The following is a 266,533-nucleotide window of genomic DNA, read 5'->3' as shown; positions in this document are numbered from 1 at the left end:
GCGCCAATTATCGATTAGCAATTACTGAAAGTGGTTGCCACCTGCTTATTTAGGCCTAAAAGAGAACATTCTCAGTGTCGTAAGATGGGGACTTATTTACTTGCGCCACTAGTGTTCAATTGTTACTGCTGCCATACTTAGCCATTGTATGCCCTCTCATGTAGGTTATGTATAGTTGTAGCAAATAATGCAACCTGTCATTGCGGGGAAAGCTTCAGACAGGTGACCTCTAAAAACTAAAGCAGGTTATACAGAAAAAAAGTGCTTTCAATAGGAGGATGCCAAAATGATATGTAATTTGCTAAGTAACCTTTCTTTTTGCTGCTTCTCAATTTCTAGTCTTCTGTGCACTTTGAAAGTTATTATACTTCACTAGGTGTGATCACGGTCTGCACTTCGCATTAAGGTGTCAGGACACTTCCAGTAAAGCAAAGAGAATGCCTGACTTTCCGTGGAGTGAACTACACCAGTGTCGGCCAGTGTCCACGTTGGTGGTGACAAACAAGCAATTAAAATCGGCAGCCGAGGTAGATACCAGTTTGTATCACGCATATATATTAATAAATAATTTGAAGTTTTTTTACTGTTGAGGAGAGGCTTACTGCTTAATCATTTACGTGCATACAATTAACTGTTCCGAGCATGGATTGAGCACGTTATAAGAAATGCCAGCCACCTGAAAATTCCGACACAAGAAGTGTTCGACAGAACTCCTACATAAGATGAGAAAAGTGCACCATCAGGATTCAGGCCTGCCAAACAGTGACTGCAATACAGTTTTTCAGAAATGCTATGCAATGGTAAAGCTACACAGGAAACGGACAACGAGAAACGGTAATTGATGGGATTTCCTGTTTCAGAGCTGCAGTGGAGCTAGAAAAAGCGCCAAAAGCACAGTATTTGATGGCTCTGCTAAAATTTAATGTACCTCGGCCAATTAATTGCATACAAGTCCCAAGTACAAGGGGACTTTTCCATTTTAACTTTAGCGCATTGCAACTGTCGGAGTCAGCAACGGAATGCATGACTCATGTGGCCGATAGCAGAACATGGCAGCTACGCAGCAAGCATGGCAGGTGATCTAAAAAAAAAGCATAGCTGCCATAGCAGCCGTGCTAAAAGTAATAGGCTAAAGAGCTGTGTAGTCGGCCTTAAACCGGAAACTGTGTACAATTCTTTTGGTGTGGTAAAATTTTTCTATGCATCTATTGTGTGCTACAGTACTACTGTCACTCCGACAAATCTTTAACGCTGTTGCCCATATGTAGAATTGCCCATATGTTGCCCATTGAGATTTACAGAGAGCTACAGCTTAAACATTCCGGAAGACCGGCACTTAAACGAAGCACACAGAAAAGAGAAATGAACTTATGCGCTATAGCTACGCTTTTACACCTTTATCAAAGTTTTCGTTGTGCGTTCATAGCATAGTGGTTTCTGTTGGTCCAAATGTCATTACACAGGGTAATTTTCTTTTCAATCATTCACAATTTACTCCGAAATAATACATGTATTTGTATGCGAGTTTTCCAGTCAGCAAGAACGCTGCCTGTGAATTTTAGTTAAGCTGTAGACTCTTCAGTTCTTCAGAAACAATGGTAGAAGTGGAATAGCAGTGAAGGAAGAATTCTGTACATCCTCCTAAATGTTACAAGGCTTTTCAACTTTACATAGTGAGAAAAGGGGTGGAGTACACAGCCCGGTGTCGTCATTTGAGCTAAAGAAAGCTGTATGACGACACCAGCTTGGTTCTACTGGTCTTGAACAAACCCTCAGATTTACTATATTATCTGGCGAGCCCAAATGTATCAATCTAAAACCTACAGAAATGCCACTTTCGACATGCACGAACTTGTCAAGGTTTCGTATGGGCATTGCATTCACTCATTCCTTCGTATATTCACGTATTAGTTCGGCAGGAACCCGTAAGGTGGAGCAAAGTAATTACTAAAGGGAAAATGAGGTATGCACCCAATCGCAGCAATTGCTACAAAGGATTCCCATACTTCGTCCTGGTCCAAGACTGGAATCCGGGACTACCGCCTTTCCGGGGCTGCCAGTCTACCATCTGAGCTAACGAGGCGGCTAGCAGGTCAACAGTAAAACACACTGAGAACAAATTTTTCTTTCACTGCGACACTTTTCTTTCGAGGAAACGATGTTGGTTTCCTTTGTAGCAATTGCTACGACTGAGTGGATGTCTCATTTTCACTTTGATAATTCCTTGGTATATTTGAACAGTAACGCTCGTGCAAGGGGATAGGAGTTACTTGATAAAAATGATGGCGTTGTATACTAAAAACGGTTATATCAGCTTCCAGTGCAAAAGCCTAATTCATAAATTGCTAACACTATCGATCACTTTAATATTGTATAACGGATGCACAAGTGTAAACCAATGTGCCCAGTGGTTCAGTAGCTGCATTTACAACATTAAAAAAAGCAGCTGCGTCATGCAGAAATGAATCTAAATAACACCTCTGGCCACATTGTGTCTCATGCAAGTGCTTTTGTTTTAAAATAAAGCCCCGGGAATTGCGCTGCCCAGCCTTCGCTATGCAGAGGGAAAATGTTTATTTTTGTCACTGTGGTTATTACCTGAGTTTGATAAGCCCAAATCACTCTTGGGTAAAATATAAACATTCAAGACCAATAAGACATACACGAGCAGCAGTAAAGATGCGTCTTTTCAACAAAACTTCACATAGAGCACGGTCAAGCAGGCAGCTAATCAAGCTTGCCATCTTTTCTTTGTTTACATAAAAATATATTTGTTCTGTTATGAATTATTTAGGCTGTGCATTTTGATTGGTGCTACTATGTGATGGTTGTCTCAATTTCATTGCGCAATAGCTGCGGTGGCCATTGTGCACCAACTAAATGTCAGAGTGGTCTTTGCAAGCGTTTTAATTATTTCACTATGTTTCAGCTTCCAAAGCAACACCCAGGCCATACGAGACACCGTAATGCATGGCTCACAATTAATTTCGGCCACCTCTGTGTTCTTTTTTTAACGTGAGCCTAACTAACACTGGTTTTCGCATCTCACTTCGATTCAAAAGCGACTGCTACATCCAGAATCAAAGCTGTGAACTCACGCTCAACAGCAGGACACTACAGCCACTGCACTTAGTTTTGCTGTCTGCTGGATGATGCGCGTTATCGCCTGCTTCCTTCTCTTTGACATTACAAGTGTTTGCATGGCTGCAGCCTCCTTAGAGTTACCAAATCAACAGATATGTAAACGCATGACAAGGTAAGAAATAAAAGGCAGAAATAAAATTCAGCACCAAGATGTGGCAGCTATCTAAGTTGCACTTTACATGTGAAAAAAAAAAACACCAGCTATAGCGTTTGTGTATCATTCAATTGAAAAGAGTTCGCTTAAAAAAGGCGTTACTGGTGGACACTTACTTGAATAGTGCAATAGCAGAGCTTGGGGCAATGTTCTGTAGTACCTGCAACATCTGCGTGGGATCAGTCACGTGAATTTGTGGAGAAGGGACCAGCAGCTTCATTTGGAGATATTACCGTGTGGGTACAACTGCGCACATATCTTGCAAAAAGTTTTTTTTCGCCCTTATGCAGATGCCACATTTGTGCAGCTAAGCGGAGGCAGAGGCCCAAGTACTGTCTGGAAGAGGTTTTTGCTGCACAAAGCATAACTTAGATACACGAGTTGTAGGCGGCAAATTGATCAGCATAACTTTGTAAACAAGCAGAGAACCTGCCGCTACGATGTGGCCATAGTGATGATGTCTGTCTGTGTTTTTTCCTTTTGTGTGTTCTATCTAGCGCTCGAAAAACACATTTAGTAAAATGCATGTGGTTATCATGCATGTACTTTGATGCTTTGATGTGCCCTATGTTTGCTAATATAGGGGCCGTCGGCTAGTCAAGCTCCTCTTAAAAGTAGCTTTTAGCGACTGCCCCATTCTCTTTGGAACGAAAGGTACAAATAAATGATTTGTATTTGTACTGCACGCGTTAGATATCTAACCCCTTCAAATGCGACAATCAGATTTACGTATCAAAGTTGCTTTCACTGTCCATGGACTGTGGTTATATAAAGAACATAGGTAAGAACAAAAACTCTGCAAAAGATGGCTGGTAGCATATAACATATCAATGCGCCAAGTAATATATAGTTCTGAGCGACAAAACAGTATACGCTGAAAAGTTGAACAAGTTGCTCTTCACGAAGTCTGTGAACACTCCTCTTTCCAAATGTAACTAATCTCCTAGCTCAACAGCGATTTGCACTCCTGTTTTCAACCGTGAATGCAGATGTGTTCGTGAAAACAAAAAAAAACATTGATTTTGTAATCACACAAACGAAATAATCGGGGTCTAAATGACCGTTTACCAGGCTAGAATTATTTCTCTGGGGAGTAAGCGCCGCATTCGTTTCAAAATGTGTAAACATTGAAACAACGATATCTGATATTAGCCTCTGAAGGAAATGAGCAGTTGGCAGGCGAACATACCCTTAAAATACAGGATATAACTGCAGAGGAACATGCAAAACAAGCTTAGGTTCGCGCATGAGCTGAGTCAGCATTAGTTTACGCTGAAATAGATTTTTTCTCTTTCGGTAGCTTACACAAGAGCCAATGGTGGTGGCAAAACAGGCAGGCAACCACCATTTACGATCAGCTCATGAACCACAAGTCAAACCTGCACCTGGTGTGCAGCAGTGCTTTTTTATTGAAAGCCGGTCGTTCTATTTCTTTTTCTCGTTTCTTTCTATGACAGAAATAGTGAACAACTTGTGGCAGTAACAAGGGCTGAGCAAAACAGCAGTCATTGTGCACTCATGTTGAAGGCAGAGTAGAAAACATAACTTTCCGGAACGCAAAACTAGGAAGAAAGCTTTGCCATACCCTCGCAAACCATGCTAAACTAGGTTGCATGACAAAGTGCAAAGCTGGCGTTGAGAGTACTTGCCACACGCTTAGTGTGCAAGGATGTCCAATGCGAGCTGTGTTGGTGTAATGTAAATGACTTTCCTCGATTCTATTCCCAGGGTGCTGTTGACAACTGGCTGTCAACAGCACCCTTGCGCCCAATCGCGGCGTTTCACGAATCGCGATCGAACTGTGTAAGAAAGTCGCACTTTCGCCCGAAAGGCGAAGCATGGATGGCGATAGCAAAATAGCGGACACTTATACGAAGTAAGGATAGTAGTTTCATTTTCTGTATAAACTCGTAAGCATCGGCATACTAACTACATTAACAAGCATGGTGTCACGTGAGCACTAGCACACGTAAACGCATCTCACTCGATCACCGCGCAAACTGGCTGTCAAAACGCTGGCGTGAGGAAACGCGGCAGCAGCAGCGAGCGAAGTAACATTTGTGCTGTTTATTGCTTCGATGCAAAGTGAGCGACGAGAGCACACAGCACACGTAAATGTAGAAGCCACCGACGCAACTAGGCTCCGCCCCCAACGCAGATCATACTCAAGGTAAGGCCGTGCGACTGCGCGCAGGCGCCGCGTGCGCTGTAGCTGAAGGAGTAGAACGCCGCAGCTTCGCCCCCTCCCACCCCCCCACCGTTACGCTTCTCCCTACAGTACGCTTCTCCCTACAGAACCACCGCTTGTTGGTTCATTCGTGAGACGATTGCATTCTTTGCGAATCAATGGCCTCGACTGCATCGTTCCCAAGTAATTTCTGCGCACAAGCTGTTAGAACCATCCCAAGTATCAATGCGTATGTGGTTTTGCCACATTTACCTACTGCGGCAGTAAGCGTTGAATTTGATGTTATATTTCCAAATAAGGCTAAGCTTCTGCTTACTTCATACCCAAAAGGTTTGTTAAATGACCACCTTCAGAACCACCACATCAATGCAGAAATAGCTACAAATGTTTCTGTCAGGGAAGGGAAGGGAAGAGCAGGCATTGTTTTTTTTTGCCATCATTAAATTGGTCTTTCGCTATTCAAGTGGCCGACTTTAGATCAATATTTCAGGCAATGTTATTGGCTATCATTCTAGCTGTACGACACCATTCCTCGTCTATTTATTAAGTCGTAATTATAAACGACTCATTATCCGCTTGTTCCGCTATATCACTGCCATGTTAATTCATCTACCATTCTCGTATAATTTTATTCATCTATGCCGCAACATTTACGCCTCTTCCATTTGATATGGGTAGCAGAACACATGGGACTCAGTTTAAGTGAGTCAGGAGAATCACTAGTGGCGGCGTCTCTTGAAAACCCGGTACTGAGAATCCTAAAACCCTCGCCATACATCACGGCTTAAAGATTTCAAGATGCTGTGTCCAAGAAGAATATGTCAAGTCATGTGTAACAAATAACACCGATTTTCAGCACCTTAGATTCCCTGGGTACAGCAGATGGTATTCAATAAGAAGATTTGAGGTTTCGTTCAGCAGAATGTGTTGCCGAATACCAGTCCCTAATTTTTTATTACCAATGATGTGGTTTGGTACTTTCCCCTTAATGTTTGCATTGGAGCGAACCTCAAACTATGGAACATTTCTTCATAGAGTATACTAGGTTCGACGTGCACAGAAAACGACTTCTAGAAGGCTCCTTTCTCAAACTTGGATTGTTCATTACGCTTCCTGTGATACTGTCTCTTGTGGCGTCGGCACTAGGGCACTGCAATAGGAACGTATGTGATGCCCTATTTAATTTTGAAAGTGAACCAAAAAGACTGCCATTTTCATTTTATCATTTTACTTTCCTCAATATGAGCACAAAAATATTAACTTGAAATTTTAAAATATTACAACGTGCAAATTGATATCGATTGGTATTGATTTACTATCATATTCGAACCTTTTATTTAAGTATTCTTCCGTTTTTACCTACTGCCACCCGATTTGTGGCCTATAGCCCGTAGTGAGCTAAGCCATACCCGTAGGCACCAAACCAAACCAAACCAAACCAAACCGAACGTCAAGGAGAAGGAGGAGCACGTGATGGTTTCCCTATTGACCCGCACTGAGGCCCTGGCGTCGGCGACACTCTCCCTTCTGCACCCACTCCTCTCGCCTCCGCGCTTCAGGCAACGCGTCGTGCCCTCTCCCTCCACTCGGTTAACTCAAAAGCTTCCTTCCCCCCCCCCCCCCATCCTTTGGCTCCTTGGCGTATCTCTCCATCTGATTCCGGCCGCATCGTACGCTTCCCTCCCCGGCTGGCTCGGACGACTCCCTTTCTGCAGGAGTTTCCCAGCGGCCCCAGAGAACGTATGGCGGTGGATAGAAAAGCGCCGGCGCCTTAGCGGTCTAGTCGGCATTGGTCTCAGACGCAGAGAGGTCGGGCTGTGCGCTCCTTCCTTGGGTGCACTCTCGACGCTCTTTGCATTCACCTCGACGCTGAAGCACATGTGCTCACAAGCAGCACGGAATGTGGTTCCTTCTGTCCGAGTCGAGGGCGTTCATCGAACGATAGGACTTATAACGTCATCTCCCACTTCCTGCTGCCGAAGAAGTTCGTCGTCTGCTACGTCTGCAGCCTCTGAATTTCCGTCCTCGAGCAGCTGTGAGACCTGCACTGGAAAATGTTGAATGGTTAAGCGTGGGTCCCTTCTGCGAGCCCGGACAACTCGCTTTTGACCGAAACTCTCACGGCATTTGGTGAGTCCTGATGCGCCCTGAACCTTTTTGTTATTCGCGTCGTGGCAGCTTTCTCCGAATGTTTGGATAAAAAAAGGCTTATTAAACTAAGACGCGACCGAAAATGTTTTGCAGATAGGCATTGCTTATCTTATTGCGCAAACCATGTTCTTTGCTAAGCAGCGGATATGGCAGAATGCTTTGATTAGAGCAACGTCATTCGATCGGACAACGCGTCTTCGCATTTGGGTTCAGGCTACTCTAAGTAAGGCTTCGATAGCTGCAAGACAGTCGTCGCCCATGAGAAAGAGAAAATGGTCGCAATTATAATGTTACTTCCTTCGTGCTGAGGAACCATTCTTTGCACACTGCGCTAGCATGATTGAATTAGCGCCGTATAAGCGTTCTTTGTACTTCGTAGCACTGTGCCACGACTCTACAGCTGCAACTGTTGCACGTATATGGGGCTTTGGGCGTCTCATGATGTCAGCTCGGGCATATTTGTAGCAGATTGCATGTCGACATCGCAATTTCTATTTCACTTTGTTTTCATGTTGAAAAGTGCTTCTTTAGCCCACACATGTTCACGTGTTTCGACATCGTAGGTAGGCATAAAGCCTACTTTTCTTCTTTTTTTACTTTCTGGCCATTTAAACTTCTCTGTTACATACTGGGTTTCACCCCTTTGCGAATAGACACTGGTACTAGTAATAAAACGCGCTGTTGATCACAAAATCTTCGTGAAGCCCGTGACGAGCGCTGCAAGATTGACTGCTGCGCTTACGGGCGCGAGAATATACGCCGACGTGAGAAACACGTATACCTTAGCAGCCGAAGCCTCCTCCTGCGGCCACGCTGCTTTGCCCCTTCACGCTTAACTGCACCGAGCGTAAAGCTAGAAACTCCAGATGTACGTATGGGCTGATGTCGCAAATGGCCACACAAAGAGGTTGAGTGAATAGGTTTGTATCGTAGACGGCGCTGAAAATTAACAGGTTACGAGAATGCCTGCTTATAAGTTTCTCAAAATTTAGGGAAGGGATGGGATAAGGTCAAAGGCATAAGAAAACAAACGACATGGTGACACGTTCACATAAGGGCACCACGAGGGCAACTGCACAGTACTTTTCTGAGAGAGGCCGTAAGGTGCTGCGCAACGGCTCAGGTATACCTTATAAGAACGTTACTTGACGTTAAGAAAGGAAGAAAAAATATCAGTCAAGCCAGCAAATCAAGCAAAACAATTTAGATCGCTCGCTTCAGTACACTCTAAAGAAACGTTTCTCGAGGGGTGAATGTAAAAAGAATCATGTATACTGCAAGCTATAGCTGTGAGTATAAGGGCACCGCTGCGTCGGTCGTGAAAAGCACCAGAATCCCTGATTCTTTACGACGCACAAAGCGAGCGTATACTCCGTAAGTAACTAAGGTAAGGGTCGTCGAAGAAAGAATATTGTCGAACTCGTGTCAGCGAGTCTGCAAAAGGCGAGTCGCTCTTTGCGTCACGTGATCAGGTTGCATCAGACAGATCGGAGAACAAGAAGCAGGTCTCTGAACGTTAAATAGACGCTGAAGGTAATATACGAAGTCCAGCTAGAGCGGAAGACTGTGCTTCCGTAAATAAGGAACTGTTCATTCGTAGCGAGAACACAGCTTTATTGAGTGGCCCTACTTATACTGGGCTTCGGTACTTGTGATGTGACGTCAGCCCTGGCTAACCTCACAGACAGCGACAGAGGCGGAGGACACGTGCTGAAGCGGGCGAGTAAAATTCAGGAGTACCAACCGGGGACCTTTGCTGGCAGTTTTCTAGGCAAGAAAAAGTCAAATATGGACGCACAGAAAACCACTCTCTACTTCTAGACCAATAATCTATCGAGATAAGTCGGCTGGATGTGTTGCTCAGTGTTCCTTTTAAGAAAAAAAAAGTATTAGTCGGCGGACTTCGGCAGTATTCTCCAGCTCTGAAGTCATTTACTGCGACAGGAGCGTTCATCGACCGTGCACAGTGCGGTCTTCTTAAACACAGTCATGCATGCAATACAAATAATGTCGTGTTCAACCACTACGATACTAGCCAGGTACGGCTTCCTAAAAGCACGCACACACCATCGCGGTCTCTAAGGCTTCTAAAACCCCCGAAATTGAGAAGCACCAAATTGTCGCCGCAGCCCAGGAGTGGGTGCCCCAATTCCATTCTCAACTATACGTTGTGATGCTCTCTGTGATTCGATTTACGAATAACACCCTAACCGATAAAAAGCATGGTTCATTTAGATGCACATTATGCCAAAGTCATAGTGGTGCTCGGTGCGTTGTAACGTTCTTAAATTCCAGTGTTTTTTTTTTCCTGAACTATTTCGTGAACAAATTCCAGGTATGTTAAAAGTAAAGGCCGTGTCTCACTAGTATTACACGTCATCAAGTAACAACTTATTGCCTCAAACATTCAAGCACATTCTTTTTTTCCTCTTTCCGGGAAGGGGAGATATGGTTATGCTTGTAGAAAAGTTTACTAAAAACTGCTCAACATACTTTGTACTCCAGCTTTATTGGTCAGAATTTTGGCAGAACGTGTTAGCTTCACTCAAACAAACGTCGACCTTGAACGAAAGCGCGTACTTTGCGCAGGCCAAAACAGGCACGTCCGTCAATTTCAGGACTGATTAGTGGAGGTCTGCGTTCCAGACCTTCGCAAACAGCCTCCGTTGAGAAACAGAGGTGACTTTGTTTCTCCCCTGTTTTATCTCCCATCTCAGTGGACAACGGGCTATACTTTCCCGAACCAACGAATATGTCTAAAGAGACGCATCTACCTTCGAACCCCTTTCGATGAAGTCTGAACCCCTTTCGATGAAGTCTGAACCTTTGTGAATCCTTCCACAATGCAGTCAGAATCAATTACCTGGTCCTGAGCTCTGAATCCCCACAACCCTCGCCAGCTCTCTCTCTCCCTTAACCACATTCCCTGAGCTGATCTTCCTTCTGCGTGAACACGTCGAAGCTATAACGCGTCTCGGTATTCCTGGATCTGGGTAAACGCATGGGTCAAAAGCAATACGCAGAAAAACGAAAGGGTAGTTGGTTCCGGTTTTCCCGAAATAGAAACCGGCACAGAAGGTTCTTTCCGTTATACCCGACTTGGCTCCCCATTTTCCCGAGACTTAGCGGGATTGCGCAGCCTTTCGGATATGCTTCTGTTTTATAAAGTCGTATTATACTGCACAGTTTCCTTGACTAAAGCGGAATCCGGTGTTCTGCAAGCTGTGGAGATGACAGCGATTAATCAAACGTTCTCAGTTAGGAATGCAGTCCTTGTGTGGTGTGCGTGCGCAAATCTTTAAATGGAGACGTTTTTTGCCAGTTTCCCGGAAGAAAAACAAAATTTCAAGCATGATATACACTGCAAAGTGATTTAAGTACTTAAGGATCGATAAGGGGACACATCAGTCTATAACTAACACCATTACACCCGTAAAGGTGTAATGGTGTGAGTTACAGAGACAAAACACTGTTAAGTGCGTAAATGGGCTTACAGTGTACTGTACCGGGTGGCGACGCAACACTTACGTTACTGCACCAGATTTCAATGTCTGCACTAATGGTTGAATACAACCTTTGTCCACAAAGTTTCGAGTACAATTAAATCACTGGTGTAGCTCTCCTTCGAAGCATTCTCCGTTGAAGTGTAATAATTTAAACTGCACGCCATGGTAGCGTTCAGTAGACGGAGCGTTGTAGGTACGTCTTCCTTTACCGGAGCCTTTGCAGTGCAAGGCATGAAAGAAGGAGCTCGTAGCATCGCGAAGGAGCATACGAAACCTTCAATGCTTACTGAGATCTTGGGCGCAGTTAGAGAAAACTCCTTTGGCCGGAGCTATGAGCTACTTTGCTTCAAACACTCGCATGGGCATAACACACAACCTTTCTCTAAATGTCCAAGACGAAAATAAAGTGCAAAAATTTTTCTCTCTTTACAGTGTCTACCTTGTACATCAGACAGTGCAAAATATGTTTTCGGTAAGAACAGGGACGCTTTGAAAGCCATGGTAATTGCATATACCCATTTGGCCTTAAATGCCGAAATATTTTGTTGTCCTTGAAGTTATGTACAGGGCACCTAACTATCCGCGAGGCTATCCCTGAGTCTGTGGATGTAGAGCCTAGATCTCACCTTGTCTTCCTACTCCCTCCTTGTCTTCAAGCACATCACCTGCCGAGAATCGCCATGCCAATCACGGGTCAGGTACCGTCGCTGTCGGCTCTGCAGCCCCCGCACGAAGACGCGCACAACAACCACCACCACCGCCACCCGGCCAAGGACCAGTACCGGGTGGTGGTACTCGGTGCAGCACGAGTGGGCAAGACGGCCATCGTGCACCAGTTCCTGTACGACGAGTTCCCCGTCGACTACTTTGCCACCGTCGAAGAGGTGAGTGCTCCTGCTGGCGCCCTGTGGCCATCTAAAAAGCACGCGCACAGACGGGTGGGTGGGCAGGCAGGGCAGGTCAAGGCAGGCGAAATCATAGCTACCACCAACTAATAAACCCATACAGTGCACCCCCTAGCAGTTGGGGATGACCTTAACTCCAACGCTAATGCATTTCGCAGCTTATGTTAAAGACCAATGTCAAGACAATGGCGCTAACCTCAGGGTGTCCGCTATGCAGATGGGACATCCCGGCTGCTAAACTTCGATTTGGCATTCACAACATCGGCCTTAAAGGGAATGGGTACGAAAGTGAATTAGCAAGTTAGCGGAGCGAGCTGGGCGTTGAGAGATTCTATTTTGGCAAATTTCAGCTTCTTCCACAAACCCGCCTGAAAAGACACCTGAAAATAGCTTGCCGTGTCTTGTCGAAAATCGTGGCGGCGTGCAACGTACGGATACGAATGCTGCCAAAAGGGATCCTCAACACAGAAGAGTTAGTAGAGCGAGGTCGTAAACGTACCGAAAGGGCTAGAAAACGTTACACGTCTACATATAAAGTTTAATTATGCGCAAATAAACCCACGCTCTCCGCCATGTACGAGAAACCAGTGCCTGAGATCGGTGGCAGCCATTGTTTATTCTTTCGGAACGGGGCAGCCGGCGGTTATTCAGAAAAAAAATGAAATTTTGTTCGGCATATTGTTGCACCTTTAACGCGTACACGTCTTTTTGACAAGAAGAGTTTTCGCGGTTTTGTGACGTCGCGTGACAGACAGGTGAAATGGGTGCAGCCCCAAAACTTGACCAATATGCTAGGGCTAATGGCGAAAAGGGTCGAATGGGAAATAACCATTTTTCTTTTGTTCGGTCAAATCATGCATAATGAGTGTGTACAAGACATATGAGATGGAGAACTGTCGCAGTTTTCGTGACGTCGCGTGACAGGCAGGCGAAGCGGAGTTGGTGCAAAAAAAGTTTTTTTCCCACCGCGGAGAGCTGATTAGAGAATAGGAATACAAAAGTCTTGGAATAGCTTTACGCTATAGCGCCCCTTGTCTTCGCAAAGTTCAAACGTGGACTAGCCGATACATCAGGCCAACATTAATCGCACTAGATTTCTTGCTAGTTTAAAATATTGCATTATTTTGGTATAGCTGCAGTTTTGAGAGTGACAAAGGACTTCGGATTATCTAACTACAGGTACACATTACAGGGTGTTTCGGGGCCTTACAAATATTATCAAGCAATCAAAGACACTTAGCCTTGCTTATACTTCAAAGACTTCGTTAAAGGTCTCCAAATCTTGCGCTGAATAAGTCATTTTTGTGTTTAACGTGTCCATGCGGATATCATTCGCAAGAAATAAAAAATCAGTTTACTAAATATTATAATAATTACGTCAATCAACTTCTTCGAGGGCATTTTGCGGAAGATATTTGCACTGGAAAGTTAGATAGAATTAGCATAAAAATTGAGCAACATATAGCTTTTATAATCAAAAATCACCATGTAAATCAACATCACTCTTACCAATGTATTTGTTGTTTCCACCTCATTACACGCACGAAGTCCTGAAACATTGTTCCGAAATTCTTTGACGTTCTAAATTTTGTGCTGCCCGTCTGACGGAAGAGAACAAAGGCATGTGAGCCAGACTTGACTGTTTCTTCTTTTATCGTCTTTCTCATTGACGCAGTTCCACACGGCCGAATACGATTTGAACGCTGCCTCGCTCACACTTGACATCGTGGACACGAGTGGCAGCTACCCGTTCCCGGCTATGCGGAGGTTGGCCATCACCACGGCCGACGCGTTCGTGCTCGTTTACGCCATCGACGACCCGGAGTCGTTCGAAGAGGCACGCGGCATCCACGACCAAATCGTCGAGCTGCACTCGGCCAGGGCGCCCCTGGTCGTGGTGGGCAACAAGTGCGACCTGCCCGCCGCGACGCGCCGCGTCAGGCGAGAGGTGGCCGAGACCATCATCTGCATCGACTGGGAGCACGGCTTCGTCGAGTCCTCGGCAAAGGAGAACGTCAACGTGTTTGCCATCTTCAAGGAACTCCTCGCTCTGGCCAAGATCCCGTACGACCTCAACCCGGCCGTCCTGAACAAGAGGCGGCGCTCGCTGCCCGTCTACCCGACCAGCCCGACCATCAAAGACAACACGCTGCTGAAGAGGAACAGCTGTGCCGTGTCATGACAGCCCTAGTGTCTCTAGAGTCCCTAACAAGTCCCTAGTGCTTCGTGAACTTTCGAACACGCACGTTTACCTGTGTTGCCAGTGATTGTGGTGTTTATCGTCTGCGCTGTCGTGCGATACTGAGCGAAAAAATTTGCAGTGAAACGAAGAACTGCATCGGCCTGACCATAGCGAACGCTTTTGCCGGGGATAAATGCCTTTGTCCTACGCTCAGCGTTACACGAGAGACCAAAATTGTGAAAGCGCTATGTTCGCTAGGTCTTCGTTAAGTCGTCAAACGGGCGCCAACTCTTGTGTCCCCGACAACACAGTCTACCAAACACAATGAGTGAAGTTGTGTAGGGAGGAACATTCTACATCAAAACGCCGTTGGTTCCAGTCTGTAGCTTGTGAAAACAAATAAAAAGTGACTTTCGCCTGTTGACGAGTGATTCTCCTTCGTCAAAATTCCGACTCGGGCCTGCAGTTGACTATGAGCTTAGCAGTGCGTATAATGAGCTTGGAGCTGTGATGTTGAACAAATTGGCGCCTTCACCACGCTTTTCCATGATCAACACGAAGCCTAATTTATGATGGGGTCCAAATTTACTGCTGTCGAAGTTGCGTTTGGCTACGATTTTCGGCAGATTCAGGTTCCAGCTGCAGAAAAAAAAAGTATATCACGTATGGGGTTTCACTTCTTTCCTTTCGAGCAAATTCATTGCGGGGGAATTTCGCAAGTGAAAGCTGAAGTTACAAGCTGCTTGTATGCGCAGCCTAGGAAGCCAGGCATAAGGAAAGAAATAAACAAAAAAAAACAAGCACAATACTGCCAGCATGACGCAGCAGAAACAGCCTATACTTCCGCGCAATCCACGGCTTCTCATGAGGATCGATACATTGGTGTCACGTGTCCTCTTCGGCCTGAAACATTCTACTCAACATGGCTGTCGCACTACGAACATCACCAGCATGGCAGCGAATGCTTGAGTTCATGATCATGAAGGTCATAAACTGTGCCGCTGCTCAGTGAGTGCTTCTTCTTTGCGAGTGTTGCATCTCGTCGGAATAAATTGCCCTATTTTATATATTACGTCTTCCGTGAGAACTCTTACACTACGACCATAGCGTCTTCTCGCCCATGCATTGTAAACGATTGTGTGCGCGTATGTCTAAGGTATCGCGCAACGTGTTCTAAGTTGAAGTCTGATCAAGCAGCACCGAGCAGCCTTAGGCCTCCTTTCGAAGCCGTAGTAATTAAGTTGCCTATGATACACCTGAAAATCAGGTAGAGGCGATTGAAGGTAATCTGAGGTGGAAGTTTTGAGTGCACTGCCAGTCTACCAGTTTAACGTATCGCTCTTTTCAGCACATAGGCGGAACAAAACTGAAGCATTTCAGTACAGCAGTGTAGGAGCAGGGGCTTCAGCAAAAACATTCCTGTATAAGTGCTCGAATCGTACATGTCGGATGACTCTAAATTAGCTGTTATTTGCTATTAAAGTTTTCTTGGTGCGGAAATCATGGTGAAAGCTGCAAACGCACAAGGAATTATAAATGAAAAAAAGAGCCTTCCAACAGTTTTCTAATCTCACTTTACTTGCTCCTCTCTTGCAGATTACCTTTTGTGCTTGGGTGTGCAGGGAAAGTGTGCAATAAAGGAAATATCATGCCACCTGCGTTCTCCTAAACTGACGCTGTATATTGAACAAAAAAGTGAAATTTTCGCCCACCATAGCAATGTTAAGTGTCGTTTGAGTGAAACATTCTGAAGCAATAAATTCTCGTTTTCAAGCTGTGTCTTCATAAAGCCAGTATAATATATCCCATTCAAACTTTCAATATTTCAACAGTGTCAATGCGAGATGCGCGTGACCATTTCAAACTTTTTGGAGTCCTTGCATCGGGCTGCAGTGTCGGACTGCGTCGGGCTGCACTGCTTTTACAGAACACTTCACAAGGTGACTTTAGCGCCCGATTTCTTCGGGACAATATAAACAAAAAATGATGGAAATTCTAGAAATCGCGGTGGCCTCGGCCATGAGCCGCATTCCCTTCCGGCAATTGTTCATTTTATTCGAACCACAGGAGCAACATGACTATATTGCAGGAGCAACATGACCGCTCTCTTCATATCTCAAGGTTACGCCTAAGCTTTTGCGCTTATCAATCTATGCGTGATCGTTAACTTCTCAGTGAACTTCTTTGTTAACCTCCAAGTCTCTTCGGCATATTTTATCACTGGTAGAATGCAATGATTTTACACTTTCCCTTTCAAGGACAGTGCTGAGCTCCCAAACAGGATTTGGTAATGCCTGCCGTATGCACTCAAAATTATTTTTATTCTTCTGTAAATTTCTTTCTCGTGATCAGCGTTGCCTGTGAGTAATTGACGTAGACAGAAGTACTCCTACGTAGATCTTAAAGGCTGATGGGCGATCATGAATCCTTGTTCCCTGGTCAGGCTATTGTACTATGCCTTTCCCTTCTGTATATTATTCTTCAACCATGCACTTACACTTTCTCGGTTGAGGCCCTCAGTCATTGGCTGCAATTCATCCAGGGTGTTGCTGAACAGGGCAATGCCATTGCAATTCGAAGCTTCTTGAGGTATTCGCCATGGAATCTCACTCATATGTCTTCTCAGTCCCATAGCTTTAATACTCCTTAGCAGGCAATGAATAGCAATGGAGAGGTTGTGTCTGCTCGTTTGACTCCAATCTTGATGGGTAACCTCCTACTTTGCTTCTGTAAAAACAAGGCAGCTGTAGAAGCTTCGTAGAACACACCCTGTGGCATCAAAAATGTTTAATACAAAGCCAGTAAATCCCCACTGCTCCAAGTCCGCGCCAAGGAGTTTTATCGAATAGTGGTGCACACCCAGACACGCATATGCAGTGGCTCATGTCCGCGGTTGAAAGATTCATTGAAGAGCAGCGCATATTTAAGCTTATTCAGTGACTTCTGTTGGTCGGATGGTTGGTTTCGAACTCTGTTGCCTCGGCACTACAGCCCGATGCTCTAGCCATTAGAAAACGGACTACAAATTGACCCAGGTTAGCGGGAAAACGGTTAGATACAAACATAGGCGGAAAACATTGCGCCAGTACCCATCTCACTATGACTGTCGATGGTAATGCCTCAATATTCACTCAGTATAGTGAAACATGTTGCTACCGTTAAAACGAGCTATATGCATGAGGCGTCTACTGCAGTGGGACTCCTCTTTCACGCTTCCCTAAGAACACTCGGACTGCTGTCTGTGAGGAACCCTTGGCACGTGGCTTCAACTCTGCTCAGCAACGGATACATTTAAGGGACGTTTTTTTTTGTCATTCTAAAACAGCACCTTTGCACTGGCACATGCTTGGCTACCCAAGTTGCGTCAAAAACCTTCATTGAAGAGCAGCGCCTACCTACCAGCAAATACTTGTTGACCCAAGATGGCGTCAGAGAGGTTCACTGAAGGCCACTGCATACCGAGTGGCGCATACCCAGTGCTACCAAGTCGGCGTCGAAAACGTTTTTCTAAAAGCGGTGCCTACCCTCTCCCGCATCTATACAGTGTTCCACGTCGGCGGGAAAGAAGTTTGTTGAACAACGTAGTTGAAGCGGCCAGCTGGGCTAGTTGGAACACTGACATTTCATACGTTTCCAGCACTTTAAATCAAAGAGAACATTGAGCGAAGTAGAAAGACGTAAGAAGTAGTACGGCTCTTGTCGTCGACTGATTTTACCTTCAACTTCCGCACGTGTACACGATAGCGCACGTGCTAAAATTGAACAATGTCTATGGGAACCCTCGGCCAGCACGTCGCCAGGGCCAAAGGTTTCCGCAAGTATAAAGTAATGGACGAACATGATCCATAGCTAAAACAAAAGCAAGACCTCTTTTTTACACACAAAAGGGTAGGAAACTAAAAAAAAATAGAAGAACGAAGAAATGCGATCAAAACGACAAATAGTCCGGGCACGTGGTATCCCCCGAAGGACTCCGACCCTGGCAGAGCCCCGAAGTATCGCCACGTGCTCCTGGACACCATACGACACGTTCCGCCTCTCGAAGCGAAGAGTTGAAGTCTTCTTGTGTTACAATGAACGCGCGTCTTTCGCAAGTTCTTTTGTAATGTTCGTTCAGGCGCACTGTTTTCGACGAAGGCACGTCGGTTTTCCAGTCGCTTAGCGCAATCACCAGTAGGAAGCAACGCTGTATCGCTTGCGGGCACAGAGCTATACGATCGAAATAATTTTACGCCGGGCTTTCCGCATGAACGCTGGGTGGTGGGTCGCATGAGTGGATAACTGTGCTGGTAAAAACAACCACGCAGTCAGAAACACAGCGCACGTACGAACGTACACTTATGTACATGCGCATGCCGTTGTGGATTAAGTACAAACATTTCGCCCAATGTCTCAATAGCAGCTTTCAAGGGGCCGAGCATGGCTCATTGGTTTCGCTACCGACTAGTGGCCATAATGTAATCATCTAACAACGATCAACACAAAGTAGTACTGCGTTATTGCCTGCCGCTCGGGAACTGTGACGCTTACTGTCGTAAATAAGTTGCTCTTCGGCCTCCACCGTGGACCTCATTATAGCAGGTTTACAATGTGGGCTTGTTCGAACCGACGTATATGCCTGTTTTGGCGAATTTCGAGCGCTTTCATTGCCGTAATGGTCGAGTTTTTATGGCGGTCACGTTGTGCGAAGAAACTTGCAGCTCTGTTCAAAGTCAGGTAGCTCATTCCCAAGAGTGGCATTAAGGTGCTAGAGCCTTTCGTCGAAGACCTCCTTCAAAATTCAAAACTAATGGATGCGACAGGAAACGATAACGTACCGAGCAAATAATGTACAAGGACTCATAAATGTTGTCGCAGTAAGAGACAGGCAGGGAAGTCGGCCTGAGCCATTGTGCTCTAGCCTGGTACTCGGCACAAGTGTAAACGACGAATACCAAGAAAGGATGGGATGAATGATGATGGCGATAGCTTAGACGGGCGCAGAGTTTCTGACTGAAAAAATTTTGATACAGCAGGGCTGTCCAAATTAATCCATGTTAGCAACTGGTAGCCGTGATGAAATGAGTTCAGCGAGATCATCGTCCATAACTTCCCACGCCACATTGGTAGTCGCACTGGTTGTCGTTCTTTCACCGTGCACCAAGAAGGAACGAGCGGAAATATTTCCCATTTGTGCAATAACCATAAGGGTATCCACCATCGTGGGTGCCTTTAGGTCCACAAGAAAGAATTCTTCCGAGCCATAATTCGAATTTAGTTTTTCGACTAGCCCTTGCGCCATACGCTAAAGGTATTACGTTACAGGTTTGGTCTTTCCAGCGAGTTGAAGAAGTCCGAAGGTGCAGATGGTAAAAAGACGACGGTATAGTACACTTCTACTCTCATTTCGTGGCACCAAGTGGCTCACTGGTGAAGTCCTTCTTTACGTGTTCTTCAAACGGCGGCTTGACACCTGGGTAATGTAATTATCTAAGGCCATATCTTCTGTATATGACTTCGCACGACACAAATGACGTGGTACGTGGGTTGAGGTTGTCAGAAACGCTCGCAAAACGATGGCATGGTCATCCAGGGTCCACACACACTATTTCTCGCTTTTCATAAACACGACCGTTCGTGTGGCAGTGCTTTGGAGGAACCTAAACTAGACAGGATGGCCAGCTGTCTGAAAGGTGCATTGCAAAAGATTGATCCTCACAGCGCGAAGCATCAGCATTGCTTGTCCTTTAGATGCTCCTTCGTTCCGCTGTGTTGTCGTAGTCATCGACGAAGTCATAGTAATAGGAGTAGCAATACTAGCACCGAAGGGAACAAAATATCACTGGTGGAAAACAAAAGTCTGTCAACCAAGCCAACGTTTTCATGATCCTCTAGAATGTATGGTGCTGAAAATGGTATTTGAATGTAATATTCTTTATAACTGCATAGCTTTATCCTATAGTTATCAAGTGCCTTGGACCGTGACTTAGGTTGAGAGTGTGGAAATATAAACAGTGATGAAATATGCTTTGAACCGTCCCTGTACGTTGACAAGCAGGGTAGCTTTGGTCTTGCAACAGAGACGTGCCAGGATATCAACAGAAAGAAAGTGCAGCTTCAATGTATTACATTTTCGTCCGCTTAGATCGAGGCGAAACTTATTTGCCACAGTTGAGTGCAAAGATGCTCCTGACTTACAACCGGGGAAGTATAGTAAACGAAAAGAATGGGGGTTAACCGAGGGGCCCGTTTTGATTAGTCATATCATAGAAGCCAACAAACACTGACACCAAGGACCACAATGGGGAAATTACTTGTGGGTAATAAATCAAAAGCGCAGAGGCTGGCCATACTCAAAATTTAAGAAGCTGCCTCTCGTTAAGCTCGTATTCTTGTAACTAATTTGGCTAACAAGTTACACTGGCCCTCTTCATGCCTCGTATACGACACCGTCGCATTCGGCCTCAGCTTTATTTATAGACAACATGGTACGCTTTCGTAATTAGTAAGAGAGTTCCCTAAACACAAGTATACAAAAGCCATTGTTCAGCCAGGCGCTTCCATTTGAGTCTCGCAGACAAACTGACGTTCCGGTAGCTTCTACATTCAAACCGCTTGCAAACCGCTACATGCAAACCACTACATGCAAATCGCTTGTCCGAATGACTTGAGTAGATGAACAGTATGAATTCTTATGAGCGGGGGGTCTTTGTATTTATTTTCTCGCGCAGGAATTATCCTGAGGTGCAATTGAAGAGACACCTAAATAGCGTTTGTTTGTCCCTGTCGCTGGCATCGTTCTTCTTTTAGTTACAACAGCCTGTGGGAATAAGCACGTATTGCTGGAACAAGAAACAGAATAAATAAATTTCAGCATACGTGAAAGTTTATAGATGTGACTTCAAAAGCAAGCACAGACGAATAGAACCGATCTGTGTTTGAGCAAACATTCTGGACATAATTCGTTGACGGTCGTCGTGAGCAAGTTCTGTGGTCTGCGTGTTTCTTTCTTCGAGCGGGTGGTGCATTGTAAATGCCGTGTTATAAATGGCATCACTGATGCCACAACGCTCATACGCTCAGCTGAGAATGCGTCTCGCCCAGCTTTGTCACCGTTAGGCACGTCTCACTCACGATCACATTTTGAGACGAAAATACGGGGTTAGAAGAAACATGCTACGTTGTCTACGCCAGCGGTACCTTCTCCGATCGAAGCGAAAAGGCGACGAACATAAAACGAACCCTGAAAACACGGAAAAGTGCATCGACGAAATAGAAGGAAACGCAAGCAATGCACTTGACTCGACCTAGGGCGTTCGAAAGCAGAAGATGGTCGTGACAGCTGTATTTTGTTTTTCTACTGCCGGCAGTCACTGCACTTCCTGTTTGTGCTCTGAGTTTCGCGGCTTTATCGCGAACGAGCTAACAAATAGTAGCGGTAGAAAACCAGGAAGCTCCAGGTAATGTAAGAAGAATGCGACACGAACATTATATACTAACACCCCTGTGCATTGGAAAGCAGAATACGATGGTGACGGCTCTATCTTCGTAGCAACCGATTAGGAGAACGCGTCGTCTGCTACTTATTCATGTTTTTGTCGTCTGCGCACGCGTTTAACTCCCCTGAGTGCTCAATCGATGCGATCATATTCAGGTATGTACGCTCCGGAAATAAGAGCTTTCCCTAGGGAGCCTTGTGTTCATCCTAGATTTACCGTGACGCAGCGCTGGGACATCGTGTTCGCATGAAACTGACAGCATATGCACTGCGTAGCAGATATTCCTTCCTGGCGTAAGCTATTGAAGATACTGATGAACTAAGCAATAACAAAAATGCGTCGACAGGCTTCCCGGTCAGAGGTATTTGTCTCCGAACACAGAAACGATGAGTGAAGGCCCCTGTCTCCTTCTGCGCTGATGCGCGATGTATACTATAGAGCTGAGCTTACACTTCTCTGTCAACCGTGACAAGGACAAACCCACCTTTCCTTCCGTCCGACTGCATGCAATCGACGTAGTCCCCTGTTTTTATCCACGACCAGATGACCCACTTTTGTCTCTCTTGCGCATATGTAAGGTCAGTGTAGGGTGCAATAAAGCTGGGCGTGCAGGTTATTGGTGTCCTACTTTTACCAGCAGACGGGGAAAGTGTTGCAGCAGAAAGAACAAACCTGACGGCTTCGTCGTTAAAGTGTCAGGCGCACAGCTCTAACTGAAAGCGTTTTTTTTTTTGGTAACTTAGCCGCATACTTTTGGCAGGGGCTATTTTTTCTATTCCCGTAGACCTCGCCGTGTATATTGCAAAGGAACATATAGAGAATCACTTGTATTACAAAATCAAACTTTGCCTATTTCCTTCCTTCTTTTTATTCGCTTTACTTTCTTCTTGAGTGCAGACGACAAAAGAGAAAAAAATTGGAGGACTCTCCACCTGCGTCTTTAAAAGTGAAACGCGATAGATTTTAAGGATCCCTGACTGCTTGTCATGTTCCCAGGCAGCTGCAGCTTTCTTGCGGATGCGCAGAGCCGACAGCGACGCCGTTGTTGCAAGGAACCGAGCAGAAAAGCGGTTTGTGTTTGAGTATCCGCGCAACAGAACTATGTCTCCTGGTAAATTCAAATTAAGGTGCGAGGCTATCATGTCTTTAGGTTGCGTTTAAGTCGTACTTTACGATTTTTCTGACGTGTTTTACTTTGAGGAATTCAATAAGTAAAGCAATGCCTCTGGGACACGCAGAGGGCCTCCGTGGTTGTGGTTAGGCATGCTTTTCCGCCAAGCGACGTCCGACGCCCACATCGAATTTTACTGCGACACGGGGCGCTTAACGCTTTCGTGTCAAAAAGACACAACGAAATATCCTTAGCCCTCACTTCGCTTGACCCAGAAGCTCGAGGCATCCTACTACAGGAGCCGTTGCCACGACAACCGGGACCAGCGTCCTTGGTTTTCTGCATCTGGTAAGAACGTGGCACATAATCCCTACTTGTGCGCTTTGGACGTATGGCTCCTCCTCATTTGCAATCCTTCAGACGAACCTCAGAAGAACCAGGGTCATATGGTGCCGTGCGTTTCATCACTTGAATGTATTCCTTCTATCTAGGTTTGTACTCCCACCCAATCTTCCTTCTCTGCATTAGTGCTCCGAATTACCTGGCGTCTTCCCCCGCTTTTATTTATTTGCCGCATTTGCACTAGAATGCTTTGGTTGGCACTTATCTGCACGGGTACCGTAGACAGTTTTGTCACTGCGCCCGGTTAGCGTCGTCTCTGGTTTCCTCTACGAAACCAGAAAGCAGTGTGCTCTCAGCCGCTAACATCGAAGCCAAGTTAGCCGGCCGTAAAACGCAGGTCGCTTGTGGTGTGAACTTAGATTCAGTGTCCGGCCATCGAAGCAGACAACATCACCTCGAGCGTCTGGCATTGTGATCTGCTCGGTAGCTTGTAAGTACAGTTGTTTACCGCACCGCCAAGGAACTATTGCTACCTGTGGCCGTCGGCAGCAAACCTAACGTTAACTGCCCGTCGTAATGTGATCATCTTAGCCCTGAGTTGAGATAATCTTAGTGTACTGATAATGTTGTTTTTCTTTCTATTTCATTTTGTGTGCTTGTGGCTTATCTGGCACACACCAGTCGAAAAAGCCAAACTTGTCGGTGTTCCTTATAATCTACAAACCAATTTAGCAAACGTTATAAACAATAGCGGCCTCAGACAAACGTCAACACAGATATAGCTGTGTGGCCTTCAGAGCTTTCTTGGTAGTGTTTTTGCTGTCGAACTACGTCAAACTACAGTGTTCATAAAATTGCGCTTAATAGCTCCTGTCAATAGCAGTGAACTGCCCTTTTTTGAATCCAAGACCACCGGAAACGCTGACATTTGCCTAAACTAAGAAGGCAATGCAGGATTTAGAGCTTGAATAAAAAGCCTCCGCAATACCAGAGTTAAAGAAGTGTTACGTCTTACACAAAGTGTGTGAATACATTATTTCCCGGCTGTATTCATGTGATCTCAATATGCTTGGTCTAGCTAAAACTTACGTTAAAAATGGACTGCACAAAACCTTTCTCAATCAGTATGCAGACCTCGACTGAATATTCTCCAAAAAGAGAAACGGTGATGTTAGAGACACTAAAAAACAACCAACCAATTTGGCATGCTAATGTATTTTCTTAAGACTTGTCAATTATGTGGCGAGACATTCGAGTAGGTGGCTCACATGTCTTGCAAGTTTTTGAGGCTCTGTATGATGGTCAGAAGAGTTTCTGAGCACGAATAAATTTATGAAAGCTCTTAGACTATGTGTTTAATACTATTATTAGAGAATATAATATCTTTTAAAAAAGAAATTTTAATTATTTCCGAGTGGACCCGGACGAAATTAGTAACATCATGGGGTTGCTAGTGAAAGAGGCTCCATGTGGCGTCTGTTTTTATGCGGGTACAAGCTCCGTCGCTGCGGCAAATGCCGCCAACTTGTTTGAATGGAAATACTCAGTCATCCACCTCGTGTCTGTTTCTATTCATGGCGCTGCTACGCCTTAACAATCGCGCACTCCCTATCGATAAGAGCCAACTCAGACTTGGATTAAAGAGAGTGGAATCGCATAAGGCACCTTGCGAAAAAAATCGTCGAGTCTGGTATATCCACCACACAGTTGTAAATCTATGGGCGTCTTAGCTGATGAAAAGAAGGAAAGCTCTGTAAAGGACGTACTGCTTCGCCAAATTTCACCTCTGCTCAATGTGTGCCAATCCTGGTCTTCAACTCTATTCGTTTGTGCCCATTGAATGCAACGGCACGCAATAAAAAATGCATTGTCTGTTCTGAAAACAGCCGTGAGCTCCGCCCACATTCGTAGCTCCGCCCACGCTAATGAGTATTTTAGCCTAGTTTGTGGTTTCAAGACATTACAGTGTTAGCTTGTATATATACGTATTACTTTGTCGCAGTGCCAATGTACCGGCGACGTTGATTTGTGATGATGAAGATGATAACAGCGATATTGACTTCTATTGGCATCCCCTTCAAAATAGAGGGATGACAAATATTCACCTAGACTACTTGAGCTATTCATAATTTGCTGCATCTATCCTAGCAATAATTTTGCATATATTTCCTTGGTATGTTTTCTCTCTCTTAAAGTCTTTATCTTTATATTGTACAGTTACTTGTGCCTATTAACATTCCAGTGCTATCAATATCCTGCTTGTTTTTTTTTTCATCAATACTATAAACATCTCATGCTTATCGTGGCTGCTGACCAGGTAATGCGTCCATAAGATGCCAGTTCAAGCGCTCCTGGAAAGTGGGCGTTCCCTACGTTCTTGCAGAGTGAACATCTTGGCATCACCTTAGGTTGTGCTGAGCTGTTTCCGGACTTTGCCGCAGCAAACACATGCCTGACCTGGTTGCGAATATTTGCCCCATATGTTTTTGTCATCAGGCAGCCAATTTGGAGCTAAAATAAGAAGCATTGCCTTCTACGCTATGCTACAGACTTTCCGGATTTCATTATTCTCTACTACCAAATATCCCTAGACTTTCTAGTTTTTATCATTTGAATACAATTACCCGCCCCAGGTTGTCTGACTTTCTTTCTGAAGACTGGGCGTTGTTTCTCGGCACTTTACACCATTGAAGCCGTGCAAGATACGGGCGACACTTTTAATTCTTCTTGTCCGCAGGTTTCGTGGCGCTCCTTGGCTAACATACTGCCTATGTAGCCGAGACGCTATCCATTAGCAAACGACCCCGCTTTCTCTGTCTCATTTTTCGGCATGTCCCACTTCTGAAGCTCAATAAATATGTCCCTGCAGGTATTTGTTACCTACATTTACCAGCAGATGACACGAATGGGAGCAACCTCCTAATACCCAGGGCAAGTTATTACGCAGAGAGGACTTGTTCATGTGTTACAAGTCAGCTCTTGTCCCTTCTTTATAATCGTATTCAGTGGGGTTTCTATTGCGATGCAAGCAAGGATTTCTGTATATATTGCAGAAGTCGACAGCAATGAAGCAGACGATGAACATCGCTGTCACGAAGGAGGTTTTGAAATCTCCTGGGCCGTCATCTTGAGCAGCGTGATCCAGAAGGACTCAGATGCGCCAGCTGCAACCTGGGTGTGTCCTGGGTTACCATAGCGAACAGGACTTGCCTGTTTTTATTACCTGCAGCGTGCTTCGAGAAACGTTCTTTAAAGAATCCGTTTACGCTTCTAGGAGATGCTCATTTCTCCCTGCCAATCATTTGGACTAATTTAACAACAACAAGAAGGAGGCCATCATTCGATTAAGAATGCGCGTGCTTTTTGTGTTTTGGGCATTCACAATACGTCTTAGCTGTGCAACTATCTGATGTACGTCCTTGCTGACATTTCCTTCAATTTCACCTTTTAATTTTACTCATTCTCTGTTGGCGCTTCTTTTGTGACCATTTCGAATCAGCTCACTTTTAGCCCTTTAAGCCAAATCCTTTGTGCGCGCCTAGGGGTGCTAAATTCGAAAGCGGAGACAGCCGGCCATAAAACGTGGACCATTTGAGGCGTAAACTGCGGTTCACTGCCCGGCAGTCTGAAGCAGACGATACTGCGAGCGGTCGCTTGGCATTGTCATCGGCTCAGTGGTGCAGACGTTAAAGCTAGGACATTACGAATCAACAATTGCCGACGATGCCCCCTGGTGGCGAACAAAGCCTATTGTATTGCGCCGACATGCGCGCAGGCCTTAGTGCAACAGAGCCCTTCGTTACCCACCCCCTATTTTTTTCTTGTGCTCTTACTCAAAATAACCGAATCAGTAACGACCTGCTGAGAAGAGTTCACATGCAGGAAAGCTTTGTTTCGTAGTTTTTATTGGTTGAGTATTATCCGAAAATGTCGTTTATGTGCTAGCTATGAGCCTACGCTACAAACATTTTCAAATGTTAAGTGAGCGTACATCGCCCTGCAAATGATCCAAATTGCTGACAATGCTTTCCCTGCTGAATTATTTTAAAAAGGTTGATCATAATATTGTGAACTATGAAAGGTAAGCAGCACTGTCAAGAACAGCACGAAAACCAGCAAGAACGTAAACAGGAAGCGGCAAAACTAGTGGAAACTAGTTGAAAACTAGAGTTGAAAATTAGTTTTCTAGGTTTGCAGCACAGAAACACGTAGACAAACAAAAGAGGACATAAGTGCCAAGGATTGCTTACGCGTATCAGCGGTGAAATTTCCCAGGAGGAAGTGAAATTCTGCGCAGTAACAAAGAAACAGCAAAATGAAAGAAGCATGCTACGTACATGGTGAAATAAATAAATAAATAAAGCCGAACACTGACTTAACTTCGTGCGGAATTGTGGAAAACCAGACACGGAGACAATCAGTTCTAATGTAATGCTGGCTCTCAATGACGCAAAGATTTCCAAAGAAGTTTGCGACGCATGCAAGGTGAGGACATAATTAACGAAATGACAGGATTGCCTCAAAATTCAAAGGGATGTTATTCGAAAAAAGAAATGGCGCTCTGTAAGTACAGCCAAGTTACGCGGCCACAGCGAACAACGAATGCTTGACGGTCAATTGCGCATGCTCATAATATGACACGCACATGGAGTTGCCCAAAAAAAGGAGTTCCTTATCAAGAAGGGATGAACGCGTTACGCTGACATATGCAACAGTGCTTTGCTTGGATTAATACGCCTCTATTATCTACCTCTCTGATTTATGTTTAGCTACGCCTATAAACGTCTTTTTAGTAACTTTGGATAACATACACATTCCTTGCAGGATGAGACCAATAGGCAGCTGAAGCCATTCTTGAGATTAAGTCCGTGCTGTCGCGCTAGATCATTCAAAACACTGACCGGTCAGTCCAAATTACTCTTTGTACGTGGAAAGATTCGGACACTATTTCCAGGAGCCAGTCTATCATACGAGAAATTGAAGCAGTCAGCCTTCATTATGATCACTGTGAAGAAGGCGTACAAAACGCTGAAGGACCTACTTCAACCGGCGACGCTGGACGAAAAAATGTTTGAAGGTCCAGTCAAGGCTCTCAGCGACCACTGCGACCACTACGAGCCAGCAAGTCGAATCATCGCAGAGCTGTTGAACAGGTGGCAGCAAGGTGAAGGGGAGAGAGTAGCGACGTTTGCATTTGCACTGAACCACACGGCCGCTAAGTGCAAGTACTGCACATTCCTTGACGACGCTCGGCGTGACAGGCTCGTCGCTGTACTGGGAAACCGTTTCGTCCTAACGGGATTACTCAAAAAGAAGGAGCTGCATTTTAAATCTGGGTGCGAGTTTGCCAGAAGCGTTGAATTGTCTCAACAGGAGTCGAGCGGGTTTCGACCGGGCACCGGAACGGAAGCTGACATCCACGCTCTAAAGCAAACAAGCAGAAAGACGCCATTTGCGAGCGAGCAAGGAAAGAAATCGAAATGTCAACCGATGTGGACAAGAGGACGGCGCTCTTTCCTGCCGTTATAGAAAAGCAAACTGCCACAACTTCAAACGCACCGGACATTTAGCGCGAGTATGGAGGCTGTGCGAGCCGGTTGAGGGAAAAATTTGAACTGTGGCCGACCAACAGGACGATGACGAGTTCTTTCTCTACGCCGTTTGTCACGTCGAGCAAGAAAAGCAGCCCTATCAGATACAAGTTACGCCAGGAAACAAGTGCGTGACGATGCAATTAGATAACGGAGCAGCTGTTTCTCTTTTATTGGAAGACCTGTTGACGCAACTAGCGAAACCGCCGCCGCTCGCATCGTTCTCAGTCAAGCTCAAGAAGCATGGAGAGGCACCACTGGAAGGGTCACGACAAGGTTCCTGTCGAATACAACGGGCAGCGAAAAGCTTTGTAATTATTGTACCAGGAAACAAGCCGGCGCTACTGGGACGGGAGTGGATCGAGAGCGTAGATGTGGACTTGAGCGGTATTCACACCGTTCAAGCTGAACTCATGACGGACAGCCTTGTAAAAAGGTATGCCAGCGTTTTCACACCTGGGTTAGGTCTGATAAAGGGCTTGCGAGAGAAACTCGTCTTAAAGGAAGGCAATTTGCCCATATTTTCTAAGACACGAAAGAGAGTTAAGTAAGGGCTATGCAGGCCACAATCCGATGGGGCGCTTGTAGCCGCAACGCAAAGCGACTGGGCCACACCGTTGTTCGTAGTCGAAAAACCAGGAAACGATGTTCGTTTATGCGAGGACTGCAAATTGATAGTAAATCCTTGCGTTAGAACTGAACACTACCCATTGCCGATAATTGAAGATATTTTTGCTGTCCTGGCTGGCAACGAGGCGTTCACCGTCTTATATCTGTCGTCAACGTACCAGCAAATCGAGCTGCGCCCTGACTTACGGCCCTTGCTAATTATTATTAGCCACATGAGCTTATTTCAGTATCTTCGAACGCCTTGTGGCATTTCCACTGCGCCGGCAGTGTCCCAAGCAACCATGGACGATTTGCTGAACGGACTAAGCGGAGTGCTTTGCTATCTTGACGATATCGCAGGTGCCGACTACAACGAATGCCGGGCACGTGTGGAAGCAGTCCTGCAGCGTTTCGGGAAGCACGGCATAAAAGTAAGGCATGAAAAATGCAACTTTCTTGTTAAGTCGGCAAAGTATCTGGGTCTTTGCCTTGCTTGGACAAAGTTCAAGCAATTAGGAAGGCTGCAACGCCTAGGAAATGCGGTGAACTTTTGACCTTTCTTGGCATGTTTACATTCAGGATTCATGCCGGACATGTCGTCCGAGCGGAGTCCTCTGTAATAAGTGCTACAGAAAGACAAACCATGGATGTGCGGAAACAAAAAAATCACCGCCCCTTCCACCCTGTGAAGATGGTTGAACAGCGAAGCTGTGTTAGTTACACCGAGTGTTACACCATTCAAGTAAAACCTTGCAAGCAGTCTACAGTGCAAACCTTTTGTTTCACGATTATTTCACTTCATATTCGCTTTTGCTTGCTTCGCTTGGTGAGCATGCTTTACAAGCGGTTTTTTGCCGTTCTGCCAGTGTGTGTGTGTGTGTGTTTGTGTGTGTGTGTGTGTGTTTGTGTGTGTGTGTGTGTGTGTGTGTGTTTCGCGGTGCTTTTTTTCGCCTGGCAGCCGCTCTGCCCCTTTATTGCGCGCCAGTAATGAGAGCAAGGATTGGTGGTAGGAAGCTTCTTCCACGGAAGTACGCACTGTTCGTGGGTTTCCCATAGTTATAGCCGAAATGAAATATTCAGAGCCATTATTCCAAACCTCCGTATGTTCGGCGCAAAGCCTGCCATTGGAGATGCGGGCGCTGCAACCATTTTGACAATTGGTAGGATTGGTTTGACGATTGACTTGGCTGCCGACACTACTTGCTGGCGAAAGAAGTACCGCCAGGCACACGCTCCTAGTATCGCGTTTCAATTGCTGAGCGCTGTTCGTTGGCTGCAAACCGTCAGCATAACATAGAGAGAGAGGGAAAGCAAGGACAGGAAAGGCAGGGAGGTCAACTAGAAGAGTATCCGGTTTGCTACCCCACACTGGGGGTGGGGGAAAGGGGAACAGAAAGAAGAATAAAGGGAGAGAGTAAGCACAGAGTACGTGTGGGAGGGACACTATGCACAGGGACACTATAAACGGTCTCTTAAACCGGTCGACCTCAAGTATTGCAGTAATGCACGATTCGCTTTTCGTGCCAGTGACGGGTGTGGCCACGGTCCGAGTATCTTTGACTCGGTGAAAGTTCGTAAGTCTAGTCGGTGCAAACTTTTCTGCAGAGAGAGGCGTTGTACATCGTAGCGGGGGCAGGTACACAATAGATGCTCGATGGTCTCCTCGCACCCACACGAATCGCACATCGGGCTCTCGCCGTTCCCAAACGAAAGGAATATGAGTTTGTGAATGCTACTCCCAGCCACAAGCGGTGCAGCAAGGTTGCTTCACCGCGGGAAAGGCTAGATGGCACTTGTAGCCGTAGCATTTGTTTCTACCGCGGCCGGGTGGAATCAACCATCGATAAATTTTTGCCGATCTGGCTCGATTGCCGAAAATGTACTATGTAATACTATGTAATGTTATACTATTCTCATACTATTCTGAAAATGTAATACTATTCTCACAGAGGGAAAGGCGTCGCTCCAACCCCTTTCCCCCGGTTGAGCTCTTTTCCTCTCCAACTGGGTCACATGTCCCCTTTTCAGCGAAGTCAGACAACGACGGCACAGGTTCCGCATAAATAGCTTCGCTGTAAAAAGCATTTTAGAAAAGCAAGCAACTACTGACACAGGATTTATTGTAACTTTTTATGACCCGCGGAAACCACTAGGTCTGGTTTGCGATGGTACCCAGAGTGGGGTTGTAGCGATTTAATTTCATGTGATCAACAGTGAAGAAAGGACCATAGCGTACGCATCGCGCACTTTAAGCAATGCTGAGAACAGCTATGCGCATATCGAGAAAGAATAGCTCATGGTTGTGTTCGGAATAAAAGGAATTCATAAATACCTTTATGGGCGAGAGTTCACATACTGTTGCGGTGACCTCCCACTAGCTGGCCATAGTTGGGCAAACAAAGCCGATTTCGCAGAGGGCCGCCGCGCGCAAGTGATTTTGGAAGCGGTTGGCTGTTTATCGCTACAAATGGATCTATAGGGAGGGAGCGCTAGTGGATAATGCAGACGCCATATCACGATTACTGCTCCGGAATGAAACGTACAAGAGCGTCTAGGTGGTATTTTTTTTTTTTTACCTGAGGAAATAGTACCACTTTGTGCGAGCAAGATAACGTATGAACAAAGATAGACCGCACATTGTCGAATGTTCAAACACTTATCTTGAATGGCTCGCCTTAAATGCTCGCGGAATATGACATGGCACCATATTTTATCTGCAGAAGTGAGCTGTCTGCAGCTTCGAGTTGTATTACGTGGGCCACTAGAGTGATTATTCCCGAGTCTCAGTAGTCTTAAGTGCTACAGTTTTTGCACAGACACCCTGGTACCACACGCATGAAAATGCCATCAAGGAGTCACGTGTGGTGGCCGAAATTGAATGAACTTATTGAGGTGATAGTGAAGGGCTGTTTAACTTGTCCGCACACCCATAACGCTGCGCCATTCACACCTCTCAGATCATAGGGGTGACCCGCATGACGATGGCAGCGGGTGCACCTAGACTTTGCGTACTTTAAGCACGTCTGCTTTTTCGTTCGTGTTAACTCCCATGATAATTGCGTTCGCTTCATGCACGTGACATCGACGATCACCTCGAAGACTACAGAAGTGCTTCGCACAGTATTTGCAACATTTGGACTTTCCGAGCAGATCGTGACCGACAGTGGCCCCCAAGTTATCTCTCACGAATTTGCAGGGTTCCTCAGAGCCAACGCAGTGCAGCACGTCAGGACATCACCTCCGTATCACTCGGCCTCAAATGGGGCCGCAGAGAGGCTCGTCCAGACAGTAAGGAGGAACATCATTCGTCAACTGCATGACGACCAGCGCACGGGAAAAACTCGGACTGTTCAGCTCAGGCTGCATCAGTTCCTGCTTACGTATAGTAACACACCATGTTCCCCGACGGTTAATGCGCCAGCAGAGTTTCCTGTCTTGGGCACCTCGTACAGCATTTTGCACCCGAATGAGACAAGCGAACAAAGCCCATTCCAGCTCGACTTCAAGGACAGGGACACGCACTCACACACAAAAAAGAAACGTGGAGCGAAACCGACCCAGCAACGTACATTGGTTAGATGGAACCATTGTTCATCGATTCAGCATGAATGAGTCAGTAGCAAATTGAGCGCGAGGTTCCCGAAGTGTTGTTTCGAGAGATGCTGTCACTGCTTTGATGATCGTGTTCGGCGTTTGACTTGGATTCCTTTGAGAGGTCTACACCTGCAGTATGCTGCAGCCCAACGGCAGATATGAACCATGTGCGTATGGCCCCACTGTCCTCTTTCAATTCGTTTGTTGATCTCTTTAGCACACTCAATTGCTTTTGAGTGACTGGAAAGCACATCCGGTAGCTCCACATCTTCAGCAGGAGTACTAGGTTGATGAATGATACCATCCACAATCCATTACTCCATCGAGTTCCTCCAAGCTGGTCCAACGTTGCAGCATTTCATGAACGATCTTCGTCGCGAGGAATATCCCGAGTGAGCGTATGCGTGTGGCCTACGTGTGCAATAATGAACCTATACAGTCCACTACCTGCGCTTCCACTGTGAACGCCCGCGAGGATAAGAGGAACGCACGTGCATACGACGCCAGACTGAAAAATGGTGTGAAACAAAATACGGGAGAGTGTCGTAGCTAGTAAATGTAACAAGCGTGGTCACGTCATATCTGACGCACAGCACGCAATGCGTATATATAGAAAAGCATGACACTCTCTCAGGGAGTGAACTTGTTCGCCAAGAAACGTGCAGCAGCTGCCTTCTTGCCTGTCTACAACATTGACTTAATCCTAAGAATGGTCTTGGCAGCGTATTGGCCACACCATAAAAGTAATGTGCGTGTTATTTTTTAATAACATGCACATTTTTAAGCATGTTATTAAAAAATAACAAATTTAAATTTTTAAGCAGAGCTAAAGCAAAGTGAGAAAGGCGGATAATGTAGGCTTATTACCTCAAATGCCATCTCTATTTCTGAGGGATAAGGAACTACGTTTCCTGGGCAACTATCTGCGCGTGCCATTTGATTAGCATGCGTAGCTCATCGGTGAACATTCGTTATTCATTTCGGTTATACAGCTGCAGCATACTAAATGTGAAAAGTGGAAAGCCCCGCCATTGGACTCATGTATTCCACGTTATCCTATAATAATTACTTGTGCGGATATAACGAACATGTATCTGCAGATGGTTTCCCCGGCAGCTTACTGGTTACCTGGAATGGGCATCATGCAAAGTTTCCAGGTAGCACATAGGGCATCCTCTGCAGCAGCTGAGTTGACCGGCAATCGAGAATCAGTACGCTGCATGTACATCAAAGTGTTGCGACGTGGACGATCGACATGAACATAAAAATCTACTTTTCCCGGTACGAGACCACCGCCTTGGCTTATAACTCCATTATACGCCCTACAGCGCCATAATGGGACGACCCGACCATCGGCAACAGCGCCTTCATAGATAGACTTTATGCTTGTTTGTGGTTCCGCCTTCACATTTCGGCTGCAGATGGACCGATAAACACTACCTCATGGATTACGCCTGAGTGCCGCGTACACTCGTCCGTAGCTTCGTGAGATTAGACGGGAACGGGAAACTGACTGTCGCGTGACAGGACACTTCAGTTCGGTGTTGACAGTGCAGAGGCGAGTGCCTTTTCGGAAGGAACAGCAGGCATCATCGTCAGCAAAGGGGCATCATCGTCAGCAAGGGGCAAGCCTTGAGACAGACACAATGCGTGAGCTCGTCTGCAGATGTTTTTTTTTTCATCAGTTTTTCCTTCCTCTATCCTGCCCATGCATTTCATGCCTCATGGCATGCATGCTCCTATCTTCCTCTTCTTCTCGTGCATCAGACGTCCAGTAGCCTACACCATGCAGTAGACGTCACTACTTGAAATTAAACGTTTATCTAGACCGTTCGGACTCACGTCACTTTTCGGAACAAAACATTTTGGGTGCGTGGAGACGAGCTGACCATGCGCAACGCACCCTAAGATCACTCCAACTTTTTTTATGTGAGACGGCCTTAGAAGCTCTTCTGAGCATCACTGTGCGAAATGTGTTTTGGCGATCATGTTAGCCGAGACAAGTACTCCTGCGTGTTGTGAGCCTAGAATGCATACTCGATAAAGAGGATGCGCCACGTTAACGGAACACACAGAGACGTAAGAAGCAAAAATAATATATTTAGATTAGAGGAAAGAATGACCGAAGATTACCTAGTCACCTAAACAAAACTTGATTTGCTATCAGGTTTTTCAGTTGTCCAGATTGTTCCAGAGCTACCGATTGCAGCTCTTTCTCGAACAGCTCTATTTTAATAGCTATGTTTCGTGGTGAAATACATGCTATTTGATTCATCCATTCATTCACTGAGTGTACGATCAAATGTTTGATTGATTGATTGATTGATTGATTGATTGATTGATTGATTGATTGATTGATTGATTGATTAATTGTCTTCTTTCCAATGACAAAATGCGCTTTGGATTGATCGCCTAACGTTTGTATTATTCGGGGACTTGGGATTGGTCGACTGATCAATTCATTACTTCATTTTGCATCTTTTCGCAACAGGTGCAGTAAGAATTCTGTGGAATGATCCTTCCATTTATTGTTAAATGGCGCACCACTTTAGGATTGGTCGATGTATTGATTTATTCATTTATTACCCTTTTTCCACAAGGCGATGTAAGAAATTTTGCATTGAATATTTTACTTATTGATTGCACAATGAAAGACCACTTTTGGGTTGCTTGATCGAATGATTGCTTCGCGTTTTTCTTTCTATAAGCCAAAATGAGTGTTTTTAGGCTGATTATTTCAGTGAGTCCTTGAATGGCTGGCCACTTGAAGGAGGCTTGCTCGCTTAGTGCATTCAACGAACTGCTTGCTCCTCTCGGTGAAATAGAAGTTCCTCTATTGATTAATTATTTGAGGGACTAATTGATGAAGCGCAATTAGCTATTTATTTAAATAACGGTTGCCTGGGCCAGCTCGTATTGATCCATATTGGGCAACAGCGTACTGAATGGGGACAAAGTCGGCGGAAAACATCGTTCCTGTCATTTTTCTGTTTTTCTCCGCCCCTATTTATTGCAACGTTATTAGTTATTAAATAGAGAAACGTGACACAAGAACTGCCGTAATGGGTCCGAGACATGCACACGCGCAATCGTCGAGTCAAATGGCAGCTCAATTGCGAATGCACGCGGTCAGTCGTGCGTTGCAAACAGCATTGCAGGCAATAGCATCAATGCTCGTTAGGTTTAAATTCGGTCCAGTTCTGAATCCCAACGCCAAGATGTCGGCCCCTCAGGTGTGCATCAGGTCGCCTAATTGGAACCATGATCCCTCGTCGCAAAGCCCATATCAAGAGCTTAAACACTGTATGGATGACTGTTTCCAGCAATCCCGGCTCTAGTGTGGCTATGAGCTCTGACCCTCCCGCTCTAAATCCCCCACTTTTACGTTCTCTACATTTTTTTTTATCTTCAAGAAACGCACACTCGCTCAAGATAGGGCAATATACAAGAAAAGAGTATCGTGATGATGGTGTCAAGCAAACAAGAACGTGTAGTGCCTGCATCCTTTCCGTTTTCTTTGCCCACATCCTCGTTCAGAAGGGACATTGAACCTCGCTGCCAAGCCCCGGAGGGTGCCTTGATCGCTTACCCGGAAACGAGACGCTAAGCAACGTCGTTGGGGTCGTGAAACAACTGGCCGTAGCGATATGGTTGTAGTGTGATTTTTTTCTTATTTTTTTGCTGTTGTCGTTTGTCGTTGCTTGCTCAAAGACGCGATATCCCGCTTGGTTTTCGGTATCTTGCCGCCACGCCGTGGCGTAATGAGGAGGGTGTAAATGCTTCCTCGCTGGAATGTGGCTCGCTTCACTTGCTGCATTATGTCGGCGATACTGCCGACATCTCGGACGCTCCGTAATACATGCCTGTATTGTAGGGGCTGGCGAGGAGACATATGAAAACGACATATTAATGTGCCTCTAAGTGTGCAGGCAAATGGGCAGCGGCACGTAACCGACTGATGGGAAATGCCGGCAGTACTACTTTCCATCACTGTTACCTATCGGTTTAAACTAATCATTTGTACTGTATTTTAAAGCCCCTCTAATTATGAAACCTCTGCAGAATAAAAGAGAGGCTCTGCAGAAAAAAAGAGAGAGTTCCCCGGGCACATCGGTTTATTCGGAATGCTATAACGTTAAATATATGCAGCTCGAACTCACTTATTGGAATCTTCAATGAAGGGTTTAATTAAGCGCCGCAATAATTATTGTCATTTTCGCCTTATGCAAAGAGCAAGGCCACGCAATCTCTTTACGTGTGCACTGCAAAGATCACAACTTTTTATCGAATGCAATTTTTATATTTACGCACCTCACCGTTCGCAAACTATGCCTAAATACAAACGCTAAGTCAGATGCAAAGTGTTAAATGTATACGTGGTGATGTCATGAGGACGAAGAGGGTATATCCCGCTTGTCGAGCAGGAATGACGATTACAGGTGTATTCAAAGGGAAACACGACACATATAGCACATTTAGAATTATATATCTCATTCGTCCCAATGCTGACGTTGTGTGTGAAATGTAATGACGCGGACATGCGTTCGCTTCGATTCAAGTCAGTTCTGAAAAATGTTAATGCATCATCGCAGTGATCAGTGTAAAATCGTGCGACAGCTGCTGAACGCTGTCGAGATGTCAGAGATGCGTGCGTAAATCAGCGAAAAGGACGAGTACGTGAGTAAGGCACATTAAGCATTTGTTACATTCGGGACCCCCATAAAGTTTTGTGCATCATACTCTCAAAAGTGATTGGCGCATTGCATAGGCCGAAAGGCATCACAGTAAATGGTATTTTATTTCAATAAGATGGTGTAATGTCCACTTGCCTGCATTCGGAGCGTGAATTCAAGGAAGAACACGCACTCTGGGAATCGACGCAAGCGAAGCTTTCTGTGCTGTTTGCTTTGATTCACGATAATTAGCGGGGATGTCGACTGCAAATGTCTAATTTCTTCAACGTTTAGTGCAATACGACAGCGGTAAGTTGATCGGAAACGTTACTTTGCCCGCGCCACGGCTGCTTGTCTGTGTAGAACACAAAACACACAGCGAGATGTGTTTTGCCCAATTTTTTATAACCTCTGAGAAGGTTAGCGTTGTCACTGCCTAACACGGCATATTGCATCGTGGCAGAAGCCTTAAACTTCAGTCGAATTATGGGTCTGTCCATAATAAAAGCACAATCGAGTTACGAAGCACACCATAGTGGTGGACTCCGGGTCAATGACGGCCCTCTGGGATCCTTTAATGTGCAGCTAAATCTAAGTACAGGAGCGTTTTCGTACTTCGCTCCCGTCGGAATCTGCCTGCCGCGGTCGGCATCCAACCCACGACCTCGAGTGGTGCCACAGCTGCAAAGCTACCACGGCGGGCACAGTAGTGTAAATTTGACGTGTGACCGTATCATAGTGTCGCCTAGATGATGCGGTGTAACGACACGGCTTTGCGTCCGCACACCGCGCGTCAGTTGTCCATAAATTGCGCAGTGTTTCTTTTTTGTTTCTGAAATGGGACAAAAATACTGTAGCGCCCATTGAACTTAAATTTATCCAGTTTTTTCCTGAACCGATGTCGCGTCTACTAGCGCTTCCTGCCCTTCTTATGTCGCAGTTTTCCTATACTGCCCTGTATGGAAACTGCGAACGAAGAGTGGCAAGGCTGTCGTTCACTCGTTTCGTGGCTGCGTTGATTTTTCTCATTCTCTATCTCCGCTCTAACATTCTATCTACATCCTTTCCGGACCGTTGGACGTTAGTACGAACGTAAGCACTGCCTTTTATGGAATGCATTTGCGGTGGCTCACGAATATTTAAAGCTAATGTGGCGACGCCCTTGGAACTCCACATGACATGGTGAACATTCGACGTGGTGGGCATATATGAAACATATATTACCAATGTGCTAAAATGGGCGCAGAATCGCTCGACTAGAATCTTCCAATCTCCGCATTTTTAGGACGTCAAAATTTCTTCGCTGTGAGCAGTATCCGGCTTGAGCAGTCTTGTTTTTAACCGTCGCATCGCCACGCTCTCGATCTGTGGTAATTTCTTTTATCACTCGTTATGTCGCTCAAGCAGTGGCGTAGCTAGGTCGTCTGGCACCCGGGCCGATAGCTCTTCTGTCACCCCCCCGCCACCCCGGGTGTAGTCGAGGAAGGCGAGGATATCGACAATTTTCGGCTGTCTTCAGACGTATATGACACCTCCCCCCCCCCCCCCCCTGCTGGCCCCGTGCCCCCGGGGCCCACGGCCCCCCGGCCCCCCCCTGTTGCTGCTCCACTGCGTTCAAGTCTCATCATTCCACCTTCACATTAAATTCCAGTGCACCGGCCGTTTACTAAGTTTCTCGGCCTTGTACACAGTTTCTTTTTCCTCGGGGAGGCAAACTCTTTAGCATTCTTTCATTCAACGTTGCCGTCTTCACATAATTTTCGGAGTTCATTAATATGGTTCCCATTTCCTCTTAGTGTAAAGGCCGACGACTAGGCGTGTTGGTATAGCATATTAGAGGTTGGATTGCGCAACATTTTGACGAGACACACAGAAGAGATACACACACCCCAATCACTCTGTGGTGTGTGTTTCTCTTCGGTGTGTCTCGTCAAAATGTTGCGCAATCGAACCTCTTAGTGTAAGCTGTTCTTTTTTTTGTCCCATATACGTCTTAAAAAACTCTTATGTACCACTCGTAAGGGTCCGTTAAAGGTTATAAAATGAACTGACTCCACAGTACTGCGATTCGCTGATGATATCGCCTTGCTTAGTAACTCAGGGGACAGATTGCAATGCATGCTCACTGACCTGGAGAGGCAAAGCAGAAGAGTGGGTCTAAAAATTAATCTGCAGAAAACTAAAGTAATGTTTAGCAGTCTCGGAAGAGAGCAGCAATTTACAATAGGCAGCGAGGCACTGGAAGTCGTGAGGGAATACATCTACTTGGGGCAGGCAGTGACGGCGGATCCGAATCATGACACGGAAATAATAAGAAGAATAACAATGGGCTGGGGTGCGTTTGGCAGGCATTCTCAGATAATGAACAGCAGCTTACCATTATCCCTCAAGAGAAAAGTATATAATAGCTGTGTCTTACCAGTACTCACCTACGGGGCAGAAACCTGGAGGCTTACGAAAAGGGTTCTACCCAAATTGAGGACGACGCAACGAGCTATGGAAAGAAGAATGATAGGTGTAACGTTAAGGGATAAGAAAAGAGTAGATTGGGTGAGGGAACAAACGCGAGTTAATGACATCTTAGTTGAAATCAAGAAAAAGAAATGGGCATGGGCACGACATGTAATGAGGAGGGAAGATAACCGATGGTCATTAAGGGTTACGGACTGGATCCCAAGGGAAGGGAAGCGTAGCAGGGGGCGGCAGAAAGTTAGGTGGGCGGATGAGATTAAGAAGTTTTCAGGGACGGCATGGCCACAATTAGTGCATGACCGGGGTTGTTGGATAAGTACGGGAGAGGCCTTTGCCCTGCAGTAGGCGTCACCAGGCTGATAATGATGATGATGACTCTCATTCAATATGCAGCGCAATCCCTACAGCCATAGGAGCGTCGCTGCAACCGCTGAGGTGACTTCACCACAACGGGGGGAGGGGGGAGGCTCTTAACAAGGTTGGGATGGCCAGCATGCAAGACGATGAATAAAAAATAAAAAAAGAATATTCGCAAGATGATTCATTAGTATGCTGCAGCAAATATCCGTAGACCACTCAGCACGTCTTAGCGTAATGCAAAATGATTCACCAAGTGGGACCCGGAGGCCACGTACACCTTGCAGATGCGCTTTGGACTAGAAGTGGACGCAAGCGTCAGCCGCTCAGCCTTTGAGATAAGCAAGAGGCTTTTGTAATACCGGTGGAAAGAAGAAGCAGAGAAGAAATGGATACGACTGGATCCGTTACAGGCAGAGGCAGCGATACAAGGTACATAGAGAAGTTTTGGCGGTGAAAAATTGATTACGGAGACGTATTCATAACTGCTAGAATGAAAAACATGCACAGTGCTCCGCGATTGAAATGCGATACTCGGACAACATGGCGACCGGTACTTTCTTGCGCGACCGCTAGGCGCTAGTAACACTTAGATGATGCATTCTTATGTCATATGAAAGCAAAAATATTTTTGAGACAACGTAACTGCATTCGGCCTCCTCAGAGATCACCCAGCGATCACCGGTGGCGCAAAAAGCGCCGGCTGTCATGCTTTCTGAGTATTGCGTTTCACTCGCTGAGTACTGTACAGTATACCTGAATAAGTGAAGCAGGCCATGTGATTATTTGTCACCACCCCGTTTCGAAGAGGATGCCACTAAGTCATCAACATCGCAGCGCCGCTTGGCCAAGGTGGTCGAGGTTGAAATTTATGGCCCAAGAACGTTGCAGTCACATGCACGTGCCTTCAATGGCGTAGATGCCTGCTCCAAGGCTCACGTAATGTGTGGCGCTTGCGGTTATAAGGATGATTTATATCTACCACTGTGACCATGAGCGGCGCTGGTTAACACTCCGAGGGATAATGTGGCACAAAAATACCCCACAAAAGGGTTGGAGAGATGCCGCCGTGGTGGCCCAATTCGTAAAACGCAGCACACGCAATGCGGGGATGTGGGTTCGACTCCCTTTTGTCGCAAGTTGTCGTCGTGTTTCATTTATCTTTCCCTTACCACTCCTATATTTCAATGAAATGTAATAATTTGTTTTCTATGTGCTTTACCTCTCTACAATGTGTGTTTCTTCATTGAAATCATACGCGGAATTTATTTCTTTTTAGTTAGTTCTTATTCTATGTTCTGCCACTAAATTTTCCATACGAGGAATATAGCCTAGTAAGGACTGTGAGCATAATGTCAAATAATTTGCCGATGCAGCGCTGCATACCGAAGTTGTTGGCAAAGCACTTGCATCGTAAGCGTATAAATTTTGGATCCTACAGGTTTAGCGCAAATCAACAACCATACGTCCATTGCCCATTGTCGTAGGGGTGCTTGCAAATGCTGCCAAGATAGCCCGAGGAAATGCACCTGGCTGCAGAAGCCACGCTCATCGCATTTCCTTTATTTCTGTCCAATGTAGTCTCGTGTATTTCGAAGCGTACACTGTTGGGCCAGTTGGTGCATCATGTAGTGTCGCTGAGCGGAGAGAAACGGAGTGGACTCCGTTTCTTCCCGCACGTATTTCCGCTCAGCGCCACTACATCGAGTGCTCATTTATTTGGTTGTACAGTCACTCACAAAGAAATTTTCAAGACATGGGTGTTTCATGACATGTTCCCCCGGTTATGGCATCGCGTTTCCAGTTGAATTGACTCCTGTAGAGGTACCAGAGTTTATTCAAAACAAAAACTTCGAATGCGAGGCTATTGGCGCAGGCTTCACCGAAACTCAGCTTTTCTTTCTTGTAAACCCTGAGTTCCGTAAACTTTGGCAGCCGACTGTCACTTACAGATTACACAGGTCGCATTTACTCGCACCGTGCGTACCTTTATAACATATTTTTACTAAACATAAAACCACCGGAACATGCCAGTATAGTAAAAAAATGACACTAAATTTCTTCTTTCCTCTTTCTTTCTTTAGACACATTCTCAGGACCGTGCAAATTCATCTTCAGCCTATGCTGTTCTAAGCTCTCTACGCTTGACACTTTTATGATCTGAGAAACAATCTCTTCGCCAAAGCGGCCTATTCTCTGTCACGGTCACAAAAATCACAAACACACGCAGGCACACGCACTCGTACCCACAGGAGTCGGGTCCGCGGTCTCCGCTCTCATTGTATCCGCTGCTCTTATTGGCTGTGGCGACGATGAATTGCGTGCTCTCCCCGGGTGTTGCCCTAGTTCGGCACTGTTCTGACCCAGATTCTGAGAGAGCTCGCATCGTTCCAGCCATTCTTGTGACGTCAGCGCTAAGTGTAGCAGCTCTACAGAGCCCGTAGGAGGAACCAGTGCACACGATGTAGTTTTTCTTTTTCCTTTATTCGTGTGGACAGCTTCGCGTCTACCCGTTCACAACACGCTCACATTCGATTCATACCGCATGCACTTGAAGAAGACAGATGGTAAGATCGTGTGAGGAGGTTAGAAAATCTTCAAGCATAACAATGGCCACAGGGATAATGATGAACATTTAGTTTAAAGAGCTAACGTTACCTGCAGCGAGGCAGCATACGACGGGCCTACACCAATCTCTTCAGAAATGCTATGCAAATACATCACATATATTGTCTTACGTGTGCAGAGTTGTGCTTAATCTCTGACGTGTTGGGGGTATGGGCTCTTTTCGCCAGTCCGGCAAAGCTATCGCGACATATTTTATACGAGACCAGCTCATCAAAGCAGCGGGCATCAATGAGAGAGTTGAGGTGAAAAAAACAGAGAGACGCTGTTGAGCCCCTACGTGACCTCTCAGAACTAGCAGGCAGTGGAGCTGAGATAATAACGCTTCTGCAACGCTGCAGAATATGCTCTTAATGAATAGCAAGATGTGTTCGGGGTAACCCTTTGAGAACATTTCGAGAAATTTTATCAAGCGCCGTGACCTGTTTATCCTTCGTGCTTTATCGTGTCCTTAGTGCTTTGGCGTGGAAGAGCCAGTTGTTATGTTTGGCGTTCTTCTCGCTCGAATAACTCGCGAGCTAGTGCTAGCATCTATTTGTGTATAGTAGTGCCAGGCTTGAAAACGATGCTTCCGAAAAAAGCGTTTTAAGTACGCGCTAGTGAGTGAGTAAATAGGTCGAGGTAATAACGCGACGGGAAAGCACTGAAGTTCCATTGTTTTCGAGCCAAAATATAAGCACCTAGGTCAACATAATAGTCCTTGTACTCAATGTTTTCAATGACGGGCAATTAACGGAGACACGCCCGAAGAAAATTACAGATGAAACTTACAGATGCTAACCACGCTACTATAATCTCATAATTAAAGGACCCGCGTTACGAAAACGTAAAATTTCTGCCACGGAAAGAGTGTCCACTAAGCACATAAATTAGGTGATCAAATTCTGTGTCGATGCTATTCTTACTCTGTTAAATACATTTCATGATTCAGACTAAAATTTACGTCTCGTATACTTCCTTTAGATAATCAGTGTCAGTATGTCGAACAACACAGAATGCAAAACACCGAGTTTTTGGTTCCTTCATTGCCTTTCCCGCCAGCCGCCATGGTTGCTCATTGGTCATGGCGTTGGGCTGCTGAGCACGAGGTCGCGGGATCGAATCCCGGCCACGGCGGCCACATTTCGATGGGCGCATAAATGCGAAAACCCCCGTATTCTTAGATTTAAGTGCACGTTAAAGAACCCCAGGTGGTCGAAATTTCCGGAATCGTCCACTACGGCGTGCCTCGTAATCAGAGAGTGGTTTTGCCACAAGAAATCCCACATTTTTTTTACTGTTCCCGGCTTGACAGTATTTTAGCATCCAAGCAAAATAAAGGAGCAAAGAAACAGCCTAGTTGTGCTGCCTTGAAAAGTCAAACGACGAATCGCTGTCATTTTTACGGACACCACATTTGTGCTGAAATTATGAGACTAACTATGCAAAAATGAATGCGAGAATGGCAGCATTATTAGCCCAAGTTTGAGTATAGCATAGACTGAAGGAACGGTCGACACCTGCACGACTTGATTTTTTTATCCCACGTAGAAGTGTTTTCCGGATGCAGGAATTATATTAGGGTAGTTGACCTAGCTTGCTTTTCACGGGCACTGGTCGGCGTGCAAATATGGACAAGCGTGAAACTGCAACATCACATTGTTTAAGTGTAAGAGCCAGCGCAAAAAAAAAAATTACTGGGAAAGGGGTCACATTGTGAACGAGGTGAAGCTAAATATTAATAAACGTCAGATCAAGACGAAAGGTGAATATAACGACGTCATAATAACAGCGGTTCAGACTGGCATTCAAACTATCCGTCACCGACATCTGAATCGTGCTACGACACTATCGAGAGGATGCAGCCGGTTATGCGATTTCGCGTACAAGTACTGATGAAGAAAAAGAAAAGAAGAAAATGCTTGGAGGTTGAATTGCAGCGACCAACTTGAACGCGGAAAAAGCAGATAAGCGGCCGCAACCTGTGTTCGGTTTATTTTTTGGCAACCTTCCATGTTGAGGAAAGAAAACATAGAAATATTATTTCACGCATATGAGACCTGCACTTATTCTGACAGTGTTTCACATGAGGCGTGGTTGGAAGCTATGTGTTTTAGGAAATCCACTCGGTTATTGTTGCACGAAGACAGCCGGAAGCGGAAGAGATATTCTTCTTTGTTGTAATCTACATCTTCGGTAAAGCGTTTGTGTGGAGAAGGAATATTGGTCAGAGATGTTGCTTCGTAAGCTTTAGAAAGATGAGTGCTGGCTGTTGTGTGCGATTAGATTTGAATTATCTTTCACACGTCTTTTACGTCTCTTTTACGCAATTCGCTGTTATCGGCATGGAAGTTTTTCTTTTTTTTTGTATATATTAGAGGCCGAGCGTTGTTCGTGTTCAGACCACCGTGTTTTGCTATGAATGCGCTATAGCCGGCGCTGCAGGCAAGTTGTAGTTTTGGCGCTGCTTGGGACCTCTGTGATCGATGCTGCTGTAGCACAACTGCCGCTGCCGGCAGAGAACTGGGTCGCCGCGTCCATTTAAGCAGGAGGGACTTTAGAGATCGTGATGGGGGACTGGGGGAGGTTGTTCTTAGGAGCGCGGAAAGTGCGCTACGTGATGTATGCGAGAAAGACATGTAGCAATCTTGTAGACTGGCGGGAGGATTCTGGGTCGCGGAGAAAGATCTCGCACAGTGCGATGGGAATGAGAAGATTTACGGACGGGGGAGGGGGGCGAGTGTATTGGTCCCGTGTTCGAGTGAGTAAGCGGGCGAGTGGTTACGGGCGTCCTGAAGTTGCCTGCGGCAGTCGAAGAACCCCGAGAGTGGCAGATGGAGTATGTACCGCTTACTTCCCTGTTTGGGCCACTGTGCGGTAATGTAGGCCTATAGATGCGTTTAACGGCAAGGAAACAATGGTTGGCCAGAGTAAGAAAGGACGCACATTGCGGACTACAACACAGCGTGGCGAAAACAACATAAGGCGACACAGAATGACACGGCGCAACACGTCAAGACGGGACACGCATGAAGCATGGAGGAGGCTGTTCAAGATGATCGACCCCTTCTACGGCGTTACAAACTTAGCGCTGCCTAGTGCTCAAACATATCTGTCACTGCAGCGGCGCGCCTTTTCTCGCGAATTCTTAGCCTTTGGTTCAGTTAGTGAACCCCTTTGAACTTCAACACTGCTTAGCAGAGGTTCTGGACGTATGACGCACAAGTAGTGTAGCTGTAGATGTAAACATAACCGCCAAGCAGATTGCTTCTCGGGTGCTTGTTCTTTCTTTTTGCGCGTATGCGACCGTGTTTGCAACACCATGCACCTTTATGAGCATTCCCCTCTGCGAGTGATTCGAAAGCTGGACTGACGAGAAGGCATACAATTTGGTCAAGGCAATGCTTTGCAACCGCGTAAAGATATAGGAAGAATGGGCCCTGACAGGGGTGAGGAGCGATGATGGGGAAGCAAAGGAGTGCAGATTCCGCAGAGAAGGCTGCTGTTAATTATAGGCTCACTGCTTGTTCACTGAAACAAAGACTTACAAGCTGAGCTAAGACAGATTCTTGAAGATGTGAACGTTACCGTAATTCCTTGAAAAGTGACATATTGCCACAAACAGCAGCTTCAGAGGCAATACGACTGACAAAGCTTCTTCCTCTCGAAAAAAGCATTTCCATAGTAGGCACACTAGCGTTGTCAGTCGGTAATGTTGTTTTCTGAGACGCCGAAACGACCAGTACAAGTTATCCTGGAAGCTAGGTATTGATGACTAATATTATTAAAGTTCGGGTTGATGTCCCCTATGCCTATAAATATATGCGAGAGAACTACGTTTCATAGGGCTATCCATTCAATTGATTGTATTCATGCGCGTGTCAAAAAGCTGATGAAAATTTACGTTGCAAACGGCAAATGTAGATACGAACGAATTGTCTATACTAATACAGGTTAGTCACCCACCTCGATGGCTGCGGCGTTAATTTTCTGATAACGAGGTCGCATGTTTGATTCTCTCCCGCGTTCCGAAAGCAAACGAATGCATAGGCAGTAATGTGCGATTGTCTTGGCACAAACGGGTCTCCAATATGTTCCATTTTGTATTCGGAGTATCAAGTCGCAGCATGCACATACACGTAACACCCACAAATTCAAATCGACAAACTGCTCTTCATTTTTTTAGTAGGTACTCCTGATACGCGTTGGAGGGATAAGAATTTATTTTCTTTGTTCACTTATTCAAAAGAGAGCTGCCATTACAGATTTTGTAATGTGCAGCAACCGCGCTTGATCAAGCCCTTTGCATGACTAGTTAGAAATCTTGGAATTACAAAGCTTAACGAAGAAGTCACTGCTTTGCACCGGGTTAGGATTTAAAAGAATCAGGCTACTCAATAACAAACGCTGGTAACTGATAACCTCAACTAGTTATCATATCCTCAGCGATTGTGAAATATGTACTGTTTACAAGCCCACTCCCAGTAGAGCCTGAGACACGCGACTAGCTATCTCTCATTTTTTTTATTTATCCCTTTCGACTATCTCAGGTGCTATTCTTTCACCCATTCTTTCTTCATCGATGTCCGACTGTAAGTCACAGAGCCATCTTTCTTTCCAGATATATTTTCCTTATTTTCATTTTGGCCGTTGTAAAGTAGCTTCTTGCAGCAATTTGCTAATCGAATGAGTAAAAAGCAAGGCGCAAAAGACCAGAAGAAGAACACAAACGACAGGACCGGCCAGTGCTGTCGTTTGTGTTCTTCTGTCCTGGTCTTTTGCGCCATGCTCTTTACTCATTTAAGCATGAACCAACTAGCCCAAGCAAGAGTTTTACTTCGCTAACCGAGACAGTTTGTCTCATTCGTTAGAGACAGGCCCACAATACAAGACAAGGCGTTAAACCATCTCTAGCTCACGACCAACGAGAAGCAACTAACGACTCATATTTACTCGTGGCTCAGCAGAAAAAGGATGAGAGGAGTGGAATGTGTGTTTGCGGACAAGCATATACGAACGGCCGTCCAAATGAAGAATGAGAAGTAGCTGCATCCACGCTGGAGTCTTGCGCTCGATACGAGGAACTCTGCCTGCCCTGGATCATTGCTACCGTCACGAGAGCGGAAAAAACACAGCGGGCACCCTCGGAATATGGGTCAGAGCCGGGTCAAACTATGGAGGGGGGGGCGGCTTCACGTGGCTGGCGCACAAAATGTCGGCAAAGGCTACACCAAGGGCGGATATTATGAAAACGAGACCACGGACTTGGGATCTGAGGTTATGAGTGTGCGTGCATCCAGGCGGTGTGTGCCTGTCTGTCTGCCAGTAGCATGCCTCGGCTACGACGAGACAGACCGTTAAGACTGATTGTTATTAGAACGTCCTCGGAAATCCGGAGGAAAGCGGGAACTGGGGGAAGGGATGAGGTAGGCAGCTGATAAGCGTTGAACACCTGCTTAAGACGGTCGCGCGCAGAGATTTATTTTTCTTTTTTTTTTTGCACGAATGAAGGACACTCGTGTTTTTTTTTAATGAAATGACATGATTAGAAAAGAACGAGAAATTGGACAAGTTATTGCTGAATCACCGTTACGGCCAGAGCGATCAACCAGGTGACGGAAAGAATTTACTCGTGACGAGTTTTGCTCGTCGCTCGCGCTGCCCGTAACCGCAACTTTAATACAGAGTTCGGGGCCATTTAGTATCACGGCAACAAATAAAATGAAAGCACTGAAGGCATTTAGAAACGCACTGAGGACTGTTTACTAGAACGAACAGGTCCCAAATCAGACAGTCGGATAAAACGAAGGCGTAAAAGGGAGTATAAAAGAATGCGCTGAGCCATGCAGAATTCTGTAAAGGAGCGAAAGTACAGAGCATGCCTAGGAGATCGATGGTGCTCATACATTGCAGAGGAGGCCACCTACAAAACTATACATAAATACTAATGACACAACTACAAAACTACATGCAACAAACATCAACTTCAATGGTTGCCTTTCCACAACATTCAATTAATGGCTTCTTTGCATGATTCTTCTTTTTTTGTGTGTGTGCGCGTAAGTAGATGTAAGCGTCTCATAAAGGCGCAGGCTATTCCTCCGCTCCAACGTGCAATAAAAAGAACACACTGGCAAGAATAAAGGCATAACAATGCAAAAGCACTTCAGAACTCCAAAAGCATTCAAAAGCCATAGCAATACGAAAGCACTCCAGAACTGTAAAAGCACTACAAAAGTCATAGCATCACAAAAGGCCTTCAGAATTCCAAAAGACGTATCAATACACAAGAACTCCAGAACTCCGTAATCACTCCAAAAGCCACAGCAATACAGAGACACTCCAGAACTCTAGAATAACTGCAAAAGACATAACAATAAAAAAGCACTCCAGAACGACTTCCCACGAGTAGTACACAAGTCCTGAAACATATGCCACATGTTCGCAATACAAATTCACAAGCGGCTACACATGCTCACGGTAGTTCGCATGAAAAAAAAGTAGAAAGAAAATCGTAGAGATGAACTCAATAAGGCCATACGCCTCAATATAAAAACACACAATAAAAAATGAACATACCCGAGCACATCTCTGAGGTCATGGGCTTTATGCCGCCACAAGTGTCGCAAATGTCAATGCGCTTGTCCCAACAGGTGAAAAAATCCTTGGAAAGCATCCTTGAACAAGGAACAAGGACAGGAGGGAGACGACACCACAATGCACTAACTTCAACAACTTTATTTTCAGGAAACAACTTATTTAACCCATGCACAGTGGCACCACATCATCCAAATTTTAACCATCCAGAAAAGACGTCTCCTTATCTAACAAGTCTAGCGAAGGGGGACTTACACAAGTATCGCTGTTCTGAGAGACAGCTTGAGCCTCAATTATCTCTCAATGTGAGTTCCAAGTTAGTTTACTAACACGCCCAACAAATGGCAATGCTGTAAAAATCATCTCGCCGTTATAAAATGGCTCATTAGTTATGGTAGGTCGAGAAAAGTAACCTGTGTACACAGGTCCATGTTCCTGAATGGCGCTGATAAAAGCAGTGACAGGGTGGAAGGAACTTTGTTTTCTAACCAGGAGCGCGTTTTCTTCGCCCGGAGGTGGTCGACCTCCTTATTCTATATAACCGTGGCTTGTAGTCAACGCCCGGTTGCTGCCTACCAGCCGCAGCTGGTTCTCAGGATTCCGTATAGCGTCAGCAGTGTCTCCCGTTGGTCTTCTGGATCATTTTGGGCGATTCCTTCCTCAATGGTTGCAATGGTTGAGTTGTTTGGGAATCCCCACATCATGTTGTACAGGTTGCGTGCTGTATCCGGGCAGTATTTGCAGCTCCTGTTGTATGCCCCGGGATACGGGGCGTGGAGAAGTGTCCCGTGTGTATAGACGCCTTCCTCCAGTCTTCTCAAGGTGGCTGCTTGTTCTCTGTTCAGCTTCATGTGAGCAGGTGGAGAATGACTTAGTTGCTTTCTGTAGTGTGCGAGTATTTTTGGAGTATTTTCTAGGCATTCGTTTGCCGGAATCACCATAGCGGAATTATCCCTGCCGGGTTGTCCAGTGTGAACGCTCGCGGTGGTCCAGGGACCCAGAGGAGTCCAAACTCATCATCATCATCAGCCTAGTTACGCCCACTGCAGGGCAAAGGCCTCTCCCATATTTCTCCAAACTCACTTGCTACGAATAAAGTTTTTCTGTCTGTCTGTCTGTCTCAGGATGCGGCATGTGCCGCTTGGTTCCCCCCTACGTATTTGTGCCCCGGTGTCCAGAGGAAGCTTGTGTCTCCAAAGCCTCACTTTTGAAAGAATTTCGAGCGCTCATCTGCTGATACCTCCGTTTTTGAATGTTTTTTATGGGGTACGCCGTAGCGGGGAACTCCGGAGATTTGTACCCCCTGGGGTTTTTTAAGGTGAACCTAAATCTAAGTGCACCAGCGCTTGCCAATTTCACCCCCATAGAAATGCAGCCGCCGTAGCCTGGATTCGATCCCGCGACCTCGTGCTTAGTAGCCCAACACGATAGCCACTAAGCCACCATGGCGCTCTTGAATCTTCGGCACTGCTGTAGGGAATCCTTCACGACGTTGACTGGTGACGCATTTGTCGGGATTGCTAATGTTATTCCGAGTTGCTCCGTGGTGATAGCACTCTTTCTGCACGTCGAAACCGCGGCGACTCTGTGATCGGTTTCGTTCACCACGCTAGTGACGTGTGTGCTTACTCCTCGGTATCCATTGGCCTTCGTGTACCGTATGCTCTCTTTGTCACTAATGCACTCGAGTCTGCTTTAATGCTTCTGTTTTAGAGCTCTGGACAAAGTCACTTACTTTGATTTCTCCCTTTTATTTTTTAAACCTTCAAGCTTTGTGTGAATGAAACCAAATTTCAAGATACGTCTCTTTATTTTCGCCCATGAGCTCGACGTGATTAAAGTGTCAAGCGGCTTTCTGGCAAAGAGGGTTCCCTTCACTTCGTTTCTATGGGAAGCGCCGAGCTTCTTTTGGACAGGGGTGGTTGACTCGGCCCTTACAATTCTTTTCTTTGGCTGCTTGAAACGCTTCCCAGATAACGCCTCGCTCGCAAATGCTCATCCCCTGGCCTCCGCTTAGTTCAAACAAAGCCGGCGAATGCTTGGTTTCATTAAAGTAGAAGAGATAACGAAGTGCGCAAATCTCCAAATGCTTTTCGTGACAGTCAGCAGAGAGAAAAAGCTGTGCACGATTTTTCTCTTGCTGACTGTTGCAAGGGGAATAAGGTTAATAAAGTTTGTTTGCTGCCTTCAGTTTCCTCGACTGTATTTAGGTTACACTGATTACTCGTATTTCGAGTTCGCGCACTCTGTGAAATATAACAGTTACCGAAACATCAGCGAATGTTACTTATTCAAAATTTTCGCAAAATTTTACATATTTCGACACCGCCCTGCTTCACGGACGCATGCTAGCAGTATATAGAAAAGCATACCTAACAAATGAACAAATAAGCAAAATGTTTGATTTCTGTGAGAAAGAGAGATTATGCAAGCCCGACCATTTACCCTGAAACCTATTCTGTCACTAAATTACACTGCCAACGCTACGCATTACGAGATCTGCCCAAAATAAAAAAATGACTGTTTTATTTATTTGAATAACAATAACAACGTAAATCAGCAGCCCCGTTTGCTCTCAAATTCATGGTGCAGTTTCCTTTTCTCCTCGCGTTGCGCTTATCATTTTTCTTTTCGTTGCTTGATACACAGTTTGTAGTTTCTGAAATGTCATTGTTAACCTCCATATCTACGGCACCACAGTTTTTGCATTGGTAGAATGCATTGATTTTATGCTTTCATGTATGGGTAAGCTCCGAGTGGTGATATCGAGTTTACGAAAGTATATTCATAAACACCCAGCACTGACTCCCCCGTGCCTTCACAACTGCTCATAGCACAGCGGAATTAAACGCCTTGGCTCACTCTGTTAAGAGCACCTGAAAGCAATGACTCTAGACTTCTCAATTACCGTATTGGTGAGATACGTCATCGAATATTGCTTTCTTAAAATTAGCCTCCTTTCTTGGGTGCCTTAAGGTAATTGTTGCCTTTGTTCAATTAGAAATTACCATAGAACATGTTTTTACGATACCGAAAGCTGTGTAAAGTGCTAATACAGACTACCATTCTATATAACATTCCAGTTTTTGTAAATATGTCCATGGCCTTCTTCCAAGCCAGTGGGGCTTTTTGCAAGACATCAGCCATTGCGTCTAAAGGATTGCATACTACTGAAATACGAATCCCGGCGATATTTTATCAAATCGTTATTTCATCCGCTCCTTGCCGTTCCTAGAGGAATATTTATCAAAACTCTTTTAACCTCGTCAACAGCTTCCTACGGAATTACTATTTCATTTTCGCACCTGCTTGTAATTGTGGCTAACGTGGCAGGACATTATTCTGCTATATTTTATTACAACGCAGATCTTTCTCATAAAATTGCCCTGCATGCTGATAATAGACTGCATACATCTTCCTATAAACGACAAGTTTCTTTCTCTCTGATTTCGTGCTTCTCTTTTCGATTCGTGCTTTGACAGTCATGCCAATGTAATAATTTGGAAGGACACTTATCCTCTCACCGTTCATCATAGTACTGATTTGTTACGATTTAAGCTTGAGAAACAGTCCATACGTGCAACCGTATAGTGCCAAAGCTGCTCATTGCTATCACACAGTAGTTACATTGCGATGACTGTATAATTTGCGCAGATGACGCGGAAGTTCGTCTCCTGCCTTAATGTAGTTCGACGTTGGAGGAGTCCGGAGTATAGCGACTAAGACCTTTTATTTCATGAAGTGAGAAGTTGTTCTTGTAGGCAAAGGAGGAAAGGCTGGCAGTATCTTCTGCAACCCTTGCGGGAGCACGGCTCAGTGCCAGCAGCGGGACGGATATGGAAGTGAAGGAGATAGAAGGAGGCAGAAAGGTATAGAGTCGCCACGGCAACAGTGGAGCAGTCCGGCCTGGAAGGCCCAGTGGCTTCGACCGGCGGAGTGTACTGATGTATTTCATGCATTGTCGATGAACATTTACGAAACTCGTGAGGGCGACCTTTTTCCTTCTTACCCCCTGTCCGTTTGCTCAATAATTCGCTTAAGTTTCTTAGCATTCGCACTCATCTGCGCAAAGGAGTCGGCACTCCATCTACCGTCCCTGCTAGCGCGTTCCTAATTTGCGTAAATTACGCACTTGCAGGGCTCAGACCCGCGGCGCCGTCGGCTCGCCAAATCCTTTTATCGCCAATGCACGCCACCCAGGAGGCAATTTGCGCACCTGTAGAGTTGGGAGCCGAGCGATTTGGAAAAGGTCGCGAGGCGTGGAGGGCAAGAAAAAGAATGAGCGACATAAATGGGGCCGGAGTTTAAAAAACAGAGGGACATGAGGATGCGACAAGTGCGTGCAGTCAATATAACGATCGAAAGGTTTCGTTTGAGACAAATTCCTGACCCTGACTTGGCACCGGCAATACTACGTAAGAAACGCCGTTCGTATGAACTTCCGTCTCCTCCGTCTTTGCATATACCGGGTGTTTCAACTAACTTTAGCCAGAGTTTAAATATATGCCGATGCACTCTAAGACGACGCGACCAAACGCGTGCTGCTCACTATTGTGTGTAATGTGTCGCGCTATGTTTCGTACTTTGCTTAATCGCATAATTAGTCAAGATTACTTACCCAACTTCTGAAGCAGCGAGGCTAGGAAAAAAAAATCAAATTAGAAAGTTGCAGAGCACTTTGCAAAACGTCCGAATAAACAGTTTGTCTTTCTATCTATCAAGTATTGGTCTTTATCAGCTTACTGAGGATGCCCGCGAAATACAAAAAAAAAATTATGGCACTGCCGCCAAGAGTTCCGCGCACAAACGAACACAGCATTTAGCCGGATTCTCTGCCGCCTGCGTCTGCTTGTCGTTATCATGAACCACCGCGAGGGAAGCACATCGCTGGTGTAAATCGCACAGCCAACGCATGCGTCACTGCCTCGTAGCGGGAGCACGTATTGTTACATGCTATGTTCGTTTGTACGCGGACAGCTTGGAAGCGCTGCAATCATGACGCGCAAGCGGATATGTCACGCGGTATTTTTTTTATAATTCGCAGGCATCCAAAGTTAGCTGAAAAACACCGATACCTAGAAGAAAGGAAGTGTCTAATCGGACATTTTGCAAAGCGGTCTTCAACTTTATAATTAGAATTTCTTGCCTAACTTCGTTGCTTCAGAAGTTGGTCAATATATCTTGACTAATTATCCAATTAAGCAACATACAAAAAGTAGCGTGACACACTACAAACGAAAGTGAGCAACATGTATTGGGTCGCCTCTTCATGGACTGAATCAGCGTATTTTTAAATTCTGGCTAAAGTTAGCTGAAACACCCTCTATATGCAAAAAGGGAACATGTAGCACTTGACCAAAACGCACTACGGTGTACACGGACTCCCGAGCAGCTGTTAGAGCATTCGCATCGGGATTGATAGCCAAAGAAGCAGCCAGGATTCTAAACGGCAAACACCCCTCTGACACTGTTCACCACATAGTCTGGTTCCCAGCTCACATGGGACCAGACGTATTACCGGGTCACCTGAACCCCAATGAGATAGCCCACGACCGTGCGCGAGGTTTCGTATGCCGCGACGGGATGGTGTCTCGGGTGAGTTCGGGAGAGCTCGTCCACAGTGATCCACTGGTTACCTTTCAGGAAATCACCTCTCATTACAGAGGGAATAGGCAGAGTTTTCCTTTCCCCCATCATAAGCTCAACAGGCCACAAGCTAGCACGCTTCGCATGCTCCAGACGGGGTCCTACCCCTCTAGGGGCTGTTTGAACAAGCTCCACCCGGACATCGATCCACTCTGCCCAGATTGCGGCACTGAATTTAGCTCACTAAACCACATGCTCTGGCAGTGCCCTGTGTTACAGGATTTTAATACAGAAGAAGACTGGACGAAGGCCATCACAGACCCGAGACAGGACGTCCAGCTCCTGGCTGTCCAGAGGGCCCGTGAACGAGCGGAGAAGCATGGCCTCTCTGTTCCGACATGGAACTAGCCAGCGGCTGGGTAGGGACCTGCAGGCCCCCGCTTAGCTCCTCAGGACCACAATAAAGTCGTTTGCTGCTGCTGCTGCTGTAGCACTTATGCAGGCACGCGTAATATGTGGACGCAAGTTACAAAAACGATGCCAGAGAATTATGTTTTCACTGACAAAGGCCGCACCTTGACCCCGACATTGTAAAAGAAAACATATCGATTTTCGTGCGTGAATTGAGAGCACCAAGACGTACGCGGCTGTTTCATAACCTACATGACATATCTATCATAATATTCATGTCATGACCTATCATTTATGTTCGTCGTACACTCTTGCCATACTATTTCAATCGTGGTGCCTTCCAAATTAACGAAATGACCATGAGAGCACCAAGGCGTAGGCGGCTAGATAGATAGATAGATAGATAGATAGATAGATAGATAGATAGATAGATAGATAGATAGATAGATAGATAGATAGATAGATAGATAGATAGATAGATAGATAGATAGATAGATAGATAGATAGATAGATAGATAGATAGATAGATAGATAGATAGATAGATAGATAGATAGATAGATAGATAGATAGATAGATAGATAGATAGATAGATAGATAGATAGATAGATAGATAGATAGATAGATAGATAGATAGATAGATAGATAGATAGATAGATAGATAGATAGATAGATACTGGCAGACTGGCAAATGTTCGCCAATGAATGCTTCGCACTTAATAATAAATAAATCAGCCACTCAACATCTGGCCTCAGGCGTCTTGCATGTGAAAGTAAACAAGTTCTTCAACCCCCACCTTACCTCTCCACACCCTTACCTCTCCCCTGATTTAAACAAATTGGCGTCATTGATCTCCTCATAGGCTAGTCCAGGAAATAGCCTGGAACTTCCATCCCGTCCAGTCCCGGAATGCAAGGGGCTGTCAGTATATGCTTCATGTGTCCCCTAATTTTATCCCTCGAAGCTGCAAACTTTTTCCAGAGAAGAGAAAAGCAGAAATATCAATTCTTCATTCCATATTGAGTCTACGTAATAAACAATCCGTTACATTTGGACTTAGTTTACATTGAGTAATGTTATATGCTTTTCATAAAAATATTCTAATCATCCACCCAAACAATGTACACAAGTTCTATTTTGGCTGCAGGTCTTCAGTATGAGAAAGAGAAAGAAGTAGCTCTTCCCCATTGCTCAGACAGCTCCTTCATGGCAGCCGTCTCAGCAAGCCGTACTTATGATAATATTAGACCCCTTGTTTTGTGCTGACAGAGACTTCGCGGCCACTTTACGTCATGCTAGGCAAGGCACGTTTAGTGCACGACTCTATTCAAACCTTGGGGAATATGGCCCGTGCCCCACTGTACAAAGTGATTGTACATTGCACACAGGCTAACAAGTGAGCCCGAATATGTACGCTAAGCAGAACGCTGTCAGCACAGTCGATCGGAACGCTACGGCTCAGGGACCAGCTCACGTATGTGTGCCCGGTGGTTCTTTAGACGGCTACACGACTCATTGCTGTCCTCCTTTCTCCTGAGGCTTCGCATTCTGAGCCAGCGCACAACAACTCACCACACAATTTATGCGCAGAATTATCCGTCGGCATGATGCCCTTTTGGATGAGAGACACAGAAGCGTGCATGTGTGTGCGTGCGTGCGTGTGCGTGTGTTTGTGTGTGTGTGTGGGGGGGGGGGGTGTTGTATGTGTGTTCTGTGTACACTTGCTATGGAACACAGTCCTTCTTCATCAACCTGATAGTGCATCTGCCTCGTCTTTTATACCTTTCCGTTACGTTTCTTCCTTTTTTTCAATTCCAAGCTTATCCCAAACATATATTTGGTGTTTACTTTGCAAGCGTGTTAATATGTAATAATATTCACTCGTGGTCATTTTTCCATTTAATACATGATTAGCACCTAATAACAGTTACGGCTCCAGAAGCCACCTTCTCTTGTAATAGTGCCGAGTTACGGTGCCCTGTAGGCTACATTATTTTTGTCGATCACTTTTGTTCCTAAATCTAACTCTGCTTGATCAGACCCAATGACCACGTTCGCATGGCCTCCTGCTTTATTGTTCAACTTTGTACAGTACATTTCTGTCAGTTTTGTCGCAACAAGCACGTTATGGCTTGTATGATATATGTGGTGCTGTTTCGAGTGCTGACGAATACTAACTGTGATGTTAGCAGGCCTCCTGTACCGGCCCTCCACATGCAAATAACCAACGGCTAAAACACATCCATCGTTGTATGTATTCGGTTATCACCCCTTGCTCCACCGAGAATGCTTTAATAGCGCTCTACACGGGCCGAATTTTTTTTACTAGGCCCGGCTCGGGCCTGCCGTGTAAAGCCAGACTCGGGTCCCTCGTGGCTACAAGCCCAGGCCCGAGCAGTGTGATCGGGAGGAACTTAGTCTATACATGCCGTAGAGTTATTCTTGCCTCGGCGGTATATCAAATACATTACAATAAAGCTACATGTAGTAACCACAACACATTCCGAACAACTTTTTTCTAGAAGAACGTGCACAGCTAACCTGAATGGCTTACATGAGCAAAAGTTATGTTGAATGTTTCTGACAAGGCGCTTTATTGTACACAGGAGTGCAGAACTCTTGTGTGTACTTTATGTTTTAAACCGCAATAATTATGCATGCTCGTAAAGTATGTGACAGTTTCGCCAGACGGCATAGCAATGGCAGCGATAACGAGTTTTTGTTACGAGGTATTTGCTGTGAAAGAATAATTCTGTGCCACTGAAATGGCAAGTAAATCAGTAATATAGTTGTGTTGTTTTCGGATATGTAGAAAGGATATACTACAGTGACAACCAGGCTTCAGAACCCCCATTTCAGCCGGCTTACAGTAATAAAAAAGCCTCCAAAGTTATCGTGCTGCAAAGACGTTCTAACGACCAACCGATGACGCCATTAATATCGTTCCTTGTGTCCGGTCTCGGTCCATGTGCGACGCGAAGAAGAGAAGTCAGTAACCCTGCGCAAGCAACAAGTGGCACAACAAGGGAATAACGAAAATCACTAGCTGACATCCTCGTAACGTCGCCAGTTCTCGTTAAAGTTTTATTTCGCAAAGGATGCGTGGGTACGCATCACTCTAGGAGTCCAAGGGGCAATCGCATTTTCGTAGTACGCGAAGACGCAAGAAGCTCCCTGACAAGAGAAGCGTGTAGTCTCCATTTATGTACCGCGCTGTCAAGAAGTTTGTGAAAATGCGAAGCACGAAGTGAGAGATAAATGGTTTGCACCACCGCACTGGCTCTGTCTTCCTGTTCTTTTTTTTCGGCGTGAATAAAATATCAGTAGAAACAAAAGCACGGCGCCTGATACTCGTTGTCTCATGGAAAGGTAGCAAAATGTTAACTAAAGCAACATGAGGGACAGGAGAGACACCACGCTTAATGACGCCAGGGTGACGCCGGATAGTTGAATGACACCGGATAGTTATTGGACCTAATGGCCCCCAATGGAAAGAAGGGATCCCGCTCCGGCACCATCAAGAACAATGTGAATTTCCTGTCGAAGGAACAGTATACCATTCGCGGGGAAAAGTTAAGACTATTCCCTACCACTTGCTCCTGTCTTTACTAATGCCCACCTAAATGTATTTACTCAAGCTTTCTAGCTTTGCCCCTCCATTATATTGTCGCCTTCGTGGCCAGTAGCCAAGGCCGCGACCTCATGCTCGGTAGCAGAACTCGGCGCAACGGTCAGCCCGGGCGGTAAAAAAAAAATGGCTGTGGCTTAGCCAAGGTTACGCCCAGGATGCGAAGCATACTAGCCTTTATTTTAACGCGACAGCGTTAAGGAGCTCGTGTTGCAGAAAAGCCGGTGTCGTCGGTGTCTGCGGCGTTGCACTTCATGAATAAATCGTTGTCGCGCCGAACGCTGCGTTGCTCGACGCTCACCGCGTCCGATGCGGGGGGGGGGGGGGGGCGACGCCGCGAGCGACGGCGCGAGTAGGAGCCCCGTTTCTCCTCTGTCGTGACGTCACGGTGTCACGTGGTATTGAAGGCGACACCGCCGCGCCTGAGGAGCTGGGTTGAACTCTCGTAATATGCTTCGCATAAAAACGCGCCGCAGCGCCACCACATGGCTACATCTAAACCTTCCGGTGTAAAAAGCTCTCGCGCGTGGTTATGTGCGTCCAATAGCGCTAGTTGCCGCTCACAGGAGAGCAGCATGCGCTAGTTGGCTCAGTGATTTACGCAATGATCTAAACAAAACGACTAGCCGCATAACCACGACGACAGAGACCCCCGAGGTTGACCCGCATCTCCTACATCTGTGGGACGCGCGCCGAGGTCTCACGAAGCGATGGAAGCGGCAAAAGTTCAATCGAAAATTGCGTTGCAGAATATCCCAAATTACGAGAGCAGCCCAGGAATACGCAGACCAGCTAACCAGTGCTAACTGGCAAACGTTTTGTGGTAAGCTAAGTGGTACGCTGGGCACCGCGAGAACGTGGGCAATCCTTCGGTCGCTAATAAATCCGACAAACACGAAATCCCATAAAAACCGGCAGCTTCAAATTTTCCTCCACCAGTACGGAGGAGAAGGAGACCAGCTCCTGGAGGACCTTGAACACAGGTATCTCTCCCGTGGCTCTAAGCCAAGCTATCCGGACTATCCGTATAGAGAAGAAAGTGACCCGCTAGGCACTGACATAACTGTCCAAGAAATTAAAGCCGCACTCGCAGACATTCATAGGAACACCGCACCCGGAGAGGACGGGATACGTTATACTCTACTGCGAAATCTCCCGGATGAGGACCTGGAAACGCTCTGTGCTATGTACAATCAGCACTGGCACGCCGGCACTCTTCCTCTAGAATGGCGACGTGCCGAGATAACTTTCATGCTCAAGCCCGGAAAACCCCTGTCGATCCAAAATTTACGGCCGATTTCCCTCACATCGTGCATCGGAAAGCTGCTTGAGTATGTAATCCTAAAACGGCTTCAACCTTTCTTGGAGATGCAAAATTTCTTTTCCCACACACAGTTTGGATTTCGCCCCCATTTGTCCGCTCACGATGTTCTTCTTCAGATAAAAGAGGACCTCGTTGACCCCCCCATCAGGGCTCAGACGAGAGCTCTTTTGGCGCTTGATGTCAAAGGAGCTTTCGATAACGTTTCCCATGGTCTCATCCTTGAGAACCTGGCCCACTCCCACTGTGGCTCCCATATGTACAATTACGTGCGAGCCTTTCTCAAGGACCGTGTAGCCACAGTGGGAATGGGCCCATATCGGTCAACAGACATTAAAGTTACCGGAGCGGGGACACCTCAGGGGTCGGTGCTCTCGCCGACGCTATTCAACATAGCTATGGCGAGACTACCCCAGTTACTGGAGAAGGTTTAGGGGCTATACCACGCGATATATGCTGACGATCTGACTCTCTGGACGTGCACCGGCTCGGATGGAGACATTCAGGACCGCCTACAGACGGCGGTGGATATAGTGCAGGCGTACCTCGCGACTGGAGACCGTGAATGTGCGCCAAATAAATCAGAACTATTACTAATCCGACCGCTAAGCAGCTATGAAACGCCAATTCCAGTGATTGAAGTGAGAATACAAGGCATACCAATTCCCACTGCACAAAGGGTCCGAATCCTTGGTTATCACCTACAATCCAACGCCAAAGCTCACTTCACGGTAGATCTCCTTGGTCGACAGTGCGAGCAAATCATCGGTATGATGAGGCGCGTTAGTAACAGCCGCTCAGGACTCAAGGAAGCCGATATGCTGCGGTTGGTCAAGGCATGGATTATCAGCCGGCTAACCTATCACCTCCCATACCACAACCTGACGCTCTCTCAGACCAACCGTATAAACATAATTATTAGAAGAGCCGTTAAACAAGCACTCGGAATTCCTGTATATGCTTCCACGGAACGACTACTTGCTCTCGGGGTACACAATACCATCGAGGAACACATCGAAGCGCACAGAATGGCACAACTCGAGCGATTGAGACTGACCCCTACAGGCAGGCATTTGCTCGCACGGCTGGGCTACCCACAGCATTCACCCTCTACGCGAGAGCATGTCCCAGTCCCATCAAACATCCGAACCTTACTCACCATAGCGCCCATACCGCGCAATATGCATCCAGAGCATCATAATGGTCGCCGGGATGCACGTGTTAGATACCTTCGGAAACTCCTCAACGCCCAGCCGGAGGGCACCGTCTATTATACCGACGCTGCCCACTACGCTCTTGCGACCACAAACAAAGAAAGACAAGTGTCGGTGGTGGCGGACGATCAAGGTAATATCGTCACGTCGTGTAGCGTCCAAACCGAAGCTACGCTCACAGGGGAGACGTTGGCCATAGCACTCGCTTTCAACCACATCGTCGGTCACATGGAAAGATCCCCAAACCACGACCACATCATCATTACAGACTCACAAGACGCATGTCGAGCCTACCTCAGGGGTCATATACCTCAGGAAGCCAATCGCGCTCTCACCAGCACACTTAAGCTCCCCGCCATTCCAGATCCCTCAGTACCACGCATCAGGCTGATTTGGACACCTGCTCATGCCTCACTGTCGGGTAATGACCGCGCTCATGCGGCTGCCCGAGAGCTAACCTGCCGGGCACCTGGCAGTGAGGCGAGCAACCCATATCAAGCCTCCCAGAATTTGCCCAACACATACCGGGACACTCTAGACTTTTACAGAATAGGGCGCTTGCAATATCACCCTCCTCCCAAATCCTTCTCCCGGGATGAAGCCGTATCACTGAGACGGCTTCAAACCAACTCGTATCCGAACCTCCTCTTTCTCAACAAACTCTCCCCAACCTTATATCCCACCACCTGCCCAGGGTGCGGTGCACCACCGACGACGTTCCACGTCACGATTGAGTGCCAAAAACCACCTAAGGATATCCCTCTTCTACAATCCCCCCAACCAACATATGCGCAGTGGGAGGCAATCCTCCGTCGCTCCGAGCCTCAGGTCTGGCTGGCCCTGATACGACGAGCACGAGCGGTGGCGACAGCCATTGGGGCCCTGGACTGAGGGCCCCAACCACATAAATCCTTTCACTTTATAATAAAGTTTCTTCTCTCTCTCTCTAGTCAAGACGGGTACTACTGCAACCACAAAAACGGGAGAAAGAGTGAACTAAGACATCGCTTATTTAAGGAAATTATGCACTTCAAGTTGTACCTTAAGACAGTTTTCAGGGAGTGTTTGTTGTTTCAGTAATTTATCTTGCAGAAAACGAAGCCGCGGTCACAGGCACATCTGCGGGGGCAGTACATTTGTGATGCAGTCCAGTGCTGTTGCGGGTTGAGGTATTTGCCAAGAAACGATCCGCAAAGTCCGGGATTCTTCATGAACAATTCTTGAGTTTAAAATGCCGGTAAAACGGATGAATTATGGTTTGTAGCATCTATTTTGCGACGAGGACAGCTTGAAAGCCAGCCCCTTCGTGAGCGCTGCCAGTGAAGAGAAAGCGAAGGAAGAGAATCAGCATAATTCGAGGGCGGCGAGTCTGAAAGAGCGAGGGACATTTGAAAAAAGAATTGAAGTGAGTTGCTACGTGTAAAACAGGTGATCGGCGTAAAGATGGCACAAGTTATGCAGCAACTCGGGGAGCTACCAGAGCGGTGAGAACGGCAATTTACCAATAGAATGGGCTTGAAAACAAATCATAATCAAGCTCTTTGGCCATACCTGGCCCTTGCGCCACTAAACACCACACATTCATTAATTCAAGTCATAATCAAGGGGGATAATAATCAAGTATAAGGAAGCGATTACAGTGAAAGCACAGGCTTTCATGTCATGAACGAATTTTCCCTTTCGTCTCATCATGTTGTTTTCTTTACTACAAAGGAAAGTACGTTTGCATCATCTTCTCCGAAAAGTGCACTTGAACTGGAGTTTTCCTGTTTTGTTTTATTACGGAGCTACCACTTTGGGCCTGCAGGTAAACTAGCGTTTGTGAAGTCATTTTCGGCTTCTATATAGAGACTAATAATTGCCTACCAAATTTTATAAATTAGCATTCGTAAGGTACTTCACGCACTTTTAAACTGCTGTCTATCTACCTATCTCTGTGCGTCTCTAACCGTTTCCCCGCCAACTTGGGACTCGGGGAGTTAGTGGTCTATAGCCTAGTAGGTAGACCGTCGGACTGGTGTGCTGAAGGAAGAGTTCGAAATCAACCGTCCCACAAACTTGAGTCGATTGGTCCGTGGTGCTGGGAATGTGCCGCTGTTCAATGAAGCTCTCATAAGCCTCAAGTCTTGGTGAACATACCATGGCTCTGGCAGCGGTTGCGATTTTCAAAGATCTCATGGTTAGCGGCAAGTGATCAAATGACAAGCAGTTATCGCGTCGACTGGCTTTTTTTTTTATTGACATCGAGAGATGCAGCGGGCTTGTCCAGTCCGCTGTCAATTGCGTCGACTGAGCATTGCAACGACTTCGTGGCTATAGCATGTCATATAGGCGGAATGCTCACCTTAGTTTGAATTCCCTTGCCGTGGAGTGTTTATTACATCGAACGAAAGATGAAGGAATGTTCTGTTTTCGGGGGCTATGCAGAATGGCTGACATGCGATTTCGCTTAGGTGGCCTTCGTTCCTGCCCGCTGAACGTATCACCTTTCTTTGGTGCGGTGCTCTTCCGAGATGTGTGCGCGCGAACTGGAACAACTCCTGGTGAAAAAGTAGAGCGCTGGCTCCACTTTCCTTTGCAATGCGACTGCCTGTTCTCTCAAAAACAAAACAACGTGTTTTGCTCAAGGTGCGTGAGTGATACATCGCCGTGTTCGGGGCAGCCTCCTACAGTTGAAGCAGGAGCTTACGCTAAGTTTCGTTCTCTATTGCCACAAGAGTTGAACGGGCATTCTACTCTCTCTCAGAAGGGCAGAGCGAAAAGAACAGTTCACTATATCTTTGCTGATGGAGTCAACAATGCATTTCACGCCATTCGCCATTTTGCGAGAGTAAAACCATGCTTCGAAGAGTAAATCAGTCCCTTTATTCCTGTGATACTCTCCCTAGCTTTTAGAGTGTAAGTTGTGGAAAAATGCGCTTCCCGAGCGTGAATTTCCCCCTGTATGAGGGCCCACCCCGAAGATAGTGCAATAGTGGGCCGACCCGCAGTGAAGGTAAAGCAGGCTTTAAGCGCTACGCCAAGTTGCAAAAATAAGTTTAATATCTTGCGTACAAATGCAACCCGTATTAGATATTAAGCGGATAGAAACATATACCACGCTTTCATCCACGTCGGTCATGCCTACGTTCGCAGCGCTACTCTTTCTCGGCGTTACAAGCGCTTGCGTATCTCCTTTCCTTTTCCTCCGCCCTGCCGTGGTGGCGCACCCGTAAGCGTGCGGCCTGCAAGGACCGCGAGGCGGAAAAAAATGCAAACCATCCATGTGGCCCCTATCCCCAAAACATGGAACGTTTCATCGGAGCAGCGGCTGCGTTTCAGAGGGAGGTTGTGGGGAACCAATTGTGTGAGGCCTATGTCGTGTGTGACCGCTTGTGGTTTTCGAGTGACCTCACACCCGTTACTGCACTGCGAGACGTCGCCCGACGTACTGTCGCCTTGGTTACGGTGATGCAGTGTGCGTCCTCGGAGTGCGGTGAGGTGCGTGTCTGTTCTACGGACCGCGATTCGTTAACAAAAGGTGTCGTGTCACTCACTTCCACTCTTTCCAGTGTCTCTGTATGTGTACTAAGTTTATAGCCATGTGAAAACGAGCACCACTAACAATCAAGGGGGAGTATACGGGGAACACCCTTTTAGCTGCAGGCGTTGTGTGGTGTTCCTCAACTTTGAAGTAAGTTGTGTTGTATCCTTCAACTTAGGAGTAAGGGGCTGTCCCGTAAATTCTAGTGTCCAGGTTGTGAAAGCCTTGATGAATAAAAGGAACGAATGCGCTTACATTTTCGCATGCTACCTTATAATTGGTCGGTAAACAAACTCATGTGCCGACTCAGTTTACTCGCTCCGACATTGACCGACCTGCGATTCTGTCTTTTAGTGAAGCAACTTGAGTAGAACATGGGTTAGTTGGAGTCTACGTGAGCCTTAAACAAAAAATCATATCATGTGATGGAATCTGTGCGCGTTCTGTTTATTTATACGACCTATACTCACTACGATATGACACCAACAGGATAAAAACTGTAATAGCGTAGGAGAATATGACTATTGCTATTTAATTAAGATATAGAAATAATGTACGATATGAAGAATGAAATTAGTAGAAGGGACAACATACCGGAGGTGGGAGGCCAATTTAAATAATCCGCTTTGCGCACGCAATGCATACACATATAGCATAAGCATATAGCATAAGCATTTCTTAAGTATGATAGCAATACGATAATTAATCTTGCTAAGTTAAAAGCAAACACAAGTGTTCGTTCTACCAGGCACAAGGAAATGTGGACTGTACCTACCCCTGGAACTTCTTGTGATGAACAATCTTTGTCCTATAAGCTACCTGCCCTTCTGAACCTATCAAACCATGGAGATTTTGATCCTTCGTGTAATCAACGTTCTCTCATTAAGCGTTTCTCCCAGTCCATGTATTTTCAGGAATAGTACATCCTTCCAAATCTTTTCCCTCTACTTGTCGATCGCTGTTTTTCATGTTCATGCCATTTCAAGCCTATGCAATTGGGTTTTATTGTTCTTGCGCTTTGTTACAACAATTTTTTTATTGCTCGATGTTATGTAATATTCGTTGATTTATTTGAACTCTATGTGCATGGCTGACCGTCATCCTGCTGTTTCGCCAACTGTAATGGAATCGGAACCTCGTCAAGCTTCTCAAACTTTTAGTCCCGTACTCGTCCTATTCCAAGGAAATACAGCTGATTGATTGAATGATTAATATATAACGTGTTCTGACGTTAATGTCATATCCGCACCATTGCCTAATGGCTACAGCACTCCTGGCTTAACTCTATGTATAGTAGCCTTCATCCAGGGTCCTGGTACCGTCGCTGACCATGGGACCCTCTTCCACATGTATGTGCGTTATATTTCAGCCTTTTAAAAGATAATAACAAACATGGATTGAATAATTTATTGATTAAAAAAGCTACCGCAGCAGCCGTTCTCCTGTCACTTTCGTGGGTATATGTGTATACGTCAAGTGCTTCATTGTGCGAGTACTTATTCACAAACTAAGTAAAACATCACGAAACCGGTGAGCAGGCAGCGTTCGTGAGGTTACTTGAAGCGTACTATAGTCGGTGCAGATATGCATACATTGAACAGACTGAGGTAGTGCATGTCGTAAAAGTGCGTTCCTAGTCCGTGCTTTGTGTCACATTTTACGTATCAGTTCATCATATCAATTTATCAAGCCTCTGCTTCTTCCGCAGCCTAGTATACCCAGCACCACTAGCTTTCTAGAATAGTTGAAAAGGAAAAATAACTCATTCTTTTCACTCTTATAATTTCAGAAATTGTCATTAACGTCGTGTATTATGCGACCTCGTTACTCTCTGCCAGATAATGTTCACCTTATTGTGAGTGGTCTTTCGACACTATGCCACGCAGTGACTTGCGCAATTTCGATTAGACATAACCAAACACTGTCCGCTTCACTTCAGTTTCTTTGTTCAGAAACTGTTTTTCTGTTTTTATTTTATTCCTTCATAGCTTCATGACACGGAAGAAGCGACCCTCCTTTTGAAATCTCTTCAGCTACAGCAAGAACAGATTGCGCAACAATGTCACCAACTGGTGACATCGCCCATAAGCTCTCTCAACGCTGAGAAACCAGTGAGTAAATTTGTAGAACCCGATGCGTTCGACGGCATGTCTTGAAGTCCAGAAAGTTGGCTTGAATACTACGAATATGCCGCTTAGAAGAACTGGCACTCTAATGAGGGCAAGATTACTAACATACGTAATTATTTAAGAGGTGTTGAATGGAAGTGGCACGCTCTGCACTTTATTGAAGGAGCTAGCAACTCTTGGACCCAATGGAAGGAATAATTCTTGAGGACATTCCGAAGCAACCCAGTGCAAAGATGGGACGCCACGCTTAATTTCATATTCAAGCAGGGCTCCCTCGTCGAGTATTTCTTTGAAAAACGCTGTCTTTTAAAGCTGGCCGAGCCTATGCTTCCTCAAACTATGGACGGGCTCCTGTAGTGCCTTCAGGACATACAATTTACTTCAGAAGAAAATGTAACAGCTAACTCAAGCAGTCGCTTCAGTTGGACCTGCGCGGATTGGTCAAGCCGGAATCAGCGAGAACCGAGTCACCTTGCAGGCAGCACAGATAACTCGGGTTGGCGCACTCCTGGAGGTCGGGTGAATAACATCGACAACGACCCTGTGGCCCTAGTTTCGGGCGCTCAAGAGTTTCCAATGAGAAAAACTAATAAACAAGGGTGATCAGTCCGACGCGATGATCACAACTGAGACTGTATATTTCAGTTACTCTAGCCTACTTCACATTCCTGTCCAATCAGGAAACAGACATATGATGGCTTTGGTTAACAGCGGTGCTTGTGTGTCAATAATAAATGCGAAGCTTGTAGATGCAAATCACCTGCATAGGGGAAGAGTACTACGGGTGAAAGGTTACGATGTAGAAATGACAATGCATAATCAGTGGCCTCAGTAAGCAAAGAATTCGAAGCTCATGAAATAGAGAGTGAAGTCCTCCTGATAGAGGGGGTTACGTACGACCTTCTGCTATCCAGACCACATATAAAGAAACGAAAAATTTAGGTGTACTGGGACGATGCGGTTTTAGTGGAAGGACGATCAAGGGAAGAGATGCAGCAGAATAGAAAAGATAACCTAAGAGTTGTCAAGTGCGCGGAGGATATTGCAACGACCTACCCTGAACTAGTATGCATAGGAAGCTATCCACAAGCGATGAAGTCAGACAAGGTGCCTTTCGAACTAACTGACAAGACCGTCATCCGAAAATCACCTTATAACATGTCACGAGAGCGCAATATATGGTTGAATAAAGAATTGCAGGAGATGCTATACGCCGACATAATCCGACCTTAGGTCTCCCCCTTCACCTATCCCATAACAATTGCGCAAAAGGAAGATGGGCCTTTCAGACTGTGCACAGATTACAGACTTCTCAATCGCCAGACAGAACTTATACCGTTCCCCATGCCGGAGATAGACACGATTATAGATGAGACATATGGTTGCCGAAATTTTCCACGTATTCACTTGTGCAAAGCTTTCTGGCAGATCTCGCTAACCGAAAAAACAAATATGTACACTGCTGTTATCACGCCATTCGATCTGTACGTGTGTAACCAGCTTCCTTTCGGCTGGAAAAGCTCGCCAGCATGGTTCCCAAAAATTATGAACGAAGACCTGAAGCCTTTCCTAGGTGTAGTTTGTAACGTGTACATAGACGATGATGTCGTCTTGTCCAAAACAGAGGCTGAGCATCAAGAACTACTGTCTCAGCTATTAAATGCCTTGAGCTTGGCACACCTCAAGGTTAATTTCAAGGAAAATGAACTCTTTCTAAGAAAAGTTGTGTTTCATGGGGAAGTCTTTGATGGGACTACCAAAGGCACGAAACAAGTGTCCGTTGAAAGGATATTCCAACTGGTAAAACAATTTGACGTCCACTCATTGTGTGTGTTTTTAGGATTAGCGTGGCATTTCAGACCTTTCATAAAATACTTTACCGTAAAAACAAGATGCCTCATGCGGCTAACGCAGAAAGAAGTTCCATTGGAGTGGGATGAGGAATGTGGCAGAGACTACCGTGACCTGGTGCACAGAATCTCTGATGACCCTATACTACGCATACCAGATCTCACTTTACCTTTTGAACTGAATACCGACGCCTCACACTATGGAACAGGTGCAATCCTGTACCAGAAATGTCCAGAAGCATCCGGCCGAGAAAAGCGACACGTAGTAGGTTACTGCAGCTACACCCGCAAGCCCTCTGAAGTCAACTACACCACTACTAAAAAGGAAGCTCTTGCAGTCCTAAAAGCAATTCAGTACTTCGTACGTACCTAAAATGTGCGAAGTTTACTTTGTTCACCAATCACCAGGCCCTCACTCATCTCTTGAATAAGACCCAACCAAAGGGACGTATCGCCAGATGGGTGAATTATTTGCAGCAGTTAGATTTCACCTTCTCCCACAGACGTGGACCCCTTCTGGCTGGTGCAGATGCATTGTCTGGACAGATGATACAGGCCAACAAAGAAAAATTGGAAGAAATCAATGAAGTGAAATTGTGGGAAGGCACTGAACAATTGATTTTTATGGAAGGTCGCTATCAAGTCCCGCCAACGCTGGCTTTCAGGGTGCTTTATGTGTACCACGATTGCCCAGAATCTGTAGGACACGACGGATTTTGGCGCACCTCCAACAAGCTATTAAAGAGATTTACGTGGCCTCACATGAAAGAGCACGTCAATCAATACGTTCGTTCATGCCAGATTTGTTAGGTCAACAAAGTGAAACGTAAGCAGCCTATGGACGCCATGATAATACCTTGCCACTCGATCGTGCCTTTTGAAGTTATGCGCATAAGAAACGAGAAGGAGTCCGAAAAACGCAAGCTTTTCTTCTGGCCATAGATGAATGCACCAGGATGGTCACGGCACAGGAGGCAAAAGAAGATGCGAATAGTGTGAGCATTATTTTACCCCTTCATCTTCATCTGAATATATTCATCATCATGACCGGCGTCATCGTCTTCAGCGCGTGCCCTGCGAAATAAACCGTTGAAGCCTAACAGCTGTCTCGCAAGTCATCGCCTTCCTCGAACGGCATATGTTTAGGAGAGTGACGACGATCGCATGTGACAAAAGTGCAGCGTTCCAGAGTGAAAAACTAGCAAGATGGGCTCGAGACCACAATATTCAACATTGAAGATTCAAGATTCATGCATTTCTCCGAGAGAAAAGGATATATCAATCAAATTCTGTGCGCCATACCATCCCGCGGTGAAAGGGCTTGCAGAGCGTGCTATACGACATGTGAAACAATCAATAAGGATGTACGATAGCTTCCCTGGTTCATGGAAATGCTCTTTAGAAGCAGCTCTAAGACATCACAATCGCTCCTACACCGGTGGCTTGGGATGCAGCCAACAGCTCGCTTCTTCAGGAGAAAGCCCTATTCTTCAGGCGGACCGTGGGCTGGGGCTTTTAGGAAATCTCAAGATCTTCGAGAAGAGGAAACAAAAATCACCGGAGGAGAGGCACCATAAACGAACGAGAATAATTTTCACAAGGGACATTGCTCAGATATCCAAGGCATACAACTCACCGACCTTGTTCTAGTTAGGAAAGGAGTAAGAGGAGCCAGTGCCAAATTCTATGGTCCTTACTCTGTGACAAAGACAGCCATGCAGAAAGGAATATTGAAGACTGTGTGGTACATTGCTGAACGTGGCTCTGTTGAATGTGCTTTGACTGGAAATGGTTCCAAGTATTACCCCAGGAGTGGTTAACAACAGAAACCTGGAAGGGTGAAGCGATATGAGCCTTACAATAGAAGATGAAGCAGCGCAATAACCTAGGCACAGTAGAAAAGCAGAATGAAGTTAGAATTTAGGTAGACAAAATTTACGCCAATATTCAAATCTAGCTTCGCTTTACTTCTAAGCATATGGAAAACCGCCTGCTTCTTGGCCAATCCCCCATAGTGGGTACGCGCCGCTGTTGAGGATAAAAGACAAGACAAGACCGTTCCATAGCAATGCTTTACGTCTATTGTGTCCTTCAACTAGGAGCACTGCATGACACATACTGATTATTCAACCTTCCTGGTGAATTCTTGCACTTTATGTCTAAGTACAGCACTGCTTGTCTCCTGCCAACGAATTCGTGGCCAGCTTTTTAATTAGGTGCCGCAGTTTCGGGCCATCACCAGGTGCCGAGCTAGTCTTCCGTTCCCCCATAGTGGGTCTGAGTAATAGCCATCGGAGAGGAGCTCCTACGTGGCAAACCCTCACTACTCCGGCGCATTGTTATCGCAAGGGTCCGTTAATGTCTCCCAGTTTTTTATCGCCTTAACTAACCCACATGCTTTATAATTCTTAGCCTTGACTTTATTTGTAATTTGTAGTTGGTTTTATACTTACTTTAAGCGCACCTATTTCTGTGCCTGTCCACTGTTGTGGGTACGTGCCATTTGGGGAGATCGAGATCAACAGAAGGTCCTACTCTGCCTTTTCTTTCGGTGAGTTTACGTAGAAAGCCTAAATTAACCGATTTAAATATTCCCGTAACTCAATATATTCACGCAACTCACGCAACTACTGTGAGTTGCTGGCTTCGTATATTGCGTGACATTCATACGACTTTAGTGTCACGGCATCACAGACGCACTGAGTACGCCACAGATTATGACGCATTCTGTTGTTTAGGCATCGTTGTAACGGACTGAAACAATTGAGTAAACCACTTCATTACGTGGTTATTGTCAATGATTATCTATCTTTTAGCCATCTTTATACTACTGCTAGCATAGCAAGGCCTGAGAATTGGAGAAGTGAAAATATACGTTGGCGCCAAAAAAGATTAGGCATTGAAAAAGGCATAAATAATAAAGCATAAGGTAGCAGGCAAATTACATTTTGCAACGGCTACTGGTATATATGGAGGGAATTCATACCATTGCCTAGCACAATACATGCAGCACTCCCGTTTGCCACTCATACCCAGATAATCGAATAGCGATTTTGAAAACAAGGTTCACATTTACAAAATAAAAAATATGGCCATACAAGCCAGTAGTCTTGTCTTTTACCTTGTTTTTCAGACCGTATCAGCTCATACAAAACCTCTCCCATGCCACTTTCTCTTCACAATAATTGATTAAACGCCCCAGGTTGTTCTTCTTGTTCTACTTCTATTGCACATGTTGAATCAGTCCGTTATTTCGCAAAGAGTAAACCAAGTATACAGCGGCTTGCTTTTTCTTTTGGTTGATACGCAAAAAACAGTTGAATTCCACAATACTTGAAGATAGAGAATCGATGGGGCTTTTCAAAAGCACTAGAAAGCTGCAACGCTCCGAAGAAATAGCAGAAACTAACGTCACCCGATTGAAAATACATTTCAACAGAAAATAGATCCCCCGCTCTTTCCTTGCGAGACAAGAGATGACTAATCGGTAGATTCGCAGGCTGAAAAAGAGGTGTGTACACACGTGCACCTTATTTGACATTAGATTTTGTTAGTGTTACTGAGCTTTTCTAACTGTCTTTTCATGTGAATATGGTGCTAAACATATAATATTGCAAATGCTTTCTCAATATTCAAGTTCAAGCCACTCGCCATGAATTGAGCTCTGCTGAATTGGACCACCATTATACTATCATTCGGGCAGAAACTGGAAGATTGCCCATTATGCAAAAGCATCCTCGCTTGCAGCAATTTTATTATATGATCTGAATACCACGTAATACGACACACATACTGTATCTCCTTAAGTATGCGCTAACGGTGCTCACATGGCACTACAACTTGGCCCAATGTTACGATAACATTAGTGGCTGCAGTACAATTGTTCGCTTACATTTCCCTGCACTGCTATGCTTCTTGGTTTGGTAGGTTATGTGCGTGGTACTGACATGTTAGTATTTCTAAAATTATAGTTCTGATTTCTTGCAGCCATAAACTACACTGACGCTACAAAGCAACGATTGAAATCTAAAGTCAAGTCAAGAATTCCGAACATGGATTATGGCTGGCCACGGATGCTCTGCAGACGAAGGGCCCTACTTCCACTCGAAATCACCACCGGACAGCAAAAGTTTACAGGGTCCTTCCTTCGACTATGGCATCCCTTGCACTGCTAGCGACCAAACAATCTGCCACATTGTCCAGTATCTGCCTGCTTGGAACAAGTTGCTATGTTACAACCAATCGCAGCTCCGAGAATCAACGGGAAAGAGCGGACAGTTTTCACTGGTGGCCTGCAGTGCGCCTGTCCTGACAACTCCCACGGTAGATAAACTCCACAAGCGACGTGAAGCAGACATTTTCCTGAACTGGCTACTAAAGACACATCGGTGCATCGGAGAAATTAACTTGATGCATTGGCCTTCCTTAAGCAGCGCCTTCGAACACTCACCCGACCTTCTTTTCGACGCTCTTTCACAAAACTCATCCGTTAATGTGCTAAAGCTGAAGTCTAACTACATGAACGGCCGCCTATGCGGTGCCATTTCCTCACTTGTACAAATCAAAGAATTCGAAATCGAATACTGCTATTACGGTTTCGATCGTTCTCCAATTCCCTCTGCACTGTCGTCACTTTTACGGACGGCACAGTCTCTCATCTCCCTCAGGATTCCAGAGTTGCGCTTCGACGAATATGAAGCCGATGAATTTTCGACAGCGCTCACCACAAACAAAACTCTGCAGGAGCTATCGATCTGCGATTTCAAGAGCTCTCACCCTTTGCTGGTAAATCGCTCTGCGTTCGCCGAGTTTTTGAAGAGTACGTTGACACTCACCACTCTGACCATCACGATCTCAATTCCCCCGCCTTACCAGCCAGCACGAAATCACTGGCTGTGGATCCTAGAGGGTCTCCTTAAGAACGGGACAATTCACAATGTGAGCCTCGCATCCATGATAGTGGATGAAGAGAGCTCGGCGCTAATAACCAAAATTTTCACAGAGAATACAGTTATACGCTCATTTAAAATCATTTCAAGGAGGCAACGTTTGGACGCTCAATTCACGTCGATGTCCGAACGCTGGCTTCGGGCACTTGCCGAGAACAATACACTAGAAAATATTCAAATAACAATTTTCACGTGGACGTTAAAACAGTGGAAGCGCTTCTTCTGTACAATGGCGAAGAAGAAAAACATGAAAACAGTAACCATTTCGGTGACCAATGCTGATCGTCCTCTGCTGCCGGAGTTTTGTAAGATGTTGAAAGAAACCGGTGCTGAAGAGAAGGTGTCTCTAGGATTGTTTAGCGTCGGAGAAGAACGTGGAATACTCGAATGCAAGGCAATTTCTCAGTTGTATGCTTACAAAGGACAATATGCTAAAGCGGAACTCTGCGGCATTTTGAAACTCTTGCCGTCACTCCACCACGTGAAGTTCGTTTCTTTGTACATCGCCGTTAGCGACTTAGACGCCTGGCTATATTCAGCCCTCTGCGAATACATTACAGCAACTAGCGCGCTGGAAAAGTTAGACTTGATGCTACGAAGCGATGAAATTGAAGACAACTCTGGAGATCCTCTCTTGACAGCTCTCCTAGAGTCGCTTCCTTGCAACAAAAGCATTAAGCACCTCACTATCTTTGTAAGCCACATGCAACGTGAGCAGATCGAGCTTTTGGCTGATGTAATTTTACTCAGCAAGTCAACCCGAACCGTCTGCTATAACGCCGAAAACTCTCGCAATATGGACGCTTTTGTTCGGCGCTTGTCCGTACGCATCGCGGACAATTACCAACTCCTCGGCGTCAATCCGGGCTACTTGTACCAAACACAGATGCAAGCTATTGACGAGTGTTACGTCATTCTGGAAGTTACTAGCCGAAACAGCAATCTACTTACGAGAGCTGCTGCATATGTGAGTGGTCTTCGACAAGACAGGTATGTGATGACGTCCTATAATAACTCTGCTTATGAAAGAGTCTTTCTTGTATTTTAGTGTTCTTTCCAAGACATCTGAATCCTAACAATTATAGGGTAACGCTAGTTATTTCAGCTCAATTCTTGATATGTCGCCGTCAACCACACCAGCCGCATAATTTGGGTGACAACTGAAACAGGTGAACTATTGCCCTGTCAACACAATGAAAAAAAAGAGCGTGTCGAGATATCTTCAGGCCATGAAATGGATAGCCCTTTAAAAGAAAAATAAAAACTCAAATACGTTGAAAGACTTGTTTCAAACTAGCAGATAAGCAAGACGGATGTTTTTTCTAAACGTTATTTATCATATTTAAGGCCGTATCACCCTATGTATTATACATGCCACGCTGAGTTTCATGCCTCAAAATGCTGATTGAATTGCGCGAACTTTACTGTAAAGCCCATAGTTGTGTTTTGGTATGCTTAAGTGTAGTTTCAGCTGTGGACAGCTTAACGAACCAATTTCTAATATAATAATTAGTAGAGTAATTAAGTTATAACTGAAAACTTCTCCTTGGTCGTTTTTTCTTCTAATATACTCACGGCTGCCTTAAATGAATGCCACCAGCTTGTTCAAATTTTTCTTGCTGTGGTGCTCTGTGTGGGCATTACATGCTTAAGAATAAGATTGTTTCGTTTCAAACTAAACTTCGCACATATGTTTTTTCACAAACTTGGGTAGGTGGCTGAGCTTGTTCGAACGAAAAAAGAAGACCACGAAAAGTGCTGATATAGTTATCACTATAGCGTACTGCGCAGCGCCAGAAACTAGATACGTCAATACGGTTCGACCTTTTGCCTTACTCTTCCTTTTTTTGCAAAATGAAGTTGCACATGAATTAGTTACTACAAACCATGCAGATGTTTGTACTAGTGGGACAGATCCCCTGAGCAAAGCGTACTGTCATATCGCGTATCTACCGCCACTTTTCGTATCAAACATCCCCGCATCGTGTGTTTTGTCTACTTTATTAGAAGCTGTCGAGGGTAGCCTACGCTGTCCACGGTTGAGACGTTGACGCACACACGTGGAAAGCGATAGCGTCCTTGCATCTAGGCACCTGTCTAACATGTTCAGATAGGGCGCTCACATATCGATCCTTTCAGATGCGCTGCCTGTGCACTGGACAGAGTCGTTCACCACACTGCGCTGCCGGAGGAGGTCGCCAAGCTGGCATCAGTGAGCGAGGCCGATGCATCTGCAATGGTTCTTCGGGCGTTCGCACGATTGCAGGGCTTGGACGACTACATGCTGCTCGCGGGAGTCGTGCGAGAGAGAGTTGTGTGCTACCCGCGCGACGACGAGAGTGTCCAGTTGGACGGCCTCAACGACTATTGCTGGGCTGCAGTGAGGCGCTACCTGTTCATTGGCGACGTGAAGGGCTCCACGTCAACATGGCCATATTGTTAGTAAACAAGATGGACATTTTATTTGTGTGTGTGATTGAAGCGGTCCGCTTGTATCATGTTTCCCACTTTAAATACTTGCATATCTGAAAAGCACTCACTCGGTGGCAGTGAATACGTGTGCGCTGGGACTACGTGCGTGCTCCTTTTTCTGTTGCAACACCTTAGTTAATGGGCTCTCCCATCAAATTCTTTGACCAGGATCCTCCATCTTTTGCCTTAGCTGAAGAGATGTTAATACACTTTGTTTTCACGATGAAGTCTCAGAGTGCAAAGCTGTATGGGGACCTGCTGTCCATCAAATAACTGTGTTTTACATAGAAAAAGGATCACAGAAATAGATAGTCTTAGGGTAGGCACTACCATTGGAAGTGTGTGTACTTACAAGAAACAAATTTAAAAAATGAGACGTGTCAGTGGCTAGGCAACTTGTAGAGAAAAACCAAAATAGTGCCCACACTCAGAAAGATGTAAGTGACGAAAATAAGTAGAATATATTGCACCACATATCGCAACATTTTTTCACAGCAGCCACCGCAGACAGACCTCCGCTCATGCAGCGCTTTATTTACAAACGTGGTATCGGTGCACGCGCTCGCTGCATGCCTTATCAATGGCAGCATCGGCGAACAGTCGACGGCGCGCCACTCTGGCGCCATCTCGTGGTGGTCGCCGCCGCAGAGCCCGTCTTCCACGGCACTGCGCTTCTCACCTCACACTTTCGCCATGCCCTCCTCCTCCGCTTTCCTCCTCTCTCTCTCCTCACGTTCACCGCCTTGAATGCCCCCCCCCCCCTTCCGCAGCGCTCCGCTTTCGCACTTTCATCTTTCGCTGTGCTCATTTGCTCGGCTACACCGAGGACGCGGAGGGACGCCGACGCTCAACGCAGGGATGGAAGCGTAAGAGCTGCGCTCTAATACGCCGCAAGTCTGTGTTGAATTCAGTAGTCAACGAATCAATAGACCAGTTGGTGGCAAGGATTATGGTGTCATCTGCGAACACAAAAAACTTACGCTTCGGTAAGGCAATTGGGCAGGAAAGTATGGAGCCTTGACGTACTCCACTGTTACTGATAATGAATTTCGCTTGTTTCCGTAGCGGTCGATGGTGGTCCGACCATCTCTGCCGAGAGAATAGTGCTAATGGAAAGGCCACCGAACTGCGTCACCCGCTCAGTGCCGAACGCAAGGTCCTATAGCTCTTTGCTTCACTGGTGTTGTCGTGGGATACCTCTGGAGCTTGAGCGTAAATAGCAAAACATAACAGGACGAGAAAAAGGAACCAGAGAACAGGGCTGAGTACCAACAAAATCCTTAATTTTTTTCATATAACATATATAGGTACCACCTCTAAAGAAAAAAAACAGAAAAACATAAGTCAGAAATACATAAACATTAAGATACTGCTGTGGAACACTCAGAAAGGCGAACCTTGTTTTAACGCCGGACTCTCCCGCTCTACACTTGCGGCAAGAGCGAAGAATGGCAGTCGCCTTCTCTGACGTCACTGGTGCCGAATCAATTTGTATATATAGTCACCTATACTAGGTGAAGTTGTTCTGGTTAACAGGTCTTTTTTTACGGAATTGCGCAATTAATAAATAACGGCTACCCACACATCCTCACTCAAACAAATGTGTGCCTTCCAAGGCAGCATCTTTTTCACTAAGCGAGTAGTTTCCCCAGAAGTGTGCAGCTGTTCATTTACATTAACAATCAACTTTGATGTTTGCTGCACACTGTGTTTGCTGATGTATTCCCGGAAAGCAGCATTGGCACGTCCTTATACCGAGCGAAAAATACGGCTGGGTACACTAGAAAACATTTTAGCTATGACCTTACAAAAACACATCCGCAAGAAGCCTACTGCATTCTACTTGATGGCTGTGATGATCCATTCTTTCGAAAGGAGAAATCCATTACACCACATACCCTAACCAGTTATGCAGCCTAACATTAGTCAGTGTAACCGGCCGACAAGGCGTGTCACGTATCATTGCTGCCACGTGAAACATTTTCACTTCGTTTCCTTTAAAAGAACTTCTTAAGTCACGATCTGCATTTTATGTTTTAATTTTGAATGAAGGCATGTGCGTTCGTTGTCACCGAGGTCACCTGTTCACAGATAACGAATTCCATAAACGTAGGACGGATGACTGTTGGAAAGTCTGAGAACCTCCGTGGTTGCAATTCCGCAGGCACGCACTAAAGTGTAAACGCTTGCATGTTAGTTTAACTCTCCCAATACGTCGCACCTAGCGCAGGAAGAACGACAAATGGCACGGTGGAATCGCTGTTCGAAGTATTCGAAACTTGTTGCAAGCTTGTAAGTGCTGACGTGTAAGTGCAGTCACACAATTACAATGAACAAAAAGACAACAACTAGGAAGCCAAAACATGGTTGGCGACTGCAGTGTTGCTGATTCATCCAACGCCCGTCGCTCCAACTCGCCTTATGGTAGACGCGTCGACCACGGCAGTGGGTGCAGTACTGCAGCAGTACGATGGCAAGAACTGGAGGCCGCTGGACTTTTTCTGTAAGCGCCTCAAATCTACAGAAACTTTGTACAGCACCTTCGGGAGGAAAATGTCGGCCATTAACTACATTGTCAAGAACTGCCGTTTTTTTCTTGAGCGCTGCAGCTTTTGCATTCTGACTGAACACAAGCGTTAGCACTCGTTTACAGGAACAACAGCTCTTCTTACTCAGAACGTGAGCTTCAGCAACTTTTCTTTCATCCCGAATTTTCTGCGGACATTCGCCATATCTCCGGGACCGAAACCCAGGCAGCTGATGCAATGTCGCGGATCGCTGCCTTGCCTGTTGGCCCAGTGGATTTCCTAAGTCCACCCTCCTTCAGTCAAAGAGACCTCGAGCTGTGCTAATTGCAGGCAAAAGGCTCGTCGCTTCAGCTTGCGGAGGTGCCGCTTCTTCGCTACACTTGCTTCGTCCTGTCAGGGATCCACAAAGATGTTCGAGGCTGGGCAAGAAGCTGCCGATCCTGTCAAGCCATGAAAGTGACCGGGCACACGTGTTCAGCGGTGCAGCAGTTTCGACCACCAGAGAGCCCTTTTCGATCACGTCAATTTAGACTTTGTCGGGCTTCTTCTGCCATGCCAAAGTTTCAGCCACCTCCTCACGTGTGTCGACCGGTACTCAAGGTGACCTGAGACGACGCCTCGGCGAGACATAACAACCTACGCAGTGGGGGAAGCATTTGTTGCTACGCGGATGTCGCCATATGGTTGCCCATCGCGCTTAACTTCTGACCGATGAGGACGATCCCAAAGTTCACTTTTTTCAACCCTGGCGAGACTTCTCGGCACGCGACTTCACGAGACTTTGGCTTACCGCCCACAGAGCAACGCCATGGTCGAGCATATCCACCGACAATCATTGACCGTCACCACGCTCGACAGACCGCAATGGATGGAACAGCTACCCCTAGTACTATAGGGGCTGTGAACGACAATCTAGGATGCCCGTGGAGTCAGCGCAGCTGGGGTGCTCTATGGATCAGCAATCCACGTTCCAGGCCAGTTTTACGGCGCCCGGCAACGCCCCCTGCCAGCGGCCGCGCAGCACTTAGAGAGGCTACATTCCTGTTCGACCATCATTGGCCTACACCCCCACGTGTAGCCCTAAGGCAGCCCGTGTGTAGTTTCCCGACAATGGACAACCACGCCCGTTCGTCTGCCATGTGACTGTATCGCACCACCGTTGACTCCTTCCTACGAAGACCTCTTTCGCGTAGTTTCGCGTTCACAGAAAACCTTGAAGTGAGAGTGTCTTGCGACTGCGGGAAACGAGCCTATCTTGAACAATAACTATTCATTACTTCCTCCATTCACGCCTAAAACTCTGGAATTCTAGAGAGGCAGCCCTTGTAGCGACCTTCAGTCAGTTCGTTGTCCCCGCCGTGGAGTTCATTGCCGCCTGCTCGAGCCGAAGCGGCTGTCCTACAGGGGCACCACCACTGCCACTCTGTAAACCTGCTTTTGCTCTTGAATAAAGCCAGTCCACTCTCAATTCTGAATCTGTCAAAATACGTGTTACTTGTCTTCGCTAAACCGAGGTCCCAACAGACCACAAAAATGTCTCATTTGATACGAAAATAAAGTTGGGCAGGGATGTTCCGTAAGAGCGCCGTTTGTCTTGATCAATATGATTGTTTATTTGAGAAGAGCAGAAAGATATTTGGTCTAAAAATGATTTTTTTTTGTTTTTTTTTCATCTTTCCAACACTCGTTTTAGCAGTAGCGTCTCCCGAAAAATGCAGGGGTTTTTCTTTGGCCCCTCTTTTATTCTGTATTGAAAAAAATCCTCTATGCATTCACCTACGATGCTGCGGAAATAGTGCGAAAATTTGCGTACATCATCTTCACTGTTCAAGAAAGCTAATGATGATGAGAGTACATCGATGATAGATGCATCATCGGCTCGAAAGAAGTCGCGGAATGTCGACACATTGCTTCTTTCAGTTAGAGAAACGGTAGTTAGGATAAGTAACACTTGCCAGGAATAATTTCACATTTGTTATAGGGCAGTAGTGGCTTTACTAAGGACAAGTAGGTCAAGATATGACATATGGGTGCAAAGTATCTATACGAGGTCAAGAAACGAGGTATATGGTATCCTGGTAAGGTTCTATACAACTTGTACTAAATTGAACAAATATGCAATATCCTATATAGCTTCTCCATATTTATCGTTAGGATCTTTAAGCGAAAGAGTAGACTAGTCCATATTTGGTTATTAAAATTGCCTGCTAGGTCAACACGGTCATGGGCGCAGGTAATTAGTCAGGCTTTCTAGTACACTACGAGAAGAACCAGGGAGTCTATACATGGATCCGATAACATACTTTAACTTCTGATTATAATCATTACAAAAGACTAATTGAATATTAGGTGCTTCCGGTATGCTGAATATGTGGACCGAGCCCATGAAAATTAAGCATACTGCTCCACCTTTTTCTTCGCGATCTTTTCCATACGTGCTGTATTGAAACGGGACAAATTCACTGTCATAAATTGCGGGGTTCAACCAGGTTTCTGTCAAGACATGAATATCTGGATTGTAGGTAAAATACAGAGCCTTGACGTCACTCACCTTATTGGCTATGCCTCTACGAATTACATTCAGTATTTTTAAGGTAGGATCGATCAGTAGAAAACAATGTCTAATCATATACCGTTGCGTACAATACGCAATAATTCGCATACAATTCTATGTGGGTTTGCATACCATCACAAATATTGTTAATAAAAACAAGAGAAATGGTCCCCAAAGAAGCCGTTGCGGCTCACCAGACATAACAGCAAGATTATCCCAATTGCTATTCAAAACAATTCTTCGGATTACTTAAGAACACCACGTTAGAGCCGGTAAATTCATATAGGATTTTACACCTTCATGTTACCGTTAATCTCAAATGATCAGGCTATGCCGACATTACTAACAATGCCAATCGAGCTTTTGCTTACTTGCTCCGCTACGGTTAGTGTGCACCATCTTCTGTCTATCAAGATGATCCTATAGAAAATTCAAATATAAACAAAATGGAGTATGCATGCGTTGTGAAGGATGGCATTACCCATATTCCCTAATTAGTACTTCTGGAAACCACGGCAATCGTTCTTTATGTCCAACCTATGCTCGAATCACTACTCTAACCTCAAATAAAACTAGCCATGAATTACGGCTTCTTAACGGACATGTGCATCGCTACATATACCAGCATCGTGTTGACCATTTCTATAAAGAGCAAATATAGCCACAATAACTTTTTACGCTCCTCAACTCCCACTATTTTTGAAAGAAATCTTCACACTGCAGTCCCAAACAATACTAATAATCCCAAGTTTCATGCATCGATAACTAGCAAATGTTGTGTAGCCTGAATTTCTAATTACTGATTACGGTACTTGTTATTTTTTGCAATATAAGGTGATACTATATTACTGTAAAGCTGCCTTCCTTCTGCGCACTCATATTTTTCTGGTACTTAGCCTGGCTGAGATCGTCTGTTTAGAAAGTTACTTTTTACTGCTTACATATATTTTTCGTCCTGCTGAACCCATTCCTCTCCGTGATGCCTTCCAGCACAGATGCGCAAGTAAATGCATAAATAAATCATTATAATTATATAAATGAAGCGTAGAAGGCATTTCAAAGACGAGGGGACGCAACCTCCGACGATGTGCACTATGTGTGAGCTCTTTAAAGTTTCATAGTTAAACAATAGGTGTTTGATCTCAAACTATTACCCTCCGTATTCAAAATTCAGTTTGTCGGCAAGTGTGTGGGCCATGCCTACAGCGTAAAAACAGAATGAAAAAATGCGTTGAATTTTCGAGAAATTATCGAAGGATCACAAATGGTTACGTCCGTTGCTTTTATCTCTGTGATACCTTTTTTATCTTTAGACAAATGGCGCCCGAATTTTTCGGGTTATTCTAAAATTAAAAAGGACAGAGTGCAGGAAAAAAAATGGTTTCTACCTGCGCCCACTTCTTTTCCCTGGAAAGTATGTGCTAGACTTGGAAGCTGTTTCCTGTCACCACGTTTACGACACCGTTTATTCTTGCGTTTCTGATGAATCAGATCACGATTCATCCATGGGTAGTCCCTGTTGACAGGTTTATTTGTTTTAGAACCACATAGCTGCGTTCACAATGAAATATCGTGTCTTTCAAGAGCAATACTTATTAGCGTCTATTACCTCATTGAAATATCGGAAGTAGGATTTCATATAGCTGAGCACTGCATCACCATCCGCATGCGTATGGTCCCCGATAAAAGTTTCAAAAGGTTTAACTAGTGATCGTGAGCCAGAAATAGGAGACGCTAAAGCAAGTAACTTTTAATCAGATATCCTATCTTTGACAGAACTAGAGCAGTCTGGGAGCGAGCTGCTTATCAACACAAGGTGAACAAGATAACTGGAAATCCGTGTAGCATCGGAAACCACTTGGTTTTTAAAAAAAAGGTAAACGCCGTTAGTAGTAGTGGCACTGCGTTTTTTAGAATCATTGCCGTCATCAAAAAAGTAGACGAATGTCAGGTGAGTTGAAATCACCAGTGGTGAGGATGTTCGAACGCAAGCAGGCATTCATGCAGCAAGTAATCATATAGCGTTTCTAAGTATTCAGGGGGAGCATTCGGAGGACGAGAGACGCCACCCAAAGCTATATATTGTTACCAAAAAATTTCAATTTGCACCATATGCTTACGTGATTGCATATACCATCTAAGCGGGTAAATTTACTGTTGTTTTTTATCGCAACTGCAGCTCCACCACCCTGTGGCCCTCTGTCTCTAGAGACAAGCGTGTAGGAAGACAGCACTATTTCGGAATTTTGCGCAACATGGTGTAGCTAGTCTTCTCTGATCACTAGAGCGTGATTGATAAGTCAAAATTATATCTTCGAAGAACTGTACCTTATGAAGAACGCTGGCTGAATTGATCGAAACAAGCCGGAGCGTCTCGCTAGACACTTCTCGTTTCTTAACGCACTTACTCGTGGCCACACAAGAAGACTCAGACGCAGTTGATTGCAACTTTGCCGTTGCGCCGACGCAGTGGATTGAAACAACTCTACTCTGCAATTTCTAAATGTGTCCCATACATGCAGATTGACAACAACTTTCAGCTTATCAAAAATGAGAGAAACTTGAAAGCCACTGTCTTTTTCTTCAGTGGCAGAACATCATAATTTCGCACGTATATCTCGAATTATTTTAGAAGAGTGTTCCAATATGGCTATTTTTGTGCCCTTTAATTCGAACCTGGATGACCAAACTTTAGTTTACTCCACGTAGCTATAATGCCTCAAAATGAAAGGATGAGAGCGCTAGGCGTTTTTGGGGCCAATTCTTTGAATGCGCTTTGTGGAACTGATTTAGACACCAAAGCTGTTCTTGAATATTTTTCCATCTAATTTTCATTTCGTTTATTCTGCTTATTCTCGATGTGTGCTTGCGCATTTATATATTCGCATTTCTGGGTGCATGAATATGTTCCGCCCTGAAAGGGTTAAGACAGAAGCGGAATGCGAATTAAGCATTTGTGTGCACACTTGCGCACGCATTTCAACACAAAGTAGTCGATATTAGTCCGATATCGTTCGCCATAGGACGCCTTATCCTTCATGGCATATGCAACGTAAAGCTTGGACATCAATATAAACTCCAATAAGGTAGAAGCATATCGAAATAATTAATTCAGGCAGGCGGCATGGGCAGGAAATAGAGCTGATTATAGTATTGCGATGTAAGGGCGCGTAAAGAACAATGGCGACAAAAAAATCATTTACAGAGAGAAGAAAATCATCCATCATGATCAAACAGCTAGCGTTCAGACGCGCATTCCCACCCTCGGTGCTTCTCGGAATAGACACTCTCGGTTTCGCACCGTGTCAAGGCGATTGACATTAGGTATGCGACATGCGTATTGTTTTTTGTTCGAAAACCAAGCTTGACAACATGTGGGCTTATGTTCCGAGAAGCCCAAATGGACTGAGTGTCAGAACGCTGGCTGTTCGATCATGACGCATGTTTTTCTTCTTCTATAAAAGTAATTTCGCCAATGTCGCACTCGTAGTAGCGCACCGCTATTCGGTAGTACCGCTGTGGTTAGGAGGAACAGACAGCAGTGGACGCGCCTGATAAATCAGGCGTTTCACGTGCTGCATAACCATACACACAAATGCGTAAGTCAGCCCTCCATCACTGAACACCGGATTAATTAACCTTTCTGATTCGGATTCAGTCACGCGAGTGTTTGTGGTGCTGTTGTACATGGTGTTGGTTTTAGTTTTACCGCTTTGGTCCAATCGCCGTTGTATATATTGACCACGTGTTTAAATTAAACCTCTACTTGATTGACGGCGCCTGTAATCGTCTCTTCGTCTTTGTCTATTTTCGAGCCGACAGATCACAAACTTAAGCTTGCTTTTTCCTAATCGCAAATTCCGTCACAAAAACTCAAAGCAGCAGTAACGTACCCAGGACAATGGTAAAATTAAATTATGGCGTTTTACGTGACAAAACCACTTTCTGATTAAGAGGCACGCGGTAGTGGAGGGCTCCGCAAATTTCGACCACCTGGGGTTCTTTAACGTGCTCCTAAATCTAAGTACATGGTTGTTTTCGTGTTTCGCCCACATCAAAATGCGGCCGCCTTGGCCGGGATTCGATCTCGCGACCTTGTGCTCAGCAGCCTAACACCATAGCCGCTGAGCAACCACGGCGGGTACCAGGACAATGGTAAAGCACATATTTTACTCATGCAAGGAGGAAGAGAAAAAGAAGACGGAAGGACAGGGAGGTTACTACTGTAATTACCGGCTAGTTACCCTGCGCTACGTAAAAGGCAAAATGAAGCAGAAGGTGATATCAGGAATACATAATTGAGCGAGAAAAAGGCCCGAAATAACGCGATTCAACGCGCCGCAACTTTCGAAATTGATCGCACGGTTCACGAGTCCTTAGCAATCTGAACAGCGCAGTTAAAGAGCAACTCTGGCAATTTCTCGGTGTCCACTGATCTTAATAATATTTCGAATATACGTTCTTCTTTGCACTCTGAATATTAGTGCGAACAATATGGGTTAAAGTCATTTAGTATTCCTGAAAATGAATTTCAAAGATTGGTTGCGTTCCTGTCTCGTGACTTTTCACTGGCCACCTGTGTTTGTGAAGGCACTACACCACCACTGTCGCAGAGATTGTCGCTGAAATAACCGTTTTCGTTCGGAAGATCTGTAAAAGCTCACTGCAGACGTCAGAAGACATCACCAGCTTCGCTTCTTCGGCGTTAACGACATGTGTCCTGCGTGTTTAGCACGCCTTCTGCATGTTCACGTTATGGTAGTGTAGGATCTGACGTCATCGAGTCATCGTGACGTCACACGAAGCCGCTACATCCTTCGGCTTAGGTATCTCGTTTATTTATTATTTAAAATTAATGATGCATTTCTGAGCAAACCGGAACCCCCTACCGGTTTGACAGTGCTGACAGTGCCATTTGAAAATTACACTATCCTAATGCAGATTTAAAAACGCCGGAGTTGCCCTTGAACTCCTCGAGTGCCGAAACCCATCTGGATCAGTTTCCTATGACTTGCTCCGCCTCCAAAGGGGCAGTCGTCCAGTTTTTCAAGCACGGCCGCGATCACTTTCCACGCCACGAGGATCGTCGCTTAGGGAGTGGTTGAACCTCGCTTTGCTGCCGCAGTTACCACGAGCAGGGTTGTTGGCAGTGCAAGTGTACAGTTTGCGCTGTATGAGTAGTTTCGTCCATTCTGCTTTATTCGAAGAACGCTGGAACACATTCGCGGAGCTTCCTGTCCCGGCTCTCTAAATAGATAGGCATTTACAACTTCACTGACCTCAAATGCTCTAGACCAGCGTCTGCTACTATCAAACACAGGTGATCGCCATACGTACTTGCGCGTGGGGAAAACCTTGCTAGTTTCTTTTTTTATATATAATGCCGATGGCCCTTTGAAAAGTCAGGTATGCCTTCATTGGAAATAACTTGGTCGGATCTTTGCTTTTCTTGACAAATATCCTGTCACATTCGAATACCAAAAAAAAAGGATGTGTTCTTCTACACAAAGTCCAATGACACACAAGGCTTCAAACTCACACATAATTAAAGAAACGTAAATGCCTCTATATTGTTGGAGTTTGAAGTGCATTCATATATACATAGACACTTGTGCAAAGAGGAAATGGGTTCACAGATCCGTGTCATAACTCTCTTTTACGCATATTTTATAGGTGCATAGTGCATAGGTGCATAGGTGCATAGGCATTTCTGCCAGGAGGATGTTTTTCTCGCAGTGTTTTTACGTCCGGCAAAAGTTTGCAAGCGGTGCATGAATTGTTTAAAGCTGCGCTGAAAAATTATAACTCTCTGCAGCAAATTTAGGAGATGGTGCTTGCCTTGGTGGTGGCATGGTTGTTATCTACATTGATAGCCTGATTTCTCACAGTGCGCAAATGGGCCTCTATGGAAGCCCTGTCGTGTAAAACCTCAAAACCTTTTGTCTTGGTCTGTGATGTTTGCGTTGCATTTCTTGCGACAGTACGAGTTCTTGCTCAGGTTTTAACTTATATCTCAATAATATGTCAACAGATTTAACATCAATCTATACCAATTTATCCGGTTTGTTAATCGAAAAATCAAAGCACCTGTCTCATACATTCGTACGCCGGGGCTTACTGGAGCATTTTTAGTTAGAGTATAATACCGACGCAACGATGTGCTTCCCGGAAGACCAAATACTATTGTGTGCACCACCGTCTCCTACCAATGAATGCCAACCATGCCACATTTCCCCGCTTAAATCAAAATTGGCAGCATCGCACCAGAGGCGCAGCATCGACGATGATGGCAGGTTTTGGCATTTCGCTAGAATTTCTCACACAGTATTCCAATCGTACCCACGCACGACACCTTGGCGCGATGCAGCAGGCAACAAAATCCCTGCTGTGGAGAAGGAACAGCGCCCAGGCAGCTGCCAGGCGTCTCACAACGATGGCTCAACGAGGCGCGTCAATAGTTCCGTTGAGACCGACCAGAAACCATCGGTACTAGTCAGCGCCGAGTTAAATATCCGATAACGTTAGCTTTACGTTCACTGCCCCTCAAGTGCATTACGCAGAACAGCTCCGCAGAGAGGTCGGTGTGCTTACCCCACAATGGAAGTTAGTACGCTGCCCTGGCTCTGCCATGGAGGCGATTGGTCACGGCGCATACGGCGTGTAGACTTCGCTTTCATTTCTTTTGTGTTATTTTTTGCATCCGTAAGCACTCCACGGATCTGGAGGCCTGTAAGCGTCCCTAAATCTACATGATTCTCGCATTAATTCTGGCAATATATCATTTATAAAACTTGACTACTTTCTCACTGAAAGGGTGTGTTCTCGGTTTCCTTAGTTTATTCTTAAACACGAAACCATCGTTAGACCGTGTTAGATGTAACAGGACCTCATGGCAAGACATACATGTGTGTTTGTAGCTACTACAATTTAGATCTTTCTTAAAAACTTGTTGCTGAACTAGTTGATCCGTGGCTTAAAAACGTATGTGTCCTTTGGATATGTGTCGTATGTGTAGTCTGTGTCTCAGTTCGTTCTCGTGTGCTTAGCGCCATAGCTTTGGTTATGGATCTTTTTGCGTGCTCACCGAGGATGGCCTGACGACCTAGCACCTCAGTAGTCACAGAATCCTTCAGGCCTGTGTAGTAAGCCCAGCGCTTTTCAGTCGCTAGAATATTCGACAACCTAGCAAACTCGGTTCCAGCCTCGATCTACATCCACGACATCTGTATTTGGACGTGTGATGTGGCACGGCTTCAGCTTTGCCCTCAGTTTCATAACATGGTCATTTTAACCCCATGCTACTACCTTCGTAAATGAAAACTTAGAAATGTCATGTGAAAAGTGCGCTGTGGAAGAATTTATCCAAAAGCCAATGGCTACATTCGCGATATCACTCAATGGACAACTGTTATCGTCCAGGATAAGCCGCAGGTCCTTTGTAGTCGTGATTGAAAGAGACATGCCTGACCACATGAAAAATCGGCTCCCTACTATTTCTCATGTGCTCAAATTCTTTGCAGGAAAGTCTGTGGGGAGGGGGGAGGGCAGTGCCCATGCAGTTTATGTTATTGCTGCACAGGCCGTTGTTTTTCGATCCATGGAGTAAAGCCTCGCTGTCATGTGCAACACCTGCAAACTTAATCTGCGTACAATGCATAGAATTCAAGCCCGAGCTCGTATACTATGCCTTGGCTGACCGCGCATCGCGTCAACGACTGAAATTACTGCAGTTGCTCAGGAGTAGACAATCACGACACACATTCCCGCTGATACAATAGAGAACTTTACCGTTTACGGTATTCCACTAAACACCGGCAGACTGGGCGTTTTGCCGGATGGGCCGGAGTGGGCCGCAGCGGAATGGGCCGTTTCGCCGGTTTTGCCGGAGTGCTCTGCATGGTGCAGCCACTTTGCAGAGATTAACCGGACAAACAAAGAACTGATCCTGCACTGAACATGTTTGTTCTACTTTGCTACTGGAATAAACGTTTGGCAGGGGAATACCATAACGCCCATGACGCTAATGTACACCAGCCAGGAAATAGAACATGCTTGTTTACTGCAATGCTAGCTTTGTGTATGTCTGGTTGAGCTTTGCGACGCCAGGGGGCTGCACCGTGCTGGCCATTCTGGAGTGCTTCAACGCACGCCTCCTTCCCCGTCCTGTTCAGGGTGGTCGCATTCTTTAGAGGGGTCAATGCTAACAACACCACTTCTAAACCATTTTCAATCTTACTTCAGGTGGCTGCCATACACTTTCATTGTCATGCAGCCGTTATATGCCTTGCCAGTCTTGATGTGACTATACTGAAAAATGAATGGTTGGTTGTTGTCATTTGCTCTAATCCCTCATCTAATCATTGGCGAAATGGCTGCTGAATTTTTGAGAGATAAAAAGGGTGTCTGTGGATCGCAAATAATCAGCATGCCATCGGGTGCACTGCTATTTGCGCTGCTATTTCGCTTACCTTTTCCTAGCACGAATGAGTTTCCAAATTCATAGTATGTGGTAGCACCGGTTGCCTCCTTCATGCTTATCACCGTTAAGTTTCTAAATGTGTAATATACCCCCTCCCCACCCACCCCCCGCCTGAGTAAGGTAATAAAGCGAACTGCGGAAATGGCGATCATCGATACTGCATTCCGATTTTTCCTGCAAAGAATAGCCGCCTGTTTGCGCAATACAGCTCAGGGAGGTACTTTGGTGCCTTTCTCTAAATATTTCTCACATAGCCTTTTCGGCAACTCCATCGCAATTAAAATAAAAGGGAGAAAGTCTGAGGTACCCGATAACCACTTTTGACCGATGATTATTTGCTTTAAAGAAGATGTGCATAGAAATCAATATCATATGTCGTCTGCAGATTAAGTGCACAAGTTTAATATAAACGTCAAAGTTTCGCCCGACAGGCGAATCATCGATTCCAATATCAAATCATTAGAAGCTACACTATGTAAGGTGAGTCCTTTTATCAGGTGCATAAGCTGTTGTACACATTCCCTTACTCACTGAATAAACAAGCATGTTGTCAAGCGCGCACTGGCAAACATAAACACACGCAACTGCACGACTGCGGATACATCCGGTCAGAACTCTGGCTTGATGAAGAGCAGCAGCATCGGTTAGCGAATTCTAGTTCGGGCTGCCTCTCGCTTCCATGCCAAGTATGCATACGAGGACACAACGCACACGAAGCCATCAGCTATCTCAGGACCTCTAGCCTTCGAACGCAGCGCAGGCCTCCATCGACATACGACGCGCGCGTCCGCGCTCAACTGGCGCAGCTGGAGTAAAAGAGGAGATGCGCACTGAGCTGATCACTTCACCCCCATTCCCGTGCTATCACGCGCATATCTCGCCGCTTCCTACCTTGCGTGCCTGAGAAGACGGCGCGCACCATCCCCGCCTTCCTCCTTTGCGAGCGCGAGAAGACACCGCCGCACGAAGCCACTAATAACCTCCTCGGTTCACACTCGCAAACTTTCGCTAATCCCTAAAAGCACGCAGCACGCGGCCGCGATGTTATCTCACTTCGACTTTATACGAAACATCGTGGTGCTGCCGATGACAACGGCGGAAATTCTCCTTGAGTGTCCATATATATAAATAAAATAAATAAATAAATAAATAAATACCAGATGTCCCTAGCTATCACCAATGAAACGCGATGGTGAATGCCATGTAAAGCCTGCAGTGATTCACCTTAAGCCAGCTTAATCCTCCTTAAGCTACGTTAATGCATCGTAATTCATCCTAATGCACATTAATCCGCGCTAATGCACCTTAATGCACCCTAATCCACCTTATTTCATCTTAATCCAATCACTAATCAACATTAAATAATGTTGCTTAAAATATTTTGAATGCTTATATCCACTTCGTCGTGTTTCATTATTCCAACGCAACTGCTGAAACTGTAGTATTCATGAATTCGTGCAGGTGCGACCGGAGGAGGGCTGCTCGAGCACTGGTTCTAGCCCAGCGTTTGCCGTCGATGCTGTTCCGCGCGTCTATTTCTACGAAAGCAAGGCCTACGACATCGTTGGAGGCCTGTCCGCCTTCGCTGAGGCCTGTACGCCTTCACTGTATAACTGGCGGAATGGTTGATAGAGGGTGTCGCAAGCTGCTTCACAACACTTCACTCGGGGTTACAGCGAGTGACTTCATCGACGCGCATGGGAGCGAAGAGCAAGCCCTCTGCTTCGACAGCTTTTGAAGGAGGGCCGGTATAATGTGATTCTGCTCCTATTTCTAACCTGTTCTGTTAATTTTATTGCAATAGAAAAACATGGACACTCCGAGCGCGTTCCTGCCGTCGGCATCTGCATCGCCGTTAGATTCCGTATAAAGTCCAAGGGCGATAGCCGTCACCGCGCACCCTACGCTCTATGCGCGAGTGCATACGTGCGAAGGGAGCCGACCATCGCTGCTCAATACTGCCTGCGCGAAAGAAAAGAAATGGAGGAGGAAGCGCGACGTCTTCTATCACGCGTGAGGAACCCAACATTTCCAGGCACTGGTGGGGGAGGGGGGGGCAGCGGCGTTCTATTCCTTCAGCTACAGCGCACGTGGCGTCTGCGCGCAGTCGCACGGCCTTATCTTGAGTATGATCTGCGTTGGGGGCGGAGCCTAGTTGCGTCGGTGGCTTCTACATTTACGTGTGCTGTGTGTTCTCGCCGCTCCCTTTTCATCGAAGCAAGAGACAGCACAAATGTTACTTCGCTCGCTGCTGCTGCCGCGTTTCCACACGCCAGTGTTTTGACAGCCAGTTTCCACGGTGATCGAGTGAGATGTGTTTACGTGTGCTAGTGCTCACGTGACACCATGCTTGTTAATGTAGTTAGTATGCCCATGCTTACGAGTTTATACAAAAAATCTAACCACTATCCTTACTTCGTATAAGTGTCCGCTATTTTGCTATCGCAATCCATGCTTCGCCTTTCGGGCGAAAGTGCGACTTACACAGTTCGATAGCGATTCGTCAAACGCCGCGATTGGGCGCCCAGGGTGCTGTTGATAACCAGTTGTGGAGAATTGGAATAGAATCGAGGAAAAGAGTCCTTGCACACTAAGCATGTGGCAAGTAATCTCAACGTGAGATTTGCACTTCGTCATGCAGCCTAGCTTATCATGGTTTGCTAGGGTATGGCAAAGCTTTCTCCGAGTTTTGCATTCCGGCAACTTCTGTTTTCTGCTTTACTTTCAACATGAGTGCACAATGACTGCGGCTTCGCTTAGCCCTTGTTGCTGCAGTAAGTTGCTGACTATTTCTGTCGTAGAAAGAAACGAGAAAAAGACATAGAATGACCTGCTTTCAACAAAATAGCACTCATGTACACCGGGTGCAGGTTTGACTTGTGGTTCACGATCTGATCCTAATTGATTGTTGCCTTCCTGTTCTGCCACCACCATTGACTCTCGTGTAAACTAACAAAAGAGAACAAATCTGTTTCAGTGTAAACTAATGCTCACTCAGCTCATGCATGAACGTAAACTTATTTTGCACATTCCTCTGCAGTTGTATCCTGCATGTTAAGGCTGTGTTTGGCTGCCAACTGCTCATTTCCTTCAGACGCTAATAGGAGAGATCATTGCTTCAATGTTTACGCATTTGGAAATGAATGTGGCGCTTACTCCCCAGATAAATAATTCCAGTCTTGTAAACGGAAATTTAGACCCTGCTTATTTCGTTTGTGTGATTACAAAATCAACGTTTTTTTGTTTTCATGAACACATCTGCATTCAAGGTTGAAAACAGGAGTGCAAATCACTATTGAGCTAGGAGAATAGTTACATTTGGAATAAGGAGTGTTCACAGATTTCGTGAAGAGCAACTTCAACTTTTCATCGTAGACTGTATGGTCGCTCAGAACTATGTATTACTTGGCGCATTGATGTCTTATATGCTACCAGCGATCTTTTGCAGAGTTTTTGTTCTTACCTATGCTTTTTATATAACCAGAGCCCATGGAAACTGAAAGCAACTCACATACGTAAATGCGATTTTCGCAATTGAAGGGGTTAGATATCTAACGCGTGCAGTACAAAGAGAAATAATTTATTTTTACCTTTCGTTCCAAAGAGAATGGGGCAGTCGCTAAAAGCTACTTTTACGAGGAGCTTGACTAGCCGACGGCCCCTATATTAGCAAACGTATGGCACATCAAAGCATCAAAGTACATGCAAGATAACCACATGCATTTTACTTAAATGTGTTTTCTGAGTGCTAGATAGAACACACAAAAGGAAAAACACATACACACATCATCGCTACGGCCACATCGTAGCGGCAGGTTCTCTGCTTGTTTACAATGTTACGCTGATGAATTTGCCGCCTACAACTCGTCTATTTAAGTTATGCTTTGTGCAGCAAAAACCTCTTCCAGATCAGCACTTGGGCCTCTGCCTCCGCTTAGCTGCACAGATGTGGCATCTGCATGAGGGTGAAAAAAGAAACTTTTGCAAGATATGTGCGCAGTTGTACCCATACGGTAATATCTCCACATGAAGCTGCTGGTCCCTTCTCCACAAATTCACGTGACTGATCCAACGAAGATGTTGCAGGTCCTACAGAACATTGCCCCAAGCTCTGCTATTGCACTATTCAAGTAAAAGTCCACCAGTAACGCATTTTTAACCGAACACTTTTCGATTGAGTGATACACAAACGCTATAGCTGGTGTTTTTTTTTTCACATGTAAAGTGCAACTTAGCTGCCACACCTTGGTGCTGAATTTTATTTCTGCCTTTTATTTCTTACCTTGTCATGCGTTTACATATCTGTCGATTTGGTAAATCTAAAGAGGCTGCAGCCATGCAAACACTTGTTATGTCAAAGAGAAGGAAGCTGCTGATAACGCGCATCATCCAGCAGACAGCCAAATTAGTGCAGTGGCTGTAGTGTCCTGCTGTTGAGCATGAGTTCACAGCTTTGATTCTGGATGTAGCAGTCGCTTTTTAATGGAGGTGAGATTCGAAAACAATAGTTAGTTAGGCTCGCGTTAAAGAAGAACACAGAGGTGGCCGAAATGAATTGTGAGCCATGCGTTACGGTGTGTCGTATGGCCTGGGTGTTGCTTTGGGAGCTGAAACATAGTGAAATAATTAAAACACTTGCAAGGACCACTCTGACATTTAGTTGGTGCACAATGGCCACCGTAGCGACTGCGCAATGAAATTGAGACAACCATCATATAGTAGCACCAATCAAAATCCGCAGCCTAAGGAATGTATTTTGATGTTAACAAAGAAAAGCTGGCAAGCTCGATTAGCTACCTGCTTGACCGGGCTCTATGTAAAGTTTTGTTGAAAAGACGTATTTTTAGTGCTGCTCGTGTATGTCTTATCGGTCTTGAATGTTGATATTTTGCCCAAGAGTGATTTGCGCTTGTCAAACTCAGGTAATAACCACAGTAACAAAAATAAACATTTTCCCTCTGCATAGCGAATGCTGGGCAGTGTAATTCTTGGGGCCTTATTTTAAAATAAAGCACTTGCATGAGGCACAATGTGCCTAGAGGTGTTATTTCGATCCATTTCTGCATGACACAGCTGCTTTTTTTTAATGTTGTAAATGCAGCTACTGAACCACTGGCCACGTTGGTTTACACATATGAATCCGTCATGCAGCTTCAAAGCGATCGACAGTGTTAATAATTTATGAATTAAGCTTTTTTCAGTGGATGCTGATGTAAGCGTTTTTTTGTATACAACATCATCACTTTTATAAAGTAACTCCTATGCCCTTGCACGAGCGTTACAGTTCAAATATGCCAAGGGATTATCAAAGGGAAAATGAGACATCCACCCAATCGTAGCAATTGGTACAATGGAAACCCATATCGTTTCCTCGAAAGAAAAGCGTCGCAGTTGAAGAAAACTTTGTTCTTAATATGTTTTGCTGTTGACCTGCTAGCCACTTGGTTAGCTCAGATGGTAGACCGGCAGCCCCGGAAATGCGGTAGTCCCTGATTCCAGTCCTGGACTAGCACGAATTTTTCTTTAAGTGCAAGGCTTTTCTTTCGAAGCAGCAGTATTCGAATCCTTTGTAGCAATTGCTGCGATTTGGTGGATACCTCATTTTCCCTTTATTAATTACTTTGCTCCACGTTACGGGTTCCTGCCGCACTAATACGTCAATATACGAAGGAATGAGTGAATGCAATGCCCATACAAAACCTTGACAAATTTGTGCATGTCGAAAGGGGGATTTCTGTAGGTTTCAGATTGAGACATTTGGGCTCGCCAGATAATATAGTAAATGTGAGGGTTCGTCCAAGACCAGTAGAACCAAGCTGGTGTCGTAATACAGCTTTCTTTAGCTCAAATGACGACACCGCCTGTGTACTCCACCCCTTCTCTCACTATGTAAAGTTCAGAAGCCTTGTAACATTTAGGAGGATGTACAGGATTCTTCCTCCACTGCTATTCCACTTCTACCATTGTTTCTGAAGAACTGAAGTGTCTACAGCTTAACTAAAATTCACAGGAAGCGTTCTTGCTGACTGGAAAACTCGCATACGAACACATGTATTATTTCGAAGTAAATTGTGAATGATTGAGAAGAAAATTACCCTGTGTTATGAATTAAGACAAACAGAAACCACCATACTATGAACGCACAATGAAAACTTTGATAAAGCTATAATAGCGTAGCTATAGCACATAAGTGCATTTCTCTTTTCTGTGTGGTTCGTTTAACTGCCGGACTTCCAGAATGTTTAAGCTGTAGGTCTTTGTAAATCTCAATGTATTCCTGAGCATCACATTGTCATTCTACATATGGGCGCCAGCGTTAAAGAATTGTCGGAGTGACAGCAGTTCTGTAGCACACGATAGACGCATAGAAAAAATGTACCATTGCAAAAGAATTGTACACAGTTTCCGGTTTAAGGACGACTGCACAGCTCTTTAGCCTATTACTTTTATGACGGCTGCTATGGCAGTATTGCTTTTTTTTAGATCACCTGCCGTGCTTGCTGCGTAGCTGCCATGTTCTGCTATCAGCCACATGGGTCATGCATTCCATTGCTGACTCCGACAGTTGCAATGCGCTAAAGTTAAAATGGAAAAGTCCCCTTGTACTTGGGACTTGTATGCAAATAATTTCCCGAGGTACATTAAATTTTAGCAGAGCCGTCAAATACTGTGCTTTTGGCGCTTTTTATAGCTCCACTGCAGCTCTCAAGCAGGAAATCATATCAATTACCTTTTCTCGTTGTCTGTTTTGTGTGTACCTTTAGCATTGCATAGCATTTGTGAAAAACTGTATTGCAGTCGCTGGTTGGTAGGCCTGAATCCTGATGGTGCACTTTTGTCATCTTGTGTAAAAGTTCTGTCGAACACTTTTTGTGTCGGAATTTTCAGGTGGCTGCCATTTCTTATCACGTGCTCAATAAGGATCCATGCTCGGAATTGTTGCTTGCATGCACGTAAATGATTAAGCAGTAAGCCTCTCCTCAACAGTAAAAATAAACTTCAAATGATTTATTAACATAAATGCGTGATACAAACGGTATCTACCTCGGCTGCCAATCTTAATTGCTTGTTCGTCACCACCAATGTGGACACTGGCCGACACTGGTGTAGTTCACTCCCAGGCATTCTCTTTTCTTTCCTGGAAGTGTCCTCACACCTTAATGCAAAGTGCGGACCGTGATCACACCCAGTGAAGTATAATTACTTTCAAAATGCCCAGAAGTCTAGAAATTGAGAAGTAGCAAAAAGAAAGGTTACATAGCAAATTATAAATCATTTTGGCATCCTCCTATTGAAAGCACCTTTTTTTCTGTATAACCTGATTTGGTTTTTAGAGGTCAGCTGTCTGAAGCTTTTCCCGCAATGACAGGTTGCATTATTTGCTACAACTATACATAACCTACATGAGAGGGCATACAATGGCTAATTATGGCAGCAGTTACACTTGAACACTGGCGGCGCAAGTAAACAAGTCCCCATCTTCCGACACTGTGAATATACTCTTATGGGCCTAAATGAGCAGGTGGCAACCACTTTCAGTAATCGCTAATCGATAATTGGCGCCTCCCCCACAAGTGTACGCTCTCCGCTAGATATAGCTGGTGACTAAGCAGTGCTACTGTTAGTTTCATGTTTTTGAGTAGCATTTTCTATATTATGAGTTTTGCATAGGTTGCCCTTGGATAATTTTTAGTGATATCCATAGCTGTAGAATTACGATTTTGGTGCGGGCTTATTACTCGGTAGTTGTTTTGTTTCTCCTGAACCTGACGCAGGTCTGACTTTATCTTTACAGCTAAACAAGCCTGCCGTTCCAGCGAAGTTCATATGTTGGAAATGCTGAGGGTGCATGCTAATGAACTCAAGCAAAAGGCACCATAAGAAGTCATCTTGTATGTGTGTCACTTGCATGGTGGAAAGAGTGCCAGGAGTGAGACTGATTCATTGACATGGGGACAGTCGAATTCTGAAGAATGGCAGAGATGTCGAAATGACCTCGTTACTGCAAGCACTGCTCATGCTTGCATGACTCAAACGAATACCTTTCTACGTTCGAATGGTGCGGCCAACATTCACCTCCTTCTTGTGCGTATTTGGGAAACAGAGCTGTAAAAACACCACAAAAGCGTGCCAGGTTTTCAAAGGAACGTGCAGCTCGTTTTGCACACAAAAGGTGGCAAGAAGCACTGGGGCACACAATTTAAGCGCGCCAGAGAGGGCTCGCTCTGCACGAGGAATTTTCCTTCATATGTTGTTCTCTAGTTGGTTGCGCAATTTTTTCATGCAAATGCTGCAATGGCAAAGCAGTCCTTTTGGAGAATAAATGTCCAACAAAACATCAGAATTCATTCAACATCTGTGATACCTTGGAGCCTAAGTTAGAGTATTGTCCTCAAATTAACCAGCACATGGCAGTGTGCCATGCAAAGGAGGCCTATCTTTTGTATATCGTAGTGACCTTTCTTTTTGTTATGCTATTGTACACTACAACAGCTATGCCATTAAGGAGTTCAAGGATGCAATCATTAGTATACTGACACGTGGACATGCTTATCATTTACGGGTGAGCGCTTTTAACCGTCTAACGAATGTTATCGCTCTGCGCGGGAAGCATCCGCATGTATCGGAAGTTTCTCGAATATTATCGGTGGTTTTGTTGTCTCCGAAGCTTGTGTAGTGTGATTGCATGCGCGACGCGAATTCTGTAGAACTTTCGGGAAGACACCCGGGCACCACCGATTACTGATAAAACCATCAGCTGGGATGAAGGCCGTTTTCTCGCGGTCCATTTCATCGATTGATACCTGCCAGCAGCCGGATCGAAGATCAATGGGACGAGAAGTATTTAGCTCTGTGCAAGCAATCCAGGGCATCATCGATGCGTAGTAGTGGGTAGACGCCTTTTCGGGTGATGTTGTTTAAATACAATAATCAATGCCAGAATGGCGGTACGAAGTTTATTTTTTTCACAAGGACAACGAGTGAAGCCCAAAGGCTGGCTGATGGCTCGATAAACTCGTTGCGGAAAATTTTGTCCACTTCTGATTGGATGACTCTCCGTTCAGCATGCGATACACGATAGGGATGCCAACGAATGCGATTCGTGTGTCCAGTGTTGATACGGTGGTGAACAGATGTTTCTCCTAAAGGCCTGTCGCCAAAATCAAAGACGTCACAGTACGATTCGAGGAGGAGACGTATGTCCGTGCCCTGTGAAGAGTTGAGGCCAAGTGCAATCATTTTCGTGAAGTCATCTGTTAGGGAACCAAAGCTGTGAGCAGCAATTGGCGCTAAGACACCACTCGCGGCATTCAGACATTCAATATCAAATTCGGAATACTTAGAAACGCGGGCCAAGAACATGCCGGCTACACGCACTTGAGGACGCAGGCTGAAATTGAGAAGCGGAAGAAGGACGCCGTTATTAGTAATCGTTACCTGCTTATGCGGAAGAGCAACGTTTCGGTGCAAAAGCACGTCTATGATGGGGCGAAGGAGATATTCACCGTCAGGAATCTGTGGCTGGGCGGTCACAGCGACTTAAGTGACTGCCTCAGGTGACGGACGCACATGTTGAAGTGAACACAAGTGCGGTAGAGCGGCGCTCGGATCATCGGCGACTTGAGGCAGTCTCAATTGAAGAACGCCGGTTGCACAGTCGATGAGAGCGGAATTATTGGATAAAAAGTCTAATCCAAGAATAACGTCGTGAGGGCAGTTGCCGATCGCAGCAAAGAAAAAAGAAGTAGGACGGCCGGGTATACTTAAACGCAGAGTACACAATCCAAGAACAACCAGCACGCTGCCGTCGGCCACACAAAGCACTCGGGCAGCTGCTGGGCCGAAGACCTTCCTTAAACATCTACGTATGCTAGCACTCATCACAGATACGTGGCCTTCAGTGTCGATGAGTGCTTGGACAGGTGCGCCGTCTATTTTAACGTCAATTACACTTCTCTTGGTGGGCCCAGACAGAGAATTTTCTGCAAGAGTAGGCAATGCAGCACCACCTCCGAGGGTTGCATTTCTTAGTTTTCCGAAAGGGTGCGGCCAAATGTCACAGGGGACGAAAGGCGATGTGCCTGCGGTGAACCGGAAGATGGGCGACGTGTTTGCGGAGAACGAGACTGGTGTCCGTGCGGCGATGGTGAGAAACTGTGCCACGTGTTCCTAGCAGAGCTGTTAGCGCTGCTACACTGGGCGGTTGGCGAAACATTGCGGGCATTTCCATTAAACCGGCTGAGCTTGGTCAGCGTGCGAGGTGTTGAGGGCCATGAGTTGCGACATTATCGGGCGACATGACCAATGCAGTGACAGGTGGATTATATCGGCTGGTCGTCCGCAGCTCTCCACTCCGTCGGGTTGCGATAACGCGAAGAGAAGCGTCGGGGGTGATCAAAAATAGTAGGAGGCGTTCGTTGGTTCTGGGGTTGGCGACAGCACAGACAGAATGTAGGCCAATGTTTTCAAGTTCCTGGCGAACGATGGCTTGTACAAGGGGACCCGAAAAAGTGGTAGCACCAGAAAGCACCACCACCACAGAAAGCTGCGGGGGCTATATAGTCGAGTTCACGTCGAGCGATTTGCACCACGTCCTCTGACCGCAACACATGCTGCTGTGCGGGCTTATCTTCACAGGTCGGCGTTGTGGCAGTATTAGGAATTCTGGCGAATGGTTGCAGGACGCGTCGGCTTTTGGCGTGCTCAAATGGTTGGCATTCTTTGATGATAGCATCAACTGTAGAGCAGCTTTTGCACATGAGCAGATTAAAGGCATCGTCAGCAATTCCATTCAGCACATGCCCTACCTTCTTTCCCAGCTTCTGTCATGTCGTGATCGGCTTTACTAGAAAGCGCCAGCACGTCCTGGATGTACAAAACACAGTACTCTGGGGGGGGATTGGGCATGAGATGCCAGTTCCTGGCGTTGCGGCAACTTTACGGCCGGCTGGCTTGCCAAACAACTCTGTTAATTTTGCATTAGTTAAAAAGGTCAGCTCCTCTTCATGGTTTTCTTACTGCGCCTTTGCCATGCCTCTTAGGTTGAACAACAGGTTAGCTAGCAAAAGCGTAGGGCCCCATCTGTTGATTCCATGCCCGCGTTCGAACATAGCCACCCATTCTTCAACGTCGGCGCCATAAGTCCCGCAGAAAGCGCTGGGATCCTTGGGCTGCACAACCACAACTGAAGGGGACGGCGTCGTAACTGGCGAGGGTGACGTTGGAGGCGGCAACGACGTTGGTCCCGCGTGCTCACCGTCATTCAAGGTGAGGACGGTCATGCGACGTCCACTTCGGAGCTCCGTTTGCAGCCGTGGCACGCAGCACCTCCACCAGTAGGTTACGGGGATTTTGGGAGTATAGACAGACTGTATTTATAATGTATATACAAGCAGAGTAAATGGTGTCAAGATAGCTGACTAGCAACAACACGCAGCAGCCAGCGCCTCCCCATCTTCTCCTTCCTCTCACTTCTTTTATCCTTCCGTAACATTATTCTCAAAGTGTAAGTTAAAATAAAAAAAAAATATTTGAAACCTCTTTTTTAGGGAATGTCCTTATCTGCACACAACCGCGAGACTTCACACCACTTCAGTGGTGTCATCATGCTTTCCCACTAGACCGGCGCATCAGTGACATAAACGGGGAGCATTCCTACTAGCAGGGGTAATTATAGAGTAGAGTCAAAAGTAGTTTCACCAGACCAGCCATAAACAGCTCGCTGTGCGCGCGTTCGCATGCTTGCTGCACCGACGTGCCGCAGGAAACATACGGGGCAGAGGAGCTCTGAAAACCCAAGTTCAAATCACTTCACGACTTAGAAGAGGCACGAAATACACTGGCCAAGTCGCTTTGTTTTACTACCTCTAAAATAGCGCTCTCAGTGTGCACTATATATGTAATTTCAATTTTAATATTAGAATTAACCCCATGGTAGCGATCATCATAAAGCCTTGTAAAAAATGTAGTTTCTCCCGAAAGGCCAAGCATCCAGTGCCATAGTAAACTAGTTGACCGCTATACGAAGTAAGGATAGTAGTTTTATTGGCCCAATAAATACGCAAACTTCACTCGCTAAATTAATTAACAAGCACGGTGTCTCGCGCGCACAGGTAAACACGAACACATCTCACTTGATGAGCACGGAAACTCGCTGTCGCAACGCTACAGTGAGGAAGCACGGCAGCAGCCGCGAGGGAATTGGCCTTCGTGCTGCGGCTCACTTCAATGCGAACGAAGCGTTGAAAGCACAGCGCATACGAAGCTACTAGCGCTAGGCGCCCTTCCTCCGCGCATAGAAGATCGTTTTCAAGACAGGGCGCCCGCGCGGCCACGCCGTACACAGCTGCCGCCCTCGCGTCCTCCTCCCGCTGCCGCGGGCGCGCGACGGAAGACGGCGCACTTCCTCCCCGCTTGCCTCCCTCATGCACGCGAGATTAGCTGAGGTCGTCTTGTTACCGTCGCAAGTTTTACTCGCGCACGCAGCATGCGGCACGCGTGGACGATGTTGCCGTGTTTGGACTTCATACGGAACATCACGGCGCCGACGACGGCAGCAATGCGCCCTGAGTGTCCGTACGATTGCTCTCGCAATAAAATATTGTAAGTTTTTCAGCTTTCCGCATGCTCTTCTACAACAGCATTACGCCAAGCCTCGTATTACCTTCGGAGTAGTGGAGTTAGACTACGTAGAGAGCTCCGTTTATCACACATCTGCATATCGCTTGTCGCATATACACGCATAGCTTCCCATCGTGATATGTGCTAGGTGCGATCCTCGGCGAACAAGCGGGAGAACAAGCGCTTTTCAGAAGAATTGTATTTTAACAATAGAAAACCTCGTTAACAAAAAAACAGCCATTGCAATATTTGAAGAGGCAAGTCGCAATGAAAGCGCCTTTTTTAAAGAATACCTTCCGGATGAACATAAATACAACACAAGGCAATCAACTTACTACAATGGCAAGATCCGTACAATTTACGGCATGCAAAAGCACGCACTCATAGTTCCATATTTTCTGAATCATCACCCTGGCTTACTCGCTATAATAAATGAAGCACTCTCAAAAGAAAGTGAACATGTATATTCTGTCGCTTCAGGTATGACTGTTCATTCCTTTGTACACAAATCACATTCAGTATTTCTGTTACGTATTTCATGTACTTCTCATTTTTTGTGTATGTATCCGCTTTGTGTGCCATTCTTGCCCTGTGTGATTGAGTGTTTTGTGCACTGGGAACGCGTCGGGGAAGGGCACTGACACTTAGCCATTCGTGCCTTTTTGTCAGCCTCTTTGACAGAGATTCTTTGTATTTTTTCATGTCAAAACAAACATTCATTCATTCACTACGCGCTGCAGTACGCTTGGGCGGCAAATATTGCTAGCGTGGTGGACGGACGGCTCGCTATTCTAATGAGAGAGGCATATAGACGTAGCTTTAGATGTTATATATGCTAGAGATCAAAAGTTAGAGTGCAATTTACGTGATGTGCAGAATATTCAGCCTTCGAAACGGCGACATTGTCAAAACAATAATGCGGCAGGAGCCCTTACAATTTTCAGGCAGCAGTTAATATTACAACTGGGAAAGCAGCTAGGCAAGATCCAGCGGAGGCGTTGCCGGTAGCATCTCTGCTTTCCACGTTGCCATCCCACGTTCGACTCCGCGTCGTACTTTACTATCTTTAGCGGCAGCTATTTAGACGTGGCTGAAATCTTTTCGCCACCTGATTAGATCTGACCACTGCAAATCACAGCAAGCAGCGCATCCTTACTGCCTCTAGGCGGCAACCTCAAACTGTACCGCGAGGTCATGCGTGTAAGTTGCGTTTATTGCGCTGATTTTACATGTCCACTCTAGCAGATTTAAAAGCGCTATGCTTATTCAGTTGGTTCACGTGTGCTATGTAAAGCTGGTAGACAAAACAAAAAAAACAGTGCGATCAGGTAATTCCAACGCGTCACCGGACTGTCCGATCCAAGTGGCAGTTCAGTTGCAGTGAACTGCTTGCTGTCAGCTTGCCCGCTCTGTTCTAAATGCTATCAGACGAGCAACTTCCAATCATTTCAATACTTGTAATGTTATGCACCGGCTGAATTATTCTTTTTTATTCGTTTCGACGTCACTTAACGCACGTGTTTAATTTAACCTTCCACATATATGGTATTGAGAGCCCACCACCACTTCCGAACGTCCTCAAAAAAAGCGAGCCCTCAGTTGCACTGCTGTGGTTACCATAGATGCCAGGTAATGCGCCTACGTTCTGCCTCACCTTTGCGCAATATCCCCACTTATGCACCACTGCCTACTTAGAGTAGAGGAAACAGCATCAATGTGTAAGTGTGTACGGACACGGCCGAAAATGCTTTTACACGTACGCATAACCACGACGCTTGATACGACGCCCTGAATCAGGCTATCTATTTCTAATTCTTTCTTTATGCGGTGTGGTTACGCCTGTCCCACAAAGAAGTGTCAATAAGGAACGGCTTGTAAGTCATAGAGGAAACGGTGCTACAACAGCCACTCGCGCCTCTTATGCGAAAGAAATCTGAGATGACGTATAGAGCAGTCAGAGGAGCTAACTGTTCGGAAAATAGCTGCGCTTCTGTGAATTCGTTAGTGGTTAACGTTTATGTTCATTTGTGTATCGCAGTTCCCGCGTCGACGTTACAACGCTACAACACGGGCGCAATTCCACCAGTCAAGTGTACGAGTAGCTAGGCGTAACTGCACCGTTGGACTATTTGCGATAACAAGTTGTCATAGTATCGTGTCTTTGGGCACCGAACGGAATGAGTTTTTTTCTTCTTACTCTGAAAGAGCGTGCGTGAACCCTGTGGAACAGGATGTGGCAGCTGCTGTTGAAGCAGCCATGAGCTCGCCGTTCTGAACGGGTGGCGCGGACTCGGGCACGCTTCACCGCAGCGCACACAGGATATGGGCGCCGACGAGAAGGAAGCGTGTGTCTAGTGGTTCAGCGTACACACGCGTCCGGGGTATTCGAGCGTGAGACACGACAGAACAAGCGAAATCCGGCGGACGTGCTCCCATAAAATTGCAAACAATCAATTTCAACGGATGCGTCGGATGCTGCTTCGGCCACAGCTTTGCTTCAAACATAGCGTCCTAGCTTGTACAGCTGAACACGTGGCATCCGCTGCAATGTTAACACTACACTGACTAAAGCTGGAACCGGATGACGGCAAACGCCCGCGTTGCAGCCAACAGGGCGAGCACCCGCACGAAAGAAGGGAGCGGCGATTTCGCGTCGCATTTTCTGGGTTGCCAGACAACCAGGAATAACTCCCAACGACATGAATTGTCTCTCTTACCGCATATATAACATGCGCTTGAACTTAGAGAACACGACAATAAAAACAATGTTAGTGTAATTACAAAGCGATACTTTTTCCGAAGTGTACTTATCAAGCTCAATTTCAAGCAGCAAGATTGTGGGCGAAACTGCGACTACGTACATTCCGCATGCTGAGAGGCCGCTGCTTGTTTACAACTTCACATAGAAAATAGAGCGTCGGCCGCTTACTACCGAGCACAAGAGGCGATTTCTGCTATTAAGGGGGATCCTGAGGCCATCTGCTATACCGTCTACGCTGAGGGTATCTGCTGTAGCTCGCCGAGCGTGGTCACGTTTGATGTTGTTCTTGTAATTGCGGTCGTGTACGTCCCACAGGCCGCGACGCTTCTCCACTTCAGTTGTTACGACCTCGTTGAAGGTTTCTTTGTCGATTTTAGCTGAACACGACGCGCGAACGAAATAACGGTAGCACGTGCTTTCTTTGATGCACGCGCCACTTCTGCCAAGAAAAAAAAGAATTGCGCCAGAGAGGTTCCGTCGAGATGCGCAGAGAGCAGGGCGATCTGCTGGGAAAACCAAAAACCAAAATGCCACTTGACCAAACGCCACGTGACTTATCTGAACTCTGATTGGCGTACGCGCTTCGCGACGCGTTTTTTTTGTTTTCTACTCCGAGCAGCAGCACGCGGCGGCGCGATTTCGTGACTGATCATGCTGGGCACGCATCAAAATCACGCGCGCTTCTCACCATCCGCGCGTCAATCGAACCTGAAATCACTCCATGCGGTTCCGCTTTAAGGCATCTGCCGCAAAAAGTTTAATACCAGCTTGTGAAATCAATTTAAATGTAATTGCCGAGTGGAGCAGCCTGACAACGGCACAATATAATTAATATGACACCTTCCTCGTTTCAACAAGACTTTTCTCGTCTGAGCATACGCGCTGACGCAAGTTTCAGCGACAGCTTCATATTTGAGGCATGACCTTCTTAAATATTACTATACGACCAGCCGTGGTTGCTGAGTGGCTATGGGGCTGGGCTGCTGAGCACGAGGTCGCGGGATCGAATCCCGGCCACGTCGGCCGCATTTCGATGGGGGCGAAAACGCCCGTTTACTTAGATTTAGGTGCACGGTAAAGAACTCCAGGTGGACGAATTTTTCGGAGTCCTCCACTACGGCGGGCCTCATAATCAGAAAGTGGTTTTGGCACGTAAAGCCCCATAATTTATTTTTTTTAATATTAATAAACGGATGCATACAAACGAAGACAACGAGACAGGGTGTTCTCTTATCTTGTGTGTACGTTTGTTTGGCGTCTTTATATTTTATAATGAAGAGCTACCAACTAGCCCAGCAAGAAGTACTCTTAAGTCTGAGGCATGACAGTAGGTGTCATCTCTATAGCCTGTTCTTATCCTTGTTTTGGAGGTAATAAAAAGCTGGTTATGTTTAAAAATTCACAGACGATTGCGATAAACCATAATATGAAACTTGAGCGCAACCCCGTATGTGTTCTCGCTTCGCGGGTCAGTGTTTTGTGTTATGAATATATAGGTACGTGGTTCATATTAGGATGGGAACGCTATGAGTAGCGTGATTTCTTCTCGTACAGAAGACGCGCACTACACTTGCGCCATATCGTAGCCATAGTCGCCGCACAGCCCGTCTTGCGCGGCTCCACGTGTGTCTTCTGATGCCTGCGTTCCACCAACGACGAGAGTGGCTCTTCATCGCGGCGAATTCGTGGCACCAGCGCCAGCAGGTGACAACACCCAAGGGAGCGTCACATCGAGCTTTACTCGTAGCCGCTCGCCGTCGCCTCTTGCAGTAGCAGTGATCCCCGTCACACACGCTGGTGCCTTGGAGTGACCTCAGCCGCTGACATCGACCTCCGGAAGCGGAGTGATGGTTTCGCTATCAAGGAACATACGGGCTTCTAGCGGTTGAAGTTGATGTTTATTTGCATCATCAAAATGCGGGAATGCTCGGGCAAAAAGTGAAAATCGGTTCACTTGAGAAGCGCCCGAGCCCCCAATATACAAGGCATACAAAAAGGGCTACAATATACGCTAACAAGGCATTTTAAATGTTTATCATTGCAGGTCAACCTCTAGTGCTATACAATGTAATACAATACAAACAGTTTGACAGTAACTATATATAGATAAATATACTAACAGCAGTGGAAAAAGAGTACTGACAACATGGAATGAAAAACTCTCTTATGTTACGTATGCTGCACATTTCCGCATGAACGATCTGGAAAATCAGTCTGTTCAACAGAACTGCAAGTGCATGACGTAACATTGGCCACCCATGCTCAGTACCACAATATGGCACGTGCCAACATTCTTTACTGCGGAATGGATATACAATGGTGTTCGTTTTCAGCGATGATGTGCTAACAAATGCATGCTCGCAGCTATATACAGATTTTTTTGCATCTTATGCATAGAAAATACTCATAAAGTTTGGGCACGGGAATTATTTCAAACTGACGAAACATTTCAGGAGTTTGTGCATTGTAATCAGCCCTAGCCATATTAAGCAAGGTCTTCTTTTGTAGCACATGCAGTTTGCTAGTGTTACACGATGCGATATTTCCCCAGACCAGGAAACAATAGTTAAGATAGGATAAGAAGGGTGTATTATAAATTAACAATTTTGCCGAGAATCACAAGATCAGGTGCAACGAAGTAGTTGTGGACGTTCACATTTCTTCTCATTCACGAGTTCTCTTGAAATAAAGAAATTTTAGTGAATGGCAAACAACTCTTCTTTCTGTTTAGTTATTTTTAAATTCTTATTGTTTGAACTACAAATCGGGCAAACAGTCGGAGATGGTTGACTTCATGAGTCTGCTGAGCTTCCCTCCGCTAACAATTTCAACTCGCTCAACGATATCACAAGTCGCATCGCCCTCGGTCGTCGCGTTCGGTTCTCGTGCCAAGTATGACGATGGGAAAGATAAGACATAGAACCTTGAGCAAGCTTGCAATGAGCAGGAAACGAGGGACACGATCGGAGGTCATGGTTTGAAACGCACGTTCAGTTTTCGTTCGGTATTGCCTAACGAGATTGGCCTAGGCCACGCTGAGTCGTCAGGCCCGTCAGGCGGCCGATGACTAGCAGGATTAATAGAGCAGGAATAAACTCGGTGCCCTTTCACTCTGTAAAGAAAGATGACCAAGGAAGCTGTGTAAGTGGGCCCCTTAATCGCGAACAGCACCTCCGTCGCAGGCCAGCCCGGCATTGCACTTTCTTCGGGATCGGCGCACGTATGGCGAGTGCTTAAGGCTTGCTTCACCACCGCCGCGGGTAGGGGCAATGTACTGTGTTCCGGATAGGTCCACGTATGAGGAATGAGTAAAGTTTTCTTCCTCCGCCGGGTTCTTCTTTCTTCGTGTTTTCGTTCGTTATCGGCTTTTCCTAAGTCGCAGCACTGTTCTCTGCTTCGGTATTCCAGAACTAAAGATGCTGGATGTCAATAATTTGAACTGAGTTTATTTACGGACAGACATTAGCGGGGTTTACACTGAGTTTAATCGTAAACTAGGGAAGAAGGTTCAGATTAACGAATGCGGCTGAGCAAAGGCCCCGGAGCAGTCCGTCGCTCCGGTCGGGCACCTGAAGAGATCGGTCCATTGTCTGTCAAGTCTCAGCTCACACTAGAACGTCTCCGTATATACTAAACAACGTAAACGATTTCATACTAACGAATGCGGCTCTGCAAAGGCCTTGGAGTGGTCCGTCACTACGATCGGGTGCCTGAAGAGATCGGTCCGTTGTCTCTCAAGTCTCAGCTCACACTAGAACCTCTCCGTATATACTAAACAAGGTAAACGACTTCATACTAAGCAATTAGGCTCAAAAAAGGCCTCGGAGCAGTCCCTCGCTACGATCGAGCACCTGAAGAGATCGGTCCGTTGTCTCTAAAATCTCAGCTCACGCTAGAACCTCTCCGTATATACTAAACAAGGTAAACGGCTTCATACTAACGAATACAGCTCTGCGATGGCCTCGGAGCAGTCAGTCGCTCTGATTGGGCGCATGGCGAGATCGGTGCGTTGTCTCTCACGTCTCAGACCACACTGGACGCTCAGCCGCGCACATTTTCACCCCCGGCCGCGGGATCATGTCTCCGGGCTGTGTAATTAGCACCGGCGGTGAGAGCCGCTCGAACCATCCAAGCCGCCCGCGCCGCCTCGGCTCAATCCAAACACTTCCCAAAGAATCCCTTCTCCAGATGCCACTACAGCGGGCTCGCTGCGCGATTTATTGCGCTCGCCAGAACCAGTGCGTGATAACCCCTGGCGCTCCCTCTTTCGCCAAACAGCGTCCGGCCACCGCCTTCCCAAAGCAGGCGCTCTCTGGAAGCGGCCTGTATGCGAGCCAACTTCACAACATTGCAGTGCAACAGATACACAAACACTGAGTGGATCCCGGAGAAGTAGAGCAAGCACGCACTTCAACTAAACATAAAGAATGCTGACATGAGTTTCATCAAGGCGACCTTTCACAACGAGCTTACAGAGTGCTTGACTCGTGCTTCACCTCCGCCGCGGGTCGGCCCGGCTTTGAACTATCTTCTGGATCAGCCCTGGTAATAACGTTTTATTCTAGTAAGGCCGCGTCAATCACGGCTCGTACTCGACGACACGAACGCAGATGACGTCTGATCCGGACGCCGGAGGAGAAGGCTCGAGTTTTGTGTTAACAAACGGACGCCGTCCTGGAGGCGAATGGGTATATCGATATTCTAATTGACATTAGGAGAAAAAAAAGGGAGCTGGGAAGATCATGTAATCCGCAGGTTGGATAACCGTTGCACCGTTAGGGTTACAGAATGGGCACCAAGAGAAAGGAAGAGCAGTCGAGGACGGCAGAAGGCTAGGTGGGGCGAGGAAATTAAGGAATTCGCTGGCGCTAACTTGAATCGGCTGGCGCAGGACAGGGGTAATCGGAGATCGCACTGAGAGGCCTTCGTCCAGCAGTGGACATAAAATGGGCTCACGATGATAATGATGACGACCACGGCGACGGTCCTGGGGGAAGAGCCCTTAAAAGGCACCTCACCAGGCCACAAAGTAAGCTTCGGAATTGCGCTGGAGGTTGTTACGTGTTTTCTACGGAGCGTTCTGCCGCAAAAAGGTTTCCAATCGGCTAATTATTAGCCGAGATAGAAATATTTTTGTGCCGCAAACCAATGATTTCAGGAGGCGAGCTTTACCGCAAACATCTACGCTATCCCCAATCGCCCCTTCTAGCCTCCGCAACCGAAATTCCTTCCCTGCGTTCTGCCATACCGGAGCTCGAGGAGTGCGTGACGCGTACGTCACAGCTCCTGCCTTCTTTTTGTTTTTCGTCGCATTTCTGCGGTGTGGCGCACTAGCGCTGACGGCGTCGTGCGCAAGTTAATGTCATTGTCTCGTTTTAAACAGTACACAAGTTTTGCGCGCTGTGCACGAGGACAACTGACTAGCGATATAAGTTAGTGCTACACGAATACTGAGGCAAATACATGCGCAACCCAGAGCATGTGATCCGCTTGTGGAAATTGTCTTCGCCGGTGGCGGCACGAAGTGGGAACAAGCAGACGAAACGGCAGTACATCTCTCTTGCTGCGGTTCGAAGCAAAACAAAAAAAACTCTCATATGTTCAGATTGTGTGTCTTGATATTTCTCGAAGCCTTAATTCGTCTTTTCAAGCAACATATTACACAAATAACAGATATTTCTTTGAATAATTCTCGAAATTACGTGTCACCACAAGCGACGTCACAGGACAAATCAGTATACGTAGGCGCACAAGCAATGGTACGTCACCTTCTGGCTTGAAACGCAGCTGCCGGGAGGAGAAGGGCAAACGGCGTTCGGTTTGAAATTTCAGATCTTGGCACGGCGCGTAAGAATGTAATACGTTGCAAATACGATCGTTATCGCGCATTGTATCCTCTTAGCTTGTCAGCTCAAAATAGACAGACTTAATGAGGGGCCCTGTAAAATCGCTGTAGACACTCCACTGTAAAAATGCGCTTGTAAACACGGCACACTTCAGCAGGCCCTGCTCCACGTTTCGGCTCCACGATTTGGATTTGGAGGTATAGGGAGATTCCGCATCCTGCTGGCGCCACGGACAAGCGTAGCCCTCCCCGCATCACGTCGCCCTCTCCCTCCTCTGCTTCCGAAGTTCCGATGCTATTGCCCACGGGGTGTCGAATGCCGGCCAGTCGGCAACTCAGAGCATGCCCAGACAATCTTCCCGCGCTCCTCCTCTACTTTCCTCCTCATGCTTTTGTCACGATCCACCCGATTTCGTGAAGGAGGGAGGGCTAGAGCCACCCTCCGTTAGAAAGACGCCCCGCAGCGTAGTGGTGGGCTCGCTGCTCCGGGACCATTACGCCTCCGCCATCAATAACCCCGCCATGCAGACGCGACTCCTGGAGCTTCCCGACCTCACGCTGCATGACGCCGTGAAGGCATCGCTGGCCATGGAAGCTGCCGCCAAGGACGCCGGCGAGATCGCCCGTGCGACTGGCTCACCGTCGGCTGAAGTGGTGGTCAACAAGGTAGCGAAAAAGAGGTGGCTGTAGGGGTGCCCACTCCCCCTCACAGTGCCAGTTCTCTCAAGCACAATACTTCACGTGCAGAAAACTGGGAACCTGGCATGGGTATGCCGATGAAGGAGGACGAGCAGCGGACAACAGCAGCCTAGTTCAAGCCCAGGTTTCACACAAGCCCGGGGCCAGGGTAGCGGTCGCGGCGGGGGCGTGCGGCAGCAGACCCGAGGTCTTCCGCGGCCACGCTCCTGGTTGTAGCCTAGGATAGGCTGATTTTCCACATGTGGCGTGCAGGCCTTGTAGCGTCGTCTGTGCCACCATAAATAATAACCATTGAAGTCGGCGGGCACCCTATTTCCATGGAGCTGAACACAAGGGCCAGCGTGTCAGTCAAGGCCGGGATCTATTCAAGCGTGCCTTCCCCGGCGTGTGAGTCGATGCGTCGGGCGTGAAGCAGCGCAGCTACTCCGGGCAGCTCTCCCAGGTCTAGGGTCAGGCTCCGGTCCACGTTCGCTTTGGTGACAGGAAGGCAACCCTTCCCCTTTACTTAACCGAGGGGTCGTCGCCGACGCTGCTGCGCCGAAACCGGACTCATGCACTGGGCATTCGTCTGCCATACTACCAGGAAGCCAGCCTGCATGTGGTAAGAGATGTGATCAACCTTCTAACCGAGTTCAAGTGCCTGTTCTAGCCAGGGGTGGCTCCATTCGCCGGCACGACTGCTGGAACATTATGTACCTGAGGGAGTGCGGCCTCGTTTTTTCGAGCCTCGCCCACTGCCGTTTGCCCTGATGGACGCGGTTAGCCAGGAGCTGCAATGCTTCCAGCCAGAGGGCCTCCAGGTGCCCGTCAAGACGTATGAATGGGGCGCTCCCATCGTACCATTGCTCAAGCGAGACAGCAGTGTCAGGATCTGCAGGGATTTCACCGTTACCATAAACCCCGTCGCTACACTCAAGAAATACTCGTTGCCCAGGATTGAAGATCTCTGGTCAGCATTGTACGGTGGAGAGAAGTTCACCAAGCTTCACCTCAGACATGCTTACCACCAGCTGGTGCTCCACGATGCCTCCCGGAATTATTTCACTATATCGACAACTTTAAGGCGCTTCCAGTACACACACTTACCGTTTGGCATGGCCTCAGATCCAGCTATATTTCATAGGGAGATGGACAACCTATTCGGGGGAATGAGGCACGTGGCGGTGTACTTGGACGACGTCCTGGTTACTGGCAGCTACAACAGGGACCACCTTCAGAACCTGCAGAACAGTCTGGCACGACTTCAAGATGCTAGTTTTAAGCTGACGCTGGAAAAGTGCATTTTCCTGGCCCCCAGTGTTAGGTATTTGGTACATGTTATTTCCCAGGTGTGCTAGATCCGGCTCCCCGCAAAGTTGGTGCTGCGCTCAAGGCGCCTAAGCTCCAGAAGACGGAGCTTCGGAGCTACTCCGGCCTCATCAACTTCTACAGGGGCTTCCTGCCGAACCTATTGAAGCATCTACAGTTGCTTCACCTTCTACTTCGAGATGGTCAGCAATGGGTCTGGAAAAAGGAGCAGGACCAGCCCATCAAGCACAGCAAGGAGCTAATCACCAAAGCTCTATTGCTGGTAGGCTTCGAAAGCTATTGTCCTGATCGTACATTCGTTGCCGTACGGCATGAGAGCCGTCCTGACGCATTGGGACAAGGATGGCCAGGAACGCCCTGTGTCGCTTGCTTCTCGTAGGCTTCCTGCTGCAGAACAACGCTGCAGCCAGATCAACAAGGAAGGCCTGGCTCTCATTTTAGGAGTCGAACGTTTCCACCGGTATCTGTGCGACCAGAAGTTCGATGAGGTCACTGACCACAAGCCACAGTTGGGGCTGCTGGGGCCTGACATGGTAGTTCGTGTGCAGGCATCCCCTCAAGTGGTACGCTTGACCTTGAGGCTGGCGGCTTACGGTTACCAGCTAGTTTACCGTCGGGGAAAGGACGTGGGAGCTGCTGATGCCCTGAGCTGCCTGGGGCTGCCAGAGGTGCCTGATCCTGTTCCAGAACCTGCTGAGGTGTTCTTGCTGGAGCACCCATGCGTGAAGGTACTCTTAGATGTGCGGTACTGAAGGTGACCAGATGGGACCCAGTCTTGTCTCAGGTGGTAAAGGCGGTGTCTCGTGGGGAGGAATTGATTCAGCAGGCGTATAGCCACAAGGCCCCCGAGCTGAACTTGCAGCAGGGCCTACTGTGAGGTTCCAGCTTCGTAATCCGACAACGTCTCCGGTCCAGGGTTCTGCAATTGCTGCATGCAAGTCATACTGGCGTGATGGTGGCCCGGTCCCGCATTCAGTGGCCTGATCTGGACCAATACATCGCTCACATGGTGCAGACTTGCCAAGTCTGCGAGAAGAATCAGTGGGTCTCACGTCATTTGGAAATCACCCACTGGCCGTTCCCACAGGTACTCTGGTCCCGCCTGCATGTGGATTTTGGGCGTCCTTCAAGGGCCATTACTTCCTAGCAGAGTGGGGGGAGGTTCTACCTGTCTCTACTTCATCAGCAGGAACGACCATTGCAGCGTTGCGACAGTTTTTCGCTGCCCAGGGGTTGCCGAACATCATCGTATCCGACAATGGTCCTGCTTTCGAAAGCATAGAGTACCTGGTCTGGCTGATGGAGAATGGAGTCCACCGGATGATGGTTCTGCCTGACCACCCTGCTTCAAACGGGACAGCCGAGCGGGTGGCGCAAACCATCAAGGAAAAACTCAAGAAGAGCCAGAATGGGAATTTCAGGACGCAGATTGCCGAATACTGCCTCAGTACCAGACCACGCCCCATGATGTCACTGATTGTGCCCCCTGTGAGCTCCTGCTGGGTCAGATAGTCACGACACCCTTAGATGTCTTGCATCCGGTCCTCCGATCTAAACTGCCCCTGGAGCAGCTGAAGGAGATGCTGGCTGCTTACCGAGGGTGCTATCCCGGGCCTTTGCCAGAGTCGGGAGCTCGAGTCTTCGCCAGGAGCATCCGTCCTGACCATCCCCGGTCCACCGGACAGGTGGTGTCTCCTGCCAGCACCTTATCGCTGCTCGCCCGCATGTCAGACGGGGCCATATGGCACCGGCACGGCGACTATGTTAGGCCTCGCCTCCGAACATGGCTTGCACCTTCGACTGACACTTAGAAGTCCAGCCCGCAGGAGGACTAGAGGCAACACCAGTCGCTTCCAGCGGAGCACCGCCAACTCCAGGTGGCAAGCGTTGCCAGTGGTGCGGTACGCGTTGGGCCGGTGTCGAGTCCGGCACCACTCACAAGGCCGGCCAATGGGGACCCTCCGGACCCTCCAGACGGAGCGAGGCATGCTCAGGCAGCACCCGGCGTTGCGACACCCGGCCCCTCAACGCCGGTGCCGAGGCGCTGTATTAGACCGCGGAGGCCGCCGGATGGCTACACTTCTGGATAGCAGGTGGCATCGACTTGGCTGGGACGGCGGCAGAGCCTTACACATTGAAATGCGCGTTTTCTTTTGTTTTTATTAAATTATGGGGTTTTACATGCCAAAATAACTTTCTGATTATGATGCACGCCGTAGTGAAGGAATCCGGCAATTTCAACCACCTGGGTTTCTTTATCAGGCACTTAAATCTATGTACACGGGTATTTTCGCATTTCGCCCCCATAGAAATTCGGCTGCCGTGGCCGGGATTCGATCCCGTGACCTCGTGCTCAGCAGCCTAACACCATAGCCACTGAGCAACCATGGCGGATCGTTTTTTTTTGTCAACAAACAATGTGGGGGTGAGGGGGTGTAACAAGCCTGTGTCGCCCCCTCGGGCATAATCTTCGTTGGCCCGCCAGGCTGGGTGGCCTACCAGGCATGGTGGCAAACATTTATCACTGCGCCAAATAAACACCAACGAGCACAGCTGCTCGGTGGTCAGTCGTCGTTCATCACCACCACGCTACGGAGCGTCTGTTTAAGGGAGGGTGCCTAGAACCTTCCTCCGATCATGAACCGGGGTGGATAGTGACAGCTTTCACTGTAGCCTCCTCCTCCCTTCTAATTGAAAGCTCTTGCGTCTACCGCGGCGATCCGTATACGCTTTGACCTTTCGCTGTGCTCGTTCGCTCGTTTACGCCGAGGTACGACGCCGAGGCATGTCAAGGCTCAACGCAGGAACGGGTTCTAATAGCACCGCTCTAAAGAGCCCATAAGTGAAGGTCCCTTGGGACCAAAGAACAAGGTGTCTTTTTTTATTCCTTGAATTTAAAAAAATTCTTCATGGCATGTACCTCAATTCTACAGCTTAAGCAGTTAATAAAGTTGGAAATACTTTGTACGAGAAAATAAAATACATGTTCAACAAAATTACCGAAAATATAATATTTACGTTCTTGTTTTAAGGCACACTTTGTAATTTACTAATTGTAGGCGACAGGTTCACTAATCGTATGCATTTAAAACAAATTTGCAGGGTATATGCGTTACCGGAGTCTGCGGATAAATGGATTGGCTTTCTAGCTATTTTTCAGTTTCGATGTTTCAAAATAGCCTCGCGACAAAAAGGTAGCTAGAACCACAGCGGACATTTACAGCAAGTTTGCCGCCACATTATCTGCAACTATTGTCATGCTTGTAATTCTTTCTAAGTGGATATTCATTGAAATCTCATCGATTAAAGTATGCAAAATGCAATGTGTGCCATAAGGCAACCAGGCAAAACTGTGACCAACAGTGACCACGGTCCCTTGTCTGCAGGGGTGGGGGGCATCTGTGTTGTCGCTGGTTCTAGACATGAGCGAGTAGTGGGGTAGGGCTTAAGAGATGAGGAAGAGCAGTTAGATGACATGAAAGGACATGATGACATGAAGTAGATGACATGAAAGGACGCACGAATAAAACCCCTGTGCTCCTAACTGTCCTTGGTGATTCGTCAAGAGGGCCACCGCGTGCACATGATGATTATAATTTTCATGCTATGACACATACAGTGGGTGATTAGCCATGAAACACGACCGCGTGTTGATTACGACAATAATTTGCATACAATTTGTAGGTCAGAAATTTCTGCTATATAAGCTGGAGCATCCGGTAGCACATGCTCATTTGGCTAAAACTGGGATATTCAAGATGAAAGAAAACTGATGAACCACTGAATATAATATTGCATTGGCGCGATAGCATTAAGGGCTTCATGTCGCAGAAAATCCGATCTCGGTATCAGCGTTAGCGGATTAGTTCTTAAGCAAAAATTTCCCTCTTCATTTAGGTATATGTAACTGCCATGCCTTGCTATATGACATGCGCTACATGCGGGTTATATTTCCACACCTTGCTATAAGTAATGTCGCTCATACCTTGTCTTACATTCTTGACAAAGTTATTCCTACGAAATTTGTTAGCGCCGGGCGCGGTCGACCAAATGGAATAGTGCGGTCACGGCCGAAGTAGAGGCACCACACGCCGCGAAGACGTCATGGCCGCGTCACGGTAACGCCTCCCTGACAGGGGAAGGCTAACCGTTCTGCAGGCATTCGCAACAAAGTTTCTTCGCTCACTCACTCACTCATCAGCAAACCTTTCACGACGTGACACATCATTGCTTTGTCGACTGTGGGTAGGAGTAGTATTCACAAACTCCTACATATATCGTATTGGAATTGCCGACTCGCCGATATGCGCTAAATGCAAGTGTTCATTGAAAGATACGCTAAAGAAAATCATGTATTGGAACGCTGATCTGAACAACGAATCACGCAGAAATATACATATTTTACATGGAGTTTTTCGACCTACAGAAGAAATTAACTAAGCTTTGTTTACTCAGGTCTCACAATTATATACAGGACAATTAAAAATTGAATGTCCTCAAATGAAAGGATGTCATAGGATATGCGAAAGAAATGGCAGTCGACCGCGCCCCATCGTCAATAAGCTTCTAATTCCCCGCAGAATGTTGGTTGTGCTTAAACATACATTGAACCCAAAAGCACTGATATTCATATAACTGAAGATTTCTCGGCTTGCGTAGGTTCCATCAGCAAAAGTATGCAGGAAGTTACCGCTTCTTACAAGAATAATGGTCACATAATCCGTTCGCGCTATGATCTTGCATTCGCTCACAATGTGAAATACGTGTGGGATAACAGAGCTAAAACCTTGACCAATACTTCTACTACTTCTTCAACAGATCACCCAACTGCTCAACGAGCTGGGTCCACTGACAACGCTAAGATTCTTGTGATAACCTTTTGCTTTTCAATACTAATGCAAGAAGTTTAACAAATATATTTTGATTTCGTAACCTTAACAGAAATTCACTCACCTCATATAGTCGGAGTCAGTGAAATACGGGTACATGACGAAATCCGTGACTCATAAATATCACCACCCGGTTTTACTGTGGTTCGCAATGGCCGAAAAGTTAGAAGAGGTGGGGTGTGGCTCTGTTCCTTTGGCCTGACCTCAACTTTTCTGTGCTTGAATGGCCTAGTGAGCTTGAGGAAGTTTGGTGTAAAGTTAATCTTCATAAGAAAACACTTTTAATTGGCTTTGTCTATCGCCCTCCAGGATCACTCCCTACAGATCTTCATACATTAACCAATTTCATGAACGAACATAACGCTTCTTCTGCTAATGTTATATTATTCGGTGACTTCAATGCTCCTGGTATAGACTGCTCAAGTCTATCTGTATCGATCACGATATCGTATTGTGCAAAGAGTTGATCGACCTTTTACTTTCATTTGGTATAAAGCAGATTCTTGATTGCAGCAACATAGACGCAGATGTTTTGGACATTGTGTTCGTAAGCGCGTGTTTTCCTGATGACGGCTATGAATCCGAAGTTGTAGACGCTTTGTCGGATCACAAAGCTGTGCTAGTGTACCTTTCCCTTAGCGTCCCTGCAGCTAGGTGCATTTATACTTCCTTTAGCGATTTCAATCGTGCTGATGACGACTCAATTACTTTTGTGCTATGTAATTCTTTCGAACAGTTCCAACAGCTTCACTCATCCTACGATGTTAATACATTAGTTTCCTCCTTTCAAAATATTGGCCGTAGGCGCATCCATAGCTTTGCTCTTTTGAAAACTAAGAAACAAAGCCCAAAGGTCCCTATGATGACTAGAGAATTACTGCACATGTCTCGTCGTATTTCCAGATTTAGATGCCTAAAACGGGTGGGTGACATCTATGCTACAGCATAGTTTCATATTAGTAAAGATGAATGTCGCATTAAGTCAAAGGGAGCCCGTGATTATTATTATAATGTTACCTTAACTAATTTATTGTGCAGTAATCCTGGAAAATTCTGGAGGACAATTTTTCCTAACGTAAGCTCTAACGATATTTTTATCGTTAAAAGTGCACCCTCTACTGATCCTAAGCTAATCTACACAGCATTTAAAGCGCATTTTCAATCTGGATTCACAATATACAACCGCGGCATTCCTGCTTACAGCAGTGGTGTTTATCCCTCTGTTGAAGATGCCTTTCTATCGGAGGAACGTGTTCTTCCTTCTGTGAAGTCGAATGGCTGGACTCAGCTCGTGAAAGAGCACGACTGGCTATGAAGCGTTGAATGCGACCGTGTTGGTGTGCACGGATGGCACCAAGTCAGACGTTGCTAGCGTCCTAGTGGACTTCTGTAGCTGCTTGCTCATCAAAGAAGGCGAGAACGGGCGATGTTTTCTGGCGTTGTCACAGTTCTTTGAAAGCATTCGCGTTTTTTATGGTCCTGACAAAGAGTAAATATTCTCGGTTGACCAGAGTGAGCGGAAAGTTAGCCATAAATTGGCCGTAATAAGGGCAAAAATCTGCAGTCGCGTTCACTAAAGTTGTGGCCTGAAGACCATTCCCCAGCACAGGTACGTCAAGCGAGACCCTCCCACAAAGTTCAAGTATAGTGGCCCGTCTTTGTCACAGCAGTTAAGCGGGAATGCGGTGTTTTCTTTATGGGCATATACTGCTTTCTTTATTGACTGTTTGCCATTTCATGCACGCGGTAATGGCGAGTTGTCCTCGCGTACAGTTTCAGCAACCTTGCCGAGAACAGCCTCTGCCTGCAGTTTTTTCGATGAGGGCGTCGCCTCGAAACATGAGCGAATGGATCGCTATACCAGCAAAGAGCTGCTCCTTCGCGATACGCATAAGGCGGCGCAGCTTTTTCTCATCTGACAGGGCAGGACCCACACGCTTGAAGAGGCGCGTTATGTCTTATGCGTACATCGGAACGTCTCATTTGGTATGTGAACACGGGAATGGAGCACACATTCAACTTGTTCGTGGCTATCAGTGCTTGTGTAACAGTCCAGTAGCCGACGCGGAAATTCGTGCCAGAATGTTAGAACGCTTTACGTATTTCGAAACAACCAGTTGCGGGCGCCGTCCTGTAAGCTGAAGTAGATGTTGCGGAGATTCGTGGCGTCGTCCCAGTGATTGAGATCAGCGACCTGTTCAAAAAACTTTACCAGTATTTCACATCTTCAAATATTTCTCTAAAAAAGAATTCAGTTTCGGCGGCTTCTGAAGAGTAGAGAAGGTCTGCGTGGGATCTTCCATGGTGGTGTGAGTTCATGTCGTAGTCACTGTTTTGGCAAGTAGCTCCGATTCTGACAGTAGGCCTCGTTTTCTTAGGTTTGGCCGATGCGTTGGGGGTGTGCAGAGGCATAGGGCACACATTCCGGCTGCAGGACGTGGTCTGATGCGTGGAATAGATCGCTGTAACCAGCACCTCCACGAGTTTGCCAAGTAGCTGAATGACAAAGGGTCAGCCTAGGGTGCTCGTGGTCGCTCAGATAAGGCGATGGCGTGTGCATCCGTTCTTATACTAGGTACGCCTTCTATACGGCACGTTAAGGCAAACGCCAGGTGGCGATATGCACAGGTTGTATACATAATTTATAGGCAACTGTCACTTTTAGAGATACTGTAGCGTCTCCAGGACCGGTGTAGGTCCTCAGAGAACCAGTTGTAACTTTTTTTCACTGCACTCTAATAGATCACTTTTCAAAAATCAGCTGTTGCCACTATACTGTTGTCGCCGAATTCGTCATTACGTCACTCACACATGCGTATGTGTGATGCACAAACTTGTTGGTCTGCCTGATAACACTTTGCAAAACCCCAAACGACACTGCATTAGCAGCTACGTACAACATTATTTAATTACATTGAATGCCATGGTGCCCAGGACCTGCATTATGTTTTTTCCCCGATACACAATGAATGACTATCATAACACTACACACAGACCAACACAGACACAAACACCACCGAGCAACCGGATAACTGGTTGAATTTGCTCTTCGATCTGTAATTGAATTACTTATAAAGAAATTGGCCGAAAAGCAAGGGTAGGCTGTGCATATTGCAGGTTTCAACTCACAAGTTGGCCTAAAACGAAGATTGTTTAGCCGCGTCAAAGCTATGCCAAAAATCATCCTAAACATTTGGATGGTACTGACCGGTTTACGTCTGGCAAGTCTTCTTGTGTGAATGACTTAATTTCCGGTGTTCTGTCTTTTTTCTATAACATCTGCCACCAACGGTATAATGAAAAACATCCGCTATACATACGAAGTATTTGACCTCATGAATAATAGAAAATTCGTAAAGTGAGTCAGTGTGAAATAAATATGTATCTCGTGGGTTGAATGTCACGACAGCTAGAGACCGCTCGTAAAGGGCCTGCGCATGTCTATTTGTCGCCAGAGGCACGCAGCTATAAAGCAGCGGTGTTGTCTGTGGCCATATATCTCGCACACTCCTGCAGCAGCGCTAGCATCGCCTAACCTTCGTTGCCACCGGATGCTGCGTATCACAGCACTTCTGCCTAAAAGTTAGTATTATTCTTATGTTTCCACTGTGCAACGTTTTTGGGGTAGGAGGCCTTCTTATCTTGGATAGCAAGCGAAGCATCAAGGGCGCATTTAGAAGAATAAATATTTTCATAAATATTTTTCTAGTAGCATCGTAACTCATCCAGGCAGTGCGTGCTATCGGTCACTTTTACCGAAGGTTCAGTTTTGGTGATGCACTTAGAGATGGAGGCCCCGTGATGCTATATCAGCGTGCGCATGCATAGGTGTTGTCAACCTGCGGGGAAAAAAGAAGACCGCAGCAGATTTCTGACGGCCAAGTTTGGGCAGCATTGCAGCTTTCGCTACCCTTCGAAAGAGTGTCCATCAGCCCTAGCATTCACCAGCATCTACCTAATAACAAATTGTTGCTATGACTGAGGCTTGCAAACTCCATTGTTTGCTGAAACGACACAGATGGAAGTAGTTTTTGGTAGCTAGTCCTAATTAACAACTGGTTTGTTTGACACTTGGAAAACAAATTGGCTCCCAAATTAGTATGGCTGCACGTGTGTTTTCTATGCAGTTTTCATCGACTAATGCTTTGTGGGCAAACTAAAACAAGCACACTGGTAAAGTGCCTTGTATGCAATACATTTTGCAGCAAATTCTCACGACCGAAGGAACTAGTTAGGTTACGCACTTTTTGCAGTCAGTTCTCATCACCAACTGCTTTCTTGGGAGCATTTTTAACCTTGTTTGTTAAAGTGGCACGGTTATACGTGTATTTCGCAATTACGTCTCCGTAATTATTTATTTGTTGCAAACGTAAATGTGTCCTGCTGTTAAAGTGGCATGGTTGGTGTACAGTTGGCAGTCAGTTCGATTGCAGACAGCTGTTCTTGCCGACTTGTAAAAACCATTGTTTGCTAAGTGGCATGGCCCGACGTAGCTTTCGTGCTTCATTTTCAACACTGGTTTGTTGCAATTGTGAAAAAAGGCGCATTGTTTACTGAGGTACCACAGTTGTGCGACGAGAGCCACGTATCTGGGATCACGAACAATGTAAACTTTTCCTCACGTTGCTTCAATTAAAGACCGCTTGCCTTTTCCAAAGGTAAAAATTACAATAGATGATCGTGTTGCAGTTCTTTATGTTCATGTTGCATCGTGGATTGTCACGTCACCCAGTTTCGGTTGAAATGTGCGTCACATTGGTGCTTCCCTTCACCAGGTTGTGATAGAAATGTTTCCTATAAAGTGGTGCTAAATATATAGGCACCCATGAAAAAATTTACGTACAGCGTTAATGTAAAACGCCGCATGGAGCCTTTTTGAAGCCGAAGTGCTCTCCGCCCATTGCTTCCAGTTTAATTCTATAAAAAATTAAATGCTATATTCGCCAGAGTGGTCTAGGAGTCTGTAATGGTTATAGCAAATGATTAAACACAACCACGGTCGATTTTCTTAACATAGACTGAAGACGGCCCGTCAAGCCAAACTAAGCCATGGACTGTGTTCGTAGTAGAGTAGTAAAATGTGGCCTTCCGAAAGATTGCGCATTCTTCTGGGTCTTCTTTCTTTCCGCTCACAGGAAATCATGACGAAAGAGGACATCATCATCACCGGCATCTCCGGACGATACCCGCAAGCAGACAGCTTGTTGGAGTTCAAGGAGAAGCTCTTCGCGGGCGTCGACCTTATCACGGACGACGAGGCTCGCTGGCCACGAGGTAGGCGTAGGAGAATGCTTTGGAAAGTGAAAACAATCCAGCACTCCGCACAGTGTTTCAATCTTGCCTCCCGTCAACAACTGCGGCGAAGCGTAGTACTGTGTCGTGTCGTGGCCTGTTCGTGCTTCTCCATAGTAGAAGAGTAAGTGAAGGATGTGTTGAAGGCTGTTTAATTGAGCCCACAAATGTCACCAAGTGTCGTAGTTTCGGACGATTCTTTTCGCGTTTTCCGCTGTTTTGGCGACTGACTCGCACGCTGTCGCAGCGGCGTTGTCACCGATAGCAGCAGCTCGGCCGACGAATGCGATCAGGTGTCTGCAATCGAGAGAAAAGAATCGCTACACAATGTTGCCCCAGAATGTCTTTTGCCCTAAATTATGCATTAGAGTCGAACATGTGCATTCTACGTTCTACGTAGTTGCCAAGAGAAAATCTTGCAAATAAACCGAAATGTGACGCAAAGGGAAGCACATCATGTGATGCATGAAGGTGATAACAGCTGTTGTTGTGCGCTAGACACTAATTCGCCAATGCGTCGTATTCGACAATGAAGAACATACGTACTGTGGTTCGGGTAGAATCTTCCTAATGTGTCGAATTGCAAATAAATACAAGTACATATATGAGAATGCATTCTATCATAAAATATGAACAGTGGATACCAAAAACGTCAATCGACATCTATCGACCTATAGCAGACCGTCATCCGCCATCGTGTCGAAATTATGGAAAAACTAACCGCGCGCTGCACGAATAGCTGCTGCTTTTGTCCTTGTTCTGTTGTGACCTTACGCGCCTTTTGCTGCTTTATGGGAAGCCAGAGGTTCATGGCAACGCCGGCAACAACCCAGCCTTCTTTCTAGTTAGCAATTGGCATAATAAAATCAGAGCCTAGATGTTAGTGCCAAATGACGACTCTCGCAGATTGGCCAAGATCCGGGTAGTTCCGTATAATAAGAAAAAATAATTATAAAATTTTTCTAAACAAAATTTGTGAATAGGTATGTGGGAAATAATAGATAGATTCTAGCTTATGACTTTAGTAGAATGACGAAAAATAGCTCATCTAGTTGACGTTGTAGAAATATAACGAAACGCCAAATTCTGATTTTATAGTCATCTTTATGACCTTGCAATAAAATCCTGGATGGCGTACTAACCTTCCTGCCACTGTGCGCAAGGCTCGAGGTGTCAAATAATAGTAAATTTTGAACATTTCAGTGCAATTGAAGAAGGCGGCGCGGTGTTTCTAATGTGCTTTTTCGCAACTCAGAATATCTTGAACAATCGATGGGAAAAGGATCTATTGTTTCATGATCTCCGCCAGTGGGACAGTTTGGCGAGTGAGCCAGACTAACTGTGTGTAGGTAAAAATTTAGAAAAGGAACTCGGCAGCGCAGTTGGGTGATTGCGACTTGGAGTGCTCGCGTTTGACATGGTTGTCTTTTCCAATAATGCGACAAGTGCTGAAAAATCTGAGGAGTTCATGAAAGAAGAGGAGGGAAATTATCGCAGCCTGATTCGCCTCCGAAAGCTAGGCCCTGTGAGGAAAGCTGATGCCGGTAGAATTTCAGTGGATCGGCCATTCAGGCCTTTATATCCAGGTACCCAAACCAATCTCATCAAAGCTGAATGCGGGACCACTAAACAGTGGGAAGCGCCGACGTTGTTTTGCCCCTCGTTTCTTTGGGTCTGTGTGTTTATTACGACGCGTATGAAAAATCAACTCCCTCCACCCTCTCGTACCAAGGTTCTTTTTTTTAGTTTGGGGGGGGGGGTGCTCATGTCAGTGTTATTTCAAAGAATGTTCAAGGGCGACGGTTGCTTTCCTAGTAAAATTTATTTGGGAACGCGTAAGAATGTTTAGCCTTTATATGTGACAAAAGTATTTTTGTGATTTTAGTGCGAAGGCACTACACTGTCATCTGCAAAAAACAGATATTATAGGCGTTTAGGCACTGTAGAAGCAAAAAAGAATTTCACAAACAACATTGAGTACACTTCACTGGTTGCTGTGGCACACATTTTACTCTAAATATCTTGCGTGCCAAGTAGAAATGAAGGAAACTTCCGAAACGTCAGTGCAACGCTCACAAAAATTGTATTATTATTATTATTATTATTATTATTATTATTATTATTATTATTGTAGTTGTTGTTGTTGTTGTTGTTGTTGTTGTTGCTCTTGTTGTTGTTGTTGCTATCATAATTATTAAAAATACCCCCGAAGGCCCTCATTACGAGGGTATTACACGGGGGGGGGGTGTGATCACAGGCACTGGTCATAGTTTGCACATCATACTAAAAACAAGAGACTGTAACAAAAGTAAGAATACATTGAAACATAGGTTATATACAAGATAAGTCACAATTATTACAGAGAAAACATTCGTACACATTAGGAGAACATAAGGCAACTGCAATGGAAAACACCAACAAACATCGAAAACACTGTAAAAAAACCCAAATAATAATAATAATAATAAAATTAGTTGACAAGTCATGAGCGAATTAAGTCTTGAAACTTAGTCAAGTCTGGTTCTGTGGCAATGTCTGATATTAAGGCGTTCCATGCAGTTATAGTGCGCGGTAAAAACGAATATGCATAGTGGGATGACTGCCAGTTAATGCGTTTGACTGTGTATGGATGGTCACGGCGTGGAAAGATAACTGGTGGTGGCTGAAAGAAATCATCATGAAGTGAAAGATGGTGATAAAGCCTATGGAAAAGTGCTAGGCGAGAAATTTTACGCCGCAGTGCTAAGTTGCCCAACTCGGCTTTATTCTATAAGGAGGTGAGGCTGATGTAACGTGAATAATGTGAAAAAAAAATATAAATCGCGCAGCACGGTTTTGTAAGGCTTCGATGTTACTGATGATATGTTTGTTCGGGATCCCAGATGGCAGACGCGTATTCTTGTTTAGGACGAATTAATGTTGTGAATGCTAGTTTTTTTACATGCATTGGCGCTTCTTTTAAGTTATGTTTAATAAGACCGAGAGCACGGTTTGAAGAGGCAAGGGTAAGATTATTATGATTATTCCGTGATAAGTTTGACTGAATATTGATGCCAAGGTACTTGTAAGTTGTTGCGAGTTCCACAGCGTTGTTATCAAGGGAGTAGGTGGTTGGAATTCGTGGCCTATTAGTGAAGGACATGAGTTCAGATTTGGAAAGATTTAATGGCATTAACCAATTAGAACACCATGCACTTATTGCGTCCAGGTCAGTTTGTAGTAAGTAGCTATCAGTGTTACTGGTTACACATCGATAAAGTACACAATGATCTGCAAATAGACTGAGTTTGGATAACACGCAACTGGTTAAATTATTGATATAGATTAGAAAGAGTAAAGGTCCATGTACGCTGCCATGTGGGACTCCAGACGTAACATCAGCTTAACATGAGTTGGAATTGTTAAATGATGTAAAGTTAATTCTAGATACGAGAAAATCGGTGATCCATGCAACTATAGTAGGGGGAATGTTAAGCCGTGAAAGTTTAGGTAACAGCCTATGGCGCAAAACGCGGTCAAATGCCTGAGAAAAATCTAAAAATATTGCGCCAACTTGGAACCCAGCGTCTATCAGTGCGTGTATGTCGTTAATAAATCTGGCAAGTTGGGTGTCGCATGAGTAGCCCTTGTGAAAACCGTGCTTATGTTTAAAAATAATGGTATGCCCTTCAAGGAAGTTAATGACTTAACTGCGTATGATACGTTCGAGTAAATTACAAATAGTGCTGGCTAAGTAGATGGGACGATAATTAAGCGAAGAAGCACGATCAAATCATTTGAAAATGGTATTATTTTAGCAATGCGCCAGTCATTAGGAACACCACAGCTGATAAGGAGTGGAAAAATAGAGTGGTTAAGATAGAACAAATACTATGCGATGTATTCTTTAAAAGTTTATTATTGAAACCTAAATGGTTGGCACTAGATGACGTATTAAGATTGGTTACTAGCGATAAAACACCAGCCTGACTAGTGACTACCTCATGCACTGTGATTCCTACTAATGTCTTTAAAGTTGGCAATGAGTTAACGTTTTCATGAGTGAAAATAAAATTCTTACAAACATAGCATTAAGAAGTTTAGCGCAATCTGAATTGGGGATAGGAACACCATACGAATCAGTAAGAATGATGTCAGCGCGAATTCCAGGGTTCACAACACGCCGAAAGTGACGAGTATTATTTTTAGCATGGATGCTAAATCGTGAGAAAAGGAGTTATGGCGAGCAGATTTTAGCAAAGCCTTATAAGCCTTTTCACATGCTTTGTGTTTATCATGGGCACTCGCTAGACCAGTCAGCTTTGCCTGCTTGTACAGTCTCTTCTTTTTGTTATTAAGTCACCGAAGCTTGTTGGTAAACCGAGAACTGCTTTTGCAGGAAATGGATAACATAGGAATGTAGGTGTTAATGAGTGAACTGAGCGTGGCTTTAAAGAGGACCCAGTTCTGTTCAATGGAACGTTAATAAAAATCACGCAGAAATTAATCTGAAAATGTTGTTAATTTATTCTTAATTGCGTCGGAATTGGCTTTGCCATATTTTCTTTTTGGTAATTACTCTTTTGCTCACACAAGAGTTAATGCATCCAGTTATTAAATCATGGTCAGCGATGCATGCTTCATGAGTTATGTCAAAACATCTATCAGGATTGTTAGTTAAAACTAAGTCTAGTACATTGGCAGAAGTTTCAGTGGATCGTGTTGGTTGACTAATAAGTTGGCTTAATGAAAAGTCAAGACAAGTGCTGAGATAGGTATCTGCGGCCGCATCCGTGGCCGATACGGAGAGCGTCAACCAATCGATACTTGGAAAACTGAAATTGCCAAATATGATAATTACCAACCTCGGAAAAAGCGCGCACACCTCGCTCAGCACTCGATGATACTCATCGGAAAACGCGCCAGGCATGTCGGGTGGGCGGTAAAAAACGCCGATGATCACACCAATTGCAGCACCCTTCAAGGAAAGCCAAGTACATTCAAGAAAACAATCGATAATGATGGGCGCGGCAATGAGTTCTTGCTTTATCGCGATGAGCACACCACCCCATATACGCTGTCGCCTATGACATAGAAAAAAACTTGAAAGTGGATTGACTCGAAAAGATGCTGTTGTGGTTATTGGTTTCGTTAAGCCAGGTCTCGGTAAGTAGCATTAAAGAAGCCTGGAATGAATCCATGAGCGATGAGAGTGCAATACCATTAGCGACAACACTTCTAGCGTTGGTGTATAAAAAGAGAAATTTATTATCAGTGCTACAGTGCAATATTATGGGTGAGCTAGTAGATTAAGCTGAGCTTAATGAAACAAAGCAGGAACATCATTAATCCCTGCGCCGGGGCACAACAACAGCCTGGTCATCATTGGCGTTCCACTCGTAAACGTCATTGTTCAAGTGCAGCGTGTAGAAGACAAGACGTACTCGATCTCCGTCTTTCTTCATAGTTCGCGAGAACTGGAGAATCTTCCCTCACTTTTCGCGAACTGCTTCCGAGTAATCTCGCGAGATGCACAAGTTAGTGTAGGCCGCGGCTCAGAACCAAGTCGTGCATAAGTCGTGCTAAAGAAAGAAGGTAAGAAACAACGAAGATAGCGCTTCGACTGGTTAACGTAAGCATACAGATGGGTGCTTTTTAATACCATTTATGCAGTGAAAATTTGAGACGGCTCGGCAATGCCGATCCAAAACAGGATTTCTTGCACAAAACACGACCGCAATAGAGAATACGCGAAACACAGCACGCTGTGAGAAAATACAACGCGTGTGGCGGCAAATACCCGACAGCGGCGCACCTAACAAACTTAACTCCTGACCTTCGCATCGCCGACAAGGTTAGCATTTCATTTTCGACTGCACATGCACGTCCCACCTGACCTCCACAATTTCAGTTCGGACGCTCGAAGCTAGAATCCAATGGCGAACAGCGGAACCACCGTTGCTCATTATAGTGACCAGCATATTTCTTTATCAGTTTCGACTAACCGCAGTCGTAGTGGAGCTTCGATTTTTTTTTTCATGAGAGACGGTGTTTAATTGCACAAGCCAAAGTACTTCGGGTGATTATAATGCACGCAATGTAGTTTTCAGAGGCTTGAGTCGAGAATTCGACAAAAAAAGTATGAGCAGTTGTTTAGAGTTCTAACCTCGGGTTTTGAAGCACAAGTCTCCGCGTATGGAGGCGTGCTGGAAGTTTCGGTTTCAAAGCAGTACATCTCTTGATATCCGTGGGTGCGAAAAGCAGCGGACGTTGCTTCGCTGAATTGGGAGGGGGGCGGGTGCGTTGCCATTGGCTCTCATTATTTGTCAGACGATGAAGGCGACTGTTCAATTTCTGGAGTCCTGAATAGCCACACGGCGATGAGTTGCAGAGCGATTGAGTGCACATGATATACTAACTACGCCTCACAGAAGATGGCGGACATGGATCATTGTTGCCAGATCACGACGGATTTTTAAATATTCCCTGTTTTTCACTGTCATGTGTCAAGAGTTAGGTGAGGTTTCCAGGAATACCGGCGTTAACTGCATTTGCGCCAGCCTTAACAAAATGCAATATTTTGATAGAGGTTGGGGAGGGGGGATACAATCGTTCGTAAGGTTTTCCGGTTGCTTAACAAGGTTTCCACCCGACACCATTCTTGGTTTCGATATAAACATGTGACAATTTTACTTACCTGGATGATTATACAGTGACAGTCTTGTTTGTTGATGAAAGTGCAATTCACTGTGCAGTTAATACTTCGCCTGAGCAGCAAGTGAATAGTAACTTTCGTGGACTCGTGGACAATTTTAAACAAAATGGAATGCCCAGAAAACATACCGGGGCCGTATCAATAACGTGTAAAATATTCTTTACCTTAATTTGAAGTAGACAAGCACAATGTAATCACACAGATTTTCCTGTTGGATACCTGGGTACAATTTACAGCACATCTGATTGTAAGTAAACCAGGACAAATGTGTTGATGAAGCAGACCCTTGCTAACAAATCATTCATAAACCAGTCATAAACCAGTCTTCAGGCATGCCTAACCTTGCGTCATCCAGCTATAGTGTACTTGTTATCCCAATTTATTAAACACCTTCCCAGGACATAACCCATTCCTCAATTTGCTACCACATTCTTCTTATCGAATTATTGTGCTAGTATTGTCTGTAAGATTCCAATAAAGCTACAAATTAAAGGACTCGAAAAACATAAATCCCAGCAAAGTTCGTTGTTAACTGTATCACAGCTCAATAGCCTTGCTACATTGTGAGTATTCCTCTCCCAATAGTAAAATACATCTGCGCTTAAGCCGTTCAAATGCTGCGGGCATTCATTTTCTCAAAGCCAAGTTAGAATAAAAATGGCTTTTCAAAACACTAGTAAACATTAGAATTATATTCTACCACGTTATATAATGTTCTGTAATTTCTACGCTGAAAATTTTATATAATATATTATGTTTAACCTTCTCTCTTTGGGCAGTGAAGATGACAACTTTTTCAAATAACAACAAAATGAATTACCTAGACGAACACCGAGTAAGCCGACTCAAGTTCCTGGTGAATGGAAACTTGCTCACATGGTGCCGATATTTAAAACGGATGATCAGAATAAATGCGAAATTATCATTCAATAACCTTGATATCTATCACATGCAAGCTGTTAGAACACATTTTGTCATCTCAAATTATAGAATATATGGTCGACAACAAATACTATTTTCAAACCAACATGGCTTTCGATGGGGATTCTCTTGCGAGACACAGCTCTTCGAGCTAATTAGTGAAATCCACGCCTACCTGCATGAACTAACACAAACTAATGCCGTTTTCATTACCTTTGAAAAAGTCTTCGACAAGGTGGGCCATAAACGTGCGATATATAAAATGAGTCTTCTTCAAATAGAAAATAAAACCATTGACTTGGTTAAATAGTACCTGTGAGATGGGCGCCAAACGATTCTGATTGAAAGCGTTGTGTCCGACTTCGAGCCTTTCACGTCTGGTGTGCCCCAGTGCTCAGTATTGGGGCCAACATTGTTCTTAGTCTTTGTTAACAATATTCACATCGGTATAAACTCAAAAATTTGTCTATTTGCTGAAAATTGCGTTATTTATTGTGCTGTCACTGACCATAGCGATTGCGAATACGTAGAAAATGACTTTGGAGATTAAATTGAGTGGTGCCATGAGTGACAGATGAAAATTGTTTAAGAAAACAAAATTAATGTGTTTGACTACTTGTAATAATATTGTGTCACACACTTATACAATAAATAGTGAGGTAATTGAACCAGTTGAGTCATTTATATATTTAGGTTTTCATTTAACTTCCAGCCTGACTTGGAATACACATATTAACTGCCTATTTGGAAAATCAAATCGGACTCTTGGCTTCCTACGACGCACACTTCCCTAAGCTAATGAGGACACAAAGCTTATACGTACAACTCAATATTTCGATCCAAATTTGAATACTGTTCCGTTACTCGGAACCCTCATCAAAGCATACCTCATCAAGAGGCTTGAACCATTACAAAACAAAGCTGCTAGGTTCATCGTGTCAGATTGCTTTTCCTATACAAGTGTATCAAAAATCAAAGACCACCTTGACCTTGCAACACTAGAAAGAAAGAAGGCAACTCGTTTAATATTTTTCATAAGGTATATCACAACCCAATACCTCACACTATACCTGAATACTAACGAGACCAGCTACAACGTTACCGCGCTTGGACCACTTTTTTAAAGTTCGTCAAACACTTTCCCACACCGACCTACTTCGTTTTTCATTTCTCCATCTGGCAATCCAGCAGTGTAACCGGTTGCGGAGATCCGCAGCTGAAGAAGAAAGTATTGATAAATTTTAAGAAGCAATAAATCAATTCTTTTCTGTTACCAAAAGCTAAAATGTTCGGTAGTTTTGACACCTGCAATTGGCAAGCCTCCTTCTAACTTTCATTATGATGTTCTTCAGTTCTTTTGTTGAGATGTGTCAAATCATCCCATGCTTCAGTTTCTGCATGTCCAAACTCTTGTATTGCTTTCTGTAAACAATTTTTTTTCTCCTTTTTCGTATTCACACCTTTGTGGAAGAATTGTATATGCACTTCCTTATGTAAGAGTGCTTATGCAAGTGTTATCAGCACAGCTATTTTCTTTGTTGTGGGCATGTGACGTTTAGTGTAATTAGCGGTACATATGTATCCCCCAACATATGTAATGCCAGATGGACCTTTAGGGTAAAAAAGATCTTTAAAAATATTAAAAAAAGCAAACGCTTGTAATGCGCAACATGCCTCCCCGCAGGTTTCCTTGGAGTGCCCGAGAGAAGTGGAACCATCAAAGACTTGTCGCGCTTCGACGCAAGCTTCTTCGGTGTGCCGCCTAAGCAGGTGCAGCTCATGGACCCTCAGCTGCGTCTTCTTTTAGAAAGTTCGTACGAAGCCATCGTCGACGCCGGCTACGATCCGGCGACGTTGCGAGGGCGCAAGATCGGTGTCTTCATAGGCTGCGTACTGTCCGAGACGTTGATTGCGTTTGCCGGAGACGCGGCCACCATCGACGGGTACATCATGACCGGAGCAGCGCTGCATATGTTCTCGAATCGGGTCTCCTACTGCCTCGACTTTTGCGGTATGGAACTGCCCTGAAAATCACTGAGCAACTTGCTTTATTTCAGTCACGTGTATTGTTTAGATTTATTAGCTATATACGTGGCTAATGTACTGTATATTAGACTAGCCGTGTATTCGTCATGTTATTCGCAGTAATGTATCAGTCAGAGTCATAGCGACATCTTACTCAGAGATTGATTGATTGATTGATTGAGCGAGCGAGTGAGTGAGTGAGTGAGTGAGTGAGTGAGTGAGTGAGTGAGTGAGTGAGTGAGTGAGTGAGTGAGTGAGTGAGTGAGTGAGTGAGTGAGTGAGTGAGTGAGTGAGTGAGTGAGTGAGTGAGAAACAGAGTGTCTGACTTCCCGAATTGAAGCAACAAAACTGAAATTTGTGGCCAAAGAACACGACGCCGACTTCTTAAATAAAAAAAAGACAATACCGTGCAGTGAAATTTGTCTTTTAGGATAGCAGGCTTCATAACGTTGATGTGTACAAGTGAACAAGGAACAGCAACGACTAATACATGATTCCACAGCCGTGCACGATTAGTAGGCAAACAAACTAAATCGTACAGTCGTCTTCCTGGTCTAATTTTGTCCCGCGACAGCAAGTCACCCTTCTTGAAGGCCGATGATTTCCGATCGTGGATATGTGGCGACCCACCGCAAATACAAAGCTCAACGTTGCTACATATTCCCTCACTCTGAATGTAGCTGTTACGAAAACAAAAACGATTCCGAAATTCCTGCACTGACAGGCAAGTGTGCTGGGGAAGGCGCTTCGTCCAACAAATATTAGCAGAAGGAGCGGGGCGCGTTCTAATTCGGTCGGCCCGGGCGGTCGCGCGCGCCCGCACGGGCCGCTGTATCTTCAAAGCCATCAACGACGGGGACAGTCCGCCTTGCTCTGTGTCTTCGTGGCTTAGCTCGCGTTGATGCGAGATGCAGCGCGAAGGTGAATTCGCTCGTTGCTGCTGCCGCGGTTCCTCGCTCCAGTGTTCTGACAGCGAGTTTCCGCGGTCATCGAATGAGATGTGTTCATGTTTGCTTATGCGCGCGCGACAACGTGCTTGTTAATTTAGTTAGTATGCTCAGAGCTACAAGTTTATACGGCCCATAAATTTCGTATAGCTGTCCACTAATTTGCCATTGCATTCGGCGCTTCATCTTTCGGGCAAAACTGCGACTTTTTTCGTGTAAAAACGGATATTCGCTGTATTGATATCACCCAAATAAACCACGATCTTTGTTATTTTCCCACCACCACCCCTGACATCTTTGCCACCACTGTAGTGGCGTCGTCGTCGCAGCCACCGTGTCGACACACTTTATTCCATACAGCTGGGCAACTTTGCTCAGGACTCCGGAGTTGTGTGCAACGTTTGGTCATTGAGAGAAGTCCGGAAAGTAGTTAACTGCCGTTGCGTTGAATAACAGAATAGGAACAACTGATGTTACAGCCGGGAGGCCAACATTATGGCAATGCCACTTATCTTTGCCATGTGAAAAAGGCAAGTCTCTTTTTCAAAACAATGGCTTAAGTGTGAAGTGACATCACCTGTTTCATTAAACGTTGAAACGCTTCGACCCTCCATTATCTCGTGAGCATCTGTCTCGTGCCGACTCCTGCGGCATTAAATAAGTTTGCACCTGAACAAATCGCTGAACACTGGTGATTTTTTTCATAAAACCTCTTCTCTCTTTTTCTAAACCAGGACCAAGCATGACGATCGACGCGGCATCCTCCTCGACCATGACAGCATTGAGCCTAGCGCTGCAGTCGCTTCGCTCTGGTGAATGCGAGGCGGCCATCGTCGGGGGCTCCAATGTCACGCTCTATCCCGTCTCCACACTCTGTGAGTTCAGATTCGGCATGCTGTCACGAGATGGAAAAAGCAAGAGCTTCACTGCCGCCGGTGAGCTTTCGATTTTTTTCTAATAATTGGGCTTACTCCACGGATCTCGTTCTTTGTCATTCGGGGCCTGGATAGCCTCTGTTATAAATCTTGCCGTAGACGCCAAAATATCGAGTAAAATGGACCGCGGACCGGTTACGTCTTACTCCAGTTCTGACAAAGGCAGCAAGGATGGCAGCTTCCCGAAGGCAACGTCGCTGTCGAGAACGATGGTGGCTACTATGATAAATATCCAGCTCTTACGAAGCCAGCAAAGACAGCTTTGCGAAGAGAGCATGGAATTAAACAAAGATGCAGATTACTGTGCTAACTAAACAAGGTGGCATGTGAGCAGTCTGTCAGGAAGCTCGGTAAAAAGTTTTTTTTTTCCGCACACAAGAAAGCCTACTCGAGCTTTCTCTTGCACCTAAAGAAGCCACCTTGAGCTTTCTCGGGTTCTGATGAACAAAGTGCTCAAATATGCTGGTAATATTAGCTTCCTCTAGCTCTTTTCTTTCTTGCTTGCTTTAACCGACGCGTGGCGACGCAAAGTCGCAGCAGAACGTTACGATTGCGTTCCCATATTTTCCTCTGAAGCTGCCTTCTTAATTTTCAAACTGCTTTTTAGAAAGCCACAAATGGAACACACCTTCGCCCGCATACTCTACGCCGAAGCCGCAACAGGCTATTGCGAGCGGGGCATGAAGCATTCTCTCCCTCACCCTCTCTCCTAGGCAGAAGGTGTTGTCATTTCCTCCGCGGTACGTTGCGTGTGCGAGATGTCCGACGTAGTAGAACGACACCCCCCTCTCCCTCCGTGCCTTGCGCGCGATTGAACACGACACGATTGCTTCCCACCTTCCTCCCTTACGCGCGCGAGATACAACCGCTATCCTCGGCTTTCCTTCACACGCTTTCACTTCCCACCTGCACCACACGGCCCGAGCCCACGGTGTTATAGCACGCGCAGTTTATACGGAACATCACGGCGGCTGGAATGTGCCTGGAGTGTCCGTATAATACTGCAATAAAACCAACGAGAAACGTCGCTCGTACTTCAATAGAAACATTACCGAAACCGTCTAACGTACTTCTAAACAAAGTTGGAGGGACACGTCGGACGTACGCCTAGCCACATCCTTACAGTTTTAGGCGCACTTGCTTTGGGAGATATAGCAAGACTTCTTGCATGGACTACATGCTTTCTTTTGATCAGATCACCGAGACACGTGTGCAAACCGCAGAAGCTTGTGGACTATATGGGGTGTCCCAGTTAAGACCTACGATGTTCGGTAGTCCGGGACGGCCACACCAGACACCACATGTTTTAAAATGCTATCTTCGACTTTCAACACCTCCGCCAACGTTAGCCGATACACAGGGTATATGTCTAGAACATAACATTCTATCCATTCCACCAGGCTTTTCATCTTGCGTCTAATATTGGGCGAAAGAGTCTTACTCATATTACTAATTACTTATTATTTTTGATTGGTGGATAGAATCGTCCGCGCCTCCCATAGGAAACTGATTTGCGAATGAGTTATAAGGCGCTTGCCATAGAATTATAATTTTTCGGGTTCTGCTGAAAACCCGCGCCGGAGTGAAACGCGCGGACGGGCGTCGAAGCGCTTCGCTTCACTTACACCTAATCGTGTGAAAAACGTGTCACGTGGTTCAGCCGTTTATTGTGATGGGCGGGCGCGTAATCTGGTGCTGCGTACTTGCCATTTAGCTTGTGGTAACTAATATTTTTCATTTCTAGTGTCTGAGCTACAAGCACAAAGACAGACCATTCGCTTCTAAAGAGATCTTTAAATCATCACGTATATTTTTGTGCAGCGGACGGTTATGTGCGAAGCGAAACCATAGGAGCCATGTTTCTTCAGCCGGCTTCGGAAGCACTGAGGTTCTATGCCAAGGTGATTAACGTCAGGGGCAACGCAGACGGCTACAAGGTTGAAGGTGAGGCGAACTTTCGTTCTTTTCTCGACCATCATTTTCATTTAGCCTGTAATTCCTAAACTTCAAATAAAGGTAGAAATAAATTCGCCCATGCTTTTTTAGCTTCATCAGTTTCATATCGCCTTCGTCTATTATCTTCAATACTTTCTTCGTATGGTTGTGACCAACAAACATCATTGGCCACCCCAGTTGCCCCCTGTATATATATTTATATATGTGATAGCTTTCTGATGCATACCATGTACAGACCTGCACAGCTTCGCGGCAACGTCTCTCGCCTCATGGATAACCAAAGCACAAGCGAAATTTCATAGTTTACAGTACGCCGTTTATTAACTTGGACTCTTCCTACACGACCAGATGTTATTCTCCCTCTGAATGGAGCAGCAAGAGCTATACTTTTGTTTTGATACGAAACGAGCAAAGCCTAGTCGATCCAGTAGCTGTCGACGACACTTAAACCGAAATTTGCAGCTACATTCACGTCTTTGTGCTTAGCATATGTAACAGTATTAAGAGGTTGTGTGATATAGGACCGCACCTCTGACAATCTGACTTAGTGGCGTAGAGGTAGAACACCCGCCTCGCGTGCAAGAGGTCCGTGGTTCGAATCCCGGTGCCGGCAATTTTCCACCGGATTAAAAAAAAAATCCGCGCGTTGATAAAATTGCATAAACAGGCCTGGAGTGTGGCCTGATCCCGGTGACCAGAACCGGTAACGCACTCCCTCACCAGGGCAGGATTGGCCACCCTGGTGCAGTACTTGGCCACAACCTCCTATATGAACAACACAATCAAACCCCGGCCCTCAGTCCCCAGCAGCTGCGAAGCAACTGATCACGGCGGCGGTCAGACCTGCGACGCTGCAGAGGGTGCTAAGAATCACTGGCTCCGGACAGGCCGCCATTGGAATATGAACCTGGCAACGTTTAACGCTAGAACGTTATCTAGTGAGGCGAGTCTAGCAGTGCTATTGGAGGAATTAGAGGGCAGTAAATGGGATATAATAGGGCTCAGCGAAGTTAGGAGGCCAAAAGAAGCATATACAGTGCTAAAAAGCGGGCACGTCCTGTGCTACCGGGGCTTAGCAGAGAGAAGGGAACTAGGCGTCGGATTCCTGATTAATAAGAATATAGCTGGTAACATACAGGAATTCTATAGCATTAACGAGAGGGTGGCAGGTCTTGTTGTGAAACTTAATAAGAGGTACAAAATGAAGATTGTACAGGTCTACGCCCCTACATCCAGTCATGATGACCAGGAAGTCGAAAGCTTCTATGAAGACGTGGAATCGGCGATGGGTAGAGTGAAAACTAAATACACTATACTAATGGGTGACTTTAATGCCAAGGTAGGCAAAAAGCAGGCTGGAGACAAGGCAGTGGGGGAATATGGCATAGGCACTAGGAATATCAGGGGGGAGTTATTGGTAGAGTTTGCGGAAAAGAATGATATGAGGATAATGAATACCTTCTTCCGCAAACGGGATAGCCGAAAGTGGACGTGGAGGGGCCCGAACGGCGAGACTAGAAATGAAATAGACTTCATACTCTGCGCTAACCCTGGCATCATAAAAGATGTGGACGTGCTCGGCAAGGTGCGCTGCAGTGACCACAGGATGGTAAGAACTCGAATTAGCCTAGACCTGAGAAGGGAACGAAAGAAACTGGTACGTAAGAAGCCGATCAATGAGTTAGCGGTAAGAGGGAAAATAGAGCAATTCCAGATCAAGCTACAGAACAGGTATTCGGCTTTAACTCAGGAAGAGGACCTTAGTGTTGAAGCAATGAACGACAATCTTGTGGACATCATTAAGGAGTGTGCAATGGAAGTCGGTGGTAACTCCGTTAGGCAGGATACCAGTAAACTATCGCAGGAGACGAAAGATCTGATCAAGAAACGCCAATGTATGAAAGCCTCTAACCCTACAGCTAGAATAGAACTGGCAGAACTTTCGAAGTTAATCAACAAGCGTAAGACAGCTGACATAAGGAAGTATAATATGGATAGAATTGAACATGCTCTCAGGAACGGAGGAAGCCTAAAAACAGTGAAGAAGAAACTGGGAATCGGCAAGAATCAGATGTATGCGTTAAGAGACAAAGCCGGCAATATCATTACTAATATGGATGAGATAGTTCAAGTGGCTGAGGAGTTCTATAGAGATTTATACAGTACCAGTGGCACCCACGACGATAATGGAAGGGAAAATAGTCTAGAGGAATTTGGAATCCCACAAGTAATGCTGGAAGAGGTAAATAACGCCTTGGGAGCTATGCAAAGGGGGAAGGCAGCTGGGGAGGATCAGGTAACAGCAGATTTGTTGAAGGATGGTGGGCAGATTGTTCTACAGAAACTGGCCACCCTGTATACGCAATGCCTCATAACGTCGAGCGTACCGGAATCTTGGAAAAACGCTAACATAATCCTAATCCATAAGAAAGGTGACGCCAAAGACTTGAAAAATTATAGACCAATCAGCTTACTGTCCGTTGCCTACAAACTATTTACTAAGGTAATCGCAAATAGAATCAGGAACACCTTAGACTTCTGTCAAGCAAAGGACCAGGCAGGATTCCGTAAAGGCTACTCAACAATAGATCATATTCACACTATCAATCAGGTGATAGAGAAATGTGCGGAATATAACCAACCCTTATATATAGCTTTCATTGATTACGAGAAAGCATTTGATTCTGTCGAAACCTCAGCAGTCATGGAGGCATTACGGAATCAGGGTGTAGACGAGCCATATGTAAAAGTACTGGAACATATCTATAGCAGCTCCACAGCCACCATAGTCCTCCATAAAGAAAGCAACAAAATCCCAATAAAGAAAGGCGTCAGGCAGGGAGATACGATCTCTCCAATGCTATTCACAGCGTGTTTACAGGAGGTATTCAGAGACCTGGATTGGGAAGAAATGGGGATAAAAGTTAATGGACAATACCTTAGTAACTTGCGATTCGCTGATGATATTGCCTTGCTTAGTAACTCAGGGGACCAACTGCAATGCATGCTCACTGACCTGGAGAGGCAGAGCAGAACAGTGGGTCTAAAAATTAATCTGCAGAAAACTAAAGTAATGTTTAACAGTCTCGGAAGAGAACAGCAGTTTACAATAGGCAGCGAGGCACTGGAAGTGGTAAAGGAATACATCTACTTAGGGCAGGTAGTGACTGCGGATCCGGATCATGAGACAGAAATATTCAGAAGAATAAGAATGGGCTGGGGTGCGTTTGGCAGGCATTCTCAGATCATGAACAGCAGGTTGCCATTATCCCTCAAGAGAAAAGTGTATAATAGCTGTGTCTTACCAGCACTCACCTACGGGGCAGAAACCTGGAGGCTTACGAAAAGGGTTCTACTCAAATTGAGGACGACGCAACGAGCTATGGAAAGAAGAATGATAGGTGTAACGTTAAGGGATAAGAAAAGAGCAGATTGGGTGAGGGAACAAACGCGAGTTAATGACATCTTAGTTGAAATCAAGAAAAAGAAATGGGCATGGGCAGGACATGTAATGAGGAGGGAAGATAACCGATGGTCATTAAGGGTTACGGACTGGATTCCAAGGGAAGGGAAGCGTAGCAGGGGACGGCAGAAAGTTAGGTGGGCGGATGAGATTAAGAAGTTTGCAGGGACGACATGGCCACAATTAGTACATGACCGGGGCTGTTGGAGAAATATGGGAGAGGCCTTTGCCCTGCAGTGGGCGTAACCAGGCTGATGATGATGATGATGAAACCGAACTCCTGCGAATAGAAACCTAACGAAATAGATCCTGTTTAAGCAGATTACACTGTATATATCAAATGAAGAGGGTGTAGTCGGTACATCACAATGGACGATATTCACACGACAACGTAACGATGCTCATAGGGGCAACGAGAACATGTGGCATTGAATGGCTGTGTGAATGTCGCAGGGATCACAGTTCCGTCGAGCAGGAGGCAGGAGGAGCTTCTTCGCGAAGTGTACGCCGGCGCCGGCGTCGACCCACTGAAGGTCAGCTACGTCGAAGCCCACGGCACCGGAACGAGTGTGGGAGACCCTCGGGAGATGGCGGCGCTCAGCAGATTCTTCTGTGTTCCGGAGCGGAAGAGGCCCCTAAAAATTGGCGCGGTCAAGAGCAACGCGGGCCATGCCGAAGGCGCCTCCTGTAAGACAACATTCGTTAATAAAATATGCAGTACGTGCTCTTCACGTTACACACCCGTGACGACGGCTCGCTTTGAGCAATGGAAACGATTCTCGAAGGCCATGCCTAAGTCGTACTGGGAGAATGCAAACGCGTGGAGATTACAAACCTTGGATACCTTTGGTGACACCGTGAAGTTGTTACGGTCAATTATATTTTAGTGCCATTAGCATTTTCTTGGCGGGGGGGGGGGGCGAATTTAACCACTGTCCTGTTTGTCTGTAGCCAACCACTGTAAGGCCAGCTTAGGTCACTGGGCATGTGTCATTGGGTGTGGCCTCTGCTAATCTGAAAAATATTTCTTTGAACGTTTATGCTGCGTGCAGCGAAATCGATCGCACGACGTATATATTTAGACAATCTTGTCTGAATATACAAAGCACACGCGCCAAGCATGGACTTCGAGGCGGCCCCGCTAGAGGGCACAGCGCGTCCCGAGAGAAGCGCGAGAGAGGAGCCCGGCCACAGGGCACGCCTTATACATGACGCGTTTCAGCGATGAGAATGCGGTGTGTCGCTACGTTGCCTCTGTCGAAAACACCCGGGCCTGATGGACTTTCCAGTGAATTTTACAAAGCTTTCAAATCAATTATAAGTCCGATATTATTGGACATTTTCATTACAAGTTTAGAGGCAGACGCCCTTCGGCAATCTTTATGCAAAACCCACACAGCTTTATTTCCGACGTAATTTATCAATCTGTTCTGCTTCTATCGATGTCAGGTTGTGGTATCTGTAACCGTACATTAGCCGTAAAGCTATGACTGCTTCATTGACTTCTCTGATTTCCCGTTGTTTCTTGCCCACTTGCATTGTTGTAATACTTCATATTAGGTAAAGTGGTCGCTTGCATTTCTTTTTGTTAATTTAGAGATTGATATCGTTCCTGTTCCGTCTTGATCTACGAATGCTCCCAGATTTCCCCATGGAGGGGCGCCGCGCAGTTGTCGCGTTTCCTTGTTGCAGGACGAAGCTTCCCACGATATTCCTGTGAGAAGCCCTCCGTGCGCTGTATTAGTGTTGCGAACGGAAGTAATATATAAGCAAAAAAATGCGACAGTCAACTGCAAAGAACATCCTTCCGAGAAAACACGTGCTAGCCTCTTTTATCTTCTGTCAGAATTTGTCATTTCACATTTTCCATTTGCACGCTCACGTGGTAGGGGCGCCTAAGATGAAATTTCAAGAGTGTTTCCTTGCTTGTGGTGAAAAGCGGCAGATCCTAAAATTGCCACCAGCGATAGATGAGCAAACCTATGCTGCTTAAACTTTGCAGAAGCAGTGTAAATGCTTGTGAGAGATCTACATAATGGGTGCAAAGTTAGCAGAGGTGCTAATTAATTGCTGAATTGCGAAGTGCCATTGGTATAGTGGACATGGACAATAGCGGTCGCTGTAGGGCCTCGTCCAATATCCCCGCGGTCTTTATGAAGACGTTTTCCGGCATCAGGAATATTTGTGAATAGAACCGCATGACCTAAATATTTCATTTGGAAATTCTGGGCTGCTTTGACCTTTTACGGCTTTACTTTCAGCCCACGCTATCTTCAAACGTTTGCTGTTATGTCCTATTCAACCGCGATAATGAGAACTGAGGCCAATTTGTACGTTGACATTCACATTTTAAAATCTGAACCGTTGACCTGCTTCTATTTCGCAATTGCAACTTGTTGGCTGAAGCTAATTATATTTTCATCACCAGCAACATTTACCACTATGTTCTATCATGCAAGTGATGATAATCTAATCAAGTAGCCCGAGATAAATGTCACAATTGCGTTATCTGCCGCATGGAATCTATGAAAAATTCGTGCAGCCTTACAAAACACTAGTTATGTACGAGCCCCAGTCCCAACCCGACCACCACCACTCAGCCCCTCGAAGAAACGAAAAAAATTGTTTTATACGAATGCAAACTGCATCTCTGCGCGTCATTCATAAGTGGGTTTTGTCAGTTATTCATGGTGGAATTTCGGTTTTTTTCTTGCTGTCTGATGTCAAGCGTCACATTAGCGTACCATAAATATTTCATCTCGTAACTCTCTCTACTCTATTCTAAATCTTTTCACCTCCTTTATCCGAAAAAACGGTACATGGCCGGTTCATGCTGTTTTTTTCTTTATTTTTTGTTCACAGCAATCACCACCATTTCCAAGGTGATCATCCTCATGGAAGCAGGCATGATCCCGCCAAACTTACACTTCAAGGATCCTAACCCGAGCATTTCATGTCTTCACGACGGAAGCATTGAGGTGATCTCCAAAGTTACGCCCTTCGAAGGTGGCCTGGTTGGAATCAACGCGTTCGGATTTGGTGGAACCAACGTTCACGCCATTCTGGAGTCCAACCCGGCACCGCACGTGGACACCATGACCCGGGAAAAGCCTGAGCTTCCCAGGCTCGTTATCATGGCTGGAAGGAGCGAAGACTCGCTGAAGGTAGGTTTTACTCGTACTCAGGTTTTGTGGTATGCTCGAAAATTTTTTTTTTTGTCCTGCACATTAGAAACTAACATCTACTCACCATGCCACCGGCATTACGAAAATATTGCCTACTGCCGAAAATCAAGATGTTTCTTCCCTATATCACGGCGTTTCGCTATTCCTTGTTAGCCATCGTTAGAAGGTTGAAAAGGGGAAACTGAGATGGCGAAGTGACGGCGCACGGCAGTTTTAATAGATTCTGATGTAACTGACGAATCATTGCAATGCCTTCTTGATCACAGTTTTACTGTGACGTTACATCCACAGGTGGATGTGGCGCAGACCCCAATGCATATGTGACAACAATGTATAAGCATGAGAACACCGCCATAGCTTACCCTCTGTTCATTTTACATAAGTCTTGTGTAGAGGCCTCCAGCCTAACATTTTTAAAAACTCTATTTGCATGACAGAAAACTCTGGACAGGCTCGAAGCCGAAGGACCCTACCCTGATTCTGCGTACGCCCTCTTGAACCGAGTAGGGCAGCCCAGCGTAAAGCAGTTCCCGTTCCGTGGCTACGCCTTGATTCCCGTGGACGGCTCACAGAAGGCCGTCACCAAGGTCGTCGAGGAGGTCCTCCCAGCAAAAAGACCACTGTGGTTTGTATTCACCGGCATGGGCTGCCAGTGGAATGGCATGGCAAGACAGATGATGCAGTTCGACGTGTTCGCCCGCTCCATCCACACATCTCACGACCTGCTGGCGAGGAACTTCGCCATCGACCTCATCGACCTGGTGACTAGCATGGAACCGCGAGGCCCGGAGAGCGTCGCGAACGTCCTTGTCTCCATCGTAGCCATTCAGGTGAGTTTGCGCGCTTTCGACGTATTGTGTGCATTTCGACGTAATCAATATGTGACGCATCAAGAACACCTATAAATTTGCGGTCAAAAGGCCATAGCGAGTGATAAGTAATGTGGAATGCAACATCCTTCTACGTGACGGAATTTTCAGCGGAAAAGCGCACCCTGGTAGCGTGGGTAGGTGTATCGTCATCGTCGCAGTTCCATAGTGACCTGCGTTAAATAAAATCTGTCTTACTATACGTATGTGACAGCGAACATCATAATTATGCTCTAGGGTACACTGTGTACGTAAAAAAACGAAAGTTCCTTGAATGCATTCCCAAGTCCTTGTTTGCATAAAGGATGTCACACGGCCAATTCTTATCTAAAATCCGTGTTGACTCGTTATTGCCTACGGATCTTCTGTGTCAGGCGTAGTCGTCGCCGCAGAAGTCACGCTCAGTGTACGTTCACTCGAGCACAGTACTCATGCAAACGTGGAAGTTGAAAAAAAGTAGGAAATCACAGATTTATTTTAATTATTGTAAATCTGCGTGAAATTTGATTCCTTCTTTTTGCTTTTTGGGTTTAACATGCTTCTTTTATACCTCTATAACTGAATATTTTTAGCACCTTTTTTGTACTGCCCACGAAGACAAAGTTATAATGGTCCGTTCCATGGTTATTTGTTTTCTCTGCTGATATTCGATGTTCTAATGCAAAGCATTCTTTGCCTCATTTGTTGCACCTTGCACTAGGTATTTAGGGTCCTTTCTGGCCTAGCTCTAAAAGAAATGAGTTCCTTGTGATACGGGAGTCAAACCTCTGCCGTCGATCACAGGATCCGGGTGTTCTGAAAATTAAGCAACGATCGCACGCATGCGTTAGAAGAATCGACGTTTAGGCAAGCCGGTACCCGTTGAGCATGTTGAAGGGACAGCTCAAGACGACACAGACAGAAAGCACTGCCTCAGCGCTGCCCTTTGTGTTTTGTGCTTTCTGTCTATGTCATCTTGCGCTGACCCTTCAGGACACGCGTCCATCTCGCATGCGAAAGCCAGTCAACACGAACCACTGTCATGGCTCACACCAAATAATTACTCTGCGCGTGCTCCCCGTGCAACGTTGTCTTCTTTCTTTGTGACAGCTCGCGCTTTGAGTCTATGTGTTAGGCAACGCGGTCTCAGGGACCGGTCAACCTTGTCCAGTACTTTTCTCGTAGCAGCTTACACTGCATAGAAACTGCAACGTTGTAGAAACATCATGATTGCCCATGTTAATCAAGTTTTTATGCGAAGCATATTACGAGAGCACAACCCAGCTCCTCAGGCGCGGCGGTGTTGCCTTCAATGACCTTTGACCCCATGCCATACCACGTGACACCGTGACGTCACGACAGAGGAGAAACGGGGCTCCAACTCGCGCCGTCGCGGTGGTATATAAGCAGCAGCGCTTGCCTCTGCTAGACATTTTCTAGGTGGCTTTGATCGGACGCGGTGAGCGTCGAGCAACGCAGCGTTCGGCGCGACAACGAAATTTCTAGGTGGCTTTGGCTCAACTCTTGCAAGATGGGCTGGGTGGGAATCGAACCAGAGTCTCCGGAGTGTGAGACGGAGACGCTACCACGGAGCCACGACTACGATGCTTCAAAGCGGTACAAAAGCGCCTCTAGTGAATGCGGTGTTGCCTTAGAAACGAGCTGTTCTCGTGCGTCGCTTGCTCAGGCGCACATTTCGTTGCCGCGCCGAACGCTGTGTTGCTCGACGCTCACCGCGTCCAATGCGGGGCGCATAGTCCCTGCGCCGTAGCCCATTGTCTTACACCCCTTGGCGGGTCGACGGGAACGCTGTCACGTTCCACTTTTGAAGGCGAAGCAGAGTAACGCATGAGTTGTTTCTTCGTCTAGCCGAACCAAATATAGCCAAGCAACAGCAGTTCACCAGGCTAAACAGTGGTTCAACAACTAAAATAAAGGCTACTATGCTTCGCATCCTGGGCTTAACCTTAGCTAAGCCACAGCCATTTTTTATTTCTTCACCTAAGCACGAATGCCTCCCTAGTTTGAACACACATAACATGAAAAGGTTATATGTACGTTCGAGTCTACAACACGTATATGCTGATGACATCACAATCAGTGTTTCTCTCGCTTACGCTCTTCTGAGGATGGTAATGAAGGTGACCATTATGATCACATTGAGCCATGTTCCGCAAGAACTGCTTACCGCGACCTTGCAGAATGCTTCGTCGCGGCCACTTCGCTGTAATCTTGAGATATAGTCGCAGAAATCTAGATGAAAACTTTAAGAAAATTTTGGAATGCTTCCTGTAGTCTCCTTGAAAACTCCCAGTGATTGCGCAAGCAGGCAACAGCTGTGGAGCTATTGTTATTTTATTTGAAACAAACAAGACAAGTAATTTGCAGAACCTTCGTGAGGTTTCATTTATAAAGGGCAAGGTTTTAGCAAATGCGTACCGGAAGTTCTGCTGAAATGTTTCCTTGTTTCAGCACTAGTGCTATGATGAAGCTGCTAGAGAACTCGCGGAAAAGCGTCGTAGCTAAACGTTGCTGACGATGGAGTAGTTCCCACCAGACAGCAGATGCAATCTCGCTTAGACGAGGAAAACTTTCGCGGTGATTTCGCACAGTGGAAGCCGTGTTCATCAGAGTATGGCATCTGAAAGAAAGGAAACGGGCATCGTTCATGCTGACTATTTGAAATGCATTAAAAACGGAAATAAAATGTGTATTCCGCGCCAATCATACACGGACTTTCCCACACGTGAGTAGATCGACTTAAAAAGTTTTTAGCTAGAGGACTACGCATATGTCAAGGAGTTTCAAGACCGACTTATAGCTATCTTTTAATAGCTTTGGCAATAGCTTTGGCTCGCCAATCCCCGTTTCTAGTTATATGAGAACTACAGAAACATGCCGACATTATTTCCGTCTTCAAACACAGCATAAAAGCCACTGTATGACTCTAGACATAATGAAACGAGATAGTTGTTTTGTTCACAAAGAAATTCCAGACGATCTTCATATATAGCCAAGGCATGAACTACAGAATTCAGACGTCGAATATCCTCTATGGCTGCTTACACTTCCAAAAATGTAATTGTGAGTGGACATGCTCATAGACATGTTCATTCAAGCTGCTCAACAATCAGCACTTTACCAGATATATATGCGGTATTCAGGATACAGAGAGGTCTATACGGATGGTTTCAGTGCAGAACTTCTTCAACTTCAGCATTCATTATACCGCACCTCAATACACAAGAATCGTTTAAATTATCTCGTGCCGCTTAGTCTACAACGGCTGAACAATTCGCAATCCTACGTGCAATAATATTCATAACGTCTGTAAGTGATGCCTAAAATAGGTAATTTTGAGCAATTAACCGGCGGCTCCAAAATCACTGTGCGGCACAAAAGTAAAAACAACCAGTGATTGAATTATATATGAAACACTTAAAGACTTCCCAAAGGGAAACCAAGCGAAGCATGAAATAACATTCCAGTGGATACCAGGGCACTGTTACATACCTGGCAACAAAACAGCCGATGAAGCAGCGCGACAAGCACACCTCAAATGTGATGTGGTTGCGCTTCCAATATCCAAGAAAATTGATTAGGCTGCATTATAAGTATAACGTCTTTCAAAATTTGTAGAAATACATTGCTTGACCAGAATTCTAAGAGCTCGGATTTGTATCATATTGAACCATTTATTGAATTCAAATGTTTATTGTCAATAGATGGGCGCATAGTAACCTTTATTCATCGATTAAGGTTAGGCACTGCCTACATAAAACAGTTCTTACATAGAATTGGCCGTGCAGAAACCCCCGAATGTGATTGTAGATTTGTAGATGAAGATGTACATCACCTCTTTCTATATTGCTCACGTCAAGACACACCGATACGTCGACTTAAACTAACCGTAATTTCATTAGACCGGAAACTTTTCAGCTTAAGGAAACTTTTGGGTCCTTGCCCAAGAACGATCTTGCGAAAGAGCAGTTTAGAAGAATCAAAATTTTATCGAAGACCGCAGCATTGTTGCTGGTATTAACTCTTTTACTGCTCCTTTTATTTCAATATCGCTGTATATATGTATATACAGGACTATGTCATGTTGACTGTTCTTTTGTGACTAAATGTAATAATACACTTAAACGATATACAGGGTGTTTCAGCGAACACTCAACATTTTTCAAAGGTTGCCTGTGGCAGATAGCTCAATTCCAGATGACGAGCCGGTCTACTCGAAGCGTCGGACACTACTTGCACATAAATTGAAACGTAAAATTGTCTAATTACTAAATATTTAACTTATTAACTTTTAGCTCATTATCTGATGAACCATATTGCAATTTACAAATTCTAGCAGTGGACTTCGCAAGGCGGATCCATTTCGAACGAATACTCAGGACGACACCAGTTTCGAGATATAAATTCCCCAACTTTGCGGACAAATGCATTGGCATTACAGTTACTTGTCAGCTTCAGTGAATGAAACGACGTTTTGCTAACAAATTGACTGGAACGTCAATGAACTTCTCCACAAAGTTCGTGAATCTATCACTCCGAGTCGGTATCATCTTGAAAATTCGTTCCAAGTGGATCCGCCTTGCGAACTCCGCTGCTAGAATTACGAAATTTAAACACAGGCCATAACCTAATTAGTTAAAATTTAATTATTACTTTTCATTAAGTAGTCGATTTTGCACCTCAATTTTTCGTGCAAGTGCAGTCCGCCGCTTCAAGTAGACCAGCTCATGAACTAGCCTTGTGATATCTGCCACAACGAGTTCTAAATACATTTTTGAAAAAGTTCGCTGAAACAGCCTGTATATACCAGCCGCTGACTTCAGACTATGGTTAGGCGACATAATCATATGTATTTTTGAGACATTCTCCTACAGAACTTAGGAGTCATTTACGTTGCATATTCTATGTACCAGGTGTTTCTTGCGTCGTAGTGTTACTGTGAAAACGTTCTTTGACAATGTCTGGTGCTTGTATGAAAACGTTATTTTATATGTAATCTTGAACCCTGCATGTTGTATGCTGGACCCATTCAAGAGATAAGGAGTAGCCGGCGCTTTAAATTGTGCGTCAACACCTGCGCATATAGTATGAATAAAAAAACGGGTGGTTCGCGATGTGTTGGCAGGTGGCGCTCGTGGACGTCATTTACGCTCTCGGTCTTCGACCCGACGGGATCGTGGGTCACTCGCTGGGAGAGATCGCCAGTGCGTACGCCGACGGGGGCCTCACCGCTGAGCAGGCCATGCTGTGCGCCTACTGGCGAGGCCGATGCACTGACGTAGGGAATCTTCCAAGAGGAGCCATGGCGGCTGTTGGTAAGCATTGGGGTCCGTGTTCGCAAAGTGCCCTGTAGCCTAGGCAAACATGTAAAAACCAGTAATGTTGTAGGGTCAATTCCAAAAATGCTGATCGGGCTCGTGGTGTTGATACAAGCGGAGTGAGCTTGGCGCTTGCTTGCTCGGCAACGTATGCATCACCCCAGTTTGATCGTGTGTTTCAGGCGAAGGCGATCAGCACCCCTACATTGCCTTTTGAAGGAGTGAAAGCGAAACACAAAAGAAAAAGCACGAGAAAGTGTGACAAATCAATGTCAATTAGCCGAAATAATATTTCTCCGGAAAACAGCGTGGCATGTATCCTCGCCTTCGGATACTGCACTGGATGAACACTTCAATTATCCTATATTGCGCTAACGTTTCTGGTAAGTACGCAAAACATACAACAAAAATTCAATACGAAGCAATATGGAATTGGTCTACTCTGCACTGGATGAACAATATAATTATCCTATATTGCGCTAACGTTTCTTGTTAGTACGCAAAACATACAACAAAAATTCAATAAGAAGCAAAATAGATAAGGTCACCGAATTGTTGCAAGTCTGATTCATTCTGATAGCGTCGCAGCGAATGCTCCATGGTAAGGTATACTATTGCAGGCCACTTAACGAGCAGATCAAAGTAATGAGCATGCCTTATATTATTCATGAATATGAACGAGAACACGAAGGTTCATTTAGAAGTTGTCAATGCAAGGTATCTTTATTAGCTTTGTTCCACTGAAGGCAAAAACTCGAGCTTACCGATTTGTGCGAGGAAGTATACATCCACGCATTCGTATTTTTAACCAAAGGCACCGATAACTGGAATATTCCATATGTGCGAGGAATCAAAATTGTACGTGGGGAATATAACCAGATTTATTTTAGTACTCTGCACAGCCTTACTTACGACGTCCGGAGCGGCCAAAGTTTATCATAAATCGCTCTTGAATACACCACTCATAGGAAATAACGCTTTTTCAAAAACTCGGTCAAGCAACTGAGCGATTTCGCATAAGTGTTTTACTAATTCGTGACACTTGGTCTCTTCAGACATTTTAAGAGACGCAGTCTACAGAGCTTCGACGCGTGGTTGTGATGTACAGTGACAGATGGTATTTTGTTACTTCAATTTTCTCTAAAATTTCCCACTTTCATTACATTTCATGCTCTTCATCTGATATAGTACAGCGTACCATCCTGCCATTCTTAGGTTGAAAAAACTTCATTCAGCCTGGTTCAACCGTTGCTTCAAAAACAAAAAACAGGATTCTGCATTTTGCGTCCATTCTGAGCGGGAAATTAGTGTTAGCCTCGCAATCTAAGGCTTCTTCTTATCGGCAGTCATCACCTATAGCTGATGACGGTCCATTACACGTGGGCCTCTCTACGCAGGGTTGACATGGGAAGAAGCGAAAAGGCGTGGCCGCAACGGTGTGGAAGCCGCATGCCACAACGCTGAGGATTCCGTGACCGTGTCCGGACCGGAGGACGCCGTTTTCGACCTGGTGAAAGAGCTGCAAGAGGAGAAATTGTTCGCTCGCGTTGTGAACACCATGAATGTGGCCTTCCACAGCAATCATATGCGGCGTGTAGGACCAGCGCTGCTCAAAGAATACAATCAGGTGAGTGATGAACGAGCAGTGCGCAAAGGTAGCTGCCGTTAGAATCCACAATAGACGGATTTCTGCTACGACAAAGCATGTGTCGCAATCTTGACCAACGGCCTCTGCCTGGGAGTTTCCTGCAAAAAAAGACAAACTACAACAGAGAACTTTGGTGCAAATGTGTAAACGTGCTGCGAACGCGAAGTTCATACCAGCAAGGGAATGGTGGATATTACATTAATTTGCTTATACTTGGTTATAATCGCTTCAAACGGATTTACGATTTCGAAATGTGAGGGTTACCAACCAGAGGTAGCGTTATACATTGAACAATTCCCAATACTTATTTTAGTGCGCGTATGAAATAATTAGTGCCTCATATTTGTTACCCGAATTTCGCACAATACATTTATTATATTCTACACCTCCTTGGGGCAGTATGGCCAGCGTATTGTGAAATACATAAAGGAAATTAATAAATAAATTCATATTTTTTTTCCTTTCTAAAATGTCATGAAATCATGCATTTCTACATAGTATAATTTCTAGTTTCTAAAAACAAATCTGACAACTTTATTTTGTAACATCTCCATCTGTTGTACATCCAGTTTACTTTCGGCATCCCAAATCACAGAAGCATATTGTGTTTTAGACCTAACATGAGTATTGTATACCAGTAAACAGCGCTGCGTTGTGGTTTTTCTTAAGATGAAACCATATCAAGCATGAACATATTGATAAATAACCTTGATATCAAGTGTTTTCTCCAAGTGGTAGATACCTGATATGTCGTCACTATACTCAAAATTCCTAACATTGGTCACATTACGATGAGTGCACTTCGCCCCACGGTTATATGACCAAGAGAAAGATAACCAAGGATGATCCGAAATGCCTGCCTCAACAGCAATAACCCCTCTGGAAACGGCGTCAATAACAAAAAGAAAGAGTTCGGAAAGTGCACTCTCTGGTGTATTCCCATTCAATTTGTCCAACGCTCAAAGCTAGCCTAATGTTAAGATGGAATTGCATTTGCATTTGTCCGATTCATCGTACACCAAATGTGTTCAGTCAATCGAGGGCAAATTTAAACTTTCTCTTATTATAATATTTCATATGTAATGCTCAACTTAATGATCATGCAGTGTAGGAAGAAATGACCTTTCAGTATCTGGTGCACTGTAAGTCGACCTGAGTACATGCGATAAATCGTCCATTGAAGTATTTAGAAACAATCATAATCTTCTATTTGTTGCGCCACATGTCACGTTTGTTCCTAACAATCACTGCGACACCCCCAGCCACGTGAGCCAAGATCGCGCCCACAGATGTAAGGACCAGGCGGAACAATTTAATGATCCCCGACGTTTCTGTTCAGCCAGGTCTCAGTTCAAGCCACTAAGCGATGATTGCAGCACACAAAAATCATTTCAAGTTCACCTATTTCATTTACAATTCTCCTAGATTTCTGAGAAAGGATTCACATTTGACTATCGGATGTTTGTGAACGTCAAATCCACGTCACATTTCTGTGATAGCTTCCAATCAACCTGAAATGCACAATTTTGAAGAAATCAATGTTACTGTCACCATACTCTTGTCTGGTAGCTGCAGAATCTCAAACCCAGGGTGGCCTGTAAAACGTTTTTGCACAAACCGTACGGTTGACGCAGCGAAAGTGCTTTCAATTGTCAAGACAGCCAAACATCCTGTCTTCCCGAAGACCTAACGGCGTTTTATCGTAATATGTTTTGTTTGCGGCTACCATAAGTTTTTCTTCACGGCAGGATTATAGGTCTAATAACTGACATTTCTGTTAAACTCCCTGTCGCGAAATAAGAACCATTCGACACATATTTGTCCAGAAATAAAGCAAGAATCCATGTTGTTATCACAGAGATATTTTTGTTTTCGTTTTCGAATAACGGATGTGTTCACGCTTGACAGTGTAGCCTCGGATCGCAAAGAGTTTTATGCCATGTTTAACAGAGCCAAGTGCTTGCTCATGTATACCCATCAGAGGGTAGCAACGCTTAATCTTATATTCCTTAAACATAGTCCTTCTCATGCTCTCATGCTTCTCAAGCTGGACATTAGTCTTCTAATGTCCAGCTTTGGCGAACAGATTCAGCATTTCAAGTTCGTTATATGTGTATTTGATTGATCTGACCTGCAGCGGGAGGATCGTGCATCCAACGCCGATTGTTGCGAAAGATGTACGCAAGTTGTAAACGACGCCATCAAATAACATTGCTGATCTCACCAAGCGCCTTTCTAATTCACTATCAGTTCTCAGGTGATCTCTCATAAACACAGCACTTTCAGCTCGATAATATTGCTATCGATCTTAAAGCTCTAATTTAAATCAAATTCGAGATCCGGATTTCTGCAGAAATTTCATTCGGATCTCGAATAAAGAAATTGAACGTATGCAAAAGAGAGATATCGGAAGAAATTTAAAGTTGGGAGGTTAACCGGAATAAGTTAGGTTTTCGCTATGCCCGCGTGGTACGCACCTCTGGTGGGCGATTTCGGTGCTGTGTCGTGCATTCTCAAATGTCTACACAAATACGCTTCTCTTAAGCACGTATAATTTTGCCTAGTAAATCCAGTTGATGTGCAGCGCCCGCTTGTGCATTTCGTGTTCCCGTGTGCTTCGCCTGGCGCATGCGCGTTGCAGCAACGTTTCATAGTGTCAGTGTCAACGCCACCAGCTTTCGGCAGTACGACCCAGCAAGCCTTTTCTTTTTCTTGCGGCCTTCCACCAGGTGTTACTGGCACCGAAGCCCCGGGGAAAGAACTGGGTGAGCTCCTCCGTTCCCGAGAGCCGCTGGAAGGAGCCCCTTGCTCAGCACTCCTCACCCGAGTATTTCGTCAACAACCTCGTCTCACCCGTGCTCTTCTGCGAGGCCCTCCGGCACGTGCCTAGAGACGCCATTGTGCTGGAGATCGCACCTCACTGCCTTCTGCTGGTAAGGACGAGTGTCAGCACATTTTCTTGCATAGAGCTTCATTACATTCACAGTCGCCATGGCCACTTGTGAAAAGTATACGGTTCGTAAGGTTTGAGAGAAACGTGGGACGATCCCGCCGCCTTGGCATGCGGGCACCAGTGCTATTTCATATCTGTACTATGCCAACACCAAGGTGACGTATGATATTTTTCTTTCCTTCCTTCTTATTTTCTTTTTGAGGGAGGGGGGAGTGTGCAAGCAATACATTTTTTGGAAATGCACCATATCCTTGTGCACCTCCACCCCTGAAACTGTTGACGCCGGCTGCAATGCACCTTATGTTTTCCGGTAGACGTTTTTATGGGATTAGCACTGTATACTACAGGTAATCGCATGACGAAAGAGGCTCTTGCTCCGTAGAATCACGGTCAAAGCTCTTGTCATTCGATATAGAGAGACAATTGCGTCGCGTCAGACTAAGGGAACAGTGTTCTACAACCTAAATACAACACCATCCTGGAACGTCTGTTGCCGCAAGCAACCATTCTCTCTGTTGCCACGCCACTTTCCTGCTGCATTTCCACAGGCAATAACATTAGTTTACAACCAGCGTCCACGCTGTCCTCCTGCAATTTCAAAAGTTCTGGATTTCTTTTTCTCATTAAAGGCTGAGAACACTTCCAAGGTCATTAAGATATCCACACATGATGCGTAAGAAGCTGTTCTTGAACTACCGTCCATGGGCTGCAGGCACGCAGAACGACGCAGGCATTTTTAAACTTTCTGAAATTTATTGGCAGCAGTAGCCGATCGTATGCGTGATAGGTAAACCTACGTATCGGACCTAACGAAACACTGCTCGTTTCCTTCCTCCTTTCCCCTTTCTTGCTTCCGTTCTTCACCCGCCTTAACTGCGCGCTCAGCAAACCGGATGCGCGTCTGGTTGATTTTTCTACCGCCCCTTTTGCAGTTCACTCCCCACACTTTTCTGTACGAATTTGTAAACAAAACTGAATACCGATGGCCTCCGGGAACTCCGCGAATGCCGTTAAAGCAGCCAACTATCTGCAGTCGATTCTGCGCCGTGCGCTGGGCCCTGGCGCCTCCTGCGTTGGCCTGATGAAGAAAGACACGGACAACCACTCCTTCTTCTTGGGTTCCCTGGGCAAGCTCCACACTCTGGGAGTGCAGCTGGACCCGTCGCCACTCTATCCGCCCGTTCCGTGGCCAGTGCCACGCGGAACTCCGAATATTGGCCACCTGGTCAGTTGGGACCACACGCAGCAGTGGGTCGTCGCATCGTGGAAAGACTTTCCTGGCCTGGTAGAGGTGAGTCAGCATTTACGCGACAATATTTTCGACTACGCACAGCAGCACGAATAATTTATCATTGTTTCAAATGGCAGGATTGAGCAGGACGCTATATTCAATGAATTTCTGTGCTGTGAAGACGGCGACCAAATGAATCGATGCGAACAAGCTGGTGTACGTCTGAAAAAAAAGTAACACAAGAAAGGTATGCGCATTTTACGCTGGTACCCCAAGTACTTCGTCCAAATATGGATTTCTAGGTGTGCTGCTTATTATAATTACAAACAGAACAGCCACGTGACCTTTTAGGTTTTAACACTTTGCCGAAGTGTGCGAATGTTCTGGCCATTTGTACTGACTGAAATGTGTCGTTAGCGATAAATTGCACTGAAATCTCCTGTTTGCTGCTGTTGTGCTTATTTTGTGCTTTAGAAGAGGGTTGCAAGTCTGAACAAATGATCCAATACTTCGAGTAACTTGAGCTCGCAGTAAAATACGCTGTGAATTAAACTTCAAACCTCACCCGCCGTGGTTGCCCAGTGGCTATGGTGTTGGGCTGCTGAGCACGAGGTCGCGGGATCGAATCCCGGCCACGGCGGCCGCATTTCGATGGGGGCGAAATGCGAAAACACCCGTGTACTTCGATTTAGGTGCACGTTAAAGAACCCCACCCAGGTGGTCGAAATTACCGGAGTCCTCCACTACGGCGTGCCTCATAATCAGAAAGTGGTGTTGGCACGTAAAACCCCATAATTAATTAATTAAATTAAACTTCAAGCTCTTCAAACTTTGAACGTGCAGTACGACGATTGCCACGCGGTAACGAGTCACTCTGTGATGCACAGGGAAAGGACGATACTGTGAATATTGACATCAGCGGAAACGAGTACGACGCCTACCTGGCTGGGCATCGGCTCCATGGAGAGGCGACGTTCCCTGTGGGTGGTCACCTGGTGCTCGCGTGGAAATCTCTGAGTAGGCGTCGCGGCAAGCTCATCGAGGAGGTGCCCGTCATCTTCGAGAACGTCAAACTGCACAAGAACATCGTCCTGCCTGAAACGAGTATGTAGCCAGAGAGAGAGAAAGGAAGTTGTGCGTACATGTATATATGCACTATTAGGTACCGCGAACATAGAAATCTTGCGGCCAGCTTTCGCAAAATCGCGTACGTGTCCGGCCCGCCTATGCTATCCTGTGGTTGCAGAGAGAAAACGGCAGACGTTGCCCTGCGATAAAACTGAAACCTCTGCCTACTCAATGCGGACTTTACTGTTTCATTTAACGCACCACCACTTTAGTGAACGTGTCAGAACGGTCGACGGGATGCCCGACATGTAACGTTTACATACTGAAGGAGCAGATTTCTTTCACTGTTCTCAAGATGTTTGCAGGCAATGCTTAATGTGTGTTTTCTGAAGAAGTGGCTGGAAGAAGGAAAACAACGCGACATTAAGTAGCTGTACGTAGTAGCTGGAGTAGCTGTGAACTTATATCAGTGAATCATCCTCTCCAAGCTCTCAGTCTTATTTTGGCAGACGATAGTGAATTAGGAGCAGAGGATAGAAAAGCTAAGGTTTTGCTTTGTTAGAACTTTCTGGCTAAACCTCGGTGCCAATGCGTCACCGTGACTAATTTCGAAGCCCTTTCGCTCAACTTCCTAGATTGGGCGGCTTATTCCGACCAAACAGAACCTAACTCTTTATCAATGAGCTGTTACTAAGTAGCCAAAAGACAGTGCCATGATTCATGACGTCCCACTGAGCTAGTGCCTGAACTTTCGGGTGGTGTCGCCACCTGTTCTTTGTTCTTGCCTCTTTTCTGCCTCCCGAATCCTCCTCTCTCTGTGACACTGGCGCTTTTGGTATTGCAAAAAGCGTCGTACCGTGTTGCGACTCAGCCTAACATAGCTACGGATCAGTTACATTACTGAATGAGAGCAGGTCTACCGTGATTAAAAGGACGATGAGGACGATAACTGCACAATCTGGCGGGACCTGTTCGCTCTGGGCAGTGTTACGTGTATAGACGCTTATGAATATGCCTGCATATAATCGTTCTCCTGCCTGTTTGCACGTAACACCATTCCAGGTAAGCGTCCCATTTAGAGGCCTACTGGCGCATATACATTCAAAGTTACAAAAAATTTACCACCCGAGCCTAGCACTTAAACAACGACCTCACAAACTGTCAATGTTCGCAAGCACTTTAGAATATGTGTTAATTTCATACCTAAGCCTGTCGCGAAATGGTAGAACTAGCGTCACTAATATGGTTGTGATGTCACAATGGGCGGTGTAAAATTTGCTGGCCTTGTGTAATAATAGCGCTCAGGTATCAGGACATTGGACACAAAAAAAAATAGATCACCAATAGGGAAGCACGCGCTCCTTCTGACTACATTCGTCTGTGACGCTGAACTTTGTAGTATTCTTTATGCCTTGTGGAAAATCCTCCAGAACAGTAGAGAAAGAAATGAAAGATGAAAGGCTCGATCGATCGCAAGAACGGAACGAGCCAGTGCATCATGTCCTGTCCACTGAACTTGCGCCCAGACCGTAACTAGGTCGTAAAACAAGCAAAAAAGTATCGTAAGAACGCACCCGACGCAGTGGCTAAGGCGTTACACGAGGTTACACGTTCGATTCCCAAATTCTGCATTCCGATGGGGCGGAATGCATGCAAATAACACTTGTACCATGTTTTGCTTACACGTTAAAAACCTTACGCGGACAAAATTAACTCGGAGCCACCCACTAGAGCGTCCCTCATAACTTCCTGTCGTGTTTTGCGACGTTAACCCCAGTGTTTTGTTTCTAAATAGTAAGCTGCATAGGCCTCTCTGAAGCTTGAAAGTGTTCCCGCTGTAATTTAAAATATTCGGACTCCAAAATAACACAACGATGTGACAAGTCGGTGATCTCACGTGAGTCCTCCTTTGACCAGTAGTCGATTTTGACCAGTGCCGATCCCTGGTCCAAAGGTCATTCTACTATGTGAGTGGAAGACACTCTGCACTTCGTTGAAAGCGTTAACGAGAATGTCTCGCGCATGTGACCAGGTACCCTGCGCCTTGTCGTGACCATCATGTACTCCTCCGGCGAGTTCGAAGTCTGTGAACAAGGCGGCGCGGTGGCGGCAAGCGGTTGCATTCGCGTTGCCGAAGGTGGATCCTCGGCGTTCGACACGGACCTGCAGGTGACCTGTGCCGAGAGCACAGCCTACGAGCTGGACGCCGAAGGCATATACAAGGAGCTCACCGTGCGCGGTTACGACTACCAAGGAGCTTTCCGAGGCATCATGCAGGCAGGCTTACAAGGTGAGACATTCATTTCTGGTGTGCGCGAACCACAGCGTTGTTTGCTCTCACCGTGGTCTACAGAGCAAAAAGAAGCGAGCTCGAGCTCGCGCCCATGTGGTAATGACGGAGAAATAAGAGAGTGATGCCAACTATTTTAATAAGTTCGCTACAGCTACGCAAATGCTGCTTACACACACGCGGCTTATGCGCCTTGGCGGACACCAGTTTCGCGAATGAGAAGAATGAGCAAACACATAATTGACGAGAGTCTGTTAATTGGCTTTTGGTAATTTGAGCGACTACGGCGCGCGTTTGTATTACACGCCTGAAGACAGTCACATTCGAAATCAAATTAATTTTTTACGCTTCTAAAACGTTCTCCGAGATACATGTAATCAAATTTAGCGCTCAGTACGGTAATTTTGGATTGGGAGGTGCCAATCTGAACTCATAGAGGAACCCCTTTAAGAATGGCGGACGCCAGTCCTACTTCTACCAGCCTACATCAGGGACGGAGCTGTAATCAGTGACTGTAACTAGACTGGCATGCTAAGTGGAATTAGTTACGTCACCTGCGGGGCTCGTCTTTTTATTGGGACTTGCACCTCTGATTGCCAAACTAACATACCGAGAATGAAATTTTATAATAAATATCTCGGAACATATGCTCGCTTCAAAAATCAAGCAAAAGGAAGTGGGCTTCGATTGCGCTTGTCTAAAAAATTTTATATAAGAACACACTGTAGCCGCGAAATAAAAAAAAGATGCATTTTTCTGCCGTACTTATCTTGCTCGCGATACTTCTGACCACCTAAGCTGATAAACCACCTATGCAAGGAAGTATTGCGTAGCTGGCTTGGCGTTTTCATTAACATATTTCAATATTTCACTTTGAAGGCGATGTATGTTTGTGACATTAACATATGTGCTACGGCTACCCCGTTATGTTCAATTCCTGCAAGTATTTGCACTAGGAAGTGCCTCAATTTTTTTCACGGCTCTTGATGTGAATGAAGTCATATTTTTATATCAGCACGATTCCGCGTTGTGTTTACCAAAAGCCCAGTATAAGCTCTTCTACTATGAGTTCACGAACTACATCCATCTTTGTGCCGGGGAATGTAGTTCTGAACCGTCACCCAATGAAATGTGTTGGATAAGTGTTCGTATTCTTGGTTTTCAAATAATTTATTACATACTTAAAGCTGCCGCAAATCTTTAGTTGTCGTTACTAGTGCTTCCCTCCTCTGTTTTCACCTGTCTCGGCCTATTTTCGCCAACACAGACAGCTATGCTACACGATGTGTTCTCAGGAGTACACCGTGTAACGCACGCGGAAGACGAGAGACGCAAATGTATTTCACAAACATGTACATCTTCGTGCGTTCGTCTTGCTCTGCAAGTTACTGACCATGAACCGACTACGCCTGTCGTCTGCCATTGTGTCAAGCCTGTCATCACGGGAGACTGCTCAATATTCTCGAATGAATAGGAATAAGCTTTTTAACACGTCTTAACGTTTCTTGTACTCTGTGTTAGATGACACTAGCTTCCTTATTTGTTTCTGGTCAGAGCCGCGCGGAAAGCTCCAATGGAAGGAGAACTGGGTGACCTTCGTCGACAGCATGATACAGTACGTCATGTTCAACAGCCCTCTTCGAGTGCTCCGCATGCCTACCAGCATTGAATTTTGTAGCTTGGACCCCTGCGTACACGCTGAAGTGATCAAGAAGGCCGGTGACACGGGTGAGCATTACTTTCCGAAATGCCGTATATAAGCTGCATGGTGGCAGAATGTAACAGTGTGCATAACTGCAGGAACAAAGTGATTATTGATGACATACTTATAGTCACATGTATAAACAGAAGGAGACAAAGTGAGGCTTTAAGAAAAGGCCCCCGCTATAGCTGCGCACTAACCTAATACTCTGAACAAGAAAAGCCGACGGAAAAGACAAAAGATGATCGCGAAAGTTGGAACCAGGGACATATATACGCAATAAACATGTATCTCGGTTGTGTTCACAGAATGTCGAGTAAAATCGCAAGGTGTTTCCACCAGTAAAAAGCGTGCCAGTTGTAAGCGCTACGTAGGTGATTCGCAAATGCGTTGCGGAACGACTGACCAGGTATGCGCTTCCGCATTTGCCGTTTCACGCCGAAATGGGCTGCATACTCGAAGACGCAGCTTTGCTGCAGAATAAAAATCACGATTTCTCCAGACCCTGTGTGCTGGGTGCTTTCAACTCAAGAATGCAACGAACAGGCGAAGCGTCCGCACACAAACGGTACGACAACATTATAGGCGCCATTTTGATGTTATTTTTTTGTTCGACAGTTTTAGCCTCGAGGTGCATGCCTAACTTTTAGGAATTCAGGGCACCTACGGTAGAGATTAAGAAAGAAAGCCTAAATGATTCTTCTGCACACCCTAACTACAGACGCAATCAGCACAAATATAAATATTATTACGATATTATCGGTAGATACCCGAGAGACGAGTCGCCGTGAGAACGACGATGAAGTGGGTCTGTGCCCTTGGCGCTAGTGAATGTCGGCCTGGTGCTCTGGCTCCAGTCTACTGTAAATAGTCTGTAAATAGCCTCTTTTGTCTGTGTCTTTCTGCACGTAACAATATATATTGTTGGAGTAAACATCTATTAGTGTCCTTGAGTAAATAAATACGATTCCGTCGCATTTTTCAGCAGCAGCACCTTTTCATGTCCAGGAAATTGAAATTAAATACGACTGAAAGGCACGGTCTTACGCACAACCGAGTCTCATCAGCTAACTCTTTCTCTCGATACCCCTCCCATGTACAATGGCAAAATTATCAACAATTTTACATGTGCATATTTTTCAGCTGTGCTCCTCTCTTTACTCCTTTGCACAGGTGTGGAAGTCATCTGCAATAAGATCACAGACACTTGCCGCGCTGGAGGTGTCATCATACGAGGTCTAAAGACAAACACCATCGACAGCGGCGCCAAACAACAGACGCCGCTTGTCGAAGAGTATCGCTTCGTGCCGTACCTGGACGACAAGGAAAGAAAGGACAAAAGAGAGTCTCTCACGCGTGAATACGTTGAAGTCTGTTGCAGCCTTGCGAGACGGGCCCTCAAGGACTTCTGCGAGAGCAACAGCTCTCTTCGTGACGCTATGAGCGCCGTCCGTAACGTTCCCGAGCACGTTGTCAGCCAGTATCTTAATGAGTCCGATAAGAATCATGCCCTCCTGCGCTTTCTTAACGCTATCCATGAGCAAAAAGATCGCACTCGCAATACCATTGCAGCGTATATCAAGTCAGCTCTGCCTGCGCTCAAGGAAGACTTGGAAACTGATCTACTCAACACCGCTCTTTTTGAGGAAGATCCTCTCAGATTTCTCCTTGACACCGTGGTCGAAAACACCAACACGAAGACGCTCCGAGTACTGGAATTTGCTGCTCAAGGGAGCGACTGCCTGCTGGTCTCCTGGGTGGCGACGTACCTTTCCAACTTCAATTTGTTGCCCACTACCGAATACACAATTGCACATTCGTCTCCAGAGAGACTGTCGGGAAAGATCCCTCAAGGTACCACAGTAGTGTCATTGGGTTCGGCAGCATCCAGGAAGAAGCTTCCTGAAGTGGACTTGATTGTGGCCCGAAGCGCCACGTGGTCCTCTGGAGAAACCAAGAACCTCGCTGATGAAGTGCCTTCAATTTGCAGAGAAAACGGTTTCGTTCTGCTTGCCCAACGCACAGCACTGACACCCGCGGAATCGCTCCTCGGCCAAATCGGGGGCGTCGAACTAGAAGTAACCCCTGCCGACGAGGTGGAAGCACAGTTTTTGAAGCGTGGGCTACGCCTCGTGGCTTTCAAGTCGAATAACGTGTCCGCCCTCTATCTGTTCAGGAAGCGTTCCGTGCCCGTCGAAGAGGCGAAGCAGGAAATATTCCAGGTTAACAGCAAACGTAGCGACTTGGTCGATTTGGTAAAGAAGAAAGTTCTTGACTACGGGTGGAAGCCGCAAGGAGAGAACTTGTGGCTGCTCGCGGAGGAGGCTGGAGCAAGCGGCGTCGTTGGTTTGACAAACTGCCTCCGATACGAGTCCGGTGGGAGCCATATCAGGTGAGAAATCATCACAATAATCGAATATAGTGTGTGCTTTTTTTTAGACTTCGATGTCGTATTCTTTCGAATGGCCGAATTTATATCGTTGATCATACAGTGAGCATAATGTGACTTTCGTGCCTCTGTGTTTGAAGGTTCCAGCTATGGATTACGACGCTAATCAGTTCACAACTCGTCTATGTGATTTCATCAAACGTAGATGTGTGTTCGATGCTGGTTCCACCGAGACGAACGCGGTGGCTGACTTCAACCAGGGAAATCCAAAATACCAGAGCGTGGTAGAAAAGGACCTCGTCATGAACGTTTACCGAAATGGGCAGTGGGGCTCCTACCGGCATGTGGTCGCAAAATCATGTGAGTTCTTGCCTGTCCTACGCTTCTTTAGTTTCACAGAATCCCAAGTGACGATCTATGGTGGTTCGAAGATGAACTTTATTAAAGACAGTGCTGAAACTTCTTTAAAAGGAGTAATTTTCTTCAAATTAACTCTAATTTTCTTCAACTATTCCGCAGAAGGGTAGAAGACAAAAGGCCATCTCTTTAAGCGCTCCTAGGGTATGTTCAACCAAAGAAGCACATGGAGCTTGACAAAAATCTTGATCACACACAGCCTTGCAAGAGATAGGTATAACGAAACGATTTATTCCGCAGAAAGGCACCTCGCATTCACTGAAAAGCAAAAAAACACAGCGGTGGAGCCCGTGGAATTTCGGAAAATGCAAAGCATTTTCAACTTATAACGACAATAAACTAAATGAAAATGAAATGAAAACCAACAACATACTATGTGCGTTCAATATTTAAGAAGAATTGCGAAAATGACAACAGCGTTCATCGGTAATGCACATGTTGATAACAAAGTAAGCAATGATTCTACTGTTGAGCAGCATAGACTAATAATGTTTCAGCATCTATGATGCAAAATTTGTAAGTGGTATGTACGAGTGTAGCAAATGTAATAACCGGCGGTTAAGTGCAGGAAGAGCAAGTTCAGTTACATCATGCAGAAACTAGACATCGTGTCCGAACCTATAATCGTAAAGAAAAGCGAAAGTTCACTATCGTAGGAGGACACTCTATTTACCAGGGAAGTATATATTCACTGTAAGCCTGTACAAGCGGTGGGAACTGACTCATCGGAACAAATGCCACCGTAGTATGCCACTGCACGCTGAAACTACGGGTGCTATCGACCATTTGAGGTGGCCATGAATATTTCACGTCCACAAAGTGCCACCGAAAACGCCGCGTTACAGCGTAAGTTAATGCGGTGGCACCCGGTGGTCCGCAGGAAGCATTGGTGAAGTGCTCTGGCTTCTAAAACTAAATAAAATGCTATACTGCAGTTGCCTACGGGCGTCAGTGCCTCAGGTTTACTTTCTCACAGCTCAGCACGGTACATTCGCTTACGAGGGAGTACAGATGTCAGCGAAAAAATGCTGTTTTAGTCACCACTCAGTTTGATTTATTAGTTCATCTAGGATACGTTTTTAACGGGGGAGAGAAGATACGCTCAGCTAATCAGGATTTATCACTAGCACTCATTACATTTTTACTCGCAAACATGCATGAGTCTTGGCTGCAGCTCTTCCCGAAGGCACCTACTGTGACTGTCGCTTTAGAAATCTTGCAACTCCACTGATTTGTTCGGATGTTTTGTACCTTTCCAGCATAATATTTCGTACTATTCTTCCTGCTATACCACGTTCAGAAACGAGTCAGACTAGTTGCCAATCTAAGACATACTCAGCTAACCTAACCTTCCCGCCCCCTCTCCCCTACACACTAAGCCTAAACGCACTGTCCTGGTGGTCATTCTGTCTTCTCAACTTGTTTGGTATGACCTGTCTCCTTGTTCTTTAATAAATATTTTGCATTGCTCTTGCTCTGATACTTCTTTAATAGTTGCGTATATCCACTATGAAGATTGCACAAAAGCCGAATTGGAGTAGGGAAAGGCATTTGACCGTTCCTGAAGAGCGGTGGAAACACTTCAAAAGATATCAAAAATGGGAAATTACGATAAAAAATGCAGCAAGGGATAGGCCTTGTAACTGTGTATTGGGGCATTTCCTAAACCAGTGGAAATCCTTGAGCCACAGAGTAAACAGCTCTATGACGAAGTAATAAATAGTACGCTACCAACGATGGTCTGGGGTAAAGAAAATCCCTTCTGAGGGAGGCGGAACAGTGTTTCTGTGATGTATTTTGCTTTAATTCTAAGGGAAATAGTCGTGAGTACAGTATTGCATGTGTTTTTTTTCTTTCATGAACGCCTACTTTAGTGGAAACAGCGAAGAACAGCACACAGTTTGCAGTGCTGAACTTGGGAAAACGTGGAGAACTCTCCAGTCTGGATTGGTACGCATCCCCGGTGCCTTACGCTTCTCTGCCCCTCTCCAAGACTGCGACTGGACCAATATTGTGTGATGTCCACTTCGCGGCGGTCAACATTAGAGACGTCACGTTCGCCAGCGTAGAGCTGCCGCCAGAGGCCTTTCTAGGTGAGTTCATTTAGAATTAGTATATATGATCCCACGCAGAACCAATATACGCTTTCTATTCGCAATTGCTACCCACTCTTTCACTCACCGAGTGACGTCACGTAACCCAAAAGATAACCGTGGAATGCAGGCAATCCTGAACTAAGGCATAGATAATCAAAGTGGACCTCTGCTGTTCCCGAAAAAGCGTGTCGACCACGCAAATATATTTGGTGCCATGACTACCTTAGCTCCTGTGAAAGCGACATGTAGGCTTCCCAGACTACATTGCTTCATTTCGCTCACAAGGTTGTGTACTTCCCCCGTCACTTCATCTGCTTCCTGTCAAGTCAACAATCTTTAACTGCGGTCAACAAGCGCGGTTACCGTCACAAGGGCTGCTTTGCCAAGAAAAACAACGCCAACGTTCTCTAGCTGCCACTTACCATTAAATGTGGCCACCTAAGAAAAAAATCCGCGTGCCAATTACAAGAACAGTAGAGTGGCACTTGAAAAACTTGCACCTTACGTATCCTGATGACGCGCAAGAACTGTCCCACACTGAAGGCCGGGCGGGCACACACTGTAACTGTGAGCATGGTTTGGTTTACTTCCACGCCTTTCGCGCTTGTTCTTGTTTTTTTTTTGCTGCTGCTTCTTGTGGTGATAAATTTGATAAGAATCAATTGACTCACCCATCATCCAGTTGGTCTTAGAGCGACAGTCTTATCACTTGAGCTAACTAGCTGGCATATCTCCTAGCAAACTTCTTCGGAAAATGTTTTACCTTGTGTATTGTGACGCACTGTTGCGGCCCAGTGGCTATCGCGTTTTGCGACTGGTCAAGTTATCGAAGGTTTGACGCTCTGCAATTTCGGCCGTATTTCAGTGGAGGTGAAACGCAAGAACGCTCATGCACTTTAATCAAATACACGGTAAAAATCGCGGAACACCCACCACTAAGCATGTCTCATATTACACCATGTATTTCTGGACCTTAAATTCCAAAATTTGAACAATTAGTCTTTCGAAAGAACCTACCTGTGTCATTCATGCAGACGTCGTGTTTTTCGTAAAAAACTGTAAGATACCTTATAGGCGAGGGTGTGAGATATGCAGCACGTTTCCCGTTTAACCTTCACATATAAATTTGTTTTCATGATTTAAATGTGCAAATGTTTTGAATCGAATATCTTGGCAACGTTATGCGAAAAAGCACAATGGCTGCATCCACCACCAGGCACCGGTCAACATCATGCTATTTCTGCTGCTACAGGCGACCTGGCAAATGCGGAGTCCATTCTCGGACAAGAGTTTTCTGGAACGGACCAAACAGGACGTCGCGTCATGGGCCTCGTGTCAAGCCAGGCATTGGCTACCGTGGTTGCGGCAGACTCCGACCTTCTGTGGGAAGTTCCTGATGCGTGGACCCTGCAGGAAGCGTCAACCGTTCCTTTGTCTTACTCAACCGCTTACTACGCCCTGTTGGTGCGGGGCAACATGCGACCAGGAGAGTCTGTGCTCGTCCAAAACGGCAGTGGATGCGTTGGGCAGGCGGCAATCGCCATCGCTCTGTCCATGGGGTGCACCGTCTTCGCAACTGTCGGTAAGCGCATGCAGCATGGCAGGCCTCTGTAAATTATTGCAGTGACTACAATTTTGCAAAGAACGCTCGATATTCTGCAGCATTGATATGAAAGTGAGGCACAAGCCATGCATATGCATAGCTTTTGCGCTTTTTTGACTAAACAACTCAGATAAAAGTACCAACCTGTTGTTACCAAGCGACAAGTGTTTATGGAGGCTTGCTATAGAATACAGTAATTGTGTAGCATAAGAGCATGAGAGTTCGTGCTCTACTAACGCAATTCAGTTGCTATGAGTAAAAGAAAAGAAAGCAGGGACGCATCCTTTGTCCTGTAGAACAAATCCAACATGGCAGCCTCCCACACAATACCTCTTGCACGGTGACGTCTAGGTGATTGTAATTTGCTGCATTCAGTAATTAAATATAAAAACTTCTGTTTCTCGCTTTTTTTTATTGCTCAGCGCTTCCCATGTGCTGGTGTGCACACATGGTGAAAACAAAGTTCTGTTTCGCCCTGCTTAGGCAAAGTGTGCTGTTTATATAAGCTGAAAGAGCTTTAACGGTCGTGGATATAACTGGTTTTACCATCTTCTCGTGGCGAACAGGTTCGACAAAAGAGCGGCACTTCATCAAGAACCGGTTCCCACAGCTTCAAGACAGGCACATCATAAGCTACAACAGCCGTTGCTTAGAAGAACACATCCTTGAACAGACCAAAGATAAAGGTGAGAGGTTGAATTTCGTGTCTGATGGAAATCACGATTCTGAACACCCATAATACACGCATCTGACATTTCACACGCGTTCAATGGCAATGTACAGGTTATCCTCCAATTCTGCTGAGTTTTTCTAAGAGATGTCTTATCGTATGATAGCGTCATTTCTCAAACAGGTCTTGTCTTTGTGAACCCACCCTCTAATATTACGAGAACGTTTACAGATAGCAACCATGTAAAAGATAATCAAGTTATTTGTGATTATTGCTTTGATATGCACCGCCCCGGCGTCGAAATTATGTTGTGGCAACTTTTTCTAAACATTCGGCGTAATCACCCGCAATAATGAGCTTTTAAATCGAGGCAATTCCGGTAGGACCAATTTCAAAAACGAATGTCGACACTCATTCGATTTGCATTGAAGTACTGTAGCGAAGCACCGTATTGCCCCCAGCGAAACGCGTCAGGCGCGGGGCCTGTATGCAGCCGGTCCTCTGTGTAGCGCTCACCCGAGGACACGCTGTGATGTGCGTGCGTGGCGCGTGCCTGCATATATATATATATATATATATATATATATATATATATATATATATATATATATATATATATATATATATATATATATATATATATATATATATATATATATCTAGCTTCGACTGAAAACATGTGACACGAGTGAGTGAGTGAATAAACTTTATTGTAGGTCCGGCGAGGACGCGAACTCGTCGCGCACCCGGCTAGTCCCACGTCGGGACCGGCAGGTCTAGCCCACCGGCCCGGTCGCGGGCACGCCGGACAGCCAGGATTTGCTTTTCTAGAGCGGGGCTACGCAGAAGCGAGTCCCACTCCTCCTTGATGAACTTGGGGTATGTCGACCCGCACTCCCAGAGCATGTGGGGTAGAGTGGAGGTCTGGCCGCAGGACGGGCAGGCGTCGTCGCGATACACGTCGGGGTAAGCCTCGTGGAGAGCGGACAGACACGGATATGTGCTGGTCTGTAGGAGCCTAAGCGAAACGGCTTGCGCCCTATTCAACTTGGGGTGAGGGGGTGGAAAGACCCTTCTGGACATGTAGAAATATTTAATAATCTCGTTGTGAGTAGCAGGAGCGTCCCTGTGACCGTAGATAGGAGGGGAGTCAGTGCCCCTTATAGAGGAAGCGCGGTCGGTGAAGTCACGCGCAGCCTCGTGGGCAGACTCATTGAGGTTCGGGGGAGCACCCTCGACCGATCCTACGTGTGCGGGAAACCAGTGAATTGAATGGTTTGCGAGAGCATGTGGACTCGAGCCGCTAAGAAGACGAAGAGCTTCCTTGGCGATGCAACCCTTTTGAAAAGCCCTAACTGCCGTTTTGGAGTCACTATATATTTCGGACCCACGACCGTCTAGCAGGGCGAGGGCGATGGCGACTTGCTCGGCGATTCCGGGGTCTGAAGTGCGAATCGAAGCGCTATTGGAAATGTTTCCGCTCGAGTCGACCACAACGTCACTGTACTCCGCAGCGTCGACGAAGCTTGCGCTAATGTCGTATCGCTTGATCTGTTTGAGGATGGCGGCTGCTCTGGCCTTGCGTCGGCCCTCGTTGTGGACGGGATGGACGTTTCGGGGCACAGGGGCCACTACGAACTTGTCTCGAATGCACCTAGGGATCGGGGTACTGACCATCGAGAATTCCGCAGGGTGGTAACCCAGCTCTTCGAGGATTCGTTTACCTGCCGCTGTGGTGGCCAGGCGACTGAGTTGCGTGCGTTCTTGGGCTTCGGCAATCTCCTCGGCGGTGTTATGTACCCCCAGCTTCAAGAGATCCTCGGTATGGGTCCTGATGGGTAGCCCGAGAGCCCTCTTGACTATTTTGCGGATAAGAACGTTGAGCTTGTCTCGCTCCGCTCTGAGCCAGTTGTGCATGGAAATCGTGTACGTGAGGTGGCAGAGTACGAAGGCATTGATCAGCCTGAGAAGATTGCTTTCCTTCATGCCTCGATGCCGGTTTGCGATTCTGCGTACTAGGCGGAAAGCGTTCTCCGTCTTTGCGATAATCCTGCGCAGAGCTGTTCCGTTTCCGCCGTTGAATTCGACAAACATGCCCAGGACCCGAATAACGTCGACCCTGGGTATCACCCCCCCGTCACAAGTGCGAAGTCTGATGCTGCTTTCAGAGACTGGTTTCCAATCTTTGGGTCTGCCTCCCTTCTCTTTTCTGTAAAGTAGCAGCTCCGACTTGGCGGGGGAGCATCGAAGTCCGGTGGGGCGGAGATACTCCTCGATCACGTCAATCGCCTCCTGCATGGCTTCTTCGACTCTGCCCTCGCAGCCGCGGGAGCACCATATGGTGATGTCATCGGCGTAAATGGTGTGCTTGACGTCCTCGACGCGGGCCAACCTCTCCGAAAGACCAATCATACAGATGTTAAACAATGTTGGGGAGATGACGGCGCCCTGAGGAGTGCCCTGCCCTCCGAGGGGCACATCTTCGGAGCGGAAGTCTCCAATGCGAAGCTTGGCCTTCCTGTCAGTTAGAAAAGAGCTGACGTAGTTGTGGAATCTGGAACCGAGACCCAGGTCTGAAATGGTCTTGACGATGAAGGTGTGGAGCACGTTGTCGAAAGCCTTCTCGAGATCCAGACCGAGCAGAGCCTTGACGTCTCTGGAACGGCCATCCACAATCTGATGCTTGATTAGTTTCATGGCATCCTGCGTTGAGAGTCCGGCACGGAAGCCGATCATGTTGTAGGTGTAAACCTCGTTGTCTTCGAGGTACCTGTTAAGCCTGTTGAGGACGACGCGCTCCATGACCTTGCCGACGCAGGAGGTCAGAGAAATCGGCCTCAAGTTGTCGATGTTCGGGGCCTTGCCGGGCTTGGGAATGAGCACCGTGCAGGCCGTCTTCCATTCTGCAGGTACAATGCCGCTCTTCCAGGACTCGTTTATCTTGTCGGTCAGAAAGACAATCGACGTGTCGTCGAGGTTCCTCAACATTCTGTTGGTGACTCCGTCCGGACCCGGCGCAGACTTGCGGTTGAGCGCGAAGATGGCCTGCCTGACCTCGGCAATGGAGAAGTCTTCATCCAGCTCAGGTCGTGGAGGGCCTCGGTAGTCCGGGAGTTGGGTCGACGGATCTCCGTCGCGATGGACAGGCAGGTACTTCTGTACGAGTTTTGCGACGAGTTCATCGACCGTGTTAGACCTGGTGGCTTCGTGAAGGGCCCGGGCCAAAGTATGCCTTTGATTTGACTTCGAGCCGCTTTCATCCAGAAGGTGCTTCAGCATACCCCAGGATTTGCCGTTGCGCATCTGTCCGTCGATGGATTCGCAGAGCTCGCCCCACTGCTGCTGGCATAGCGCCTTGCAGTGGTCTTCGATGACCTTGTTGAGCTCCGAAATCTTCTTTCGGAGTCTGCGATTGAGCCTTTGACCCTTCCATCGGCGGAGCATGGCGGTTTTGGCCTCGATCAGGTGGGCTAGTCTGCTGTCCATCCGCTCGACGTTGAGATCTGTTTTTACTTTCTTCGTGGCCGCGGAAGCGTCGGTCCGGATGCCTTCACACCATTCTTCGAGAGTGGCAGGTGCCCTGGCTCTCCCGGGTTCATCACGAATCCTGCGAAAATGGTCCCAATCTATGAACGTGAATTCCCTAACCCTACTCCGAGACACCTTGAAGTTGGTCTCGAGAATGTAGTGGTCGCTGCCAAACTCCATGGCGGTGTTCTCCCAACCCACGTCCTCGACGTTCCTCACGAAGGCGAGGTCGGGTGTCGAGTCCCGGGTGATGGAGTTGCCAATGCGGGTAGGGAAATCCTTGTCAGTGACCAGAGTGAGGTCCATCTCGTTCGCGTCTTGCCACAGGTTTCGCCCCTTGGTAGTGTCGTAGACGTAACCCCAGATGCCATAAGGTGCGTTGAAGTCGCCGACGACGACGAAGGGTCGAGGGCCGGCCAAGTCGGTCGCCTTTTTGAGAATGGTCTTGAACTGCTGGCGCGAGTCTCTGGGGTTGCTATATACATTGAGGACGAACACGCTGTTTCTGCGCTGATTCCGCTGCGGAACGTCGAGCAGGATCTCAACCATGACATATTCGATTCTACCACTCGCCAGCTTGAGGTCGTGGGTGATATGAGTTAGCCGTTTATCGATCAAGGTGCAAATCCCTCGCCCCCCGGGCCGGCCCGACACGGCCCTGTATCCCTGGAGCGAGGCTGCGGAGATTAATGTTTCTTGGAGAGCAATGACCTGAGGTTTCGCAGAGAAAGACCTGAAAAACTGCTGCAGAGGGGCTTTTTTGTTAGAATACCCTCTGCAGTTCCATTGCCAAATGCGAAAACTCTCTTTGGATCTATCCATTATGGCTGACCTGACGGACTACCACCTGACGGGGCAGTAAGGCCTGCGCAAAGAATGGGTCCTCCTGTCGCCGCACTGGGATAATGAAGTGTAGCTTCCTTTAGTATGGCGGGAACGCTTAGCGGTTGTACGACGGAGGCGGATGAAGCCATTCGCGCCTCAGTGGCGTCGATGCGATCTGCGAGAGCTCCGAGGCCCCTGTTGGGGTCCCCGAGCGCAACCTGAATTTGGCGAACGTTATCACTGAGGCAAGCGACGCTAGCGGTGACCTGTTTGAGGCCATCTGCCAGCCCAATGAGACTTTGCTTAATCTCGCTGACTTCTGCAGACAACGCTCCCGATTCACATGTTTGTTTGAGTACTGCCCTGCGTTTGGAGGACGTCGCAGTACCGTCTACCGGAGCTGGGATTGGAGTCTCGGTGGCCGTGACTGACGCTCCGTTACCCGACACATTCGAAACGAGTTTCCTAATCTCTGCCATTTCGCTAACTAGTGTCTTGATCGTGTTCTTGAGGTCGTCGTTTTCTTTGCGTAAGCGAATGACTTCCGCGTCTCTAGCTTGCTCTGTGGGCGGGTTGCTACGAGATGTCGGAGCAGGCTGGGTATTGGCGCCGGGCTTGGGTCGTACCAGATCAGCCCAAAGAAGGGTCGGCTGCTTTCCGCAACGTGTGGAGTGACACGAATTGAATTACTCCCTGCCTCGCAGAAATTTTTGAGGCTTTCTTAGCCATTGATTGAAGAGCAGCACACACGCATAGCGTAACCGAGTGACCACAGTTGGCATCCAATATATCCGTTGATCGGTGGCGCATACCACGTGACATAACTTGTCATGTACAAGGTCCTCTGCAGAGCGGCACAAAGCTAGTGTAATGTATCTAGTGGCCGCCCGATGGTTCGTTTCGAACGCGGTTTCAGCGCCGCAGCAAACTGATGCTCTGCGGTTACAGGTATTAGATAGATAGATAGATAGATAGATAGATAGATAGATAGATAGATAGATAGATAGATAGATAGATAGATAGATAGATAGATAGATAGATAGATAGATAGATAGATAGATAGATAGATAGATAGATAGATAGATAGATAGATAGATAGATAGATAGATAGATAGATAGATAGATAGATAGATAGATAGATAGATAGATAGATAGATAGATAGATAGATAGATAGATAGATAGATAGATAGATAGATAGATAGATAGATACCGGCAACTGCGTGAAGTGTCCTAAGAATACTCATCCTTGTCAAAAGACGCAATTACGCTCATCCTGTGAATGTAGACACAAACCAAAAGCAGCTGTACAAAGAAAACATGGCTTTCGGTTAGTTTCAAATTTTCCAACGGCCCTCTTTTGCGTATAAACACAGCACCAAATACACGACTATTTTGTCGCTCAGATGTCGTTTGTGCGAAGAACTAGTACGGCACATTGTCATTCAGCAGATATCCCCACTGCCAATGTGCTCTGTCTTGAGATACTTCGTTAACTCCTGCATATTTTCTTCGCTACTGTCCTTGTCTTTGTACTAATGTGGCGCCGTATTTTGTTTCGCTTCATTATCTCTCACTGCATTTTGCTCATTTTCTCTGTGCGGGATTTCTCAGTTTCATTTTGCTCGTATTGAGTGTCGATTCATTTGCTGCTCCCTGTATTATATTCAACTTTAACTTGAACTTTAGGTTTTCGATAAGGTTTCGTGGACATCTTAACTGTCATCCAGACGTCTCATTATTTCTTTGTTTATTTTTTTACTTTCCTTAAGTTCACTGTTTTCAGCAACTTCGATTTCTTGTTTCGCTCGTGCTTTAGGTGTGGACCTCGTGCTCGACACTCTTCGCGGTGCCAGTAGTAAAGCCATCGCTAACTGTCTGGCGTGGAACGGCCGACACCTCGTTACTGATGCCATTGGCACAACCTCGCATCGTCCACGCGAAGAGCTGTCCCCGAAGCGCAATGTCATCAACGTCAGCTCCATCGCGACAGATTCCCTGTTCTTGAACGACGCCAGTGCAGCGGAGGACAAGCGGCGAGTCGCCGAACTACTGCGTGGAGGAATCGCATCGGGCGCCGTGAGGCCCCTGCCTGCCACCGTGTTCCCGCGATCTCAGGTTATGGATGCATTCGCACTGGAAGCCTCCGAAGCGAACGCCGGCAAAGTTGTACTTCAGGTAATTGGATTTCAAGTCCTCCTTATGCACGTCACAGTCTCGTCGCGGTTCAAAACGGACGCGTGGCGAAACAGGACGTCAAGGTATGACCTGCTCAACGCGTAGCTATGTCCAGTACTCTTTATACTTACTAGAATATAGCGATTTAATTTTCCTTCACAAGGCAGAAAAATCGCCAGAACCCACGCGACGATGAATGTCGAAGTTACTGCGCCCACCAGCGGAAAAACTTCAACCAGATTTTTTTATTCATTGGACAGCGACACTTACTCCGTTGCACAAGCCGTGTGCCAAATTCACACCAAAGAGGCATGCTGAAGTGAGGCACATACGTCGTATTCAATATCCAGTGATCCAAGTTGGAGTGAGCAGCTTAATGGAAGAGCGTTTTCTAGTTTGTCACGACAAACAAAAGAGAAACAAAATCGCAACGGAAGCCCCCTTTGCATAAGATGCCCTGAGAGCCTGACTTCAGCGACAAAAGCAGAAATGGAACCAGTGTACTTTGTCTCTAATGTAAAATGTGTTGACGTTGCCTACGTTGGTTTCTGTGAAAATGTGTAAGATGACAGGCTCCATACGTTAGCCAGACATCTATCGAAGATGAATTATTATGATTATTATCATGATGTCATAATGCCTGTTATGAATGCCGTAACACGAATGTACCACAACTGTAGGTGCAGACATGCCTCCTAATGTGTTGATGTGGACCGTGCAATAGGTACCATTGCACACTTCGCATAATGTCAGTGTCACCTACTTCCGGCACCTACCTGATCACACGTGTCCCTGACGAGCGAGACCTCAGCGTCGAAGCTAGTGGCTGCAGCTGGAGCTAATCGTATATTTTCCAGTGACAGTGTCGTGCTTCTAATTCGTCTCTTTGTTCTTTTGCTTTCGGACATCCTTGAAGGATTTTTTTTCACAGGCGCTGAATACCAGTTGTCAGAATCGAATGCTGGAATACGCCTAGTTGCTTCTTGCCGTAACAGGCTGGCAAATTCAATATAACAGTAGACGAGAGGATGCGCTCGAAAATAATTCATCAGAAATTACTGGTGAATGGTTGTCAATGTTACGAGGCAGCTTTAGCTCGAGGCCAACTCTGATGCCTTGTAAAACGCAGAAATGCTTTTATGAAACAGGCCATTGGTCAATTAGAACGAAATTGTTGCGTTTGAGAAAGAAAGTTTGATCCGAGTGAATGTACCCGAAACTATTTTGATGTATGACCTAAAAGTATTTGCGATAATTCTCGGCAATTCCTAAGCTTAAAAATCTAGAAGCATCACATCTACAGATTTATATGTGAGTGTCAAAAAAATGATGTGGTGATTCTGTAACCTTCTGTAGCCTCGTGTAAGTCACCTTAAGTGGCCAAATTTCGAATATGTATTTACACCTTCCGCAAATTTGTATGAATGTTCAAGAAGGTTTTGCGACCATCCTACTCGCGTATTAGTGGTGTGTTTCACATCTGTGTATAACAAATCAATTTTGTCCCTGTTAGACGTATTATTAGGCGCAGATTACAGAATCGTCGTTCTTTCCTTCAATGGCGAGCGAGAGAGTTGCAAGCGAATGTTTTGTTTAATTGCATTTATTGAATTCTCATAATTTTTTTTCTTGTAGAAATGATGGCTTTAACAAAATAATTATGCTAAATGCAGTCATTGGCATTTTTGTTTAAATGAAACAAACCTGATCAAATTGCTTGCACTGGATGTAGAGAAAAAATGATTTCTTCCTTCCCTTACATTTATACAGGAGCCCCCGGGCGAAACCTTCCTCGTAAGGGATAGCTCTCCTGTAGACACGTTGAGATATTGCTGCTGCGGGCATTAGTTAGCTGTATGGTTGTTGCTATGCGTGGTATGTGGGGTGCGGGCAATGTGGAGCTGCCGTGCCTGCAGGACCGGCCGACGTTACGAACTACATTCAAACCATTACGAGGACACACAGGTAGTGCACTTGTGTCAGGACTGGCAAGCCGAGTTACAGCCTTTGTTCGCACTGTCTGCGCGATCGGCACAGCTTTGATTACATTATCTCCGCCATCGGCGCAGTTTACATGACCGTGCCGCTGATAATGCCGTCCAAGCAAAGTGGGGGAAAACACCAGGAAAATCAATGCTTTCAAAATTTGGCCTCCGTCACCTTTCGGCGAGAAACCCTGCGCGTGATCCTGACCAGTCTGGTTAACCTTCCTGCCTTTCCTACGTCTCTCTCACTCTCTCTCTCTTTGCTATCTCTCTAAAATCAGATCTGTGCGTTATTCCCGCAGGTGCGACCAGACAAATGCCAGGAAGCCAAGGACGGCAGTCAACCCTTCACGGTGGAAGCTGTCCCCCGCACATACTTCTACAGGCACAAGGCTTACGTCATCGTCGGAGAAGTGAACAGCTTCGCTCTGGAGTTTGTAGACTGGATGGTCAGTCGAGGCTGCCGGAATCTTCTTCTCACCGTCAGTCACGGAACGTTTACGGGGTACCAACGTCTCTGCCTGCATCGGTGGCAGACAGCCGGCGCCTCGGTAGTCATCAGCGAAGCCGACGTGTCCACAACGCGCGGTGCTTTGCAGATAATCAAGGAAGCCGAAGCAATGGGTCCTATCGGCGGCATCTTCAACGTTTCTGTGGTGAGCCAAAATCATCTTTGGCAGCCCACGCCATCCGTTGCAGATGGCGATTTTTGTGCCCATCTATCGATCTGCACTCCAAAAGCCAGAAGGCTGCGTTATGCATCACGATGAGCATAAATGTATTCAAAGGACCAACAAATCACCTCTTTCGCTTTTAACTTAGTTACAGTTGTAGTCTCGGACACAGCGAGCTAGTGTTGCCTGAAATTCTTCGGATGATATAATCTGCGCGTTCATCGTTCACATGACTCGTCTGATCAGCGCCGTAGGACGTAAAGATGGCCCGTTGAAATATCGTCCCAACATACATTGCCCTGGAAGTAAACCACTCGTCTGTCCCAGTTAGGCTGAACGGGCGCTCACCCACCGCCGTAGCTGAGTAGCTTAATACGTCCTCAACGCCGAGCGCGAGGTTGCGGACTCGGTTCTGAGCCTGACGCCCACATTTTGGTGTGCTGGCATCCAGAAATGTTCGCACATTTGTTGATATTTGCGTTTGATATTTGGTATTTGCAATTGGCGTTTCCGATAGCAGGCCCGCTCTTTCTGGATTTATGTTTGAGCCTCTTTTTAAACAAAATGCTCTGTCAACGCCTGCTTTGCCGAGAATGGAGTGGACATTGGGTTCCATTCAATGACAACAGAGCTTTCGTCCCTGCCAGAGTCCTCTATGCTCATCGGGAACGACAGAGGCCTGTGATTTACTTGAAACAAAATTGGTAATTAGGAACCCAGATACGTTCTCAATTGCTATCCCTTCGTAAAATTCCTCATAAACGAACGGAACACAACGCACAACGTTGGAAGACTTGGCGCGCAGCGCAACGTGAGAGAAAATGTAGCAAGAAGTAGCGGGTCGTATTGGGGCGACGACCATGGGCTCAAACAGAGCGTTTCGACGAAAGCGAGCGTGCAATATACGTTCTGTTATAAAGTCATCTCCCGCCTTCAAAAACACAATAGGTTGGGGAAGGCTATAGTGTATGGAATTGATTTTTCTTATATCTGCGTCAAGCGAAGAACGCGTATGGGACGCTGCGAAGAATCAACCATCACTGTACAGAATTACATCGGATATGATGCAGCTTTGAGAGGTTACTCGGCGAATGAGAGGCAAAGCATGCATTTGCCTCTCATTTGCCTTGCGCCAACGTGCCTTTCCAGATTATTCTTCAGAATTATTTCAGTATATTTCAAGAAATTTTTACATAGATCACAAACACTAGGAGGTCCCGTGGGTTAAGAACCGCAAGAACCGCATTCAAGAACTCTATTCTTGATAATATTTTAATGGTTCAAAAAATGATGCCAAATGATGAAAGCTCGGCGATGACGGAATCGTTCCTAAAATCACTATAGTGCCCTTAAATGTAGGGAGGCCTTCTGATTTTTATATTAATCACTTGATTTAGGCACTTTCATTGTCGCTGTTGCTTCATTGTTCGCAGCCTCGCCTCAGAAATGGTCATTTTCTGCCACGCATTGGAGGAGTAATCACGAAAAACTTTGTTTTCCGTACAGTGCCATGAAGACAGCTGGGTAGCCGATCACGCGAATGAGGTGTTCCAAACCGACTACAAGACCAAAGCCGAGGGCATGCAGCACTTGGACGAGCATTCCCGAAAATTGTGCCCGCATCTAGACCACTTTGTCGTCTTCTCCTCGGTCTGTTCTGGTCGCGGGACTTCGGGAAGAACGCTATCCGGTTACGTCGACTCCACGTTGGAGCGCTTGTGTGAACGTCGCGTGGCGGACGGGTTTCCCGGTAAGTCGACGGCGTCTTACGATGTTTAAAGAAACCCAATTTAGGGGTTGAAGTATGCAAGAAAATTTGTTCCATGTGTCAAGTGTTTGACGCCGCTTAGAGAAAAAACTGACATCAATGTGGCAAATAAGTATGTCTGGTTTCATGGTGCGACAAATGCGAGGAATTAACTTCCACAGAACGACTGAATACAAGCGATTCTTGCTTGAAAAAAATGTCTGCGTGACACGTTGTGTTTATCCGCTCAGACTTACTCCATGCGGTTTTTCAACCGACGTTCTCCATTATAATTCAAAGACCGAAGGTGCTGCAAGTCGAGTCAGCGACTGCATTTCGTAATTAGCTCCTAGGATGCCATTTGAAGAGAAAGACAGAAATTAAATTCATGTTTGTGTTGCGCCTGACAGGCAAAATCGCACGTTTCGTATGGTATCCAGAAGCGATTGACTTCTAATATCCTAGGTGTGAAGCCGCATACAGGTGCTACATTCTTTTTTACAGCCCGGCATTGTAAGGTCACGTGCTCTGCGGCTCCTGATTTACTATTTTAACTAAGTGTATTCTAGAAGACAAGCAGTGGTTATAGCACACACTGTGAATAAAGCCGGTTTGTGCCACAAAACAGTGCTTTGAACTCTTTTAGATTTCAATGTCGGGATGTTCAACTACGAGATCTGTCACCCATGTCAGTTAGAATATCAATATACCCAGATTACATGTTTCTTGCTTGCCTCACACAAGATTAAGCAGCCCTCTTATAGCTGAGGCTAGCGAACAATCTGTTAATACTGTATCTCTCAATTAAGCTCTGCCAAATTCAGCCAGGCGAAAAACACAACACGATATTCATCTTCTACAGACTTTTCTCTTTCGAATGGCTGTTCTAATATGTAACGTATTGCGCTCTCATCACCAATTCATTAGTTCTGGAACATTTTGCCATAATTTTTGCTACTCTGGCTGTTCAAGGGTTTCATAAATGAATAACCCATCCCCAAGAAACTAAATTCTTGGCCCTCCTGCGCCTGAGTCCATAGTAAGACAGCAACACATTTGTATTTTCTTTTTGATCTAGAGCAGAGAGTCTCTCAACGCCTGTCGTTTACGTCCCGGCGCAAAATGAAAGCATGACACGTCGTTTGTCGTGCGAGACGTCATCTACGTCATCAGAACTGTTTGGAATCACTGGGCCTGCAAAATATATATCGGATAATGAAATACGTAACAATTTGCATGATGTATTTTGACTGAAAAGCAGCAATGAAGCCATTGAGTGAATATTGCTTTTATGCTCATTCCTGCTAGCTGCCTCAAGCAAATTCACTATCGTTTGATTTCGCAGCAAGCAAGTTCATTTTCAGCGGATTCATAGTCACAGTGCTATAACTATCAGATGGGTAGCTTACCGACTGGCATCTGATGCTCACTTCTTACTGTGATTAGTCTGATAACTCAATGAATCGCCTTGAAATTAACGCCAAAAACTTTCTATGAACGCTGGAGGTCTGAAGCTCTTAAAGAGACTCTCTCAAGAATTTGTTCAACTAGAAAGATAAGACGTCATTGCTGTATTAATTAGGCCCTACTCTACACTTTTTTGTCAACGTCAAAGTAGACCGTATCTTAAATCTCCTCCTGCTTCTTTTGGGACTGAACGTGCTTGACATAGCTAACTTTTTGAGCTACGTGGAGACTTGCGTGGATTCCACTCTTCTGTGACATGCCAGACGCTTCTGTGCACCAATTTCTCATGGACTGTCAAAATATCAACAGTGAATTTGTTTTCGGGCTAAGTGAAGTTACTTGGACCCGCGTAACTTTTGTATTACAGCGTCCCTGCTCATTTTTCGGTAAACATAATGACGCGCCTCAAGATTTCTTTATACACCACAATCTATTTTATTCGGCTTCTTTTGTAGATTCTTAACACTTTGTTTATTAGGTGTTTGATATCGTGACTACCTGAATATGGCATTTGCGTGTTACGGTTATTGTAGCAGATTTATTACATAAAGGGACCTAAAAGTTTTTACCTAACGCTCATGCATATGAATCGCTTTTCTTGACTAGTTTTTATTTTGCCTTGTGTACATTTGTTATATTTTTGTAGACTTAGTATGTTTGTCATTGCGGTATGCGCATGCGTATTTATCAGTGAAAGGGTAGCCATTATTTCGCAACAACGTAATGAATGGGATACCGAGTATTAATCTAGCCTATCTTACAACCTGTATGCAGTCATTAAACAACAAAACCTGAAACGATTTTTCCGTGTTTTCTATACGCCAGGCCGCCTTTCCGAGTCGCTGTTTGAATGCACTATCGCGTGACTTGTGCAAGGAATGCAGGATAAGGGTATGGTCTAAAGACTCAAATAGGCTTCTCGGTCCTAGTGAAACAGACAAGGCTACCAGCTTTACCTAAACATTAGGCTCAAATATTTTGTGGCAAAAAATTTTCATGGTTTTGTACATTCGGTCCCTTATTCAGCTATCGATGTCTAGCTCAATGAAAGCAATTTTTAGCAGCTGATTTAGCAGCAATATTTAGCAGCTGATACGCGGCAAGTGTTTCTGCTGCATTTGAAATTTGGTGCAAACTAGGTGCCCATCAGCCCCAAGTGAGGCGTCTCGTCGCGCTTATAAAGATTTGCCTTGAATACGAAAGGCACCGTGGCGTGCGACATTCTCTGTATATTTTACCCACTCTGTTTGTTTTTTGTTGTTGTTTTCTTCAAAAAGAACTCAGGGAAGGAAATGCTGACATTATGAGAATTTACAAATGTTACCACCATGTCGTGCTAATAATATTCTAGAATAGTTACAGATGCGTAAACGCGCATTTTCTCATTCAACCATAATATAGACACGCAGTCATCACGACTTGAGCGTCACTGCTAAAGCACAAGAGCCACTATGATGTGACGCGTGAAAAGAGCAAGGCTCATTCTCCCTCTCACTCTGTCTACTCAAATGTCCTTTTTAGGATTGGCCATCCAATGGGGCGCCATAGATGAGGCTGGCCTCGCCCGCGAAGCCCAGACCCAGCAAGTGGCATTCGAGGCAATGCAGCCCCAGCATATAAGGTCTGCCTTGGAGGTCCTGGAGAAGTTCCTCAGCCAAAACCACCCCGTAGTCTCCAGCTTGGTCAAGGCTGAAGTCACTTCAAGTTCAGAGAAGAAACCAGAGAAGAACCCCTTGGTTGACTCGGTAGCGCGAATTCTCGGTGAGAGGCTTCAACCTCTATGCTTTGTTCAACTGCAACATACACGAAAACGATGGTGTCGCAACATATGGCGTGTTTGCGTTCTTTACGAAGATCATGGCCAGTCATCGCTAAATGTCTCCGTTAGCTAACTTCGAAGTTGAGAGGGGCCAGCGTAACCCAGTTCATAAATATGAAGGACAGTCATTCAGCCTAAAATAATCGCACAAAGATATTAAAGAAGCCGATAAGAGTGTCACAAAGAAAGATTTGCTGTTGAAGTTGTCTTCATGCAGGTAACGTACTCGGGACCAATATCTCCGTAGTGGCTGTTCGACCACCTGAATAAACCAGGACGCTTATACATGGCAGCGCGGCGTTAAAATAATGCACAACTCGATGCTCATTGAATGTAACAAATTGTGTTTGGGGCGGAAGTAATCATATGAACCTTGCGCGTTTTCACATAATAGATTGTCATAACTCCGGTTTCTTTTTGCACTCGGTACCATCATTCAATGTATTGTGCAACCATTTGTGAAATCAAGAAGCACGTAGAATGACGCAGAATTCAAGAGCGAAAATCATGCAAGGGGCCGGGAGGGTAACGCTTAATTTGTTACCATGGACGAGGGCTAAGGGTCGCCGTGTAGAGAGAGAAGGAAGAGTATTAGCCACAATTGCGTGCCCACACAAGTGTGCACACATTGTCTATAAGCGGTAGCGGGAGTTAGTCAACTTCAGGAACTCCAATGACATTCCTTTTCATTTCTGACCCAAGGACACACAGTGCCATAGGCCAAGCGTCTTCAGTTCTGAAGATGGTCTCGAAGGGTGAATTCGTAGTTATTCATAAACACTGGGAAGAAGCTAATATGTAAGCGTGTGTAGCGTAGCGTAATCTTCGGAACAAAAGAGTTCGGCACGACGTATGAGCGCACCTAATATAGATTAGCGTGTGTCACCATCGACTAGCGGTGAACATTTTACGCGGCACACTGCAGGCGTTGCTCGCCGAGCCATTAAGGAAATGCGGCTTCCCCTGCACCATCATTTTCTACAGAACGACATGCACCCTATTCTTGCTAGGACAAGATTTCAATGACTGCCCGCTGGATTCAGTTGAAGGAAAACCTCAGGGAGTGAAACATTGAATGAAGCATATTCCCAGAGAATCTTTATGCCAAGTCAAAAATGACTTTTCCGTGAAAGAGATTCGTTCAACTTCATTAATTGCATCTCGTCGAATGGACTTCGCTTGTTGCTGTTCACTAATAGGCTGGTTGCATCTGGCGCTTTTTGATGGAGCTTCATGCAGCCAGGCTTCTGGCTACCATAAGCATAATCTCAAGCTTCCCCCGCACAAGTCCGGTACACTACGTTCACGCGCGCATAGCTAACAGAAATAATTGTTCAATGTTCGCGATAACACTGAGAATGACACATAGGTCAGTGTGTTGTACTTACAGGGCGCAAAACGAACAAGCTATTATTATTCTTTTATTATGAAAACACGAGATAGGGGCTTGTCGGTCACATTTATGCGGACAAGCTATTGTCAAAATCAAACAATACAACAGGAGATGTAATGTAACAACAGGGTGCGACAGAAAAATACCGTAAAAATTAACAGAATGTCACACAGATGACGATAAGCGAAAAAGAACGAAAGTTGCCGTATTAATTGATGCCATTGCCAAGTTGTTGCAGTCTAGCACCGTAATAATATCGTGGCTTTCGAATGTATATCTATCTATCTATCTATCTATCTATCTATCTATCTATCTATCTATCTATCTATCTATCTATCTATCTATCTATCTATCTATCTATCTATCTATCTATCTATCTATCTATCTATCTATCTATCTATCTATCTATCTAAATATATATATATATATATACATATATATATATATATATATATATATATATATATGTATATACAACTTCGCTAATTCGAAACAACATGCGACAGATGCCATGCAACACTGCAGCGCAATAAATTACTAAACAAAAAACTCGTCTGCGCCGCATTTCAGAAGGAGATTCTCCGGTGTTTTTCTATTGGGGTGTATAAATTTCGATATCTCGCAGCGCCCTTTAATTGTGCTTTCACTCATGATTCGCTTTGTCAGCACGATCTACAGATACTCGGGAAAGCATTGGACAAGCCAAGACGATGCGCCAGAATGCCATGCTGCACCGACAGATAAATGTTTGTGCAGAAGAAAAACTATCCTGAAAAAATATTGCAAGATATTATCAGCCGCCCCAAACATCATTTAGCATTTAAAACCAGTGGTTGGGGTAGGAATGGTTGAGGAAGCTCTAGATTAACAACGACTCTAATTTTCTGTTTCAAATAAACGTGAGACGCGGAAAGCTTTCATTGGACAGCTGGTGAACGTATATTGATGTAATTCAACGCAATAATAGAAAAATCTGAGATCCACCAATCTGAGAAGTTTCATCGAATACCTGGCTGTTTTTACAAAATTCCATGTCATATCTGTAAGATGAAACAAGTGAACCGTAGAGTACACACTTGAAACAAGAAAATCAGGAATCACAATCCTGTAGATTGCCTTTGTTTGACCATCTGAAGCGCATAAATGTGATATATAAATGCTTTCGTTACGCGAACTTCTTGCAATGCCTAGAAAGACTTTCCATCCTACTCAAAAATTAACAGTACAGTTTACTGCCGTCTCCATACGTCGTTTTTTTCCTCGTTTAGGTGTATTTCTTAATAGTTGCGAAATGCGAAGGTTGCGGGATCATTCCCCACCTGCGGCAAGTTGATTTTTCATCCACATTAATTTCCATTAATTTATCGTTTCATCATTTTATTTATTAAGCACAAGTAACTTCCCCTATGTTGTCCTTGGTGTCAGTGTTTGTTGGCTTCTCATAATATGACTAATAAAAATTGGGCCTCTGTTAACCCCCTTTCTTCTCTTTCTTAATAGGTGTAGATTAAACAACTGTGATATAGTTTTTCCCCCAAGTTACGCAGTTGTGTGGCTGATGCTACATTGTTCCTAATTTCATTTTCATTTCCTGCAACATTATTTTTGCAAACAACTCAATACATTGCTGGTCAAATCAGAAATTGGCTCCGTACCGATGTTAGACTTTACCTCTTCTTATATGCAACAAGCCTTGTCCCATTTGCTTCAATAAATTGCGAGTGCAAGGATTTCTCATTTCCCTTGTGTTCATATAGAAGCTCCTGTAGTAAAGCTTCTTCCTAAACCACACGTTCTCTTCGGTGTGCAAGGATGCCAAATACTGGCTTTCATTCTTTCTATTGCTGTAGAAGCTTGCTTCACACACCAGAGCAGTCGCATTTTTACAAATACTTTTTATATATAACTCTGCACTGGATAAGTACATCAAATTGGCAACGAGGACCGACGTTCATGCACTAGATTTCCGCGAATGCACTGTTACTGTAAAGGCGTACTTCAGTTTCATTCGTCTCGATTTTGCAACCACATTGTTCGCACGTTGAATTTCTTCATCCCACGATATTCCCGCAGGCTTTCAAGATTCGTCGAAGCTGAACCACAACACCAATCTCGGCGAGCTGGGCTTAGACTCGATAATGGGCGTCCAGGTACTAACAGTCATCGAGAAACACACCGGCCTGGCTCTGTCCGTGCAAGGAATACGCACGCTGACCCTCAACGGATTGCGAGAGATGAGCAAAGAACCGCGTGCAAATTAAACTTCACGTGAATACGAAACTTCTTATGTTTTCGACCTTTCTTTGGAGAGTGAGATGAGTTTACTCAGTAGCCTTTTCTGCACCACCACGATGGAATTCATAATACTTTAAAATAAAATGTGTGAAAACTGTTTCCGCAATCCTTTTCTTGGCTTCGCTTTACAGCAATTGCTGTCAAGCGTACAGGTAACCTACTGTTCGTTTAAATGTCGCAGCTATCATTTCGCTTTGCCTAACATCATAATCGCGTTTTCTTGCCATGAAAGGTCACCAGGAAAGAACACTTTCTCGCTTTCTCCCCAAAACGGGACGTCGTCCAGTGTGCTCGATGACTCACCTAATCATGTCATCGCTTCATGTTACAGTTATCGTCGTAGGGCGCGGTCACCTCACCGTTGCGTAACACAACGACGTGTGTAGCGGTTGTATATATTGCCGCGTTTTCCTGCACCACGTGTCACATGGACTCGCCCACAACCTAAAGCGTGGCATGTGAGCGCGTGGCTTCGCTCCAATGAGCGATGGGAGCAAAGGAGCAACATGGAAGTGCAATGGGAGCGCATTTAGGCAAATCTGTGCACTGCGGCGCTTATATGACCAGAACCTTGTTGATAGATATTTCAAATGCTCGGCCTTCGTGGCTAACGTTTCCAGGTATTCAAAGTGTACTGCAGAGAAAAGTAATTGAACCTGTACTAGTAAACCGCATGTCAGCAATACCAATATAGCCACTTTAATACCGTGAGGGAAGGCGTAATAGGCCAGCGACGGCCCAAAATTGAGACGCCACCTTGAAGTTTCCGGACCACTCACAGTGACGTCATATATTTTGACGGCGTTTGTTCGCTCATAGTTGTTCTTTTATTGGTGAAGATGGACTCAATTATTACAAACGAGCCAAACGCCAGCCGTTAAATTTTGCAAGTTTCAGTAGCCTTTAGTGAGCCAGGCCGGCCTCAATATGAAAAAGAAGCTTGACATCCATGTCGTCACGCTGGCGTACTGGTGCTGAAATTCTCGCACGAAATTTAGGAAATTGAAATTTGGGCTTCATCCGTCTTTTTAAATAATCGACGTATTAACGCGAAATTGAGAAAAATTGAGTTGTGAAATCTCATTGTTTTCTGTACAAACCGATTTATTGCTTCTTTAGTGTCCTTTTAAGCAGCTCACGACAACTTTTACGGGGAGTTATCACGGAATACATTTGTTGAGAAAGGCATAACAATGCCACTTTCGTGGAGCTACTCAGAGCTATGTGTGAGGGTAACCACATACAAACTGCCAGGTAAGTCAGGAAATAATGCACAGAACGGATGCAAGTTCACGGAGTACTGAATAAGGGATACCCACTATTTACCACTGTTCCTCACGCTCGACGATTACAGTATAGCAAAACAACTAGGTCATAGTAGATTGGGTGTTGGGTTATCCCTGTATCGGTGAGCTGCTGGAGTTAAAGCGGGTGCTTCAGCTAATGTATGCGAATGATGCCTAGCGCTTTACCAAACAAGATCTTTTCAGAAACCGTCTCCCGATGACTTTCGAAATTACTTCGATTACCATTGAAACACTACAGCAACAAACCGCATTTCCGCTGCCGATACTCGTCATATATGAGACGTGTACTTTAGCACTCCACGGGCCAGTTTTCTTTGCTCGGGCCCGGTCTAAGCCTGAAAGTGTCATGAGCGGCCCTACAGAGACTGGCCCATACCCTATCCGGGCTCGAAATATTTGGTTTGGACTCTGCTCCGCCAGTTAGCTCAGGAGTCCAAGTGAACCATGCTCCAGTCCGAAGGCAAAGGTTACTGTACTTTTGCGCACAATTCTAGGCGTTTCATTCGGTTCTTTATTAACGAAGCACCATTGCCCAATGCTAAAATTTGAGCGAATAAATATTGTGGGAAAGTACTGATAATGGCATTATCGTTTTCGTGCAGCTAGGCCCGTAGACGATTCGATATTGTACCAGGCATAAATGTTGCGTTAACTCCTGATTATCTGCAAGTAAAAATAAACATATACTTGAGAAGTGTTCTTCCATTTTTCAATTCAAGTAGCTTTTTTCTGCGGCTTCAAGATGGTCACATATTGCTCCCAACAATAATAATCTCTCAAATATTTTTGTAGCTGTCAGTTTCCCAGAACCTGCTTCCATTAATCGCTCGCTTGAAAATTGCGTATGCATTTCATCCATCTGTCGACCCACAGGGGACCGGCAATCACATGCTCTTTTATGTTTGCCTATTTCTCAACAATGGTCGGAAGCGCGTTCCGCCTGCGATGCCGAAACTTTGGTACTGGAAGGTTCGGCAGTTGCCATGTATTCTTCAGTGTGTGTGCGTTTCGTATCTTATCGCGGGTCCATATGGTTTGGGTCTTGTGGATCTTTTGTTTACGTTGACGTTTTTTTGTGTACCTGATATGCTTATGCGATTTCCTCATGCATGTGCGCATCATGGGTAGAGTCAACTTCTTCCACCGCGGCATTCGTAACACAAGATTTGACGATCAGTAAGTACTTCCGCTTTGACCAGACTTTGCTAACGACGACGTAGACTCTAGCCTTTTGTGAGGCAATTAATTTTACATCTACGCCACCCCTCTCAGGTCTGAATTGTACGCGAAACCAGGGCCACAAGTGATTGACATTGCGATGAAACGAGAACCATTCTGCATCCTTTCTCGATAACTTATAGAAGTGCATAACTACGCTCTTAACTACGGAGATCAGCTCGGCTTACGAGACGGCAAAGATGACCCGCAAAGAAATATATCACGCATGTGTCCATTCTAGTTTCTCAGCCAGATGTCAATGCTTCGCATACACGATTGCACGAAAATGCTGGCCCATCTCAGCCAGACACTAGTGCTCTGTATATGCTGTTGTACATAAATCCTGGCACGTATTCGACGCAGCTGTCTCCATGCTGTGCACTCATACACCTGCACTCCACTGATTTTACCGCCACCATCAAAAGCAGTAACACAAGCCTGCTGCACTGGTTGCAACGAGGTGCGGCAGTAACTCTATGCTACGTGCACTTCATCAGCGGTGTGCGCAGTGTGGAGCTAGAGCAGGGGGACATATGTGAGACTGCAGAACACATGGACACCTGCGCGCAATGTGCTGTGCAAGAACCCCCTCAATATCTGCCAGAACATATTTTCTAGTACACTCGTGAACACTCAACTGAGAAGGTACTGTTATGAACATGGTCGGACCCTTGCCCTCGGCATGATATTCTAAGGACTCGTCGCATTCTTGCAAAAGGCTATTCTGGATTTAGGTCATTGAAAGGTCTTCCCTACTTAGGTTCAGCCAGGACAATTTTTGTTCACATCAATACCACTTACCTCTCTACTTTTATTCCAAATTCACTTCTCCTACACAGAGTAACAGATCAGTAATTTAGTTGAGGCCTACTTTTCAGCTTTTCTATGGAAATAAATGTCTCTTTCTCTGAATTATTTTAGTGGGTGATTGGATAGTTGCCTCTAATGTAGCCTGCCTTCCATTTTATCTTTAGTTCATAAACAACAAGCAAAAGAAGTGCAGTTGCCGACCGAAGAATATATGGAAGCTCTGAAGCAGGCTAGAAAGAACCAGCGCCAATGTGCAGTAGACTGATCGCACTTCCTTCGATTGTATGACGACTCCCTCACCGGCCAGGATAGATGGACACGTCAGTGCCTAAACCGTAACGCACGCATGCGTGTAACACATGAAATTATTCACGTCGCACTGCCCATTGCGCCACGTGGTTACACGTAGCGGAAACCACAGCAAAGGCATATCAAGGTCCATCTTCATAGGTCGTAGAACTTTGAACGAAAAGCGTGCTAAAACCTATCTCCAGGGATATCATTTAGCGGTGAACGATTGAAGCGTGACCAGATTATGGAAGGACAAACTCAAACTAGACAACCAATGCGGAAAAAAAATTCAAAAAAATTTAATTAGGATGTTATCATGCGAGTAAATTTTGCGTTTAAAATATCGTTTGCTGCAGTAAAACAAGAACTGTTAATTTGTGTCTATTTCACCATTTATGAGTTCGTTCTTGTTGACCCCTGCCAACCCGTGATTCTGGCGCAGGACTTGGCAAGACTGTGCAAACCAGCTATTATGTCCCGCGGTACGGCGTCGCTCACATGAACGCGGCGGTTGCATCCCAGCTTTTCCTTTTATTATTTCTTTGCGTGCTTGTTGAAAGTGCGGCGTGCGCTTCACTTCAAATTCTGCCTGACCTAGCGCGCAGCATTCATTGCGAAAGATGCCACTAGAGGCCTTTTGTTATCGTGCAAGTTCACGCTGCGGTATCCGACGCGCTGTGTCTTGTCGCGACGATAACTGCGGAACGCTCCCCGAAGAAACTTCGTGCTATGTTTGGTCCCTCCCCGTAACGCAGTCTCTGGGTGTGCGACGAGCTTCAAAATAAGTAAGTCGAATATTTTCTAAATGAAAATGTGGCACAATCTTGTCTGATAACTATTGCGAATTGCGAATGATTCTTTGAAAAGGTTTCGCGTATGTTGCTATGCATTACGACTGCGGGCTGACCAGAGTACTTTCCATGCACTGAAACTTGTTTTGTTTGGCTAATTATTTTGGTTGCATTATTCCAAACGAATAAAAGTGAAGTTGCTTTTGAAACCCTCCTATTCGTTCCCCTTCGTAAGGAACCTACTGGAGCAATTGTCGTCATTAGGAGCCTAATTATGTTCACGTTAAGACATTCGCCATTCCTATAGTTCAATGACACGCTGCCGCACCAGATGACGTGAGTCCCAACTCTTCTCAGCTCCAAAACAAAAATAACTGTTAGTGTAGCGCTTGAAATGCCGGACGCTAAGAAATTCAAACATTCTCGCGAAGCAGCGTAACATCTTGATGTCACTGTTATTTCCGGTTGTGATTTCACTTTTTATTTATTTTGTTTTAAATTATTTAAATTTTTTTGCTTGCTGTTAGTTGTCCCCCGGATACGTAAATGGCCACGGTTGCAACGAGCTACTGTTTTCTTGCCATTTGGACTTCTACGGAAGCTTCGCTACCAGTTTGCATATACCTTGGGTATACCACCAGCTACGTTGCAAAACGCATCGCATAACACTCGTTCCCGTAGAGCAGGTCGGAACTGCATAACTATTTCCTGGACAATATTCTCCGCCCACATTTCCACCTAGCCTTTGCCTTTTCGAAAGGATCTTGTGTGATGTCCTGTGCAGTTCAATTCGCATGCTAGTTGTAGAGACGACGTCAAGCGAGTGCAGGTCAAGTGTTATAAATTAATTCGAATTTGTAATTTTATTGTAGTTCGCATTTTGATACGGTGTGTGTGTCTGTGTGTGCGTGCGTGTGTGCGTGCGTGTGTGCGTGCGCGGTGGTGAGACCATGCAGGTGTTGGAGAGCATCTGCATAGGGCTTTATTTCCACCGAGCGCCTGCTTACAACTCTATCAATTAGTGACAGGTGGGACTTTTTAAATTGAAAGCAAACTCGGCGGTTTTACATGCTAAATCTATGATCCGATTATTAAGCACGTGGGAGCAGGGGACTGCGGATGAATCTTGACCATAAAGCAAAAAAGGGGTAAGGCGTTTTTGAATGGGGTTTGGAATAAAAGCCGGTAGCTTGGGCTCAGCAGCGCAACGCCCCAGCCATGGTGCTACTGTGTTGCATGCACATTAAAGGTTTTGGCAGCCAGAAACGTACTGACTCGTCCCAATGATGAACATTATACCTGTAAGATACTTTTGCTCGCGAGCTCCTACATAACTATAATGGAACAAGGAAATCACTTTTTTGAGAACCACTGCACCGATTTGGAAGGGTTTGCCGCATTTAGAGTATAAATGTAAAATCTGGTGACAGCAGCAGGTCTGGTTTTCTTAAGCCGTGAATGCTTTCAAAAACTGCCATAGTAAAAATATTTAACACTGAAGTACCAAATTTACAAATGTATAAGAGCGATAAACAACGCTATCACAATTCAGAAGGCTGTACCTAATGATACTTCTAAAGTGGAGAAATTTAATGTAATGTAGAAAAATTTGTGAGTAGGACTTTCGTTAAACCCTCATAAAGATAGTGAAATTTAGGGTAAGGTGTCAATTCATTATTAAGATTCGTCCACTTCAGATGCTCTAATACACGCAGTTTATGTAACTGGGTGTCTGCTGTTGGCGCGAAGTTACGGTATTGCATAGTTCGCAATTCTATTTCTTCACTCTTACCTATACTTAAAAGCTTTTGTTACACCTTCCCGAGTTTACGTAAAATTTCTTCCTGATATTCTTCCTGTCAAATTCAGCACATTTCATTCCATTAGAATCGCGGTTGTCTCATTCGAATATTTCTGCTGCCCACATGTATTCCAATAGAAAAAGCAGTGTAGACCCAGTGCTAAAGCTTCGCCTTGAGAGGAAGCTTTCTCTTAAATTGTGGAGTGTACCCAGTGGCGCACGCATTGTTACCCAGGTTGGCATCAAAGAGGTTCATCGAAGCGCGGTACATATCACGTGTTCCACAATCACTCGTATTACACACATCACATGTTCCACAATGGCACGAAACAGCTTTATTGAACAGTGGCACATACACTGTGATGTCAATTAACCATAGTTCGTGTGAAAGAGGTTAATAGAAGAAGTGACACATACCCAGTGAACGAAGTTTAACCAACGCACCGCTCGCAGAGACACACAGAGTGAGTAATACCATTCGTTAGTCCTAAAGGAACTAGTGGCCTAGTGGACCTCCTGGCAGGCTCATGCGTCCTGGCCAAGCTCGTTCTTTATGTATTGCACCTGAAACGGCTACCATATGTTTTGATACTTTTGTGAGTGAGTACAGCATCCCCATGCTGCACCTAGTTGAGCATAGGCAACCCAGTCACTGATGTATGCGGGGTGATCGCATGACCACTTTCAGAGACGTCGTGCAACACTATTAGCCCCGAGAAAGAGGAATGGCGCCCTCTCGCGAGTGACGTCACGGCCAGGACGCCGCTCGCTCCGGCTCGCTCGGCTGCCGCGCGCGCTCGTTCCCTTCGTGTATGTTGGGGTATAGGTGGCTCGAGCCGTATGTATTGAAGAATAAGTCGGCTTCTTTCAGCTGCAATACCTTAACCACAGTTTCTTCTTCAAAAGCGTGTGAGTCGAGAAACTTTGCGACTTGGATATCGCAAGCTAAGTAGCGTTAAAGGGGTCAACAAGTTTTTGCAATGCATATATGCGCCGTGTCTATCGGTAAATTTTGTCTAAAAAAAGAATATCTGCAAATTCAACGCGCGAAGTTGTATATGATGCTTCGCTAAACACTTAACATTCCTTTAGTATTTAGCTATGAGAGGTATTGCATTTTACGTGGAAGAAAAATTTGGTAATTGGCGTCAACATTTTATCCGATATTAGAAAGACACTGCCCAGCGAAGCTGTCATCATGATTCCTATTACTCTGGTCTGTTGTTCTATTCAAATATGGCCATTCATTAATGCGTAAAAAAATAGGCGCGCATTTCTTATGGAAATGTTTGCTGCTACTTTCATCGCCCTCTGAAACAGGCCTCCAAAAAACGAATTGCTCATGGCTGCTAACACGACGGCGTGTCATGTAGAGTATTTACATAGTTAATTCACAAACACCATAGTAGCAATCACCTGAGAGAAAAGTTTCGTTGTTTAGATCGACAGCCACTCAATTGGAAGTGATGAAATGTATCATAGTGGCCCTCAGTAGCCTTTGTCGACAATATGGCACACCCCTGATCACGTAACGGTAGCAATCGACTGTCCGTATGGCGAGGCACGATGTGTTCGCGAAACCCATCAGTTCACCTCAACTTCGAATTAAAACCATAAACCATTTTTTTACAGCGCCAACTGGAATGGCTAAAGTATTCTCGAGCTACTACTACGCAGCTTAGATTGCCTACAAAAGGAAAATTCAAACACCTTTTGTCTCACCATGCCTCGATCCAGCGTTATTTAATTGTACAAACGGATAACTATTCGCTTCGTCGGTACTTAAAAGAGAACCTTGCAGGCTAATTTAAGTTTGCTCCAATCCAATCGCAAACATTCATAAAGAAAGCACCACAAGCCTTGCATATACTTTCACTTGATTTCTGACCCTCCACAGGGGGAATTTAGATATCTTCAATATGTCGCATACTACTAGTCATTGACGCTTCGACTGCTTTCTGGCTGCAGCTATGCGGTCCAGCAGGCATACTTCACTAAAAAAATTGGGCCGAGCAGCCTGTGTCAGTTTGCCAAACAGATTCGTCATGTATATTCCTCAAGCAACAAGCACCAGTAAATTTCTCAAGTGAGTTTGATTTGATTTGATTTATTAATTTCCATTTACACACACACATGTACAGAGGAGTGGTAAATGGAGGTGGATGAGGGAAAAAAGCCGCACAGACGCGGCTTGAGGTAATCTCACCCTCTTAGGTACAATATGGCTGCATGGGGTAACACATCAAGCGCCATATAAATTACATTTATATAGTGGCCATAAAACATTGCAGTTATACAATATATGAAAGCACAGTGAAATATTTCCACGATAACAATGCAAAACACACTGCGGCATTGAAATAAATAAATGATATACACTTGGTAACATAGACAAAAAAGAGGAACATAACATGCATTATTAATCATTAACAAACGCGCTCTAAAGAGGTGAGTTGAACGTGTAGCACGGAAAAGGGAATATATATTGGTACATTCCTATTTGTACTCTGTAAATAGCTGTAAGCCTTCATTAACTTTACTTCAAATTTCCGCCGTTTAAAAAAAATAAACACGTGAAGAACCGCTTAATGTTGACAAGCAGTTAAAGAAGCAAGTAAGGCGTGTAGAATCTAAGCTCCAGTATTAGTTAAGTCACCGTGCTACTGCCGAGCGTTTCTGTGAGGAAATGCAAAAATTCGATATTATACCATGAACTACTTGTCGTGAGCAAACCTGTTTTAGCGGAATAAAATCAACGTAACTGCTGTAGAAGTCATATATAGCCAGCTTTGTGACATACTTGTTGCACCACGGCAGGTATTGTATCATAACTGGATTCCTATAGGCTATGCTTTTGCGATTGTCTATCCGCGTATGAAAAACCCGCAATGGGCTGGTCTGCGTCGCTTCGGCTGGCACTGTAGCGTTGCCTTCGAGAGCTGCATTGTTGTCTAAGAAATTAGCTCTTTGAATAAATGTTCGCAAAGGAAGACCCCATAAAAATATATTTGAGACGACCACCATAAGTATACAAGCAGAGAGAACGAGGGCGAACAAACGAAAACACCGCAGAAAGTGCCCGTACAACGCACGAACTGTAGCAGACGACAGGCGCGAGTCATTGCCTTGACGTCACGCGAGCGGCGCTCACAGCGCCGCTCGTGTTCGTTCTCGGGGCTAATACATTGGAACGATATAAATACCCACCATCGCTCCCCAAACTAAGCAAGAAACAGGCGGTTGCCCGGACGCAATTGCAGAAACACACATATCCGAACCCGCCGATGCTTCATCTCTGCTACCCCGACATTTAATCATCCGTCGATGGTAAAGCGTGCGGAGCCAGAGCGACGCTGCAGCACATGCTGTGGGTATGCACCGGCAGCGAGCAGCAGCAGTCCCCGACGAACGGGGTAGACTTGGCAGTCTCGAACCGAGGGGCACGTTGGGAGGCGGCCCTGCTCAGCCACGACCTCGCTGATCAACTGTGGGCCGTCCGGCACGCCGAGGAAGCCGCCCGGGTCCAAGGACTCGAGGCCATCACCTAGGCTGCGGTGCTTATGGCCCCACCCCGCCCAAATCACCGGACATTTCGATTAAATTTTCACTCACTCACTCAGCAGAAGAAGGAAACACCTCCGAGACAGCGCGATGCTCCCAAACACACAGCTACATACGTTCGTAATACGAAACACATGGGTTTGACTTGTTAGTGTAGCGTGCAGATGGAGCATTTATTACTGTCATTCATTTGCTCAGAATCTTAGCAAAAGTCACCGAATGTTTTGAAACGCAAGGAAACAAAATATACAAAGATGGTTTCAAAAAAGGTAAGCCTCTCGGAGAGGCGCGTAAATGACAATGACAAGAATTTCCTGCATTTTTTTTAGTCCTGAACAGCCGCACGGGGACGATCGTCGAGCATTGCAACAGTCCATTCCTCGCAATCAAGCCAACAGCAAGATGGTGGACGGAGAAAGTTTGCGAGATATCTAGACACTTTAGAACACAGCGTTTTGAGCGTTAGCTCTAATACTCCAGATGCAAACCACGAAAACGCCTTGTTACGTAAATCAGACCAGGTTCAACCAAGGTCAAGTTGGAACGTGCAAAGAGCCGATGGCGCCGAGCAGCGTTTGTGTGTTTTCTGTTAATCCCATCTCATGCGCCATCTAGGGTCTATAACTGTAACGCAACTCGCACGGACATCACACCAAACGCCTCAGACACCTGCAGCGCAACGCTAAGCCATGCTGTCGCTCTGAATGCTTCGCCTTCGGTTAAAACTGAGAATATTTTTAATAGGCGTCATTAAATATGCGAGCTTTGTACTGAGATTCGTACTTTGCTTTTAAAACGGTAAAGAAGGAACAGCACAACACCAACGCACTCATAAGTGTACGTGCTAAAATTTGCCTAATCAGAAGGCTCACAAGGGATACCGTCGAAAGGACTGTCGGTTTCGGGCACCCCAATGCGACTATAAGCTAGGAGCCGGTAAAACGCCCGACATGAGAAAAATATTCCTCGCTGCAATATAGCCCACAACGAAGTAATATATAATTTGCCTGACGTATACCCGAAATAACCTTGCATTTATAATAACTGAGACAACGCTTCAAAGCACATTCGGGGATCCGACGCAGACTGTTTTGCTGGCATTTCTGTGATTGATATTTGATACTGATCATCTCGCCACATGCAATCCTTCACAGACAGCTTTAGCTACGCCACCCAAAAACCGCTGCTGAAAACTTCTGACAATCTTTATCGTGAAATTATCAAGTTAACCTTACATATCAGCGCCTGCACCAGCTCCAGCAGAAGCTACACTCAAGCTTCCGAGTGAGGTGATATCGCTTCTGTAGCTTACGTAAGACTGGGAATGGGCGCTTCATGGGGCTGATAAAGTATTTGCGAGTCGCAACGAATTCCTTTGCAAAATTTGCGTCGTATAGCTTCTCGTATGTGAAACAATTTTCTTGCGCGTGAAATAAAAATTTGCTGGCTTGCATACTAAATTTAAGGGCAATGGGGTTAAATGTATGATTATTGAGTTAAATTCCATGGTAAATTGAATAAGATTAACATAGGTGGCATGCACTTGAAGTAAGATGCAATATTGTACCCAAATATGCGCTCATGATTGAGATCCTGCTGAGTGAAGCGTGCCGTATAGTGTAGACGTGCTAACACTGCAGTACGTTGCGACAAACATGCAGGCAATGAAAAAACTGAAACAGAAAAATGCACATGGCACACACGAATGTGAACCTCTGCGAAGATCACGTTCTTCTGAAGAAGCAACATCGCCCTTCTTTCGCACTGTATGAGGTCAGCTATGGAGGAACAACGTGGCGATGATAATCACAACCTCCGGCTTCTCAAATGGGATTTTGGGTTTCATAAATCAGTGTAGACCGGTGCACAGCAGGTGTGCTTCAACGGCAACGGTGATGTGGTGTTCAATATGCACTGTAATAGCGTACACAATATTGGACCTGGTTACAGTCTTGATTTGAGCGTGTTCTGAGTCCTGCAGAATTTCACAATGACCCCATGCACATACATTAAGAAACAGAGCGCAAAAAAACGTAAAAAGGCTCAGCATTGATTGGACTCCCGGTGCTGAAGGAAACATTTCCGAGTGCTTGGTGAGATGTTCAGCCTCCGATGAAAAAAAAGAAACATTTTCAGGCTTGGATCGGTGAGCGGGTGTGTATGCAAATGCGATACAAATAAGTGAACAATATCACGCTTGCCTATTAAACATCTTATACTGGTTGCCACGCATGTGCAGACATAGTTTTTGTGCATAATGTAACGATTGTGACGAAGAAGATCGGCAGGCTGAAAAGCCCCGTTGCCATCGCGTGGCACGTACCCAGTTCGTTCGCTGGCTGCGCCCTACCTGCTGGTGCTGAGTTTGTCGTTGCTGCTCTACAAGCCGAATAAACCCCCTTTACACATTATTATTAGAGGGTTTCGTGTGCACTTATCAGGGGTCACTGCCCGTGCACGTCCATTGCACCATTTCTGTTTAACCCCTAATCCTCCCCTCCGTTTTCGACACCTTCACCCGTACCATCGTGCAAAGTACCAGTTCCGCTGGAACGTTCTCCAGGTTGTGACCACCTTAATATTGCATAAATATATTTTGTGCAGTAACAGCAGCGCAGAACACCAAAATAGGAAAAACAAATGTGTGCGGCCAACTACAAAAATCTGCCTCTTTTCCACCTAGTGAAAGTCGAGGTACAGGGAAGCTGCTGCGGACCTTCGAGGGCGTTAAACAAGCACCACAAGCACAAGCGCCGTAGTTCGCGCGCGCTAGCACATGTGTAGAAGTGTAGCATACGTGCTAGTTCCTCTAGGCTCTCCGCCATGCGGAACTGAACTGTCGGCGCAGCTAATGCAATTTTGGAAAGTAACTTTCGGCAGAAAGTTTTTCAATTGCGACTTACAAGATAGGCATGATAGCTTCCGACTGTAAATTGAATACACGACAAAACAGAATTTGTTACTCGGAAACTCATACATAAAGCCCGTTTCCAGCTTCCGTTTAAGGTCTGACTGAGAGGCCGTGGCCGCTAGGTGCAGGTGCGGTTCTTTGACACTGTTTGCCATAATGTCGATTACGATTGCATCACACGCTGTGTGGCGGATGCAACGGTTAAAGTAGGCACGCATCAAGGACAGATACATTGTGCGCAGAGGCAGGTCACGCGCGCACGCACACATTTGGAAGTGTAGCTTACATTCTCATTCTCAGAGTCCCTACTACAACTGGAAAAGGCGAAAGTACGACTTACAAGCCGAAAATACCGAATATACCAATATACTTTCGAACAGAGTATGCTAGAATACACGTTACAATATCGCGTGATCAAATAATCAGATGACGGCATCACGTCAAACATGACGTCATGCGATGACGTATTCCTCCAGTAATGGCGTCACCTAATAAGGTCATGTGATGCCTCTTTGAAGAGGAGCCCACTATGCCCTTTCCGCTTCTATGCACTGTCTCCGGGATCGGCCCACATATTTTGTGAGCATGGTGGACGCGAGCTCGATAAATTTCGACCAATTAGAGGCTAACAGCTTCGCTGAAAAGCACCGCGCGATTGGTTGCATACTCGCTTCACCAGCGCATCTATATCTTTTTCCACAATTTGATAACTATTACTGCTTTCGCACCTGAAGTGTCGACCTCGTCGTCTAAATCGCCCTCATTGTGCATTCTGATCTCTTTTCCTGTCTTCTTTCTTTCTTCGTGCTTTCTTTCGTGAGCAACGTCGATCACCCCGAGACATCCGCTAACGATCGGTGTTGCGTATGTCACCCACTCTCGGTCGGTGTTTCAACCTGCAGAGCAGCTCTGCTGCCAAAGCAGCACAGGAGATTGCGCAGCCCGCGAGGTAGACCCCGAAGTACAGATCAAATGACTCGGCTCCGGGGTCCTGGTCGATCATCTGTGGGGGGACGCGTCTTCGGTAAGGTACAGTCAGGCCATGTTCCGCTATGGCGAAGAGTATCCGACGATGCTGATATCTGCACATATGGGTGGAACACAATTCGAGCGTCTTCGAAAATAGGAAGTGACGTTGAAGTGCCACATAACAAAACACCTCGTCATGTGCCACTTCAACTGTAAGAAAAAGAAAACAGTTACGTGCCATTTTATTACCGATTGCATGACGAATCTAAGCCTCCAATCAGATGCGACGATTGTTTCGACGTGGCAAGTTGGCCTTACACGCATCACGGCTCTTCGGGCATTCCCTTGAAAACCTCATACATACATCATGCAATAAATGCGACATGCATTACACGCATAAAACATTGCGGAACGATGTTTTTGAAACTGTGAAAAGACCCAGCGCCTCACATCCCACTGGGTACATTAGTTTTACACTGAGCTCTACATCGACAGAGACGTAGACAATATTGCACCGATGTTCTGGACTCGCTCCTCCCGCTTGCGCTAAAAGACGTTTACAAAGCACATTCATAACTAATCTCTTCTGGAATAAAGTTAAAAATGGTGTCGAACAAACACGAGGGCGTCGCCACTAAAACAAAGAGATAACATTCCTAATACTCATTCAACACAAATGATTGTCCAATAATTCACCCGCCGGTGTTGCATGGTGGCTTTGATGCTGCGCTGCTAAGCACGAGCTCACAGAATCAAATCTCGGCCATGGCGACCGCATTTATACGGGGCCAAATACAGAAATGCGCATGTACTGTGCATTGGCTGAATGTTAAAAAAGCCCAAACGGTCACAAATAATCCAGTCAGCCATTATAAGGCGGGCCTCATAATCAGATCGTGGTTTTGCCACAGGATATCCCAAAAGCTAATTTTTTTTATTGGTCCAGTGATCTCGAATGATAATGTGGTTGTTGTGCAATGTCGGAGATGCTGCATGTTATGAAATGGGACATCTAATAGCATGGAAGCCACGTCTGTGCAACTTGATCCACAAGATACTTAGCCGCATTAGTGACAGCCAAGTGAGCAAAAGTACACTCACATCGCGGGATGTAACCAGTGCATGGCGAACAGTTGCGGAAGTGTGAAGAGGTCGTCGCTGGGAACGAGGCCCCACTGTGATGCGGCAGATATCTCTTGGTCGCTGCACGCTGAAAAGACCACGTGGCTACCAGCCTGCGCTTTTGCGTAACAGGGCAATACGCCTCCAGGGTCATAAATGTTTCCGCTGCACTGCAGCATCGATTTTTGCAGGATTGGGAATAATGGCTCAAAACTGGGTATTGAGACCGACAGGAAGATGCCTGCGCAAGCACCACTGAAACACGGAGCCATTTCGCAAGTCTTTATGTGCGGCTCCAGTTGTTCGAGCGTCCTAATGGCAGCCGAGAAACTGGGAAGAACGCGAGTAGCCGTGATGCTGGTCTGCACGTAATTGCCTAGAAAAAACATGCCAAGCAACCACGACATCACTACCAGACTACGGTAAATAAGTGCCTGTGCCTCAGGTATTGCGTGGCACCGACCGAAAAACGTGCCAACCATAAACAGGAGAAAATCCGGCAGCGTTAGCAACGTTCGCCCTCGGAACAGAACGCGGCTACGAATATGCACACACAGTGCGACAATTGCAGCAACTAAGGCAAGAGCTATAAGAAATTCCAGAAACGACTTTGAAGAAGTGGGGAATGCCGTGCGAATGTCTATTCGTCTTCTGGTGTAGAAACAACAACGTACGGGTGAATAATAGGCATCGCCGAAGAGCTTCCTTCCAGTAACAGATTCCGTGCTTACTGGAAGTAATACAATGTCTATATATTTGTCCAAAAAAGGCGACAAGCCTGCTACTTGAGTCACGTCGATGGTGTTGTTCAATACTCTAAACGCATCCATCAACGCCAGGACTTCTGGGTGCGTATTGATGTTTCCTTTTTTGCCACCGCGAAGTTGCACGGCCGCTCGGTATTTCCGGCCTTTGGGAAATTTATCAGGCGATGCTGCGTCGCCAGCGAAAAGGCTGGACGCTGTGACATTGACGCGCTGTCCACATTTCCGGTAACGGTCAGCAGGGGCGTTGATGCCTCGAGAAGTGACGCTCACCACATGGCAGAGCGCCTCCGGAGAAAAACGTCGGAGTGTTCGATTGTGCTCCTCCGAGGAAATAATAAACTGAAGGCGTTTGTGCTTCCATATATTCAATATCACCCTTTCGTACATCCGAGGGATATTCGAGACGAAGGGCAGATACACTATCCTCGGTAAAACCATAAAGTCGTAGCTCGATTTTTTCAACAAACCGCAATTGTGTTCCTTGTAGAAGGCGTAAAACTCGCATTCTATAGCGCGGTGCTCCTGCGACACAAATTTTACAGCAGTCGGCAACTCATTCACTCGAGGATAAAAGCGTTCCGTGTCGGACTTGGCAAGCATCAAGACCGTGCGAGCCCCCGTCACCTTTGACGCCGCCATTACGCTGATCATATTCGAGTGAACTTGAGCAACGGTTAGCGACACGAAAGCAAACGTCATCATCAACAGAACTATGTAGAAGAGCGTCCAACAAAGTCTCATTATGTTGATTGTGTATGCGAGTTGTATGCAGGGTGTCTTTCAATCAACCACAGTTGATTTTCCTTAGACCTTTACTTCCGGCTTCTGGAGTCGCTACTTCAGCCGAAGCAAATGGGGTTCTCTTGTGCTCAGAATACGCTCACCAAGCAATCTCGTCAAACCGACTCCTTCAAAATGATTTATAAATGATCGCCTCACGTAGCAGGGAAAAGGCATGTGCTTCCTTCACATTATTCAATTACCCTCCGACTTCATGCTTCATCCAGTAGTTAATTACCGACCTGTTACACCGCCGATCGCTTCTTTTTTTTTCTTTTTTTCTTGACGGAGAGCGACACCCTTCAGGCTAGTGACGCCGCTCACGCCACCAATGTCGACGTGATGCGTGGCCGCTTCTTGTATCCGTCGGAGCAAGAGTTCGACTGTTGGAAGAGAGAATAAAATATTTCTATAAGTCAGGGTACGCATCGTGTAATATCATGCAGAGGCTGTAAACCTAGCGCCCCCAAGCACCGTTTTCAACCACGCGCAAATTTTCCAAAGGTGCACACGCTGAGCAGCTGCAATTACCCCAAAGTGATACAACAAAACAATATTGCATATGAACGTGATATTTATGTGCAGCCTCTTTTACGTGCAGATACAGTTCGCAGCGACTAAGGAACTTTTTGCATATTCGCGAAACCACGCGGATGCGGAGGTCTGTTCTCCCCCTAGGCGTACGTAGAACGGCAAATATTTGCATACGGCGTCAATACGACGTAGATGAGCAAACTGGTTTCACGCATAACATAGAGGGTGTCCCAGTCAACTTTATCCAAAGAGTAAAATTATGCAAATGCCTCGTAGCTGAACGGAACAAAGGTAATGTTGTTTACCGTCGATTACACATAACCAAACTCTTTTTGTTTCCCAGTCCGCTGAATTAGATATACCGTATTAATTATTCCACTTCTCAAATAGTTGTTGCGGGTGACTTTAATGATCCTATACGGAATGGGGGTACGGTTACAAAAGTGCAAAAGGGACGAACTTGGCCTCCTACGGTGCAGAGCTCGGCTTAATACTCGTCACAGATCCAAGGCTCCCCACCAGATCCGGTAATTCGGTCAGTCGAGAAACGACTCCCGATCTAACCTTCCTCCGAGGTATCGAAGGCACGTGGGACAACCTCCAGGGGGGGCTAGGCAGTGACCATTACATACTGGAAATTCCGTTGCGTGTCAAACCCAGACCACCCACGAGATATGAGTATGTGGACTGCGACCTCTTCGAAAAATCAGAAATGAAACAGCCCCGCCAGATGAAACGTATGCAGATCTGCTAGAGAATCTGAACGTGGCGGTTACACGAGCAACCAAAGAAATCATTGCAGATCTTGAAGTTCCTAAAATGGACTCGATACTTGCTCACCTTCTGGAGGCCAAACATGCCCTCTCAGCCAGGTGGAAGACCCACAAGCTTAATCGTAGACTCAGGTCGAAAATCGCGCTTCTTAACAAGGAGATTGAAGCCTATTCGGCCAAGCTCGCCCGGCAGCAATGAGATGAGACGTGCACCGAAACGGACGGGCGTATGCGTAGAGGTAGCAAAGGGAACTTACTGAAAAGTATCCTCAACGATAAACAGTCTAAAGAAACCCTTAGCCTTGCAACGGATAGACTCATATAAGAAGTAAACCGCAATCAGTCTCACCGACAGGGAATTAGCCAACAACTTAGCACGTACCTATGTCCCCCTCGCCAAAGGCGCGGATCACCCGGTAGAGCGTGTGAACTACATGGGATTCTCTGCACCTGATCTAGATGAACCTTTCACCGGGTCAGAGATCAGACACGTTCTCTTCAATCTAAATGGCAGATCAGCCCCGGGACCTGATGGAATCAAGAACAAACTTCTCAGGCACCTAGATGATAGGGCAATCGAGATAGTCACGGCCAAAATAAATAAGGTATGATAAAGTGGACAGGTCCCGATATAGTGGCGTACCACAATAGTGGTACTCATACCCAAACCAGGAAAACCCCCACATATAAATAATCTACGGCCTATTTCATCATCGCCAAGGTTGCGCAGCACGCGATACACAACAGGATCACTGAACATATTGAAAACAAAGAGCTATTTAGACACAACCTAATCGGCTTTAGACAGGCGTTGTCCACACAGGACGCTATGCTTTTGCTTAAGAAAGCAATATTTCATAACCCTACTCGCGACGTGAGAGGGATCCTCGCACTGAACCTCTGCAAGGCCTTCGACAGGATCGCGCATAAACACATCCTCACGGAGATTTCGTCTCTCAACCTGGGCCAGCAGATTCATGATTACGGAAGATCTTTCCTCGCGGATCGCAAGGCACACCTCCGACTAGGCATGGTCATGGGAGGACCCTACGAACTAGGCACCTGCGGCACCCCGCAGGGATCGGTCCTTTCCCCACTCTCATTTAATATAGCCATGCACAACTTCTCCACTCGCCTCGCTGCACTCCCGACCGTGGGTCACGCCATTTATGCGGACGATATCACGATCTGGGCGCCGGGTGGATCGCTAGCCATGCTCTAACACTCGTTACAAAGCGCGTTGGAGGCTACCGAAGATTTTCTTTCAAACACGGGCCTTGAACCCTCCCCCGCTAAATCAGAGCTCCTGTTATACCGCCAGTCCACACAGGGGGTCAGAAATCTTGCGCCTCTGGAAACTCTGCTGATAGAAATTCGAGCTGAAAATGGGCATCCCATACCGAGGATGGACTCGGTCAAAATTCTAGGTCTCCTTATTGATGCCAAGGGCTGTAACTCGACGGCCCTCAAAAGGCTCATTGGACAGGCAAGTAATGTCCTAAGAATTGTAGCCCGCGTCTCAAGTTGAAGAGGTGGTCTCAAAGAGGACAATTTGCTCAGAGCTTCTCACGCATTCTTCTTGAGTCATGTCATCTACATTGCGCCGTATCTTAATTGGGGTAAAGCGGAAAAGGCCAAGCTCGACTCCCTAACCAGAACCGGCCTCAAGCGCGTGCTCGGCCTTCCGCAATCCACAAGCACTGAGAAGCTGCTGGAGCTAGGACTCCATAACACCATCGATGAGCTAATAGAAGCTCACACAGCGGCTCAGATAATGAGACTTTCATCCACTAAGCCAGGGATTAAGATTTTAGAAGAAGTGGGAATCCAACACAGACATGAACCGGCGACCAAAGTTAGCTTGACCCGGGAAACCAGAAGTCGCATCATGGTTGACCCCGTACCGAGAAACATCCACACAGAGCATAACGAAGGTAGAAGATTCGCGAGAGCCAAGTCCATCTTTGAAAACATCAATCAGCAGAAACTAGATGCCTTCTTTGTCCATGCTGCCAGATATGACAGTGGGGATAAGTTTGCTGTCTCGGTGGTAGACGCGGAGGGCAACCTGGTCAACACAGCCTCTGTTTATACGAAGTTTGCCCATGTGGCGGAGGAAGCGGTGATCGCTCTCGCTTTTCACAGCTCAAAAGTTCCCGCTATCGTCTTCTCGGACTCGCGCACGGCGCTTAGATCCTTCCCGTCCGCCATCATATCTGAACAGGCGAACAGTATAGTGAATAAAACACTTCAAAGGACTAGGGAGAGCAGCGAAGGAGGATACCAAATCTCGTGGTTCCCAGCCCATCTAGATAGCCCAATTAACCCGCTTGGATGTATTCCTAACGAGCAGGCCCACCGGAGAGCACGCGATTTCATGCACCGCGCTGTCGCGGGTAGCCAGGCTTGGAACGAGGTCAACATCCACAAAGATCCGTTATGTACTTTTCACGAAATTGTTTCCCATTATCGACTAGGCAGGAGGACATTTACACCCCCTCACGCCAAATTAAACAAACCTCAGGCTACCACACTCAGACTCCTGCAAACCCGTTCATATCCCACTCCTCGGTCCCTTAACAAGATAGATCCTGAACGCTCACAGTCATGCCCCAAATGTGGTCATGACTCATGCTCTTTGGACCACATGCTTTGGCTGTGCCCAGCTCTTAACGCCCCTCCACTCATCACGAAAGAATGGCAGCAATCTCTCAAGAGCAGCAATCTTCACATTCAACTTCAGGCTGTCCAGAGGGCCCACGACATTGCGGCGGGACTTGATCTCCCGGTCCCATCGTGGGCGGAGCCACCGACTTGATCTTCGGGAGCCTTCGGTTTTGGCTCGCCAAGATCTCAGTCCCTCAGGACTCAAATAAAGTTCTTGTCATACCATGTCATGTAGTTATATCCTTTGGACGGAATCCAAGAATGAAAAGAACGTTTATTCAGGAAACACCCAGGGTATATATAGTCGTCGGCATTCACAGGCACGTGTTGCCGTAATCTTCGTGCTGTCAGTCAGTTCAGGCTGATACGTGCGGCGCATGCGTAGTCTGCACAATGAAGTAGTGACGGTGAAGAAACAGGTGTTTTATTTGGCGAACCTGCGCACTCAGAAAACAGCCTACACTCAAAGCACAACGATAGTGGCGAACAAAGTCAGTGATCTTTGAAAATCTGATCAGCGTCTCTAGCATAGAGTAATATAGTAACCGTCAAAAGTGGGCACTCAAGCCGTTTCGCGGCCGAGCCATAGAATAACCCAGTAAACGGATAGAGTGGACACTTCCATAGACTCCTGCGGCCGACTTTGGCCCTCAGCGCACCTAGCAGAATCGGCGAAATGCACCAGCCTCCAAGATGGTCGCGCACGCAGCCGAATCTCGGAGGCCACAATTTCAGTTTCGATTCTGATATTTATTTATTTTTTTTTGGGGGGGGGGGACTCATAACGTTGTTTAAATCGAGTGATCTCACGCAGATGCTGGTGCCACGGCTTATATGTTGCGACCGCCAGTGCGCAAAGGTGCTTTACTTCGTGTTAGTTTCATTTAAATTCATATTTGCTGTTTCAAGCTCTAACATAGGGCAACAATCATGCCAACAGTTGAGGGAGCAGAACTTTATCGCTTAGGATAATGTACGTCTAGCAATTCGCGCCAAAAGGTGTATCATAAGTAAATGTGCCATGTTCCATAAATATAAATCATTTTTCTGCACAGTCAAGAACACGAAAATAGCAGACATTTTATTGCCGCAAGATTATGAGAGGCAGACACATGAAAACGGAAACAGCGAAACGCAAAGAATACGGGTACACTGCCAGCCCAATCCGACTTGAATTTCTCAGTCGCGATTGGTTATTTGCGCAAGGTGCGTGATGAAGCCAATAGCAGTCGATAATTTCGATCCGGATCGGACTTGATCGCGATCGAAAGTGGTCGTTTGACACAGCCATAATGGAGAATAGTCGAAATTAACGGCGTGATGGCAATAACTTTGTACAAGCAAAGCACATTGAAGACGTGTTGCAACTATCTAGATAATGGGAAAAAAACTACACATACACGCCAGCAGTTAATTTGCTCAAAATTGTATTCTTTTAGGAGGAAAAAAATTAGGACGTTTTTTCTTGAACTTCTGCGACAGAGGGTGAATTAGGGCAGAAACATTATGTGGATGGTTGCGTGCCGAAACAAAATGGCTGCAAAAATAATTGAGCACGCACCAACATCCTCATCTCTAATGTGTAAGCCAGTGGGTCCGTCATTAAGCAGCTGCAATTAAGCACTTTGTGTTGGGCGTCTTTCCCTGCTGTCTTCGAAGCCTTGCAATCATCTTGATACTTGGAATTTTGGAACAATTTTGGAATTCTGATATATGGAACAAAACAGTTCTGCCACTTCAACCCTGTTAACACCGTGTCCATCACGCGCTGGAACGTTGCAGGTGCAAAATGTAGATCGAATGGCATAACCTTGAGCTCATGGAGGCGGTCTGGCATGATGAAGGTGGTTTTTACAGTGAAGCTGTGTACGTCTACCGTCCAAGGAAATTTTCTTGTCGTTGTCGACGTGGTAAGCAAAAAACTCCCCATACGTGTCTTGATCCCGAAGATGGTTCAATGTCGGGCCGACCCGCGGCGGAGGTGAAGCAGGCAGTAAGCACTCCCCATGCTTGGGCCGATCCCGAAGATAGTGCAATGCCGGGTCGACCCGCGGCGGAAGTGGAGCAGGCGTTAAGCACTCCCCATGCATGAGCCGATCCCGAAGATAGTGCGATGCCGGGCCGAACCGCGGCGGAGGTGAAGCAAGCATTAAGCACTCCCGATTGGCGGGCCGATCCCGGAGATAGTGCAATACCGGCCCGACCCACAGCGGACGGGAAGCAGGCGTAAAGAATTCCCCATACGTGGGCAGATCCCGAAGAAAGTGGAATACAGGGCCGACCCGCGGCGGAGGTGCAGTTCCCCTTTCAGGGGACCACATAAACAGCTTCGCTGGTCATCCGTCTTCACAGAGTGGGAGGACACTGAGTTTTTGTCTTTTTCTTGCATTACAGTTATGTCGTCGCGTCGGATTACGGCTGCGTCGTTTTGACCTGTGGTTGGGACGTAGCGCCGTCAGGTCGTATTTCGTCGGCGTATTTGCTTCTAGGCTTCTTTGGACGGCGGCGTCCCCTAGCTTGATATATCGTTGAGATAGTCTTTTCGGCGTCTTCGCCGGCGGTGAAGAATCTCCGTCAGTTCGACACACAGCAACCGCGCCCTCATCAGTTGCTGCGTTTAGTTTTCCGGATAAAGGCTCGGAGACCGTTCCTGGGCTAGGCCAGTGTGTGGTCATCGTTGCGGCGACTGGTAGCGGCCTGGTGACAGGGAATGGGAGAATCGTGGAGAACTCCACTCAGTGGCGGCGAGGTAATTGGCGATGGCGCGAGGGTGCTCTCCAAGCTATAGATGCACCGCATTGACGGCAAACCCTCGCAGTCCCAAGCCGAGGTAGGGGCGCCGGCGGTAGGTTGTAGTAAACTTTACTGAAAGCGGGAAGGGGAATGTGGGACGTGAGGCTGAAGGATCGGGCTTGGCCGGTGATGGGAGCGCGCGATGCCTCAAGCGATGCCTATGGACTATTTCGCAATAATTCTCGCATTTTTCCTCGTGTCTCTACTGCTCGTTTACGCCTTCGCATCCGCCGACGAGGGTTGGAGGGCGAGACCTCGGGCCAAACTGTGAGCCAACGCTTTGCCGGGCGCAGCTGCGTAAGCTGACGTCCACACGAGGGTTTTCCCGCCACTTAGGAAGTGCCGCGTGAGGACACGGTATGCCTACTCACAAAATTCTACCGCGGACGAAATTGCCGATGGCCTGCTTGCTTTCGCTGATGATGGTATTCGCTTCCACATGCATGTCCATGGCAATTGCGGTTTCCTTCGCTTCCACCACTCGGCCAGCCGTGATTGTTGTGTGTTCTATCAGTCGTCCGTTGTGATCCGCAGCCACCGTGGTCATGATGTCGCCGCGAGGGTGTCTCGCTGCGTCTGTATAAACTACTCCAGCTTGAAACCGTAGCATCGCCCAATGTCTTCCCTACGGGCCTTCCGGCGGCCCTGATGGAACTCGGGGTCCATGTTGCGGAGCAGAGGCAGGGCGTAAATATGCCCCCTGACCTTTCAAAGAACTGTCATGTACTCTGTAACCTCGGGGATGGCCTCGAGACACATGGCCCGCTTTTCGGCAATGGTAGCAGAGCGGCAGGTGGTTGGGTCTGTGCCAAACGTCTGTCTTCCTCGGGGCGTTTCGCTGACCGAAAGGTGGGCGGGGTAGCGGTGTCTGGCAATGGAATCCTGATGTCAAGGGGCCCTGGTGTGGCCGCGGAGGGGGATCTGGGACGGGCGATGACGGCGCATGTCATCGCTTCAAGATGAGGCTCAGGCTGTGGCAATGGCTGTTGCATTTCAGTAGCCCCAAGTGATCACTGGCCCTCCTCTTTAAGTATATCGGTAATTGAGGCCACTTGAGGCTGGACCGCTCGATCATCTTTCGCATGTCGTCAATACCGAGTGCTTGAACATCGGTATAGTTTCGGCGGCTGTATTACCTTGCCTGCATATCGAGCGTCTTCTCAATGATTGTGGCTTCGGAAACAAATTCAGCAACTGTCCTGAGTGGGTTGCGTATCAATCAGCGAAGAGTTCCTGCTTTACCCCACGCATGAGGATCCGAATTTTTTTCTCATCAGGTACGTCCAGATCGGCGCGGCTGAACAGGAGCATCATCTTCTCGGTGAAGATCGCAATGTTCTCGTTGGGACGTTGTACTGGGGCTTCTAGCATAGCTGCGCCCTTTCCTTGCGCACGACGCTCGTAAAGGTCAGCAGGAAACCGCTACGCAACAGGTTCCATGTTGTCAGGGTCGACTCCCAGTTCTCAAACCACGTTCTGGCGGCGTCTTCCTAGACGATGTATACATGCCGCAGCTTGTCGTCGGAGTCCCAGTTGTTGGAATTCACGATTCGTTCTTACGTCTCCAGCCAGGATTCTGGGTCTTCAGTCGATGATCCGTGGAACGTTGGTGGGTCCTGAGGTTGTTGCAGCAGAATGGTGGGCACTGGGGCAGCCATTCGCTTTGTCTTCGCCACGATTTTCTTGGTCATCTCAGGTAGAAGTTCGTGCTCCGGGGCCAGCTGTTGCAGTCGGCGGCTTGCTCAATGATCCAGAACGACGTTGTTGCATTTGTGGTCCGGGCTTGGATCGCGGCTTGTCGGTTGCGTACGGCACATCAACGAACTAGAACCTCCAACAGATTTCACGTGGTGGTGACAGCGAGACAGAGGTATAACTTTATTGTGTCCTTGATGGGGTCCAGGGGCGGCGGGGGTCGGGAGACTAACCCCTATTCCCACCTTCCTCAGACGGCGATCAGTCTTTGCTTTCTGGCGGCGTCTAAGGCCATCCGGAAGGCCCAGAGCTGCTCCTCTGGGTCCAAGCTAAGCAGCAGTCTCCCACTGCTCGGCCGTAGTTCTGATGCGTGTAGTGTTAGTGCGGCAGGTGTTGGTGGGTGACGCTTTGGGGCATTGCCAGATAATGTGATCGAGGTCAGCGTGGGCCTCGCACGCTTTTCAGAGTGGGGAGTATGCATCGGGGTAAACACGGTTGTATAGCACGGTGTTCGGGAAAGTTCGCGTCTGAAGTACTCGCCAAGTGGTGAATTGAGATTTATTCAGGGTGTTGTGTGCTGGGGGGTAGCGCAACCGCTCTCTGTGGTAGTGGCGCAGCATTTCTCTGAACGCGACCATCCGGTCCCGCGCGTTACCGCAATGCAGAACAGAGCGCTGTTCAAGATCGAAAGACTCAGGAGAAGGATGATGCGTCAGGTGTGCGAGAGCTCCGCCGGCACCGTGGGCGGCTTCGTTTCCAGCCAGACTCGAGTGACCAGGGCCCAAGATGATCTGCATGCGGCGTTGCCTTAAGGGAGGAGTGCCAGCGAGTATCTTCTGTGCTTATAACGGGGAAGAAATCCGCAAAACTGTGAATGGCGAAACTAGTGTTCCGCTGCGCGAACCACTGCCCTCACCGGCCGTGGACTCTCAGTGGCTATGGTGTTGGGTGCTGACCACGAGGTCGCGGGATCAAATCCAGTCCACGGCGGCCGCATTTCGATGGGGGCGAAATGCGAAAACGCCCGTGTACTTAGATTTAGGTACACGTTAAAAAACCGCAGCTGGTCGAAATTGTCGGAGTCCTCCACAACGGCGTGCCTCATATAGAAAAAGTGGTTTTGGCGCGTAAAGCTCCATAATTTGTTTTTTATTTAGCCTCTGCCCTTGAAAATAGGCTACACTCAAAGCACAACAACAGCTGCAAACACACTCGGCGTTTGTCGAAAATCTGATGAGCAGGTGAAGAACGTCAGCTTTTATGCATGATCGATCGAACGTTTCAGAGAAATCGCTGGTGCCTGCATGTCTTTCAGAAATTCTACAGCATTCGCGTCGCGCATACATGCAATCAGGTTGCACAAGGTTGGCGACAACAGATAGCGGATAGAATCATCGATAACATTTGAGAAACTTCCGCTACATGAAGGTGTGTTAGGCGCTGTGCGATAACATTTGTCGACGAAGAAACGGGGTCATTCAACAAACTAGTACACATGTCAATATTCAGACGAAAAGTGCGAATTAAAAAATTTCAGAGCGTCATGCGAAACTCCCCATGCACCTTCCCGTTTCTCAATACGTGCTCTATAATTGTGTTTTACAGAGAGTGAAAGAAACGCGCCAATACATGCAAAGGGCCTCGATCGAGTCACCAGTAGCCCGTGATTTTTGGTTGTATTTGCGGGCTTCTTTCACGCTCGGAAAAACACTTTAATGCAACAGGTATCGAGCAACAGAAAGCTGTCCCAGCAGTTTTTCAGGTCTCTCTATAATTATTTCATAGACACTTTTCATCCTATTATATTGTTTGACAAGTTGAGTAATAAGTTAAGTCGATTAGCTAATTAGCCGGAATGAAAAAATAATCGATCCCCAAGTGACGACAAACATTGTTTTGGTTCTCTCCAGCTACGTCGCGTTTGCGTATGTTTAATGTTTGGCTCAAGTTATGTGAGACATAATACCGCATACGGATTAGTATGCGCGCGCCCTTTATATTACGATTGCATATTATTACACTAGGTGACACACTATGTAGCAGTTGCAAAGGTAGCGGTACAAGGTGGACAGACAAGTCTTGAGCAAGAGAAGATTATGGAGATGTAAGAAATCAGTATAATGAAAACAGCAATGACATATCTGATTAAATCATGCCGGCTAGGTGAATGTCACCACCCCATTTCAAATGGGATGCCAATAAATCTTCAATCTCTTCTTCTTCATTAGCATTGTATCATGCCACTTGCAATGTGAGAGGCGTGCCATGTAGCGTCGATACGTGCACACTTTATATTGTATTGGCCCATTATTGCACCAGGTGGCACATCATGTAGCCGTTGCATGTGCGATGTGTGCGCGCACTGGCACGTGCATGAGTAAGATGAGGCGTGTGCGTGCTACAGCAAAAATCGGGAGACCACTCAGCACATCTTAATGGAATGTGAAGGCATTCACCCAGCGAGACCAGTAGGTAACGCACATAAAAATTTCAGAAGCACTGGGATTTAAAGTATACGGAGGTATCAACTGGTCAGCATCGAGATAAGCAAGAGACGTTTAGAGTATTGGTGGAAAAAAAGCAGGAAAGAGGCTGTTACCACCGGATCCATTATATGCACAGGCAGCACCGATAGAAGGTATATAGAGAAGATTAAGGAGCTGTACACAATGATGCTAATAGGAAAGGCATTGATAACATACATGAGCAGGCTAGGTCATAACAAATTACAAGCTTATGCTTGATAAATTTGTGTTTCTACATCTGCCTTTCGTGTATAGCAGTCGAGCCCCTTTGTTTTCCTTCGTATAATGTGTGCCTTAGGAAGTCTTTAGTTTACGCAGTTAGGCAGCCCGTAACATTCGAAGGAATTCTACCTGTCCATGTAGTGTTTTAGGTTTCATTGCAAACCTCTCTCGCTCTAACCAAGTGGAAAAAGAAGACGGACGGAAATTGAAAACTGCCGTTTTTATGGACACGTGGTAGATTTCACCACAAATATTATACAAAACAACAATAGCAACAAACGTGAACCTAACCTACCCACAGTCAACTACATTCCTTCCTGGAAATTTCTCACTCCCAAATAAACGTGAAGAAAAACATACGGACAGAATCAAAGCCATGAACACGTGGGGCCACGTGGCACGTACACTGGAAGAGAAAAGAAGTGTTGCTTGCGCAATTCGCCGAGGTCTCCCTCTCGGCCAAGCGATAAACGAGCTTCGGACACGAGTCTGGGGTTACACCCGAGCCCATTCGTTTGTTCGGGGTCACTTGGCTAAGCTTTCAAATCATCAAATATAGCGTGCCAACATTGTCAGACCCCGCAGCACATACCGAGTGTACATTTTTGGTGGTTCGCCAATAGGGTTGCCAGACTATCGCTGACAAAATATCAATGTCCTTTCACTTCGTGCATGCCTGCCTGTATCGTTATTGAAGTTTTTCTGGCTACAGTGGACTTTTCATCTCTTTCTCTCCTTTTTTTTCCACTCCTGCCAGGGAGGTCCAGTTTCAACATCCACCCCTTCCCCGATTACTCACTTCGCCCTTTTCTTTTACACCACTTGTATCACTTTCCTTTTTCTTTTTATTCTTCTAGTTCCGATGGCCTTTGTCGTATACTCGTCTTTAATTACACGTCAGTCTTTGTACCGCTATGACTATCTTGTTTACAGTCGAATGGATGGGGACCAAACGTCTTTCCACGTGTCGTACTCCTCCACAAGTCGGCTGGTCGGCGCCGCCGTCAAACAATGCAACATCTGAGGAGGAACAGATTTATTGATGGCGGTTTGGCCCCGGCGCCAATGAGAACAGGGCCAGCCGCACTTTGTTTGAGGTGCACTCAACTGCGATGCCAGCGATCGTGGATAAAAGAAAAGGGGAAGGGGGAAAGGGGGGGACGAGCATCGCTTTCTGCGCGTCCGCGTTCTAAAATAGGTCTGGTGTATTACCGATATTGATAATGGTTCGCTAGTTTCAGCCGTGACATCGCAGAATTCAGTGAACGAGTGAAGTTTGGCTTGGGCAGCTCTGCACGCATGCCACTGCATCCGTAGGCTTTCGCAGGCGATAGAATTGATTAGGTATCGGTAAATTATATGAACTTAGATTAGGAAATTTGCAGACGCAAGTTGGAATCAGCTAGTGCACGACAGGAAAAATTGGAGTTCACTGGGTGAGGCCTTCGTCCTGCAGCAGAAATTAAGGTAGACTGCTGATAATGATGATGGTGATGATTATGAACTTATATAAAAAATGACGACAGTTCGGACTGGTGGCGGCTAAGTGTCAGAGGCAGGCATAGATTAGGGGAAATAGGAAAGCAGGATGCATTGAAAAGGACATGGTCACAGTAAATGATAACGCGTGTTAGAAAATGACTTTTCATCTTTTACGTGCTAAACTAGGATATGATTATGAGGCACGCCGCAGTTGAGGGCACCGGATTACTTTCGACCACCCGGGGTTCTTTAACGCGCACCCAATTCACGGTGCACGGATGGTTCTTTCATTTCGCCCTCATCGAAATGCCGCCGCCGCAGCCGGGGTTCATTCCCACTTGCTCGGGCTTAAAGGGCAACGCCGAAGCCACTATGCTACTATGGCGGGTATGCTGTGTGGAGACAGACAATCAGCGAGTGTAGGAAACGCGGGATTGTAATAAAATTGACCAAACAGTCTGAAACAAATCGCATACACCGAGTGACTTAACTATCATGCTCCAAGATATAACAAATATAAAAAGGCCACGTAGCTGTGCAGAACCAAGGTAACGTTGTTTGCCGTTGCTTGGAGATATGTCTTTGTTTATGTTTGTATTCCGCCTAGTTACATAATAAGCCCTAATTAGTAAACTTTTCAAATATTAAAGTTAGACTAAAGTGTCAATGAGAAAATTGTTGAGCAGCATGAAAAGATTTCCGATACCGCTCACTGGTGCTCAGTACCTGATGCATAAAAGTGCTTCTCCGAGCGTGAAAGAAGCCCGCAAATGCATGCGAAATTGCCGCGTGACTGGCTGCTTGACGCAGTTTGCGTGTACTCGGAAAGCTGCAAGTGAGCCTTTCGAAATGTCGACAATTGCATCTCACGAATGAGAAGACCTCTCCAGCAAGGAATGAGAAGATCACCTGATTCGGGCTCCGCAAACGCCACTGCGGTTTGATCGACCGTGTGAGAACCATTTCAAAAGTATTTCTGACGCACCCCTTTGTTTTCACTCTGCTGCAGACTAACTGCAGATAAAGCGTGACAACCCTTCTTCGCCAACATGCACAAATGTCAAAGAAACGTTTCCGCAAATCATCTCATGTGGAAGCGAGAACCGCAGCTTGAGCTTAACCGTTTCGAGGAATTGTGGCTCACTCTCTTCGAACCCTAGGAACGCTACACACGAAAAGTAAATGTGGGCGAAGAACGAAACTTGACTTGCGGGTTAGAAAAATAAACGACACTCCTAACTACAGCATGTTGCTTGTATCATAAATTACCTGATTTCTTTTGTTTGTTCCAGAGTTGATATTTTCTTCCCCGGAGCCGTCGAAGCGATGCGAAAAGGTTCGAACCGCGAACAAATGACGGAAGGAGATTCCTCGATTCAGAGCGGGACAGATCGGCGAGCTCTTATTCGAATTTTTGGTCGGGAGCCACGTCGGTTGAAAACAACGCTAGCTCATTCGCTTCTAAGCTCGCTACAAAGTAAGGTACGCGCTGTTGTTCGGCAGAAAACACTGTTCAGGTCGATGCAGTCTTCGCATTAAAAGGTACAGAGGGATTGCAAAGAACAACTTGGGCGAAAAGGGTACCCCCTGGTGATAAAGAACTTGCACGGAGCAAAACCCCGGCTAATGCATTGGTCAAAAAAGTCGAGCGATATTACAGAAATGAAAGAAAATTTTGAAACGCCCAAGTGCGATGAGACGCAGCACAGCATTATGAATCTAGGACTTTACAAAATAATGAAAGGGGGAAAAGAAATAAATATCTAAGAGGAAACCTTTGCCGAAATGAAAGCACTGCGAAACCGAAAAAAAATGAAGCAAAAGAAATCTTCAGAGATCCGAATATCGGAGTACCATGCAGAGAATGATTTTAAAATGTATTTGAAAACCTCTCAGGGGATAGTGGGCAACATAAAATGTAGAGTCAACAACCCGGAAAAGGAGCCAGCGTAGTTTGTTTGTCAAAGTAAAAAAAAATACGCGGCCAAAAACTGAATTGCGTGCAAATTATTTTCAATCGATGCGCAATGCGCCGGTGCAGCTTCAGGAGAACGCGACGGCGCATGGCCCATGGGTCCCGGGAGTCCGGGCCAGTGTCATGGAGACGACGTGTGTTCGATAAAAGCGAACAGGCTTTACAAAAATAAAAAAGAAGATAAGGAGACAAAAGCAGGAGAAGCGTTCAAGAAATGAATCCTCAGTGCGGAACCAATGCGTGGTTGGTTTATTTAATTTCACCTCCCTAAGAGTATTTCGTATATTATTGTTACGATGCGATGTATTATATACTGAAGACTTCTTACAATATACATACACACACACACACATACATATATATATATATATATATATATATATATATATATATATATATATATATATATATATATACATATCAATGAGAAGAAAGGGGGTTAACCGAGGGGCCCGATTTTTATTAGTCATATAAGAAGCCAACAAACACTGACACCAAGGACAACATAGGGGAAATTACTTGTGCTTAATAAGTGAAGTAATGAAACGATAAATAATGGAAATCAAAGTGGTTGAAAAAACAACTTGCCGCAGGTGGAAACCATGCCCACAACCTTCGCGAAATGCGAAGGTTGTGGGTAAAATACGAATTGAATCGCTCTTCTGAAGACGGAAAAGGGAACTTAGGCGTGTCTGTGGGGAACTAATGAACAAATAACGACATTTTGAAAAGTTTCGTGCAGCACCTGAAATATTTCCGTTCTCAGAGGAAATTCGAAGGCTACGCGATAAGCTCTCTTCATTCTTGAGATGCAATGTGGCGTCATAGGCGAAAGCTCTGACCTTCACAACACCGCTACCAGGCAGTGGTAGACCGCGCACGTAAGGATCTCTCAGTACCATGCGCAGAAATGGCTTCAGGATGAGCACAAAGAGTACTGGGGACAGAGGGCACCCTTGACGAACATCAGGAGTGACAGGAAATGGTGCACTTTCACGGCGTCAAGAAATAATGCACTTCGGATATTTGAATAGACATTCCTAATAAGCTCAACAGAATTTCTTATAAAGCCGAACTAGATCAGCACATTGAATATATAGCTATGCTCAAGGCGGTGGAATGCCTTTTCTTGATCTAGTGAAACCAAGAGACCTCGTACTGACCTGGTAAGCGTCTGCATCATTATGTCGCGCGTAACCAACTGTAGACTATATCTCTGCCAGGGACCAAGCATGCCTGATGGTGTCCTATTAATGACGGCATCAGGCTTCCTAAGCGTCGAGTGACAAAAAAATTGAAGGACAGTTTGTAAATTCTAAAGTGCGTTCGGCGAAAGCCTCTGCGAATTCGGCTGACTATGCCATGTCTTTCTTTTAATCCACATTCTTGGGGTGCTTCTGAGAACCGCTTGCCATGGAATTGTCACCGGGCCACTCGGGACCCATCCGACTAACTCGACTGGTGCAACGAGACGTCTGACGAAAGAGCGTTGCCGCGCGCGCGCTGTGCCATCACGTGATTACTGAAAGAGTGTGAGGGGAGAAGTCACAGCTGGCACAGTTCCAGGGCACAGACGGACGGACGGTCAGACGCCACGAGTATGAGTCATTAAACGATTTCGCATTGATAACTGTGAAGATATTGTGGTCCACATTGAGAAACGTGATTGGCCCCATTCCTCTGGACGAACAGATGATTGATTGTGCTTAATCTCTCAGCACAATATGACCTATCTCAATATCAATATTTCAGCACTTATCTATCAGCACAATACCGCCGCCAAAACGAGCCGAAAATTCAAAGTTCACAACGCAGCCGCTGATAACACATACGAAAGTGGCATCAATATGTTGATACTTTTTGTGCGCAAACAAACAGGGACGAAGAATAGGGGCAACACAAGGACGAGCGCTCGTCCTTGTGTTGCCCCTATTCTTCGTCCCTGTTTGTTTGCACACAAAAAGTATCAATATGAATATGTTCCAACTAGGCCGACTCGCAGTTATGCATCAATATGTTCCCAGAACGTTAGATAAAACCCAGCGGGTAACCCGTGCGGCCCTGGGGCCGAGCCACGTTTCATGGAAGGTAATGCTGCCTTCACCTCATCAGCACGATGCTCGTGCAAAAAGACGGTCATCTACCTCAGCTGGAAACTGAGGCAGCCCACTAAGCATTGTACGAGACTATTGAATACCAGGATCTATTTTCAAGGTCGCACGCGATACGCTTTCAAAATGCGTTACAAATAGGTAATAATCACGTGCGGGAGGCGGCATAACAGGAAGTGCTGTTGTGGCTGCTGAACCGAAGGCATTCGGCTGTCTAAAAAGCAAGTTTCTTGCAAAGCGCAGAACTTCAGGTTATGCACACAGACTACGTCTGCATCGCCAAGCAGCAGCTGACATAGACGACGCAGTGATGAGGCGTTGGCTACACCTCCGTAGTTCACGCTGCCATGACCTCATCGGTGGAGTCGGTCGATTGGCAATACTGAACTTCGTGGCAGTATCCGCCAGTTCTGACATACGTTGTTGAGTGCACGTCCTTCATTTGAACAATGCACATGGTGTTTCCATTCTGTGGTGCTTGCGATGGCAGAGCCACGCATAAATTTTTGCTATCCGTGAAAGCAGCAAGCTTTTTAATTTCTTTAGTTATGGTTCGGAACTAACCACGATTTTTCGTGTCAAACGAAGTGTGGAGTCTAACACAGCGGTACGCCAACAAAATGGTGGCACGGTACCACCGTCCCACCATGCGCTGATACTGGTACCACTATGGGTATTACCGGTTCACGTACTGATGGTACCGGCGGGAGGGGAGCGTTGTCCATTTATCTCTCATGAAAGCTGGCGCTTGAAGACGCTGCACTTCTGGCCGAAGACGCAGACGCTGCGTATGTCTTGACAAACGCTGCCCGGATTTCCGAAATTGTCCTTGAGAAACTGGTGCTCCAAGTACCGCTTCGCGTCCCCGTACGGGTAACGTACGGTGGTAAGGGGAGCGCCATCCATAACTCACAGTGCACAACAAAGTTCCACAAATAACCACCTCAACAAGCGAGCCAAATGCAATTTCTAATAGCAACCGAGGTTGTGTCTTCATTCTTTTGTTTATTTATTATCCCTTTTCGTGGAGCCGTTTGCTCTAGAGGAGAGAGATGGCGATTTCGGTGGCGCGCCGTACGTCGCCTCAGCGACAGCGCACGCGTACGAAACCGCTATAGCTTCCACCTTGCTTCTGTGCGATCAGCTGTCGGAAATGCAACTGAGTTTTCGCTAATGCACTCTGCTTCAATCATGTTGGATTGAATCGTGTGCACTGAACACGTGTGCAGCAGTTGGTTGCAACAGTACTGACTGGCATATTAAGGAATGGAATGAATTCGTGCCGCCAAGTTCGCGCAACGCTGCTGCAACTGTCCGTACGGGTCACCGGCCTTTCGAGATCTACGACTTTCTTCTAGGGTACAGAAATTTGGTCATCAGCGTTGTATCTCTAACCTTCGAAGAAAGTGATTCAGACGCGGAACGTCGGCAAGAGTGAGTACCGCTCGTTAAACAATGAGAAAGGGAATAGCGCCGCGTCCTGTCATAGTAAGTTGCCCGCACATTATCAACAAACATCTACCCTAACAAGCGCGGAAACTCACGCCCACTCTATCGCCAACGTGTCAAAGAGTGAATGGGTGCACACTTGAATATATTAGCACCATATACGCACAATAAATAACGGACTACACCGATAGCGCACGAATGATCGAAGCTGAATTTCTCGTGATAGTTCTCAAGAGTAAGCGAGTTACTACCGATAATACACCTTTGCTACAAGGTATTACAAGGTACAAAACAGCTACGCTTCAAGCCTTGCGCGCAGCAAGAACAAATCTATCGAAACTGACCACAACCGCTAGCGATTAGGCAGAAAATCATCAGATAGTGGCCGCACCGATGGTATTTACTAAGTCACAAATGTGACAAGCCGTGCTTCAGAATATTTTCCAACTAAAGAACGAAGAGCAAAACATTGTAATCCTCATTCAATTCATGACTGGGCAGTTTGGATAGGTTGGAATACATATTTAGCCCCGACTTTAGAAAAAATACTATATGCGCTGCTCGCGAGAATTCGGCATAGCTTCATCAGCTCCGAAAGCGCTTTTGCATGTTCTCTGAAGCTCTGGCCAAAGCTTCGCGTCGTCCAGTCAGCCACCCTCTAGGATATCTCCCTAAAAGGGGCTTGCTAAAGCAGACCGGCGAAAAATACATCCATTGCAAACACGAAGGAAACGGAGGCACTTGAGGCAAGAAATGGACGCGTCACCACGGGATCAAACATGCCAGCTCCTACGGGATCACCTGGGCAACATAGGGTATAGACTTGAAGGCAACACAGAGTAAAGGCAAATAGGCAACTTAAGGTATAGACTTGCAGATGCCGATAATGGCTTAGGAATTCTCCAAGACCATTATGGGGATCGGGCCATGAACCACGTGGTGATGACAAGGAAATTTAAGAAATCGACGACACATAAGCACTTCTTATGAGTTGTCAGTGCGAAATCAATTTTAACGTCCAATTTGAACGTCCCTAAGCGGTCCTTAGTGTTATGAACTCCTCGCGGGAAAGCGAGCGCGGTTTGAATTGGCCTTACCAAGGTGCATTTAGAAAGCAGGCGTGCGCTTGCACGGACAACGAAGGCGCGGATAACACAGGCTTCCGAGAGTGAGAGCGAGGTTGACGCGGCGTCGCAGCGATGTCCTCTCCCCTCCCGCAATACCACAGCAGTGAGCGCTTGCTTCCGCCCGCTCTGCTCCGTCAAGGTCCGAGCCAACAAGCGCGAGCCAGTGTAACGAGCGCACGCGTGAGGCGCGCTCGTGACGCGGCGTCGCAGCCAATGGGAAATTGGGTGCCGTTTCGCTGCTACAGACGCCGCCACGTTCATCGCTCAACCAGCCATTTGAGGCTTTCACGTCAAAAAAGATGTAAAGAATGTTGCGAAAGAAACCTATCATGAATAAAATATTGTGTTATAGAGCAGTGAGCGTTGAATAGACCGGAATAAATGCCTTTCAACTCTCTCTTGACTTTTTCTCCTTCTCTTGAAGGTAGCCAAGAGGGCTCGGGCCCCGTTAATGTCCCCTCCTATCCTTGATCCTTCTCTCTCTCACTAATTTTGTTAGTACCCCTCCTCCACGTCTGCATTAAATTTAACTTTTCCTATTGTTCTGGGACCAGCTCTGGGCCGTCCGGCAAGCCGAAGATGCCGCTCGAGTCCAAGAACTTCGAGCCGTCACCTGAGGCCACCACATCAAGAACTGCCGGACTATTCTTTACTAAAGTTTCTTCTTATTATTATTGTTCTACGCCACGCTTCTTGGCGACGCCCCGTTGCGGGCATGTGCCATTGTCTAGAATTATCATCATTATCAAACAAGTCAACCAGTCAACCAACCGGCAGCGCACCGTGAGGCAGACAAATGACGACCATGTCCACGAAGGCCTACGAAGATCGCAAGCCTGACGCGTTCTTTCGTCGCTCCCTGAGGATCCTCGCCCTCGTGGCGGTGCTCTTGTTTCTCGTCTTCGTTCTGAGACCCCTGCGGTCTATCAAAGGTCCACTGACCTTCGGCCCGAACGAGGCGTCGGCCATCGGCTCGTCCGTGGAGGCAGCCGCCTTCCGGTACGGCTGCGACCAGGCGTCAGAGGACGCGCGGGAGGCCATCGACTACTACGCCGACCCATGCGAGGACTTCCACGCCTACGCCTGCCACCCGAGCCGGCGCAGGGACAGGCGACAGGTAATGTCTGATATATACTGGATCGTCAAAGTTTAGCTTTCGGTAACTTTAGTAACGAAAAAAACGTGATGCAGATCCAAGCCATGCACACGTGAAGCGGTTAAAGCGGTTCGTGAAGCGGTTAAATAAAAGTCATTCAAGTAAATATATTTACACAGCGTCCTGCACCATACCAAATATTTTTAAACTGCCAAAAAGAGGCACGGCATAAGAGGAAGGCCATTCAAAGAACAAGCGCTTGTCCTATGTATGCCCTTCCTTTTGGGCCGCGTCTCTTGTTTGCGCTTTGAAAATACTTGTCAAATACAAACCAACTAGGCCCACAGAGAGTTCTTCTGCACCATAGCAGTTAGCTTCCTTCAAAGGAAAACGGCAAGAAGCTTGAGACCTCCAGCACGTTACCACGTGGCCGCACACTGTACTGTGTACGGGCTTGGCCCCCTTTGCTATGACTGCGCACCCAGTGTCGGCTCACCGACTAGAGCGGGCTGATCCTGAAGACTGGGCCACTAAAAACTGCACTTTACTCCGCGAAAGACCGAGCAAGCAGATTCACCAAACCCCAACCACTAGAAAGTGAGCATAAAAAGGCTTCATCTAGTTAGGAATGGTGCTCTTGATAACATAGATTTGTTGTAATTTAGACGTTTCCGCATAATTTGTTTCTATCCCTGAGTGATTCCGCAGCAAACAACGCCGACACTCAGGACGCCCCAAAGAGAGTAGTGGCGTGCTACATTTGAGTTATTCGTGAAGATGGCAGCACCTTGAAGCCGCGGTCAGGAGGTTGAAATCATGACAGCTTTCACGTGTCATACGATTTTGCATTTGCGCAAACGAGGAAGAGAAAAGCAAAACAAAGTAAATCAAATTTAGTACTTGATGGTCTGTTTTGCCTTATACCCTTCAAGTACCTGTTTGAACACTCCTGGGCGCGATCTTTATTTGGGACAAGGCATTCTTAGTTGACTTCACACAGGGTTGGCGTATCTGCAATCTCATTACCTTGCACCCACTTCCAGAAAATTGCGGTCGGTTAGGTGAATTGTAAGTGTCGTATGAGCATGAAAATGGCATCACATGTTTTTCCATGTCGGGAAGCCCTAGCAATACTAAGAAGGTAAAGATATAATCAAGAATGAGTATAAGGACCCGCAAACGGGGTGAGATGTGCTCGTACGGTTGTCGCCTTCTGCCGAACAGCCACCTAGTGCTAATTTACTGCCGCTTCCTCTGGGAGATGGCGCGAGGTGCCCGTGTCCGGTACATGGGAAGGCAAAAGACGTGGCTTAGAGTAGCTTACCAGAGGACAGGCAAGGCATTGCAGAGATAAAAATAAAGAACTGATTGACTGTACGAGAAGCGATAACAATTAATTCGAGAACTCTGGCCAGGTGATATTAGAGGGAGATATGAATGTGCACATGGAGGATTTAGGCGGATGTACTGATTACAACAGTTCTCTAGTACTGCATCTGTGCGATGAACCGAACCTCATAGTACTTAACAGGGGAGAATAAGTGACATCCAGAGGTAACGTGGTAACGCGGAAATAGGCAGTCAAGTATCGATTACGCCTTAGTTTCAGAAACAGTCTTCGAACAACTAGACCAAATGATGATAGATGAACATGGAAAATGTACTCTTTGTAGCAACTGTTATCATTTATACTTAAAATTAGGGAAAGATGCTAAAGCAAAACATGGACTAATAGCATCAGAATTTCTAAAACTCTTCTAATGAAATGAAAATTTCTAAATGAAAAGCAAATAAAATAGATCGCGAGAAAGGCAGAGGCAAGAAAGTGAACAGTCTGGGAGCATAAGGAACTGGTAGACATTATGCAGCAGAGATACAGAGACACGGAAGAAAAAAATTATTGGATGGGAAATACGAAACTAGCCAAAAATGGAACTTTATGAATAGCGTTTCTAGATGGTAAGGAAGCATACGAGAACGTAGACAGGGAGCACAAATAAATATTTTGTGGAGCTCGTGAGAGACATGTATAGAGAGAACCGAGTACAAGTTGTATGGGAAGGCCGCAAATGCAATGAAGTGATGGAAATTCACCAAGGACCGAAGCAATGATCTGCTCTGTCTCCGCCGTTGTTCAGGCTTTATGTTAAGGGCCTAGAACAACTAGTGGAAAACAGTGAATTAGGGTTTGATTTATCATACATGCGTAATGGACAAATAATGCAACGGGAGGTTCCCGGACTGGTGTATGCAGTCGACATAGTGCTGCTACACTCGCGGACAAGATTCTGGGGCTATGAAGGAAGAGCTATGGAGGCGGTGGTTCTGGACATGTGTTACCACTCCAAGTAGTCCGCCAGCGTTTGACAGTAGTGTTTTTGGTTGGTCAGAACAGAAGATGAATCGGCGCACCTTACATGTGCTGCGTTTTCGCGTTTTCCTAGACGCGGGAGAAAAGCAGCAAAATAAGTAAGCGTTTACATTCAGTGGTGTGTTTTGCCTTATTTAACTGTTTCTGATCAGGTGTTTGTGTTTTCTCTCCCCCAGCCTAAATTAACGTGCGTGAAAACACGGGACTCGTTTACGAAGCGCCCTCACTTCTGCGCGCCTTGCCTCCGTAGCTTTCGCTTCATGGTCACAGAAAGTTGTGAAGACGCAAATCTAGGCCTTAAATTTAGCACAGAGAAATCAGGAATTATGATCTTTACGGAAGAGACGAGTAATTACGTGGTATCTATTCAACAGCAAGTCATACCCATAGTAAAGCAATATAAATACCTCGGCGTATTGATAAACGAAGCAAATACTTATTCAAGCCCCCACCAAGACAATCTGAAAATAAAGTGGAAGCGGAATGCAGCAGTAATCAAACTTAGAGCACTTCGGGACCACAATAAGTATAAGGTGGCGCGTGGAATCTGGAAAGGAGTAATGGTGCCACCGCTTACATTCGCAAATATTCTGTGCATAAAATGCAATGTATTGTCGGGGCTGGCAGATAGCCAACGATCGGTGGGCCGGTTGGCTTTGGGAGCCCACGGCAAAGTCACAATTGAGGCAGTGGAGGGTGGCATTGGTTGTGCCTCGTTTGAAGTCTGAGAAGCGCAGAGCAAGATTAGTTTTGCAGAAAGACTCAGGAACATGCATCAAAATAAATGGGCGGCTAAAGTGCACACGTATATGTACCTGAAAAGCGTGAATACAGAATGTAGGAAGAGGTCAATAATGTTGGCAACCAAGTACAGCATGATAAAAGCTGTAAGTAGACAACTGGGAGTCATCAGAAAGGAAGTGAGAGAAACAGAGAGTGTGAATTGGATGCAAATAATGAAAACTAAAATATTACGGATATTTACAAAAATACGAACAAAGAAATCAGATGAAAAAATCTGCACAATTACACGAAGAGAACTGCCTTGCTATTTTAGGCTCGAGCTGGTTGCCTAAAGGCAAAAACATATGGGAGCAAATACTCGAAACTAGACGAGGCATGTGTATGCTGCAGCAATAATCTGGAGACCACCCAGCACATCCTTATGGAATGCGAAGGAATTCAGCCATCGAGACCCGTCGTCAACGTACACCTTCCAGAAGCGCTTGGATTTAAAGTGGACGGAAGCATCAACTGGTCAACAGCCATGATAATCAAGAGACGCTTAGCTCAGTGGTGGGGAAAAAAGCAGGGAATAGATTGATATGACCGGATCCGTTAGAGCCATAGGTAGCGGTGCGAGGTAGATAGAGAAGTTTAGAGGAAGTGAAAACAGATGAAGGAGATGTATATAAAAATGCTAGAATGTAAAGCATCGATTAGCAGCGAGAATTACGAGTGGCGCCCTCTCGCGAGTGGCCTCACGGCCAGGACGCCGCTCGCTCCGGCTCACTCGGCTGCCGCGCGCGCTCGTTCCCTTCGTGTATGCTCGGGGTATGGGGGGCTCGAGCCGTACGTATTGAAGGATACGTCGGCTTCTTTCAGCTGCCATGGCTTAACCACAGTTTCTTCTTCAAAAGCGCGTGAGTCGAGAAACTTTGCGGCTTGGATATCGCAAGCTATGTAGCGTTAAAGAGGTCTACTGGTTCGGCAATGCACATATGCGCCGTGTCTATCCGTAAATTTTGCGTAAAAAGAATGTCTGCAAATTCAACACGCGAGGTTGTGTATGATGCCTCGCTAAACATTTAACATTCCCTTAGTGTTTAGCTATGAGAGACATTGCATTTTACATGGAAGAAAAATCTTGGTAATAGGCGTCAGCATGTTGTCCGATGTTAGAAAGACACTGCCCAGCGAAGCTGTCATCATGGTTCTTATTACTCCGGTGTGTTGTTCTATTCAAATATGGCCATTCATTAATGAGTATAAAAATAGGCGCGCATTTCTTATTAAAAAGTTTGCTGCTACTTTCATCCTCCTCTGAAACGCCTCCAAAAAACGAATTGCTCATGGCTGCAAACACGACGGCGCATCATGTAGAGTATTTACATAGTTAATTCACAAACACCATAGTAGCAATCACCTGAGAGAAAAGTTTCGTTGTTCAGATCGAGAGCGAATGAATTGAAGGTGATGAAATGTTTCATAGTGGCCCTCAGTAGCCTTTATCGACCATATGGCACACCCCTGATCACGTAACGGTAGCAATCGACTGTCGGTATGGCGAGGCACGCTACGTTCGCGAAACCCATCAGTTCACTACAACTTCGAATTGAAACCATAAAGCATTTTTTTACAGCGCCAACTGGAATGGCTAAAGTATTCTGGAGCTACTACAGCGCAGCTTAGATTGACTACAAAAGGAAAATTCAAGCACCTTCTGTCTCACCATCTCTCGATCCAGCGTTCTTTAATTATACAAACGGATAACTATTCGCTTCGTCGCTACATAAAAAAAAACCTTGCCCAACTGCAGGTTAAATAATGTTTGCTCCAATCGAATCGCAAACATTCATAAAGAATGTACCACAAGCCTTGCATATACTTTCACTTGATTTCTGACCCCCCAGCGGGGAATTTCGATATCTTTACTATCATTAGTAGTATGTCCCATACTACTAATGATTGACGCTTCGACTTCTTTCCGGCTGCAGCCATGCGGTCCAACAGGCATACGTACTTCACTAAAAAAATCGGGCCGAGCAGCCTCTGTCAGTTCGCCAAACAGATTCCTCTTGTATATCCCTCAAGCAACAAGCACCAGTAAATTTCTCAAGTGAGTTGAACGTATATCACGGAAAAGGAAATATATATTGCTAAATTCATATTTGTATTCTGTGAATAGCTTTAAGCCTTCATGAACTTTACTTCAAATTTCCGCCACTTAAAATAAACACGGATAGAACCGCCTAATGTTGACAAGCAGTTAGCGAAGCAAGGGGGGCTTGTAGAATCTAAACTCCAGTATTAGTTGAGTCCCCGTGTTACTGCTGAGCGTTTCTGTGAAGAAATGCAAAAATTCGATATTATACCACGAACTGCTCGTCGTGAGCAAATCTGTTTTAGCGGATTAAAATCAACGTAACTGTTGTAGAAGTCATATATAGCCAGCGTTTGTGACATACTTGTTGCAACGCGGCAGGTATGGTATGGCAGGTATGGTATCATAGCTGGATTCCTGTATGCTATGTTTTTGCGATTGTCCATCCGCGCGTGAAAAACCCGCAATGGGCTCTTTTGCGCCTCTTCGGCTGGCACTGTAGCATTGCCTTTGAGAGCTGCATTGTTGTATAAGAAATTAGCTCTTTGAATAATTGTTCGCAAAGGAAGACGTCGTAAAAATATATTTGAGACGACCACCATAAGTATACAAGCAGAGAGAATGAGGGTGAACAAACTAAAACACCGCAAAAAGCGCCCGGACAACGCCCGAACTGTAGCAGACGAGCGAGTCCTTGCCCTGACGTCACGCGAGCGGCGCTCGCAGCGCCCCTGTAGTTCGTTCTCGAGGCTAATGGCATACGTGAGCAACTCGAGCAGGCTAGGTCCCTATTTATCACTGCCCTGTTTCAAAGGGTATGCCAATAACTCATCGTCAGTATAGCTTGGGATGGAAGAGAGCTGGGAGGGAGAAGCAGGGATAGCGGAGAGCCGACGGCCACACGAGGGCCGTCGGCTCTCTTGGGCATGTGTTTCGAGCATGTTTTGGACATGTTTGGGGGCATTTGTTCGGGCATGTGTTTGAGCATGTGTTTGGCATGTGTTTTGAGCATGTGGGGCATGCCCAGAAACTTGGGCATGTGTTTTCAAGAAGCCGTAAAGGCTCGGGTGTTATAGGCCCTATTCATCCCGCTAGCGTGAAATAAAAACAAGAAGACCCACGCACGGGGCGCATTTCACAGCGCCAAACACTGACAAAAGAAAGGATAAACCAAGTGTCTATGCTAATCTAGACAACATCGACGTAATTGTGCCGGAAGCACGATACGAATAAGACACGAAATGAGTGAATAGTGGACAATGAAAGAAACAAGGAGACAAAATAGAGAAATACGATCAACATTATTCATCGAATCATTTCAACCACCGTGTACATCTACCTTGTCTTCTTTAGCGTCCCGATTTAGTATACCCCCTTTCTTCTTATCTAACTCTTCCAGTAGTGGCAAGGAAAAAAAAACATGGAAACTGAGCTGTGGGACAACTGATTATTCAGCTTACAAAATGTTACGCCAGTTTACTTCTGACACATGGCACATGACATCTTTTGTAAAGACACCACCACATTTGAGACGTGCGACTCGCCGCGCTCCGTCACTACCGGTTAAAAGAACTGACAACCAGTTTTCATTGTACCCATATTTTTATCATCATCATCAGCCTATTTTACTTCCACTGCAAGACGAAGGCCTCTCCCTGCGATCTCCAATTACCCTGTCCTGTGGCAACCGATTTCAACTAGCGCCCGCGATTGTCCTAATTTCATCGCCGCATCTAGTCTTCGCCCATCCTCGACTGCACTTCCCTTCTCTTGGCACACATTCTGTAGCTCTATGGATCCACCGGTTATCCATCCCACGCATTACATGCCCTACTCAGCCTTATTTTTTTTATACCTAATGTTAATGAGAACATCGGCTGCACCCGTTTGCGCTCTGATCCAAGCCACTGTTTTCTGCCTCAACCTTGTGCCTAGCCTTCATGGTTCCATCGCTCTTTGCGATGGAACGAACTTGTTGTCAAGCTTCTTTGTCAGTCTCCAAGTTTCTGTCCCATATGTTGGCACCGGTACGATGCACTAATTGTGCATCTTTCTTTTCAATGATAATGGCAAGTTTCCAGATAGAAGCTGGAAATGTCTGCCATATGCGCTCCAACCCTTTTTTTTTTATTCTGTAAATTTCCTTTTCATGATCAGGGTTCTCTGCGAGTAATTGACCAAGGTTGACCAATTGACCAATTGACTCCAGAGGCTGACTATCGATACTGAAGTCTTGTTTTCTTGCCCGGAGATTCATCACTATCTTTGTATTCTGCATATTAATCTTCAATCCTATTCTTACAGTCTCTCTGTTAAGGTCCTCAATCATTTTTTGTAACTCATCTCCAGTGTTGCTGAGCAGTGATGTCATCTGCAAACCGAAGGTTCCTGAGATATTCGCCGTTGATCCTTACTTCCAAGCCTTCCTAGTTTAATGGCTTGAATAGTTGTTCCAAGCACGCAGTGAATAGCATTGGAGAGATTGTGCCTCCTTGTCTGACCACTTTCTTTATACGTGTCTTCCTACTTTCCTTGTGGAGAATCAAGGTAGCTGGGGAATCTCTGTAGATATTTTCTAAGATATTTACGTAACCAACCTGTACTCCCTGATTACGCAATGTCTCTATGACTGCTGATCATAGAGGCATGACCAGCATGACCATAGAGGCTGGTCATCATTTTTTTCGTGCAATGGAGAGCTCACCGGTCAGATTGTCTAATCATGAAGAGCTAACGTGGGAAACTCCATGGAACATTCTTATCATATTTTTTCTATCATCAGTGATATAGTCGTTCACTGGAGGCATGGTTACAAAGGTGATAGGTGAGCGCGATAGCGATTATACGCCGGCATTAGTGGGAGGCAGACGACAAGTGTGGCCGTAGCTGTAAAAAAGTATGATTTTGTTTATTAAGTCAATGTTCCCGCGATTCATGTTTCTCCAGGTGTTAAATTATTTCTGCTTTATTAGCTATGTATGTTCATGGGTTCCTGTCCAACAACTTTGGTATCTACACAGTCAAAACGGAACCAATCGGATCGAAAACGAAACGACGCCTTTGCACGTGATACGGAGTTGAGCATGTTGCCGTAGCCACGCTTACGTTTTGGTTTCCGAAGCACAGAATAGTGCGCGACTGTCTAAAATAGATCAACTGCAATTTTAAGCAACAATTATGCTGTGCTTAATGACAGTCGCCTTATGTGCAGTAATCTCATAGAATACACTCGAAGTACCAAGGTTTCACCGCCAGGTAACGCCACTTACTGGTTCTTGAGACTTTCTTTGCCAATTTAAAATTATAATTCCTACTTAACTTGCGAATACCGTGCTAGATTCCACCGCTATAAATCATGGTAATTTTATTTCCATCAACTTCTCACAACAGCTTCTGGCCAGTTCTCAGTCCCTTTGAATAGTAGCTTTTTTTTGTATACTCCTGGAGGCAACATCCGCCTTGTGCATGTCGTTTGATCCGGTGATTAAGAAGGTATTTTTATTCAAAAGTGCGCTGTTCTTGAGTAAAAATTTAACGTAGTCAGTAATTGCGAGGATTCACTAGAAAATGCAGAATGCACCTTGCTACCAACTTTGCGTTCTTTCATGCTGTCTACGACACCTTCAAATAAAATTTTGCAACACTTGGCGCATTTATTGACAGGCACTCACAAATTGTGACTGAGGATCTTATTTTACTGTTCTAAATAAGATGACTACCTCTCCTTCTTCCTAGCCTACACTAACGTGGAATTAGAATGCAGAAGCAACGCTACGCAAAAGCTACTTCCAGCAGTGTTTTATTCGCTTTGGAGGACATAATTTCCGCAAAGAAAAAGGTAGAGCCAGTATGCATATAAGAGCACTTTCCTAAGATTTTCAATTTCGCGTATGCGGTATATGTTGCAAAAACAAAAAGGTAGAGCCAGTATGCATATAACAACACTTTTCTAAGATATTCAATTTCGCGTATGCGGTATATGTTTTCATTAAACACTTCAAGACAATGATACTAGATTGCACCTATACATTGCTTTACTGTTCAAAGGCATTTGCACTCCGGGACATGCAGAACGAGTACGCACCACGGTAGCGCCCATCGCAGCGACAACGTGACCGTGAAACAAAAGTGCGATTTTTGATTTCCTTCGCACACTTCTTTTTCATATGTTTTAGCCCGAGGACGAAAGAAAGACGCTGCAGCGCGTGCTGCTCGAGCTGTCCTTACGGAACGACAGTGATCACGTGGCTACGCAAGCGGCCATGCTCTTCAAGTCGTGCCTCGGGACGCCTCTCTCACTGGAAGCCATGCTTCAGAAGAACATGCTGGAATTCCTGAATATCTCTAACTTAACCATGGAAACCGCATTTGGTGAGTATGCCTAGGTGCCTATATTAACAACCAAGCCTCCAGCGTCATAAACTAACGCACCTTTAAGATTTAATTCACTTCGCTAATGATTTCGTTAGCCTAGGTAGTACAAGCGAGATGTATTGGAAGGTTGTAGTGCGAGTCCATTGGTAACAGAAAATAACCCTTCTCTGATAACATTGGCCCATGAACTTTTAGAATGAAACACATACAATGAAGCCATAACTGTCGCAATCTATCGAAAAGCATTACAAAAAGGTTTGTGCCCCATCGAAGGCAAAACATCACTAAGCATCGGTAATTAACGAAAACAACTATGAATGGGCCCGGTATTACAGACTCTGCGATTGACCTATGCACCTTGGAGCGAAGTATTTAGCTGCTGCGCTGCGGGTGGTGACTTCAGGTCGCTGTGTTCAGGGTTGCCAAGTCTTCAGCAAAAGTAGGTGAGAAATTCCGAAAACTAATAAAAAAACGTCGACAACTGCAGCAAAAGCGTTAATTGGTAGCCAAAAAGTACACACGGTTTGACAAACCAAAACTGCTAATATTTGACATGAATATAATAAGGAAAAAAGCGAGAAAGGCCTGTAGTTTCCTGCTTCACTGATGGCAAGCAGAAATATCAGAACAAAACAAACTTTATCACTTTTTAATGTGTCATAGTTTACTATAATGACCAGCTGACGTTCTTCGATAATTTTCACCGCCCACTTCTGTGCTTTCTCATAGCCGAAGCGGTGTCGCCAGTTTCAGTGCAATAAACTCGCTGCACGTCATCCTTGCACTAATATGACTTCACACTTCAAACGTCTCCATGCGGACTTTATGACGTCACAAACTTCTCTCCCTGGTACGCGGTCGCATAGTCACAAAGGCATTGACACCTGCAATGTCATGGCTGCCATGACGTGTTTTCGGTTGTTGCTGTCGTTTCCGGCGCCAAGAACCATGGTCTTCGAGGTTCTCTATGCAGGTAACCTTCACTGGGGGCGCTATTAGGACCTATTGATTGCGTTGTACAAAGTACGCAGAAGCATTTCCTTTAAGACTAGTTAACCCCTGTTATTCAGAGGGAGCTGCTTCGGCCTATTGAATTATCTGTCCATGACAGCGCCGCACTGCCCAAAACGTTTATTTCAACCAACGAGAGTTGAATATGAAGCATCTTGGGCAGTCCTGGACAACCCCGGACAAGTTGAAGATGCTCACTGATCATATGGCGGCTATGATATATTTTCAGCTCCTGAATTTCCTTACGGAGCTGGCAAGACACAAAAGCATGCCGTTTGAGATTTGGCGTTTGGTGCTGTTGCTTCAATGGCGCTGTCGGGGGGATTGTGATTCGGACACTACATATGCCAATTAGCACCGCAAAAAGTAGCCAGGAAGTAGCAAAGCCGGCAAGCATGGTTTTCAGCCGCGCCAAACCTGGCAACCATGAATGTGTCCAGGGGTCATTATGTGTCTACGCTGCGCTCTGCTTTCCGGCGTGTAAATTACGCAGGAGAGGGAAATGAGGGAAGTATGAGCGGGATATTCGCTCCCCTGCGTCAACAACTTGCGTGGTCAATTTTGTTGTTACGGGTCGTTTTTGTATCGCAGTGAATGCACAGCATTGTGTATACTTCAGTGGCGTTGACTATATAGCTGCATAGAGGTACACAAAGCTACAAACCTTTCTCCCTGTCCGACAATGTAGGTCATTGCTGAGTAGCGTAAGACAGGCGCCCTTTTTCGTGAACTCTCTTAGAACGGCACAAAGCGCGCCATAACGCAATGAATGCTCTTCGCGGTATTGAAAAGTGGTTGCTTTTCTTCGTCGATCCAGGTTCCATAAAGACGCCGCACGACATCGCCAACTTCTCATCGTTGCTTTGGAACGCTCATGGGATTATGCCATTCATGTATTTAAAGAGCGGCCGAAATGAAACTACAGCGATCAGCTTTTCACGGCCTTTCACTGCATACCTGAACAGAAGCTCAGTGTACGCCGTTTTAAAAGGCGTGACGCAACTTTTTGACATACCTAATGACGTACGCTCTAAGGTCATCGACAAACTCGTCGGCGCTGACCAGGAGCTAGCGGCAGCTTTGACCGAGATCGACACATTTCACGTGACGATAGAAGGCCTCGCGCCCACCTCTGAAGAAGACATCGCCAAATCTGCATGGCAAAAGATCATTCAGGCTTACAGTTCTCGCAGTGAGATCGTGTCAAGTTCCGCAGCAACTGTCAGCGTGGAAAGTCTCAAGACAATCTTCACTGTCCTCTTTGACAAACTGGCCCCGCGAGAAGCAGCCATCTATTCGATGGCCCACGTGCTGCTTCCAACTCAAGTACTCGCAGTTCTGCTCGATGACCACCGCATCGACGCCTGCTTCCGGCTAATCGGAGACACCTTGGGCACGAGTTGGCAGGACCTCGAGTCTTATCTGTTGGGCTTCTTCGACGAGAACCACGAAGCGCAGTCAGTGGCCGACTCACTCGTGTCCACTCTCGAAAAGATGCTTCGAGAAAACTACGCACTGGACAAAGAGAAAACTGGTGCTGCTGTGGCCAAACTGAAGAAACTCAGATTCGACGTGCTCTCAGTGGAGGGCCTGTCCAGCATCCTGAAGAGCACGGCGTGTCGGGGCAACGTGAGCGATCGCAGTCTGTACAGGAACGTCATCCAATGTCGAGGCTCTAGCCAGGCCGTAAGGAGTGCCAAGAACGACACAACCCGCCGACGAGAAAGGTCTAGCCTTTCCACGACTACCATTCTACTTCCCGTCGAATCCTTCAAGCCTTCCTCTTTCTGTCATGGGCGCGATAACCTGCTAAACTACGCCACCCTCGGAACTGACCTCGCAGCTAGGATGCTGCGCTACGTCTCAGAACCGCTTGTCCGCGCTGCTTCGTCAGTCTCAGAGGCGGGAAGCATAGAAACCCTCATCCCCGCCTTGACCACTAACGTCTCGACGTGCCTGTCGAAAACGTCGACACGCCGGCCCCTCGGCAAGGTGCTGGAAGACGTAGCTTCCCAGACGGTCGCCTTCCAGCTGGCGCTGCAAGCCAGCAAATCTCACGCGAGCGTCTGGTCTCGCCTCGAGAATGCACCGGACGCTCCGGCCTGGAAGCAGACGTACTTCGTCAAGTATTGCCAGAGGCTGTGCAGCAAGGCCGTGTCTCACTCGTTTACCGCCGCGTTAGACGTGGCGCTCATGTGCAACTTGGTCGTCATGAACTCGCCCGAGTTTACACAACTGTTCGCATGCGAGCGTGGCGACCCTATGGTTCCTTCTGAGTACTGCTTGGCGTTATAAAAGAAACGAAATCAAAGAATGGGTGTGAGACTTGGCTTATTTGAACTGCGTGACAAACGGGCATATAGGAAGAATGGTAAAAGAAAAGGACTCGGAGATGGCACCTGACGTGGAATGCGGTCTCGTCTTAGCGCTATTATTCATCTTTATGTTCGCGCGGCAACTATTCCAACTTGAATATATTGCAAGTTGCAAGAACAGGAAAAGTCACAGCGTCGCGCAAAAGGCGAATAATTTTATCATCATCATCATCATCATCATCGTCATCATCGTCATCATCATCATCATCCTATATTATGTCCACTGCAGGACCAAGGGCTCTCCCTGCGATTTCAAATTACCCCTGTCCTCCACCAACCGATTCCAACTAGCCCCCGAAAATTTCCTAATTTCGTCGCACCACCTTTCTCTTCTGCCGTCCTCTACTGCACTTCACTTCTCTCGGTACCCATTCTGTCACCCTAATGGTCCAATGGCTATCTAATCTGCGCATTACATGACCTTTCCAGCGCCATCTTTTTCTATTACTGTGTATTAGAATATCGTCGATGCCCGTTTGCTCTCTGATCCATACCGCCCTCTTTCTGTCTTTTAAAGTTGTGCCTAGCATTCTTCGTTCCGTCGCTCTTTGCGCTGTCCTTAACTTGTTCTCAAGCTTCTTTGTCAGTCTCCAAGTCACTGCCAATTATTAGACGGCTATACAAAGTATGAGCAGCCATTTTAGTAGCTGCATAAACTGATACGCTTACCAACTAAATTAACAAGCACGTTTGTCACGTGCGCACAGGCAACCACGAGCACGTCTCACTCGATGACGGCGGGCATCCACTGTCGAAACGCTGGCTTTATGAGCGGCAGCAGCGGCGATGAAATTTCCGTTTTGGCTACCATTCGCTTAGGCGCGCGAGAACACCGTGCACAGGAAGGCATCAGGTAACCCGGGTAGCCTAACTCAGAAACCACCTCAAGTCACCCCCAAGATAGGGCGCGCGCGGAGGCACTGAGCCGCCGAAGCAGAAGACAAAGATGTGCACTAACCTGTCCCTTAGCGCCTCCCCGGACCCCTCCCCTAGCCTCCCCTAGCCTCCCCTACCCCTAGCCTCCCCTAGCCCTAGTCTGTCATCTAGCCTTCCCTAACCCTCTTCTGTCCCCTAGCCTGTCCCCTATCCACCCCTTCTAGCGCGCACACATCTACCCACTTCCATGGAGCTGCACACAATCATTCATAGAGGGAACTCTGGCGCTAGTATCTACAGGAGCTGCAAGCGGGGCACTTTGATCAACGTGGGAACGATGATTAGTACATGGATTTGCCTCAACGTCATGCTTCTGGGTCCAAATGGCTTCGTGGCTTTATAAACTCGTCATTTTCAACAAGCACTGTGTCGTAAATAGCACATAATCACCATTAAAGTTGTCCGACGACAGGTTTCAAAGGAAGACCTTCTAGCACAGATGCCCGATATCGAAACCATTACACGCTCGACGAGTGCATGCATCCATGGAAAAGAGACGTAGTACACCCCTAAGAACTTCTCGCGCGCAAGCCAGTGCGTAGAAACGCTTGGCGCGCTTCGATTTGGCAATTTCGAGAGGCTGAACCGCTGCAGTCAGTAGCCAATATGCGTTTCCGCACAATCTTCTGCATTTGGAAAAGCGTAGATTGTTTTGAAATTGAAATTTCAAAGCATAAAAGAACCACGCCACAGGAACGAAAATCACACATCCATGCATGACCCATCATTCCCAGGGTGGCTGAGTGATCGCAGAGCCCCTTCGCTCCCTTGTGCGTGTGAGATGATGGCGGCATCCCTCCCCGCCTTCCACGCTTGCGAGCGCAATGAGACACCGCCGCGCTAAGCCACCATCCTTCTCGGCTCGCCCTCGCAAGCCTTCCCTCGCACCTACAAAACACAGTGTGCGGCCGCGGGGTTTTAGCACTTGGACTTTCTACGAAACATCACGGCCGGCGGCGACGACGACAATGACGACAGCTGAAATTCGCCTGCAGTGAACTTATCATTACTATTGCAATAAAAATGATGCTCACCACACTGACAAAGCTCCAGATATACAACAACTACATAGCTTGCCGGGAAAAAAAATGAAAACTACTGTACAAATGCCGCGTACTTCCCCAAGAGACCGATATTCTCTTGCAAGCGTCGACCTACGCAATGGTCAGCCCAGTGTTGCGGAGCTGAGCTACAATATTAGCGACGTGCGCAGAGCATGCTGTTTCCCAGCATTCTGTGTGTGCAGGGCTATTCCGTCGAGCTCAACGTAGCCGCTATGCTCTTTATCCAATTTCCAACGCAAAAAGAAATGCAAGCACGTATACTCCTACGCTCACATTGGTTTACAATAAGAGGATTCGCGCTGACAATCGGCAAGGGCTGCACGGACAAGGTAATAAATTATTAGTAATGAACAAGTCACATTTAAGGTGATACAATTAACTCAAATGAAACTGGGATAGCCTTACAGGCGATGACCAGGCACCGGGACGCTCGGCGCGTATACTCGTACTCGATACTTAAGCATTTGCGCCGGGTGGCAAAGTGCTGTTCCACGGGCTCCCGCCGTCAAGCGCCCAATACAAATATATTCAACGACTATATGACAGATAGAGTATTTAACAGCTCTATACCCGACAAAAAGAAGTGTTCGGGGCACGGAATTTGGGAATATTTTTGCATACCCAAGCCTTCACACCGGCTTTGCCGGTATATTAGTAAAGCAATGTGGTGGACATAAGGAGAAATATCGACTGCACCTTTAATTTCAGGGCGAATGGTTTGACTGCGCCGTCTTAGTGCGTTTTGTAATGTCCCTTGCTTGAAAATTTTGCGCACTTTGGCATGAAACTGGGTTAGGTAATGATCCGCTTTTTCAAGACAGCGCGAAATCAGACAAACGATGCAAGAAAAATGGGGGGGGGGGACGTACAGGAGTGCTGTCCTCTGCAGTTGGCGTTACGTTCATACATTTTTTGAACGTACATTTTAAAGCTGCTCCGTCTCGGCAACCTCAAGCCGAGCTTTTACTGAACTTGATTTTATTTGGAACTTAACAGTTGAAGGTACGCAGACTTGAAATGTACCTTAAAGCCTGCAACCATTGCATTCTATTAGTACTGACATGTGGTGCAGAAACTTGGCGGTTAACAAGAAAAGTTCCGGCCGAACACATCTCACGATGATTGTCAACGGTAATGCGTTTGGCATTGAAACAATGTAGTGACGCAGCGCATTGCCACCGTCGTGGCGTGTTATGTATGAGACGTGCATTGCAGCGGCCCTGCCCTCTCGCAATTTCTTATAACCACTGCGCACCATCTAGCGGTGCCGCCAAGAAGCCTGTGCACGGCCTCTGAGATGACGGGCGAAAGGGAGGAAACGCTACTTCTATAGACACGACGGCGGTTGGTGATAAACGGGATAAATATAGGTTCAAGGTACGGTGCGTTTCTGAAACTTTTGAAAAATGAACGTCGTGAAAATTTGTCAAGCCGACAACCTATGCAGGGCGTGCAGAAGTAGAGCCGCATTAAAGCGCACCGCAGGGCTATAGGGGGCACTGCAAAGACGGTGACGTGTCAAGTCAACACTTCTGTGTCCGCCGCGGTAGCTTTCCGCCTGTGGCATTTGCTAGAGGTGGCCGGTTTGATTCCGACCGGGAGAGCCGCATTTCAACGCGGGCAAAACAAAAATGGCCTGTTATATTTTTTTTCTTGCCAGCGCCAATATTTGAAAGGTAGACGTTTATTTGTACATAATATAACTGCCTGGATGGGTTCGAGCATATATCTATAGTGTGTTGATATATCAGTAAACGATATACAACCTCTGCAGATTTAATTACAAAAATCGTAGTGTGTATTCTGTAAAGAGTGGCTCCTGTAAACTTGATGTTAATTGGCTTTAGTGCATATAATTCAGGAACAGAAACTGAGGAACTCCATAGATTTATCTGCGAAAATCATGAGCCATTCCACTCTGTGCAGGTAATGACCAGCGAAGTTCGGGACGTATTCTGAAACGATCTATTGCGGCGATACTATCGTCGAGGCGATACTATCGACAATTGATAGTTATCGGCATGTGCTTATTGGCTGGTTGAGCAAAAGGTTCATGACGTAGTACTAAACCAGCCAATCAACTCATCTGATTTTGCTAAAACAGGCAATCGACGCGCGGTTATGGCGAAAGCGTGGCCTAGGCAATAGTATCCCCGAAAGTGATTGTTTTAGGATACGGCTCGTGTTTAGCACACGACACAGAGGAACCAGGATTTTGAACAATGGTACGAACACATTTATTGGCCTCATCGACGGTCATCGTGACGACATATCTACACACATACAATCTTCCATGACCCATGTTTCTGTGTCGAATTTCTGTGTCTACCCAACGAGAAATTTGTCCGTCACGTAAGAGAATGAATGGCTGATACCCCCTTAAGCAATGGCTCATATTCCTGTAAGCAAGCAAAAAAATATGTACTCTCATCTACCTGAGAGTCTACTCATCTTGAAAGATGTCATCATAATCATCATCATCATCATCATCATCAGCCTGGTTACGCCCACTGCAGGGCAAAGGCCTCTCCCATATTTCTCCAACAACCCCGGTCATGTACTAATTGTGGCCATGCTGTCCCTGCAAACTTCTTAATCTCATCCGCCCACCTAACTTTCTGCTGCCCCCTGCTACGCTTCCCTTCCCTTGGAATCCAGTCCGTAACCCTTAATGACCATCGGTTATCTTCCCTCCTCATTACATGTCCTGCCCATGCCCATTTCTTTTTCTTGATTTCCACTAAGATGCCATTAACTCGCGTTTGTTCCCTCACCCAATCTGCTCTTTTCTTATCCCTTAACGTTACACCTATCATTCTTCTTTCCGTAGCTCGTTGCGTCGTCCTCAACTTGAGTAGAACCCTTTTCGTAAGCCTCCAGGTTTCTGCCCCGTAGGTGAGTACTGGTAAGACACAGCTATTATAGACTTTTCTCTTGAGGGATAATGGCAACCTGCTGTTCATGATCTGAGAATGCCTGCCAAACGCACCCCAGCCCATTCTTATTCTTCTGATTATTTCCGTCTCATGATCCGGATCCGCCGTCACTACCTGCCCTAAGTACATGTATTCCCTTACCACTTGCAGTGCCTCGCTACCTATTGTAAATTGCTGTTCTCTTCCGAGACTGTTAAACATTACTTTTGTTTTCTGCAGATTAATTTTTAGACCCACTCTTCTGCTTTGCCTCTCCAGGTCATTGAGCATGCATTGCAATTGGTCCCCTGAGTTACTAAGCAAGACAATCTCATCAGCGAATCGCAAGTTACTAAGGTATTCTTCATTAACTTTTATTCCCAATTCTGCCCAATCCAGGTCTCTGAATACCTCCTTTAAACACGCTGTGAACAGCATTGGAGAGATCGTATCTCCCTGCCTCACGCCTTTCTTTATTGGGATTTTGTTGCTTTCCTTATGGAGGACTATGGTGGCTGTGGAGCCACTGTAGACATCTTTCAGTATTTTTACATACGGCTCATCTACACCCTGGTTCCGTAATGCCTCCATGACTGCTAAGGTTTCGCCAGAATCAAACGCTTCCTCGTAATCAATGAAAGCTATATATAGGGGTTGGTTATATTCCAGAAAGAGGTGCGCAATGAAAATCTACTGAAAATGCATATTCAAGTGATGAGACGTATAAGGTTGTGCATAGCATGAAGCAATTTTGCATCAATCAGCTGAGTTTGCACACGCGGATTTGTTCACAGGCACTAAAAGTCCATGGAACCCTAGTCACAAACAGCTTAGCTGTAACACGCTCGTGTACTTAGATTCAGGGACTCGGTAAAGAACCCCACAGTGTCAAAATTATACGAGTGTCCACCACTACAGCGTGCCTCTTAGCACCATTATGGTTTTGTCACATACAGCCCCACATTTTAGTTAATGTTTAGTACGTCTGCCACGATGCGATGTGCCATGTGGGGCAATGAATGGGCTCAACCCGCTCAGGAGTTATGAAGTATGGCGCACGACAGCACCTCAAGCAAACGCCTCTCCTTGTATATTCTGTGCACTGCGCAGACAAACAGCAGTGGTTCACGCAACGTTACCTTTGACATCAACTCACCACCCTCGTGTTCGACTAAACCTTCATGAAATTAAACAGTCCCCGTCAACATCACCGCCAATTATCGTCAGTCAGAGCAAACAAAACAGAAAGCTTCGCTTACATCTATTTCCACAATGGGCGGGATCCACGTATATTTGTTTCAGCACACTTCGGCACCTCACCTTACATCATACGTTGAACCGTACTAAGCTGAACAACGAGGTGCCAGTTGACGGTATTTCAGTCCAAGACGACGTGACGGGATACATTAGCCCTATATATATGGTTAGTCATTGTACAGCAGAGATGTTATTTGGAGTAAGACATACAAATAGAGATTCTTTTTGTGCGTAGCTACGGAAAACAAATTCGTTTTATTTCGCTGCTACGTAAAGAAATGTAACCTTCGAAACAGTGCAAAAAAAAAGAAGCTTGCACGGGGGAGGCAGCTGGACACCGCTACTCTGGCGAATAGTTGATCATGTACGAGGTCTCGTAGATGCGCCTGAGCAGTGGGTACGCGCGTCCACACTGACCCCGGACGTCGTCGAGGTCGACGTCGACCGCCGCCACGCAGAGCAGTCGCCAGTGCCTGAGCACCTTGGCCGTCTTCTCGAAGACGGTGAACTGGTCCTCGTGCGCCACCCACGAGTAGTTCTCGGCCGTGTACGCGGAGTCGTCTTCGATCCGCTTGACGCGACCGGGCGCGTGGGCGCACACGTCGGAGAACGAGGCCTTCCTTGGCCGCCCTGGAACCACGGGATCGCCCACGTCACGCTGCGACGGAGACCTGCGGGTCGTGGAGAGAGGGTTACCGACTACCGAGGTTTAGTCGTCGAAACATCGGCCATTGAAAAATCCCCAACATGTCGTACGTGTCGCTGTGAGCTTTACACCGCGACAAAGTCTGATTTTTTCTCTTTTTTTTAGCGCAGGAAACCTAACGTATGTGTGTAGCCCATAAAAGCGTTTCAGATACACTGGTGATTGCGTCAGCTTCCAGTTGTAGAGACCACAGCAAAGCAGTTACTAATCGATTATTGATGACCCGATTGTTTCGACGCAAAGAGATTATTCACTGGTTCCATTTTTTTCTTGCAACTTTACTCTTTATGTCCAGACATAACGAATGAGCAAGTTGTTCAAGTTTAAAATTCTATTCTTGCCTTTCACGTTTAAACAATTTTTGATATTTCTCAGGCACCTTTTATACATGTCACTTCCCAAATTCTAAACACTGTTCGACGTCAAGGAAAGTTTGAACAGCTTGCTAGCCTTTTCTTGAAGAGCAACGAAAACAACGCAGTCCACGGGACATAGACAGGCGCATGTGTATCATGGTAAGTCTAGCCAGTGTGGACCGGAGGTATCAGTGATTACAGTTTTCAAACGACGTTATGATGAAGTTGTGTGTAACTTGCGTTTAACTTTATCAAGAAAGAAAAAAGGTGACTTATGTGTAAGAGAGACATCTATTTTGCTTGAGGGTAATGAAATTACCTTCATGGAAGATCTCTCGATTACAATTTGGTAGAGGCTCTATTTTTGGGGGCATTTGTCCAACTCGGTGCTGGATTTCTACAATTTGTCTATTTTTTATATCAGTTTACGTTTGGATCAGTTGGAAGTGCGTTTGTTCATGTAGATTTCATTGCCTGTGTTCCTAGTCCTGCGACATTAGTTTGGCGAGAAACATGAATTATTCCCAAGTCATGTTTTATTGTTCCCATATCCACGGAGCGTATAGCCGAAAAACAAATCTAATTTGCGGTAAATCCATATTAGTATAACGAATGATTCGTTGTTTGCCTTTTTTTTCAGCTGATACTTATTACAAGCATAGCTAAAACGCTAGTGTGAAGTTTCTCGCACTTAATCAGTATTTTTAGGGGACGAACTCAGTGTATCAGAAACTATATGTTGAGGTTTGTGGCGTTTTGGTATGCAGCGTCATTGAATGACGTCCGCTGTTTGCAAGTTCACTTGAAGTCTGCGGCTTTCTTGACAGGCCTGGTTCAATCTCCCGCTTTTCAATTTCCCACGCGGTAAGCTCAGTTGCAATGGCGGGGCCCTGATGAGAACGATGCCGCGGTTTCGATTCCCTCTGCGACGGTCGCATACCAATGGCCACGGAATGCGATGCAGCTCATGTACCGTGCTTTTGGAGAGCGTTAAAGAATTGCATGTGATCAAAATTATTACTGTCTTGCTCTTCGGCGTGCCTCATAATCAGATTGTTGTTGTTGTTGTTGTTGTTGTTGTTGTTGCTGCTTACATTTTCAAGACAATTTATCTTGGGAGGCATAGCAAAACGCCCACGGAAAGTGCCTCATTAGGCTACTTCACCCAGACAGCAACCGCAGCAGTGCGATCATTTTCACATTGTTACACATCATACAATCACAATGAGGTGCATAGGTCAGTGCCAATACTGAGAATAAAAGGAGAACAAGCAAACGCTATACATGTGTATCATATTATTTAGCGTTAGCACACATCATACACCAGAGTGAAATTTATTATACAACGCAAAGCACAAACCGAGCCCTGAGAAAGCAATATTGCCTTACTCTGCTTCTTAGATTATACTGGGAAGATTCTCGTCTGCAAAAAGTTCAATATATTGGGGTAGTATTTCAGGAGTTGTGGTATTAGTTATGCTAATTTCTGTAAGCGATAATTTGTTAATGATCTGGACTTAACTATTGTATTTCTTCGTGGTTCCATGGTGTCTGCTTAACCTGATATTTTTTCTTCACTTGAAACCTGGCACTTGAAACTCCAGAATTTCTTTTTTTAGTGGCTTTCACTTTGCTTGTTTAGCACGTTACCCGTTGACCCATCCGATGTGAAAGATATTGCTCTGTTTTATGTCATTTCTCTTTGTGGTATCAGTTTATTTTCTCACATATGTTATCCTTTTGAATACAATGCAAGACATGCAGCTCTAATGAGCATTTTTATTATCGTGTCAGCACTGTTTGCGTGTGTTGCTTTTGTGTCTCGCTTGTGACCGCACTGTACGTAAAATAAACCGAAGCGAACTTGAATAAAAATATAACGTTCTCTTTTTTACGTGCTCACTTCGGACCTTTCTACTTGACTTCTTCGCCTAAATCTACATGCCCCAAAATATGCCGATAGCGCTAGTCATTAAATTCGCAGCTATGTCATGAAACGAATCTTGTGCGCTGCAGACACATCAATTTCGCGTGTTTCTGGCACACATTTCCTGGAGAGCAGTGACAACGCACGTATACGCCAGAGAAACGATTTGCTGATCGAGCGCCATCTTTTGGTCACAAGGTAGTAAAGGAGGAAATTGTGTAATCATTGCAGGAAATGCGTGTCGAATTTAGCTTCACCGATAACATAAAAGACGTCCAGGGAATGAAATCGAAACGCCTACCTAATTCCGAATCGAATGATTTGCCGTCTTCTATATTCGTTTCCCTTTTGCCTAAACAGAGTCTATATACATTCTTATGAAGGTATGTAGTCAAAACCTGGTTTCATCGGGCTGGAGACGTATGAACGAAATGTTTGCCGCAAACTTATAGACAAAAGTTGACTACGAGCCGTCACTTTGAAAAGTTGAGAAACCACGTTGACATTCGGCTTAATTGTTAGCTCCACTCACGCACATAAGTATAACTAATGGCTGAGATGGTGATATTTGCCAACTGTCTGGAGGAGTTTTTAATGCTACGTGGTGAGGGTGAGGTGCAGTACATTCTTCTGCAATTTAGCTATGTCGGGTGCTCAGAAAGCCCCCCTCTTTTTTGCCACTCTAGAATAGATACTTTCCTAGGGAAGGACCACAGAAAGTTTCTCGCGTTCGATAAATGAACTATGCGACAGTAAGCAGGATGCATGGCCAAATATTCGACATGGCAAGCCACGTATATACTGTCACGAGCAAAAGTAACGGACCCCTGCGAATGCGTGCCGAAAGAAAACATGCCATCGCCACCTGGCGTCACGCCGCTCAAGCTCGTGTGACGTCAATTCCGGCGCACCACGCATGTGTGAATACAATTTCGACGAAAAAATATCTGAAACGCTGCTACATGAACGACTGGCCATAACATACATCACGTTGGTGATCATCCTGTTTGTCCTATGTGTGGATGCCTCTTTCCCCTTGTAGTCCACGTGTAGATGAAGCGTAGACACACCACGCGTAAGTCCCAGCTGAAATTGACATACCTTAGCGTGAAGGCCGTTCCCGAGAGGGAGATGGTGAAGCACGTCTTCCTACCGAGGTTTTCCTCCAGCTCTTCCAGGACACCCATGACCGTGTGGTGGTTAGAGCGATGGTGCGTCAAGCCGGCGTAGTCCAGCGGGGCGGCCAGCTGCGTCGTGCCCGAGGATTCGTCCATGAGGCCGTGGGTCTTCACGAGGATCCGGTCCAGGACGAGGGACAGCTCCTCGTGCAAGAGCAGCGTCACTCCGTACGGCATCAGGGCGGACAGGGTGAGGTTGCCCCATCGGCGGTCGGCCTTCGCCCAGGCGAAGAAGGACACGACTTCGCCGGCGGCGTCGAGGTCTCCCAGGAAGGCGTTGTCGTCAAACTCGAAGTTGAGGCCGTCGATGCGGCGGTGCTCGAGCCAAGCCAAGAGCGAGTCGAGCAACTCGCTGCTCTCGCCTGGCATTTTCTTCGCCGTGTAGCCTTCGACGAACACGTTGGCGACGACCTTCCAGTGAGGGTAGAGGGCGTCGCGGACCCGGGTAAGCTGACGAAGAATGGCTTCGTCCGTCGCGTCGGCCAGCAGGTGGAACGTGCCGTTCTCGAAGGCCAGGCCGTTGTACACGATCTCGTTGCAGTATAGGCCCGGGAAGTGGCGCAGGGTCAGCGTGTCCGGAGGCGGTCTTTGCAATGGGAGAAAAAAAATGCAAACGGTAAGATGGACAGATGAGTGGGCTAAGAACAAAAAAGAATGACGCAGAAACTCCTCTGGCAGTTGGCTACATGCAGCCCGGTGTCACTGTCAGCGTTATGAAGCTTCGTCCAAAGTTCATCTAAATAGGTTGCGGAGCTTGGAACGCAAAAGCAGGCGAGAACCTATCGCCAGATATATCAGGTAGTCGTGCACGATTGCAGCGCGACCTATTGAGAGGCGGGGGGGGGGGGGTTATTGAAACTAGAAGACCTATTTGAAAAAATATCTTCGAAAATTTTTAACTAGAATACTGTCATACACGTAAATATTCCGTTTCAGATATTTTTGGTGTACTAAAACAACAAATGTAATTTTTTTCTATTTCACAATTAATTATTCCGTGCGTGGTGACCCCTACCAACCATTGATTCTGGCGCAAAATTTGCAAGGCTGCAAACCAGCTATTATTTCATGCGGCATGGCATAGCTCAGTTGAAAGCATTGGTTACGTCCGAATTTTTTAAATATTATGTCCTTCTGTGTTTGTGTAAAGGGTGGCGTGCGGTTCACTTCAAATTTTGCGTGTCCTATGGCACTGCATTCATTGGCGAAAGCTGCGAGTCCAGGTTTTTTTTTGTTGTCGTGCAAGTTCACGCTGCGGCATCCGACGCGCTGTCTCTCATCGCGACGGTAAAACCTGCGATCCCTCTGCGTAACACAGGTTTTGTGTCTGTCCCGAGTAATTATGCTTTAACGCAACCTCACCATGCCAATAAAAGCTAATGGGCCTCAATCCGAACCCAACTGTCCCAGGATACAGGCAAAGTGCGACGTCCAGATACATATGGTGGCAGTTTCACCCGAAAGGCGAAGCATCGGTTGCTATAGCAAATCAACTATACGAAGTAGGATAGTGGTTTTATCGGACTTATAAACATGTGAACATAGCCATCCTAACTTAGCATGGTGTCACGTGTGCACAAGCAAACCTGAAGACACGCCACTCGACGACCGCAGGAACTCGCTGTTGAAACGCTGCAGTGAGGAAACGCTGCAGCAGCAGCGAGCGCACTAATCCGCGAAAACACAGCGCAGCGCGGACATTGTACCCGTCGCAAACGGCTTTCAAGGTGCAGCCGCCCAGACGGGCGCGCGCGGCCGTCCGGGTCCCCCTGAGAAAGACGCGCAACCCTCCACCCCCCCCCCGCCTTATCGTACCCTCGAAGCCTTGCGCGCGACAGAAGGCGGCGCGCTTCCTCCCCGCTTTCCTCCGTCGCGTACGCGAGTTGAGCCGCAATCGACGGCTCACGCTCGTACGCTTTCACTCACACATAAAGCATACGGCGCTCGGCGACGATTTCATTGACCTTGAAATTTATATTAAACATCACGGCAACGGCGCAAGTACGGGTGGAGTGTACATATACTTACTATCCGAATAATAAATGTTATGGTTTTGACAGCACAACTCTGGACCGTCGAGCGAGCCGAGGAAGCCGCTTAGAGACCAGGTCTCGGAACCGCGTCCGCGGCGGATGTCCAGACCCACTAAAACGACGCCGGACTCAAATCTTGTTGATTTGAAATAAAAGTTTACGCTCTCTCTCTCTTTCACAGCAGAGCTCTCCGGGGTAATTCTACAATAGTTCGCATGAGTCGGCGGCGTGGTACATACATATAAAAAATCATGCTCTGCTATTGCAAACACCAGGAACAAGTGTAGCTGGGGAAGGTTATTAAAACAGTGTCACACTGCACCCTTAGTCTAACTTTTGCTGTGCTTCCCCCAGCTCCACTGGTGTGTGGTCTTTGAGATAGCAGAGCCACGCATAATTCTTTTTCCACTGCGGGAAAGATGACCGCCGAAGCGAGCGCGCGCGTTCTCATCGAAGAGCAATGACGTCACACCACCTGTGTCCCCGCCGCGCCACTCCTTCTGCCCCGCCAGGCTCCACCCACCCTCGCCGCGGCGCTATGCTATTTTTATACTCTGCTTTTGCTCTCTACTCTCTCTCAGCTCTCTCTCTCTCTCCAGCTCAACAAAGCTGTGAACGTCAAGAGAAACCCAGGGAGCTTCTAACAGATGCACTGTGATATGTTAATAGAGCCAGCGACTCAGCTACCATCGGAGCTCCGAGGTGGCCGTATACGACTAGGACATCGGTGGCCATCTTCGTTTATCCATCCCTGACGTTCCCGTACTGCCAGAGGAGGTGCTTTCAGCCAATGAGCGTTGCGTATGCAGCGTCTCATGCAGTCTAGGACAGTCCGGGGGCTATGACAAATAGAACAAGCCCAGTGGGAACACGCATCCGTAGGCCGCCGTCGGTAAGGATCAATTACTAAGTACAGCCAGCAAGGCAGCACAACGTGGCCGTGGGAACACGCAGTCAGGCGACGGCTTCTGGATAGCCGGCGCAGGATGCAGGAATACGTGTCAGTTGTAACAGGGTGCATACAAAAGTATTACGCTTGGATATAGTGACACAGATATAGCAAGAGAAGATGCCGTAACAGCGTCGGCAGTTTCTTGGGTAGATTTAAGGCCGTGACGAAACAGGTCCATACGACACTGCAAGGCTGCGAGAACTCCCTGATGCGCGACTCAGTCGCGCGAATCGGCATATATGTGGGACATTATTTTGTTTCTTTCCGATCGCGTACACGTCTGTCACCGCGAACTGGGCCAATTCGTAACGAACGGCGGTGTGGTACCTGAGGAATCCCTCGCGATTGAGGAAGCACAGGATGGGCCTCGGGCTGGGAATGAGCCTTCGCCACTCGTCGGCCGTCCAATGGTCGAGCGACTCGTAGGCCTCCGGCAACAGCGCGACGGCGGACGCCTCGGAAGTCGCCACGTCACCGCCGCTGGCGCCGCGGAACGACGTGACCCCCACGCTGGCGACGATGGCGCACGTGGCCAGCACTGCGATGCCGCTGAGCAGGTTGACCTGCGAACGACCAGAGGCGAAGAGCGTGCGACGGCGATGAGAAAGTTTGCGGCTGCAGCTAAGACGAAGAATTTATGCGCATAGAATCGAATAGCGCATTCTTTCGTTCGCGGTCGTCGCAAATGAATCTCCGCGAAAACAACGAATACAAAGAAACAACCGTCATCTGCGCTCCCGTTTAGACGCATGCTTTTACGCCGCGCCGTGTCAACCACCGGCACATGACGCCACACACGCACGTCGCACGTCATCTTTTTTTAACATATGTGTAGGGCATCAGGCAATATAGTAACAACAGCTTGGTGGCGCAACACACCGCCTCGTTCCAAAGGGGACGCTCATAGCATCCAATCATCCATCCGTGTAACGCGGTGCAAAATCCTTTTGACGTGAAACCGCTCTCTCGCTGTAAATTTCACCGCCATTCCACCGAGTCTCTTCTGCTGTTGTGTAAAACCCCACCACACGTTGCAGCAGCGAATAAATCGTCATTCTACATTCGAAGTTAGAATAGCCTTATGTCATCGCTGTAGAAGCGGCGGAACACGATTCGGCGTCTATGATTTACTTGCGCGCATCTTTCCGAATTCCGTCATTTAACTTTTGTCACATTTGCGTACAGATGGTGTCCAAAACCCCGACGTCTATGACGTGTTTCCGGTTCCCAAAATCGCTACCGCCGCATTCAACCAGCTAAACTTAGCCTTTGGGGCCCCTCACCAGATCTGGCCATTTTGAGCTGATAAGCGCAGAGCATACAATGCGCGCTAACGATCGTGTTTGCAAATAATTAGATCGCTACGTGCCACGGAAAGGCCTGAGATTTCAATGCGAACGCCGTTTTTCCTTTCCCTCGCGGTGACCGCGCTTTGCAAGCCGGACGGTGACGTGCACGTTTCCCTGCGCCTACGTACTCGTGTCCTCAGTGTGACGTCACTCGTGGTGGCACGTGACTTCGAGAATTATTCAAGGGAACATCTGTTACTTGTATTATCTGTTGCTGTAATTGACGAATTGAAGTTTAGAGAAATAATAAAACACACAAACGGAATCTCTGCGTGTTCTTCGTTTTACTTCGCACAGACACAACGGAGATGTATTCCCACATCGTCTGCTTGTTCCCACGGTCTTGTGGTCACGTGCGCAGGTACCGAAACTATGCCATTTTCCACCGTATTCCAGCGCGTGACCATGCTCTGCGATCCGCTTGTTCTGCCTCAGTATTCGTGTAGAACTTAATTATACCGCTAGTCATGTGTCCTTGTGCACAACGCGCAAAATCGTCCGCTGCGCGAAACAAGACAATCACAACAGCCTGCGCGAAACGCCGTCAGCGGAAGTGCGCAGCGCTGAAAAAGAAAGCGAGAAGAAAAAAAAAACTGATGGGTGGGGGGCGTGACGTATGCGTCACGTGATCCTCGAGGTCGAGTATAGGAGAACGCAGGGAAGGAAATTTGCTTGCGGAGGATAGACGAGGCGAGTGGAGAGTGTCTCGCTTGGCAGTGGAGCTCGCCTGCTGAAATCATGGGTGCGCGGCACTGAAATATTTCTATCTCAGCTATTAATGAACTGATTTGAAAAATTTTGCGCCAGAACGCTCCCTAGAGGACACGTAACAACTTCCAGCGTATAACCGAAACTTCCTATGGGGCCTAGTGAGGGGCCCTTTTCACATCTTTCCACAACGTGAACACACTTATAAAATCTCATAAATACATTTTAAACGAAAAGAAAAGACGCGTCGCTTATTGGTAGATAACTTAGTACATCGATGCGTGTTCATGTGGCGGCACTCCAACGCTATAGTACCAAAGTTCCAGTTTAGAGTGTCGCAGCGTGAGCTTTTCGCGACTTGCTTTATTGTCGATTTAAAATTAACAGTTTTTTTTAAAACACTTCGTTCGAATATGCCTATAGAAAGCCATTCTCACAAAATCTTCCGGCACTTTTTTGTCCCCTGTTGGTCTCTTTAAGGCGCGTACGTATACTGCCACCTGGCTAATTGATACATTGAGCAATAGCAGCCGGGACGATGCACCTCCTTTATACTGTATTTCCGTTTGCTCGAAGTTCCCGCATTACAACAAACAAGTTTTGATCCTTCAACAAAAAAAAGGCTTCTCACAACGCAAATGTCGGTTCGTTATTGCCCTGATGGCACAGTGTCGTCCATTTCCCGATTCATCCTATAGAGATTCGTGGCATTAATTGGGCGTACTCACCATGTAGTTGGGCATGAGCACCTTCTCGCCTTTCTTGGTCACCTCGAAGTCCAGAGGCTTGCCGCAGTTCTCGAAGTACATCGGGTCCCGCATGTTTACTCCTGGTTCGGCTGGAAGCTGTTCGTTGTTGGTGTTTCCCTCAAATCGCGGCTGCTGCTCACGAGGCCAACGGCCGTGTTCTTCTTCCTCTTTTTTCTCATCCTTCGTGACGGCAGCGGTGCTATACGAAATTTGGTTTGGATTTCCTTTTATGGTGGCGCATACCCACTGCGGGGCATTGGCCAAGATTTGGACATGTTATTAGGAAATTGCAGTTGCTGCTAAAATTTGTACAATTGCCAGGAAGAAATGAATGAGAAATGACGTATGAATAACCTAAACGCCGACCGCAACAAAATTTTTGACAGCGTACGAAGCCCAGTTTTAGATAATTTAGACATGCTGCAGCCTCTGTGCTAAATCTTACGCCTGAAATACAGATAAATGTGCCATAAAGAGCTCGCTAAAATGGATGTTCTTCGTACCGAAATTCAAAAGAAACCACCGCCAATATCGCCCAGTGGAATAGGTGTACAGTGATAGATGTTGATTGGATTGGATTGGGAAAACGTTTATTGATAACCAGCGCCTCCCCCCCCCCCCCCCCCCCCCGCTGTCTGCTTTCCCAAGGCCAGACATGTTTGCCCTGGCAAGCCGGCCACTGCTATGGTGTGTCCCGGCTCGGACCCCATCCTGGTTTATTCCCAAGTAGTCGGTGGTTAATTTTCTTTTCTTAACTGTATTGTTTCTTTCTCATTACTTTGGTAGAAAGTCGTGGTTATTGGTAGAATGATGTCTGTTTCATCTCCGGGCCAGAGGGCTATCCTCTGATCTGCTTCCATCTCCTCGCAAGATCTGCCAGTGGAGTTGTTCTTTCGCAGTGGAACAACTCCATTGGTACCAGTAGCGTTCCTGTGGCTCTGGTGCCTACGAATGAAGGAGTTATTCGTATGAAGAACCCCCAAGGCCATTCACTCAGAGCTCCGGGCAATCTCGTTGCACTTCCAACAAATAAGCGAAGTCCGACAGATTGGACGTTTGGGGATCATCTGTTGTTCACCAGACCAGGCCTGTGTGCAGGATCTTCTGAAATGCCCTAACTTTGCCACGCCACCGATGAGCTCCTTCATTCCTCCTCACCTAGCTTGCTGCAAAGTCCTAGTCCACGGTATGGACATAAGCTTATGGAGATATCTTCTGCAACAGGTGTAGTTTCCGTGCACCGCTCTACCAGGCTTGTAGACAATAAGAGGGTCCCTACAGAAAGAATAATAGCAACATTTGCAGGGACGGTTCACCCATCAGAGATAAACGCGTGGTCATTAATGTACATTGTTAATCCCTTAGCTCCGCGACCCCTACAATGCCTCAAGTGCTGGCGGTATGGACGCAGCGCTAATTGGTGTCGATCAAGTGTTCGTTGTCGTTTATGCTAGGAAGGCCGTGTTGCCAACGATTGCACGTCTCCGGCTCAGTCATTCCAGCTCAGACGTGCCGGATTAGTCCGGCACGTCTCCGGCTCAGCTGTTTGTGCAATGCAAAACATGCGGCCGACTACTCCAACTGCCCTGCAAGATCGAAAGAGATCGAGGTAATCGAAGTGACTGAGGGGAGGCGGTGCTCTCGTCGATAAACTGTTGCAGAAGTTCAGAGCAGGACCCAGGGATTTGCTGGTGTCACAGTCCTTCAGTCACTTCAGTCAGTCATTTCCCAGACAATTGCAACAGTGATAAAAAAAGCGATGGAAAAAGCATTAGAAAAGCTTCTACTTAACTTATCGGACTCTTTGGCTACACTAATATACTTTCAAGTGCCTGGTAAGCCTCAGACAATTGAAAACAGCGTACCAAATTCGGCCACCTTCTTTAATATGTCACCTGAGCGTCAGACAGATGTCCCCTCCAACAATGTGGATTTAACAAGACCTTCGACTTCACATCAAGTTGATCGTGAATGCCATTCTGATTCAGACTGTCTAGGCAATCGAGATGTAGATATGGACATTCGAGTTCTTAAACGCACCAGATGGCCTAACAGCAAACTGCCTGATTCTCCTAACTCTAAAACAAAAACAAAAATAAACATGCGAACGAATCACTTGCGTGGACTGACTTCCTGAAAGACAGTATTCTGGACCAAGCAGATGCGACTGCTTGTCTACCGTCAACATAGGGTGCCTAAGAATACTTCAATTGCAGATAATCGATGCTTTCTGCAGCTGCACAAAGACACTTAATTTCCCAACAACCTCCAGACGTTATCCTTTACAAAAAAATTCGTTTGTCTGCTGACAAAGACTTTCATTTAAACAACTATAACTGCTTTCGATTGGATAGATCTTCCGGATGTGGTAGATTAGCTTTTTTTTTCATTTCGTCTAAACTCTGTCATAAAGCAACCATTTCACGTCATATTCTAACATCCGAATGTGAAATCTTAATATAAGAAATAACCATACCTTGTTGCGCACCGCTCTTTATGATTAACTCCTACTTTCTCTTTGGGGTGCAAGATGTACGCGCACTTGATGTCGCAGTTGCCTATTGCAAAAAGATATTGTTTGCACAAGACTTCAACTCACATCATTAGTCATGGGGAACCCGCACTGACTCATCTGGAACACGGTTGTGAGACTGGAATAATGTTGACAATTTTACATGTATAAATGTTAAAGTTGCCCCTTTCGTGCGTTCACAGTGGCCATCTGTGCTAGATTTGACATTGGCGACCTCAGGCGTTTCTACCTCTTCTTGGGCTGTGGCTGATGCCGCCACTAGTAGTGATCACCACCCGATTGTCATTGATATTAACAACCACCTCATTTCTTTGAAGAAACATGCGCAGACGTTTGTGGACTATTCAAAATTTAAAAATAATGTACAGTCAACGTTGTCCTCTGTGACAGGTATGGAAAGAGATTAATGTTAAAGTGATGAGACTTTGTGCTATACTGAAAGGTACCATTAAACTCTTGGTTTATAGTCTGATCAACAAAAGGGGGTACTGATTGTCCATGTTGGAATAGGGATTGCGCACGAGATAACAGACACCAAAAAGCTCCATGGAAGAGACTTATTTTCAATGAGTGACCCATTTTTTGGAGTAAATATGGGTACGCTGGTGCTATATTTAAAACAACAGTTTCATTAGCGAAGGGTAATTATCATGTAAAACGGTATATATCTTTTGTCGAAAAGTGGCAATAAAAAAGCACAGTTTAGGGTTCTCCTCTCTCGCATTCCGTTGCAGTGCCCATAAATATTGACTCAGTTGTTCTGTCACCGAAAGAATTGTTCGAATCATTAGATTAAATTGCTTAAGGTTTAGAACAGCGCTGTGCAACTCAACTGCAGGTAAACTTCTTACGGGCTCTGTCAGGGGATGATTTCTTAGAGGTAACAATGGAAAAGCTTCACTCCCTGGCACAGCTCCCGGTCCAGATGGCACTACATTACGCACGTTGAAAATATTGTTTCACCTCTCCCCGCAAAACCTCTACAGTATGGTTAATTAATCCCGCATGAACGCATGGATAGATCCTGACTGGAAACTCGCAAAAAATAGTCCCCTGCTTAAATAGCAAGGAGCGGGAATACATAAGATGATATAAGGCCAATCGCACTAACTTAAAATGTTGTGAAATTAATAGCTTTAGAAAATTTTTTAATGATAACACATTATTAAGCCCATGTCAGATTGGATTCAGACCTGGATACTCGATGTGGTGCTCACATGTCAATTTAGAGAGACGCATCAAGCTTGCTCGACATAGGCGTTAGAATGCCGCTTTAGTGACGACTGATTTAGCTAAATCATACGACAGCGTAGAGCGTGTCGTACTCCTGAACGTTTTATATAGCATGAGTATTCCTCAGTACATTATAAATTGGAGAAATGAATTTTTAAAGGATAGGAATTTTAACGTTCCCAACATGGCTTGTTGACGCAAAATATAATCAATCAAGAGGAGTTCCCCAGGGATCTGCCCTTTCACCTATATTATTTAACGTTTTATTAAGCTCAGTTCCATTGTGCGATACCGTACAAGTACATGTATATGCAAACGACATAGAACTTCTTGCATCTGCGACTTATATTCACTCATGACAAAAGCACTGTAGTCACAGTTAGGAACGCTTGAGGCTTGGTTTGCCGACATTTGAGTGTTGCTCATTGTCAAGAAAAATTGCTTGATTGTGTTTCCATTGAATGCACCGGTTAATGTCTCATACCGACAGGAAACGATTATGCAAGTTGGCTTCCTCAAATATTTAGGTGTAAGATGCGAAGGAAAACTGAGTTGGCGAAATCACATTGACCATTTTATACCTTGGGCAGCACGCACTGTTGGCATGATAAGCAGACTTCGCCGACATCCAGCTGGGCTGCGCAGGCACACTCCATTAATGATTTATCGCATGTTCGTTTGGCCGATACTGAAATGTGTTTGTGAAATGTGAAATGTGAAATGTGTTTGCTATTATCTGGCGGGCCAGCATACAAAATTAACCGCCTGGAAGGCTCTCCGGAATTGTATTGGTTTATTAAAATTTGTAGCTAACAACGTTTTATATCAAGAAGCATGACTGCCGACTCTTCCCTGCCGATTCCGCATTCTAAGAGTAAACACGTATTTAAACGTCAATGAACCTTCTTAAAGAATATCACAGTTTGTATTTATTAGTGAAATGAGACCTTGTTTTCCGATTAGCATTGGTCCCACTTACGTAGACCTCAGGTTTTGTTTGCACGAATACACTTGACCTCTCGACCTCCACTTGTAGAGCCAAGATGGCGGATAACAGTGGCCATGCAGCCGCCATGTGCGGGGAGAATAGAGCCTCAGCCTTGGAGACAGTCGACATTGAAACCAATACAGCTTCGAGCCGAATTAGCGAAACATGTCTGGGAGACGTCTCTGCGATTTGCCGCCACCTCGCTTCGCAAAGAAAAAGCTAAGAAGGTAGCTCATTGTGGATAATTGTTATACTTTTTCCGCCTGCGAACCTATTAAAACCGCAACACTTATATCAGATGCAAAAGTATTCAACCGGACCAGGACGAATTTTTCTTCAACTGTGAGGCTTTTCTTTCAAAGAATCCGTATGGGTTCCTTTTGTAGCAATTGCTACGAACGGGTGGATGTCTGATTTTACCTTTATTAATTACTTCTCTCCACCTTGCGGTGTCCGCAGAACTACTACATCAAACACTTGCCTTTGCTTCGTGTCGTTGACAAATTCGACTTCACCCTACCACATGCTAGCCGCCTGGTTAGCTCAGATGGTAGAGCAGCTGCCCCGGAAAGGTGGTGGACCCGGGTTCGAGTTGGCGACCAGGACGAATTTTTCTTCAACTGTGAGGCTTTTCTTTCGAGGAACCCAAATGGGTCTGCTTTGTAGTAATTGCTACGAACGTGCGGATGTCTTATTTTCCCGTTATTAATTACTTCTTTCCACCTTGTGGGTTTCCGCAGAACTACTACGTCAAGAAAGTGTGACTGCGTTTTACTTGTGCCGAGACAACCTTCCCGTCGAATTTCCAAGCATTCTGCTTAGCCGCACATCTTCTTTGAATAGCAAAGTAGCCTCCATCGTTTTTTACTTCGGTGCTCATTTCTCGAAGATGTCTTTTCCGCCGGCCTCGTCGCAACTGGAAGGATATTTAACGCTATCGTTATCCGCTTGCCTGACTTTTTTTGTCATCCATCTACGGAGATCACTGGAAAACAGTAATCGTGCCGTCGTCGTTAGGACGTATCGTGTTCCCCACCTTGACACTTGTCATGTGGCGAAGACAAAAACTGTGCCCAGTGGTGGCCCCATAAGGAATGGTACTCGTGCTCCTGTGGGAATGTGTTGTTGGGAGGCCGCGCTAACAGGGAGCATCAAATTCCGGCAATTATCCCGCTGCATTGCCTGCGTCACACCGACTCTGAGACTGGAGGCGCCTGTGCAAATGTTTAGGAGGCCACCGCAGGCAATAAGTTTTCTGTGAATGGCGGCCGTGATTACCTCCCTAGCATGCAGCCCGCAAGAGCACAGCCTTCGCGATATATTCCCGTTGCTATCGGCAACCGCCGCTGGGGCGTGTGTTTGACACCGCTTATTCTGTAGCAGACAAAGGCGACGTTCGATTTTTCACGAATCGCGACCAATTGACCACAGCACGTGTTCTTCCATGGCGGGAAGAAAAACACTAGGAAGGGGGTCCACGAAACGTTCTCGAAGCTTCTAATCATAATAAATATAAAGTTAGGTTGCTTGGAGAGGGGGAAGGAGCCGGCCCCCCTCCGAGATAGGCAAGCGGTAATTTCTAGCAGCTGAAGGCACGGATGGAATGGGACACAGTAGAGCGCAGAGCGTGTGGTGAGGATGGCCGCGACGAGAGCGTCAGTAAAAGTCACCAAGGACAAAATAATATATTTCAAGCTTGGATGGCCTACTTTAAAAGAGACAGCGAACTGATCTGTCCCCAGTACATGGCTGGATGGCGTCAGAGGAGCTTGCTTTGACAGGGTTAGCTGCTTCGCGCGATGCCCTCTTCTAGCCTTTTTTCATTCCTCCATGTGTTCGCCTCTTTATTTGCGGCTATCATCGCGTTCTTGACTTTCCTCAGCAAATGGCGGGGTATGTGCGAGCCTGCACCTGACACGGCGAATAAATTCATATTCGGATGCATCGCTCAAGTCTGCTGGCTTATTGCTATAAGTCGTCCGTACTTTACGACCACGCACGTTTAGTGTCATGTAATCGCTTAAGCGAGACGGCGTGGCATGATGGTATAGAACAATGCTGTGTGCGTTCTTCTGCGTGTTCTACTTCGAAATACAAATAGGCCATATAAGGGTAGGACGAGTGTCCTAAACAAGCGGCGATGATAACATTAGCTTCTTTTATTGTTTTCCTCTTGCAATGTAATATAATGGTCTACATCACGAACTCTTGCTTTCAGAAGATAGCATACTGATGATTCGGGTGTTCGAAGAATGTAGTTTTCATCAGGAGCAATCTTACCTTGTTCGCTGCCTGTGAAACTTGGCCCACAGAGAAAGACAGGTGATAAGCAGACAAACCAGCAATAATCAAAGAGGTGCCTTTATTACAGCTTTTTCAGTAAACGGGTGATCATTGACCGTGCCCTCGTGTATATATTATAGTAATATATTCATATGTATATATATTTATCATAATATGATGTGTGTAGATACAAGCATTCACGATATGATGCAACACGGATAAAGCAATCACTTCCCCAATCACCGTGTACTGTTTATACAGAGATAGTCGTGTGTGTCTGTGTGTTTGTGTGGCAGACAGTCACGGTTTCTTTCATTCTAGGTTTCAGCACCGTAAAGTGGGTCGTATTAAAATAGGTGTAGTGCTTTGGTAGTAGTAGGGGGAAGGAGAAGAATTCGTCATATATAAAATACCCTCGGCACGTCGACAAGTGGGCTACAGCTTAGCTTGGAAAGCGTCGAAACGACACCAGTCGCGTTTATACAAGTGCAAAAGACACAGGGCTGACACGACAGGGTCGGCTGGTTGCCGACCCACAGAGGAGGCGATAGCGTCGGTTCTTCATGCACCAATCAGCGGACGCAGCATTGGAATACAAAAACTGGGGAAAGTTTTCGATGTCCCTGATTGAATCACAGGTTTTACGCATAAACAGAAGAAAAACGTGATGAAGTAGCATCGTTTAGGTTTGATTTTCTCGTTCTGTTATCAGTACTAATGCACCCTCTGTATTTCCGAAGAAACGCTTGTCTGAGAGTAGGCGCTCGCTAGTTTTCCTTATTTTTCGCATTCATTAGATTGAGCGTTGTCATCATGCAATCAGTCAATTTAAGTGTAACTTACCGTTAATGCGTTGATTGAGCATTAATCTGACCGACTGCAGTATACGTATCTCGTCAATTGCTGCCAATCGTTCGATTTTCAAAAATAGTCTGGGCCTATCGCTGCCATGAGTAGTCATATGAATCGAAAATAAGTGTCTGCAGCGACGGATGGTACCATTATCATCGTGTGGCGCAAAACAAACAAAATTTAACCTAATAAAGAGTCGGGGCTTCTGTAGTTTGCTTTTTTCCTTCTTTTCAGAGGCCATTCTGTCATCAGTGGTCTCAGGTTGGACATACAGTAAATATTTTGCTTCTGATAACATATTGGTAGGTCGTGCCATCAGTAGCCTGTTGATCACTGCACTGTTTTCATGATTCGGAAAATCGTGCGAGTTTATGGCTGTAACAATTAGTTATATCGAGCAAGCATCAGTGCATGTAACTAAGTGTGCTCTAAACATATTTTTAACAGTATATAAACGTACATACTACTTCTTAACGATAGCTTAACGTATATATAGGAAACCAGTCACTAGAATTACAAACTCTAATTAGCGACTGAAAGAAAAAAACACTCTATGAAAGGTTTGAAGCAAGAGGTCTCTCTGAAAAGCCTGAAGGCTGCAAGCACGTGCCAATACATGGAACAGGTTATTGATGCATGTCTCCACTAGTATGGGGGCTTGGCGTTTCGCACGTCCGTAGACTGAGACGCCTTGTATATTATAAATTCTGTTTCTTTGCAATTACTGAAGCTCTCTACAATACATCCTCAGTGCATGGTCCAAAGATATCCTTTTTCACAAGTGCTGTAGATTTGAAAATTCTGTGAAACAAACATTCATTTTTATGCAGCCTCGCACACGTTGAAATACTCTAATTGGGGCGTTGGTTCTGCATTTGAGTGAGGAACTGATGTATTTATAGCCGATGCGCTAATGATTCGGTTTTTTATAGTTCTATAGTTGGAAAACACCACTGGAGGGATGTTGGTCGGCGCAAACACTTAAAAATACTGGCTCATTACGTGGGTTATTAATGCCAAACTAGGACTGAAACTTCTGAGGCATTTCGGCATACGGCTTGGCAAACAACCGCAGACGTGCTTGATGCTGTGCCCCAATTTCGAGAGCCAGTGTCTCTGCGCTTGCATCACAGGTCACCGTCAAAACAGTGATTGAGCTCTCACAAACTGCACCTCACTCGAGAAAAACAGCACCGGCAAGGTGCCCCCAATAAACAGGGTGCAGTTATTATGGACATTACAGATGTTCTAGATATAGCATCCACTGATTGCTGAATAAAGATCCGACGCAGATACGAAGGAAAGGATGCCACATCAGCGAGTGCAAACAAACAAATCAAGAACCTAAGCAATTGGGCAAGCAGTACGTGTGCGAAATTCCCATTCATACAAGATATGAGTGAATCGCACTTATACAACCTAACGCGGAAGAACGCATCGCGCATGGCATGGTCAGGATTAAGACAAATCACTCAGAACGACCACTTTAATACACTACCTTGTTTGGACCAGAAGTCATATTTGGCCATTGCTGTAAGCTACGCCTAAACGTACCCAGACCAAAAGAAACTGGCGGTACACAGCAGAATTTCAGTCAACTGATTGCAGTGTGTAGACCTAAGTAGCCAGAATTCCAATAAGTGAGACTGCTGTGCCGTAAGTAAGTTTTCGCAACCACACACACGAAAAGGGAAGTGCTTCAAAATGACACCGTGTCTACGGAAAAACCTTACCCTCATAGAGCTCTCACAGCAGATGTGGGCACTATACTCCAAGCTGAGCAGCTGCTGGGAGGAGAAGATAATGCTGATGATGTTAAGTGTCACGTGCCTCGCATGAAATCTCTTAGAGTGAACAAGGTATTAAAGAACGTAATATTCAACAGTGTCACTCTCACCGTAGCGGAAATGTAAAACAGACAATCTCCTCGGACGCAGTGAGAATCTTCTCACCAACATTAGCCGCCATCATTTCCAACACTGAACGGCAAAACACGTCATAGTCTATGCGTTACAGCACACTCACAAAAGGAAGCAAGCAACCAAAATAAATAACTCCTCCGCACACAGCCCGTTCATTTACAGGTACACAGTGAATCACAACAAAATAACAATCGCGAGCAAAGTACACAATACGCACTTATTGGATAAGATAACGGGCCTACATTCACAGCCTTAGCAATGACTCAGCGCCAATGGTAAGTATAAGTATCACCACACAGAAGCATTAGCAAGAAAATCGTGAGACTCACATTTAGGTTAGAGTTTACAGTAACAGTCCGCCAAACGCGTCCGTATATCGACAGTAAGGGTTGAAAGTAAGGCTGACAATTGGATGTCACATATTTCAAAAGACAGTGTGTGAAAATATTCTAGAAGCTAGAAGCGCTAATGTGTGGACGTGAATGCTATCAGTGAAGATTGCTTATTATGTGAAAGGACATTGGTCATAGCAGAAACGCTTCAGTTGTTCACATTAAACAAAAACGATGCATGTAAGAGCAAGCGACGCTAATAGGAATAATAGTTCAGAACACAGTCATAGCTGCCACTCTCATTTACCAGAACACTATGAAAATGTTCATACAGCAGCGCATTCCCTTTCTCTCACAATACACTGTCATCATTTCATGATCGTCTTAGTGCCCTGTATAAAGGCAGGGAAGATACCCATAGCGCTGACAGGCAGCACAATTTGCTCGAACTGTTGTTTCAGCAGCTTTTTATTTCTTTTGCAGTTTTTGATTTGGCATTTTGCGCCTTAGAGTCCAAAACAGACGCACTGAAGTAATGTGCGAAATCAACCTCTTGCATGGATCTACCACAGAACATGAGCATTCACTAAAATAGACAGCGTGTTTCTTTCTTCATTTTTTCCATGACTGAACAATCCGTAATATGATACAAATGTGTAAACTGAGAAACTACAATAAATTTATGCAAAATCATTTGCCATCAGTATTTACTGTCCTATCCTCTGCTGTACCTATGTTCTCCAAACTTTAAAAACCTTTACAGCTGCAAAAATACACAGGAGCCATCTGGGGTGTCTTCTTTTGTGCTGCTTTCATCGACATCATATTTATCAGTAATCCCAAATGGTCAGTATCATCTTTTTTGTATCACAAGAAAACGGCATATGACTGCTATGTTTAACTATACGGGTCTCTAAGTAACTAAGTATAACGTGGAAGTGAAAACAGTTTAATAAACTTTGTCGGAGTTTCATGGCCATGTCTTAAGTAGCTAGAACGGATAGCTGTGCTATCAGTCAAAGCAATACACCGCAATAAAAAATAATCATATTAACAACGCACGAACGCTAATTCAAAACCGAAACGTTATATTGTCCCTCTCGAGCGAAAGCCGGCGAGATGAGCATGATCATAACAACCCAACAACCACAAAGTGAAGATCACTTCATGCTGCAAATCCCCTTCTGCTTGACATACAAGCAACTATTTTATGCCTATAAATTTTGTTCAACTTGGAAAATGCCAGCCAACTTTGGCGTGCCCGAATTTCCATAAGTGCAAGTGAACTACCAGTTTCAGATGAAGGCCAACTCAGATGTGAAAGAAACTGGTCCATCATGTGCTGCGCCGGAAGAACTTAGTCCAGGAGCTTTCTGAAGCATGCTCTGCCATGCGGCCGCTCAGTGGTCCAAGCTTTGTGAGCGTTCAGTACTAGGCCGGCAATAGCTTACGAGATATGTAGAAAGGAAATTAGCATTTGAACGTTGCACCACTTTCGACCAAATGTACTTTTCGCGAGTCTGATTACGCGTTTCTTAAGGTCAACGAAACTTAATTACATTTTTTCGACTAGATCGCGACGCTGGCGAACTTTAGACATGCACCATACAGCATGCAAGCTCGTATGTCCTACCGCGTATGCGCAACGATAACGAGAACGCCAGCATCACCTAAGCATTGACAAGGTGAATAAAAGTTTGAATCAGCGCCCCGAGCTTGCGGTTCTGGAAAAGGAAGTTAAACTCCAACATTTACAGGTTGCTGTCGTTAACTTTCCTTTAGTGGTCCACAACGCCAAATACTTTGAAGACCAGTCGAACGGCGACAATTAGTTATAATAGTTTACTCTGAATGGTTCAAAGCTAAAGCCATTCCATGCGCAGACGGCCATTGTTTGTGCGCGCAACGAAACTGTGCGCGCATTTTCAACCAAGCATCTCGTATCTTACCTCATCGCGCGAGCTTAAATGTTAGCGCGAATATTGGGCAGCGGATAAAAATGCACACTGGCTGACAAAATGGTAATGTATTACTGTTTTGTTTTTCGTATCACATAACAGAAGCACGCGCAGTTTTTTTTTTCAGTTTTCCTAAGTCGGAAACAATATAACGCCCACAAACACCACGGTAAATAGACGAATATTAACAAAGATTTTCCCCTCGTTCTTTTTCACATGAAGAAACATGCTGCAGGACTTCAAAGGCAATAGGGGCCACATGTGTGCCGCGCTGTCGGCGAATCTCAGTCATGTTACGAGTTCGTTCCCGAATAGCAAGTGGACGTTGAAATAATGTGATATAGCTTGGTGTTTGCATGGACCTCGGATAGTTCGTTACATGAACTGTTCTTGGTACACTTCGATAATATAACATGCTGGGGCATATCCAGTTTCATGACAACTCGAGGTAAGTAAGAACTGTCCTCAATACGCAGTACCAAATCTATCGGCCAATCGAACTTGGCAAACAAAAGTCAGAATCCTACATAAGGACGAATGACGCTGCACAGATTTAAACCAACGTTTCTTTTCACGTGACTTATGCTACTTCGTTACACAGTGATCGACGTATCTAAATCTAGGACAGCAGCATACATGTCAGATGATATGAAAAGCCAGTGTGCTAGCTTTACAAAGGCATGGGGGCGGTGATAAACACACTTTCTGTTTTTTTCTCGTACCAAAGGGTAGTGCATAGATGGGAATCATTCTGGAAATTCTCTGCAAATCTCATTCTCTCCACCAGCTGAAACTAATAAAGCGACCAACTGAATAAAAAGTGGGAAAAAGGTTAGTTAAATATGGGTCCATATTTTGTATTCAACAGTGTACCAAACGTGTCACGAATCCCTAGGCTACCTGGCAGACTCCGTTGGCGCAGGTAGAATCTCATTGAACCTGTGTGAAGTTATGAGGTTATTGATTGGGAGAAATGACCCACTGTTCAAAAACCCACTCAGTCGTTCAATCTTCATCAATGCATTCACTCTCGGAGGTTCTGGTTAATGGAATACTGTGGTTTTGACTCAGATGCTTCAATCCAACCTTCTGTTCAATAGCAGCATACAAAAGGCAAAAGAATGATTTGACGTGAATTCTTAGACGGTCTCATCGTGCATTATAGTCTTTTTGTGAGCTTGGACAGCAAACAAGATCACTTTTTTAGGTAGTACTCAAATCCGCCAGCCTTATCAAAAAGTAAACAGTAAAAATAGGATAAAAATACGCAATTGAATGCCGTAGACAAATAGACACTTCAACGTCACAACAAAAGCTTAACAACTTTGAAATATAAGCATAAGGCTCGTCAGTGCCAATAAATATTCACAGCTAACTTCTACAACACTTCCAACGTTGTGAATACGGTTGCAATGTGAGGCATCCCATAATAAAACTTCTACTGGAAAGGTAGTTTGTATAAATGCAAGCTTGTCTTGCGTAAGACGATCTCTTTAAAATGTGCGATTTGCAGAGATTTTCCTGAAACAGTGTTCTAATGATGTGGATACACCCTCCATGTTAATGAAAAGCTATCAATTACTTACTGGACACCCTTCCCCCTCGGATACAAGCTTCACCGGGTGGCACGCCACAGGAGCTCAGTGCTCTGCGACGTGTAGTTTGTGTACCAGTTGAGTGCTCTGACGACGATCTCAGTAAAACACGACACACTATCACTAAAATTCAAGTGGGCGGCCTGTGTACAACGGCAATGACGCCTGCCTATAAAGCCCAGAATGGCTTAAGACTATCCTTATTGATGCTTGGTTATGACAAAGCACTGCAATACTTCTATCGCAGCAACCTTGGCAAATTTCGAACTGAGGCCACAAGGTAAGGTGCAAGAAATGGCTCAGCCCGGATAGGCTTGCAAAAATGGTTGATCACTAAAAAGCTGATTCGTTGTTTGGATACGATGCGTTCTTTCGCTAAACTGACTCGAATTGCGGGCCCGTTAGAATTTTTAAAAACCTGTCCGCAGGGTCCGTTTCACTTCTTACTACGAGCCTTCCGAAAAATTATTATTATTAAAGTTTGTGCAGGGGAAACCACTAATGAATGGTGTAATTGCGTCTTAAGTATTGAAGTACGCATATGTACCTCAAGAAGTTGGAAACAACTCACGTTATAGTTTACTTGCAACTTTTTCTTCATCATATCAAGCCCGACAGCTGGTCCCGATGATCATTGATCGGACTGTCAGCATGAATGCTACAAGCTCAAGACAGGCGCCATTGACATTGCAAGCCAAACCTCGTGAACTGGAAACTCGGCATTTCGCTTGTTTAAATCATGGAATATCGTGACCATAAACCTCCGTTTTATGCCCAAGCGTAGCATTTACTCGCCTTAAGTTTCGACAACTTTTTCATAAGAACAAGGAGACTGCAAGCGCCTCCTATTCCCATATTCGGTCACCCCCATAGCATGTTCCTCATTATCCCGTCATTAATTAGTCTTACCATAGGTGTAAAAGTGTGTGTAAGTCCTGATGAGCTAGCGTGCGAGATGATTGATTCGTTT

At 46.0% G+C, this 266,533-nt stretch overlaps 6 protein-coding genes and 1 pseudogene across 12 annotated transcripts in view; 4 read left to right on the top strand and 3 right to left on the bottom strand.

Annotated features, from left to right (window-relative positions):
* The first annotated feature begins 7,152 nt into the window (after positions 1-7,152).
* On the top strand, positions 7,153-15,101 carry LOC139048845 (GTP-binding protein Rhes-like). The gene is made up of 3 exons (XM_070523719.1): positions 7,153-7,616; positions 11,801-12,027; positions 13,724-15,101. The coding sequence occupies exons 2-3, from the start codon at positions 11,824-11,826 to the stop codon at positions 14,228-14,230; spliced, it is 711 nt and encodes a 236-aa protein (XP_070379820.1). The 5' UTR covers positions 7,153-7,616; positions 11,801-11,823; the 3' UTR covers positions 14,231-15,101.
* An 8,031-nt stretch (positions 15,102-23,132) lies between these two features.
* Positions 23,133-98,608, top strand: LOC139048844 (uncharacterized). The gene is made up of 5 exons (XM_070523718.1): positions 23,133-23,167; positions 26,215-26,336; positions 76,408-76,706; positions 91,763-92,049; positions 98,097-98,608. The coding sequence occupies exons 2-4, from the start codon at positions 26,317-26,319 to the stop codon at positions 91,798-91,800; spliced, it is 357 nt and encodes a 118-aa protein (XP_070379819.1). The 5' UTR covers positions 23,133-23,167; positions 26,215-26,316; the 3' UTR covers positions 91,801-92,049; positions 98,097-98,608.
* On the top strand, positions 28,792-186,104 carry LOC139048843 (fatty acid synthase-like). Of its 2 annotated transcripts, XM_070523715.1 has the most exons (26): positions 28,792-29,188; positions 29,722-29,792; positions 123,560-123,698; positions 133,016-133,342; positions 135,038-135,238; positions 137,060-137,182; positions 141,111-141,344; positions 143,520-143,821; positions 144,280-144,672; positions 149,837-150,026; positions 151,427-151,656; positions 154,407-154,610; positions 155,664-155,921; positions 156,749-156,965; positions 158,962-159,219; positions 160,774-160,947; positions 162,095-163,313; positions 163,516-163,670; positions 165,602-165,820; positions 167,076-167,405; positions 167,993-168,112; positions 174,267-174,625; positions 176,913-177,266; positions 178,791-179,034; positions 182,020-182,259; positions 185,784-186,104. In XM_070523715.1, the coding sequence occupies exons 3-26, from the start codon at positions 123,566-123,568 to the stop codon at positions 185,969-185,971; spliced, it is 6,672 nt and encodes a 2,223-aa protein (XP_070379816.1). In that variant the 5' UTR covers positions 28,792-29,188; positions 29,722-29,792; positions 123,560-123,565; the 3' UTR covers positions 185,972-186,104. The 2 variants fall into 2 exon arrangements, with proteins under 2 accessions (XP_070379816.1, XP_070379818.1); XM_070523717.1 differs by lacking the exons at positions 28,792-29,188; positions 29,722-29,792 and adding an exon at positions 121,885-122,006.
* On the bottom strand, positions 64,759-64,938 carry LOC139049364 (U2 spliceosomal RNA; annotated as a pseudogene).
* A 36,347-nt stretch (positions 186,105-222,451) lies between the features above and the next one.
* On the top strand, positions 222,452-236,176 carry LOC139048493 (uncharacterized). Its single transcript, XM_070522897.1, has 3 exons — positions 222,452-222,803; positions 232,153-232,348; positions 234,180-236,176. Exons 1-3 carry the CDS (start codon positions 222,483-222,485, stop codon positions 235,655-235,657), a joined length of 1,995 nt encoding a protein of 664 aa, XP_070378998.1. The 5' UTR covers positions 222,452-222,482; the 3' UTR covers positions 235,658-236,176.
* A 5,961-nt stretch (positions 236,177-242,137) lies between these two features.
* Positions 242,138-252,058, bottom strand: LOC139048492 (uncharacterized). Its single transcript, XM_070522896.1, has 4 exons — positions 251,847-252,058; positions 249,389-249,624; positions 246,000-246,662; positions 242,138-242,580 (listed from the first exon to the last, which is right to left on the bottom strand). The coding sequence occupies exons 1-4, from the start codon at positions 251,937-251,939 to the stop codon at positions 242,250-242,252; spliced, it is 1,323 nt and encodes a 440-aa protein (XP_070378997.1). The 5' UTR covers positions 251,940-252,058; the 3' UTR covers positions 242,138-242,249.
* A 6,906-nt stretch (positions 252,059-258,964) lies between these two features.
* LOC139048842 (BAI1-associated protein 3-like) overlaps positions 258,965-266,533 on the bottom strand; it is a 567,324-nt gene continuing 559,755 nt past the window's right edge. For all 6 annotated transcript variants that reach the window (XM_070523709.1, XM_070523713.1, XM_070523710.1 and 3 more), the window contains one exon: positions 258,965-266,533. This exon is cut by the window's right edge and continues 7,151 nt beyond it. The gene's annotated coding sequence lies outside the window, so the exon portion shown is untranslated.

Source organism: Dermacentor albipictus, chromosome 8 (assembly GCF_038994185.2).
Source record: "Dermacentor albipictus isolate Rhodes 1998 colony chromosome 8, USDA_Dalb.pri_finalv2, whole genome shotgun sequence".
Taxonomy (NCBI): Eukaryota; Metazoa; Arthropoda; class Arachnida; order Ixodida; family Ixodidae; genus Dermacentor; species Dermacentor albipictus.
The sequence above is the reverse complement of the archived record's forward strand: the minus strand, read 5'-3'. Positions and strand labels throughout refer to the sequence as shown.

Excerpts from the sequence above, each read along its gene's own strand:
- LOC139048492 (XM_070522896.1), bottom strand. The coding sequence starts at position 251,939 with ATGCGGGACCCGATGTACTTCGAGAACTGCGGCAAGCCTCTGGACTTC. Across the intron at positions 249,625-251,846 it reads TGCTCATGCCCAACTACATG|GTCAACCTGCTCAGCGGCAT; the intron begins GTGAGTACGCCC and ends GGTCGTTCGCAG. Across the intron at positions 242,581-245,999 it reads GGAACGGCCTTCACGCTAAG|GTCTCCGTCGCAGCGTGACG; the intron begins GTATGTCAATTT and ends CACGACCCGCAG.
- LOC139048845 (XM_070523719.1), top strand. The coding sequence starts at position 11,824 with ATGCCAATCACGGGTCAGGTACCGTCGCTGTCGGCTCTGCAGCCCCCG. Across the intron at positions 12,028-13,723 it reads ACTTTGCCACCGTCGAAGAG|TTCCACACGGCCGAATACGA; the intron begins GTGAGTGCTCCT and ends TCATTGACGCAG.
- LOC139048493 (XM_070522897.1), top strand. The coding sequence starts at position 222,483 with ATGACGACCATGTCCACGAAGGCCTACGAAGATCGCAAGCCTGACGCG. Across the intron at positions 222,804-232,152 it reads GGCGCAGGGACAGGCGACAG|CCCGAGGACGAAAGAAAGAC; the intron begins GTAATGTCTGAT and ends CATATGTTTTAG. Across the intron at positions 232,349-234,179 it reads AACCATGGAAACCGCATTTG|GTTCCATAAAGACGCCGCAC; the intron begins GTGAGTATGCCT and ends TCGTCGATCCAG.
- LOC139048844 (XM_070523718.1), top strand. The coding sequence starts at position 26,317 with ATGCGCCAGCTGCAACCTGG. Across the intron at positions 26,337-76,407 it reads ATGCGCCAGCTGCAACCTGG|ATGCGCTGCCTGTGCACTGG; the intron begins GTGTGTCCTGGG and ends CGATCCTTTCAG. Across the intron at positions 76,707-91,762 it reads CACGTCAACATGGCCATATT|GTGCGACCGGAGGAGGGCTG; the intron begins GTTAGTAAACAA and ends GAATTCGTGCAG.
- LOC139048843 (XM_070523715.1), top strand. The coding sequence starts at position 123,566 with ATGACGAAAGAGGACATCATCATCACCGGCATCTCCGGACGATACCCG. Across the intron at positions 143,822-144,279 it reads GGAGCGAAGACTCGCTGAAG|AAAACTCTGGACAGGCTCGA; the intron begins GTAGGTTTTACT and ends TTTGCATGACAG. Across the intron at positions 144,673-149,836 it reads TCTCCATCGTAGCCATTCAG|GTGGCGCTCGTGGACGTCAT; the intron begins GTGAGTTTGCGC and ends ATGTGTTGGCAG.